The sequence below is a fragment of the Dromaius novaehollandiae genome, chromosome 16 (assembly GCF_036370855.1).
Source record: "Dromaius novaehollandiae isolate bDroNov1 chromosome 16, bDroNov1.hap1, whole genome shotgun sequence".
NCBI lineage: Eukaryota > Metazoa > Chordata > Aves > Casuariiformes > Dromaiidae > Dromaius > Dromaius novaehollandiae.
Window position 1 is genome coordinate 11,965,534 of NC_088113.1, and position 248,456 is coordinate 12,213,989.

The 248,456-nt window shown below is 48.6% G+C and overlaps 2 protein-coding genes across 2 annotated transcripts; both read right to left on the reverse strand.

Moving 5' to 3' along the window:
- Positions 1 to 426: 426 nt before the first annotated feature.
- On the reverse strand, positions 427 to 140,633 carry KCNB1 (potassium voltage-gated channel subfamily B member 1). The gene is made up of 3 exons (XM_026106549.2): positions 140,181 to 140,633; positions 138,260 to 138,925; positions 427 to 7,130 (listed from the first exon to the last, which is right to left on the reverse strand). The coding sequence occupies exons 2-3, from the start codon at positions 138,824 to 138,826 to the stop codon at positions 5,097 to 5,099; spliced, it is 2,601 nt and encodes an 866-aa protein (XP_025962334.1). The 5' UTR covers positions 138,827 to 138,925; positions 140,181 to 140,633; the 3' UTR covers positions 427 to 5,096.
- A 47,342-nt stretch (positions 140,634 to 187,975) lies between these two features.
- On the reverse strand, positions 187,976 to 228,068 carry B4GALT5 (beta-1,4-galactosyltransferase 5). Its single transcript, XM_064521488.1, has 9 exons — positions 227,794 to 228,068; positions 202,299 to 202,433; positions 198,012 to 198,125; positions 196,987 to 197,111; positions 196,244 to 196,360; positions 195,280 to 195,467; positions 194,878 to 195,000; positions 194,044 to 194,145; positions 187,976 to 191,179 (listed from the first exon to the last, which is right to left on the reverse strand). The coding sequence occupies exons 1-9, from the start codon at positions 227,918 to 227,920 to the stop codon at positions 191,032 to 191,034; spliced, it is 1,179 nt and encodes a 392-aa protein (XP_064377558.1). The 5' UTR covers positions 227,921 to 228,068; the 3' UTR covers positions 187,976 to 191,031.
- Between the last annotated feature and the right edge of the window lie 20,388 nt (positions 228,069 to 248,456).

Here is a 248,456-nt window from a genome sequence, read left to right on the forward strand (position 1 = left end):
AGAACATCTAAGTTTCCATATCCAGTCCCTGGATATTTTTAAGTACCACAAACAGGAAAATACAAAAACATGACAACATCAGACAAACTCAGCGACCTTTCGCAGACGCACTTCCAGGAGGGATGTTGCAGGTGTTTTCAGAATGGAAAAATAATAACAAAAAGGTTGGGGGATCGGCTATGTAAATGAAGAACAGGAAAGCATCTAATATATTATTCTGTAATACAAAAAGAAGAAATCTGACTTGATTGCCCTATTATAAATTTGCTAAAAATACAGATATATATTTATATTTTTATATATATATAATTTTTTTTAAATCTGAACAGAAAAATAGACTACTCTGGAATGCATGAAAGTCACATGACTTTTCCATACATCAGATACTTATAAAGCCAACACAATGGCAAACAGAAGGTACAGAGGTAACTAGAACATCTGTACTTTATTCAAGAACTATTTAAAGCCATATTCTCCCCAAGTGGGTGCTTCTAAAGCAATCTAAGGTAACACTTGTTCATTTGGAGTACCGTAAGCAGAATGACTGAGAAAACATGAGTGCTTCGTGGAAGAAGTTGGAGCTAATTTGGAGTCGCCTGGGAAGTCCACCTCCCTGCGTTGCTCCTGGCTGAGCTGCACCAAGTCCGTGCCATACAGTCGCCGTCGCTGTGCTACTTTATTCAGCAGTTCTACTATTTGCTTTAAAATGGAGTGTTAAAAACTACTGGAGATCGTGTTGTGTGGAGCTTACCAACAGAGAGAGAACCTGGCTTTAGAGACCTTGTCTTTGTAATGAGTTTTAAATACCCTTGTTATTTACTATAAACTGTACCAGTCATAATTCTGTCAAGACATAAATATACAATAGGTACAAATATTAACAATACATTACAATTTTACAGAAGAGAATACTGTTTTCCTTAGAAACGTGTATCTTATTAGCTGCAAGGGAAGAAAAGGCTACAGTTTATCACAGCCATAGTTGCCAAAGAAACCAACCGCCTTGGATTTGTTTCTGAGTGACTTGCACAGACAAATATTCCCCGGCATTTGACACACGGTATATGTTCAGAAAGGGAATGTGCGTTCCGTTGGTTTTTTCCTCTTTTTTTCTTCTTCTACCTTTATAGACTCTCGAACCTTTCAGCAAATGTGGATTTCACAGGAGACTCTTTCGTTTTTCCTTAAGTGTGCTTAGGTGAAGTTTCTAAGAAAAGGCACTGAGAAATCTACTGCAATAAGTGACTGCTGTTTTCCTTTGCTCAAGGCTAAAACTCAAAGGATCTTTGCCTCCCGGTTAAGAAAACTGCACCCATTCCTTCCACATATATATATATTATATATATATATATTTATATATGTATTAAAAATGACATTAATGGTGTAAAATACAAGCAAGAACAGACATCACGCATACATAGTCCTTTCAGATATGATGTCTTCTGCAGCATTAGGTGAATCTCTGTCAGCTTGCTTGGTACATGATACACAGTAAATTCACAGACCTGAATGCCAAATATCAGTGATTGAACTGCACATTTTAGCTTGATGCAAGAGATATTGCATATTTTTCCCCTACTTCCGTGAGCTTTGGGAAACATGTATCAAACTATAAAATGAAATTGTCTTTCTAGTATCTATAGGATTTGGTGAGCATTATGTTTTCAAAGCACTGCCTTTCCTTTTGTAATGAGTACAGATTTAGTCTACCATAACTTTATTTTAGAGTAGATTTCCCAGTGCTTACATTATATATATGTGTATTATGCACACACACACATATATAGATACATACTTCATATTCAGACTTTATTTCATTAAAATAAATTAAACATACTTCCTTTTTAACTGGGCACAAAATGAGAGCTACATCTTCATACACAAATAAGAAAGAAATGCTCTTCAAGCATATTATATGCTTAATTTTAAATTATTTGCTTTCTATAAGAAATCTATAGGACTTTGGCTATTCAGACTTAAAAGGTAGATTTTTAATGATACTTTTGAATTTGGCTTTCAAAAGTGACTCAATAAAATGCTACTTTAAAGGTAGGACTAAATAGATGATATAAGGTGTGTGTCATAAGTGATCACACAAGGCAGAGAGAGGGCCTTTGGTTACAAGGAGAGTTGCACCAGTTGATTATCAGTTAAAAAATGATAGAATTGTTGATCTATACATTTTTGTCAGTGCCATCTATAAACCAATTGGATGAAAGTGTGGTAGATACTACACTATATGGCTATATTTAAATGTATTCACTTCTGTGACATGTAAAATATGACTTTTTCTCCACATGAAAGCATCAGCTCTAAAAATATTTAACTTGGAAATCACTATTATTTACTTTATCAAAAAAATGTTCCCTGATTTTTTTTTCTTTTTACATTTGTGCTGATGGCAGACATGAATGATCACTGAAACATAGAGATTACATTAAGACTGTTCTCTTTAAATTTCTCATTGCCACTCTATGGCCTTGGAAACCATAGAATAAATCAGTAATTAAAGCTTATCTGCTGGAAAGTCACTTTACTTTCTCATAATGACTCAATCTTAACTAGTATCTCAGCAATACGTCGGTTCCTCTAAGTACACTTGTATTTACTATGGCCAAATCCTAAAGTCCTTCACCAGGCAAAGAGCCCATTCAGACGAATGGTGGTTTTGGCTGAGTGAAGACCGAGTAAAAGCTGAGGAACCTCAGGAATTGGCCCTGCGTAAATACTCTGGAGAGTATAGTTTGCAAGCATCGATACCTTTAACTTATTTCGAGTACCTCCCGTGTAACTCTTTGCATGACATGAGGTCTCTTTTGCTGTCAGCGGGCGAATTCGTGAGGTCGTAGCTCAGTTCTTACTCGTGCCTTACCCAGGGTTTTGCCTTACTAGGAAGCAAGTACGACTTGCAAGGAAGTACCTCCGTGGGCTATGTCCCACCACGAGGGGATCGGCTGAACAACCGCTGCGTAGACTGAGAGCAGAGTTAATCCCAATGCGTATACAGTATTGTGCCGAGGAGAGACCTAACAAAGCTATAGTCATAACCCAGAATAGTTCCTACAACATATATGTGCTTATTGCTTTTGTCCGTACGTGCTGCGTTCACTATTACTGACTACAGACAGAAGTACTGTACAGCTTGGACGGACAGACATTTACATTCAGGACTAACCAACAGCTTTTTTTTACAATAGAAAGGAACAAAATGTAGCGGACTCGAGTGGCTTATGATCTTCCTCCGTGTGTGCATCCTCTAGAGTCCCGTTTATTAGCACGTTCCAAGACCTGTTGCATGCAAATAGTCACACGCCTCGGCAGGTACTCAGAAATAGGTTAGGAAACGCTTATTGACAGTTATTTACAATCGAGTTTTACAGTAGAAACAGATACAACATAAAATATTACCATCACAGTTATCACAGGACAGGTTGTGACTTGCTACGAGTGTGTAACAAATCACAGTCACGACAGGAGGCACAAATTAAAATAGTGCTTGTTTAAAGTGCTTGATTGTTACACTCTGCTATCCTACTCCAGCATTGCAACAACAACAACAAAAAGTCAACGTAAAGTGCTTTTCCCCCCCCAGTATTAAAAACCAAAGACAAATTATTTCCTACACAATTTGACATAACTTTATTGAAACAATAATATTTTAAAAACCTAGGCTGGTGGCTGCTAGTTCTGTTCATTTAAAATGGTCAAATCTTTATTTTTTTTTTGTTTTGTTTAAAAATGACTGGATGTTATTAAAACATCAGGCCTGATTCTCCTGTCTCTCGCGGCCGCTTTGCACGGGCACTGCGTGACTCCGTGGGCCGTGCAGGAGTCGCTCCTGCCTGACGCACCTGCAAGAGAGAGCACAGCCAGGCCTGGGGCGGGTGACTAACGAATCCCTCGTTTTGCATATTTATGTAACACTTGCATATCTTTCACTGCACCGCGCGCGGTGCAAAAAGCTTCAGACCGACTGGTTCCTCTCCTGCGCCGAGGGCGAGATGTTGGCTGACGCCTAAAGTCGGAGCGTGGGCAGGGAGGGGAGACCCCCCGGAGCCGTCCCGGCCCCCGGCGCCGCGCCGTAGGGGCCAGCCACAGCACAAGCGCTGCGCTCGGGACGCCCTGGCCGGGCAGGGCAGCGAGCCTCTCCCCTCGGCACGGGAGGGCTGCGGCGGAGCGGAGGAGCGGGGCGAGGGCACGGGTTACGCCCGGGAGAGGAGCTGAGCTCTCCTTCCAGGCCTGCTCCTCCCGGCCCCGGGAAGCAGCTCTGGCTGCGATGCCTCCGCAGATTCCTGCTTCTGCATGGCTCATTCCCACCTTCCCAGCGTGGGCTGCGCGTCCCCTTAGGGTCACGCTCTGGCCCTAGGGTAGCTATCGATTTTAGCAGAAGGTAAGTGCAAGTTTCACTACGTCCTAGGGGATGTTTGGAATTAGATACAAGTGGTGCAACTCACCCTGCTGATATTTCAAAAGAAAACGTCAGGTCCTACAGGATATTGTATTGTTAAATACACACAGAGCATTTTAATAATTGGTTTCTCTAGACCACTATTTGTTTTAAATGGTTTTCACCTGGATTTCCCATTAATGCAAATGTTCCCTGTTACCTTTAGACATAATATCCATCAGAGAAAGCTGTAGATGGGGAACAGCTGCCCTGAAGCAGTGAGCATTGTGTTTTTGATAGCTTTATACCAACCCCAGCAATTTATTCCAGAGTTCAAATCTGGCTGCCTTGGCATCCTTTATGGAACTAATGCAAAATGGATGTTAATATTTCCAAAAGGAGCTCTAGCGTTCAAGGGGAATGGATGGATATTTGGTCACATTGGCTTCACTGGACAACATGAAAGGAGATCAATGTGTGATCATGATTTGCAATCCTTTTTTCTGACTGGTTTGTAGCGCTTGAACTGTGCAACGTCTTTAGAGTTGTTTCAGAGAAGGACATTTTCACAAACCCACACTGGACCTCCCCTCAGACTTTTAGAAACAGGTGGCTTGTTTCAGCCAAGTTCATGCCATGCAGAAGCTCTTTTTGTGTTGACTGTAAAGACATTCCTTTAAACTCTCAGTAAGTTCTTTTGGAGCATGTCTCAGATGCTTTGATCATGTGTGTTAGCATGTCCTCCGCCACCTGGTAATACATGGACTTCTGGGGAAATGTGATTTTCTAGTCTGACAGTCTCCTGATTGCCCTGGGTTCTTCCAGTGATACCTTCCATAGAGTAAATGCAGTTTTGCCCTATGAGCTTAGGAGAGGTGGGTAAAGCAGCAGCTTCTAGATGGTTCTTCTCTGTTCTATAAACATTGTCCTTTTGCTTTAGATAACCACTGTTTGTAACATTGTACTTGGGACTCACATTTCCTGGGGGACATCCAGGAGGACTTGAATCATAAAGCAGCTGACCTTCATCATCTGTGTCAGCATCTATATATTTATGTATACTGGCATCATGGAAGTTGAAAGCTATGGCTGCCTGCTTCTCTGGTGACTTTGGGGGTGTTCTAGCACTCGCAGTTGTGTAGATGGAGGTTTCTGGACTCATCAGAGATCTGTCAGAGAGTAAGGAAGTATCTGTGGCAGCAGCAGCAGCTCCCCTGCTCTTGAGAGGGTCTGGATATATTCTCAGTACATTTGATGCTGGTACTAATGTGCTGGTGTCCTCTTCCATGAAGTTGACTTTCAGAGATCTTAGTTTTAAAGGATTACTGGCCTTTATGGAGCTTTTGGGACTTTCTATGAAAAAAGCAGAACAGTGGCTGCCTTCAGAGCTTGGGTTTATTTCCACAAATCTGGCACCACTCCCCTCCGGCCTGCTCTGCTCCTGAATCACATTAATGCCACCTTTGCAGGGAATGGTAGCAAGTGGGCTGTGGGAAAACCTCCCAGAGTCAGGGAACTCTGCAGCACAGCTTATGAAGCTGTCGATACTTGACATGCTCCTCATGTCAATGATCCCATCAGCACGAGTGGTCAGCAAGGGCACCATAGGGCCAGGAAGGGTCTCCATTTCTAGCTCTTCCTTTTGCTTCCCAGGCTGACTTGACTCTTTAGTATTAAGATTTGGCTGTGACTGAGTCTTTGCCATTTTGTTATACATGTCCTCTAGCTGTTGGACATTCAGGTGCTGGGGACTTGAAGAAGACCTGGCTTTTTCTGGAGATCCTTGTTCTTTAGTTTCAAAAGATTTACTAGAGCTAGTTTCAGAGAGTGTTCTCTTGGTCCATTTCCATTTGTTGGGAGATAAATGATTGTCCTGAACTTTATCCTTTTTGGCTATGCTTTCTCCATTCTTTTCAACCACAATGTCCATGAGTTCTATACTACGGGCAAAAGCATCCTTCATGTTCATGGAGACGATACTGCCATTCCTTTTCGCTCTTTCAAGAGCTTCCCTGCGCTTAATGGCTTTCTCCTGCCTCTTCTGCTCTTTGTAGAACTCAGAGAAATTATTGACAATAATTGGGATAGGAAGAGCAATCACCAGCACTCCAGCAATGCAGCACAGTCCTCCTACTATTTTACCTAAAAGTGTTTTGGGGTAGATGTCTCCATAGCCTACTGTTGTCATAGTGATCGTTGCCCACCAGAAAGAAGCTGGGATGCTCTTGAATTTTGTATCATCCTCATCCTTTTCTGCAAAAAACACTAAACTGGAAAAGATCATAATGCCCATGGCCAAAAACAAGATGAGTAATCCAAGCTCATTATAACTCCTCCTCAGTGTAAACCCCAAGGATTGTAAACCCGTTGAGTGCCGGGCGAGCTTTAGAATCCGGAGTATCCTCATAATCCGAAAGATCTGGACCACTCGTCGTACATTTTGGAACTGAAGTACACTTTTGTTGGATTCTGTGAGGAAGATAGTGACATAATACGGTAATATAGCTAGCAAATCAATAGCGTTCAACGGGCCTTTGAAAAACTTCCATTTCTTAGGCGAGGATAGGAACCGCAAGAGGTATTCCATTGTAAACCATGCAATGCACACTGCTTCCACATGGGCGAGCTGGGGGTTGTCTGTGGTCTGTCCGAATTCATCCACGCCTTGTAGTTCAGGAAGTGTGTTAAGGGACAAGGCAATTGTAGATAGTACAATAAACATGATGGAAATGATTGCCAAAATCTGGAAAGGAAAGAGAAAACAGTGAGTTCATCTCATAATATATTACACTATCATTGTCATTAACACATGGCTGTACTTCCAGTTAAACATTTGAAGACTAATTCTGCTCTTAGTTACATACAAGTCAGATAACCAATGCATCCTGAAAGGATTTAATTTTGGAAGCTGTTTTTAAGTAAATCAGATATATAAAGGAGGTAAAGCATCTGCTTCAACTCCTGAGTGTTCATCTCTGTGTATTCAAGGAACCTGTGCCAAGCAGCTGGGATTCCAGGAGGGCTGTGAAACAGTACACTGCAGGAGCTTTTCATTAACTACTAATTAGGTGCCCAAAGTCTGTCTGGACAACAGGCCCTGAAATCTAAGCAAGCAGGAATGCAGTTGTGAATGCAAAATTCATGCACGATATTGCCCTCTACTTAATGCATGGTTACATCTGTAATTATGGGTGTCTCTGGCTAATTACAGAGATGTGCATACGATTATACCATGTATAAATGCACAAATAATACACACTTTTAATGACCAATCTCTAATTTGAAACCTGATTGTCGTCGTGAAGGACACTAAAACTTTTCCAAGCTTCCTAAAGCATTTTGAATTCTGAGCTACTCTATGTGTGACTGAGTAGCCATCCTAGCCCCTCACCACAACCACTGGAAAGAGCAAACTTGTCCAGGCAAATCAAACTGTACAACTCTGAAACAGTCAAACAGGTCAGGTCCAACCACTGGAAAGCTCAACCACTGTCAGAAATCTACTCTCAGCATAAAGACCGCAATGAGAAGAGAAGGGTCTGCAGTCAGCAGCCTCTCTAAAAAAGAAATAAATCTGATCAGTTCCTGGATCACTAACTAAACGCAGCGCCAGAAAGAATACAATGCCAGCGTATTAGCCTATTTGCAGCTACTAGATGGCGTAGGCAGGCTGTCCTTCCATACCTGTTGCATATAGACTCTAATTTTAAATAGATTCACTTTCCTGCTTCCTTAAATACACTCTTTTTAAAAGTTCTTTTTGGGGAGGTTCTAGAGCTGACAGACAACTTAAGGAGCATTTTTTTTCTGCTGGTGGATTCTTTCTCTAACTCGTTAATAGGGTAGAAATATACCTAGTTTCTTAGGTTACTGCCAAAGTAGAGAAACGACTTCAAAACGCTTGTATATGTGACTAATGCTTTTATGTATTTATTGCAGTGTAAGCCGGCTCCTTATACTGGCTTTTTTTCTGCTTGAAAGAAAAGCAACATAAAGTCAATAGAAACCCATGGGTGTGATGGCTAAATGCACCATTAAACAATCAATTATGGAACCCGTGACAGGGCTTTTGCATCATGAATTGCAGATCTGACTAGCTCTCAGTCCACTTCCTTCCTTGTCTGTATTACTAGATTTTAGGTTTCCTCACAATGACATCTCTTAGCCAACCTAACCATGCCAGAATAAAATTATGAACATCTGGGGCACTGCAGAAATACACTCTTGCATGACTTCTCTTCAGCCAAGTCCAGCAGAGATATCCTAACTATCAGGAAATGTCAGACTTCTGAATATTTCTCCCTAAATGGACAGTCACTAGAATGGAATAAGCTATGGAGGCCTTGCTGCTGTAGGAGAAATATTCAGACCCAATACAATTTGGAAGCACCACAACCTTCTCTGGTAGACCCTTGCCTCTTCTCCAGAGACTGAAAGGTAGAAGTGTTCAGCAAAGCCTGGAAGCTTTCCTTGAATTGCATTAATATACCAAGCCTAAACTATGGCTTTAAAAGCAAACTCAGCACATGTGCTTTCAAAAAAAATCAAAATTTCAATTTCAACATTTTGATTTCAAAAAGTGTATTAAAATCCACTTGCTGTTATAGAAAAAAACCCTTCCAAATCAATGTATTAAAAGCATTTTCCTTTCAACTCACTAAAAATGTACTACATAACTCTGATTCATTCATGACACTGCAGACCTAGTAATTTAATCTGAAGAATGAAACTCGACTAGAAACAAAAATTAGCTTCATTAAACAGTCTGGTTTCAATGTCTAAGTGGGATTACATGGAACAAGTGAACAGAGTAAACAGCCTTCTATGCAATGCTCCAATACGGGGATTTTTAGAATGTCTTTACTTTCAGTTACTAGATTGTTACTAGGAAAAGAGCTGTGAAGATTCTTTTTCTTTTTTAAACATATTGCTTAAAAATAAATCTCTTGTTAGGAACAGAAACATGTACTCACTGAAGACAATTGATGGATAGGAAACAGGTAACCTCAAAATAAATATTAACAAGTGAGTGAACTGCGTGTTAGAAAGAGGTCATCAGAAGTACAGTCCAACTCAAGAACAATCAAAAGAAACAACCATTTAAGCCTATTCGTGGCTTATGTATTTATGTGGCTGAGCAAAGAGGTGAAAACTGAAGCAAAACTCACAGATACATTTTGATCCAGGACCAAAACCACTTTGCTTGGCACAGGACCAGAAAACGGACCCCTAGTGATAAAGGCGCAAGGGTCGAGGGAAGCGCGTGTGAACGGCGAGGGGAGGAAGGGAGGGCTGTGGAGCCAAGCAACCAGCAACACGCATGGCACTGCACAGGGCTAATGAACCTTCTGCTGTCTCCTCACTGCCTGCCTTCTCCGTAAATCTGCTGCTCAGACACTAACAACCCCACTGTGAACTTGTTGAAGTCTTAGCAAGTCTTGAAGTCGCACTTCTCAGCTGAATGAGCCAGAGAAGCTGTAGGAAAGCCTGGGGTGCAAAAAAATTTGGAAGAGCCCTAGTATGGGACAGAAAAGGGAGCAGGGAAGAGCGCATGAACTCCAGTTTCAAGCTCATGACAATAAAATGGAAGACAATAAAATGGAAGACAAATGCCTCATGCTGAAGCTGAGGGAAATTTAGATGTTAACTAGTTAAGCATGGATGCTTGTTTTTAAAGTAATTCTCTTGAAGACCAAACAAATACTGCTGAGAAGCAGGGAACCTGATTAACTTTCTAAGAAGGCTCTTTTAGTGTTTTGCTGCGATTTCTTTGTTTACTACTCAAGATTTCTGAAGGTGTTTGGGATGTTTTCAGTGGTAATTTCCAATTTCTTGCTGGGTTTTATCTCTGCCCACTATACACTGAAGGGCTTATTTGTAGACTTAGATGTACCTAGTATGTTTTATCTCCCTCACTTTCAATGTAAATATTAACACTCCATCTTTATTCAGTGGATGGCATCCAGCAGCAGTAATTGGTGTCAAACCTTCTGTTTCCTTTGATATACTTTCCTGCTTTGAAGATCAAGGCAATGCCAGATGTACATAAATTTGAGAACTAGGAGATCTGAGGGTAAAATTTGTTTTAGGTTTAGCAGATCTGGCCATGGAGCTAAGCAATAAAAAATAAGAGACATTTATCATTTCTCCTGCAAGTAGCAGCAAGATGTCACCTGTATTCCTCAGATACAGGTTTCCCCCTTGTTGATCTACTGCAATCATTTATCTTTAGGAAGCCCATCAAGCTATGAAAAACTTCTAAATATGAGTTGATGGTCCTCAGGTATTTGAAACACTTTTGAGTCGGAAAGTACAAAAACCAGGGAGGTGAAGCATCTCCAGAGAGGATATAAAGGACTCCTCTCCTTCTCTAAAGCACACCTTGCTCTGGTAGCATCCATCACCCCCCGCCCCCCCCCCCCCCCCAAAAAAAAAAAAAAAAACAACAACACCCAAGAAGCAAATTCAATCCATCTGCTGTTGCTAGCCTCCATTAGTGGAGCATTCAGTGGCACAGGGCTCTATCCCAACATGTTCATAATCTGATGGATATCAGGTTATAGAAATCACTGTCTGTCTAATAGGGTTTCCCATCACAGCCACACTGAATCTCTACCTTGGCAGCATTTGTGTTTTCAGAGCACAGTTTAAAACCTGCTTAAGTGCTGAGATGATGATGGGTGTGTGCTGGTGATCAGCCATGATGGACTTGGCTCCCCAGAAGGCAACAGAGAAGGTAGCGCGAGTTTGGAAACTGCTGTCAATGATGCGATATAGAAAGCTGAAGGAAAGACATTTATACCATCAAGAATGCCTCTAGAGATGGTCTGTGCTGCAGGTAGTCTTTTCATTCAATTCCCAGCTTTCTCTGATTTCTTTCCAAGCTTCACTTCTTTTTAATAGGAAAAGCCAATGCGACAAATTCTGGCTTGAGCAGGAATGATCCTTCTGCAGTGAATGAGGTTCCAGCTGCTCAGGCAGGCGATCACTTGAGAAGAGTGTCTATCATCCCTGATCCAGAACACTAACCTAAAACCTTGCTGCTGGTCAGCTGCTTAAGATGGAAGCAAGCATGGGGAAACAGTCTCCTGATATTGCATTAGTTTTCATGATTCTTTAAAAAACATGCAACACAGCCTTGTGCTGATGAAAGGCTTTGGACTGGCAATCAAGGAGCTGAGCACAGGCTCAAGCACAGAAAGGCGCCTAGAGCACAAGCTTGGTCTATTTTGCAAAAGGACCAGGGACAGCAAAGTTAAATGTCAGGGGCCTGTCAGATTTTTGTGAGTGCTGCTGAAATGTGCTTACTCCTGCTTAGCATGGAGCTAAGGCTCATCAGCCTCACTGCTGGCTTGTCTGGCATATGTCGACCGGCTATGGAGGGGCTGGGCCAGATGGCTTGGTGCATGGGAAGGCACCTTCAGTATCATTGCAGCACATCTAGAGCTCGAGTCAGATGCCCCAAGTCTGCAGTAGGTCCTATAAAATGTATAGCTAGAAACAGTAGAAAAAGCTTGCAATCTAAATTTTGGAGGCGTATGAAAAAGATTCGGAGGCACAAGAGGGTGAAATGACTGGCCCGAGGACCCGGGCCACATCAGTGGCAGAGGCAGGAAAAGAATCCACGTTCTTCTGACGCCACATGCCTGAGAGCTAATCTATGCTGTCCTTGCACAGGAGTCCATCACAGCTCATTAAAGGAGCCCTGACAGGCCAGGTCTTACTGAACAGGTGTCACCACACTACAGACACCCTGAACTGCTCATAAAGCTGATAAGACTCAAGACTAATCTTTCCCTGCATGATTTTCAGACCATTTCCTCCAAAAGATTGCATGAATGAAGCTGTGTAGCTCCCTGTTCATTGTTTCCATGTGTGCTCTTACATTTCACCTGTGACAACACACCATAAATTGTTTAATTGCTCATCAGGTACTTCTCTAACCATCTTGCAGAAGGTATTGAAGGGGCTCCTAATGATAGCACTGGCTTGTAGTGCAAGTCTCAATATATATATAGGCAGGATTCCAGAAAAAATTTCTCCTCCACTAAACTGACTGTTTTGCAAAGGTTTTTATTGAGTGAATCTCTGGATTTCTGCTATGGTTCCTTTGTGAAAGCTAAATAACCCAAGGGCAGGAAGGGCAAGGTTTTGAATGAATTTAAAGCAGTTGCCTGAAAGTGATTAGCATGATTGCACATATGGGCTGGTTATTACACATGCAAATGAGACAAGCAAGCTGATTATGTGAGTAAGCATACTCAGTTTCTGTGCAACTGCTGTTCCCCTAAGCAGAATGGATGTACCAGGTTTGCAAGCCACCAACCTTCCTCTCCTTGAAAACTAGGCGGGTAACATCTATCATACATCTTAAAGCAAATAAACTGCTGCACAGAGCCTGATCCTGCCAGCTGGGTGAGAGCAGCTCTAGGGATTCAGCGCATGGTCCTTAGGGGGGAGAGGGCTCCCACAAAGGAGACAGTCTGCTCAGGAATTTCCTGTCTTGCTCAAGCTTGTGGTAGCAGAAGTTTGTGGGCAGCAAAATTGGGCATGCCACCTTCTAGACAGAACAGATCTGGGTAAATTTTAGGCAGCAGGGATTAGCCCAGCATTTGGGTTTGGTTGTATTTATTGCTTGATGATGTGTTCTTTGTATTGCTAGAGACTAACTAGAGTCAAAGCATAAGACTGAAAATTTTCAAAGCTATTAAAATTAATGAGAATTTGCTGTCCAAATCCCATAGATGGCTCTAAAATCTCAGGGTAAGCATCTGAGATTTTTCTGCTCATGGCAATATGCCCTATACTTTTTCTGTATTCATAGTCAGTAATGAAACTGAGATAGCAAGGAGAAGGGGTGGTGTGTGGGAGACAGGAGGATGGTGTTTGAATATAGATCCAATATTCTTGGAAATACAATGAGGAAATTGTTATGTAATCAAGAAGTTCAATAATGGTTTTGTCTAATGCACTTTTTTAGCTCCATCAAGGCCTGCAGAATAAACTTGGCATCAGAGCCAGGTTTCATTCATATGCTCCATTTACTAAAGGATTTTTCCTGCAATCTTCCTGTTTCCCCAAGCAAGCAATATACTTTGAGTCAGATTGCCCAGTTCCACCCTGCTGCATCTATGCCAAACTCTGTCTCTCCAGGCTCTGGGAAATACAAAGCACAATGTATGTTGAGTGATATCCCACGTGCTCTGCAGTGCAGAAACAGGAGGAGAGTTCCTCAGTCTCCTCCATGCTTCAGTTCTGCACAGGGATAATGTCTCCTGCTTGTGACAGTTATGCATGTCTGTAGCGGTGATTGACGAGGACTTGTTTTAGGAAATGTCTTTTCAGTAGAAAATGCCTATATATCCATAAAATGAAACAGTTCCCAGAAAATGGTCAGTTCTGATGAATGTCATGTTTCTGACCATTAGGCTTGTAGAATGTTTTCTTAAAAAACACTGAGGCCATAAGGAAAGGTAGCACTTGCTTCTTGGATGACGACAAGATAAAGCTAAACTTGGGGATGCGGTGGCAAGGGAAAGAGAGAACTTGGCTTTGCTTTTTAGTGTGGAAGGATATTAAGACACAATAGCCAACTGTGAATCTCCAAAATCCTTCATCAAATCTTTAAGTCCTACTGATTTCTGTGGAATAAAAGACCATGATTGAGAACTTTCCTGATTGGGTGCTTTGCATGCTGTTTTAATGCAGTCTCAACAGGCCCCTTGGGACCTGCCTGCACCACAGGACCTGCCTTCTGGAGGGTCAGGGTCCTTCTCATAGCCAGCCCACTCACATCCCTACAGCACAAGTGACTGTGTCCACAGCCTGAGTGAGCTTAAACCCTTATATTCTTTAGTAAGCACTACTGCAGAGTATAAAACCAAAGCCAAGAGAAAACCATTTATATTCTCCTCTGGATATGTCCAAGTTCTTAATTTTGCCATTGCCTGGCAGAGCCCAGGTTGAATATTGGTTATAGCTGTAATGATTTTATCTGTTGAGAGAATAAGTCACTATTTGGTTTAAAGAAGAGTACAAGGCTGTTGCTGACTATACATCAATGGTTCCTTTACCTTGAGGCATCCAGAGAGCTGCTGCTACAGCTGCTGCTGACTCAAAGCTAAAGTAGCCAGAAAAGTAGCCTTCAAGCACATTTGCCTGCAAATTCCTTAATGCTGTTAAAAACATCTTTAGATGTTAGAGAGCTATCAAGTCCCATAAATTATAAATAGTGTCAGTCTTTCCTGTGAGCAAAGCTCAGATGCAAATGGTATGCAGAGGAAGAAAATGATAGGAGAATGAAAATACTGAAAAGACAGACTTCAAAGGCACATGCTGTCAATAGACATCAATACAGCAGTAGTGCTCAAGAAAAGATGAGAGGGGAGCATCTGTCCTGTTTCTGCTACTTTAGCATGGGGAAAATTAGAAAAGAAAACAAACACATGGTACATGGAAGCTGATTTTTCCCTTTTTTCCCCCGCCTCAATTTGCCTTCTGTCCAGAAAGACACTGTTTGGTAAAACATCTTTTATGCCAGAAGTAATCAGCATATATAATTATGGTGGATAAACTAAAGTTAGAGCAGGTTGCTCAATGCCCTGTCCAGACGAGTTTTGAAAATCTCCAAGGAGGGAGGTTCCCCAAGCGGGATAAGGGAGGATTCCATGACCTGTTCTTTACCTGAAAGACAGCTACAAAGAGACCACCATGGGGAAAACCCCAAGGACAACACAGAATATTTCATCTGCTCTTAAACCCTCTGCAGTTACCGCAGGAAATCAAACCCCAGGACTTTCCACAGGCACATTTAATTGTGAAAATAGTTCTTTTCTCACCCCTTGTTTCATTCCGTCTTCTCTTATGTACTTTACTTCCTACTTTCCTCTTTCTGCCTTAATTTTCCTCATTCCTCACCTGTCCAGGTTACCTTTTTTCCCCACTTTTGCCCTCTGTGGTCCTGCCAGGATCTAACATATCAGAGTGCTAGACCCAAAAATCTGATTCTAGCTAAAGAACATGGCAAGTCAACAAAAAACAGCGGATTGTAGCCTTCAAAGCAAGTAGGGGCAGGTGGCTGAATGAGGTGACCTACCGAGGTCCCTTCCAGCCTAAATTATTCTGTGGCTACAGGAGCAGAAGTGCTCTAGGATATCCGCTGTGGTAAGCAGAGTACCAAAGACAGCCTTTCCTGCCGAAATACTTGAGTCAGTTGAGACAAGAGGAAACTGGTGGAGGATTGACCGGAGTTATCTGCTGGTGACAGGACAGAGTGGCTGGGAGCTGTCTCAGCATTATAACAGCCCCTTATTACCATGTTTTTTGCTGGCACTACAGCAAACCATTAGCTGTGATCAAGGTCCAATTTCAGGCCACCTCCCCAGACAAAATCAGTGCAGATTGGTGCTGACCTCTCAAGTAGAGCTGCCTTTCCTGCTATCTATACAGCAGGCAGGAGCCCACAGGTTTGAATTCAGGCCTCCTGATAAAAAGCTAACTCATTAACCTTTGGCACCAGTCAACTCGTGGGAAGACTGCCCTTCTCCTGGTGCTTTTCTGATATGACACTGCACCAGAGAAGACAGAGGAAGACTCATGGAAGACTCATGGAAGACTCCTCCTGTCCCAAGCAGCCTGCTCAGCCTCAGACACTATTTACACGGGATGCAGAGTTTAAAGTCTTGGTGTTGACTGGAGTAGTTGTGGGAGGCTTTTTCTATGGTTAAATTCAATCAGCAATGTGCCAAGATAGCATGAAATCAACTAAATGTAATTAAGTAAAAATTATTAGCTTGATTGCTAAACCAGTCTTCCTCTCATGAATATGCATGAGAATAATTGATATTAATTCTTTTTAAATCTGAGGCATATTGGTCCTGCATACTGTAATGTGGAAGTTTTGGAAGAGTAAACCAGATCCACTGCCACTTTCTCACCAAAGGTGCTATCAGCTTTTCTGCAGGGAGACAGACCTAGCCATTGATACCACACTGAGATGCCACATGGCAAGGAAACAGTACTCAGGTGATGTTTTGTCTGCAAAAATGGTGACCTGTTTAACATTTCTTTTTCCAGAAGTGTGTTAACAGAAATGGCAAATCTGGTTACCAACATCAACCACACTAATGACATACTAAATACATAAGGAATCCTGGCAGGAATAGAAAAACCTCATAGGTTCAAAACCAATGGCAATTCGCTACACTTCATTAAATAAGCTGGCCACTAGCCCTGGTTAGCTGCCTGTTATCTTGGTGTCTGAGCACTTCAGAAGGGTTAGTCCTAAGGGCTGACTTTAGCTTACACAGGCTGCTGTACCTAGGCTCCTTCTGTAGCTCACGAGAGGCTTTTCCATCAGGTATCAGAGGTTTTTCTTTCATTCCCGGCAGGGAGGGGCCACAGAGTTTGGGCTGAGGCATTTTTGCTGCCTTACAAATCAGGGGAGAAGTATTCCTCCTTTGGTGAGACAAATCCTCTTGTCACATGGCTGCAGCCTGTGCAAAGAGCCCCCAGATTTGCATGTAGTTGTGTGCACACTCGCGGCCTGAGGTAAGAGGAGCTTTAGTGGCTTCTTGTATCAATGAGAAAACCTTGTGCTCACACGAGAGAATGCAGCTGCTTGTTGTTATTCCTTGCAAGTAGCCTGCAAAAAGCTGGATATTAGTGGCCCTCTTTTTACACAAGAGGTATGCAAGGCCCCTGGGTAACAGGAAACATCGAGGAGAACCCTCCAAACTCTCAGCAGCTTCCTACTTCTTAGCCCTAGTTTCCACTCATGAAATCTCTTGTTCACCTGAGCAGCATCTCTGCGCTCTGTAATGCCCGTACTTATCTTTGGGCTTGGCAGGCAGAGCTTGTACCAGACAGAAAGACTTTGATGTTTAGTCCTGGATGCATTTCCATACATGTGGATCTGTTCCTCCCAAGCTGGGCTCCCAGTGCTTTCTTCTAACTATGGTAGATCATAAGCGCTTTGTTAGGGCATTGGTACAAAGCAAGAGAAAAAGGGTTTTAATCTCAAGCAGATGGTTCTTCCCTTTGTAAGCACTAAACACTGGATTAGATATCACATATTTAGTAAATAGCAATAACTGCATACGAACCAAAGCAGTTAAAAAATAATCCTTGGCAATTAATTATTCATCTTAGCATGGGGCCTTAGCAAGTAGTAAATAGAGACAGGAGATACAGAATCTGTTTGAAAGCAATATAAAAAATAAAACAACTCTACATCAGCATTTCAATGAGAGAGTTTGATCTCAGCTCAGTAAAACAATTTTGATGCATTTGAGCTACAAATACATGAGATGAAACTGAAGTCTATGAGATGCATACTTACTGTTTTATTGAGCTCAGAAAAGCCTCAAATTCTTTCAAGTATCAGCTGGCAACCTGGGAACACTCATTATTCCTGCACCCACTGACTTCTGGGAGTGGCACGAACATAACAACCAGCCTTTCCAAACCGCAGGAAATAAGCACCTTCCACTCTGCATAACCCTTGGCTTTCTGATTGTTTCAAAATCTTTTACGATAGCCTTTCCTATGTCACTGCATCCCAGCCTGTTCCTAGCAGATGAAGTAGAGGCACATTTATGCAGAGGACTTACTTTTTCTTTACTGCCTTTTGCAACACTCAGGAAACCAGAGGAAAAAGGGGGCTGAGCAAAAGGGACAAGATGCAACACAGCTGGTTTTTATACTTTTCCTTGTTCTTTACAGCTGTTTTACTGAATTTGTGCCCTTCACCCTGATAAAAGTCACCTGCACTGTTTGAAGCATGCAGGTGCCCTGACTTTTAGGGAATACACACTAGAGAGAGGCAAGAGAGACGGAGGCAAGCTTTGCCATAAATGGCAGATGAACAGTGCCTAGGGGTGCATCACATTGTAATGCGTGTGCAGAATAGCAGAGACCAACATCTAAGATTAAGGGAAATGATACACTTTACTAGGCTTTAGAGTATTTATTTTGCCTTCTTTGTTTGGGTTTTCCATGCTAATATGGGATGATACCACACTGTATACTGGCTGGCAGGAATTACTCATGTCACGAATGTACTTGAAAAGCTGAGCCTTCTTGAGCTCTTAAATTTGAGCTGATTTGACTGTTTCATTATCATAGCAGCAGATTTTGGAATAGCCAAGCTGAACCTTACTTGAACTTGCTGGCTACATTAGCTCTGTTTTTCTGTCTCCTCCCCACCTCCATCCATGAATAATAAAAAACAGTATCACTTTTTTTATACTGTTGAGGCCGCCTAGTAACTGTTTGCTACACAAACACAGGCTAACACGGCGTGTTGGGGGAGAAGCGTACTAAAGAGCCCGATTTTTCTTTGCCAAAGACAGAACTTGTCATTCCAGGGACACGCGCAGTTTTGATGTCCTGGGAAACTTGGGATTTTCTGTTCAGCATGTGGTCCCTTTATCTCAGCGTCAACCAGACTGTGAGCGTGACAGCTCTGGGGTTTGCAAAACACATTCCAAGTGTCGACTGGGGCCAGGCCACTTTTTTTTTTTTTCTTGTTCTCCTGAAATTTCGTTACGGTTCAGCTGAACAGTCCTCATCTTGGCCCACTGCTCTCTCGAATGTTTTCATTTTGGAGCAAGGCTCTGGCTGATTGACTCGCACTCAGCTCCCCAGCCACTCCAGCGAAGCAGCTCTAACGCTGTTTGTATACTTTGATTTTGAGCGAAAGCTCTGCTTGGCCAGCAAAAAATAACCTTTCCCTCTAACTGCACGCAGGCCATGACGTGTTTAACTGCTGGCTGCGAGTGTCCCCGCAGCACAGGCGTCAGCCCCTTCCTCTCCGTGGTAGCCTCCCCCAGGGACAGAGTGGGAGGGCGAGAGCGGGTCTGTGAGAGACCGTGCGATGCAGCACAAGGTCGGACACGAGCTGCCCCCTGCGCTCGTTCAGCCACCGGATAATGCTCTGTCTCCAGTCAGGTTGCATTATCCCTAACGAGCTCTGGCAGATGCTCCAGCACCCTGCTCTTCCGGCAAGGCAAGCTGGTAAGATCCCACCTTCCTGAGGGCAGGGCTTAACTCTTTCCGTGTTCACTTGCTTGCCTTGCACCCAGAGCCCCTGTTCAGCCACGAACGCCACACAGATATGCAAACGTCCCTCAGCAACGGCCAGATATCAACAGGGTCCTGAACGAGGCACCCAAATCGCTCATGCTAATGCAAGACACCGGGGCAACACAGCTGGTTGCAGAACTGGAGAACTCAGCCCCGTACAGGTCCCACCCACAGTCTGCACAGGCTCATACAGCAGATACTGAAGGCATGAGGCAGAACCCCCCCCAAATATTTACAGCTCAAAAAAGTAGGTAGTTTTGCTGCTAGAAGACAGTGTGGACTGTCTTGCACGCTTCTCCAGATGCTGTCTCCAGATCAAAGGTGGGAGGAGGAAAGTATCTCGCAGTCGAGGTGAACCTGGGTGAGGTTCTCAGCCGATTTTTGCCTGGTCTAATGTCCTCAGCAGGTAACTTGGAGGCAGGCTGTCTTTGGCTACCTTAAAAATATAAGTGCTAATAGCTTGCAGTTTTATGTCTTGCAACAGTAAGCAACTTTCCTAAAGCTCCAGCTGAAGCAATGTGAACATGGGAGATTTTCACTTTTCTAGCCCCTAGTCTCTTGTGGTTGTGAAGAAAAGGTAGAAGATAGTGAAACTCAACAGTGCTAGAAGAAAATGAAGAAACTACTCCACTCAATATTTTAATGTATCTTGATTTCTAAGGTTACAACAAAGCTTTTTGGGGACTGTGCCTTGGCGTATGGACACCTAAGATCAGCAACACTTAGATAACTCAGGCCTCATGATTTCTTGTTACCTGCCTCTGAATGGCATCTCAGTGGCAAATATTAACTTCCACAGAGACAAAAAATATCTTTTCTGCTATTTGGGATGCCTAAATTTGGATAATTAAATAAAAATGGCCAGATCATAGAGAAGTTGAGTCATCACTCTTGGAACAGGAGTTCCTGGGATCTCCTGGTGCTCAGCACATCTGCAGAAATGGACATTTATTTCTGTTTTACCATTTGGCCATATTATGAGTATAGCACAAATTGCTGAGAATCCATAACAGGGCAAGATCTGAAGAAGATCCCAGCTCCTATCTGGGTATCAAAATGAAGTGATTGTCTTTTTAAAACATATAAGTTCTAGCATCTTTCATTGACAGCACTTTTGAAAATCATCTGCTGCTTGAGTGTGAGCTACTGGGACCTGCTCTGATAAGAAGTTGCTTCTACGAGGATTCAGCATGTTTGGAAATGATAGACAGAAGCAGCACAGCACAGGGAGAAAATCACTGCAAACTGGAAAAAAAAACCCCAGTCTACATTAGGAGTTGTTTAAAGGGGACAAAATACTAAGGAAAAAAAGGCCTCACTATTTCAGAGAAATAAGTTTATAGGAATAATGAAGAGATCTTGGAATAACCTTTACTTGGCTGAAATCTGGCACAGAACAATGCGAATGAAAGTCCCCAGCACCTGAGGGCTCTCCGTGCATTACATGAGCTGGCAATTCCCAGGCAGTCCTACGTGGACAATCTCATCAGAAAAACTAATACTGGCTTACTGATTTCCTTTATTTCTTAGAGAGCAAAAAGCATCCTAAGAGTAGATGTACTGGAGCTGAATACCCAGCGAACCTGCTGCAGGTAGGGTCTATGTGCCTTCTCCTGCCTCCTCTTCAGAGGGTGCAAAGCATGTCTGCCCCCATGCCACCACCCCGGGAAAGAGAGAGGAAGGAAGAAGGGGGCTGCTTTATTTAGGAAATAATTCTGCTTTATGGAACTGCCCTTCCTGTAGCCTGGCTGAATGGTCTTTCTTTTTTTTCCCCCCTCTCTCTCTTCCTTCTCTGTCAATTGATTGCTCACTGCCAGAGGGTATTATTGGCTTCAAAAGCCTCATTTTCTGGTTCCTGAACTGCTCACCTTCTCCAGGCTCCTTGCGGCTACTGGAGGTCACTTCTGAGTCCCAGAGTGATTCAGCCATTTCGGGCTGGACCTCGAGAGCTTCCTACGCTCACCACAGCACACAAAGAGCCCCTTTGAAACACACGGATCATTTCAGACACACGCTTTTTAAAAACCCAATAACAGGAGATGATTTGATTATTTCAGCATTAGGTAGAAATAAAGTGGAACAAAACATTCCTGGGTAGGTTTCAAAAATCCCAATTTTGGGAGGGGCATTCCTGTCTAAGCGCTCAGTTCAGCTTGCCATAGAGCGGGGGGGGGGGGGGCTGTGACAGCACTCTGGCATCCCAGGACACCCTGCAGATTTAAGTCATCTCTGCAAACCAGCAGCAGTTATGCTCTGCTCCCAGCTTTTGCTACAGGTTAATTTGTGGGTTGCAAGTTGCAGCGTGTAATCTGCGCGAAAACTGCAGCCTATTCATGATACGGGCATTGCGGAAGGGTTTCCACCTGGATTAGAAATTCCCAGACTGTAACTTGCCAGATCAGCGAGCAGCCACGGATAGCGCGAGGGAAAAAATGAAGTGGTGCGTTCTGAGCCTCGGCACTGGGCTGTTCACCTTCACACTGCTCCGCAGGGTGTCCTAGCTGGCTAACCATGGAGAACAGGCACAGTGGTAAAAATGCCATACAGAAAACAATTTTTTTTTTTAATGTAACACCTTACTTATTGCTTCTTGCAATATTCCAGAAAGTCAGCTTGTTCTCTGCAGAATTTTGCTGGCAAGGTCTTGTGGGATTCAAAACTTTAAGGTTAAGTTTTCTACTATCTTCTGGGCAGAATCGGCTTCCTTTGATTCTTGCATGGTCCACGGGCTGGTTTAGGAAATGGTTACGTAGACCACCAGATCAGGAGGGCAAGGAGCGGGCACTTTCCCAGGCAGTGGGGCCAGGGCCCCAGGCTGCCGCAGAGCCGGTCCATGGGAGCCCTGCAGGGGTGCTCGGCCGCTGCCCCGCAGAGCACCAACCTGCGGGTGTTCCTATTAGCTTGCAAAAAGTCACAGGCTCAGCTTTATCTGGAGATATTTATCACTTTTCTCTTTGCTTCAGCTTTCAGTTCTGCAAAAAAGGGGCTGTGAAGGGGGACCTGGGCACTGGCAGGATGCATCCCACAGGTTGTCTGTCTGATCCCAGCCTCCCTGGCTGCCCGGAGCTATGCTGAAGTCAGGGAGAGGACAAAAGGATGAGAAATGCTGGGACAGCGTCTCCACAATAACAAGGAGGAGAGGCACCAGCGCGTGGCAGCAGGTGACCGGGGAGGCAAAGCAGGGACAGGTCTGCTGGGGCAGGGACGAGGCCCCTGGAGGAGGAGGGCTCCGCTCCAACCTTCATTTCTGGGGGAAACAAGCTGGATGCGCCAGAGTTGCCACCACTGCAGCTAAGCGTGATTAAAGCTGTGCGGCTCAGGTTTTTTGGAGGGTTAACTCATTTCCTCTAACGCTTTGTACGCTCGCAGAAGGAATACATAATGTTTTGTCCCAAATGACTTCTTTCTGTGTCATTGCAAATGTGCCAGCACAGGCTTCCGACAGGAAACTATTAAAAGGAGCCTCAACTCAGTCAGGCTTGCGCTGATCGTATCTTCGGCCTCATGGAAAATCTAGGCAAGATATACGGTCTGGAAACAGCTGGACTTAAAAACTGGCCTCCACAGTGTAGGAGCAGAGATCACAGGCGTCAAATCAAGACGCGGAGTAGGAACTAAAGCAATGACACTGTTTGCCTGGGAGACATGATAAGGGACAGTCAGCGTGAGATGATATGCTGAAGAAGTGTTGATTCTTCCAGACTTATTCTCACCTAGGAACATTTTTTGTGAAGCTTTTGAAATTCTTCCCGTATTGGTCATTCAATTTAAGGCTACACACACACACACAAAATTGGGGTTAAAAGATCAATAAGAAAAGCCCTGATAAAAGTAATTAAAATTTAAAATGAAAAATACGATGGAACCATGGAAATACGGAAAAATAGGTTTGTTTCACACCCCTCTATAACAGAAGCAGCTTCTGTGTATTTTGCAATGTTTGTGTGTCGGGTCCTCGCTCATCTGCTATTTATCTCTGTGCGCGGCGATGTGCCTGGAGGAGAGCTGCAGCCACAGGGGCTCCCAGCCCTCCGGAGCCCGCGGCAGAAATCCCTCGCTTCGGCAGGGCCGTTTCCCCACGGCGCTTTGCTGCCACCCTATTTTCCTGCCACCCTATTTACAATATACAATATACTTTTGATAAAACCGGGAAGAGAAGGCACAGCTCCTATTGTCTAATCCAGTCCCTCCTACACCTCTGGATTTTGCTCCAAAATCCAGTTAAACCACTAAGCTACCAAAGACTCCAGTGACCAGCGGAAGAGAGGAGACAACGAAGAGACAAAGGGAGAGAATCAGCCAGCGAGCTCCCACTCCTGCGTTATTTCACGGTGCTGCGGGGAGGTCTGAAATGCAGACAGTTTACCTTTCCAGTCCCTAAAACAAAACAGCTCTTGAAAATTGCTAAAATATTATTAACACAAACAGCAACAAAGCAGCAGGGTCGCTTTGTCAAAGTGACAGTGAAGGCTGCGTTTCCCGAGCTGCCGGCAGCGTGGTCGAAGGGCCGCGGCCGCGCTGGGAGGGTTTTGCTCCCGCGTGCAGCCAGGGCAGGATCCCTCCTCTAGCACCAAACGTGCTACTATTGCCGCCCGAGCAGAGCCTGATTAAACACACTATTTTTGTGTATTATTATGTGCAATGGACCCCTTACTCCATCTTTCCCAAATCATCCTCCTCTCTCCACACCAAGAAATAAATCCCAAAGAAATGAGCTTAAAACCAGCATGGGAATCGCCAGGTGCACTGCTGCACGGCTCTGGCTGGTCCCGAGGAAAGGCAGGCGGGCAGGGGGTCGGGGTGCCTTTCGTAAGGCTCCCCCAGCTCTCTCAAGACGTCTCCCCTGCCGGCATTTGGATGCTCTGAAGAGCTCAGGCTGGACTTTGTACCCCCCAGCATCACGTTCACAGAAAACATCCTTGACAGCCGATTTCTCTCTGTGAGAAGATAGGGAAAAAGTGGGAGAAACAGGAAATTCCAAGGGAACTGCACAATTACTCAGAGAGAAATGTATTGTTGTTAAAAAAAACTCCATCAACCAAAAAAGTAACATTTGCCAGCTCTCTGCGTTTGCAGCACGGTGTCTGCTGGTTGCTGCTAGTGCTGGCCACTAGCCGATGTTATTTGGAGGGATTAAAGCCAGACCCTCGCTGTCACCATCTCAGTGTTCTTGGCTTTGCTGCCATTTCCCTGTTTTATTATTCGGAAGAAAAGAAGTCTATTAGTGTGTTCTTTTTTTGGCAAACGAATAGCCGCGCAGGCACCCGGCGGACGGAGTCCGGGTGGCACAGTGGCTCCGACGCGCGAGCCGGCTCCTCCTCCTGCTCCGGGCAGGTGCCGTACCGCGGGAGCTCCCCTCCCCGCCGAGCAGGGCTTTGTGGGCGCTCAGGGTTTAGCCCTCCGTCGACCACCTGGGCTGGGCCCCTGTTCTGCAGCCAAACGGCTCGCGCAGCTTGAATGTGGTCCTAGCACACATGAGCTTCTCCTCCAACAGAAATATATCCGTCCTCACCTTGCCAAGGTTAAAACCCTGCCAGTGCCTCTATCCCCCCATCAGCCAAACCAGAACAAAACCCAATGAATATATGGGCACACACGTGAACACACCATCTCCCGCCGTCCCCCCAAAGGCCGAGGCACAGACGCCGCCAGGCTTCCCCGGCCGGGGGCTTACCCCAGGCCTGTCTCCAGGCGGGAGCACGGCCCACTCGTGCCACACTGTGCATCAGCCTCCCAGGCGACTCCGAAGATGGCCGCCGCCCAGGCGCGCAGCGTTACCGAGCCTCCGCGGGCCCAGCGCACCGCCGCTGCGCGCAGAGGCGGAAACGGCACGGGTGTGTTTGGCGTAAAGGCATCCGAGCAGCGGATGTGACTCGCCAGCAAATGGGCTGCAAACCCACCCGGCTTGAGCAGGCAGCTCGTAGCATCACCTGGCAATAGCCTGCCAGGGAGCCAGGCGGACCCCTCCCTCCCAGTCGCTTTCTTTTAGGAGTTTATTAGCTGCCTGCTGCTATATTGAAGACTGCTGGTATTACAGGCTCCTGCCCCAGAGCGCTCCTTAATTGCCCCCCCGAGATCCCCACACCCAACAGGTGCCCAGATAATTTACAAGCCGAGTTTTGATGCCTGTATTTAAAGGGTGACCCCAGGATGAGAAAGCTTTTTTTTTTTTTTGGACCGATCTGTAATTTGAAAAGGTTTAAACATATTTTTAAGTAACTCTGTAAAATAATGTGCTGCCAAGCAAGAGCTTTGGGTTAAATTATACCCCCACAAAAATCACAGCGCGTAAAGACGGCTGTTGAAAGTTGACAGGGCCTTAATTACGGCAGCCCCCGTGGGCGACGCGGCAGCAGTGCAATCAGGCCTGGGGAAGCCTGCGCTTTAAGGTCGCCGGTTAATCCTGCGCGTCTCACACACCTTCTTCTCTTGAGCTGTGCTGCTGAAGCAGGTCGCAAGCTCTGCACCTAGCTCCTAAGGGAAACAGCTTCGGAGTCACAAAACGCACTGCCGCGGCGGGTTTCTGGGGTCTTTCTTTTCCGAGTTCAGGCTGCTCCGAAAAATAAACACAGCAACTGCTCTGCACAGTTTCTTGACACGATGCCGCTGCTCTGCTCTGCTCTGTGACAGCGGCGTTACGAGATACACGCGGTTCGTGCTCCTCTGTTCTGACATCCCCAGCCCGCAGCTTAAAAACCCACGTATTCCCCCTCCTCAGCCCTCTCCCACGTACTCTTGTGCAGAGCCAGAAGCATAAAGCCACGAAGCCTCGCTGCTAACGGCCTAAGCGTATGATTTAATCACGGTGATGTAAAAGGAGTGAGGAGCTTGCTGGACGGAAAAAATGCTGGATAGACAGTAAGACTAATGAGGTAACGTGTAAACCCAAGCACTTGCTAACAGACGGGACGTGGCAGAGCTGACATGTATATTGAAAGGGACATAAAAACATACGCAAAACAACGGCCTTGGTTGGCCATAGTCTGATTTACGCAGTGGAAACATTTTTTCCTCAGAAGGCGAAAGCGAGAAGGGCAGAAAGCTCCATTATTGGTGCTGGAGCCACGGCATCGTGGCTGGAGGTGCAAACCGCCTGTGGAAAGGACATTTCAGGGACAGCACTGTGTGTGCCCGGTTTCTCTAGGGTTTGGGTAAGCCAAAAGTCTGTATTTTCACCTGCCTTACTTGAGAAACTGTGCGGACCTTCCTGGCGGTGCATACAAAAAAATCAAGAAGCAAAAAATTGAGTCATCGCTCTCAAACTCTCCTACCAGCTTCCCCGGTCACTCCACGTGACCCATCCAATACTCATGCCTTTTCTTCATTTTGGGGGAGCGGTGAAAAATAAATGCAATAATGCAAGTGAAGTCGTTAGGCCATATGCTCAAACTGCAGTTGTTTGGCGAAACTCTCCCATGGCTGTACTGCGACTTGGGCTATACATAATCCAAGCAGCAAGAGCCGACACGCAACCAAACAACAGCAGTCAGTCTGCCTGTGCTGCTGCCGTGCCCTGGACAGATTTACCGCGGTTCAGTGCTCTGCTGTAGCTTAGCCGGGGCTGAAAAAATAATAAATTAGTTATTAATGTCATTTTGCATTGAGATAGCATGCAGAATCCATGTATCATGCTAAATCTGCAGGTTCCAAACTGTATACACAAGGTATATTAAAGGGATTTGCAAAGATTAAGAGTTGTTCCTTGCAAAGATTAAGAGTTGTTCCTAAGCGCCTGTGTGTGTGTAGAAGCACTGATTGTTTTGTCTGTGAATTACCTGCTGCTGTGCAGAAAAAGCAAAGATAAGGAAACCAGCCTGAATCTGCCTTGCTGGAAACGGCATTAGCGGGATTATTTGCTGGCGGCTGAGCTCTGCCTCTTCATGCCGGGCTCGCCGTGAGAGCGTCCCAGGGCAGCGCTGCCGGAGCCGCGCGTGGCTCCCGAGGGCTTGGAAGCACGTAAAGCCCCAGCCCCAGCTAATCTCAGACCAAAAGCCACTTTGCCGTAAAAGAATGATAATAATAATAAAGCCTTTTGCTCCCCTTGCTGCTTTCTGCAGGGGGCTGTGGGAGGGGAGCTGCCGCCCCTCCGCCCCCGGCAGCTCCGGAGCCCCCTCCTCGCGGTCACCCAGAGCCGCTGGGAAACACCTGGTAACCCAGTGGGTTTCGAGCGCTTTTTTCAGTGCCCTGAAGCCGGGCAGGTACCCGGCAGGTACCTGGCAGGATGAGGCCGTTGGTCCCGCGCCCAGCTGCCTCCCTGCAGCAGCGCTTATTGCACCAGCCCGGTGCTCCCCCGAACGCCGGTGTCCCCAGCATCGCTGCCCACCGGTGCAAGCCTCCCCCTCTAAAAGCTCATTGAAAGCCTAAATTAAAAAAATACGAAGGAGTAGCGTTAAGGCAGTGGTGACAGGGGCAGTGGGAAGGGCCCTGGCGTTCCTGGGGATGCCGGTGGGAAGTCTCCCAGGCTCGGTGCTGCCTCCCGGCCGGCTGCGGCTCTCCAGCGCGGGGGGAAAGCGCTTTTCGGGTGCACGCAGGCCTCCCGGCCGCACCGGCAGGTCCGGCTCGCTCCTTCCCGCGTGCGTCACGGGTGGCTGCCGGGGTCCGCAGCCTTTCCGACTCGTGACAGAGTCAGGCTCCGCTCCCAGCGCCCCGGCAGGGCCCCGGCTCTCGCGGGCAGCAGCCCGGGAGCCCCTTCTCCGTGCAGAGTGTGACATGGTGACAACTGAGCCACTCACACAGTCGTGCGGCCCCGCTCCCGCCGGGCAACGCGGTGAACCTCCTACCTCCCCGCGGGAGCACGAGCCCGCCGCCGGCAGCCGCCCTTAGCTGCGGAGCCGCGTGAGCCAGGAGGGACGACGTTCGCGGGGGCTGACCTTGGCAAAGGGAGCTGGATTTCAGGTCTGGGATTAGCATCGCGGGAAACGCTTAGAAAGCAACACTGTTCACTGTAGCAAAAATATAGCAATAAATCTCCGTGCATTTGGTATTGTGAAATATGTGTTATTTTGAAGTGTTTACCTGGGCTGGTAGTGGCAAATGTATGTAAAACGAGAGTACCTTTCCCCGAAACACTCATAGCGTGCGTAACTGCAGCGCTAAGAAAAGGCATCCTCTGAAAAGATTTTCCTACCAGGTAAAGGCCCATTATGAAGACTTCCTGGCTTACCCGGCTGGATATAGCAACCACAATCCTATTATGCTTATCCTAAACTGTCCTCCACCGAACAGTGAAATGAACTTTACAGAACACTAGAAGCTTAATTAAGCCTTCAAGCCTGCTGCGAAAAGCACAATTCTGCCTCTTTGTAACTGCATGACCATGTTATCTTGCAAAACACAAACTGCATACCTGTACCGTACACACGCTGAATGCGGCTTCCCTGGCTTCATTCAGCTCAGTTTTAGTCTATTCAAGGCAAGTTCTTTGTAGGAAGGATTGTCCCATTATTTCTTTATCACTGAGAACCCAAATCCACAAACAAGAACGTATGGGAATAGCTGTACTGAGATTAAAGAGCAGTTACTCATGCACTTCTATATTTTCAGTGCATCACTGCACAGCTTTGCTTCTCAGCTACCGAGGATAAATAAAAATGTTACTGATCAGCCGGTGGGTTCCCTGAGCCTGGCCTTTGTGGGGGGAGGTCACTGCAAAGCTTGAAAGAAGCAGTATTATAGCAAACGCTAGTAAAAAATAGCTGGGCTGCAGCAGCCCCAGTGCCCCTACGGACTGCTTTTGGTGAACGTCAGCACGGACCTTTCAAGTGCTCGCACAGACCAGAGAGCTGAGCAGCTGTGTCAGGCTGTGCTGTGGATGTCAAGGCAGATTTGAATGCCCTAGCCATTTTGTTTCAACCATATACAGCTAGATGACAAAATTCATGTTTCTCTCATCACTTTTTCACCCTATTCGCACTTGACAGTCTTTGAGCTGCTCCAGAGAGAGCTAAGCACCAGCAAAGCTCCTGGGCAGAAACCAAGGGGGTGTACAAGAGTGCACAAGTTGCAGCCAGGGAGGGCTACAGGGTGATTATCCCAAAACTATAGAAGAGTCTTAATATTGCTTTAAAAAGCACAACACAACTCACAGCACTCGATCTTGTAAGCAGCACATCTCTGACTCCCCCCAGGCCTGGCCTTGCAAAGCAGGCCCAGCGCCAGATGGGACGCAGCAAGACCCGACACTGTTATTGCAGCACACCAAGAGGTGACGGTGCTACCCAGGGCAGGGGCAGCAGGGCCCGGCCACTAACAACAACTACGTGTGCGTTCCTGTTACCTTTTCTCAAGGACTGAAATAAAATGGAGACCTGAGAAAGGTAGAAGAGAAAGAGCCCATGGCTGCGGGCTGCGGTTAAGAGCCCTCCAAGGGTGAGCGGCTCAAAGCTGGGCCGTGTGAACAAGCCTGACTTCCCTCCAGCACAAAGCGGCAGCTTATTCCACCATATTTTCCTCCTCAGTCCCTGCGCCTTTTCCTAATAGAAGACAGCTCTGCTGTGGAGCCCTAGCAATTAATATCTTCAGACGCTTGCTCATTGCTGTGATGGACTAAGGCAGACTAAATATTTTGTGTTCTTGTCTTGCCCTGCTGGTAACCCAGATACTATTAGTGAAGCACAACTGGGTCATGTGAATTAATATTAGCATCTGCGTTAGCTGCTTTATTTACATCACTGTAGCTGTCAAAAGTTGTAGGTAGCTTAAAAGGAATATGGTTTATTCGTGCTGACACTAGCAGCAGAATAGCTGGATTAACCAAGGCTGGCTGCTCGGTACCAAGGGGCCAGACAGGCCCTGCAGAAAACACAGGTCCAAGCGGGGCGGGGGTGGGGGGGGCAATCCCGAATGGACGGCTCGGTCAGCGTGGTGTGAGGAGGGGGCAGCATGAGCCAGTTCTCATGTGCCGGCAAAAGACTCAGCCAGCAATAAAACCCACATTGCCCAAACTCGGCTATTTTGGAAATAAGTACCAATGGATGAAGTTTGATTTTCCACAGATGCCCACTCCAGACTGGTGGCCCATGGACACCATTCTGGTTGCTGTTGGATGCAAAAATATGAAATGCACATACCCTTAAACCTCAGCAAAAAGGATCTTGGCTGAATCTGACTATTAAGAAGGAAACTCTCACAGTTTCATGAAATGCTCATTTCATGAATTCTGGGTGGTGTCAGGTCAGATCTGTGATGCTTCAAGACATGGAGCTGGCAGGTCTGCACCAAGGCTCAAGCTGAAACCTCCTGACAGCTGGCCTACGGCTCTGTGTCCTGCAGGACCCCCAGCGTGGTGCTGCCGTGGGGGTACAGACCTCGGCCCCGTTGCTCACAGCTCCTGCTGTGGCACATGCCTGTGGGCTGGGAAGGAGAAAACGGCCTCACAGTCCCTGCAGCCACATCACAACTGTTCGTGTCCTGCCCATGAGCTCAGGTCCTCCCCTTGCATCTCATTTTGCTTCAGTAGAGTTGCACCAGGGCTGGGGCTGCATTTGAGGTGTTATGTAGAAGAGGTTAATTTTTTAAAACTCTGATCACTCTTCCAATATAATTAAGGAATTAATTAACTTTCCGGCTCAGTAATTACAGAAGCTTCAGCCATATGAAGTAGTGCCTCTTTCCATAGGTCCCTGCGGCTCTCAAAATGGCCAGCGTATCTGAGAATATCCGTCCTGTCCTGTTTGGAGTGAAGGAGTGAGGCAGGCTGCGGCGACAGTGTTCGGACAGAGGTTGGGGTGTGTGTGTAGTCGGAATGGAACAAACCGGGTACAAAGTATTTGGGTTGAATAACATCTTTGCAACCAAGAGGCAGAGAGACTGCTGAAGAAACTGGTGGGAAACCTTCTCCCGGTACCCAGCTAACTTTGCCATTGCTGTGCTGGCATGTGTAGCAAGGGTCAGTGGAGCTGGTGAGCTGCATATACATATCTTTGCATATATTTGCCTGGGCGGTCGGGTAAACAGAGCAGGTTAGGTGTGAGCTGAGGAGGCGGCTGGACTCACTGCCTATCTGCGAGTCTGCTCCTGGAGATGAGTACATTTTTCTAACTATTTTCTTTTGACAGTTATGACAAGCAGAAACATTCCTGTGCTTTCCTGTCTTACAGCTATCCCCAAGAAGTGGGATTAGGTACAAATTTGCCTTTGTCCCAATCCAATGGAGATGGCTTCAGGACAAATCAACCCCCTCAGTCCTGCAGCGAACCTTGACGCTGACTCGATTCTCACTGCTGTCGACGCTCCGGAGATGGCGCTGAGATCTGCCCGCAGCCGCTCCCGACCTCTCTGACTGCTGCCAGTTTGTCTACAGGTGTTTGCAGCTGACAGCCCCTCTGACAACAGAGCAGTAACCGTCAGTGAATTCAGCCACATCAGTTTTACTCCCCAGGCTGAGCCATGACTGCAGAACAGGTCTAGGCCAAGTCTAGCTGAGAAAGAAATGCATAAAGGGATGTAAAGAGGGAAATGACTGTTCCTAAGGAATTTTCCCCTGCCCGCATTTATCTACAATGTAAGGGTTCAGGAAGGGGCTGCAGTGGGGGCATCAAAAAAGGTAGTCAACACAGGAGGTGGTATTTCTTCAGGAGTCTCAGAAATTATTGGAGGGGGGAAGGATACTCCAGGAGGGGACACAGAGCATCTCAGACATGGTCCCATCCTGACAGTCTTCTGGGGAGGACTGATGATGAAGAAAGACAAGAGCCTTCATTCAGTCCCCTAACGGGTGTTGGGTACTCAGAATGCAGCACCATTTTATTAATAACAGGAAAAGATCCCTAACGCAGAACCCCCAGAAGCTACCCCCATGCAGCTACTGAATAATAAACACCCTGGCATAAACACAGCAGTCGTGGCCCATGGGTCTTAGTGTTTAATTAACGCAGGCAAAGGAGGAGGTACCCAGCTTTTGGGTTCACATGTTGCCCTTGCCCTGCTGTGGGCCTTGCCCTGCCCCAGAGGCCCCCTCCTGCCAGGACCTGCCACGCCATGCTGCTGGGACAGCTCAGGAGACTTCAGAAGCACAAGAAAATCCAGATAAAGCAAGTAGGGGCCACAATTACTCTTGAAAAAAGGGAAGAGACTAGACCTAACCACACTGTTTGCTCAAGAGAACAAAGCATCAGCCCTGGGGAGCGCTGGGAATCTTTCTGTGTGAGCCAGGTCCAGAACTGATTATGAAGTTACTGAGCTTAACCTCTTGTCTCTCCTCATTTTCTGTCTGGCAGGTTGTGCTAATTTGAAAACCGGGCATCAAATGCTGTTCTTCCCACTACTTGCCAGAGACCCAGGAGAGCGTGAATGTGATGCTGCAGCAGCTTCAACGGGCTGCGCTCTGCAAACGCGCGAGGCAACCAAAGAGGAGGAGATACCGGGAGACCTGACAAGGGTCTCGGCTCACAGATTATGCTGGAATTGCAAAGGGAAGCGTGTCGGGAGGGTTTTTTCACACCCATCTGAGACAGTGTCAGGATACAGCTAGAGGCAACAAGCTCTCTGGAGATCGTTTGAGGAGAGTGGCCAGGTTTTAAAGTAAGGGCACTGGTTCAGCGGCTGAGGTGGCAGGTGCTGAGATGCTGAGCCCTTCCACCAGCAGCGTTATGTTGCTGGCTGCTGCACTAGCTACCCATAATACCAGCTTTCAGGATATTTGGGAGTTTTCCTGATGTTCTAGGCCTCCATGAAGAGCTCAGCTTTCAGCTGAAACCTCCCAAACCCTAACAACAAAGGAAGTTGCTCGGCCTGGTGAAAGCACTCGAAAACAGAAGCTGAAAGGCTAAAGATCTAAAGAGTGAATGAATCCTGTGCATATTTGCAATGGAAAAAAGAAAACGTTAAGATTTGAGGGGGATGTTTGGCCATGCTGCAGTCAGGAATAGAACGTCAAACAATATATAAATATAGTCCCTTCAAATAAAAATCAGCTCTCAAATTCATCTCCTGGATGCTTGCGTGTCTGCATCTGAAATGAGCAACTGAAGCTATAATTGCTGTAAGATATTTAGTCAAGTCAGCGCACTTTAAAATATTCATGTTTTCCAACCCATTTACCTGCTTTTTTTTTTTTTCCTTTTGTGCATCATTTTTTTTCTTAAATAGCTCATGTATTGTTCTGTTTATAGGGTGGAGTAAACATATTAATCTGATAGGGCTGCTCCATGTGAGATGGCCTTCTGTGGGCTCGACTCAGGCTAAAGGGGAGCCTAATGCCTGGCTTATTTGATTAAACACCTTATTTGATTAAAGGGTTGTTTTTTTAACCTTCTTTCTTGCTGTTTGGCGCCGTACCTCATGAGTCATCTCCGCTGACTATAGCGAGAATGCTTTCAGTTCCCCTGTCCTCATAGCTCACACATGTGCTAAGCTGGTTGTGTCTCTGTAAGAACCGTGTCCTCACCCTGTGGATGCACCTGGCAAATTACTCCAGTGCAATGGGAGAAAGTTAAAGCCTACGGGAGCAGTGTAATGTTTCTTTTCTTGTATCATGCTCCCAGTGTTTTGGTTCTTCCTACCTGATCATCTGACCTGTTCATGCATATGGCCTCCACATCTCTGGAGTCATAATACATTAATTACCCTGTTTAAATGCAACACTAGAGATGGGGCAGCTAACACTGTGAAAAACAATTCAAATGATATTTTGAGATGAGGGACACAAACCCAAAGATTTTCTTAACCAGAAATTGATTAATTTAAAATCTTAATTTTTCTTTAAAAACACGTATGATTTCAAGAAAAATCCTGATTTCATCTAGGCAGCTTTTTCCAGTTAACTCCCTTCCCTATCTTGCTGAAAATGTCTCGGCAGCTGTAAGACTAAACGTGCTGAAGAGTCCAGTTATCAGTGAACTATCCAAAGCAGAAATCACATCCTCCCGCGTGGACCAGAGAAAACATTACTATATTCCTCTCATATTCCTCTCTCAGTTGCCATCATAAGGATGCATTCTTAAGCCACCCTCTCACAACAAAGGCAATATGTATTTTTAAAAGCGAGCTAACAAAAGTAGATCTGCAAGAATCAGGTGGTCCAGGAGCCGGAGGTATTGTTCCTTTCTGGATTTTGGTACTAGCAGCTGCCGAGTTTCTCTTTGCCTTCAGGAAACACTAGTTGCCATCTGGAAGCTTCACCAACACACAAAAACTGCAGCTATAATTGTATTTATTAAAGAAAAGTCTAAATCTATCCCAGAGAAAACAAGGCTCTCCCTGGGACTGAGCATATGGCTGCTACCCTGGACCCCCGGCAAGTCCGACCCCTGGGAATCAGCGGTGTGCTGACGGGATGAGAAATTGCAGCAGAAGCACTAATGTTAGACTGAAAGGAAAAAGCCCTGCTGTGCTCAGCTTTGCTGGGTGCCGTCTGGCCCCCATACTGACCTTATTCCTGCAGCAGCCAATACTTGGACTTCCCTGTCTAGGAGACACAAGCAGCATGGCCTCTCTTGCCTTAGGGGAGCTCAGTGAGCCTCTGCTTTACCTGAAGTCGGTGTCGTGCAGTGAAAGACGGCGAGTGCGGGGATGCCTCGGCGGCACCCTTCTTGGGAGACCACCCCAGCTCCCACCTGCTGGGGCCTGCACCCCTCTCTCACCCTTCCTGGAAGAAGCCCCCAAACTCATATGCTTTTGAATATTTGATGCTCTGCATGGACTTAAAGAACTCTTGAAGGATGGATTAATTTTGACATACATAATTTTGCATATGAAATGCATGCAGTCACACCTCTGCACGTGCCTACCAAGGTCCACAAAGGCCCGACGCACATATCCAGTGGCAGGTATTTGTCCTAGTGGGTCTGTGCGTGGGACCCACGGGCTAGGGGAATAGCTATTTGCATACAAACAAGTATGATTGACCTTGAAAACACATCACGCCCTGAAACCTATGTATTTTTCACCCTAAGTTATAGAATAACACATTTTCAATTCAGCCTTTAACTCTAGTCTGATTTTTTAAAAACTCTTTTTCTTACTGTATGTTCCAACTATACAAAACTGTTCTTTTTGCATGATCAATTCATGTGATTACTCTGAACTTGACCAGGTCAGAAACATTACAGTGACATGTTCTTTGTCACAATATGTTTGTTTGTCAAAACATAAGCAAGTTTCTCATGGTCTGTTTAAAAAATGTACTTTTTTGTATATTTGTATCATGTATATTTTTTGAACACTCAGAATGTTTCCTTTTGACAATTTTTAAACAAGAAGTTCTCTTTCTAGTTCAAAATTCCTTCATTTCCTAGTTTAATTAATTAATCTTAAATAAACTAAGGATGTTTTTGAAATACCATGTTTTGCAATTACTGAAATAAAATGTCTTGGGTGCCTAGACCCAAAACATATGGGTTCTTTTGGAAAAATTGTTGCCCAATTTGGGAATGGAAAATTTTCAATGCCTTAAAAACTATTTCAGACAAGAAAACCTCATCCTGCTCCTCTGTTGTTAACACATTTGCCTGAGGCAGATCGGTTCCATTTTCAGCATGAGGTATTGAGATCCTTCCCAAAGACACAAGGCATAACCATGAATGTATCTAGAGATGTTGTCCCAGGGATGACATGCAGTCCATATCAGCTTTTCTTACTATGTTTCCTGATGAAAAGTTACGTTTTTATGGGAAGTTTTCAGGGAGATGTAGGAATTTCACTGAAATTTGCAATGTTCACCAAAATTAGCAGTTCTCCCATCAGACTCTTCAGCCCTGACACCCAGCTCTGTACGGTGACAGGCGTACTGGGATCGTGCCCCAGCACTGCAGTTACACACATGGTAGCGTTCCCGTGACAGTCTGCTGCCACGGCCAGCCTGTGTCTTCTTTTTACCTCACTAATAGGAAAGAGCTGAGCTTTTTTCCTTAATCAATGCGTGGCTCCTTGTGTTCCCCCATCAGTCATTTCAAGCAGTAATGGCAATGTTACCCTCTTGCCTCACACTAAATCTAGACAATTCCCCACCAGCTCTCTGTCAGCTTTGCTCTTTGATCTCCAAGGGAAGCCTGAAATAATTACGAAATTGTGCTTTCTTTGTTGGCAGGTTTAACTATCCTCTGACTGGCTCTTTGGACTCTGTCCCGCCAGCTGTCAGTCATAGATTGTAGAGGCAGATCCGCAAATATGACCTCACCTTGTTTAAAAGCCCCACAGAGGACTTTTTAACAGGTGATTTGTGAACACTGGCTGCACAGCCCTTTCCAGCAAAACTCCTCAGAGCTGACTTTTTAAAAGATGCCTGTAGAGACAGTTTTTGCGTTACTGACTTCATCTCTTACAGTGGTACCTACCCCTGCACAAGCATCCTCCTCTGCTGAGCGCAAGAGTGCTGAGGTCTTACAGCCATTGCACCAGGAAAGGAATCATTTTGGAGTTAGTATAACATGTTTTGTTTATATAAGTACATCAGAGTTAGACACCTTATATACAATCTGCTCCTTGCCATCTTTCTGAATATCTCACTCCGGGCCCCACGATCAGAAAACTGAACTCACTTGAATGAGAAAGGCTTTCAAAGACTGAAACTTCCTGCTGCTTCACTGCCGTGCCTCTCAAAGGCACTTGCAAATCCCAGTGAACAATTACAAAAACATTTCTCCCAGGACTAAAAACTCCCATGAGTACAAAGCAAATGAGTTTGGAAGACTTGGGAATACCTGCAAATATTGCTCCTGATGTGGGGAATGATTTGGATCTGTTTTGTTGCCCTTGCATTGCTGTTGTGGGCCCAGGAGGTTGGTCTTAGTGTTGCTTTCCTCATGTCAAGGTCTATGGGAAGGAAAGTGCAGGACGAACAGAAACTGCACAAAGGACTGGAGGTGAGAAGTGTCTACTTTGGCTTGTTATTTTTGACCAAGAGCTCTGAGCATCTACTGGCTTTAGTTTTGCTAACCGTAGTTTTTAATTTTGGCAAGGAAGCCTGGAGCCCAGGGGAATAATGCCCTGTATATATAATTATAAATCAAAATATAATATAATAAGTAAAATGAGCTCTGAAAAATACCACTCACTAACTGCGTATGCCATCTACCTAATAGCTCCAGGCCATGAGTCACCACTCGAATTAAAGAGGTGCAGCACAGTGGCCGAGGGCCAGCTCTGCAAAGGTAGCTGGGCTCTAACGCCTGCTCCAGCACCTACTCCCTGTTGAAGCCAGCAACACTGAGATCTGACCTAACCCCCGAGTGAATCTGAACCCAGCGCTGTTGTACCTGGCCACTCTCTTACGAGCCTGAGCACCGAGCTGTGCACTCAGATTTCCTGCACAGTGCAGGCAGAGTTAAATGCCTAAGCAGTGGGTTCACAGACCTGACCAGGGATCAGCCTAAACCCAGCAAAGAAATCCTGGCCTGGGGCAGAGCTAAAGAGCACCGTCAGAGGCGGCTGGGAACTTTCAGGAGATGGACACCTACATTGGGACAGTCTTTTCCCGGAGAAGAAAATGGAGAAAGAGGAGGTGTTGCCAAATCCTGAGGACTGGAGCACAAATTTGACATTAGAGAAGCCAGCCCAGGCTCTAACCCCTGCTCCTCTGGGCTGGAGCAGGCCTTCCAGTGAGGGAAGTAATTTAGCATTGCAGCCGACGTTTAGTCCTAGCAATACGGGAGTGCATGAGCACTTCCGAGGCTATTCAGAAGTGTGTGTGACTAGGTGTTTTTAAAGCACGCACTTAATGCACAAGAGAAGGGAAATGCTAGTGTGAAAGGTGCAAGGAGGGGTGAGGATATGAGAGGTTTCTACTGCAAACCATAATGTTCTGAAGGCAAGATTAAAATTTGCATGAAGATAACAAGCAGGACAGTGGGCATCAGGGTCTTTCGCATGTACATTTTCAAACGTTCTCTCTGCTGCAATAAAATCCTCCCCTAACACATGCACACATGCACACACACTTGCACACTGAGCTGCAGTGCCCAAAGTCACCAGCCAAGGGCTAGACCTGCCCCCCAGACCCGCACGTCCCAGGCGCTTGTGCAACACGTGCTTGTGAAATTACAAAAACAGCCGTGCCAAATAATTTACTTCCTGCTTATCTGCGAGACATCAGGATCCCATAATAATAACTCACGGTGATTTCATAGCGACTTTAAGCCAGACAGTTTCTGAGCTGCCTTCAAGGCCATATGTCCTTGGCTTTAACTGCTTTCCTGCACTGGACTCCAGCCACTTCCGCACTGGGACACACCAGATTTTTATTCTCAAAAAGGATAGCACCAATCCTGACCTCGGATGAGGACCTTCCCTGGGAACTAGTGACTTGCTGCAGGGTCCTTCAGTTTTATTTCCAGACAGTTAAATATTCCCTGGAAGTTGCTCATCCTCGAGAAACGTGCTGGGCTTTGGTCATTATTATTTAAATGGGGTGGATGACAGAAGGTAGGCGCCTCAATAAAGACCCAGGTCTAAAAGGTGTGAATATTTCATTCTTCTCCTAGAGCAGCTGAGGTGTATGACAGATCCACTGATGGTATATTCTTTTGCAGGTCTGATTTCATTAGCCAGTATCAGAAAACTAGCAGTTCTGTGATACATTTTTCTTTACAGTATTCCAGAAAAGCTCTGGGTCTTTCTGAAACATTAGCAAAAACCTGAGAGGGCTTAGAGTATTTCTTTCATAGCAGTTTTAGTTCCTAAAGTGCTTTATACTTCCTCTGTTTGGTAACTGCAATAATAACCATTAAATCCCATAAATCTAAGAGTGAGTCTCCTAGCCACCTTGTGTGTGGTTTAAATGAAGCAGATTTGTTTACGGTATATTAAGGGCACTGGGAGGTTGCAAAATTTTTACCAGCTGTTCCTTGTGATTTTTTTGGCAGCTCTCAGGATGTCATTGTCATTCTCAACATATCTCGAGATGGCTGTCGAAAGCGCGGGGAGAAGGCAGCCAGGCAGGTCTGCACGCTCCCGTTAGGTTTGGTGTGCCTTGCACACTCCATCTTCTTCCCTAGAGGGAAATCCCCCCCATTTTGACCACTCACTGCAGGACTGATGTTTGCACCAGCTCCCAGCTGCTACTTAATACCACTTGCCAGTGCGTGCCTAACATCAGCTCAGTAATACTGATCTCCCCTCTCTCTCACGTATCGGTTTTGATCAGCCCGTGTTAGCACCTGCCTCTCTAGGCTGGCCAGGGATTTTACAAGCCATGGGGACCGAGTTTCCTTTTCATTTGTGGTGGGTCCTACCGCCTGCTGGCACCTTTGGCCAACGCCAGACCCTGCGAAGGAAAAGGCTGGCTCAAGGTACCACGCTCCTCTTGCTGAACTGGAGTAAAATCTATGGGCCTGCCCAGGGCGGTTCTCTAGAGCACCGTTGGGTCCTGCTGGTTGCCCTCTACAGCTACTCTTCTTCATAAAATTGCAGCCTGCCCCTTTTTATCTACATTTGTTTTCCTTTGCAGGGAGTTAACTTCTAAGCTCGTTGGTTCCTCCTTTATCCAATGGGGAATGGACCTTCATGGTTCTCATAAGATCTCTGTGACATCCAGGGTGTAATTGAGTGCTTCCACATTAAATTCACTTCTGATTTGCTACAGAGAAAAGAATACTAGAGGGCTTTTGTGGTCTGTTAATGTATGTTCTTTCTTGATTGATGGCGCTTTTTGGGAATCTGATACATTTACCCACAAGCTCTGGCAATATATCATATAATTTCTCCTGTGATGAGACTCATCCAGTTCATGCACCAAGCAGTTACAATTAACTAAGATACTGAAGGTGATCATGTTGATGCTGATCTCTCAGCACTTCCAGACTTGATTAGAGGCACAGTCTTTGCAAGGCCATCAGAATAATCAGAGTTAGCCCCACATTGACTGGGAGACTGGAAGTGCTCAAGACTGAAAGATTTTCGTGTGTCCGTACACTGAACTTCTCTCAGGCACAATTTAGGTTGATGAAACAATCAGTTCCACTACTTTACAGAACAAGCTTGTAAAGCCTTGTCATTATTAAAGGTTAAAAAAAGCTGTAGTCTCACAGGTAGCTATTCTACCAAAGCAAAACAGAGCACAAATTAATATAAATCAGCACCTCAGCACAACCGTGTAATTTGCGTTTAGACTACTAAAGAGTCAAATGCAAATGTTACTTTGCCAGACATGATGCTACATTAAGACAGACTGGTTCTGTGTGTACCATAGTGCTGCTGAGTCAGAAGTTAAGAAGTAGGATAGGTACAATATGAGCAAGGGGTCGGGGAGGGAGTACCCAAGGGAGAATAAGTCACAGTGAGGAGGAAAAATCGCATTTGCTGTTAGAACGCAGGAAGGGGAGTTAGGCAGTCTGAGTCCTTTTCCTGGCTCCGGCATTTTGAATTTGTTCTGTGACCTTGGGTAAATAATTTATTCTCTTTGTGCACAGCTTCCCCCATCTGTAAGGTACGGTTAATAGCTACTGCACAAAAAGGTTGGCTTTTCTTGGCTTCAGTGGAGGTATGAGTCAGGGCAGACTTTGGCACACAGCAAGCCTGTGACGTGCTAAGAGACACTATAGAAGTCAGAAGCGCATATAATTACTACTTCATTTACCTGAGATAGGCACAGTCCACAGCTGTATCAGCAGGTACAAAGCTGACCAGAAGAGCTGTGCGAAACAGAGGGAGTTGCTAGGAGCCTCCAAACTGTGCGATGGATGTGTTTGGTACCAGCCTCAGTCTCCTCCGGTGAGTGTTTTGCATTTGTGCTCACCAGAGAAGCAATATGAAGTGGAGCAATGTGAGCTCTGACAGCTTTAGAAGCACACAGAGAGGAATAGCTATTTTTTTTTCTATTGTGGATAGCAAGCCACAACTTCCTCTATGACTGCCTTCATTTCCATCTTTCATCTTGAAATACACACTGCTATTTTGGAAGCCAAATAGGAAGAATAATGCAATATTGTATTTCTTTTAGTTTTTTTCTTTTTCCGACCCAGCTATAGTGCACAGTAGGTGTACTCACCTTGGAAACATGATAACAGGCTGAGGGCTATGCCAAAACACATCAAATACAGCAGACTGGGTCTGTTCACATTTTCAGTCCCTTTTCCACTGAAGCTACCATTCCCAATGTAAAACACTTCATCCCAAGCAGCATGGGTACAATTACAAGGCCTTGCTTTCAGTTTTTTAGACCCTTGGAAAATTATTAGCTAAAGCTGATGTACAGGGTCAATGAGCAAACATTTGTATTGCACTCCAATCCCGAGTAGCTGTTGATCTCAATTACATGAGAATCATAGAGTGAATGAGTATTCATATGAGACTTGATCAACTCAATAGTTGATACTATGGTGTTAAACAAGTCACTGAATTTATATTGCACCAATATCCTTGAGAAGAGAACTTATCTCCAAATAATAAGAAACTCCTTTATGACAAGCTATAAAGGCCGACATTCTGCATAACCTTATATTGGCTTCTTTTTCCCCAAGACACTGTTAACGTACAGAGACTCTTCTACAGCAGGTTCCAGAAGAACATCTAACTAGAAGTTAGATACTCTACTTACCCTACTGTTTCTAGCTGGTTTTAAAATGCAATGACCAACTCATTCATATATTAGTGCTGGAGTGAATCCCTGTGAAATACCTGATTTTAATTCCAGGACACAATCAAAAGAAAGGTGGAGAACTCCAAGGTGGTCATGACGCAGAGCTGTCAACCTCTGGTGTACTCTGCTTCACCAAATTGATACGTAAGAATCACACACAGGGCAGCTGAGCTGCCTGGGGTAGGAAAGCAGTAAGTGACCTGTCTCAGGTGATATGATGGGTATTTCTCTGTGCTCTCTTTGCTGAGGATGAGAAGGTGACAACGGCTCTGTTCTGCTGCAGGGTCTAGTTTTATGCACTGCTATGGTGAATAATAAACCAGCCTGGACAGCAGATCAGTTCTTCTGGCCATATAACAATGAACGACATCTATATATTTTGAGGGAATTGCTTGGATTTCTATAACTTTTATAAAAGAAGAGTTATATGCACTTTTAAGGCAGCTCACATTTTAGGCGTTTCCTACTATACATGTCATTCCCAATGGTTAATAACTCATCCAAGTGTGACTTGAGTAGCCCACATCATCAATATTAAATGTGACATTTACAGTCAAGAGCAAAGTTTTGGGGCTGCTGCCAGCCCCACTCACTGAGTTGTAAATATTTTGATCATTGAACAGGAAGAAGAAGGAGCTGATCAGCCTGTGCTCGCACCCGACACCAGCGGGGAGTAAATGGGTTTTCACAGAGCCCCAAGTGGCTCAGCAATTGCAGCCTTGGCAGCAGTATCTCAGGACTGGTGAAGCCAAGGTGGGGTGAGTAATGCTCCTGTGACCCTCTGCCCAGGCTTTTTACCCTGAATGATGGAGACACGACTTCTGCTGAATGTGCAGAAGGGGTGGAACGGGGACAGGGGGGAGAGATGAAGAAATTCCTCCTGGGTTTTAATGCATTGCAGCTTGAAACAGTTTGGAGCAACACTTTGGTCAGCGCCACAAATGTCTGCATAAAACTGGACACTGCACACGCTGGGGGAGTGAGGCTCCCTGGGCGCCCCTCAGCAGACCCCCTCGCCCACCTTCACTGGGATCACATTGCCCAGTTTCCCTGGGGTCCCTGGCGTGGCATCAGCAGTACGTCACCTTCCCCTCTGGAGACCAGCCAAAATCTGGCAAGTGACTCACACAGTAATTTGTCGTCTCCTGACCTTTCACATATATAGTTTGCTTATTGCTATGTCCAGCTTGGGCGGCGGTTGCCTGGGACATCTAAAGATCAGCTAAATTACGTGCATTCATTTACTTCCACAAACATTTTGATGCCTACCTCTGTTTACTATGTAATGTTGTTGCTATAGTTACTTTGTGATTGGAGCTACGTGTTGCAGTGTGCTTCGCTGCTAAATGATACACAAAGGTACAATCCCCAGAGCTGCAGCTGTTTGGAATATGTGCTACCGCTCTGCAATTACACTTGTCGTGCGGCAATGGTATCACAGCGCTTATGAGAAGAAAGGCCCTTTCGAGGGATGTCCCCATCACGGTTTCTTCTTTGTATTTCCTTCCTTGTCAGTACAAGGCTTAGGAAGAGGCATCAGCTTGGAAAGCCGGGAAATAAAACCGCAGGATTCACCCGTGTCAAACAGCATCAGCGAAGAGTCACGGACATAGGGACGACAGCCCCTTCTTTGCTGCAGCAGTGATGTGGTTCGGAGATACAAGTCACTGTCTGGGGCAAATACACTTCTGAAAATAAGCTTTTACTGAGCAGCAGAGTGGATAGGTGCGGAAAGCTTTCCTGCTGCGAGGAGACATAAATCACAGGCGCACACGTAGCCCCAACACACCGCTGCCTTCCGTCCCCTGCTCCTCCAGCATTCCGTAATTTCTTTTCTTAAGCAGCTGCTTCTACTTTTTTAGGTCAGAGCAGGGCTACGTGTTTTGTGTGCTGGCTGTGTTGTCAAGCTCCAGCAACTGTAGGTACCCACAGAGCGGCCTTGGCTCCGGCAGGGGAGGTGGGAAGCGGCGAGCGGAGCTGCTGAATAATGGGTCGTTCAGCTCAGAGACTGAGCTCAAAAACGGAAAAACAAAATTTTGACTTGACCCAAGATATTTTGCTCTGCTCAGAAAAAAAAATGGTTGTTTTGTCCTGGGTTACTCAAAATATCTCTCTTTTTAATGTTTTTTTTTTAAACCAGAGACGTTAGCTCAGCACTATTTCAAAAAAGAGAGGGGAACCATTTCATTTAGAAAATATTAGAACAAACCACTTCCTTTCACAACTGCCCAGACAAAATGTTTAGACATTCCTGAATCACACTTCTTGTTGCTGCAGACTGAACTGCAAGCTGTGCAATGCCCCCCTCCCCTTCTGAGACGGAATATTTTGGCAAAGATACTGTTTGCAAAAAAATATGTCACTCAGCTACAACAGTAAGGAAATCACAAAGAAATATCCTTGATTAGTTACTTTGACTTTTTTTTTGAGAGTCCATTTTTGGAAGAGGAAGAATTTCTGGAAAAGTACCAAGCATGTTTTTGTGAATATGACCTTATAATTAGACATGACAAATAAGTGTTGAAGGTCTCATTACTATGGAATCACACTGTATAATAAAGACTTCAAAAATGAGACAAATAGCTTCATTACTCCCATTATCATCTTTTATCATTGTTTAATTGTGTGTATCAATTTTTATTAAAGAAACTTCATGTGCCTATGCATTTAGATCATGCTAACAGAGGCTTTTATTGATTGCAGAAACACATCCAGGCTAGCTGGAGCATCTGGATACCAAACCACCATGGAGTGGGAGAAAGCATCTTAGTATTCTGGTCTGCATGACAAGCAGAAACACTTGTTAAACTTTATTCAGTGTCACTTCATGTTATTAGCCCTCCTGGACCACAGTGATTCCACTCTTCCTCCAAATAATGACAAATGCTGCAGCTGGACAGAGCCGAGCTATTCACTCCAGTGATAATTGCTGCACAATGATATTAAGAAGCATTCACAGAAAACTTCCCCAGTTAATGGTGTTTAATTCATTATTAAATGCAGCTCATTATTGTTGGAAAGAAGGCCATTTAGCAGCCATCAGCGTTGCTAATATTGCTGAGCGTCTTGCAGTGGCCAGACAGCAGAGGGGACAGCATGTTTTAAAAATGTATTTTCACTTTAGAATAAAAAAGGAAAAATTTTTCGGCAGCATTTTGAAAATAAAAAATCTCAAATACCATCTGAATCTCCCATTTCTCTGTAAAATTAGAGCAATTAGTTGCTTGCTCCAGGAACTAACATCTCCTTTAGGTGAGATTTTTAAGATATAAAGTCACTGCAAGGAAGGTTCATTATTCAGTACTCGCCCTAGCCCCCACTCACTCCCCCCGGCTTTGCTGCGACGCAGGTTCATGCCTTTAACCACAGCCTGTCCGCAAGCACTTCCCTCGCCCAGGGCCTATGTTTGCTATGAGAACTACGAGATTTCTCCCAAGTTTTGATGCTCCTGCTCTTTCGGTTGCCTTTACCAAAGCAGAAAACACCAAGGACAACAAAGTATTCAGCAGCAGAGGAGGGGCTGATACAAGAGAGGAGATTTAAGCCTATTACACAGCGAAGTCCCTGGGTATACCTTGACCACGCAGGTGCAGGACGTTCATATAACCGACGTGCTGAAGGGGAGGCCAGATGGTGCTCCACTTTCGAAGCTCATTAGAGGAAGGTGCTTGGTGACTCATGTCTAATACCACATTAACGTTCCTCCAAGCCCTCAGGTGAAACTCCCAACCTCTCTCCCTACCTGGAGTTCCCACTCAGACCCTGCTTTCAGTTTCCATAATCCACGTTGCTCCCAGAGTGGATTTATTTCGGGTGATGAAATGGTGCTAAAATAAAGAGAGGGCACAGGAGGGTGTGTGCAAGAGAGCAAGGGAACAGCCCGGGGGTGGGAGAGGAGGCGTTTTCCCTCTGATGCTCTCAGATACTCTGGTACATCGCAGCCCTGGACTGCCCAGAGCTGGTAGGTCATCCAGATCGCTCTAAAACAAGATCCGAAACTGGGACATGAAAGCAACCAACATGAGGGCAGCAAAGCTATGAACTCTCTGAACAGTGTATTCTCACAACTCAGTTTTCTCAGGGACTGGGTAGTTCCCTCGGCCATTCGGTTACCTCAAAGTGTCACTGCTCATGACGTGGAAAATGAATGTGGGAATGTGGGAAAATGAGACGGCAAGAGAGACAAACTTCTTTCCTGGGGTGGCCCTGATGGGCGCTTTGGGGCTGAGTAAATCCCATGTACCTTTGATTTGTCTGAAAAATGGATGTGGTAGAGGTACTATCTCCTTTCTTTCATAACATTTCTTCAGACATGCAGAGGCAAGCATGACATAAGATTAATTATTGCTATACAAGGGAAAAAGCAACCCCCCTACTGAAGTTGCTCATAGCTGCATGCTTCCTATTTATAACAGGGCATTTCTAGTTATTTTACAAATACTGCTTAATTAAACAGCAGATAATTCTCCTGAAATAACTGAATAACACTATTATCATCAGCATCTACACATGCAGAACTAAGAGGTAATGACTAGCCCATATTTACACAGAATTGCAGGTGGCTATATAAATACGGGTGCCCATCGCTGAGGATGGTGGGGATGGTATCTGACTCCCAACACTCCCTCCTGGATGCATGTACCTCTACAGAGGGTTCATTTTACTTTTGCCCTTCTGAAATTTGAAACATTATCCAAGGACTCACATCATGACAAGGTGAGATGCCTGTGTAAGGGGTTCAAATGCTCTTATTCCTAGTAGTATAGAAGAACGGGAGGCCCATGGCCTTCAACTAGCATAAAAAATTGTTTGCTTAAACTCTTTTCTCCCCTTTTTTCCCTTGTGAGTGTCCCTGAAATTAGACTCTAGAAAGGAGTAGTCCAAACAAACATCAAGTTCCTGTATGGAAAAGCTAAACCACCTTTATCCAGAAAATATCATTATCAGGTTAACAGCAAATTTGTGCTGAAAACATGAGACTATGTGGACCCAGAACATGCCAGTCCTATTCCCTTTAATAGCATCCAGATGCCATATCACTTAAAACAGCATTTTGCTCAGAGGGGAGCCAGGGCGGGGAGGGTTAATCAGTTTGCTGGACATTGCTGGGAAACGGAGAGGGCCCCAGCCCTGCGGCGAGACCAACACGCTCCCCACCCCGCAGCCCCATGCCCGTGAGCCCGCAGTGGGCGCAGACTCTGCCCCTGAGCTCCAAGACCTGGTGCGTTGTCTAAAACCCCTGCTCTTGCAGCGCTGGAGCTGCAGCCTGCGCCTCCTCCAGCCGCTCGCCACGGAGAGGTGCCAGCTTTTGCACCCAGCTCACTCCTGGACATTACGGCTGACTTGGCAGATTGCAGTTGGGAGACAGAAATGAAGTTAGGGCTAACAAAACAATTGTTGACCAGGGTAGCAAGCAGCAAGTGGATTAGGAGGTAGATGCAGTGGTTTGCACTGCAGTGATACAATTGCCCAAAGGAGCCATAAGGAGTACCCGAGACAGTGGGAAGGAACTGGGCTCCCATGGAGAAGGCTGGCTTTGCTGGACGTGGTGGGGCACACCAGAGTGCTTCGCTCAGTTTTTAGCTTGGCCCTCCTCAGTCAACGATGTTACTGAAAGAAGAGGGAACAGAGGTGCAGATTCCTTCCAAGCAAGATAGCTCAGTGCTAGTTCACATCTTTTGAGCTAAAAAATTGTATAGGGTAATGTCAGGTTATAAAATAGGCCCTTGATTTTGTCCTGGTTTAATTAAGATAATGGGAAGTGTGGGATGATGAGCTATGGTTCCAGACAGCAGGAAAAAAAAAAGAAAAAAAGGATGAAGAGCAATTACATTTGGAACAGAGAAGAGTCTACAGAATTAGGGGGCTGGGGAATAGGATGTGACAAAGGTGATATCTCCATGAGATTTATTGGGACCAAAAATAGAGCAGAGCAGGCCTGGGTGACAGGAGAAGCCTGCTAAGGCAGGCAGAGCCCTTTGCATCCAGAAGGCAGGTGCCAATCCAGTCCACCGGTCCTGTCTGATAGTGTTTGATGGCTGGAGAAAAAATGAGCTGGCAGATCTAAGCACAGTTCCTCATAGGCACGATCACAACACCTACTGTCCTGGCAGTCAGGGAGGTCTCTGCAGAAAGGCAGAGGGACTGAGTGTCCCTGGTGCACCATGCCGCTGCTGAGGGATGTTCCTCAGGTCTTCTCAAGCCTGTGCTGAGCTGCGCTGCCTGAGGTCACAGGTCGACTGCAGTGGGGATATCGTCAAAGGTGCTGGTGCTGGGACTGTCCTTCGCAGTGGGTACGCTGCAAATGTTATGGGTGCTTCCAAGTCTCTATATGTTTAACATGTAATCTTGCAGGAATCCACTCTAATGATCAACTCTCGGGTTTCAGTGTGAGAAACTGAGGAATCAGGAGACTTGGAAAGAAACTTGGTCCCGTCTGCATAAATAGGATTTTTATCATTTACTTGAGTGGAGCCAGGATCTCATTGCACGTTCCTTTTCCTGAATCACCTGCAACTTCAATATGTAGTTTCCAGTGGCAAGGTTGCCAGCTCAAAGAAATCCTGGAGCACATGCTGCATGCTAAGCAGTCCCATCAGTCTTCGAGAAATAGCTCAAGCACGTGTGCAAGTCACACAGATTTCAGTGGGACGTAGGTGTGGACCCAAACCAAAGCATCTGTCCAAGTGCTTTGCTGGGCAGGGTTTAGCCACTTTCATTACCCAGTTGTGAAAGAAAATATATCTTCCTTAATACAAAATGCTAGGAAATCATGGCCAAAAGTGAGTCTTACTGTGAGGCCTCATTAACTTTGCTAGCTCTGGATCAAACCCAGAAGAGATTCAGTATTTTCTAGTTTAAATATAGTCAGCCCTTTCAGAGTTTCCCAGTGTGTCCTGCTTTTGTATAGCCTAGAAGCTCACCATGATGCAGTTTTGGTGAATGCGGCTGTTAGAGCCCTGTGCACATTATTGATGCTTCCTTAATAACAATAGTAATGATAATGACACCACCACGACCACCACCACCTCGCAACTGGCACGGTATGCGCAGTATGCTGGAACGCACTGTTTTGTAGCAAACACTGTTTGCTTTTCCTTTATCTTCTTTTCAACACTGCTTTGGAGAAACAGACCCATAAGCTGCAAACTTTTCCTTTCCCTGCAACATTTTTGTGGCAGCTGAAAAATGTATTTGAGGAAATTCAAACGACGTGCTAGAATATAAAAGAAGGGAAACTCCAAATGGGTCTTTATGTGTATGCTACATAATTCACCAGCAGCATAATTAATTCAGATCACTTAGTTTTACAAGAAGTCCTTCAACAGTGTAATTAAGCTTATTGGCGATCAAATCTGGTCCAGCTTCAGCACTAGATGAGTAGCCAGAGAATATCAGTAACCACATGGCAGAGTTTAGACTACAGACAGGTGGTCAATATTTGGGTGACATGCGACTCATAATATATCTACCTAATAAATATGCATTTAATTTCTGTTCCACTGTGTCTAATTCACTTGTTTGCTATTGTATTATACTGCATTTTTATGCAGTTTTTATAGGTTGAGTCTCAAGAGCCATAATTTATTGACATTACTTCATAAATCTTTAAAAGGGCAAGAGAGACTGACTTAATCAGAACGAATCATTTCCTCTTTGTTTGGACTTGTTTAAAATCAGTTGCTTTCTACTTGATACAATTTAAATGACTAATTATGACTTGATTTTCTCCCCTCCCTATCCTTTTGATTCATAATCAGTGCTTTCAGCTAATGAATTTCCCATTCTCAAAGTACCATTAAGGACTTGGTCTTCTCCATGAATAGTCTTATTTATGCAAGTATCCCATTGACTTCAGGGAGCAGCAGAGTGATTAATTCACAAATAATTTATGTGACACATGTTGCTTCCCCTCTACCCCCTCCCCGCCTTTGCAAACTGCCGGTGGGCGAATTAGAAATTTCTCAGTTATTCATTGTTCAGAATTATTTGTGAATTTTTGTCAGTAAATAATTTTTGGCCTAAAAATTAAGAAGCTGCAGTGTATGCGAACACGTTTTGTGCTCTGCTGGTCAGCTTCATAAATCACATGGCCTCATCTCTGTTCACAGACTGGGTGATTTTGATACCTAACTGGAACGGAAAGAATTGAGCATTTTCGTTTCTGACATACAAAATGACAGCTAATTCTGTATTATCTTTAATTATTTATCCGCAAGCCCACTTTGAAGTATTTTAGGCAAGAGTTACATAAGAGCAAAGTATTGTTATTCCTCCATGTGCCCTCCTTTTCCCTGGGACAGTGCTCCCAGCTCCTGGGTGCTCAGAAACCGCAGTCGTAGGCAGTGATTTTAACTTCTCGTCTGCGGAAGGAGCTCCAGGAGGGGATGTGCCCTGCAGGAATGGCCTCGCTGGCGAGCGCACGCTCGGCTGACAGCTGGCCACAGCGTGTGGTGCTCAGCCAGGTCCAGCGTCTCTGGACACCCGGGCTCTGAGCGACCAGGAACAGTGCAGGGAGCAGGAACATGCATCTGGGGCACCTATGCTGGGGCGTTCCTGAGGTTCGCCCAGGGTTCAGATGCTGACCCTGGAAGGAGGACTGATGTGATTGCAGAGCGCTGTTTTTCCCCTAGGAAGCCCTCCAGTAAGCTGAGCTGGTACGCTCCACCTTGGCCCACCTCTCAGGGCAGCGCAAGGCCAGAGAGGGGCTCTGGGCTCCCCCTGCTCTGCCCCGGGGCGTCTGCACTCTTTGTGCCTCACCCTGGACAGTGCTGAGACACTCTGAACGCTGGTTTTAAGCCATCCCTAACTGAACCCGTGGAGCTTTGTGACCCTCCACTGTGAGCAGCGACTTGGGTGGCCTCACCCCTCTGAGCGCCGGCCCCCCAGCGATGAAGCTGCATGAAGTCGCAGTGCTCAGCTGCGCACCGAGGACCCGGTGCTGTGCCCAGGCGGCGAATGGCACCTCGGGCTGGGCTAGCAACGGCACTGGCACCCGGCGGGGCCAGCCGAACTGCCCGACGCGCACCGCAGGGGCTGCCAGCCAACGCAGAGCGCGCTGCGCACACCGGGCTAACGGGCTGGTGCTGTGACTCCGTGTGCCATTCTTATCATGACAAGATCTGGGATATCTGAGCTGCAAAGCAAAGATTTTATTCAAGGTGCCGTAGGCATTCGCGAGGCCAAGTTAAGCGGCGTGCGTGAGCTGTGAAGAGAAGCTTTCTATTTGCTGGGAGATCGGTTCATTATCTGACAATGAATTCTGCACAGCCACTTACTCGCATCCTTCTGTGGAGGGTTTCTCCATTCTTTGGACTCAATACTACATGTAAATGGAATTGATTTAGCTGCTGAGAAAGCAGCTCCTCCCGCGAAAGGGAACAACCAAGCTCTGTAGAGGGAGGTTTGCCAGAACACGCGCTCCGTCTGTCCTCCAGGAAGGGACCCTTTTCACAGAAAACCCTTTACATTCAGAGTGCTCTGATGGCTAATAGAGCTTGATTTAATTTAAAGGAAATAATTCTTTCCCTCTCTCTGACCTCTAGTCCTTGCTGGTTGCCATGGAAAACGGACAGATGAAACCCAGGAACAATTTAAAGGGGAACTTAAGTAAATTGAAATGTTAGCTGCAGAACCTTGCTCATCAGCCTGGATTTGATGAGGAGGATGTTTCTTTGCTAGCCCAGCTGTTAAGTAATTGAACCATAGTATTGATCAAGCATACATCACAAATGGACTTAAATAAAGGGTCGAATGAGTGAAGGGACGTTGGCAAATGCCAGTGTGATTAGCGGCAGGGTTTGCTCTGCATGGAGATCAGCGCGTTTCAGCGTGCGCTGAAAAGGATGTCGGCATCTTTTAGCAATATTTCCTCCCTCCTTCTGCTGTCGGTTGTCCCTGCACTGGGCAGTTAAGGGGTCTGAAGACCCCCGTCGCAGGGGCCGAGGGAGCACCTGCACGCGTGCTGCGTGGCTGCGTTTCTCCTGCGGGACTCCCCAGAGGTTGTCTGGAGCAAAACGCATTTAACTCAGCTCCATTCAAACCGGCTGAGCGTGAATTAGCTGAGCACATGTGGACAAGCGTGTTCCTTGTTCCAGACACAGCCGCGTGCACGCACACGCTCTCGTGGGGAGGCAAGATTGAAAATTTATTACTACCTCTGCCGCTGCCCCGAGAGCAGACCTTGTCCTTTGGCAAACCATTTGTTTGCTCTGGGCTTCAGTTTCCACGCTTGCAAGCGGTTTTGGGAATATTCCCTGGCTATGGGAAAGAGGTCTGTAAGGCTTGTTAAGGTGTGTATGGGGCCGGGAGTTCCCCACTCCCTTTTTTTGGCCCTCTGACCCTACCTCCACTTATCAACATTGACAAAAAGAAAAGCAGATATCTATTTTGCATAAATAACCTTGTTGCCATGACAGCAGCAGTATCTGCAAGCACTAAGAGTGTTGTGAACTTTTAGGTAAATGAGAAGTGACACCTTGCTTACAAAATGAATCTCTTGGGTTAACCAGGTGAAGAAGAGCTCAAGTTATCTGCCAAAGGGCAAGGGACTGGATAGATGTGTTTTCTTTTTTTTTTCTTTTTCTTTTTTTCTACTTCTGAGCACAATAGACATTCATCACCATGCCATTGGAAAGAAACCAACATCTGAGGCGTGGGCTTCGTTGGAGAGCATGCAAGACGGCACATACCAGGGACAGAACAGATGCAGCACCATATAATTTATGACAGCTCTTTGCCTGCATGCAGCTCGCTGTAGTGTATATCATATGTCTGTCCTGTCCCCACATCTGCTATAAAACTGGTCAGTAGTCTAGGAGCTAATTTTCCTAAAAGATCTGGCATGTTTCCCAAGTGCCATTTTTGACTTTCATGAATGAACAGCGAGCAATGACACATCCATTGCAGAGAGCGCCAAACCGTAAGCACGGACATGAGCAAGCGTTCCTCCTTCTCAGCAGGTCAGGCCGTCAGGTCTGGCACGTGCCAGCAGAGGTAGGTTACACCATGGATCATCCCAGTGGTCTAATTTATCATCTCTTAGATGAATCAAGAAAAGATGGGAACGCATGAGGCCTCTACATTTCTCCCTTTTATTTGTAGTTAGCCACCACCTGCTTTTGAAGATCCTGTGGAAGGACAGAAGGGGAGTGCTGCAAGAAGCAAGGGCGTTGCTCACACTTTGTGACGGGAAAACTGGCCTTTAGCAGAGTATTCATCTTTACGGGATAATGGAGACGCAAGATGGATGTTGGTGAGGTTTTGTGTGCACGTGCTGCTGCGTTATCAAACTGTGCACCCTCAGAAAGCAATTCAGAGCATGAAAGCACAGAAATATCGCTCTGCCTTGTGCCAATATTGCTAAATCCTGAGGTGAAGATGCCATCTGTGCCTTGGTAATCCCATATTTTTAAGCTCTAATGAGGAACAATTTTGCATTAGGCCTTTCCAGCAACTGGAGGTCCCCCACCAGCTCAGGTGACAATTCAACACCCAAACACTGATACTTCTGGGGTCAGGTTTCTCTTGCCTTCCTTACACAGCCACTGTCTCCAGACACGTGCTTAATAAGCTTAATGTCCCTGATGATTACTTCAGGAGAGCTGATCTGCAATTCAGCTTTGGCAGCAGTAGGCCTGGTATCAACCAAAACCAGGGAGAAAGCTCTCTCATACACAACATGCAATCAAACAAGGATGAAAACACATCAAAAGCCTTGTTTCAGGGACTTTTTCTTAAAAACATATTCTGAATAACAGCTGAAAGTATTTAGAACAACTTAGATTAGGAGCCTTGGGTTTATCTGAAATACCTACTGCTCAAGCTCGGTTTTGTACTTCTGGTATAAAGACTCCTGTGTTACTGGGATCTTTGTGACATTCCTTTCCTCGTCCTTGCTCTCTATTCACGTTGACTGTTTCCGTGACCATCACATCCAGTGCTGGCAAACTTGGCCAGTGACTGCTTCCAAATTTATTTTTAAAAACCATTTTGTACTTCACTGTCACTGGTGCCAACACAAATCTCTGTCAGTGCCAGATGGGAGAGAGAGGCCAAGAGGTCATTGCTGCCCTGTTTCTGTGATGAAAAAAGCCCCAAACCCTTCTTGCTCTCACTTAATTGACATTGCAGTGTCTCAAAAACTCCTGTGCTGAAGGCAAGCGTACACTAAGAAAGTGAAAATAAACTTGAAAATAAACCTTCTTATCGTGAACCAATGTCTCCATTTTTTCCATGCAGAGTACTGTAAGAGAGTATTTCCCTTGCTGACCATTTCTTCTGCTCTCTGAGGAGCAGCTCCCAAATTGTTGCACAAAGCAGAGATCCTCTGTAGACCCAGCTTTGAGAATTACTAGTTTAACTAAGAGCTGTTTTCCCCAGGGGAAAACAGAGGCTTTTTCACTAAACCAATTTTTTTCTTTGCAGAAAAACGCTTGGCTATTTAAATCTCAACACAAGGTGCAAATCTTTCTTTTATACCATTAACTGTTACATGACTCTTACTTTTTCGACTGTCTTTTAAAAATCCCGGACACTGAGAGAAGGTTACCTCTGGCTAAAACACCAAAATCTGAGTTCAGAAATGCTGCCACAGCATGCCCAGAGAGCTGTGGCTTGGACGTGCCTCCCACCCTGCCTCCCACCCTGGCCCAGGCTCCCCGCTCAGCCTTGGCACCACAGGCAAGAGGCAGCCGCTGGAAGAAGGTCGTAGGGAGAAGAGCAGCAGGCCAAGGCCTCTGATGGCCTTTTTGGTCACTTCTGGAAAGCAAGGGGGATATGGATGTGATTTCAACCTGTGATTCCTAGACTGTGTGTTTGTGTTTAATTTTATTGAAAATCAACATTCTGCCATTAATCCAACGCTCCACGCACACCTCTGTGTTTAACAACATGATCTTTTAATACTGCAGAGGACAATTAGTTCTACATGACTTGTTTATCAAAGACAGAGTGACCAGTATCAGCCTGACTGTACAAAGCACTCAGGCTCACACGTCCAGTGGGGACGGCCTACTTGTTCCTTTTCCTTTCCAGAAGGTGGTTACTCACTCATGAACCAGCTACAGAGACTTTCTACATTCACCTATTTAAGGGAGGAATAACTACATTGACTTAAATGTGAAATCTCCAGGATGCTTTTTACAACATTAATATCTCCTTGTATAGTAACCTTATTATAGCCAGAGATAAGTGACCCCATCACAGTGCTGGCCTTGTTTAGGTTTCTCGGTAAGTATAAGAAGATTACCATATACATCTTATTTCTGTTGCAATAAGCAGCTTAGACAGTATGACTGAGGGTCACTCCATACAATAACTCTGTGTGATTATATATAATTTTCTGGTGTGCAATGAAGTGAGCTGAAGGTTTCCTGTATGCACTTAGGGTCTTTGCCATCAATCAGTCAGCTCCAAGCTAGGACTAGAGCTTGTCGAGATGCATATTTTTTTGCTTCCCATAGGAAATTCAGGTATTTTGACATTTCTTTCAGGACAACATTTTTGAAAATATAATGTTTCAGGTAAATAAAAACATCCTGAGAATACTGAAAAATTTTGTTCCAACCATAACCTTAAGAAAAGCTGTGTTACCATGTGTGATAGAAAACAAAAGTTGTCCTGGACTGAAATATCATTCCAAAACTAGACCAAAGACTAACAACCTTAACCTCATCAAACACAGTATGTCTCCATGTATTCAGACCCGGCAAAGACTTGATTCCTGCTTATTTGTAAGCTACCTCAGCCCAAACTAATTCCCAAATGGATAACCACAGACTTCAGGAAAGCCATGCAATCTACTTGCTTTTAACACGAACTCTACAGGGCCCAGTGCTGGATGACGTTAGCTGTCCATGGGAGCCCAAGCCGGTACAGGCAGAGAGAATTTCCTCTTCTCTGTTTTCCAGAGGTATATAATTCCTGTACCCAAAATAGGGGTGGAGCCAACAAATACTGCATTTCACCTCCACTTCTGAAGCATGCTATTTACTGCAGGTTTCAGAGTGCTTCAGAGCTATGCTTGTATCCCTCAGTAACTTTTCTAGTCTGCAGTAAAATACTTCAGGAACAGGTCAAAATACCATTTACTGAATTTGCCAAAGGAAAGACAGGACCACATTAAAGAATCCAATAGCTAATGCATCTCAGGCTCAAGTGAAAGCTAACTGACCCATGGCCTGATTTTGTAAACACTTAGAAATGTGATGTTAAGGGTTGCAAAAAGAGAATCTGGGGTACTATAACTCTATCAGCAATTGTCCTAATTGAGGGATTCCCTCAGGTCCCTTAAATGAGGCAGAAGAACCACAGAACGGTTTTGTTTATATACAAATATAAGTACTGCACTCTTTATTGCACATCTATTCTGACCCCTGAAATCTGCTGCTCACCCACATCCAGCCAAATGCAGACAGAAAGAGCAATACAGGTCCTCAATGAGCAATCTAATTTACAGGCCAGGTGATACTATTTAATATGTAACCACTAAAAAATTGCATCTCTGGATCATGCAGGGACAGATGTCTGCGTTCAAAGCTGGACCTTCAGAAGTGGAGAAGGCTATTCCTCTCCGCTGCTCACCACATGCACAGAGGTTGCCTGGGGAGCTTTGGGCACACCAGGCCCAGCAGGCTTTGGTTCTGAAGCGTCTGGCTTGTGGGGCACCCGGTAGGAGCCCTCCGGAGGTGTCTCCAAATGAGAGCTTCCCTGTGCTGCCTTCACCTCGGCTGGTGAGCCCAGAACGATGCCTCGCTGGCCTGCGGCGTTTCCAGTTCAGGACCCAACGACCTGCCTGAAAATCTCTCCTTTGTGAGTGAAGCAGGACGTAGCATTTCATGGTCCTGTGTTTGTGTTTCTTACTTGCCATGCCCTAAGGTTAACGATCCACCTGACATGCAGTACTAGGTTTCACGGAGGGGCTAGACAAAGCAAATCCAGAGGAGGAAATGTGAAAACCTGTTAACAGTAATGAATTGATTTAAGAGGCAGCCACTTGCACGCTATTACTTCAAGAAAATTCCTCTCCTGCCCATATTAAACTGCTGTCTTTGACAAAGACCTTGGCTTGCACCCTGGGTCTGGGGAAAAAATCATACAATCCCATGGAGCCATTGGCTCTAGAAATCCCTCCCTCCCATGGGTTGGCTGAGCTTCACAGTATAGGGAAAGCCCCACCCCTTCACTCAGTGCGGGTTGGTGGGATACTGAGGTTTTTTGTCTGTTTATTATTAGAGGAGCAGTGTCGATCAGCAGAGCCCTGATGAAGTCAGTGGATTTCTCTCCATTTGACACTAAGCCTTTTCACCACTCTGTAGATGTGCTTTGATAGTCATGAGCATTGTGTTCAATCACAACTAAAAATGACAAAAGGAATCAAGACCAGAAAAGATGCCAGTCAAACAACATCTCTACAGACAATAAGGATCGAATGGAGGATTGCCTCAGTGGCGGTTTCTTCAGACGTGTTTGGCCAGCACTTTCGGACGCAGTGGCTGGACATGATGCTACACTGACGCTCCCATGGATGGCTCTCCCTCTACTCCCAGGATCACGGCTTGGGACAGTGCTGCCCTTCCACAGGGGTAACACTTTCCTGTTTAAGTCTCATGCACTTTACTGCATAGGAGAAGAGACAAGTGCCCCTTGAGACATGAGCTGCAGATGACTAAAGCTTTAATATGATTCTAAGAGAGGACTCCATGTCGAGTCCAGGGCTTATTTGGTCACTAAGATATTCATTTCCTATTGATTTTGCCCGCTGAAGTCCCTATCTAGAAAAGCCCTCAAATAGCTCCACCAGCACATTCTGCCTCTGGGACGTGGGATTAGGTTGGGATTCCGCAAAGTGATGAAGGCCTACAGAAATTTTCACCTCCAAGAAAATGCCCTGGGGTTTATTGATGCTCCATGTGAAATGAAGGGGTGATCTCCATCTGATTTCTTTGCGGCCCATTTCAGATAAACACCTATTATAGCTTGTTCTGATCAGTTCCCATTAATCTGCAGTTTTTACAGGGAGGATGGGGAGCGAGGAGATGATGTTGAATGGTAAGAGCTGAGTGGATTAGACAGTTTGAACTCCCTGCTCACCCCCCTGAGTAACTCCTGCCTGGCAGGATCTGGGAAGAGCTAGCTGGAGAAGGGGTCAGGGCAGCTTCCTTGGCCCCTGCCATGGTGCACTGTGTGCAAAACAGCAAATACAACCTTTAAAAAGCAAATAACACCTTCAGTGTCTTTCCTGTTGAATAGCTCTGTAGCTCAGTCAATCCTCAGTATAATTACAAACATCATGTATCATTCCAAGCAGCTTCTTTTTGAAATCGAGAGCTTAATTGTGACCTACTTTTTTGTTACCAGCTTATGGAAGTTTTTGAAAGGCCATTGAAATCCATTATGCCAAATAGCTCAGTACAAGCAAAGGAAATCCAGTTTTTCCATTCTTGTTTCCCCCTTCCCCCTCCCTCAAGGATGATTTTTATTCTAAGCACTGTGTATATCAATGTTCCTTCTATACATCAATTATTAATATGGGGATGATTAGGTCTAACAGATCCCAGCACTTCACAGTCTCACTGAGTTGAGATGGAAATTAGACAGAAGTAGGAGCATTAATAATATGGATCTATGTCAAGTGGAGACCCACCTAAATTCATGTGGCTTCGATTCTTAATCACAAAGGATCGAGGGAGGTGAAGGGGCCACAAATCTCATTTACTGGGAGTCTCCACTCTGCAGATTTGTCCCTTGCAACATTTAATCATTTACCTCCAATTCTTCTTGCCTGTTTCTATCGATCACCTTGGCAGGAGGTCTATAGGGGTGTCTTGTTGAGAAAAAAGGGCCCGGTTCACCGCTGCAGGGAGTAGTGCTGAGTGTGGCCGTGGCACTTTCAGCCTGCATCTCGCAGAGGCGAGCAGCCCCCTCCAGCTCTCCTCCCTTGCCCCTTTCTGTCCCTGCTCATTTGCTCTGCCTGCTCAGCCTCCTGCAGCGACTGCCAAGCCCGGGCCTCTGTGGGGTCTGGGCTTTACGTGGCCTCAAAGGAACCACGCATTTACAGTGCAGCTTCCCTATCCCCACTCCATGCTGCCCTCTGGAGAGTCCCCATGTGTCGGGGCCCCACGAGGTACCCACAGAGCCTGCTTTCCCCTGCAGACGCTGAGGTTGCAGCCCCGGGGCAGACGGAGCTCCGCTGGCGGAGCCGGAGCTCTGTGCCATGGCTGGAGGGCAGAGAGGATTATGCAGGAAAGGGGAAGGGCAGCAGCTGCGGTCAGCACAGCCTCTGCGTTTGGGGAGGGACAGCCAAGTGCAGCGAGTGGATTTGGATTTAGAGCCAGGCCGTTCTTGCTGGGAAGGGGACTGTGTCATTGAGCGGGAGCAAGAAAGGGGAAAGGAGATCATGTTTTCTCAATGCTCTTATCTGAAGCAAACCCTTAATAAGGATTGGGATCAGCCCGGCTAGAAGAGAGGGCTACCTGTGATACAATAAAAAGCTGGTGGTAGGCGGGTGGACTGTTGGGGAGGGAGGGGTGAGCCGCGTGAAGTGCAGGACTAACCTAGCCCGGGGGAGTGCTGACATGCAATTAATCACCCTCTTGTTTGGAGAAGCATTCACACATGCATGCTGTTATTCCACGCCTGTCAACTGTCAAGCAAATGTACCTGCCTAGACAGAAAACACTAACTGCTGTCGCTTAACCTTGTACAAAAGATTGGATAATTTACCTGGCTAATAAGGACAGATATTGCCAGAAATCACTCCTCCCCTGTCCAAGGGGTGTTTTAAGTTAACCCAAACTCCAAAGATAAGGACTTGGAGAAGTAGCATCAGTCACCTTTCATCTCTCTTCCCCAGGACTCTGGATTTTCAACCTTGCTAGTCTTTTTGTCATTGAGTTCTTGTGGCTTTGAGGCTTTGGGGAAAAGGCAGCAAGTCTGGCAAAAATTCAGTCCCTTTCAATAAGATCAAGACCTCTCTCCAGAGTCTCTGTCTCTTCTCCAAAGGACACAAAGCCAAAGGACACTTTGGTGTACTCTACCCTGCAGGAGGGCTCATGAAATACAGGAGGCCTGGAGGAAACCTCCATGGGCAAAGTGTTTCTCTTACACACCCTGTGTGTGCAGGGACATGGGAGATTTGCAGGCTACCCTGGATGGCACCAGGCACGATGGACCAACCAGGTCCCTAAGCCCTGATGCATTGTGCCAGTGGGATGTTGGATGACACTGGGATGAGGTTTGTGCCTAGCATGAAGAAGTAAGTTTTCTGCCTACCATGACTGTAATGACAGTTATCATCATTAACCTCAGTAACAGCAGAACTAGCCCTTTTAAAGTCTCCCAGGAAGAGCCAGCCGGTGTCTGCCCCAAGGAACACAGGTCTAGCAGCAGTGTTAGTGCAGCATAAATGGAAACTCTGCTATCCTTGTCCCTCACCCACTAATGGCTGCTCTCAAAGAAGCAGAGAAACGGGGATTAAAGGATTGAAAACTCACTGGGTATTAGAGCTACAAAAATACTCGTCTTGCGTGCTTGTTTGCTGGAGGCTAGGTGAGTATCACCTGCACAGGGCAACGGCAGCACCGCGCCGAGTCCAGCCATCACGGCAACTCCACCGCTTCATGTACAGAGGGTCTGCCAGAAATATTGATCTCCCCTGACGTTTCCAGCCCTTTGGGGGAGGCTGCTAAACTGAATGGAGGCCCAATACACTGGGAATGGTCAGTCATAGCAGAAATCCTCTGTGAGGGCTTGGAGAACTCTAAAGTGCCATTATTTTCTTCACTTAAAATGACTGGTAATCAAAAGTCTTGTTGGAAAGCTCCATTTCCATTTTCCACAACCCTAGACTCTGATGTATGCTAAAATCTCACTTTAATTATGCATGATATGTACGTCTTTGGCTTTTAGGGACAGAGGAAACAGGTTTGTCTTGGGAATAACTGAGAATTATTTTGGCCTGGAGTCAAGAACACACAGCCCTTTTTTTGTTCATTTCAGTTGGTTTTGGGTTACTTTCTAAGTGCAAGCAGTTGTTTGATGAGAGCCCATTTCATACATGAAAGAAAGTTAGTCTCTTCCTGACCAATTCTCTCAAAACATCATTTCAAAACCAGAGCAGTCAGTATAATGCTTCTTGCTATGACAGAGTTTTTTCCCCCGCTCCAGGAGTGACACAGGGAAAATAATGTCTCCCAGATCTAAGGTGACTCCAGCAGACATATAACCTCTTTTCTGAGCTGTGTTCCACCCCTTTTTCTATCCTACACCTGAAACCGAACTATGACACCACCAACTCTTCTAGGTACCTAATTAGCTATAAAACTCTGGGGTAAGGAGCCTGAAAAAGGGATGTAGGCTTCAAAATCATGCAAGAACCTTGGACAATGTTTCTTCTCCTTTTTAGCTAGCGAGTGTGCCCTCTGCACCACTGCAAGCCCTGAATTGCCAGTCTGAAAAAGCACTTGCATATATTTGCAGACTTGTCATTTGATCTTGGATGAGCAGAGTGTCTGGGTTCCTAGGCATTTTCCTGTGATCACAGCTAAAATTCAAATGACGCTGGCTTCCTGACCTCTCACTGAGCCCTGTGCTCACATCCAGCCAGCAGAGGCCAAACGTGCCTCTGAACACATACCCAGGTATACAGCAAGAGGAAGAGACGCTGGTAGTTATTTCTCTGTCCTCAGATATCAAGAAGTTACCAGGAAAAATGCTGAATATGTGCCGGCAGACCCCATCTTCTCCTGGGCAACCTCTGGGCATCTTGAGCCATTTTCCCAGCTTCCAGCTGCTCCGACTCTCCCCTTGATAATCTGCACAAATTCCAGCTCAGACAGCCTAGCTGCACCGCTCCTTTCAGAGGGAGGTGTCTGCTTTCCACCTCACCTTCTCATTCATCCTCCCTCTTCTCTTTCTTTTTCTCTTTTTCCTTTGTGGCTTTCACCTCCCCCATCTACTGCTAACCACTGGTTTCATTCCCATCGCTGCACTCGTCCCTGTGCTCATACTGGCTGTGTGCGGAAGCAACCTGACTTTGGCCAGCCCGTGGAAGGCCAGCGTCTGACTTGCCACTTCAGGTTCATCGGGAGACTGAGGGGACACGTACACCCTCAAAGAGAGCTTGTATCATCCCCCGACTTGCAGGGATTATGCACAGACAAGGATTCAGAGCTCCTTTCTCTGCCATAGATCACTTAGGTCAGTTCAGTCTGTGTGTTGCACATTTGTGTTCCCTTCTTCATTATTCATAATGTGGTAAAAGGGGGATTTTGGTGACCTCTAGGTTCACATTACATTTTTTTGAGGAAGAAAAGGTTTGCCTGTTCTAAACTTTTCTGCCCACACAGCCAGCCATCTGACCAGAGAGCTGTTCCAAGGCCAAAGCACAGCCTGGTGCCTCAAAAACACACCTGGCTAAATCCTGATTTTCTTAATTTTTTGAATGGAACTGAAACCACAAAGGAGTAGATGTGGTCCCTTCCACGCCCTCCAGGTGCTGGTAGGAGGGTCGGGGAAGGGGGCGAGAGCTAACCTCCGCTGGGGCGGGCTGCTAGCCCCTGGAGCACAGGAACAGGCGTGCTGGGATGGGGTGAGGATTGTAAAGCAGAGGGGCTCTGTTAATGAGAGGGAAGGCAGGAGGACAGGGTGGAAACTCTCTGAGGTATCTACAGCCATGGACTCATTCTGGCTTTGTTTCTGATGGACTGCACTCTGTTTTCCTAGCTGACGCCAGCTGCCAGTTGGTGAGGCAGATTGAACGTAACATAGGACAACGGGGGGAGACGCTATCCTCTCTCAGAGACACCTTATTCTGGTGATGACTTTGGTTTTCCCCTAACTGTGCAGAATATTAGCTCAGACAGTGTGTGAATGCAAAAAGGCCTGTGCCCCAGTTGTCACTTTAGAGACCAGCACCCCAAAGCCCAGGCTATCTCCTGCTGTGGGCTGTGCACTGTATCCTACTCTCAACTGGATGCAAAAGGTACTAGCATAAATTGCCACACGAAGGGAAGAGAATTATATTCATCAGAGGCAACTACAAAGTTTGCTTCACTGAAAGAGAGGGAGAACAAATCTAAGTGTCGCTGCTCACTACTGCGGGTGTCTCACTCATGATCTTGCTCTTGACTTCAGGACCATCCCAAGAGCTGCCTAATTTCCAGATTATGCTTCCCAGGAAGAGCTAACAATGCAGATCTGCCATGATATATTTAACGATGAATCACTCTCTTAAAAATTATCAGCTGTGAAAGGCTTTCACCACTCTGGGAATAATGCAATGATGTATTTCATGTGAATCAGTGCAGAGAGTATCCATGGCAACCCAAACCTAGCAGTTTGCCAACAGTTGGGGTAGCCGGCCTGAAAGAGTTGCAGAAAATAAACCTGCATATTATGGGTTTTTAAAGAAAAATTCAGGCCTGTTTTGAATTACAAGTGGCTTGTCTGCATGATCTGCTTAGGCTTGTTTGGTTGCTGCATTGAAGGAACTAGAGCAGGTGTCATTATCCAGGGAGCATTCGTGTCTCCATGCAGCATCCCTTCCCCTCAAGGAGGGAGCAGGCACGGGGGCTCCTTCCTTCACAGTGCTCAGCTCATCACGAAAGCGGCCGAGTGATTGCGACTGTGGCTTCAGATTGCACCCTGGAAGAACTGCAGCAGCCCTCAGTTACGGAGGCATGAGTATACATGCACAAGCAGATAATCTGGGTACGATGCTCACAAGTGACTACTTGATTTAGAAGTCTGCCTCCTACTCTCAAAATCGGTGTAGGCACCGAGGGCTAGATCTTCACAAGGCTATTGGCAGCCGAACAGGCAAACAGATTCTAAGTCCACCCCGAGGGCACCCCTGGTAAAGCTGCAGCGCAGATACCAGCATGAGCGCTGCATTTCTACTTGTCAGTAATTTCAAAGCAGCTGAAGTGCTAATAATATACTCAGAGCCCTATTTCCAGCTGGTGCTCAAAAGCCTCCAGTATTTTGAAAGAGCATGGAAACACCAGACTTGCCAAAAGGGCTTGTTCCCAGGACACGTTTTTAGGCAGACGTGGAGCATGCCCTATGGCGTTCCTCAGACCAGTGTGAGCTCTGTGAGAGTGCCTGGTGTAAAACTGGTGTGTCTGCTGCCCAGAAAAGTCAGTGCAATACACACAGAAGCTGTGAGAATGAGAAGTTGTACCAAACATCTTCTATTTTTCAAGAATGGGATTTTGAAGACCATAAAGCTTCGGTGAAACTCTCAAAGCAAAGATATGTTCCAGTCTGCTCTCCCAGTCTGCTTCCAGCAGAGGCTTTAGGCTCTCCCTGGTTCAGTGATGCAAATATTATTGAAAGGAAAAAGTGGAATTGTTTTCTACGATAGGATTTTCATGGAGTTGCCTAAAAATAGCATGCTGCAAAACAGTGACACAGTGATTTTAGCACTGATCAGGTCAGCCTGGGTTCTGTGTCTCCCTCAAGGAAAGAAAAAGTAGAGAAGGCCAGCCTAGGCAGGGGCCCTCTCTGGCTCTAACCCACCCCACCTACCCCAGGACCACTGCACCACAGAGCCCCAGCCCACCACGAGTGCTAAGGAGTACTGTGGCCATGGGAGCTCTGCTAAGCTTTGCTCCATGCAGATACCTAACTCGTTTTATGCCTGGTGTTTGGAGCTTGAAAGCCCAGCCTGAGGCAGCATAAAATGCAATTTTCCCTTCAGGATAATGTGGTGAGTGAATCCAGCCCATCTTTATTTTCTCTAAAGCACTACGAAAGACTAAACACTCTAAGAAAATGGCATCCATTCACAGCACGCCAAGGGCCACCGGCAGTGCTAATAAAAATTCTAATTGCAAGAGGATAACTATCAATCTCTCTGACTCATGCTATGGAAGATGCTGAAATGGCACTCTTGTTTTTCATCTCTCCAGTGCTCTGTCGCAACAATAGTGTCTTTATGATAACATCTATAAAGCGCATGCAGTTCTTCATGCATTTGCTAATTTCAGTGAACATCTCCCTTATGTTTCCCCATAAAAAGAGGGAGAAAACAAAGGGAGAAGGATGAAAAGATGAAAAATGGCAGAGAGAAGAAAAAAGAGGGAGAAAATTGGGTGAAGGAGGGGTAGGAAGAGAAACAGTTCAGTTTCTATCAACAATATTTTTCAGTCTTCTAAAAGACTAGAACCAAATATTAATGCATTTCTTTGTGTTTTGCTTCTCCAAAATTTTGCCATCCTGCATGATGCTAGGTCAGCCAGGCTGCTGTGCCCAGCCTCCATCCCTGGAAGCAACCTACTCTCCCACCTAGCTGACATAGGCCATTTGGCTACAAGCAGTGCTCAGGAGAACCAACCTTTTGTCACCTGGAGAATTTCCAGGATGCTGGGATATATCCAAAAACCTTCCCAAACCCACTTCTGGGAAGCAAATTTAAGGATGTATCCATTATCATATTAATCCTCCTACCACCTTGTAGCCAAAAGAGTTGTCTTGGAACAGTCTCAGATCTCATGAGCCAGTCCTGGTCATTAACAGCACTACCTTGGTCTTGGCCAAGACCACATAGTACAGACTTGGGGAACAAATCTGAAGTAAATCTAATTTTCTGCTGGATCAACTTCGATTCTAAATCAATAGCTGAGTTTTCAATGTTTTGCAAGGTGCTTTGGTGTTGGCTAGGATTCAAGTTATGTACAAATCTTGGTGCCAAGCCTGGCAAAGGTGATAGAGCCTTTCGGTCAGGAAAGCTGAATAGGCTGCAAGTAGTCAAAGTTATGAAACTCTTTCTATGGGCAGTCAATGACACTCCTTCTGCATCCTGCTTACAGAGGTGATTATACTGCTGTATGTTACTGCTGTAATCTGAAATACATGCAACGACAGAAACTGGGTACTCTGAAATGTACTGGGAGGTGCAGACTCATCTATCCCCACGACTGTCTGCCTGTCCTTATCTATCCCAGCTCTCCAGCTGAATGGCTCCGGGCTACTTTTCAGCAAAGTCCAAACTCCAATGTTTCTAAAGAAAGAAAATTCAGTCTCGCAGGCTATAACGGAGCTGTGGTGTGCTCTGTCCTTCTTCACAGTTTGGACAACAGCAGAGCTAGGATTTCTGGCTTTTCTGTAGCATACCCCTGTTATGTCTGACAGTCTAGGTGTAAGTGACATGGTAATGCCAGTATTAGACCCCAGATGCTCTGATTCTTCACATGCTGCCTTAAGACAAGACCATTCTGGTTCCACATGAACCCCACACTCCTATATGAAAGAAGACGACATAACCTGGAAAACCATGTTGTGACTGCTCAGCCTGTACTTTAATGCAGACCTCATGTTTGACCCATTGATATCTCAATACGGGACCAGGCTGGCACGTATGGATCCTCCTGTAGCGGGTGTTGGCTGGGGAACCTGCAGCCTCCAGAGGGGCTGCAGAGAGGCTGCACGTGGCCTCCTTCCCGCGCTCCCGCCGGGCAGGGCTGTGCGCTCACCTCCCTGCAGGTACTGCACTCTGCTACGTCCCATGTCTTTCCCACTTCAGTAATACTCAAGTATCAATGCCTCTCTGCTGTTGTTTTTTTAGAGATAAAAACTTGGTGAATTCCTTCAGCAGATAACTCAGGAAGTTTGGTGTATAAAGTGTTTCACCCTTCTCTGTTCCATTTCTACCTGTTCTTCTCTATGCAAGTCCATCGCAGCCTTAGCTGGACTACGCCACTCAGCTGTGCTTAGTTATGCTAATAGCCAACAGATACAGTGGAGTCACTCTAATTAACAACAGGCTCTGCAAAGCACTCCCTATAATTAGCACCCTGCAAACCTGCAATAGCAGTCATGTCCAAAAGGACATGACAAAAAGGACACTTTTTTCACTGTCTGCATCTGCCAAAAAACATTTCACAGCCTTCTTTGAAGAAAAATTAAATTTTGCTGGATAAAGCAGGCCTGGCAATATAAACACATACTGGGCAATGGAACTTCACTGCCCACTCCCCAGACTGGCAGTCCTTTTCTGTGGAGCCGGGGTCAGCACATTGTTAGCAATTCATATCTGCATAATAAGAATATGATCAACGAAGCTCTACCACATACGGCAGAATAAACAGAGACTTCTTGTAGAGGGAAAGCCAAACGTTTACTTTCTGAGGCTTCATTCTGCCTCAAGGTTGGCTAATATCAGCTAATATCAGCAATAATGCAAGATCTTACTGACTTTATAGAAACTAGGCAAAGTATGTCGTGATGCAGGATTGGGATCGGCAATGCTATTTTCAGTGCTGTGTTTTTTTTCATTTTCATGTCATTGGTGAATCCGCAGTGTGCAAGCAGGCCAGCCATAGAGTGTAGGTTAAAAATATGTTTTCTGAAAACTTGGCCCTAAATAGTCAAGACTGCATTTCGCCTTAGTCAGATGAGCAAACTGAATATGCCATTCTGATAACACTGTTTTCAAGAGGTGGGTTTTCCTCTGTGAGCTGTTACCCTATTAATACCCTATGATCATGTTTTACCTTTCATCTCTTGCATTTTGCGTCACCAAATTGCACCTGTGGCAAAGACAAATTGGCGATTGCCTCAGTTCTATTGATGGCACTATGTCTTACAGAGGTTAAATGACTTTACCAATGTCCTATTAATAGAGAAGCCATTACTCCTGAGTGCCTGCTTCCTTCTGAGTACCCTGAAATCTGTGTTTCCACCGTGGCAAAGAGCAGAGTCTTCATGTTCTCAAATCTCAGCAGCCTGGTCAAGCCATGACAACCTCCTGACCTACCATTAGAACAGGTATAATGTAATTTAATAGCAAAGATAAAGGATCGCCTTTCACTGTGTTGCCTCAGGGTTCTTCATTGATAGCTGTAAAAGAAATCAAGGCTAAATCCCAAATATTCACTTGATGTTTTTCACTCACCCTGATTTTTTTTGTCGCCTGGACGGCGTATGTAGCATGCACTGGTGTGCTTTTGAAGATCTGATTTTTTTGAAGATGCTGTGCAATCATTCTGTGCAACCTATTTCTCCTCCAGTCCCTTTGGGAATGACTGAGCGGAGCCCAAGGGTGCTCTGGAGGAATATGATCGGGGGTGGGGGGGTCCTCCCACCAGGCCTCGCTGTTGCCAAAAGCCAAAGCTCTCACAAATTTTCTAAACCTCCAACCATTCGAGGCCTGAAAGAAAGAGAATTGTCCATTTCCTTGAATACCAACTGATGAAATGAGTCATTTTGGTAGGTATCAGGATAATATTGTCCTATTTTGTAGGAATTTGTGTTCTGAAGTGATATAAGTTGAGTTACAAACAAAGTAAGTAAAAAAATAAAAAGATGTTTGAGTGCAAATTTACATGGTTGGTATGACAACAGGGATGTTTTGTTTAGATAAGACCGAAAGGCCTTGAGGGGAGAATGAAAGAATAAGTACACTCTAAAAAAACGCAAATCTGGAATGTCTTCCCCAAGATACGTGAGGATTTATTAATAATTTCCTCCAGACAGAAGGTAACGTTGGCACTTTGGAGAAATTACCTGAGAATCATTAGTTAGCCATGAGCTGAAACCTAGTGGTAAACATATAATGATTACATTGCAGTTGCAACTGGGAGGGATATTTAATTATTAATTGTTAATCTCATGAACAAGTAAATTTACTCTGCCTTCATTAACACTGTGCTGTGTGCTTGACAGAAGATGCACAGCCCCTCAGCACCTTTTGCTCTGCAGGATTAAAAGATCCTCCTACTTCCCTCTTGTCCTGTGACTCTCTGTACTGGGAGAGTTTTCACAGGAAAAGCCCTGGAGAAGTCCTGTCTCCCACAGAAGGGCAAAATCTGGGGAAAATTCACTGCAATCAGAGTTCCGCCCAGGTAGCGTAAGACAAAAACTGGCCACTGTTTCTGTTACCTATGGTTATTTTCATTGGAAAGCCCCCCCAGTAGGAACCTCCATTTGTGGCAAAGAGCAGTGGAGGTCGGCAGGAATTCCTGCAGTTTTCAAGTACAGCATTTGCACGATGCAGAAAACCCGGTTCCCTACCTAAGGTACATGTGACCCTCTCTAACCCTCCAAACACTGCCATGTGGCAGAGGAAGCAATGAGAGCAAATTCAGACTGGTATGGCAGGTGTAATGCCATCCTGACCCACAATAAAACAAAACAGGTGGAATCTAATATTCCTTCCTAAATTTCAGTGCTTTCTGGTTTGTTTCTTTCAGAGCCAAGTTGGTTATAAAGTCACCTCAGTGTCAGCCTTTTAATGCATTATATGAATTGCTCTGAAGCAGTGATTTATTTGTTATCCCTATTTGCATTGCAGATGCAAAATCAGATCCAGCATTCATTACTGAAACGGGCCCTTCGTCCTGCAAGTCAGGTTCTCCTTGTACAATGCAACCAGGAATTGTGAAACTAAGCAATGACCACAGAGCTATAAAGGAGAAGATATCAGTTAGAGAAAGTTATTAGGAAAGATCTGTGGATCATACAAAGTGGAAATGATAGAACATATCAGTTCAACTTGAACCAAGAGCCAGCCAGTGGCAGAATTTAAAATACATTTCCAAGATCATTCACTTCTTCTGTGAACAGTAAGGGAGGAAAAAACAGGCTTACTGGTAAGCCTCATCAGTACTCCAAAGGGGTGCATCTACACTTCCTATACGGGACAGAGGGACAAACAGAAAAAACAGCCAGAACAGTCCCACCCTTGTCCCCGACTGCTGCTTCCAAATTCCTAACTCTTTACACAGCAGAGAGCTTGCAGTCCTCCAGATTTGGCAGGTGTGATGCCGTATTTGTCTGGCCTTTACAAAAGCCAGTCAGAAAATCCTGTTTTGTGGAAAACTGTGATAATCTGGGGAGCTATTACCATGTTTTCTTTAATAGAAAAAAGAACGTGAAATGAGCAAGCACACTTTAGTAATGTGCAGTTGTTTCAGTCTGATAAGTTACAGTTTTGTGCTAAAATTGCAAAGTCATAATCTACTATAAAATACTAAACAGCATAGGTATCTTATCCTCTCATACATTCAAAAGTTAAAGTGTGTATTTTAATCTAACTCAAAAGCCTATATGACACAAATTGGAATGATAAATTGAAGGGAAATATTTTTACTTCAGCAAAATGAAACACCTTTGATGTTATTGAAACTAAATAAGAAAGTCAAAATGATTTGACATTTCCTGTCAAACATTCAGTCGGAACTGATACGCTTCCGTGCAGCGTTTCTAAGCCGAGGAGGCTCGGGGAGGCCCTGGGGCCTGAGCCTCCCCTGGCTGTGCCAGTGGTCCTGCCATCCTCCGGGCTCCTGAGACGCCTGGTGCCAGGGTCCCCATCAGCTCCATGCTGGCGCGTTGGGTGAGCGTTACGTCGATGCAAAGTGACTCAGGTTTCCCTACAGGAGGGATCTGGGAAGCCATGAAGGGGTCTCCGACATTTCTGCAGTGTTGCCTTCATTCTCAACGTCTTCCCTAGTGCCAATGTGCCCTGAAGAATCACAGAATGACTGAAGTTGGAAGGGACCTCTGTAGATCGTCTAGTCCAACCCCCCTGCTCAAGCAGGACCATCTACAGCACGTTGCCCAGAATAGTGTCCAGACAGCTTTGGAATATCTCCAAGGATGGAGAAACCACAGCCTCTACGGGCAACCTGTTCCAGTGCCCGTCCTGAAGAGGAGGAAGGCACCTGTCCGAGCTCTGCGGGGAGCCCCGGAGCTGCCTGGAGTCCCAGGCAGGAGGTGGGTTGGGTGGGCTGGTGACGGCAAACCTCAGCCTTACATGCAGCTTGGAGGAACAGGCTGTCTATATGCTCTTCCACACCCATTCTGCCAGCACGAACAGTCATTGCAGAGGCACTTAGACTCTCAGCACTTTTGAGCTTCATGCAGCTCGGTTCCTTTGATGCTCTGTCCCACCTCTCCCTCTACAAAAGTCTCTTGGAAATTCACAGGGACAAAGCAGGTAGAAATCAGCTCTATTTCTACAGGCGCTACCTTAAGAACTTTCAGACATTAATAAAAAAAGTTATAGAGAATTTTATGCAAAAATTTATAGGATTCAATTGAGAACTATACTTCATCTATATCATCTTATACTCTGGTTTAAGAAAGAACATTATCCTTGTAAAATCCTACAAAAACTTTTATAAGTGACTTAGGAAAGGAAAGGAAGAACTGCATATTCCATGTGATTCTTTCAGTACCTGAGATGTTATCTTAATAATGAAAATTACAAAACAGGATAATATAGAGCAAAGTGGAATACGCTAAAAGCCTCTTAGTATGTGGTCCTCCCACTATAGGTGGAATAACAGAAGGAATTAATTGTAAAGGTCACTTAAGATGTGATTTTATTCCAAACTGCTTGATATTTCTAGGTCTGCCCTTTAATATTCTAGGGAGGAGAAATCTTGAATCCTGATTTTTTGTGTTTTGTCTTCAGGGAACTTGTGTTTACCACCTGTTTATAGAGCAGCATCGAGCCAGCCAATTATTTAAATATCAAAACACAGACATCATCTGTGACACGATTAAGCTGTTTCTCTACCTTTGCTATGTGAGACAATCTCCCTCTTGCTCTGGGGCTCTTTCTCTCACTGTCAAGGCTGCTAAAAAAACCCAGCCTCACCAAAAGTAATTTGCTATGTCCCTTCCAGCCAATTCACCCACAGGAGAGGAGAGGAAAACTCATTTAAATGCGATCCTTTCATGCAGCCAAAGGCATATGCTTGGAGCCGTCCCGTGGTCCACCTCTCGCTGTGCTTGGACATTTGAGGAAGAGGCTAGTGAATATTTGGACAGACCAAGCAGACCACAATGATGCCCAGGCAGCCTGGGAGAAACCAGCAGTGCCCAAGTTGCTCTGTGCCTGCACTTGACTTGGACCAAGCATGCCCAAAGTTTGTTCTTCCCTTACCAGGGGGGGGAGATGCTCCTGGATGTTCCTCGTTTTCTCCTCCCTCCTTTGGCCCCAAACCATGGACCCCCCTTTCTGCTCCCGCCAGCTGCTGCTGTGTAGAGAGGCCAAGGGCTGGCAGCCGCACGTCTGTGCAAAGACGACAGGAGCTCCCTGTTTCCTGCCTCTCTCTGGACAGGACACAGCATTAAAAATTTATCTCCTGTCATACACAGAAGCAGACAGACCCAGAAACGTCATCTGGCGAGCACGCAGCCTTTGCATACTCGGCTGGCGGCTTCCAGGTTTATTGGCGCTTTCATTCTACCTGACCTTAAAGCAATTAAACAGACTAAAACCGCAGTATGTTAATCATTAGACAGATCACATCTAGAAAGCTTGATTACTTAGCAAAGGGTCAGAAACAAAGGACAGCAGCTCTGGCAGCACAGGAAGCAAAGCAGTGTGAGAAGGGGCAGAAGGTGAAAATTTGGGTGCTTTTTAAATGAAGCTGGTTAAGTCTAGGCAGAGCAGTTGGGCAAGTGCTGTGTGCTTCACTCACAGATGGCAGGTGAATCTGAAACTGTATTGCGTGTTTGTGCTAAAGTGGGTTTTTACACCCAGACAAGCATGAACTTCAGAGAGTCCTGTAAGAAAATCAAATTCTGGTGTGAACAGGCAAATACTCCAGTATCGGATCCTGACCTCTGCTCATGTATTGTGGTGTACATGGGGCAGATGTAGGCAAGATGCAGGGAGAAAGGTCCAGAGTTTTACTCCTCTTCCCAGCAGTTTCAAAGAGGTCTACTGAAACCTTGGGCAATTCAGAAGCAGCCATGATATATTAGGTAAGTATCTGTCCCATTGTTCACCAAAAAACCTGACAGTTTTCAGAGTACTGCATTTACATGGTAATGATGCATCAATATTACAGCACTTTGAAGTGTTGTAATATTGAGAATGAGAATATGATCCCTGGAGATCATATTCTCACAGGAGAATGTGATCTCTGGAGCTAACAGTAGCTGGTGATAGATGCTAACCTGAAGCTATGAAAACATATGCCAAAACAATACCTTAAAATAAAGCAGAAGACCTTTATGAAAAGAAGCTAAGTTTTAAAAGGTAAGATGGTGGTTTCCTACCAGAGCACCGTTAGTGCATGGAAAGCCTCAGCTGCTGGGAGAAATACAGGTCAAAACATCCACACTGAGTTTCTAAGTACAAGCAAAACTTCTGCACTCCATTGGGCTCTCCCGCATGCCATCAACCCGTTTGTCATCCCCATGTTAAACTGGACACTCCAAAAGTAAAGTTCAAGCAATAGAAGGAGACAGACAGATCTTTCTCTGCAGGAAAGTGTCGTACAACAGCGAAGTTCACAAAAAAGGTAGAACGAGAAACCAAAATTCATCAACAATCCCTGTGTAACTCCACCTTCCAGAGTGTGGTAAGGAGACCTGACCAAAGAGGAATAGACATTTATGTCATGTATTTATTCAGCATTTGGACTTAAACAGCCTCCAGCTTAGTACCGCCCTTGCATTCATTTTATCATGTTTGTTGAGGTTGTTTCCTCACGGCCAGCTTCTTGCCAGAGGGCTCCAAATCTCACTACTTAGTGAGTTATTTACTCCCCTTTACTCCCACTAAAACCTAACCCTTTACATTCGCTGCCCCCTCCTTTGTAATGAGAAATTCATCTCAGCCTGTGAGATCTTCAGGCCTGACTTGGTTTGCAAGCAACCCAAAGGGTTGCAAGGCTATTTCATCTAGATTTATAGTTTTGAAGAAAGCAGGGCATTTCATGCCTGGCAGATTCATGTGAGTTTTTACTTCAGACATTTTGCAGACTAAGGATGAAAACTCAGAGAAAAGGGTTCACACAACTGGAAACATACACACAGAAAAAGGTCCTATAAACATAAAATGCACTGGAGCTAATCTCTTCCTCAGGCCATTATTTGGGTTCTAAGACAGCCCTTGGTAAGACTGAAGAGGGTCTCATCCTTGGCTCTGCCCTCTTCTGGGTCCCACTTGCTCCAGTTACACCTGAAGGTTGCTGCCGCCCTTCTGCACATGCAGCTCTCCCATCAATTCTCTCTTCTTGGCTAACCAGTCCAAGGCAACTCATCACATTTGTGACTTGACTTAGCAGAAGCAGATGAAATGCTGCTCAGGTTCGTTTGGTTTTGGCATGCTCGGGGCCTTCGCAGGATGTTGATTCTCACATCAGACTTGCTCTCCTGCCTAGGAAGTTGCCTGAATTGTGATTTTTCTGACTTCTCCTTTCTCAGACAGCATGACTTGCATCTTGAATATATTCATGGATCCATAGTAACTTATCATACACATATTTTTCAAGTCTTTATTTTTTCATATCTATACAACATTTCAATAGCAGTACTGTTTGAGAAGTTGATGGGATTCTCTAGAGGCCATACATACTGGATTAATAACACTGATTGATTTAGCACTTTGGGTTCCTCAGTCCTCTCCCCCTAAACATATTTATCTGAATTGGAAGTACAAGCTGTTGCAGTGCTTGTAGTTAAACAACAGCTAGTGACTTATTTAGCACTTTTCATTTCTGGTCCCAAAACACTGCAGGAAGGAAGGGAACTAGCAACATCCCAGTTTGACAGAATGGGAATTTTATCCTCCTGCAGCATAGAATTACACTGCAGTCAGAGATGTAGTCAGGAAAAAAACAGTTTTAACAGCTTGTATCCTAGGGCGTTGTGCACTGCCCCATGATAACTGCCTAGAGAACAGAGGAACCAATTTGACCACGTATTATTCCCTTCTAACTAAATCAAAACCTTGCTGATGTTCAGGCAAATTTGGGGGTGAGGGCCTTTTTTTTTTCCTCTCTCTAATCTTTTTGTCCTGTAGAACTGGCTGATCTGAGCTGATTCACCATAGTTAATACATGTTGTTCTCAAAGCTTTTCTGAACTGTGTTTGAAAAACAGGAACACTGGAAACCTTGTGGGAAAAATCTTATTCCCAGTTTGAAGATATTGTTTTGGACAAGTTTCCAAGAAATATGTGGTGATCTATTGGACAGCTCCCAAAAAGGAACGTTTGGATGCTGGAACTAAAGGCTTGATTCAAAGCTATTCCAGGTAGTTGAGAGATCTCAACCGCACTGACTGGAATAAGGCCCCGAGTGATAATTTTATCGTTTCCATGAAGCCAAGTGGAACTGACGGTACCACAGGCAACAGAAAAAGGGTAGTGCAAAATGGGTGTAAGAGTGAGGTCAGGGTCAGGTCTTAAATCATCATTAGACAACAAGCCATGCTAGCTTATTTCATTTAATGGCAAAGAGCTATGAAGGTGTAGGAGTAAAATGAATATCTGAAAAAGGCAAGATTCAGATGAAAACATTTTACATAGATAATTTTTTTTTCTTTCTTTGAGAAAGCTGTATAAAGGAGAGGGAAATATCCAGAATAATTAGCCCAAGTAATGCCATTAGTCCTAGGAAGGAAAAGACGCTTATCCTGATTAGATCTCTAGAGCAGGATGAGAACATTTTTTCCTATGCAGTATAGTGATTTTCCTTGTTTACTTGTTGCGCATTGTATGCTCCTCTCCTAACAAGCAGCAGTTATTACTAGTGTTTCAGCAGAGCCTAGCTATTGCCTAAGTATTCATATTATATTCATCACTGTTTCAGAGCCAAAATGCTGTAAATAATCTACCACTCGAACTTATTATTATCTTGACTGCCAAAGCCAGCTGCTCTTGCTGCTTAGCATCCCTTTTCAAAGGAAACCCATTGTTTCTTCCAGCTTTGGTTCTTCTCTCGCACATTGGCGAAAGCAGGAATAGTTGTTCTGAAGCCAGTGGAGTTGTAGAGATGTAAGCTGGAGGCATGTGAGAAGGGATTTATTGCTGTCATGTTGCCCCTGTTTTCCTAACTCCCCTAGCCCCTCAATCCAATATGCGCTCCAGTTGTGCTGGGAGCTGTACAACATGTAACCCTTGCAGCATTCTGACTCAAAACAAGCCTGTTTTATTCTCTCGCCTGTTTTTTTTGTTTTGTTTTGTTTTGTTTTTTTCTGCTTATATGGGAGCTCTTGTGAAGCCAGGGGCATGAATGTGTTGCATGATGCTACCCAGACCTTGAGGAATGAGCTGATCTTAGAAAAGATGAAGAGCTCGGCTGCCTGAAATAGGATGCTTTTGATTATCTTGCTAGCTGCTGGCATGATCCATTCACCCTCAAGACAGAAGGTGAGACTCCAAGACTCTACCTCTTTAGAATAAGATCCTGGGTCTTATTGAAAGATCTTCAGTGCAATATGTGTTGTATACAAAAGCTAAATATTTTGCACACCTTGCAAAAGAACTATGTAGATAATAAGATATGAAGAGTAGAGAACACAACTGCTGTAATACAAACTGCTCCCTACAGTGTTTTCTTCATCTGCTGAGCTTTGCCTGCTCTTCATGCATGACCATTATTTGCAAAACAACAGGGTCCCACATAACAGGACTAGAAATTTGAATCTGTGATTTGAGCTCAGCTTCAGCATTGCTGCATGAAAACAGCTTCCAAGCTCAGAACAAGACAGACTGGAGTAGGAGGAAGAGCCAAGTCTTGGAGAAGTGCAAAGGAAGTTCTGGAGCTGGCTTAAAGTGCCTCTATCCTGAGGAGACATGAGAGGGGGGCTCTGCTTCTACTCAGCTTTAGAGGGCTATTGCAAGGCCCTGTATCTATCTATGTTCTTTTTTACTGAGGAACCTCATTGAACATGCTGCTGGGTGACAGGACAGCATCAGCTTGGTTGTCACCTATAGCAATGCTGTGCTGCCCATCTCTTTGGGAAGTGACCATAGTACTTGTTCATGCCATACAGACAACATGATCAGTGAGGGCAATCAGCTGTGTGTGTTGTGAAGGGTGGACCTGCACCGAAGTGATGGACATGGGAAATGACTGTGGCACCTGAACAAACCCAACCTCGACCCAGATTCAAGCTAGTCAGGCTGGGAAAGCTAGTCATGCTTTTTTTTTTTTTTTTTTTTTTTTCCCTGTTCCTGAAGTATCCGTCTCAGTTAAAAAATGTCTGTAGGCAGTCCCCAAGACACATGCCCAACACCATTCACGGGTTTCGTTGGACATTCAAAAGATCACAGGACTGGAAGATCTGTCAGACTAGGAAAGGAAATTTATTCTGTAGCACCAGGAGTGAAACAAGGAGACTACTGTTTGACTATCCCAGCTCACCTTTGATCAAACTAGAAAAGACTCTGCAGGAGTTGTGTAAGATCATAGAGTCAAGACTCTAAGGATGAATTGCTATACCCTGAGTTGTTCCTGGAAGTGAAGTGGAAGCTAATGTATAGACAATAGCCAACTGGAGAGGTAAAGCCTACATTTTTCATTCTGTATACCAAAACACATCCAGAATACACAGATATAGAACCATAACCAAGAGCATTTGTGGCAATGCTTGCAACTGTGCCCTACAAAGCCCATCCCTTCTCATCTCCATTGAGAGATACTTCTGTTCATTTGATGGCCTTTCAACCTTACCAGAGCTCTTCAACTCAGAACAGAATTTCAGGCATTAAGTAGGATATAGGATAGTAGCAGAGCTTTTAAGGGGGACTTCTTGAAGGCCTTCCTGTTTCCTTAATCTTTTATTATGGGTTGGCCAACCATTTCAGCCCTGAAACAGCTAGGCTAATGCATGTCCTTGGAAGGATCTGGAGTGCTAAGACAGAGCCTTGAGCCTCTTGAGTTCAAGAGAGATGTGAAAGCAGTCACAGGTCAGCATCAACAACTGAAAATCTTCACTCCCCACTGATCTTACGCCATTTTTGCCTATACATTGTGTCCTTCTAGTCAAATGATCATCCTTCCGTCATGTACCCATTTGTTACTGTGTTGGCCCTGCTGTTGCTTTGGAAATACAGCCTCAGAGCATGCTGCCAGAGATCTCCCTTGAGCTTCAGACTTATCCTTCACATAAGCAGCAGCAGCAGCAGCAGGGAGGAAAACAGCCCCAGTCTCGGTGCAGCCCAGGCACCCACCCACAGAGGCACAGGTTTGAAGTCATTGAAAGTCTGTTCTGCAGTGTCTTCATTGCTTTTATTATCCACACTAACTACATCAAAGATAAGCCTAAGCCATGCTGCGGTCCCCATGGAAACAGGTCCAAGGAGCTTTGGTTGATTATTAATCAAGGTATCCAAATGCCCTTTCTCCTGCAAAGGTCCTGAGGAAAGCACTCCTGTTAGGTGCCCCCATCTGCTGCTGCCTTTCCAGGAGCAGAGGAACCTGCAATGGAGGATGAACACAGGAGGGCTTAGCCTGGGGCTGGCACGGGCTTTTACAGGGACTCTTTTTCCTACAAGGGATGGAAACAGGGAGACCTGTGTAAGTCTTCAGCAAGTCTCTACCCTGCCATCCCACAATCTGTCGCAAAGAGATCACTTAGAAACATGAAGTCATGCCTCATCTCTGTGGGTCTTGGTGCTCGGAGGCCAGAGGTGGCATTTCTAGGGCTGGCATTTGGGATGAGAAAGTGTTTGCAAGCAAGGGTGAATCATTTCCCCGAGGACACCCTCAGACTTGATGCAATGTTTTCAGGAGGAGAAAATGTTCTGTCTTAGGTCTTGACAGTCTTTTGGTGTCTCTGAAATCTGCCCATCAGATGCACAGACAAATACATGCAAGGGTGGTCGTATCTGCTCCTTGACTGTAGCCACTGCTGCTGCTCCGAATACAAAACAAACACAAATCCTGGCACCAAACCCTCTATGTGTATAAGGTTACGGGGTGGGTGAGAGAGACTACGAGAAGCATAGTGAGTTAGGGGCTTTGGAAGACTCAGCCCCTCCTCTCTATGTAGCAGATGAAAGGCAATGAAGAAGAAACACTAATAAAGTTGAGCAGAGCCTTTAAAGAGAATGCGGCTAGGAAACTAAAACAGTGTCAGAAGAAAAGAACAGGAGAGAAAGACATACCTATGAGAGGGCAAGTGAGCAGGGACAGATTTTGGAGAGGGAGGGGGTGCAGGGGAGGCTGAGGAGGTCTGTGGCACAAGCCGAGCTGTCTGGAGAACTACGTTTCAAGCTGGTGAAAACAGAGAAGAGCCACTGGAGCAAATGCCGGTGCAGACTCCAGGGAGCGCGAAGGTGCCCTGCCTCTGGCCGTCTGCCTGGACATTGGGGTAGTTGCTCCCTGCCTGCTGTGGGGGGAGGTCGCCCAGGACCCCCGGAGTGCTGCTGGTGGGAAGTGGCTGTCTCCCTCCCACAGCTTCTGAAGTTATACTGGAGAGTGATGGAGAATTTATGTCTGAATTGCAACATAAAATAAAAATAATTCTAAAAATCCTGTAATCAGGGTAATTTAAATGATTTATGTCTGGAATTTCAAAACCACTTTTGTAATTTTAAGATGTGTTCATTTTTTAAGAATAATATTTAGTGTAATTTAGCTAAATTTTCACTATGAAAAACTATTTTAAACCAAACTTAACAGAAAATCCCATTTTGAAACTTCTTTTAAACTCCTGTTTCAAACTGGTTTTAAACAGCAGGGCCATGAAAACTGACACTTTGCCATAAGCAGCTTCAGCTTTGACAGTCATTTTCTAAGAAAAATATTTGGTCAGAAAGTTCCCAAAGAGCATTTCTACAGCATCAGATTGTTTCCAGATCTGAAAATAGGAGATTCAGGGTTTTTAATCCCAAAGCCTTTCTTGACTGAAAACTTAAAAAAACCTAACAACAACAAAACAAAACATAAAAACAACAGTCTGGGGTTTTCATGAGAGCCATGTAGCCCCATCAGTACCGTGTGTGCGTCCCTCCCGTGATACCCGACTCCAAGCCTACGGTAGGCAGTGGGATTCCCTATCCTTTTCCAGGGTTTTGGCGCAGGGTTCAGTATTTCATGCAAAAGGGGAAGGAGCAGCATGCGGTGGGCTGCCCTCCAAGATCCACCAGCCGGGACGGCGTGAGATCCTGCAGCCCGGTGGCCGTGGCCATCTCCAGGACGGCCAGACGCACTGTCACTGCACAGCCATGCTGCTCCCTGCATCAGCCCATGGCCACAGCCCAGCGGCCCGCCGTGCTCTCCCGGCACATGTGAGTGGAAGTCACTGCTAGACTCCCTGAGCAAATGCCGGCCCTCCGGGAAATGGGCCCAGCAGGCAGGTGCGCAGCAGTCTCAGTGCTGGTGAGAAACCTGCTGTTTCCATGCTGGCCCCTTTTGCCTCTTCGCGTCTGCTGAAAGGGAGATTCTCCAAGATGGGAACTGAAAAAGGCTGGGACTGAAACCGGTAGAGTTGGAACGTGAAGTTCTTTGCAGTTTCCGCCTATTTTAAAATTAGACATGCACATCTCTGCAGAGTAGAAGATCCTCCCTGGGCACTGGAGCATCTGCAGCTGAAACCTGTGATCCCCTGAGGTGAGCGTCCGTCATTTGCTCCATGTTCGTGAGTCAGGGAATTGTATGATCTTTCTAACCTGCTCCTCTAAAAATGAAAGCAGTGGATTTTCCTTCTCCATGGCCCCACATTTTTTCTCCCAGTGCAAAGGGTGCCGTGAGGAGTGATAAGGTAATTTCCTCCTTCCCTCTGCCACTGTCACGACTAGTTACAGTCAGTTTTGCTCGTGAGTTGCTGCAAACCACATATACAAGCTGCCACAGAAATATGCAACTAGAGTAGATCTGTGCCATACATGGGGAAGAAGCCTGGGAGCTTTAGGACAGGATAGCTTTTGCGCTCAGACCCAGGACATTGGCAGAGAGGCACAGGGCAGCCGGGCAGCGTGCTGAAGCACTGCTCTGTGGTTCCCAGAGTTCAGGCTACGCACTCGCTGCCGTGGCAGCAGAAGGGGCATTGAATTCCTTGGAAACGCAGTGGGAGCGCATTGTTAGCTTGCAGCTCATTGTGTGACTCTTGGGACAGCCAAAATATTACAAGATGGCAAAGTCAGTGATCACATTCCTCTCCTGGGAGTTTAACAAGCTTTAAATGTCCAAAGCAAAGAATACAAAGAGAGCTGCAATTAGGTACTAGAAGTTTCCTTTTATGACTTACATTAACAAAGCCTTTTTTCCTTCTGTTCTGGAAGAGTCAGGATCTCTGGACTGCACTAGAAAGCACCACATCCCTCCACCCATGGCCGCATCATGATAATTAAGTTATTTAATCAGTTCTGGGAAGGGCAGTCTCTAGTTTAGCTACTGGAAGGTTGCACTGAGAACAGCAGCATTGGGATTTGATCTCTAAAACTTCTCTTCAATGTCTTGCCACAACAGAGCTACAAGAACGTTTTAATCATAAGATTATGATAGGAGACTCAAAGGAAAAATATTAATTCCAAGGAATTGCAGGTTCCCTCCCTGGAGCTCAGAAACATCTCCTCAGATCACACCCAAAGTTCCTGAACCTATACTCCAGCTCCAGCCAACCTCAAATAGAAACTTCCTGACCTCCAAAGAATAACTATGTTTTGCAGAGTTTCTAGATAAACTCTGGAGTCAGAGCCATTTTTACAAAGAAAAGAAAAGTTCCATCATCTCTTTCTGGGCTAGAAATGGAAACCTTAGTGTTTTTGTGTGTAAGCTAAGATCAGGGTCAGAACAGGTCTATCTGAGTTTTCTATTTCTAGTCAAAGAGCTTTAGAAAATAACTTTGTGCCAGTAGCTCCCATAACCTTCTTTGCATGGAAAGGGCAATGGGCTCACCCTCTTGACCTGGTAAAGAATGAAAACATCTAGGCTCCTTCTGACCCCCTTTTTTGCTTGCAGAAGAAAAAAGACTGAGGAGAAGGAAAGGAGATGGAAATCAGACATAGAGGGGCTTTCAGGATTCACTGTTTTAGCAGTGTTACTCTCTTCACAAATGACTCTTGACTTCAGCCAGGCTCCAGCTTTTTACAGCAGTTTCAATACAGTCAAAGTGAAATACAGGGGTTAATCCTCAGAGACAGAAGCCGAAATAACTGGCGGTCAGACAGTAAGATCCTGCCTGTTGCGTTTTAGTCTTTCTGAGGATTATGAAGTTTTCCATAGAAAGAAAATGTTACATATGAGTTCCTGCCTCTGCTCTGAATTAAGGTGCCCTAGTCCCTCTTCACCATCCTCCATTCTAGCCTGTGGGGAACCATAATAAATTATGTAGGCCAAGAAACAACAAAATACTTAGACTCTTAATTCCCTGTTGGCCTAATAAATATGGGATGTTAGGAGTTTGCATAGGAATTAGGAGCCTCAGAGTTTTTCGAAACTGGACTTAAAAAAATTTTATTTTATCCTTAGTGAACCAGAAAGCTCATGGCATCATCATGACAAGAAGTCACATGGAGAGTGGCTATTTTCCACACCACTAGCTTACCCCTCAGGCATTAACAAGTTTGAAAATTCATGGGAAAACACATACACAAGACCACTCTCAGTAAAAATCTGGTTTAAAGAAAATACATCAGTGAATGATCTCGACATGGAATTAACAACATAATAATATTTCTGACTTTTCTTGCCATGATGATGAATCTGTATAAGACCTAATAAAGGTAGTGGATAAATGGTTAATGTTGGCCTGCAAATGTTAACAATTTATTCCTATATTATTATTATAATGATTCAGAGACCGGCAGAAAGATGATTAGCAGCCCAAAATCTCTTGAAGGTGAATCTCACTGCTCTGGTCCTCCAGAATCATCTCTCCTTTAGTGTCCTCCACCATAACTGCCGGCCAAGGCAAGGACCCCTCCAAAGTCATGTGTGTCATTTGCATGTGTTGCCTCAAGGAAACGCAGATAGAAACTTCTGTGGGCAGTTTCCCTTCTGAGCAGACATAGGCTCACAGCCTCCTGCCAGGGGATTTTCACAAGGTGTGGTGGTGTTTTTCAATCCTATGTAACTGGGAGGAAGATACTATTGACACCTACCAGGATGTGACATGGGAAGAACTAACGTGTTTCTTATCAGCAAAGCTTCTTGAACTTGACTTCTAGCTCAGCAGCTCTCCTGAGCACTGCTCAGCTGTCCTTCCCAAAATACAGTGTGCCCCAAGCAGCTTCACTGCTCTATTTTTTCTTTTTACAAAGACAGATATTCTAAGGCGGATTTTTTTTTTATTATTTTTTTTTGTAATAAAAACATTGCTCTGGTTTGGAAGGAATGAAAGGAAAGCAGAGAGGATCAGGCCAGTTCTCATCTTCAGCTATCCTTTTGCTGTGCATAATCTATGGATGCGATCCAACCTCCATTCAACTGAATGGGAATCTTTCAAATTAGGCAATAATATAGTGCCATTATCTGAGTTTTACAGATGAGAGAATTGATGTACAGGGCAATGAGGCTTTCAGGCAAAATTACATAACAGATTTATGGAATCCAGCCTGAATCTGTGATCTCTTAGACCAACATCTTGGCTGACATCCCTTTTCCCTGACTTTTCCTATTCCTTGCTCCATATCTTCACCTAGATTTTCTTACTCAGCTTAAAGCAAGGCAAAAGATCATAATTCAACCAAATTCAGGAAGCCTCCTATGTATTCAGGTATGTGATCCAACAACCAGGGCATACAGGAGTTATTTGCATTGCTGCCAACAGCCACAACAGCACAAGGGAAGCAAGAGATCCAGGCACAGCTGAAAGCCGCGGTATTCCTGGGGGAGGCACAGGCGCCCTCCATCCCCACAGCAGCCAGTGCTGGCTGTGACAGCCCTTACCATCACACACGAGCCGACAACCATGAAGCACACCAAAGCGGAGGCTCATCTGACACAGCAGCCTTAATTTGTCCTGCTCCATTACCCTCCCGCTAAGCCCAAATGGTGTCTGATACTTTCGCTAGAGGTGGGCAGCCTGTGTCTCCAAACAACTGGCCAGCCTGCGTCATGCGAGCGTGCAGATGGACCGTTAGTTTGTACCGGTGCACGACCTCTTCAGTGACAGTGGCTATATGTACTATATTGTCCCTAGAACTCCATTTGTTAGTCTTTAACATTGAGAATAAATAAGAAACAGCATTCAAAACAATAAATAAAACAAAGCTGATTTCAGTGCCCCAGGGGTTTTAACTCGGTGGGGTTGCCTACAACAACGGACCATAAAATGCTGCATTAAAACCAGATGATACTACAACAGTGCATGTTACAGGATAAGAGCAAGAGATAAAAAGCCAGCTGTAGTCTTAGCAATCTTGTCCATAACATTAAAGTAGGCAGCAAGGCTTCTCAGACTCTGGGTGAGCATGATGCGTATCTTACAGCCACATTTCTAGTGACTGTAATTTATACCCTCAAGTGTTATTGCCTGTGTATGAAAAGAACAATTCTGCTTTCCAGTGAGCAAACAGCTATCCAGAAGGCATCCAAGTTCTTCAGAGAAAGGCACACGCAACAAAATGTTTAATGCAGATTAAAGAATTTACTGCTGGACCAACAAAGATTATAACCTCTTTTGCCAGTGATCTTTGCTAAACAATGTAAATGAGACATAAATACTTAATTAGTGCCTGATAATCTGCAGCTTGAATGTACAGCTGTCTGAAGGGACAGAAAACTTGCTTTCCATATAAAATGGGATATATTCTTTGCAAAATACCAGTTCTCGGCTGCCATGTAGGATGTCAGACTCAGGAACAGTCGCCCTTGCTGTTTTTGCCCAGCTAAAAGCCCCCTCACACATGAGGGGGGCTGTTCCCCTCTGGGGTCCCTCATCCCACTCCAGGACATCCTTCTGCCCCATAGAGCAGTCAGGCTCCACACTGCTTCCCATAAGGGTCTTGTGGGGCAAGGAGAAAACAAATCTCTAAGCATACTGCAATGGCCACAAATATACAGCCATAAACAAGTTCATAAATTATGATGCTGATCTGCAGTATTGAAAGATAACAGAATTTTGCAGAATGAAAACCAACCACTTTTCTTTCCCCTAAGGCCTACAGTAAAAATGGATTTGTATCCCATTAATTGTCCAGCTCTAATTAGCTACCTAAGCTATTACTAATAAAGAGCTGAAAAACTTCCATTTCAAACACTCTTCCTTCACAAAAATGGACATAATTTATGTGTATTTAATTACTGCATTCACAGAACAAAATCATCTTTGCCTGTGCAGTCATGGTAATTGCATACGACATTAGCATAGTCTATGCATTAAAAAGCATCTTAATATTTAGTACTAAAAATAGCATCAGATCTGGTGATGTTGCAAATGAATGGCCATAGTGCTATCACAGTTTACTTCCAGTAAGGATTGCTCTGTAATTTTTAGCCAATCAGCATCTTTTCAGTTGACAAATGTAAGCTGATATGTATCATGTTGCCTCCTGAGGCTGAAAATAGATTTTGCAAATATGTTTCTGGAGTGCGGAGGAGGTTCATACAAGTGAAGCAAAAGATGAGGAGAGAAAAGATGGACACATCTTGGTTCTTGGGGATAGATTTGAGTCTCTCTCATCTGCATATGTTCATTAATCAGACCAGAAAGGAAACTCTGATCCTATTCACAGAGCACATGACATGTATTCAAAAGAGAGAAGGGAGCCTGGGAATGACAGGGCTTCAAATCCGTGCAAAAGGATACAGAAAAAACACCACCTACTGTGTCCTGTCATGTCACACAGTTGGATAAAAGAGCAGGCACTTGGCACTCAGATTTTTATAGGCATGTTTTGAATGGAGCCTATGGGAGCTTCCAGAATGCATTTTACCAGCGTTTTAAACCTAGGGGCTATGAAGGGAAATAGCTAGAAGAAAACAGTCCCTTTTATTTTGCACTTACATTATATACTGGTAAGAACAATGCTGAGGTTTCCCCAACACTCAAAAACTACACATCTGGTTTCTTGCTGTTTAACTTTATCCTTTTTCTTTACCCTGGCTCTGTGCAACGGGTTCTGGAGACTGTGAGCCAGGAGTTGCGTGATAACGCACATGCATGTGGAGGGGGAGCAGGCTTTACCTCCTGCATCCTCGGAGCAGTGTCTGCTCTCTGAACCAGCAGCACCACGGTGGAGACTGTCAGTGAGGGACTGATGCCATCGGGGTGGTGGGGTTGGGGACGGCAAGGACAGAGACCCCAAAATGCTGGGGGCACAGTCCCTGGCCTCCCACAGGGAGAGGGGCTGGAGGGGCACGTGTCCGGCTAACTGCACTGCCAGGCGGGTCTCTCTCAGCCCCCATGGGGTCTGAAAACCCCAGTTTATGTGGAGACACCTGGAAGGAAATGAACTTAGTCCAGCTTCTGAGCTTGGAAGCATGTTATGCAGGCTAATGGTGAATTCAGTGGCTTATTTCCCAGCCAAATCTGGGCATGAAGCAAAAACATGGTGCTTCTGCAGCCTGAGGGACCCCTGCCTCTGGTAGAAGAGAGCGGTGTGGGGCTTTTCAGAGATGATGGGAAGCAAGTTAATATTGCAGCCGCAAGCAGCTCCCCCCATAATGCACAGAGAGCTGGAGCGAGCCAGAGTCAGGGCCGGCTGGGGCGCCCGGGAGCTTCATAGCTGCACACCTGCAAACCGGGGCGAGGGAGGATGGGAGCCTGCCGCGACGCCTCCATTTGAAATACCAGATCTGCCAGTGACCTTTGGGGTGGGCATTTAACGAGTAGCAGACCTGGTCTCCATAGGCTCTTCCCCAGTCCTCCGTGCACCTCCAAGGGAAAGAGGCTCTGATGTCCACCCGGAGAGCCTGCTTTCTTGCTGAACGCAGATGGAGCTTAGACGAGCCTCTCTAGGCTCGCTAGCCCTTTAAATATTCCCTCTTCCTCTTGATTTACTCTCCGCAAGGGACTTATGCCAAATTTGCAGACCAAGTAGGCCCACAACCTCCCATGCCAAATACCTACTGACTGCTAAGAACGTGCAGTCAAATGAGACTAACTGCAATGGCCATAACCAACACACAGATTCAGTGTCCAGCCGTACCACTAAGCACTCAGAAAATCTGGCAGATAAGACGAAGGTATCTCAGACTGCAGATCTTAAAACAAAAGATTTAGCGCTGTCCTAGCAATCACCTAACTCAAAGAGTAGACAGAGGGTTGATTGGTTTTTAGGTAGAAGAGTATTTAAGATGTAAATCTTCACCAGTGCTTAATATTTTACTCTTACTCAGTCTTTTCAGCTCTTTTAAAGAAAAAGAGCAGCTCCATTGACTATCTTGCTAAGTCTTTGCAAGAAGAACAAGATATGAGATCTCTGAAAAATGTTCAAGAGAAACTTTTCTGTAACAGTAACAGCTGGAGTGGAACCATTATTTGTCCAAAACTGGAATTTGCTACAACTGTAAGAATTTTGTCTGGCAAAATATAGTAAAATCATTGCATAATAAATTACTTACAACTGACCTATTTTTATTTAGAGCAAGCAAAGGAAAAGTCTCGACAGATGAGCCACAGGGGGAGGAGGGGCTCAGAGGATGTTTATAGAGACACAAGGAGTGGGGCCATTTGAAGAAGAGCTGCAAGGAAAACGATGGCCAGGCTCTGTCTCACTGATGGAGACATCCTTCATTTTTAGAAGAAAGAGGATGGGCACCTGAGAATCTAATTTCACAAACATAGGTTTGAAAAGCACCTAAGAGAGTAAAATTTGCATGGAAGAAAATACTTGAATTGGGCCCATGAAGGAAAGGGGGGGCCTGAGGGGTTTGCAAGTCCTGTGTTCTACGCATGTAAAACAAGCAAAAGGCCCTGCCTCCTTGGTTGAAAACCTCATGAGAACCACTGGCTGGAAAAGGCAGGAAACTGCTGATAAAGCTAATGCACAACTTTATGCCTATGGCCAGCGCATAGCCCCCAAGACACCAAAGGGCTCATGGGCATGCGTCCAGCAGCAGAGAGCGTGCCTGGGGTGGCAACTCGGGCTGCCCTTGCTCAGCTCTAGTGCCTCAGTTTCTCCTGGCTGGGGAAGAGCAGTGCCAGCATCCTCCGTAAACACGGTGGGGGACAGCGGATGAGATGCACCGTGTGTGAGCTAGGTGTTATTACAGACAGTTGCACACATGCCAAGAACTAGATGAATCAGAGCCGGAGGGAGATATTGCTAACATTAAACATTCAAATCATGAGACTGGCATGAATGCAGTTGCTTCAGGCTTTTTATTTGCCTTTAAAGAAAAAAAACTTTAGGTTTCATATCTTTAGGCTTTTTTTCTGCATTCACAAGGACCTGAGACTTTCTTTTCTATTTTTTAAAGAAAGCTGAGACTCCCATGCAATCCCAGGACTTCAGCAGTGGTGACTTCAATCAACAGCCGAGCCAACAGAAGACTTGCACTGAAGTCCAGTAGTAGATAGTCATTATAGTGCAATGTGTTTGTTTTGCTGTAGTTTCATATGTTATCCCTTAACTGTAGAGTACCCACCCACCTGTGACCAATATTATACAGAGAGAAGAGAGTTGAGATATGTTCTGGAGCTATTGGCCAGGGACATCCATCCATGTTTCTAAGTTTTATGATCTTAAACAACCACATACTATTCTGTCCCTAAAGGACATCTACACAATGAATCACAGTATATGTTCTCAAAGAAAGCAGCAATTTCCTTCCTTTCTCCTGTTACTCAGACTAATACAGAATCTAAATGCACATTTGTCAAATATCTTAAAATTGGCGTGTTATTCACCAGCATCCACTGCTGCCTTTTAGCTTGACTTTCCTCAAGATCAAAGATGTAGTCTTAATCCCATTAAAGTTGAGGCAAAATTCTCATTTCAAAGAATGACATTACATTGTTTGTACTTTAACTCTGCTAATGGGATAGGAACTGATATAATAGCAGAGGAGGGGAAAAATTTTAAGCCAAAAAATATCCTTATGGGAAACACCCTTTTTTAAACACTGAAATTTTCCAAGAACAAGTTAAAATTTTATCCCAACATTTGTCCATTGAAGAAATTAGTCACAGTTCCTTGCTGTCTCATTGGGAGGCTTTTGTTCATTTTGCGGTGGCAACCGGTTTCCCCCTTGTGTCCCCAGTTCTATTTGCATTTTTTCCATACTGGTGGAACATACATGATAAACATACCTGATTTTTCTAGAAAACCCTTTTCCTGCTAAAGCATTGCAGTTCTGAATTTTTATCTGACTCAGGACGGAAACGCTTGAAGGGGGAAGGAGGGAGGGTAGGGGAAACATTTCCATTCCCGACATAGCCATGTGTTCCCATGCACTTGGGCTGCTGTATGGAGTCATGCCACATTATGCTAAGCAATATACTCGCACAATGAGATGCAGTAACAGAACGCAAGCTGTTGTATCTGACAGAAGATGACACAGGTTGTCACAAGAGCGCTATATCAAAAAGCTGGGGAAGAGGAAATAACAAGAGACACTTTACAGATGTCTGGACTTGGGTTTGGAGGCATAGCCATTTATGCATTGCAGGGGCAAAAACTCTTCATCAGGTCTTGTACAGAGCACGTATCCTTCTATTAGTGCTGATAATGCACTGGAATTAGATTCTTTCTACTCCCGTGTATTTATAGCCTCTTTCAATCCAGATAACATGGCTGACAAAGCAGGATTGATTTGATTAGCATGTAAATAAAGCCTCATTACTGCTGCTGGCTTGTCTGTCATGGTTATGTTTTGATGGGATTCTTGTCTGCCTTTCCTATTTACGTCTCCTTGTTTGCTGAGTTTTAGGGTAGAGCCAGGTGAACAGTGCACGCATGCTCGTCTCTGGGACCTGCAAGAAAATCCACATTCCCCTGGTTTTGCAGTCTTTTCAGGTGTTTTCCACAAGGCTTGTCTGCTCAAACACAACTGCAGTCTCTGAAGCTAATCTCCTGGAGAACGTGAGTGAAATTAGTAGCACTTCACCCTCTGGCACAGAGAGACTGCAGCTATGCACCATGACCCTACTGAGCCCGGTCTGGGCAACCGGGGATGTCACAGAGTCCCAGTGTCCCGGAGGGATCAGCTGGGACCACAGCAAGCCCTGCTGTTCAGTGAGAGCCACCTCCATCGGCACGACCCAGCAAGGAGTGTCCTGTGAGTGGGCATCCAGAACCAGTATCTCAGCTGAGCCGTGAGCAATGTCACGAATCCCATGATGGTGCTCAGTGTTCCCCTATATCGGCCTTTGGTTGAATCCCATGATGGTGCTCAGCACTTCTCTTTAACAGCCGTTGCTGGTTCAGTGGGGAGTGAGGACTGGCCAAACTGCGTGCAAAAGGAAGCACTCCAGGAGATGGCCAAGTTTGGGAATCACCTAAAAGGATGCTAAACACCTTGGCTTGTTTAACCCGGGCACCTAGAGGCACCAGAACACTGTCACAGAGGCGGAAGACGCCTACTCAGAAGTATCCAACCAGGCCTGATCTCAGACAGTGAGGAGTGATTGAGGAAATGTCTTACTGATACCAAGATATGCCTTGGCCTCCAGATCATAAGATCACAAAAAATTGAATTATTTCCTGCCTGCTAGCCACAATGCTGATTTGATACTATGTGTGCACCAGCTGATGTGGAAACAGCCTGAAAAATAGCTGTCTCTTGGTTCCGCTGTCCCTGTCTCCCTGGTGTCCCAGCAAAAGGCTGGTGAACAGTGTGCTCCAGTCAGTCATGCCCAGCTCCCGGCTGGGGAGAGAGGACATGCAATGAATCCTGGCTGTGCTTTCTCTTGCACTGCAATGCAGGATCCAGCTGTTTTTCCTGGGGCTGCTCAGCCTTGACTCTGAGCTGAAGTCTCTATCAAAGAAAGAAAGGCCCTGACCTAGCATGTGGCACTTGCTCCAGACCATCACATTGTGACCTTCTGCATCTTTCTCCTCATGACAGAAGAGCAGCAAATTTAGCATATTTGAATCTCATTTTCCAAGGAAAACAGTTCTGAACAGCTTGAGGGAGAAGGAAAGAATTCAAGCACGTTCAGCTCCACGTTGTCCGTGTAACTGCATTCATCTCCAGGGAACAGAACAAAAGGAGTCACAGATGGAGAGCTTCCAGACTGAATGGTTCAAGTAATGGTTAAATATGTGGTCTCCAGAACTAAACAAACAAATCCCTTTTCCAGATAAATTCTACCACTCCCCTGTCGCTTAAAGGGATGGGGCTGTTTTCAGTCACTCTCACAAGAAAGAATAAATCTACAGGATTTTTTTCTAAAGATAACAGTTAGAGGACTGAATTCTGACAGTGAAAGATGCATAGCAATAACATTTTAACAGGAGACATAATCCCAATAAATGAAAGCGGCAGAAACCCACAGTACAAAGTGACAGACTGCAAGCTAAAATTGATCATCAGATAAGTTACTATCATCAAAATAGGGCTCAAAAATAAATATAGAAACCCCTAGCAAAACTAACCAAAGAGTTGCTAAGTGATGGATCGGGTGTTTATGTGTGGGCATGGATATATCCATTCCCATGTGCACAAAAGCACGCGTGTACGTACACTCACATGTGCACAAACACACCTGCAGCTACATATATTCACATATTGGAGAACTTATGATTTCCTTGGAGGCACTGTTACACTTGCACCCTCCTGGTAGCAAAGGGCCTCTGGAGGAGCACCAGGCTCCCAGGCTGAGCCGAAGAGATGTCTCGGCCATTTGCTGGGATGAGGGTCTGTGGTGCCCTGGGCTGAGCCAAGGAGACGTCTCTTCCCTTTGCCGCAATGAGGGACCACGGTGCCCTCTGCTAGGAAGAGCCCTGCTTCCCCCAGCGTGGACACAGACATCAAATGGGGGTTTCTTTCCTTTACTCTGCTCAAGGACCAGCTTTTTGTCATGCTGTGAGGCTCCTCACTGGATGTTCCCTCTGCCTCTCAAGATGAAAATCTGCCTATTCCTCATACAAAAAGCACAGGCACTGCAGACAGCTCATTTGGGACCAAAATCCCATTTCACATCTTGAATGTGGAAGGGTCAGGCCTAACAGAGTGACTTTGCCTCTCTGATCTCCCCAGGCTGCCTTCAGATGGGAATAGTTTTGCTGATAATTCAGATTCTGATCCCATAACAGTTCTGAGGCACTGCAAGCACATTCGGTCATTCATGGCAGCCAAGGAGAATAAGCAAGGCTGTGCACCAGTGCCTCAGACAGGACTCTGACTCCCAGGCCCAGATGCCACGCTGATGGGCCCACTAAAAGTAGATGCACAGAGAGCCATTAGAGGAACAAAGCTGATCAGGGAAGATAAAGCTTATGTTCAAAATTAAAATGAGAAAAGTACATTTTTGAAAAGTACCACAGAACAGAAATAAAGAAAGGTTCGATTAGAGTGGTGCCAAATCAGTTTGCTTCACTGTAGTGAAACCATCAAGGGAATAAGCACGATATACCATAATACTGTTAGCATTTGAAAACAAAGTATTTTACCTTACATAAATGTTTCATCAGTATGTGAATAAGAAAGGAAAGCACAAAAAATTAATTTAATTGATGTCTCACTAAAACTAGTTCAATAAAGCTGTGTTTTTAGACAGAAACACCTCTCCTCTGCAAGTGCCCATTGAGACAGCCGTGGTTTTTGCGGGGTGTTCGCAACCGCAGCCTCACCAGACCCTGCCAGCAGCCGCTCGGCTGCCTGTGTTCACGCTTGCTCTGCTTCTGGAGCGCAAGGTGAAGACAGGCATTTCCCGGCTGCCGGGGCGAGCGGTGGGCTGGGCCCCGCAGCCGCCGCAGCCACCAGCTCCCTGCCCTCCGTGCAGAGCACCTCCCCGGCTCGCCCTGCTCTCCAGGCCCTTCGGGGGATTGCTGTAATCGACCTGGCGCAGCCCTAGGACGGCACGTCAGAAGCACTCCGTTTCGCCCATGGCCTGTGGCTGTTGAAATTAGTAGGATTTTTTCTCTTTGAGTGGAAGCAGAGCAAGGCTGGCAACCCGGACGGCCCGGGACTGCCCCCCGGGCAGGCGCAGACGGTGCCTCGTGCTGCCCTCCTGCCCGGGGGGCAACGCTCCCCGCCGCCCCGCCTGAGACGGGCCCCGGGGCAGTTCACGCCGCGGCGCGTTGCAGCACGATCCGGTTGAAACTCCGGACGTTGACAAAGTTTATTATGAGATACATGCCAGTATATCAGACGAATCTATCCATTCGCGGCGGTGGGGTTAGGCTGCAGGCTGACAGACTGCGCGGATGGATCGTATTATCCGCAGGAAGCACCAGCCAAAGACTAATGTCATTTTCCCTCATTAGGTGGTTATTAGCAATCGCACTAGTAAGGCTGTGCTGCACGCTGTATACCGACACTCAGCAATATTTCAGGGGACAGTATTTTCTACTCTAATTTACAGCAAAAAGGAAAGGGCGAAACTCCCATTCCCAGTACACTACCGAGGTGGGTAGAAACAGCCCCGGTAAAGCGAGAGGAGCACATCTGTAGCTGGGTAACGATCAAGTCATATGGGCAGAAACCAGAATTTCCATCCGCAGGGAATCCTGCTTATTAGAGGTTTATGTAACAAAATCATTCTGCGTTGGAAGAAAAAAGCCATGAATGTTGAAATTTCCTACAGAATAAAGTTCAAGGCAAAGCTGACTTGTTGAAACGCTATGTTTTAACATGATTGATGCACAAGATAATATGAATATTAATTATAATAAAGAAATTACGTGTAAGTGTAACACCTGTATTTAACATAACAAAATTAAACAAAACAAGATCATCCCTCCATTTGGGCTGTTCCAGCAGGGAATTCAGACAAAATTAACACGTCCCACAGAAATTTTAATTTGATCATGACTGAAATGTTGTGGTTCAGCTGAAATGTTTCTGAGCAGTTCAGTTTTTAGCTTTGTTGAGTGGCTTGGATAAATCATGTTTCCCGAGGCATAGTCCTGCACATACAGAACTCTGGACAAGATCTGATCATCCCCACAGCGCAGGACCGCTACACATCTGTCCGGTGGGAGTGCGAGCCCTGCGCCCACTGGTACTGCCCTTGCAGCCTCCTCCAGCTTCCTTGTTGAGCTTGAAAACATGTAGCAAACCACCATTTCTAAGCAAAATACAGCAACTTTTCCACTCCCTTCTCAAGGGACACTAATCACTTTGGTGTTTTGAAACCCTCCTTTTAAAAGCTGACTCTGCCTCCCCTCAGCAGACATCAGACAGAGTTACTGCAATCAAACATCGCAGGATACAAACCAGGACACTGATTCTTCGGGCAGGCACTGCTCCGTCTCTCTTGTAACATATCAGCTATTTTTATCCATTACAGAGATCTAAAAAAAGTGATTTTTTTTTAAGAAGCACTTCAGGGAAAAAGAGAAACTGGATTGAAACCTTCGGTAATTTTTGGGCAGCTTGTCTCCCATGAGCACGGTCCCCTCTCGGCCCTGGCCCCCCTTGCTTGCCCTCTGTCCCTTTGCAGTACGAGAGCAGATACTGAAGCTATCTAGTGGGTTGTTTGTTTGCCTGTCACCAGCCAGGGCTGTTCCTCCATCAATGGTACTATCAGTGTGCCCCAGTGCTGCTTGCCATTTTTGGCAGTCGAGCCCAGAAATATGCATGAGACATAAATAATTCCTTTTTAGAATTTGGTCAGAAGGACACAGCTCTGACTCGTGCCAGAAGAACACTGAAACCCGGGCTGCAAAGTGCCTGCTCTGGGAACAGAGGGGGAAACCGTAGGAGCCGACACGCTTCCTCGGGCCGCGAGGAAATGCTTATCACCCCGTTGCCCTCGAACACAGTCGCACACTCGTGTGTGTGTGGGGGGGGTCAGAAGCAGCAGGAGCCTTGCACCCTTCAACGTTCACATTTGGACAAACATGGAGGGTTTCCCCTAAGCTGTCAACTTTTCACCCTTTTGGGGATGAAGGAAAAGTGAGGAAAAAGGGATCTGGTGGCATTCCCTGAGGACAGAAGGCAGGACACATTTTTATTACTAATTATTACAACCTGCACTGCAGGAGCACAGCAAACCATGTTAATCCAGGCACTCTGCAGGCACCAAAATGCAAATGGTCCCTCCCTAAAAAGGGCACAAGCCATGTTTTTCAGGTAACCCCCTCCCACAGCCTCCCTGACCTTTGGAGGAGCGAAGAGGCAGGAACTAGCTGTAGGTCACACACAGGACCGTCAGACCCCAGAAAATCCTGTTGTCCTCTCTGGGACAGCAGTTAAATACAAGGCTCACCGCCCTACAGAGCTTCTCCAAGCATCAGTGGCACCACACTCCTAGCGCCTGAGCAGCGGAGGGCACAGCTTCCACTCGTGCTTTTCCTGGAAGTCGATAGTCTGTGTAAAACACAAGATCTGATCAGTCAAGTACTGATAGAAGACACAAGTGAAGAGGACATGGAGGGAGTGATCCAGAGTGGAGCAGCATCTGCCGATGCCAGCAGGAACCCCTGTCTGGCTGCTTTTCTCTTACTCCCTGCCCAGACTGCAAAGATGCTACATTGTGCCACAGCCTCCAAAGGGCTGGGAAAATGCTCTTAGAGAGAGAATACCTGTTTATGTACAAAATGTATTCCCTGAGAGGGCAGTAGCTTCTCTCTGTGAGCCCTGGCTGCTTGCCCTGTAGATCCACTCCTCAGTGCATGTTGTGTGTCTGGACACTGCCTCCACTTGGTCCTCGGCCTCTCTGCTGCTGCTGCCAGCAAGGAGCTGAAGATCACAGGCGGAGACCCTCCTCAGGCAAACAGCTATTTCTCACACTCTTTATGAGAGAGCTGAGTCTCAAAGTGAAATTAAAAGTGCTGTCAACCTCTGAACTTACAGAAGACATGATCTCAGTTTCCAAGGATGTTGACGCCATCCCCCAAACAGCTCCAGATCTTTGAGTTTGGCCCTTGTGGTCTCTTACACTTCCCCATGCCCATCAGAAAGGGATGCCAACACATGGTGAAAACCCCATTTCCAGGGGAACTCAGACCAGAGTGTCCTGACCCGGCACCACAGTGCAAACACAACATGGTAACTGGGCGCTGGCACTGCGTTTCATAATTCATGAATGTGTTAGGCTTATAGCTTATTGTGGTACATCCGACTCTGCCTTCCTTTAGCATATTTCAGTCAGGGTGGCTTTGCTCTTATGAAAGACCTCTGGAATAACACCACCTCATCCAACAGTGCAGACCCCCGGCCAACAGTCCATGCTCTGAAAAATTCCCATCATGAGTCTGGTATCAAAATCCATGGTAACATCTCTGGTCTTGCCAGTTAGCCTGGCTTCGTACGAGAGCAGCTTTTCACAGAGATGGAAGGCAACAGCGTCTGACATAGCACTGATTCCTAACCCAGGATCCTGACAAATCCAAGAGGCAAAACCAGAGGAGTCACAAGAACAGGAAAAAAGAAAGCAGATGTGCTTGCAGATCAAGATGCCTGTTCTCATCAACAGTGGACACAGCCCCTCTTGGTGCATCAGGACATCGTCATGAAGAGTGAGGTGATGTGAAGAGCCACCGCCAGATAAGAAAATGGACTAGTGCTGGGTTCCTCATTGAGCTGAGGGCCATGTGTAAAATTCATTCAGAACCCCCCCCCCGCCCCCCCGCCCCGCCTTGTTCACTTCTCCAGGCTCTTGCAGTCAGAGTCATCTCTCCAGGTCCAAGGTCCCTGTGCACTTTCTCCCCCCCCAGTTTCAAATCCGCCAGGAACTGCTCCACACCCACACTGTGACCAGCTCATCCATCCCAAAGGAGCACCTCTGGTATTACAGGAGAAGCCCGGAAGAACTCAAAGCCCATCGCGGTTTTCTCCGCAATGAAACAGATCCCTGTGCTGAGTCAGGATAGCTTCGTTCCCTAATCTGCCTCTCTTCCTCTGCAGGGCAAAAACATGCACAGAGCAATCCATTAAAAGCCAGGAAAATTGCAGGTTGGGCAAATATTGCTGATTTATAGGCAGGGTTCAGGGAAGTGTTTACAACATACGAGACGCACTGCCTCACCAGTCGAAAAGAAAGCACGATCTGACAGACTTGGCAGAGGGACTCTTTTGGCAGGAGGCTCTCTCCACAGTGCTGGGGTTTTAACCCCCAGTAGGTTTGTACTCACCATTAAAGAGAGCCTACAGAAACACGCAGCGACATTATACCTTGTCCTGTATTAGAAAGGTCTCAACCTAAACATCTGAACAGGCCCTTTAAAACTGGCCTGCAAAGACATCTCATACTGTGAAGTAACCTGCCCCCTTGCAATGCCTCAGGATTTCATTAGCTGACAAAAACCCAGTCCAGCAGAGTCCTTAGCCCTGAGACAGTTTCCTTACGCCAGTATTTACTTCAGCTCTCCTATTGCAAAAAAAAAAAAAAAAAAAAAAAAAAAAAAAAAAAAGAAAGACAGAAAGAAAAAAGAAAAGCTGAAATATTCTCCGGATGCCCTGAAAACAAAACACTCAGAGTTTTGGCACCATGGGCTGATCCTTCGTAGGTGGAGATTTGCACTGACTCCAGCTGAGCTTTGCTCTTTGACATCAGCACAAGAACTCGCCTGTGTCTGCAAATATCATGCTTATGCAATGCTACTAAATACATTCCCTTGCTGCTACTCACACACGCGCTTGTAAATACAGCCCACTACAACTGCCGCTGCTCCCCTCGGGGCTTGCACGCGCACAGCAGCTCCGCGGCGCTGCTGCAGCTCGCTACGAGGGAACGCGGACGCGCTGGAAATAAGAGGAATCGTTTCATTTGGTCAAATGGCACTGTGGGTATTGACGGTTGCAAGCTGCCTGCGAGCCTGCTCCAGTAATAAAAATGTGGCCCGTTCTCTATAAAAGGCCTCAAGAGGGCTTTTTCTGCCTCCTGTCTGGCAGCATGGGGTGATGGCAGACCCCCTCTGCCTGCCGAGGCTCTGCGATGCCCGTTAACCAGCAATCAAGGAGGAGAAATCTGGAGTTTAGTCACTGTCGGAGGAAAAAGTATTTGCTAGAGGGCCCAGTTTAATAAATGAGGGGATAAAAAGGCCCCAGCAACCACAGTAAATCTGCTTCGTGCTCGGTGCTTCCTTTTCTCGCTGTGAGCTCTGCTCACGTTAGATGCCGCTGGCGCTGACAAGCCGCCGTGCCTTCCCGCGCGGACCACGTGCGAGGCGGGGGCTGCCTTGCCTTCCCGCGCGGACCACGTGCGAGGCGCGGGCTGCCCGTGCAGCGGCGGGGGATAAGGTGGAGATGCTGACGGCTGCGTGGAGCAGAGGGTCTCTCACCCAGCAGCCAGGCAGGATTTCCCCGCGGCCACGTGTGCAGGGAGCAAGGGCAGAGCTCGGCAGCCCCCGCGCCTCTCCCAAAGCAGAGGCTGGCAGAGAGCCACGAGCAGAACGGGGTCCCCTACCTCCCCTGCAGCTTTGGTAGGCTACGGTTGAGAGGGGTGCCTGGATTTTCCTTCTCGGGCTTTTGAAGTGTCCCCAGTCACAGCTTGCAGCTCCAGTAGTGGGAATCAGCTGCCATGGAAACCTTGCAAATGCCCTTTTCTACCAGCGCCTGCCTAAGACACAGCTGAAGAGCGTTCCCTCCCCAAGACACGCAGCGCCGAAATTACCCCTGCCAGCCCTCGTGGGATTCTCTGCGCGCCTGCAATATGAAGATAAATGGCTCAGAAATCTGTTGTGGAGCAAATTCTCTGCAAATGAAGCTGAGCACAAAAGGATCAGCATCTAGAAAGTCAAAAAAAAGTGCCTGTTTTATGCCACTATATTTCAGTCTTGTGCCCGGCTAACGAGATTCTTTCAATGACATTCACTGCCACAAAGGGTGTTTCCTGCCGCTATGAGACTTGAAAGGAAAGAGAAATATTTCTGTCTATCGCAGGTAGACTGCGACTCAAATAGTCTCCCCCCCACGTCACTCTTTCATTAGGGCATCACGAGGCACCGTCAATGAGCCACAAGGTGCTCAGCTGAGCGAGGCTGATGGGCAAACGGAGGCACGAGCTTGCTTTCAAGACACGATGAGCTGCACTAAGGCAGTGGGAGGTGGGAGCCCTCAAAGGCCGAAAGCTTCTTTGGTGCTGGTGCTAGCGTGGGCTTGAAAGACTTTGGTGAGCATCCTGAGACAGTGAGTGCAGCAGAAACCCCACACTCTACCCAGATTTGCAGATGAATTTAGATGTTAATGATGCAGTTTGATATCTAACAGCTCTGAGATGTTATTTAAAAAAAAGATCAGCAGATATTTAAGCCACTTGAGGCCTTAAGCAAAGTCTCCTGGACAAATGTGCATCTTTTGGTGCCTGAAAGCCTTTGAAAATCTTACCCACGGTCAGGTGCTCAGATTTATAGGTGGTTGCCGCTGACAGCGGTGCTATCCAGGCTGCCCGTCTGCTGCTCTAGTCACACAAAAAATGTTCTCTCAAGGTGAGGGATTGGGAACATTGGAATGAACACCCAAACCTTTTCCATCAGTCCTGGAACAGTCTTCTCACCGAGTCCCTGCTGTCAGAGCCATGCTCTAACACAGACCACGCGAACTTTTAAGCTGAATTTCCCATCCTGATATTTGTTGTTTTAATAAAGTTTCACAGGAGTATGAAGCAAGAACAGCAGATAAGATCTGTGCAAGTTAACTGAAACAGTCATCAAGGGAAATTTTGACAAACTGATAAGCAGCTAAATGCAATTCTTGTGACCAGAGTTTATCAGGCAGCTTAGAGATTGAGTAGCAGTACAAACCTGGGGAAAGAGGCCCTCCAGGGCAGCAGGACTCTCACAGAGTGTGCCATGTCTGAGACATGCCCAGACAGTGAAAACACGGATAGAGATGGGGACAGAGTAGTAGATACAAAGATAATGTAAGAGTCATTCACCACAAGGCTTAGCTTTAGGTTTCTTCCATTTGGTATTCAGGTCATTTGGCCAGCCCGTTTCTTTGAGGGGAGGAGGGAGCATTTTGTAAGCCAGCTAGAAATCATTTTGACTAAACAACACTTAAATGTTGCCAGAGTATAGTGCAGGCAAAGCTAAAACGGCAGAGAGGGAGAGAATTTAATTCATCCAAGGACAGATCATGAATCTTGATTTTAGCATTTACCTATGGGGCCACACAGCCCCTCAGCCTGCTCCATTTACCTTCATCCCATAAACCCAGGAGGCTCAAGCCTAGGTGTTAAAACTCCAGGTCACCCCTGATCATCACAAGAAATGGTCCTGTAGCAGTTCATCAGTTCTGGGTACATCCTTGCCATCCAGTGCTTTGTTCACTTGTTGTGCTTGGCTAATCTGTCTTTAATCACTTCAAATTATCTAGCATTCAAGTGAGATGCCATTTATAGGCTTTAATTGCCAAGCTCCTACCAGTTTCTGTTGCTGCAAAGCCCTTATGCTGTCAATCAGAGATGGTCCCTTGTTGTAAGATAACAACACTTAATTTGACTATACAGAAAGAGAGACCTTGCATGAGATTAGCATCTAATTACTGGCAAAATACAAAAAATTACTAATATCTTTATCAAAATACAGTACAGTATGTCTGACATACAAAATAACCAAGACTCAGTGCCCAGGTTTGTCACTGTGCTTTCTGGCATTTCACCTAATTATCACATCGTTGTCCAGCAAGGAGAGGAGTGAAACAAGTTTGCATGCCCTGGGAATCTGCTCAGCTCAAGGACATGTTTCCCATCCTTTACCTGGGAAAAGCAGTTAAGAGCATCTTCCCTTCCACCTCCAACAGCCAGCACCCAACCCAAAAGCTCTCAACAGTTTCTCAGACCACTGAGAAATGTTTGTGCATTTTCTTAGCTTTCTACTCATTTTCACGCAGTCTTTTCCACATAGAACTAAAGCAAAGAGCAGGCAGCAGTATCCTGTGTCCAAGCTGCTGAAGTCTGGCTCAGTGGTCAGTGCCCTTTGCTGTCACCAGGGGGAGGTTCCCACTCTTGAGTCCATTTGGCATCTTGTCTTGAAGTCCAAACCCAGCAAACCTCCTCTAAGCTCATCTAGTGCCAAGCCATTTTGAAAGTCCCTGTGGGCACCTGGAAATATCAGGAATTCAGGTCCACTGCAATTCACATGGACTTTCTTTTCTCTCTTATTTCTAACCTTCGAACCTGTATGTTAAAGTGCCCAGATATCAATATTTCACTCGCATCAACTCTGTGGCGCCAGCAGAGCTGCAGCACCATGACTAGCTGCTGGAAATGTGTTCAAGATCCTGCCACCGGTGTGATCAGTGATCTTGAACTGAGCAAATAAGTCCTCTCAGGAACTTTTCAGGACTCCCTGAGCTAAGATAGTTTGACCTCTCCCTCAGGGCCTCTGTGGATTGGTAGTAGAGAAAATGGCAACAAGCTCCTGACCCGGAGTTAGATCTCCGCCAGGCTCAGTTTCAGCCAGGAAACTGATTTCTATTTGGCCATTTAATTCCTTTTTTGTAGGTGCTTTTTCAACTCCTTAACTTCTTGCTGTAGCTCATATTGGTTAGCAATTTCTACACCGGCCAAAGGTCTCTTGGACTCCCCTCTTTCACAGAAAACCTTCTAGTCCCCAGCGGGAGGGCCAGGACAATTACCTCTGTGCTTGGTGGCCTGCTGGGAAGCTCTGCATCCCCTCTCTGGTACAAACTCCACCTCTGCTTGCAAGTCATCTTTCAGCCTGTCTGGGAAACTTCCAGATGCTCCTTTAACTCTTTTTTTGTGAAGCCTATGGCTCCTTATTAGAATTTGCTCAAATCTTATTTTAATTCCTTTTGCAAGGTCTCTAGCTGCCTTAGATCTACTTTAATACCTTTTGCAAGATCTCCACCTCTTGTTTTAAGTCTTCATTTAAAGTCTTTTGGCCTTAGGTCCTGGGTTCTGTGCACGGCTCATTTATTTGTTCCATTGGATTCAACAGTGATACCAGCTCACAGCTTGTTCCTTTGAAACTGAATCCTCCTTCTGATATCCCTCTTTGATCTGGATCAAAGTCTGAGGCCCTACAAGATGACCCAATTAATAGGAAAAATTGACGAAGGACTTAGGCATTTGTCTGATGAAATCCTGCTTATTTATGCAGAATGAACAGCCCTAGTTCCCTGAAAAGAAACAGGAGTGAAGTTTCCTTTCTTACAGCTCCAAGCATGTATCAGGGTTGGGGTTAGGCACATAGTGTCAGCCAACACTTAACCTCCAACTGCTCCTATTAAACTCCCCTGGGATCTTGCTCCCAGGGCTTGCACAGGGAGAATCTCCTTCCTGTTTTCCCTGCCTTCTTGACTCTCTTTCTCCAGACTTTATTCTTCTCATGCACAGGCAGGTGAAAATTCAGGAAACAACTGCTTGGAGGTCCTTGCCCCAAACTATAGCAGGCACAGGGAGCAGATGTGCCCGGGAGAAGGAGAACATGTTTTAGAAGCGGAGAGCAAAGGGGTCAGCTCCCACCGACCCTGCAGTCTGGGGTGGGTCGCTTTTCTCCAAGTATTACATTCTCCCATCTCTCAAATGAGGGCAAGACAAAGCCTTCGACAAAATTTTGCCCCAGCTTGAATGCGTAATCACAGACTTTGTAAGAAATGACCCATTCAGCATGTGTAGCCAATTTTGCTCACACAGCCCAAAAGCAGGTACAGTCAAGGTAGGCAGTGTGCATAACTGCATTCCTACCTCTTCTGAGGATCTTAGTATCTCTCTCTAAAAACAGTGTTTCCAAATAATTATAAGCATCTGACTCTGGCTACTTTTGAAAAGCTTTTCAAAGCAAGCTCTCCAGGTTGCCTTTCCCTCCTTTGTCTCTTGAGCTGGAAGAGAGAGCAGAGTAAACTCAGCCACCCTGCAACTGCTCAAACTTCAAAAGAGGAGAAAGGGAGTCTGTTTTTCTGCTTGTAAGCTTTTGGAAATAAAAATAGTTGCAATAAGAATTGCATTGGCAGAGATAAAGAGAAGTTTTCACCATTGGTAAGACCTTAAAAGACAATTGTTTGTTAAACTAATTTGAGGTCACAGAGGTAACCAGCTTGAGAGAACAGTATTTTCATTTTTTTTTTTTCCAAAACCCTGCATCTGAGTTTGCTCAAAAGATGAAGTGGGACAGTATGTGCATGTGACTCCTGCTGACAGTAGGAGGGCAAAGGAGGACTAGGAAGATGCTGGAGTCTGAAGAAAAGCAGAAGCTTTCTGTGAAGAAATACAAAGTTGGGCAGCTTGGAAAGGTTAGCCCTCCCCCCAGCAAGACCAGACCTTGGAGACAGCCAGAGGATTTCATGGTCTCTTTTCTAGTTTGTAAAAAAAATAAAATCAACTTCTGTCTTTTGAGTAGTGAGGATTTAAATGTTGGGTTCTCCTAAATACCAGGGTATGTCTTCCAGGTTCCTTCCACTGCCAGCTGTGTTGAACCCTGCCCTAACTGCTAGATGGAGGGTGCGGTGTGGCCTGGGCGAGCCCGGAACGTGGTGTGTCACTCAGAGGTATTTCCACACAGCCAAGTGTCACTGGACAGCCAGGGACACACTGGTCTGTGACCCCACGTTACGCCTGAGCCTAAGGAAGGTGCCGGTGTCCGTATGCTGTGCTTTCCTCCAGGGACCACGCTTGGCCACGGGGTCGCTGAGCAGCCATGCTGGCGGCAGGTTGGCTGGTTGGATCGTAAGCACATTAATGGCATCTGAGTGCCAGATAAAAGGAAAAGAGCCCCTTCCCCCCCAAAATCCCCAAAATCAATAAGACCAGAATGATGCCTGGCTGCATGTTCATTTTGGACAAAACTGAGCAGGTAGTTTCTTTGCACTGCTGGCTCTATCTGTAGAAAATTGCTCCACTAATGTTTTGCAATTTGACGCAATTTTGGAACATGCAGACTTTGCTTCTCCAGCGTGTGCTGGGTCCTTCCAGGCAGCCTCACTCCTGCTTACCCTGGTTCGCTCACGGGCTTGGAGTGCTGCTCTGTCAAATAATTTATGCTGACAGCTCCAAACTGGGTCTCAGATCTGGCTGGATGCAAGAGGCTTTTGAAGGTCTGTGAAAGCGCCACATCTACAAAGCTAGCATCCTCCTGGCAGGAGGGAGAAAAGTTCGAGAAATCACGTGGCAGAAAAAAAGTTTGAGCCTTTTTATGTGAAGAGTCTGTACTTGAAGTGTTAGAATAAGAAAGTGCCAAGAGAGAACTTTGAAATTCAAATCTTGGTTGTAAGCACAACTAAAGTGAATTCTTATATTTTAATTGAAAAAAGAAAACTGCCAAAGCTCTTTTCAGATTTATGGCTACTGTAAACCACCTCCCAACTATTTTCTAAACTGCTTCTTTCCTAAGTCAAAAGAAAGCTCTCTCTCTGCAGAGATTTTGCTGAAGAAGGAAGGCAAGGTACATGGAACTAAATTTTGCCTTTGTTTTCTTAGGGAGTGTGTGATATTTTTCACGTGGTCCAGTACAACTGGAATTGATTAAAATCAGTACTACAACAAATGGAAAAGTCAGGATTGTAAGGCTTAACTTACATTTTTCTTAAGCCCTTTCCTTCGTGGATTTACATACTTGCGATAATGTGCTCAGCTGACCCGTTATTTAGTCACTTCTTAGTCTCCTCTATGGATAAAATATGTTTTAGATTCTGCCCCTGTATTTCCATGATGCAGAAGGGATAAGACTTGAAAACTGGCATACAAGGAGCCTAATTTAATGAAGGGATGAGATCCCAGCTCCCACTGGGCACCCATACCAATATTCAGAGTGCTCTGCCGGCGGTGCCTCCCCTTCTCCCCAGGGGCTGCCGAGCTCCGGGAAGCTATTGTGAAAATACGGCCTTTACTTGGCACCTTTTTTTCTCTGCTTTCTCGAGGGTATGGTTCCCAATCAATTTTTCATTAGGATTGATTTTCATTAGGAAGGACATGAGCACAGGGCTGTTTCTCCAAGCTCCCCAGTCAAAGGCAGAAAAGACCTATCCGGAGGGAGGTTCGCAGCCATTAGGCGGTGAATGAGAGCGATAATTAAAAGATACGGAGCATTGCAGTCTCTCAGAGGTGCTGCATAGGTTTCCAGGAGGAAGCAAAATTATTCCAAATTGGAAATAGCGTTGTACTCTCTTGCCAAAAAACATTCGAGATTTTGGACTGAGCTTTTATCTACGTTTGGTCAAATATTCATATACATGTAAATCTGCACTTGCAGCTCCAAATATCTATATGCATGCACTGTAGGAACAGTCTATAATTATCAGGTAGAGCTAATGGGTGAAGATAGCCCGTAAACTAAGGGCTGGTCAGCAGGTGTTTGATGACTATGAATATAGGAATTATATATTCATGCACTACATATACATACACCATATATATGTACACACACACACACTATTAAGAACCAGCTCAAAACTAGCCCCTTTCTAAGATACGTAGAAGATGACCAAAACATTTCCCTTTCAAATGGATTGAAATTTAAGGATGGTTGAATTGCATGAAAGGGGATGAACAAAGTTTTCTTCTGCAGTTATACTTTGCATGGAGTGAGCGCAGAGCAAGTCCCAGGTCAGTAGGACCTAGCGCGGACAGATCTTTTGTTGTTGTGGATGTGAGCAAAAAGGGTTAAACGTTAAGGGAGGAGTGCAGCTCATCCATGTATAAGCTTTCCTGGGAGGAGGCTGGGAATGCAGCTGTGCCCACTGCCCACGTCTGGACAGCTTGGGACCAGGGTGCCTCTGCTGCTGCCAGCAGAGCTCAATGATGTGAAAAGCGAGCCTCAGCTAGAATTACCCATTTTGGTGCATGAATGGGAATTTAGAAATCTTCCTGAGGGGTGTGGTTTGCATCCCAGCTCTGTCCTATCCAGTGCTGTGTGGGGACATTAAAAAGTTGCCTGTGGCATGTCCTAGCATGGAAACGACAACTGCTTCATTTTCCAGCTCTAACACTCTTGACCTCTCCCAGCCTTTCACGCACTCCCGAGGGTCATGCTTTTATCAAGATCACAGTGGGCTTGTGTTTTTTTTTATCCTCATGTGATTAATAAATTATTCTCTGCAGATATTTAAGCAGCTCGTGTTTATTTTTGCATCAATAAAAAGAGAACGTTTATTTGATCTGGGAGTCCTATTTTTCATTGTCTGAGTTTAAAAATCCAAACAAAAAGTTTAGTTTTAAGGCGATTTATGTGGCTCGGGATTGGCTCTGTTAAAAATAGTCCAGCCCATTCTCCTCGGTGAACCTTCCGTTTTGCCCTTCAACAGCAGCCCAGCAAAGCAGGAGATGAAAGAGCGCCCAGGAATCAGAGTCAATGGCTAGCGCGCTGCATAACCCACGTGTACTGGCAAATACTGAGACACCTTGACACTGTTCAGACTCTGCTCTGACAAGCCACTGTGAATGTTGTAGGACCTCCCGTGCCTCAGGCAAGGCTCTGTCATAGACTCCCTCAAGAAACATGAACAATTTTTTGTTCAGTTTATAGTAACTTACAGTTTTAGCTCCAGGACTGCTATTCTCTCAGGCTACTGCATCTCACCCCAGCTGTTGCTGAGTTTATTCTGAATACCTCTTGCCTTAATCTTCATGTCTGGATCACAGTTTCTGAACTAACTTCACTTACTCCATGTTTTCCTCTCTTAGTAAATCTACTCTGTCCTGGGAACCCCGACCATGGGGACAAACGGGGATGTGAGGCACTAGACTACAACTCCCATGAACCTCTGCAAGAGCATTTCCAAATCAGTTCAGTTTTTCAGCAAGAAAATCCAAACGGTTTATGGAAGAAAAACACTCAGAGCAAAAATTTTCATTTTGCTGAAATCCAGTCTGCAGTTAGAAAACAGCTTTGATGGGAATCTTTTCAACAGCCCTAGCTGCACTACAGCAGCGAAGCCTATGCGAGGCCCTGGGAAAGGAGGCGACGGGAATAGCTCACGAGCTGGTTCCCTGCCAGCATGAAATGAACCACGAGCAGCGCGCACAAAAGAACAGTTCGCTCTCCTCGGCTCCGTCCCTGGCCGCCTCGGCAAACTCCTGCACGCGGGGACCTTCTCTCCTTCAGGTTAAAGGGAGAAGGAAGAAACATTACAAATACTGCAGTTTATACTGCCTTTTACCCTCATGCCTGGCTCTTCTTTCAGCAGAGCCCTGAGCAGCCCCTGCCTCAGCCTCCATTAACATGCAACGGTTTTGCTCTCTCCCATTTTGAGAGCCGGAGCACTGACACCTTCATCCCTTCTTTCTCTCCCAAGGTTGCTGGGAACATGTGCGAGGCAACCCCTCTGCCTCCCGGGGTGCCTCGGGAGCATGTTTCCCACCTATATATAAAGCCTCCGTTTCCTGTTATGCCGAGTGTGTGGGCGTCAGCGAAATGGATGTTTTCTGTCACGGATGACAGTACCGGGGTGAGTGTCTGCTTCCTTGGTAGCATCGCGAGCTGGGAAACCAGACACGAGCTGCCGAGGATGTGTCCTCCGGCTGTGCGGCCGTTCATGCACACGTGTGCCCCGAGACGGGATTTGCTTTTCACTGTTCTGCTGCTCCTCTAATCTCTTCCTTCGTCCAGAAACACAGAAACCACGTTCGCAGCTCAATTCAAAGAAAAAATTTGCCCCACGTCCTGCCAGGCTTTTTCACAGCGACGGAGTAACACCGTGCAAACAGCCCTGGAGCGTCTGGAGGCTCCGCGCTCCCGCGGTGCCGAAGCCGATGGGCGCCGTGCACGTGGTGAGGCCCCCTGCAACTCGGAGCGCACGCAGCTCCCCAGGACCCGGCCGGCCCTTCTGCTTTCCCTACACTGTTTCTCTCGATAAACAGCAAAACACAACCAGTATTTACAGGGCAAGGAAGTCCTCCAGGGTTATGGCTTGGGTGATAAATCACGAGAAGCGAATAAGCTAGGGTTTCTTGGCAGAGTGGGCAAGGGGTCAAAAGGAGGGACCATAAACCTTTGCCATACTGTTAAACAGGCTCAAAACCCACAGGAGGGTCCTCAGAGGAAAAACCGGTCTGCTCAGAGCCCTGAGCGGAGGGGAGACGCAGGCTGGAGCTGCCAAGCACGTCCACCCTTGAGCAGCCGGTTTGGGGTGGACGAACAAAGCAAAAAGATTTTCTTAATTGCTAATTTCTCGAGTACCTCACAAAAGTATAATTAAAAAGCCCTTCCTTTCTTTCTGGTGGAAGTCTGCTAGTGTCAAGAGAGAGACAGGATTATTTAGCAGACTTCTTTTTCCATCTTGCTAATTTTAGCCCCTTATATAACATTTCTTTTCAATACAACCCAGTTTCTTTAGCCCACTGAAGTAACGGTGCTTCACATTTGTCTTACACTTGTGCCTGCGGGTTTATTGTGCAATATAAACAGATAATATGAGGCAATCTCTGCCCAGAAAAGCATTCAGTTTAGATAGACCAACACAAAACGGGACGCAGAAGCAAAATGAGTGATGTCCTAACGTGACGGCAGCAGAAGAAGGGATAAAACCCAGTTCCAAAGTGTGACTGCGGGACCACAATTTCAGCTCCCCCCATGCAAATGCCAGCAGAAATGGTGTTGCTGGTTGACCCAACAGCTGCCTAGCCCCTGGAAACCATTTCTTCAGCCTCCAGACATGGACAGCTGAACCTCCTCATGGCTCCTGGAGGCAGCTGCTCCACCTGCAGACACTTTTCAGCTTTTAGCCTTTCCTGCAAATTCTTTCAACTCATTCACTGCTCTGCCTCTAGCTGTCATGTTTGACAGGGAATGTTTCTTACTTTCCTAAGTAAACCTCAAAGTTTTATTGTGAAGCTCCAGAGCACATCAAAAATACATCAAAATAACTCAGACTCCCTTTGACGGACCACATTAAGTTTGCAATTAGCATTTCAAAGCCATCATCCTGCAATGCAAGAAAAAAAGCAAACAAGAAGGCAGCAGACACCCAAACCTGCCAGTTATCCACCTGAGCTTTTGGCAAAAGGGCTGTGAGAGCCACAGAAATAAATGTCGTTGGCCAAGTTCATCCCTGCTATGATACTGCTGAGGTCAGTGGCTTCACATGTGATGTGTTTTGACTTTTCCACATGCTCTTTCTTTGCTTTTTCATGCAAAGAGGTTGGTTATCCAGCTTCCCTCCACTTGGCAGCATTGCCATGTGTTAAGATAACACAACTGGCAGGTTCACAGTGATCTGGCCAGTTAATCAGTTAGAAAACAAGCATTTTCCACTACAAAGGGAAAAAGAGTTGCCTGCAAGTGCAGAGAACTATACGTAGATGAAACTGAGATAACATGCATAAAAAATAAGTCTCAGCAGTTGGAGCACAGAAAACTACAAGTGGTTCCCTGTGAGAGGACGGCAAAGGGGCCCTTCCCACCCTGCATGGTCCTGGTCTGTCCTACACCTGACCCACTCCTTGCAGGGCAAGTTGTTCAGTCCCCTTCCCCTCAAGCTCTTTGCTGATGTAGAGACAAGTGCGGTTATTTACGTGCCATTTGGATGACTTTGTTGCTTCCTCTGCATCAAGGCAGGCCTCTGAGCTCATTATATGCCTAGGATTCCTAGTGAAGCTTTGAATAAATAATGAGCACCTTATTTCACTTTACAGTAATTAATCTGGGGGATACTGCACTAATTTGCCAATGATGTGAGCATTTATCTTTTCCACAAAAAGAATTTTTGTTATTAAAGTTTCACCCTAAGTCAACAAAAACAAAAACCTGGGCCCATCCCATGCTAATAGCCTCTTTTAGCACCAGCCTGGAGAGGTAAAACATATATTCCCCGCAGCACAGTGATGCGTCCATCCATGCATTTCTGGGCTTATTTGCTTGCATGTGTGTGTTCCTATATGTATAATATAACCTACAGGTGGCAGTGGATCAGAAAGTCGTGACTCATTTTAGTTGGAAGTCAGCTGCATTTAATAGCTAAGCCACAGCATTTAGCCTTGGCAAGAACGAGACAGCTGGTGTTCCCCAATCTTTGGCCACAGGACAGCCTTTCAAAGTGACCCTTTCCCTACACACCTGCCTTGGCCTGTCTTCCTCCTCCTCCCACCTCTCCCACTTCCCTCCTTCCACTTCTCCCTTAAAAGAGATGGTAAAGTCTTTAGGCCAAGGTGACCACACAGCACCCAGTACAATGGGCTCCTGGCTCAGGACTAGGCCTTCCAAGCACTACGGTAATATAAATAAATATGATTCATAAATTCCAACTTTGAGTTTGACAACCGATTCTCTGAACGACGCTGGCAAGTAAAGCCCTGAAGAGATGCAACCAGCCAGCGTCTTCCTAACTGTATTAGTCAGCATGAAGGAAATAATTTCAGTTGCTCCAATGTGTGAATTCAGTACGGCTGATCTAAGTGTTGGCAGAAAATTATTTTTATTGTAATCTTGAACTATTTGACCTTCTCATTGAATATGATACCGAAAAACACTTTTTTCAGCTACCAAAGTATTGGCATGCAGTGCCAGATCCTGAGCTGGCATCAAGCAGCACAAGTGCACTGAACGCAACAGGGCTGGAGCTACTTACATCAGCCGAGAGTCCACACGGCATGTAAATAATGAAGAAAAAGCAGAATTAAATGTTAACAACTCAAACACCTCACGGGCCAGAATTAGAATTAGTGATAAAGTAGTCTTTTTCTTTTATAGTAGCCTATATTTTTTGATTAAAATGATGAATACTGCGTTATATAGCACTGTTAATAGCTATAATATGCTAGTATATGAAGACAGTGATCTCCAGACCCTTGGCTACTGGTGCAGCCCACCTGCTTCCCAAGGAGTTGGGACAGTTCGTAGCAACTCGGCTTGCTCTGTGCAGGCACCGCGGCTCTCTCCAGGAGAGGCTCGAATGGGGTCGTAACACGGGCTCAGGGATAGGCTGTGTGTTGGGTGTACAGGGAGCAAATGGGGCAAAGTAAGCACTGGGGGGGCTGAGGGTCTTCCCCAGCGGGTGCACCCGGGCAGGGCCTCGGGGCAGCCGCAGCAGAAGGGGGAGAGGAGCCAGACCCTGCAAACGGGCCTCTGCTCCTGCTCGTGGCTGCAGGAACGTGGTTATTTGGGTACAGAGTGTAACGGCGGAGCAGCCTGGCCTCGCTGCTTGTACAGCTGCATGCCTAATGAGCCATCGCAGCGCTGTCTGCAATCTCGCTCTCTAAGGCTGTCCCTTAGGCAATAGAAATATTAATTATAACTGTATCATGCCAATGTTTGCGAATTTGTCAGCAAGGCCCATTAGTGGGGCTGCTGAAAATCATAAAATATTTGCATGGCAAAAATCTACAGAAGGGGAAAACTGAACCTAGAGAGAGCTGCTTTGTTTATATGTGGTCATCCTTCCCGTCTTCAGGACGGGGCCGCTTTCATGGGCTGGCAGGGCTGTTAGGATGAGGACTCGCTGCCGGGCCGCGCTGGCCGCACAGACTGAAGTCCCGCGGTACGAGGTCCAGGCACCCTTGCTCCTACCTGCACCTGCTTTCATTTCCTCCATCTCACTCTGCCCTGCCCGGACTTTCGAGCACAAGGGACCTGCCCCCACGCCAGTCACCCCGGCCTGACTCTCCCTTCCTAAACTCTTGCCCGAACCTGAAACCTGCGCCCTGCTCACCGCTGCAACAGCCTGCGTGCTTCCCGGCGTGGGGCTGAGCGCTGCGCGTGGGGGCACCACCCCAGGCGGGTGCCCCCAGGGTGCTCAAGAGCCTCCTGGCACCCCGGCAGCGCTCACCCGCCCGGCCGCACCGCACCGCGGCTCTGCCCCACTGCAAGAGGCTCGTGCTGCACGCTGGTATTAAAGCCCAACTCGAATCAAGGGGCTGGGGAAAGGTTTGCCCAGGCGCTCTCCTCATGCTGTCTGTCTGCACCTCGTAACATCGTCCCCCGCGCGGGTGTCTGTGCCACGGGCCGGCCGGGGAGCCCTGCCCTGCACACCGCTACGGTTTCAACCCTTCCTTGCGTTAAAGCCCGGTCCCTGCCACCGTGCCCTCGGCAGCTACGCGCACTCCATTAAAGATGGAAAAACTCAGTCTCAGAAAATATGCTGAGAGGCAGCATCTGCTGGGCATCGCTTGGGAAGCATAAATCTGAGCAGTAACGATCTTACCCTCTTCACAACCCTGCTATCCCTCCCTCCGGCCCCTGGCTGAGGCAGCGAGGATTCGGGAAACTGCAAGCATCTGCTGAGCAGCTTTCCTTGAGACATCTGCTCCCAGGCAACATCAGAAATATATATTTCTTAAAATATATGTCCTATGGTTTAAAATGAAAAGCACTAAAATCTTACTGGGTTCTTTGCCCTTGCAAAATCAAAGGAAGATATATCACTAATTACAGCCTGTCACAGAGGAACAATCGCCCTTGTACGAGAGCCACACTCGCGTTGGGTTATTCCCTCGGCTCCTGGGCAGCCCTGCCGCGGAGGGAGAGCAGCCCAGGGCTCCCCTCTAACCTGTCTGGGTGGCCAGCACGAGGGGTGTTAGCACTGCTGGGGATGCTGGGGCCTCTGAGAGAGGAATAAAAATAGGGAGAAATTAAAATAAAAAAATAGGGAGAGAGCTCGGCTGACAGCAAGGAAGAAAAAAAAAATCTCTTGTCTTGCAACATGCGCAGTGCAAAGTATTTTCGTCAGGCATTTCTCACTTTACGCTCATCACCCTCAACTTTGAACACAATTCAGCTATATTTATGTGCTAAAAAGGGCTGTGGGAATATCCTGAAAAAGCTGACCAGGCCAGCAAAAGGCAGTGGGGAAAGTCTCTTCTTACAGCTGGAAGAGGGGAGAGAACATGCACTTTAATTTGCATTACCTGTATTTTAGATAGCAAGAGGTGGGAAAGGAAGAGAGGGATTCCAGGAAGATGTAGCAGGGGGAAAAACACAGCACAATTTTAGCAATGCTATTTTGAACAGCCCTGCGAGGGTGGTATTGAAAGGAAGTGGGACCAGATAGGCAGTCAGTGTAGTCAAGTGAGAGGAGCCGATGTGTGAACAGGGGAGTCAGCGGTGCTGACGGGGAGAAAACCCCCCATTGTGGGGATGTGGAAGTGGCCTGGGCTTGGCAAGATCAAAATAAAGGCGATGCAGGTGTGGGAGGATAGAGAGGGATAGAGTCAAGGGAAAATAAACGTGTGAGAGAGCACGGATAGAGGAATTGTCAATGGAAATAAAAGGGAAACACCATAACCGTCATCACATAATCACATCATGTAAATTAATGCCTTAAAACCCCTGGGTTTTGGGTAACTGGCACTTAAATACTCATGTCAGGCCAAAGAACCTGGTGCTGTGCAGGCAGCATCTCTTCTCTAAGGGCAATAAGCCCTGAGCGGTACCAATGGCAGCTACAGGGTCAGTGAGGTGGCAGAGCAGAGGCAAAACATCTTTAGGCTGAGTGATTTCCCTAATCATTGCAGATTTTGAACCCAAATGGGTTCAAACAGCAATGCAAAGTGGATGGCGTTCACTTTGAGGAGTCCCGGCGGGGCCATGGCTTGCATGGGCCTGTACCCAACACGCACAGCAGCAGCTCTGGCCCTTGCTACACTGCCTATTTCAGCTATCATTGCAAAGACTTTTGCGAGGAAACCCCAGCGATGGCTGTGCCTGCAAGAGGAAGGATGAAGCACACGAAGGGAAGCTGCTGTGGTTTGTTTCTCTGCTGAAGTTCTTATTGTGACAAGTGAATCATCAGGCATGAATCTAACAAAGATAGCACCGTAAACTTAACAGAAAAATTATATCCCTCTGGATATGTGTTATATTTTGAGAATAAACTGAAGAACAAGGCATTCCTCAATTTAATCCATCTCCAGTGTTTGTTTGGGGGAAAAAAAACCCAAAAAAGCCCTGCAAGCCTGTTTTTCTCATTTCCGTGTAGCTTGCCTTTATGAAAGTTGAGAATGAGAGAGCCCATATTAACCTTGCTTTCTTTCAAAGTACAGACGATTGGTGCAGTTTTTATTCTCTGTCTCTTCAAGGGGATGAAAAATCCAGAGTGGTGCAAGCAACCCGCGACTCCCAACTCATCTGAGGTTCAGCTATGCATCCAGGGACCAAGGCACTTGGTTTTCTTTCCTGCAAGTCCTGAGTTTCTTAATGAGGGTAAGACAAGGCCGATCCTAACTCTAATGCTGTTGTAGAAGGACAGAGAGTTAAGGTCCTCCTTCTGCCTTTGAAGCGGCTGTGTTATAGCCCAGAGCGCAAAGCAGATGAGCAGGGACTCATGGACAGAGTCAACACCAGCAAATGGCTCTTGTGCAGGCACTTCTCGTTGCCCTGAAGGGACTCTGGTGCTCAGCAAGGCTCTGGATCTGCTGATTTCTTTCTGATGTTGCATATACCTGTGCCAACAAAAGGCACCATCTATGCCTTAAAGGAAAAGTCTGATGAAACCCAACATCCAGATGAGGAAGCCGCAGGTACTGTGAAAAATCTATATACAGTCCTCCAGAAACAAAATTTCACACTTGCAAGGACACTGCTCAGTGCCAGTGTCCTTCTGCCGATAATCATATTTGTTTCTACCTAAAACTTCAAAAAATGGTGCAGACTGAAGTGAATCCTTTTGCCAAAACATTTGCTTCAGCTTTTTTCTAACACAAATCTGCCCTGGCTCTGTACTGGCTGGTGAATACCAAGAACCAAGTGTGCTCTTCATTCAGGGACCAGGTTTAAACTCAGCCTGAACCGGTAGGAAAACAAAAACATTCTCCCTTTCTCACAGAAAAGAAACTGTGAAATCCAAAGCTTTGTAAGACAGGATCCTCCAAGTTTCCAGTGGGAAAACAGTCCCTTTACTCACAAGGTTGAAAATGGGATTGCAGGGGAACAGAAAATAAAAAGGCCAATTTCACGGCGCATGTTACTGATTTCACGGGTGCAGCCACGCTGTTTGCTAAGCTGGCTCGTGGGCACCCATGTGCGTGCACGCGGCACATCACATACCCCTTACGCTTCTCTGTGTTTGTGGGAGAGAAACATGGTCAGAGACGCGGTGACTCAGTGCTCCCAGAGCCTTACCGGGAGCTGACTCTGAGCCTCCCAGCTCCTTTTGTATCTTAGTTAACCTTTCTATAGCTCTGCATTTGTAGACGGTGCTTTGCAAGAGAAGGAACCTCGTGCCAGGGGAAGGCACTATCGCCTGCCTGGCTTCCCCGGGCCGTGGGGCAGCCCTGCTACAGGCGAGCAACCGAGGGCCGGGCGCGAGAGTGAGCCCTGGGCACACAGCGGAGACTCCACCTGCACTGGCACAAGCAGAGGGCAGCCAGGATACACCACCAGTCACGGCGGCTGAACTGCCAAAACAGGGTTAAACACTACCACAGTCTTAATGCTGAAATACTTGGAAATCAAGCCAAGAAACCGGACTTCAGGGAAAGAGCAAAGGATAAATAAGTCTCACTGACTTCTTTCCTTTCCTTTCTTTTTCTTTTGAAACTCTGACCAGATTTGCAAGAGTAGAAATGTTGTGTTTTAAATACAAGAGAACATCCTGCCCCTCCAGACGACTCTCCCCTGCTCTGCCTGGAGCAGTATTAGCTATGTCTAAAAGAAGTAGCCATGGCATGACTCATACTTTCCAGTCCCCATAATCCCTCTCAGTAGGTTTCAGACTTAAGGTTTTCCTCTGTCTGACTTCAGTTTTGCTGTAATTTATGCACCTGCTTTCAAAGAGCCTTTGAAAGTCTGACGGTGGAAAAAAAAGAGCCTGTTTTATCTCTCTGATGGACGGGCTAAAGAAACAAAAACCAGCTGAATTCTGCATTACCAGGAAAATAACTTCTGCGTGTATAACTTTCTACCAGCCTGGTAGTAATCAAAAATAAACTACTAGAAATCCTGTGTCTGAACAAGAGCAGAGCTTAAGTGAAAGAATAAGCAGTTCAACAGAGTCAGAAGTGTGCAGCTGACATAAGACAGAGCAAATGCCTTTTTAAATACACACTAATGAATTATGTACAAACTCATGCTCAAAGGCCCAGTTTACATGCTCAGCTCTCACTGACACCAGCAGCAGCCAGACTGCACCCCATACGCTTCCTAGCTTCTTGAGGGCCAAGCGTGTGGTGGCAGGTACTTCTGTAAAAGGATTTATTATGGAGTTTTGTATATGCACATATAAATAAAGTCAGAGTTTTGATGTGCCTATTATTTCAAGAAATGTGATTTTTTTTTCCATTTTGCATGGGTCTGAACCAGTGAATAACTTTTTTTGGAGCCATTTTAGAGTTGCAGTTTTATATGTAACGACAGACTGGGTCACCTCTGCATCTCAGATCTGCAGGTGAGATCCCATCCCCGAGACAGTCCATGAGAACGTTCCCATTTAGTCCAGATGTCTCCCCAAGTCCGTATTCGATGCCTTTATGTTTCACAGCCTCTCTGCAGTCTGCCCTGAACACAATCAATTCCACCTTATTCCCCCCCCCCCCAGCCAATCACACTGCTTTTAGCCTGGTGCTTCACCGGCCTTCCTTGTTCACATCGAGTACCAATGTTTTCAACAGTTAAAAATCAGTTCCTGGGCTTAAATGCGTCTCTCTTGCTCTATTACCTGCTCTCTTTTCTGCACTGCATATTATTGCAGAAGGGAAAATACAAACTGAATACCCTTGCTGGTATCCGTGAAATCTGAGCTCGTGTCAGAGGACAGATTTCCGTGCTCCCACCCCGCAGTGAGGAGCCACGTGGGCAGAGCAGTGCAGCTTCGAATGCCCCAGCGGATGAGATCTCCTGCATGGTCGTTCTTGAGGGATCTCTGGACCCGCTCATGCAGAAGAAGCAGCTGCCAGCCATATGCAGCCCTTGCGGTCCCTATAGCTGCATGGGGCTATACGGCTGTACCTGTCTGAAGCAGCAGAAGCTCAGGGAGCTCAGCACTGCACACAATAGACATCCCCTGATCACACGCTTGAAGGAAATCCCATATCTGGGGAGTTGGTTTCCTTCTTCAGGGCCTGAGGCCACGCTTGGGGAAGTCCACGGACCTCCGTGGCTGTCAGCAAGCCGCTGGATCCACGTGTTACACAGATACATTCTGAGTGTTGAGCTGAAGATTAGTATGAGAAGTTAAATAGCAGAAAGAAAGGGTCAAGCTTCCAACAGGAACTAACTTAGTGTGTTTCTACCTGGCTTGCAAGCTGGTGTCCTGTCTGCTGAGAGACACGTTCAGACCTCTGCGTGACACCAACCAACAGATGCCCTCAAGATCCTTCCCTATAACCTTTTCTGCCTGACATACAACATATAGCTGTTAAGTAGGAAGATATCCTTTGGTTACTGATATTTAGTTAGTGTCATTTAGCGTCATTTTACAGCTCTGTTGGTCTAAGTCAGTTGTTTATTTTTAACATCTCGAACATCACTCCTTCCATCTAGAGAGATGGCAGTGAGTGCATGTGGAAAAACAAACAGTTTTACTGTTGGCTTTCTGGAAGATCTGGTAAATAGCTGCACCTGTTTCTAAGTTTACTTTGTTCTAAAGTGGTGATAATGTCTACCTGCCTCATGTGGTCCTCCTGAGGCTGCTAATTAAGAATCTTTCGAGTTCTATTGAGTTTGCATTTGGGACTGTGTTTTGGACATATGAGATGCATGGTGCCACTGGGGAAAATCATTATTTCTCCTGGAATGCAGAGCTAAGAACTATATGAATAATAGAGACAAACTCTTTTAAAACAGCTCAGTTTATCCATTCCATTTCTAGAAAGTCATACTGCCCAACTGAGAGCGTATAAATGATGCAAAATTGCCAGGGTGTTGAGCTATTTCAGGATATTCCAAACCAAAGTGATAATATCTTAGTGCTCCTATCTACTGGTAATCCTTCTGCATACTCTCTTATTCTGCAGTCAATGACTAGCTCTCCTCAGAAAAGCTCAGGAGCCTTTACCATCCGTCATCTTGATGGCTGCAAATATCTCTTTAATAGTGTGAGCCCCAGGAATGATTTGCACCTATAGGAGAGCATGAAATTTTACAGATGCTCCTTTCCCTGGAGCTTCCCTGAATGTGAATAATGTAAAAGGGACACTGGGGCTGTGGAAAGAGATTTAGAAAATTGCTGGTCTACATTAAAGATTGATCCCGTGTGTAACAACTCCATGTTGCCTGTGACCTTCACCATTCTTAGTGTTGCTAATATAAATGCCTTACACCATACAAATCTCATATCATTAAACAAATTTAAAAAGCAAATTTGGTACGTCTGCATTTTTATACCCTTCTTCCAGCAGTGGGGGGAAGCATTCACTTGGAAATCTTAATTATAGCACAGCTGTCCGCTCTATAACTAGACCAGTTAGGTCATTTTGAATGTAGTGTGTGTTATTTACCTCAAAAAAACAAATAACCTGCTGTTCCACCTACACTGTGCGCCTTTCCAAAGGCTTGGAAACACACATACAGTCCGGTTGCCTTCATGGCATCATAAGGGAAAGCTCTTCCACCTTTGAAAATCCTGGTGGGGAGACCTAGCTGTAGGCTCAGGTCAGACAAAAGTGACTCTTATCCTCTCCTGGTGGTAAAAGGAGAGAGCTTGCTCTCATTGCTTTTCTTACAACAGAGAGTTCAATTTGAAGACTTTGAGTACATGCTGCCAAAAATCCTGGCAGTACTGGGAAGGGGCTGAAGACATGAAGACAGGGATGAAGACATGAAGGCAGGCTTCAGTGCAGAGTTTCCATGGGCTTTTGCCAGCACATAAAATGCTATTCATTTGCACATCAGTCTGAAGCATCCTGGTGCACACTTGCCTCTCATCATCTTACGTTAAATCTTGCAAAGCACCAGAGATCTCTGTAAATCACAGGGGAAATTTAAACAAGATCAAACCACGTGCCTTAGCCTTAATGTTGGTATACTATCAACTTCTGTGCCTGAATAGCTCTTTATTTGATCTGTCAGGCAATCCCCTGGCAACCAGCCTTTCAGCCTGATAGTCACTTGATCAATACAGCTTAAGGCATTAATCAGAAAACCAGGGCCTTTTACCTAATCTATTGCTTTAAAAGGTGATCTTACTAATTTTAGATCATGCATGTGCTGTAAAACTGCCATGCGGCCAAGTTATTTCAGGATATTGTGCAGTAGGGTCACAGAGTTCCTGAGATGGAATCACTTGCTACAAAATCTTTTTATTCAATCATCAATGACTAAATCTCATTGCAAACACAAGGTAGCCTTTGCCGTCCACGGTCTCCATGGCTTCAAATACGCAGTTAAGGAGTAAAGTATCTTACGCATAGTGCATACAAAACCATTACCACGGGGAGTTATTGCAAAGCTGCTGTATGGTGAATTCAGGCCCTGGTTTCCAACACACCAACTTTCCCATCTAGGCATGCCATAGTGAGCTCCCGGCTAAGCCATTCTCTGTGCCTGAGCTAATACAGCCACTTGCTGTTGGGAAAATGACATAATTGCACACAAAGCACTAAGCCTAATGAAACCATATTGATTTTGTTGTTAAGGTCTATGTTTCTAGGATTGCTGGGCTACCAAAATGTGTTTTCTGAAGTGTACAGCAACAGAAAAGTACAGAGAAAGCTCATTAATGATACAAGAAGTAATCCAGGAAAAAAATCCAGTGCTTATTCTACATTCAAATCCTAAAGGTAATAGATTTAAATGTGCTCAATATCTTGCCTCTTGCTTGATGACGGATAGTTTTGAATGGTTCTCGGTCATTGGTTGTTACTTAGATATGTCTTTCATACTGTAACCTTTACCTACAGAGGAGGGGGTTCCCACTGCCAAAACTCCTCTGTACACAAACGCTATGTCTGAATGTCTGTAAGGAAATGGGAAGGATGGTCTGAAAAGCAAGTAGCTGTTGTGTCAGAGGAAGGGAGAGCAGGTTCTGGCTACAAAGCCAGGATTTCCTAGGTGAGGGCTGCCCAAGTCAACATCCTGTGCCCAGCTGAAATACTGTGACTGTGGTCCCTTAAGACAACCTGAGATAACAACCTGCCCTTTCCTTCCATTTCTTTGTTATTTTTCAAATTTTCTAAAGTGAAGAGATGCAAAGAAAAGCTTGAAAGAGGACCTGACCATGAGTGATGAAGAAAGGGCAAGCCTGAGTGTGCAGGCAGCTGCTCAAAGGGGTATTAGTCCTATGGTGCCCTGAGTGTGAACATCTGGAGGAGGAGGAGGATGAAGGACACTGAGGCTGTTCCAAGAAAGGAGAAAAATGAAGAGAAGGGGAGAAAATAAAATGGTGGCTATACACAGCACTTACGGACAGGAGGTAAATACTGAGGAAACATGATATATCCTCATCTGGCTTTCTTGCCTCCTTGGAGGCTGAATGGGACCGTGCTACCCTGTTGCTAGGGGGTTTTGCTGGTGAATAATCGCTCCTTTCTGTGTCACGATAGTGCTCCAGATTGCCTTAATAGATGCCATGGCACTGGTCTGCTTTGGGAGAGCGTGAGCACATCCTTAAGTCAGCTTTGGTGGGACATAAGCAAGTTATGAAAGCACGTGCTGAAAATGAAGCCTACCTTTAAATGGTTTGCTGAATTAGGCTGGATGAAATTAATGGCAGAGAAACTGCATTCAAAGATTTGGTCTAGATATTCGTACCTAGATGCTACAGTTGTTTCCCATCAAAATATCTCACAGACAGGGCAGTGAGCTGGAAATCATGCTCCAGTGTCAACAGACAACACATGCTTTCTCCAGCTACCTCTTGATCTAAGTGTGAGCAGAAACAATGGCAAACACAGACTTCCTTTATGATAAGCACTGCACAAAGATTCACCCCCAGCAACCTGGAGGTTTTACGCGTGCTAGGAAAGTGTGTTCTCCCAAATTTGGCCATTCACTATCTTTCACGTCCACACAATCTGCAGGGCAATAGCTTTCCACTACAGCCTCCCTGGGAAAGTCTCTTTCTCTGAAGACAGCAGAATTTCATGCTTACAGTCTAAAACATAAGCATGCAAGAGTACACTGTCCAGAAGGAAAACAGAGTCCAGGATGCATATTAATTGCTAGTGGCATAAAGCCCAGGCAAGGTTGCTGCTCCATAGTGAGGTTATAAATCTGTCCAAATAGGATTCTGAACACGTCTGCCTTGTTTATATGACAGAATTTTATGACCATGTGATTCTTCACCTGGAGAGGAATAGTATCACTGTGCAGCCAGTTAATGACTGAGATTTATTATCTGGTGAAAAAGACCTCAATGTTCTCTGCAGGCCTCTGTCGCTCCAGCCCCGGAGGAGTTTGCATGTACTCTCTGCTGGCTGGCTGCATGCGAAGGGGATCTTACAGCTCTCCCCAGCACTAGGGGGTTTGAATGGGGAGAACTGCTTCATTACCTGCTTCTACAGTGCAAGAGCTGTTAAAGAGCTGGTGGAAAACCTCCCAGGAAAAATTCAGCCCTTTGTTTTCCCCAACAGAAAGCTTCAAAGTAACAGAAAGATTTAACCAGTCCTTCCCTCTACCAGCCTGTCCTTGTTGATCTGACTGACCTGCTGTGAGGACATTGTACTCTTATAACCTGGTGAGGAATTTGGCCCATCAGAGAGCTGTTACATGGATCCCTGCTTTGAGAGGTTTTTTGCTGTGCAGTTTAGAAGAATGTTTCCAAATGAGGTCAAAAAGGATTCCCTCCACTTTGTCCTACTCTCTCACAGCTAAACTAGTTCTGAAATGTTGACAGGAGAATCCAAATGTTGCTTTTACCAGAGAAATGAAAGGAGTTGATCTGAATATGCAATGGGAGACAGATGGCTGAGTTTAAGGAAATACAGATTCCCTTTCCCAATTTTAGCCATACCTCAAAGCTCCTGGGCCCAGCACTGCCCTTGGTGAATTAGCAGATGCTATGTCATTATTTTCAAGGAGAATAAGGTAAAAGAGAAACTTTTCACCTAAAAGATACAGCCTTGTGAGAATGTCATGATGGGGTAAGGTGATTAAAAAATCCTTAGGAGGAGTTTCAGGGGATGGTACCAGCACTGGCATCTACTCTGCTCCTGAAGAGCTGATAAGCTGCACTCATATAACTAACTTGACTCTTCCCTCTGGCTTCAGAGGTTTGACTGTCACTGTGAATATCACAATTAGATCCTGAAAAGGCAGATGGGGCCTTAGTGGTCACATGCGATCCTAGAGCTCAGCCATGACAAGTTCTTCACTGGCTCACCGAAAGAGCGAGGTTGGGGACCGCTGGTGTGCGTGCCCTGCACCCACAGCAAAGCAGGGGAACCACACTGCGCTGGCACACACCAACTCATCTGCGTGGCTTTGGGTACTGTCTGCACAGCCAACTTGGTGTGAGAAACAGGGTTGCCTGTGGTTTGAACACTGAAGTGGGAGTCAGGAAGGCTGCTGGTATCTCAGTGTACCTCAGTTTCTTTGTCCATAAAGTGGCATAGGGATACCAACGTCTTTTGCAAAGGGCTCTGAGATCACCTCAGGAGGAGGAGGACTGGGTAGATGCTGACTGATCAGGGCAGCAGAACAGACTTTCATGTTGTTCTGACAGACCTCCAGTTTCAGCATGAAAGTGTCCAAATTGACAAGACAAAAACAAACAAACAAAAACAAAAAAACAGATTGCTGAACATCTATTCTGTAGCAACAATCTCTCCAGGCCTTTTGGATGCTGCAGATCACACATTAACTTTAAGAACTGAAGAATTTTAATTTAAGGAGGACAATGTCCTTATTTTCATACTAACTTAGCTAGAAGGTTCTCTTGGCCTTCTCGGTGAAATGAGTTCATTAATTGCATAAAAACTCCCTCCCTCTTTGGTACATGCTTAATTTTAAGCAGATGCTTAAGACCTGTTGACTTCGATGAGACTACTCACATGCTGAAAGTTATGTACATGCTGAAGTTCTCCACTCTTCTGAATGAAGATACTGGTGAGGTGTTCATTTTGCCTCTAGCCAGATCCAGGGAGAGGGGCAGACGGGATCTGAGCATTATGTATGCTCTAGGCAGAGAGGCTGGATCAGCTGCCTGCTTTGATATTCACTCTTTCAAGAGAGGGAAACCTTAAAAAGGGCAGGGGAAGACATCCTCCATTCCTTGTTATTGTATGAATGTATATCTCCAAAATTCTCCATTCCCTACTTGGTCCCAAAGGAAAATATTTGAAATAATCCATATTCATTAGAGTTTTTAATCCCTCACATACCAGAATTCAGCAGGCTGCTAATGAAGATGACAATTATACAGCACTTCAGAAAAAAGAAAAGCAAATCAGAACAGGTGCAAAGGCTGGAGCTTTGCCACATTTGCTTTCTGTTGTTTGGCACAATGCATCACTATTTTACCTAAAATGTATTGAAACAACCCAACAGTTTAAGGAGTCAGTCTGAAAGGAAAAGAGGTGACATTAAAGATTAATCACTAGCTGTTGACCACCTAAAACACTAAATCAAAAGGAGGACAGCTGGCCAAACTAAGCTTTATCTGTATTCCTTCTGATGAAGGCAAGTGCAAATGATGCTGTACCAACAGAGCAGTAAAAAGGCAGATTGTGTTTGTTTTGCCCCTTGAATTAGGGCTCCAATGTACAAGTACAGAGCAAAGAAGTGGTGCCCAAAGTGCTTATGTACTGCCTTGATAAATATGGGAAAAATGAAGAAAGATTTTCCATCTTTTGCACATCTATGAGAGAAAATGACCTTTTTGAGTGTGGGCAGAAAACTCATGGCAAAGCCACAAACCCTGTTCTGCCAATATCAGGCTGCATCACTGCCCAACAGACCACCTTTACTCTCATTTGGGGGTTTCCTGCTTATGCTGCCTACATGGGGGGGAGGACACATGGACACACACCAGAGCAGGGCGATGCCAAGGGCTTTGAACTCAAGAGCATCCAGTGACATTCTGACCTGCCAGACTCACCAGAAACACTTTGACTGGGAAAGACTGAAGCAAGGTGGTCAATGATGAAGGGCTTTTACTGAAAGAAACAGGCTTTTAAAGAGGGGCTTGCAAAGGTCTTTTGATGCAAAAGGAGATCATTCTGTGTGAGGGAAGAGGGAGACCATTACCAGGGTCAGGGCTCAGTTCAAAAAAAAAAAAAAAAAAAAAAAAAAAAAAAAAAAGTAAAGGCAAAGAAATATTCCAGCAGGTAGGCGATAACATAGGGAAAAGGGATGAAATGACAGCAGAGATTTAAGCAGGTGCAGAGCTGTTTAAGGACATGATGGGAAAGGAAAAAAAGTAGAAGAAAATTAGGAAGAAAAGGGACTCAGTACTTATTTGGTTCCTCTTAGGTTGTAATGCCATTAATTGCTAATAGAAAAGACCTGATTTGCTGACCATTTAGACACACAATGCACCGTGCACAACGATGCATCTAATTTGCACACATGATTATCCTGTTTTTCCACATGCAGATTGGGTAATTGCTTATATAAACGGCAAGATACATTTGCATATTCCAATTACCTGATTTGTATGCTAAATCATAGTAACTGTGTGTACAAATTAGGTGTTCACTTTTCCTTTGCACACAAATGTTTGCCTAAGTCTGCTCAAATGAAGACCATAGATTACGTCTGTAGTATCAGAATCAGTAATAAGAAAGTACCAGTAACAAATTTATATACTAAAATTGGCACAGACCTCTTGGGTGAATACTTCTGAATTGCTTTAGGATTAGTTTATAACAGTAAAACCTATGATGCTACCAGTTTTGGTAAACTAAGCATGGACAACAAAAGCAGTAACTTTCTTTCCATATTTGCTCTGCTCACTCTTTTGAAGGTCACCACCTCCATGAGAGAGGAGGACAACCAGACAGGACATACGATCCCTCTCTGCTTTGCACAGTCTGGTCCTACTGTAAACTGGGATCACAGTTTAAGTGAACGAGCGTAGCGAGGTGAGGACTGCGGCTGAGGAGCAGACATGCCACCCTTCTGCCACTCCTGCAACGCGCATGAGGATGTCCATCAGCCCACCTGGAGGTGGTAACCTCATAGGTCACATCTGCCTGAGTGGTGAGAGCTCATCTAGAGGCACTCCAAGCACTCAGAGCAAAGTCAGCATGGCACAGTGTGCCAACATAGATAGCTGCACTTGCTCAACTCTGTTTTTTTACCACACAACCTGACTTGTTTGTACACCAAGCCTTACGGATCTTCACGCAGTTCAAATCCTTTTGCCTCAAACCAATAAAAATACATCATTGAAAGAAGAGCTACACATGTCCTGTTTCTCACTCTTTTCCTAAGCGTCATCCGTCATTGCCTACTGCCAGATACAGGAAACCAGACTTAGAGGGACATTTGTTCTTACTAATTTGCATTGGTATGTCAAAATACAACTTGGTTATGTGATTAATAATAATATTAATAATAATTAATGCCATAATTAATATTAATAATGGAAATTAAGAGAACTCTTTCCACAGCAGCTTTTTTTTCTTCTCTTTAAAACATATTTATGACTTGTTTTGAGGTAGCACATCGGAGCTGTGAGTCAGGACACTATTGCCCTTAGTGCTAATAAACGCAGAACTAAAAGACACAACTTGCTATGAAGTTTACAAATTAAATAAACTACATTGATAACTCTTGGAAGTGTCATTTGCCATGCCCTGGACCATTAAGCAAGTTTCCCAGAAGGCAGTGCAAACTAACAAGTATTTCACAGCCACTGTACAAGAAGATCTTAAGAGCATCTTTAAAAAGAACCACTGAGTAAAACAAAAGGGTTTTGTTTATGGCCTCTCATTCACAGCCAGAGACTTTAGTAAATTTGTTCCTTAGCTTAATGGACATGCAGAAATAATGGAATTATACCTGTCCCAGTGTTCAGAAGAGACGAGGAGAAGCCAGATATCACTCTGGTAAGACACAATGCATTTGCTTAGCATGAAAGTCTCATATTTCAGTAGATGGATTTCACATACTAGGGCTGGCTTTGGCCAGTGCTACAGGTGTCATTCTCTGCAATTGCTAGAAGTCTAACGTTACTCCTATAAAATAACATTGTGTATAAACATAGACAAAGAGAATGTGTACATGTCAATTAGCAAAATCAACTCTGATAGCTAAACCGATCGAGAATGCAGCATAGCTTTCATTTGGTGGAAATGTCATCTCACCAGGAGAGCAGAAAAGTGCTCTGTTCAGTCATCCTGAACCACACATGGGAACCTGGATTCATGAAGGGGTCAAAATACGTATGGCGAGTGTTAGATCTGCTGGTACCTTGGACAGTATGAAGGGAGTGTGAAGGTTTCATTCCTGAAAAGCTCCTATTTTAAGAACCGCTTCAATCAAAGCAGGGCTAAATCAAAGCTAGGTCCCAAGTGGGAATTAATCATGCTTTACACTCTGTAACTCATCTGCTTCAAATTTAACTTGAAAAATCAAGAAAGCAATGAATAGGACCCAGTATACCTTGAGTCAGCTACCAAGCCTGCAAGCTTGTCAAAACAAACCAATTGCCAGCCACGACATTTGGCATTTCCTCCAAAAGGCAAAACTAGGGTTTGATGTCTGTATCAGTGAGCCCTCATGCTACCAGAGGGTCTTCAGCATTCCTGGGAAACTGGACACCAGCTTCTTGCCATTTCTTACAACACTGACATAATCTATCTTAATACATTGCAAAAACAGACAGATACTTAGCACTGAGAAACAAAACTGCTACTGTGTCAGCCTTCCTTTCTCAGAATCTCAGGTAACTTTTAAAAGATGTGGCTCTTCTCAGTTAATTGCCGCAAAATCTGCTGAGATCAATCAGACTTTAACCTGAGGAAAACTAGAGGTTAAGAATAATCATACGTTGACTAACCTAAGTTTAATCCGTCTCACTGGTAATGAGTGTGAGGTATAACTGTAAAGAGGAAGGACATTTGCTGCCAGAGCATTGGTATTTATTTGTTTTCAATCTCTTTATCCTAACAAAAGCTATTCTTTCCAAGAATAAACCCATTCCTAAGCCATGCCAGTCAAGATAATAACATACAGATAGGCATGCAACTCTTAGTCCCGAAGTTGAGAGAAAAGAACTGAGGTTAGCTTAGCTATCCACTCTTCCCAGGACTTTCTAAAGCTTTGCTCCTGGAGGGACATTTAGTGGGCGAGAGTGATGCTAGGTGGGAACATCACAGAAGTCCTTTCTACAGGAGCAGAGACTCTGCCTGGAGGAGGCTCTGCAGTGGCTCCCTGTGGAAGAGGAAAGATCAGGGCACAGACAGAGTTGAAACGTTAAAGTGTGAAGGTCCCCACACTCCAAACGGTGGACATCGTGGTGGGACCGGCCGTGCTTGCCTGACAGCTTGGGTCCTTTACACACACCTGGTGCAGGCACCAGTGAAAGGACAGACCCCATCTCTGGCACAGCTTTGGCAGGCAGACAGGCCTACTCACGGTTAAAAATACCCTTCATGAACTACATACACTTCCTTGCCTGCACCTTGGGTACCCATCCTATAAAGGATAATAAATCCAGGCTCTCTTGGAGCGAGGATCAGTAAATTTCATCACTGAGGTTCCTCCAGAGAAAGCCCTCTGCTGCCAGCTCCATTACTTTCAACCGGGGACATGAGTTCTGCTGCCAATTGCAATTTTTCACTTGCCAGCAGAGATAATATTCTGTCGGTCTAGAAGAAAATTTGCCTAACTGCCATCTTCAGCCTATGCCCAACATCAGTCAACTTCAAATGTAATGGCATCTACATATTGACAGGCAAACTGGTAGATTCACTTAAACAAAATACAACTACAATATTGTAATAGCTGCTCCGGCTTTCAGTACCTTTTTAGACCAGGTTTGATCTTGCTTGCATCTTGGAGAGGATTTTCTTATTTACTATTTCCTCTGCATTGTCATATTTAAGTGTAGATTGATAATAATAGTTACTGCACCAGGCAGTCGTGAGGACTACTTAATTAATGTTTGTGAAGCACTTTAAGATCCTCAGATGAAAGGAGCTAAGAAGCACATAGTATAATTATTATGTATTATTAATAAACTTCTGGCACATTGATGGGAGAGGAGACAACACTTTCTCTTTAGCAAAGAAAAAAAAAAAAAAAGAAAAAAAAACCCCTTTCATTCTATGAAGGGCAGATTTAGCCAAAAATTCACAGCTAAGTAAATAAAGACTGAATGCACCCTATTCTGTCACAGAGACTGGGATTTTCTGATAGCAGATGGCAAATGTTGCAACTTACACTCCTTTTCTAACCAGACACTTGGTGAAACCATAGTTTTGAGAATGGCTAGGTATGGAGAAGTACAAGGGTAGTACAGAAATTTCTGTTAGTAGAAGTTGTCAGATATCATGAGAAGTAAAGAGAATTTGTTCAATGTGTGATCACTGCAGTTAATAAAGGCATGCGATACAAAAAAAAAATTAAGTGTTCAGAACAATAGATGGACATTTTGAAAAAAACAGAAGCTGTGTGAACAACTTTTTTTTAGAGCTGAGAATGTGCCAGTTACAAATGAGATTCCCAGACACCTGAAAAATCTTACTCTGAGATGGATTCCTAGGCAGTTAAGTAGAAACATTAAACTCTCTTGTGTATTATAGCTACCTCCTGAATGCTTATGGCTGGGATTTGGATGAACCAGAGAAAAAAAGCAGTCCAGGGATTACGGCTGGATTACAACACCATTCCTTGCTCCATGATAGACCCTGACGAGACAGTTTGTTCCTCTGTACCCTCACTGTGTAGAACAGGGATAATCACACTGCTCTACTTTACAGGAGAGCTGTGAGATTAAATACGCTGCAGCACACTCAGATGCCAGGGTAGTGAAAGCTAGAGACCAACTGTATATGAACTGCTGTAGGTAAGGGTAAGAAAAGACTGGATGATGCCATGTCTGGGGAATATGACACTGCCATCAGAGAAAGCTTGGGAACACGGCTAGAATCAAGGTTGCTAGATACCACCATGGTCAGGGCAACCAGGGTAGGAAATGCTCAAAAGAGAAAAACATCCAATCCTGAGGAAACCAGCCAAGCAAAGCATACGTGGCATGAGGAGGAGGTTTCATGTGTCATGGAAAGTGTGCTTACTATAGTTAATGCCCATTACTTAAAATCTTTTGTAGAGAGACTGTGACATGGATCTCTTTTCAGATCTTCAACTCATTCTTTTAAAGAGAAACCACAAGGAGTCTTAAGTCTAAAATAGAATTTTGTGACTATAATTATGTTTTGAAATATTTTCATTCATCAGTACCAGTCAGAGGGTATTTCTGGCATTTATGGTGTTTCTGTAAAGCAAACGAGATTTACTGCTCCATTTTGTTCAAAAATGAGCAAGAGCAAATGTCCTTAAATAAAATAAAACTGATCTGGACTTTTGGCTAGAGACTCTGTGTGGATCCTAGCCCAAACAGCTTTAAATAAGTTCAACGCATAATAATTGAAACTGCTTATGTACTACAGAAAAAAAAAATTAAAATAAATTGTGCACACATTTTATTTTGACTGTTCACCCCATTTCTGTTATTGACACAAATTTCTGAACAGATTAAATGGATTCTTGGTGGATGTTGTTTTTCACATGAGATTTGTCAACATGGGATTCAGGCATGAATAAGTGCTTCGGTTTTTAGTCTTTGCTGTTGATTTCTCTGGTCTCAACTGAAGTATCAGACACCTAGTTAAGAAGCAGGGCTGTGAATTATTAAGGCAGCCTTCTCCTCCTCACTCCATTGCAGTGCCAATACCTCGGGGGAAGACTCAGAAACAATTCACAGCAGGGACATCATTGGACCAGAGTAGCTGCTGAACATTGGCAGATAACAAAAACCCTCGCAGAAACTCTGACAAGTCTGGGAGAGACTTGTGAATGGGTAAAGGGCTAACATTCATAAAAACTCTAATACACCTTCAAGGGCAGGCAGAGCCTAAATGCAAAAGGAAGGACCAGCTGTGATCATCTCTCTTGGAGGCGGCACATGGTAGGTTACATGGCCAAGAGGGGCAATGACACGACCTGGTACTCATGGAGAGAGGTGAACCACAGGGTCGCTCCTCTTTGAAAACCCACACGAAGTCAGCATCGAGGGGCTGGAGAGGTGCTTGTCAAAGAGGAGCTGGTTGCTAGGGTTATATGTTCTTAACCAAAAATAAACACTTTCCTTATACAGGTTAATTTTGGTAAGAAGGAATTTCTATATGGAAAGGCAATTTATGTAAGTGTTTTAAATATATATGTGGGCATACATATTATGATTTATTATATCATTTCACAATACATACATATATATATACACACACACACACTTTCTCACTTTTCTATACAATTGAAAAAAAAAAAATCCGCTCCCTACAGTCAGAGTTACACCAGACAATGCTAAAAGCACCCCAGTATGTAAGCCTGCTTTTAGAATAATTACTGGAGAACACCTTTCTGTGTTTCTGTAACCACTCATTCACTCAAGCCTGACGAAGTTTTCCAGGACCTTCCCATGCAGGCTAGACTCATTTAAATAGGAATGCCTGTGCTGAAACAAAGAAAGATTTGCATTCTCACTCCATCTCCTTTGACACTGAGAGAGCTGCCAGCACCTTTAGCTCTGTAATATCCCGCTGTGAACAGCAGGCAAGATCCACTGCCTGGGGAGCTCACCTTTAACATGAAAACATACTGGGGACATTGGGAATCCAGGGTTCCCTTCTCAGCTATGCCCTGGCCTTGTTCAATGACCTTGGACAAATACCACCTCTTCGCTTTAAGATGCGGATAATACATATATCACAGGTTTGTCCTGGCCTTAAGTAATCCATCTTTTCAAAGCACTTTGAGAGCTTTGCTTGATGAGTACAGACATTATAATACTCATCTGTTCCTGTTACATTCAGTGAGAGTTTTATTCTCCACAGATGCAGAACTGGGTCTGCTATTGTTATTGTGGGACCTGGAAAAATAATGTGCATGGAATATTTTAAAGTTAGTACTTTTGTAGGGGTTATAGCAACACAAAGGCACACGGTGCTTGTGTAGGAATACTTGGCACTCTTATGGAGTTATGCTAGCATAAGGAGTGAAATTCTTCCATTAAAAATCAGAATGAGACCTCACTGACTTCTATCAGTGAATATGCTCAGCTAGTGCCAGACTGTACAGGAGACAGGGGAGGCCAAGAAAAGGGAGGAGAGAAACCAGAGACCAGTTGAACTCATGGGGGAAGCTTACTACAAGGTTTGCTTTTGTCATACCGAGTAGCTGAGAAAGCCAGAAGGTGAGAGTGCAGATACTGCACCAGGGACTAAGCCTGGGGCAAAGTCACCCTAAGGGTAAAAAGTGCCAAAACTAAAGAAACACTTGTATAACTGCACTAAGCAATAGCATGTGGGGCAGAGATCCCTGAGCTATTGCCAGCTCATAGGTCCACAGCACAGAACAACGTGGTGCTACTTAACCTGCTCAGCCCTGGAAGCAGCATCGACCCATAAAGGATAGCAACTTCCACGCCTGAGCTTGGCTATCACCGCACTGCATTCCCAGTGCTTCCAGTTCTAGCACGACACGCAAGAAGCCAACCTGACCCACAGTGGAGCTGTACCTCTAGAACGAGGAAGTGTAAAGCGGGCCACTAGTGATAACAGTAAGGGTCTGACCCTAGCCTCACTTAATGCAGTAAAAGCAGTGACAACATATAGCTTCTGCAGAGAAAGTTAATATCAGTGCCTACCCACACTCACTGACTACATTGTGCCTCTTCTGTTGCTGCCAGATATCTCCATAGAGTAAATCATATTGACTGTGTTTATTACAAGAACTAAGTGATCAGCTATGAACTTTCTTTGACATAAATATTTTGCCATTAGTAATGACAAACAGCAACACTCGTATTGCAAAAGTAGCATTGGATTATTGCTCTACATGGGGGCTATTCAGTTTGAGAGAAATCAGATGGGAATTGTGAGCTTCAGGATCAAAAGGAACAGACAAAAGGTGGAACTAAGAGCTAGGCATCACATTCACTTCCAGAAGCTGATGGCAAGGATATATATATCACTGTATAAAGAGTTAAACAAAGGAACTATTTTAAAAAGTGAAAAGAATTGATTTTCACAAAGCTCTAGGGTGTCTCTGCATAGCTAACTTTTAATGCAGCCGCAGTGAGCACATGCCAGGCAGGAAACGGCGTGCTTGACTCAGTAGTGCATGCAGCTGTTTTGTTTGCACATGTAACAGCTTAAACTGCACATGCACTTTGTGAGCATTACACCATGCCGACATTTCCTAGGTGGATCAGGCCCAGAGCTTTTCCCCTGAATCACATTATTACTAAGCCTCTGCAGTTACAGCTGAACAAAACAGGGATTTTCCATTCTTGCAAGATTTCCTACATTTTTGACTGGTGATGTTGGCACTTCAAACCATGTCTGTTCACAGGCTGAGCAAATGAGAGGATGGGAGAATACTGAGCAGCGTGGGGAATGAATCTCTCAGAGAGATTTTTCAAAGGTACAAATGAGAGCTGGTGCTTTAAAAATAGACTCGACTGTACTTCTATAGCACATGTCCTCTGAGGAATTCAGCCTGAGCACGTAAGCTCCTCGCTTCCCTCCTGAGGCAGACAGGCTCATAGAGATGTGGGTACCCCGGCTCAGGGAGGGCAACAGACTTGCTCCAGGCTCTCCTAGCAGAAACCTACAGATACTTCTAGCGCTGCCAAGTTAAAAATCAAGGGGTATGCTTACATATCTGTGTTTACAAACACGCACACACATACCCCCCATACTTCACAGAGTGCAGGATACATACATCAGGAGGACTGCTAGGCATAACAATTTTAACTTTCCCATATGAAAGTTCTTTAGAGACTGCAAGCCTACAGGCTTGTATAATGAACTGCTGAACCCCAAACATTTTTAACTAAGAAATGCCAGGCAACTGTCTGCCTGGATCCAAGAGGTGCTAAATATTGTGCTAATAGGTCTGGAGAAAGGATCCTCTCTGAAAGGTGAGTATCCTACCTGGAGAGCTTAGTATAAGCTTGTTGTTGGCAGATGCTTGCCAGGAAATAATATGATATGTTGTTATAGGGATGTGGGAGACATCCCTAATGCCAAGCCAACGTGATGGCCAGGATATCTCAGAAGCTACAGAGACTCTTGGCAAGCCTCTGCAGAGCTGACAAAGAATCGCCGGACACAATTGCCAGGCTAGCTCTGCATCACAGGCTGGAGCGTGGCAGGGATGATGTGCCTGCGGCGTAGATAAACTGTATGTAACTGGATGTGCTGGTCCTCTGAGGACCGGCCTGGATCAGTATATTTCTATTACTGGGGTTTGCCTCAAACTGGGGGTTTAGGGAGGCTGTAATCCAGAGGAGTTCAGGAACCAGCAGCACAGCAATACACTCAGAAGGTCGCTGGCTAGACAGAAGCAGAGGGACCATTACAAGGAATTGAACATATGAAATTAGGGCTCCCTGGGCAAAAGATTTAAGAAGTTCTTTGGAAGGAGAAGCACCCAGGAAAGGATTTGAGACCTGGCAGGGAAAACCAGCAAGGAGGTGTGGAGCAGGATGACAAGAGACTGATACGGAGCTGCAATTGTTTTTCTGTCCCCAAAGGAAAGTGCTGTGCTAGAAACCCAGTGACAAACTATAGACCAAAGTGATAAATTCCTGAACCCAAGGGAAAGGATTTGGAATGAGGCACTGCTTTCGAGGACCTCCAGAGGCAGGAGTTTAGTTTGGTTGGCTGAAGGGAAAAACTCTCCTATATATAGCAGAGAAGCCGAGGCAGAAGCTACATCAGAAAAATGGAAGCTGCAACACAAGCTGCAAACAAAATATGGGCAATCTTGCTTTAACAGACAAGCCAGCACCTGCCCTGCAGTGGGAGTCTCAGAGACAGAGGTCACAGCTCAGACTGACCCCTACAACTAGGGAGAGGGCTTTCCTCTGCTGAATGCTAAATTCAGACGAGTTCTTGGAGATGAATGAAAACTGCATGCCATAAGGAAGGGCCAGGAATAGAAAACCCATGTGGGGGAAGAACACTCTAGATGTAGCAAATGCATCTCCAGGAGGTTTTATCATTCTTTTTTTGTCACTACTATCAACAATAATAAGGAAAGAGCTTACAGAGCAACCTCTCCAATCCCTAAGCAATGCATCCAGAGATTAGCAACAGAGAGCAGTGGGCAGCTCGAGAAAAGCTGTTCAACAAATGTAGAGGCATGCATAATAAGATTACTGAATTGGAGTTGCATGTTTTCAAGGATAAATGTGATATTATTGCACTGGCAAAGACACAGTAGGAACAGGGGAAAGAATGAGAAATAGCCTGCCAGAACCGAGGCACTGCTGCAGCTGAGCTCCCAACAGGACAGTGGGAAGTGGAGAGATCGAAGAGGAGTAGCCCTCTACAAGCAGGGAGAAAGTGAATATCATACTTGACACGCAGATATGCAGAGAAGCTTTTTGCAAAGTCGGTGATGTCATTGTGTATTTCTCAGCCTTCAGGACAGAAAAAGAAAAATAGATGAAGCCAGCACCTGCAGAGGAGTTTGTAAGATGAGTAGGGTGTTTTTTCCTCTGTGCAACACTTTAATTGCTCAAATATTGATCATGGAAATAATTTGTAAAGACTAAATGAAAAAAAAAGATTTCTTTTCCTCCTAAGAGGCAAAAAGGACAATGTTCTTGCAGAGTCACAGGAGAGGTCAGGTAATCAGAGGATTTTCAAGACCTAGTATGCCAATTAAGGTGCTGAGGTGGTCTGATTTGTTATTTGTTTATACTGGAAAGCATGGAACAATGGCAGTCTGGTTTGCAGGATGCCCTGATGTCTAGATGGATTTACACCAAGGCTGACTGTGGCCTCCCTAGAAATACCCTTGTGTTACAAGTAGACCCACAAGTACTAGCTAGCTTGGTTATTAAAAACATCATCTCCAGGAGGGACTTCTGCTATGGAAACCTAAGCTAACTAGGTTGTGTGTGACAGAAACCAGCTGTCCAGGCATAGTTTTAGAGAGGAAAAGGAGCAACTAAGATTAATACCCCAGCAGTTCTGTTTGGCTTCTGGAAAGCTGTTTTTCTTTCCTGGGGAAACTACAAAGGAAAACTATCATACAGCAAAATGTGAAATCTATTTCAGAAAATATCTGCACCTTATCAGCATCCTGGGTAAACCAGACAGACTTGAACCCCAGAGAGTCCTCAAAGGTTAAATATGGATGTTGTGAGCACACCAAAGCACAGGAAGAATGCTATTTTAAAAAACAGCAACCTATTAAAGGAGGCTGGGGGAATGATAAAAATAAGCAGGAACAAGCAAACACTGATCACAGGAAGAAAAAGAAGCAGACACAAAAATTTCAGCAAGTGTTTCACAGGGATATAAAGGCAAATAAATTCAGAGGAGACAGGAGAAACTGATCCTTTAAATTATCTTGTAAGTCATAAGGAAAGAAATGAAAAGTTTTATTAAATAACTGTCTGTTACATATTTTTTTTCATTAGATACTCAGACAGTGAGTCCCTTGGAGTGCGCAGCATTGTGCATATGAGTTTTCCCACCGTATAAAGTGAGCACAGTAGAGTACAGTACAGCGAGTGCCTCAGAGCTAATTGGACACATAGCTCATGTGTCTGCTGCACTGGCTGACACTGGTGGGGAAGGGTGCTCTGCACGCAGGGACGAGTGGCAGACGTATTGCCATGCAGCTCTGTAGCGCTTCTCACAGGGACGGGATGGCTTTGGTTACAACTGTGAGGGACTGGAGCATCAGAGAAAAGAAGCAAACATTTCTGTGTACTATCCCTAGATAGGTAACAACGTGGTAAGCTTGGGTCTTCAAAAGCCACCTGATTCCTCACCCTAGTAGTCTGGAGGCTCTCAGAGGGGGGATACTACAAAAATCTAAGTGTTATTTCTTTTCTTTTTTTAATTTCTTTCTTTAACCACAAGTGTTGTACATGTCTAGCATCAGACAAAAATGAGATGTTTCTTGCCATGAAGTGGTTAGTTTAGAAGCCAGACAGATTAGTCAAAAGATAAGGGTAAAGCCCCAGTGGGTAAAGGAGTGAAAAAAAGTTAAGGTCTGCAGTATTCTTTTTCTTTATTTTCATGCCTTTTTCCACCTTGACATACATCACATATAATTCCTTTTTTAAAAAACAAAGGAACAAAAACCAACTCATTCTGTCAGGGTTTAACTGGTCCCAGTATGGCCATAAGATGTTCTGCAGTAAGCTGTTATGGAGGAGTTAGGTTAGGTGTTGTGCAAAAAAAAAATTATTAAAATGTAAACAATGCTCACAGAGCCAGCAAGAGAGCCCACCTTGCTGGAGCAGGAGTTGGAAGATAGGGCATAGCTTACAAAGGCATTGAGTTGGGCTTAGGGGACAACATGCATTTGTAGCTACTTTCTAAACTGCTTAAACACAACATGAAGGGTCCTCTTTTTTGTGCCATTTAAATGGAAAGACATTTTCATACAGCAGCAAAAGTCTGAAGACAGAGAATAAGTGAAACCACTGAGCATTTTCCCGACACAGATCTTAGATCCTTCAGTGATGGTCATTAAACCTCAATATAGTTTACTTTATTCCCTTTCTATAGGAGCAGTTTGAGCTCTCCAGACCTGGCAAAGATGACTGAGCCTGCTTTCTGGTGACAGAAGTTTCCGGAGGGCAGTAGCCTCAGCAAAAGTGCTCTGGTGAACAGAGTGCCTGAGGAAAGCTGTCCAGCAGCTACCACGCATTTTTTTAGATTTAGAAAATTCAGTCTGAAATTGAGCCTGAGCACAGCTGGCCAGGTCAGATGAAGGGTCAGGCTGCCAAGTCCACCTCCCAGCATCCTTCCTTCAGGAGTTCAGGACTGAGTCCAACGTATTCAATATGTGGAGCAAAGTATCATGAAAGTGATCAAAGCAAAGTGTATTTTCTGGCATGAGAGGAAAGCTGTCCACCAGCAAGGAGAAAAACAAATAACGAATAGACTTACCAGCTTTGCTTTCTCTCCTAGGTAAACTAATTGTTCATCATACCCATTTTCCTTGCTACTCTTACAGTGACTAGAAATCTGTGCTTGGGAACTGCTAAAATATTTGAGGTCTGAGAACATACAGCACCATTTTCATTACAGTAACGAAGCCCCAGAGTGGAAGCTTTAAATGGGAAAGATAATGCATTACAATTCACTCTCAATTAATCCAGAGCCTGCAATGCCGAATGCACTTACTCCGAGAATTTTCTCAGAAAATGAAGCTAGAGTGTATTTCGTTTATAAATCACAGAAGACACTTATTTGGCAAGAATGACCCCTGCTCATATACCATAAATCATGAACATCAACAGTCTCTAATGGATTTTGAGTCAGTGCCACAGACAGCTAAGCCTGGGGCCTGTGTTTCAGGATTCCAGGACTGTGCCAAAGGAGACTTATAAATAATTAATGCATTCAGCACAGTGTCATCTGTGCCATTGGAGAGAAAAAGACATTTTGGGGCTCCATTTGTCATTAAAAAAGTGATTATCAGTTCAGCAGCAGATCATGCCTCCTCTTTTCCCCTGCCAGAATGAGCCATTTAGCCCCACACTTTCTAGAATCCCTTCCCAAAACTTCCCACATGCTCTTGATTCATTAAGTGCAACATTTTATTTTCTTGTCTTTTTCATCATTAAAAAGTCCATTCACATAAGTATCCCTCCAAAACCAGACTTTCTGAGGTAGGAAGCTACGGTTTACATTTGCAAATGTATATACAACAGGGGGGTGACACTACAGAAGTAGCTGGGGCCTCTTTCTCCTTCTTTGCCATATTGTGAAAATGCCAGTACATAGAAAATTCAAGTTCTCAGTCCCTAATGCTCAGTCTCTCATGCTCTCCAGTTCTTCATCCTACAGTTTTCAACCTCTTCCCCTTTTATTTTTGTCCCCATGGTTACTGAATCACTATGTTTGCAGAGATTTTCCTCACTAAAGAATATGCGACTAACATGAGACAGCTAAATTATCAGCCAGCTCTGACATTGGTTTCTCCTACCAAGGATCTTGTCTTTCAAAGGTGTTCAAGTAGATCTGCTGCACTGGCACCCACTTCAGAGTAAGCAGGAAGACTTAGAATAGGCTGGAATCATGCAAAGGATGATATTCAAATGCTAACTTTAGCAGACAGGTAGCCTAGGAATGTGTGATACAAACACCTAGGAGTTGTATTGCACCAGAAAATTTTAAAGTAAGTGCTAGAAGGGAACACACTACTGCCTGACTGGAACCAAGTCTAACACATCTAAGTTCCAGTAGATTTCCTCTTTTTAAACACAATCTTGGCTAAGCAATAGGAAACACTCATGTTTGGGACCCTAAGGAATCTGCTACACAACGCATCAAGACAGACCACTGGATAAAAAATCTACTAACCTTCAACCACTAGACGTACAGGGAACAGCATATGCTGACCCAGGGGTCAGTAGCACTGCTCCCATACTGAGCAGCCTACACTGGTCCCAAGGATGCTCAAAACTAGTCCCTTTCAGTCTACCCTAAAAAGATAAACTAAACCTTGTTTGCATCTAAGAAGTCCTTCTCCGCTTTGCTCATAGCATCCATTCAGCGACAAGTGCCCCGACACAAGCATGGGTACCAGAGTACCACATCACGTAAGCATCATCACAGAAGCCTCCTTGGAGCCAATACAGACAAGCCCGAGCGGACACACAGACACCTTACCTTGGCCGCTACGGAGGAGTTGGGCTTCTCCAGGAGGTCCCAGAGCTTTTTCCTTTTGTCAGCACAGCAAGTGTTATCAAATTCCTCCCCTTCCCTTTCCCTCAGTGTCTCAGCTTCTCTCTTCAGCTCCTCATTCATCTGCTCCTTCTTCTGATGGTAACGGGCCTGGCAGCAGGACTCCAGGTAGATCTCATCCACCCCCCAGTAGTCCAGCTCCTGGCTGAAGGACAAGGCGCACATCTCCTCCATCATGTGCAGCTTGCCAGTACGATAGAAGTTCAAAATTGAGGTGAATGCCCCGGGGTGCCTGTCAAAGAAGTACTCATTCTCCTCCAGGTTGTAGTCATCACAGATCTCCATGAGGGAGTCATGTGTGTTGCAGTCTCTGAGCTTACCCAGCCTGGTCCGTGGCAATCTGTCCAAGGTCCTCCAGAGTACCTCGTGGGCCAGCCCCCCCACGTTGAGCTTGACCCTGCGGGAGCAGGCCTTGCTCCTGACGATCTCCGTGGGGTCCGGAGGCAAAGAGGTAGTAGAGCGAGATCCATGCTTATTCATCCCCAGAGGCATCGCGGGTCCCCCTCAGGCTGGACGCTCCAAGGTGCGGCGTGAGGCAGGGCGCACGGGGGCCGGCTCTCCTCACCTTTCCTTCCCCTCCATGCCCCAGAGCTGCAAGAGAGAAGCCAACCATGGGTGTCCGCCCGCTGAGCGCCCGGGGAAGCGCGGCCGCCTTCGCGCCTGCCCTATCCACGCGGCGGGGGAGCGCCCGGCCCGCTAATCTGCTCAGGGGGCGGCGGCGCTGTCCGCCCTCCCGGTGCTGAACGGCGCGCGGCGCCCGGGCGGCGCGGCCGCGGGCAGGCGCTGTCCGCGGTGCTGACGGCCGCCCGTTCCCACATGTCGGCCCGGCGCTGCCTCCGAGCTCCCCCGGGTGGCGGCAGCGGAGCGGGGGGGCCTCCGCGGGAGGGTGCCCTGAGCACCCCGCCGGGGGGCTACGGAGGCTGGGAGGGGGGTCTTGGAGCCTCTTTCAACAAAGGGATGGGAAATTATGACTTGAGGGAAAGGGCCGGGGCGGGGGGGCAGAGCTGCCCTGAGCACCGCTCGGAAGTGCACCCCAAAAGGCGCCGGGGCGCTAGCCACGAGCGCGCTGACACGTTGTCCAGTCTCCCGCACGGGCTGGCCGGGAGCAGGCTAGCCCTGCCGCCGCCACCCCCGTTCCCTTCACCTCTCGGAGCGCCCGGCCCCGCCACAGCCGCTCTCCGGAGCGCGCGACCCGGCCCCGCCATCGCCGCCCCCCAGCCCCACCGCCCCGAGGAGCGCCCGGCCCTGCCGGACCGCGGGCGCCGGACCCCGGGTGCCGCTACGACCCACTCGGTGCACCCCCCTCCTCGGAGCCGGCGGTGCCCCCCGCCCTGCCCGGCCGTGCTGGCAGTAGGGAAATGCGGATGCTTTTTAGAAGTCCAGCCTAGCAAATTTCCCCGAGGAAAGGGCTGGGAAAGGGAAAAGGCGGTTATTTCCAGCCACTCTAACGACGCACTCCACCTCGCTGGGCTGCCTAGGGACGGTTCCTCCCCCCTCCCACAGCGCCCTTTGCATAACTGGGAAATCAGCGAAAATCAGAATAACAAAAGCCCCTGAGCCTTCCTGACAAAGCCAGGCGGCTTGTGACAGCCCCGAGCACTGTTGCTTACACAAGATGGCACGAAGAGAAACCCCGGCGCAGACGGGAACGGCTCCTCCATGCCCAGCCAGCACAGCTGCCGGGGGTCCGGCTCTGCCCCTCACCGCCGATCTGCCCCCCTCCACTCCCCTGTTCCGAAAGGGAAACACCGGCGCTGCCTTTAGACCGCGGCCGGGGCTGCTCCTCGACCGCGGCCGCACACCGGGGAAGGCTCCCTCCCTCGGCCCGAGCCCGGCCCGCACCTACCTCCTGCTGCGGGCTCCGAGCGCGGCGGCGCGGGGCTGTGCGGGGCCGAGGGCGGCTACATCCTGCGGCGGGCGGCGGAGCGGTCAGCAGGGGCGGCCCCGCTCGCATCCCCCGCGGCAGCCCCGAGGCGGAGGGATGGCGGCCGCGCTCCCGTCTGTCCACGGAGCCCGGGGGGAGGGGAAGCGAGACGAGGTAAATCGGATCCCTCGGCAGGAAGCTTTCTAAGGCCTTCCCTTGGCTGCAGCTCCTCACTTCTGCCTACAGTCAATGCTGAAGCCGCATCTGCCCCATCCCCCCGCTTTCCTTTCCTTTTCTTTTTTTTTTCCTTTTCTTTTTTTTTTTTTGAAGACACAAAGGAAAGCTCCGGTACTTCCTTCTGCTGCCTTGTAACGGAGATCAACAAGTCTAGTCTGAACCTCCAGCTTTTCGCTGCAATTCTGTCCCGGAGTTGTTTGGAGTGAATTGGAAGTTGGGGGTGGAAGAGAGGAAGGCAGCTCCACCGTGAGCTGGGATGCAGCATTGCAGGGAAGGTTAACGCTTTCCTGGCCTGGCCGCACCGCCGCGGGGCTGATTTACAGAGGGGGGTGCCTGGAAGAGACCTAGCAGCGAGGGGGAGAGTCGCAGCACCCCTCCTTGGGAAGACGGGGTTATTCCCACCATCCTTCAGCTCCCGGTGGTATCACCCATGAAAATAGGAGCAGGGATTGGTGCCAGGAGAAAAACGATGAGCAGAGAGTGCTGATAAAGCTAGCAGGGCCCCTACTGCTTTCCAGGCCCTGCTTGCTGAGCTAAGAGCAGCTGAGCTCAGTGAGGCCGTGAATCACACTGCGTGTGAGACAGGAGCAAACGGGGCTCCCCCCCTCACCCGGAGCCTCTTGTCAAAGGCAAGAGCCTGTTCTCAGAATTGTTGCACATATTAGCCTTTACTCACAGATGGGAAGAATAATAGTGGATCTCTGGTGCTGATTAAGGATACAAATGTAACAGAATAAGGAGCATTTACTAACCAGAAACAGAGAAAATGGTAACTTTCCAGGCAACTTTGCAGTACTCGAAGTATCCTTCCATCACTCTGTCTGCCTTGCCTACCTTTCACTTCCTCCTTCACTCCTGACAGGGGAAAATGGACCTCACCAGGAGGCTGTAGAGCCATTAGCACCACTTAATGCAGCTCACCTGCTTAGGCCGGTGTACCAGCAGTACACAGCAAAGCTCGTTAACCCTTTCTCCTTTTTGCATTTGTTGGCTTTGGCTCCTGGACTCTGCAGTGACAATCCACACTGCAAGGTTTCTAAAGTAGGAGCCCTGTGTTTGATTTTGAGTGATGAACTAGAAAGAAGGACTCTCAGAGGTATTTTTCCCACTTTCCACACTTCTTTCCCAAACTCCCACCTGGCTCCCATTGCCCAGTGTACACAATGCTGATGCAATGCTACTGTCTTCAGCATTTGAATGTGCATGTCTTCTTCAGAGATGACCCTTTGAAATCCCAGACAACGTGTGTGACCAGGCCTTTTTCTCTTAGACCTCCCACAACAGTACATTTTATCTGTATCTTTCAGAAATTCTTACAAAGGAGCAGGTGGAAAAACTAAGGTGTAGAAAGGCAAGGTGCTTGCTCAAGACCACCCAGCAGGAAGGTGGAAGGAAGAATCTGGAATAAAACCCATTGACCAGCTTAATCTCACCCCAAGGTACCTGTACTGAAGTAGCTCCCCCCATGCCATGCAAATGTAAAAACAGTATCCAGAGAACTTCAGTTCTTGTCCTGCTTTCCTGTCATTTCACCTCCAGACCTACTGACCAGGACTGCAAAGCTAAATCTGTTAATGATTATAAAGTGTTTTGAAACTTTCAGCTGGCAGGTGTTGTATGAGCACAAGTTATTTGTTTCTTAGCACTGGTGTCCAGGCCATATTACCTCCTGTTGTGACAAATGCAGGCCACTCTTCTTCTGTGGGGGGATAAAGGTGCAAAGGAAAATGACTAGTAACTTAATACAGGGAAATGCATCAAATTCAATACAGTGAAATCACTGGAAGAGAAGCAACTCAGTTTTATTAGCAGGATGTTTGTATCTTTTTAAACGTCTGCTGCCCTGCCAATGTCATTCACATGTCCCACCAAGAGGCTGGGAAACTAACCACAGAGGGGGACATGAAAGGCCAGGTTGTACATATGGACCGCTCCATTGCTCTGTCTTCACCCTTCTACGCACACCTTCTTGCCACTGTTTAAAAGTCATGTCTGAGTAGAAGCTGAAGGAGGGAGCCCTGCTGAGGGCTGTGCCTGTGGAGGCCAAGGAATCTGCTGGCTGGGAGGAGAGTGTGTTTCTACCCCCAGGACATCAGTGCTCTGCAACACTTCTTCCATACCTGGAGAGTTTGTCAGCAAGGGGCAGCGCAGGCCTGGGGATGCAAAAATGTACAGCCGGTTCCCTCTCCTCCAAGGTTATCCAACTCACTTTTGCTTTGGATATTCCTTTCATTTGATATTTTTGTACCCTGAGCTTCTGCAAACTTAATTTATAGCTTATTTCCACAGCCTAAGGAGCAAGTCAAATGCTTGAATGCAGTCCATGGCAAATCTTGTTCCTTTCCATGTATTTCAAGAGTTATTGACAAGGAAATACCATAAACCTCAAGAACTTTGGAGGAAATGCACAGGAGCAGGGTACAAATGTGTTCTTCTGGGCTCACAGTCTTTGGAATATACATATCTGGATTTCACCTGATGGGCAGAAAAGGTGTGTAAAACAGCCTCTTTGGCATTTATTTGGCTACAGCATAGTAGTGAAACAGGCTGAGCCTAAATGTGGAAAAATCACTCTACTGATCTGCAGTGACTCCTCTGCCTGCATAAGGAAAAGTATCACGTCTTTATAAACACCCACGTCTATACAACAGTCTGGCATCTTCTTGTCCATTCTCTGCAGTATGAGGGGAGGCTGATTTACATCATTTTACTGGACACAGCAAAACAAATGGCTGTGAGAAAAGAAAGAATCCTTACACAGAAACATGCTCTTGGTTCTGTCACAGCAATGGTATTTAGAACAATGGATTTCCAGCAGGGAACTGCAGAGCTGCTTTGGTGGCCCTCAGAGCTGGTTCCTAATGCTGAGCGGATGCTGGTTTTCATATTCTAAAATGAACTGTAAGATGTAACAATAACCCATATTGTTCTTGGAGCCTAAGGATTTTGTACATGTACTTGGGAGTGGGAAAGAAAGTCACATACAATAAGCTGTCTCAGTTGAAGTATGTTTCCCATTATGTCCCTTTAAGGATTCCTTTGGTTTCCAAGGATTTTTTTTCAGGCCTAGAAACACTCAAGGTATAATGAAGATTTTATTTTATAGTCTGAAATCCTTTTCCTTAAATGGGATAAATTATAAGCTTTCCAGGCAGAGGTCTGTAAGAAGTGTTGAAAAGTGCAAGAACTGAGATACATTGTGCATTAGAGAGTGTCTGGTGCTACTGAGAGCCCAGGAGCATGAAGATACTGGAACACCAGGAGAAAATGCTGGAGACAGACAGCAAAACACAGCCAGAAATGAACCTTGAAGAGTCAAGGCCCTCCTCAAGAAAACCTGAGCAGAGCTTGAATGGCAGTATCAGCACAGCTGTCCTCCATCACTGCATTCACCTGTGCTGAAAGGCCCTGTCAGAGGGTTGCAGCTGCAGCGCTGTGCTGCCTCGGAGGCTGCAGAGCAGCCCTTCTGCAGAAGCAGCTGTGGAGGGGAGGTCTGGTCTGCTTGGCCTTCACAGCCTCTTGGAGGCTGGCAGGAGCAGGGGAAGCCTGCCTGGGACAGAGGGGAACCATGCGGTGACCTTGAACATTCCTCTGACTGCAGAAAGGATCTGAATATGCTTTGTAGGAACTTGCTCCAGAAACTTCCCTGAGAACCAAATCAGACTGGAGAGTTTCCTGCTCCATTGCAGAGTGGTTTAAGGAGAACAGTCTTTGCTTGCCTGAGACAAGCCTTGGTGGTGGTGCTTCACCAGGGCTGGGCTCTTTCTGCCTATGGGAGCAGGGCAGGAAACACTCCAGTATGATCTGATTCTCAGAGAAGTTTCTGATTCAGGTTCCCACAAAGCACATTCAGAGCTTTGGCTCCAGCTTTCTACCTTTCCCAGGATATGCATTTCCTCCATCACACCTATTTACTGGCCTCTCTGTGCTCCCTGACCACAAGCACAGACACTGCTGCTTCTCTTCCCAAGAACAGTTTGATCTGACCCATTGCTTTCTCTCCTCTTAACGAAGATGAGTCTGGGGAACTAACTGCACCTTGTGGAAACACCAGCCTAAGGTGGCTGGGTGTGTAAATCACTGTCTCCTTGCTGCATCTATCTTGGTCACATCACACACAAATAAGTAAGAAGTCCCTAACGGGGCAGTTTTTCCCTGCCACCCATCTGCTAGCAGATTTGTAAAAGGACCTGAGAAATGAATTTTCTCCTACCTGTCTGTACCATAAGCCAAATCCTTGGTGTTCCCTACTCCCTGTCCTGCTCAGGATGAAATCACAGAGGCATTTGGGTTCCCTAGGGCAGGCAGCAGAGGGACTTGCCAGCACCCTCCCCTTGGAGAGGCCTGGGGAGGACAATTTATTCTCCCCACCTGTGCTGTTCGGGTAAGCTTGGCACAAAGGGAAAAACAGCCACCTATAGTGTGTTATCTAACATTTAGCTTTAAGCACTGAAGTCTCTAAAGTAATTTGGGTTGATATATTATTCAGGGACTCTAGCTTTATTAGGCACTGAAGGGCAAGAGACTCTTCTTAGCCACCTCAGCATAAATCGGGAAGGAGGCTAATGGAGCCAGAGAATTTGGACAGTTTGTGCAATCGCATGAAATGCCACCTCTGACAGGGGCAACCCAAGTGCTAGTCCAGCCAGGTCACTTCACACCCTGCCAGTAAGGACTGCAAATAGCACTACAGCCACTGTACAGACACCCTTCAGGGTCTGCGGCACACAAAGCCCTGTGCTGACTGCAGACAGACTGGTCAGTCTTTTGGGAGAGCAAAGGTTCAAGGCCTAGAAGCAGGACTTTCCCTGCAATATCATTCCCAGGGATTCAGGGGCAGGAGGTCTGCCTGTCCTCCCTTTTCTCTGCACCCACCCAGCCTTCTCCCATTGCCGGGCTGGGATCTCCTGTGGAAGCAGCAAGAGGCAGCCTGGCAACGTCCTCTGCTCGGGCTACGAGCTGCCTGGTAGGGAAACCCCGCCACAGAGCACGTTGCAGACATGGCAGGGCAGCTGCTGACTGCAGGCAGCAACGCGAAGTTCCAGCTCTGAACGAAAGATATAAATAGAGGTGTAATTAGAAATAGAAAATGTTGTTGACCCTGCTGCGTTTGTCACGAGCCCTGTGTGCTACACACAGGTCTGCCTGATTCAGAGGCTGTGGGTGATGTTTCTCTGTCTGGGTTGGAGAAAGCCTGACTGCTTTAACCTGCATTTCGAAAACCAGCCTGCTTATAAGTGTGTAATGACAGGTGGTGGGGAGACCTCTCCTGCTACGGAGGGGCAGGAGTGCCGAGAAAGAAAGAGCGGCAGGGGGAACGAGTAGTCCAGCTTCATCTAAAAGAAACACAGCACACTGCCTTGACTGCTTCGGGAAAGGCTTTTGGCAACAAGACACCAAGCAGTGTAACCAGCAGTTGGGTCCGCTGAAGAGCTCCCCCTGTTCGACTTCCTGGCAACGTATTCCCTGTCTGGCTGAAACAAATGCAAATAACGTTGCGAGGGATCCACGGCTCTGAAGGCTGCTCCAGGATGTTGCTGTTCCCAGCGCAGCACAGCAGCCTCAGAGCAGGGAAGGACGTGCCGAGCACCCTCCCCAAGCACCCTCCACCTGCGCTTGGGCAAACAGTCCCCGAGGGTGGCAGCCGGGGGAGGTGAGGACAGGAACCTCCGAGGCCATCCAGCAGGGCTGGCAGGTGGGCGCATGCCCTCTGAGGAAGGCACTTGCTGGGGGAGCTGAATAACCTAGCCGGGTCCTGTCTCTGCACTGTGCAGGCTTGGCTGCAGAGCGCTCAGACGGGACGCAGATTGCCTGCTCCCAGGGATGTAACACGGCTCCCTCGTACACCCGAGCTGCCTGCAAGACCCGCTCCCAAACTCGCCAGCTCCCTGCATGCTGCTGAGATGTCAGACAGGCAAGACAGAGAGGAGTTACTTCAATATTTTCCAGCTTTCTCCTCTAGGAGCAGTTTGGGGAATATGAAGCCAAAGCCATCATGGCCCTGAATGATCTGTTCCCACTAGCATTCATCAGCACCCCTTCCCCACATCCCCTTTCTTGGCTAGGTCCTTTTTAACTAACACAGGCTGAGGGTTCAGCCTTACAGACAAAACACACACATAACTCATCCCACAGATAAAAAAAATCTACTTTGGGACATAATGCTGGAAAAACACCAACACTTGAATGTCCTGAAGCCTGGTAAGTTTTCTCAGCATATTTATAAGAATTGCTCTATGTACAGGGATTCTGAAAGGACACTGCAGTTAGAGTAATTTCAGGAGGTTTGAGGAGGAAAGTACCATAATATCCCCTTTCATACAGAGGAAAATTGAGACAGAGAAGGATAAAGTGACCTGCTGAAAGCTGCACAGAGCAGGGGATGAATGAGCAGCTAAATGTATTTTAAATCTTAAGAGGTATGTATCCCTTAGTGATTCCTAGCATGATTCTTTGCCTTGTCACCATCATTTGGAGCTAACAAAAGGGTACATTTTTCAGAGGTTCCTGCCATCGTTGGCAACAACTTTTATAAGACTCACACACTTCAGCAAGAATAAGGCTTGGCAATGGTTTCCTACATTTTAAGCTTTTTGTTGCTCATCTTTTCTGAGGAACTGGCAAGAATTAGGCAAGATTTGGGAGACCTGTGTGAAACCAGCCCTTCTTGGCCATCCCACACTCCTGTTCACCCTCAGGTTTGAATAAACTGCCCCTTCCTTCTTCTTTGCCTTTGTGCAACTCGACAGTAGTAAAAGCTGGGGCTGCTTTGTGAGTCTGCAATCATTGGCATGAGGCTTTCTAAGTAACATGGGGTGGCAGGTGGATCTCAAATGTAATTTCAAGCAAATATCTGATAATAAGGCCAGCACCAAGGGGACTGCTGCCCTATGGTTGTCCAGGTCCTACAGGACTGACCAAGTGCAGGGAAGACCTTCCCCATGTCTGTCCAAGGCTTCCACGCAGGAGCACTGAGCTGGCTCTGCAGGAACTGCCACTGGAGACGGATTCGTCCGGGAACCTGCGGCAGGGGCAGAAAGGGCTGTAGCCAGGCTGCAACTCAGCAGTGGTTTGAATCAGGAGGCATCAATGTGGATGCCTAGGGCTGGGTTTGAAGCCACAATCATGTTTCGGATGTTGTCCATGTTGACTGGGACTGCCTGCCTTGGTCAGGGAAAAAGCGAGCATCTTGTGCCACTACCACATCGGGCTCCTTGGAGTGGGGAGAGCTTTGATTTCAGTAACATCCATTTACAACTGCAGGAACACCCACAAGTCATCTCTGGGAAGGGTCACTTCCAACCTTTCTTGGACTATTTTGCATCTCTAGCAGGTATTTAATAAAACACATTTTAATTCACAGGATTATGAAGATCATTTTAAAGCAGCTTATCTAACACTGTTCTCCTTCCCTATTTTTCCCTAAAGTGTTTGTAGCTGTGATGCAAAAAGCTACCATAAACTATCCTTGAAGGCTGTTTCAGATTAAACTTCTTCACATGGGACAGCACCATTCTCCATGAATTTTAATGAGCTCTTCTAAACATGCCCTTTTTGCTGTATGCATGAGCGCTGCAGGGGAATAATACCCAGCATTAACTAACCAAAAAGAACAAATTGGATGTAATCTTACAAAATGAAAACACTGCGGTAACCTACCTGAAATGCAGATCTGCTTCCTGGGGCTCAGCTGGGACTAAGGATGCTCAGAACAGGGCAAGAACCACCACAGTGCCCAATTCATAGGGACCTGCAAGTCCTGATTTTGACACCAAGCAGTAGAACAGGAGTGGAAATGCCAGCAACTGAGCAAGGAGCTATCTGGAGCTGACCCAGAGGAAATATTAAGCCATCTTAAAATCATGGTTTTTTGAGGCTTAGGCTGCTCCTCACTGAGGGTGTGGGTGAAGTTCCTCCCTCCTCTTGGGATTTGCGGTCTGAGGCCCTCTCCTAAAGGCAGGTCCCTATGCTGCTTCTTATAGAGAGTTGACCATTTTTCATTCTGATTTTTAAAGTAACAACTGGAAGAGGTAGGAGTAAAGCAGATTTTTTTTTTTTTAAATACTCAGTGATGAGCACTTGTCCAGAGGGAAGAGACCCATACTCAAGTCCTTTTTTGGCATAAAGCGGCTCAAATCCACTGCCCTCCAAATCTGAAACTACTTCAGATTTAGGCACCAGAATTCCCCAAAGGCCTGCAGCAAAACCTTTAATACAACAATCTGACCCAATCATCTCCACTTTATTGGGACTGTCTTTTTCCAGTATGACTAAACACTTAAAAAGGGCAACTGCTTAGAAATATAAATTTACTATCATCTCTCAAATTCTAACATTAGGACCACTCTAAAAAGCATTTTACTGTCTGAACTTCTCATGATAACACAGAATTAAGAGTTCCAATAAATGTTTTATTTTCCACAAAAGCAGTTGCAATGCTTTTTCTGTAAGAAGCTTTTCTGAAAAAACACACTAGGTTTCTTCTGCAAAAAGGGCAAAGGACCTTTCTCAAAGGCCTCAAAATCACTGCCTAAATCCCACCAGGATCTGGAATGATATTCAGCAGAGTTCAGATACGCTGTGGATGACAGGAACATTGTTACCCATTTTTAAGAAGATGAAAAGACATAGTCTGTCTAAACTCATGTTGCTTACCACTTGGTTAATGCCAGTTGGGCATTCTCACAGGCCTGCTCTTAGAAATCATTGCTTGCTGGGAAGATCAAGGGTCCAAAGTGAAGGGGAGAAAAGGCCCCAGATTAAAAGGCAGCAGCATGAGCCCCAGCCTCAGGAAGCCATTGTGCTTCATGCACCAGCACGGAGGTAACCAGTCCCCCTGCAACACGTGGTCGTACCTGTACATTCACTTGATACTAGCACAATGGGCTTTCCCTCCCTGCCTGCAGCTTTTATTTTGTGCCATTGCAGTAACTGAAGCAATAACAATGGCAAAGACTTCTCAGGACTATCATAATAAAAATTTTTATTTTTTTTTAAGGGAGTTGTCAGCTGCCTGCCTTTTTATTTCTCTGTACATTAAATATTAACAACCCAGCCAATGTAGTGCAAAGTTTCAAAGGCCCTCAATTCAAGCTGTTAGTCCCCAGTGAATCAATAAACCCCAGAAAACTCCAGAACTTCTCACCTACCATTATCTCTGAAGAGCAAGCAGCCAGTTCAATATTTTACAGTTGTTCTCTCAAGTCCTTTAATAGCTCTTCAAGTTCAAACCTTCACCTGTTTTCAAAACCTCCATTCTGATGGGATGCAGAACCAGACAAGACCACCCAGCCATCACCTATAGCAGACAGCTAGCCCTCAAGGGCTGCAAGTTTTGTAAGGTGCTGCCCACGCAGACCTGCACACCAAGGGTCACCGCAGCTGAAAGCACTCGCATACACTGCCCCAGCTGATGATGCTAGATGATGTCCACCCTTCCTCTTCCCTTTGATCCTATCCAAGACCTAGTCTTTCCTCACATGCTGTCCCTGCTTGGAGGCCTGCTTAGCTTGCTGGAAGGAGAAGGTTTGTTTCTCCACCCCTCGCTCAGCTTCTGTATCACCCTGTTAGCTAGGGGAGGGCAGGGCTTGTGGTAATGATCTCTCCAGTTATCATCACCTCTCCCTCCCACTGTGTCAATTTGCTGGCATGTTCACAAAGATCAACCACAGTCTTGCCCTGGAAAACCAGAGGTGAGTAAACCGAGCCCATTTCAGCACTCACTTGGCTGCCTTACAAATGGCTGCTCTTCAGATACTCTTTCTCTTCCACACAAAAATTGAAGGTGGTTCTCTATTAAAATCAATAGAGGAGATAAATTAAATACCTCTGCTCAGCAACACATCACAGCCTCTTCCTCAAGCCCAGTGCTTGTACGGGTGATCTTTGTTCACTTTGCTCAGACCAGTCTCTTTGATACGGGGCATGGCTGGCTCAGTGCAACGGTTCTCGGGAGGCGCAGGGAAGCCTCGCAGCAATTCAGCTCTTATGATTACTGAGCGCAACGCAAGTATCATTGCAATAGATCTAAGGTCCACAGTACAGCTATGATTTACTTCTAACCCCAATACTATTTTTCCTGCGAGGGTGTCTTTCTTCTTTCTGCAGAAAAATTCCTGGTAAAACGCAAATTGATTTTGGGGTGTCACGTGTGGCTGCGTGACCCTTTCCTGCTCCGTTCCTTGCTGTCCTGCCCCCAACGTGACAACTATGACGCAGCTGCTGTCTTTTCCTGGCATAAGGAAATGCTGCAGAGATGGAGAGGTTTGTGCCACAGAGCAGTTTTCCAGCACCACCAGGTAGTACCTGCTAACTGCTACAATCCCTCTGAGAAGCAGTTGTGGGAGAAGTATTTTCCTGGCACTCTTGGTTTTTAGCCATAATCATTTAATTCTTTGGTTTGGTGCTGCTCTGTGCCCTGTACCAGAGGAAAGCCTTTTAATGGGGACTGGCCTAAATCTGTCATATACTGAAGGAAAAATAGGATCATGGCCAGAAGCAGATTCTTGGAAGTCTGTAAGACTCAGAGCAAGTATAGTGTGACTCTCCCCATTACTGTCAAGCAGAGATTTAGGGACTCCTGCACTACAGGTTACCGCTGTCTGGCACCTGTCTAATAGCCACTGTCACTCCCTGTCCTCTGTGAATTTGTCCAGGCCCTTTTCATACCCATTTATGCATTTGGGAATATCCCCAGTTCAACTGGATATAGCATGAAAAACTCCTGTCTGTTTTGAAGTTGTTCCTGATTGTTTCATTGAATGTCTTCTGCTTTTGGTGTGATGAGACACAGCGACAAGTCAGTCGCAACTGTCACTGCTGAATGCCTTGCAGGAAGCTGTCAGCACCTTTCTCAACTCTGAGCTGTAATATTCAAGGTTTTAAAGGGCTTTTTTTTTTTTTTTTTTTTTTTTTTTCTCCTGAGAAATGTCTTGTTTTCTTTACAAGTCTGGGATTCACCTGCTCTTCACAATCTGGGAAAATCTATTTCCCCTGAAGAAGTCTTGGTCAAAACAGTGAAACTACATCCCCCTCTCCTCTGCTGCAGCACTGGGATCAGTGATGTCTGCCTCTGAGTTGATGTAGAAATTAACTCTATTATTTACTTTTAGAGGGATTTCCATAGGATGCAGTGTTCTGTAACTAACACCCTGGTAGGAACACCTCTGGTGTGGAGATCATATATACAGTTCACAGATGATGATGTGGCTTTCCCATCTTTGATGTTTCCCTTTCTAGGCAACCCAGGAAAGAGCCTGATCAAAGCCAAACCTGTCATTCCCAAGCTTTGGGGAAAGTGGGTGAAAGCCCTTCTGCTGAAGACAACAGAGCCTTGAGGGGGCTGCATTCAGCTCCTGAGGCCACGAGAGACTTGCAGTAGTGAGCAAAGTACTCCTGCCCCAGCTCCTCACTTGTAGAATGACAACTGTGACTTCTCTGCTCCTCACAAGGGGTTGGGAGCCAATTCTCTCAGCCATAACGAGATTGGAAATTAGAGGCATAAGATCAAACGAGGGTCCAGCAAAAGCTGCAGGGTCAGATGTGTGAGAGCTGACCCTGGCTCGATGCTTGTCTTCTTGTTCAGGTACAGGGCAGGAGGAAGATGCTTCCTGTAGGTTCCTGTCCTCTTTGAAACCATTAGGAGGAGGCAGATGCCCTCTGGGCCAGATGCTGGCAGGACAAGAGCACTCCTTTGCAGGGAATGGACAGAGAGGGAGAGAAAGCATCTCACTGTGTGGTAGGAGGCAGCCTGGGAGCCTGGCCCCACACAGCCAAACTGCTCTTGGCGCTTGCTCAGTCCTTTCCAGTGCACCAGTAAGAACATGCAACCACCAGAAGCCACCTGCCATCCCACTGCTGGTGCATCTGCTCCCTCTGCACATCCAGAGGCAGCTCCATCTCTTCTTGCTGCACTGGGAGAGGAAAGCTGGGGATGCTATTCTGGGGTGTGTTTCCTCTCCCTGTACCTGCAGGGTCACAGGTGAGCAACCAGCTTAGGAAATCACAGCAGGGTGGTACAGGGCCACTGCCATGGTCCCAGGCAGGTCGGTGGAGCAATGTGTGCTCCCCTTCGCTGCTTCCCACATGCCCATGGCTACTTGAGGCACCTGCTTGAAGACTCAGGCTGATGACTCGCACAAACATCTCATGTACTGAGGCATCTAAGTGTGCTAATGACTTAATAGCAAGATTAACCTGTCCACGGACAAGCCTCTCTGCTGTAATCTAACGGTCATTTCCACAACAGCCAGATGTCAGGCTGTCTTTCCCAAACCCTGCTTTCAAAGTAGCAGCGAAAGGGAGGCAAAGGGCAGCAGCTAAGAGCACTGTTGTAGCCGAGTGAATGCCAGGAGTCAGGAGCACTGGGAACACCTGCATCCAGGAGAAGGGGCCCATGCTGCCCTCAGCCGCCTTTCCAGCCGAAGCAGTTCATGCCCCCCAGACATGCTGCAGAAGAGTGATTCAAATAAAGATGCACTGTAAAAGCAAGATTTTTAAGCCTACATATTTCGTTCTGGGTAATTAATATTTTATTTTTTACATTCTATTAATGCAAGCATATTTTGTAATAAAAACTAACTTTGCTTAAGGCTTCTATAACAATATCTTGAGTGTGGCTCAGCTCTGCTTCCCCAGCACTGGATGTTTGCAGCTTTTCTCTGCCTGTGATTGCCCTATAGGTGCTGAGGTGACATTGGCCACTGGAGGCTCCCTATATAACCGTGTGATTGTGCCATTCGGGAGTGCTTCCTCCCGCAGCTGTGCAAGGAGTTGAAGAAAGGTTGCACAGGTAAGATCCCCCCAGGCAGCCCCAAACTGCTGGGTGCGTGGTGTTAAGAACAGTGTTCCTGGCTGTCACTTTCTTGCCTACTGAAAGGGCTACCTTCGTCTTGTACCCCGTATGTGCGCAGCAGAGTACGCCACATTTTTTTGGTGTGCACAAGTCTGCCAGGCTGTGAAGTCAGAATCCACAATGTGAATAGCAGTACTCAAACTGTTCATTCTTAAAGCATCAAATTCCATGCATTTTAATTTAGTAAACCAAGACAGACCAGTTAAATTTCACAAGAAATTGATTATAATGAACATTCCTTGTGGGGAAAAGAATAATTAGGATAGGAACAAGCACAAACAAGCAGCAATGTCTGGGGAACCATCCCAGAAACTTCAGTGTTGTGCGTTAAAAATCTTTGCAGTGCAATCTGAGACTGAGTCTCCCAGTCATCTGCTTGATCAAGAGAAATGTGATGCTCCAGCCCTAATATGGATTAAAGCACTTTTCTTTCTATAAAGCTGGGGTGTTTGGCATTGGCAAGTAGGCTGTGTAGACACAGGCAGATCCGTTGGTCTGTTTTGTGCCTTATTCCTCAGGGTTTCTAGGCTTAAATGCGGTCTTTCCAGACTGAAGGAGCACCCCCAGAAGGGAGAGGGGAGGATTGCTTGGCACAGAGCAGCAGCAGGGAAGCTCAGCCTGGGAGGCAGATATGCTTTCTGCTCAATGCCCCACAGGAAGGCACATCTAAGCATCAGGTAAGCAGAGGAAAAGCAAGTCCTAATCATTCAGCATCTTCACTCTAGACTCCATCGGACAAACGGGCTATCAAAGTTACTGGGAAGTCCTACGTGGCTCTCAAAGAAAAAGCTCTCCCCAGCCCTGGAAAAAAGAGCCATTAAAAAAAAAAGCTCCCACCTCGTCCTTCTCTTCCCTATGTTAAACATAAGTGGTCTGGCAGTGGAAAATCCGCACAGAGCAATAACGCCTTGTGTCATAAGGATGCACCACAGCTGCTCTGAACCCCTGTACAGCAGCTCTGGCCCTTGGGGAGGCCAAAGTAACCACAGCAGAAACTCTTAAACACCCACCAGAGTTCCTCCTGTTCAGGCACGTTGTGTGCAGGTCTTCTGGGCCTCCAGTAGGACTTTTTTTCTGGTGGCTGAAGTGATCAGGTAGTTCCAGTGCAGCACTTCGTACGTCATGATGCTGCATCCCTCAAGAGTATCTTCCGCCACTTCTCTCGTTATGTTGCCGTCAAGGAACATCAACCCTCTGCCTGGACCCTCAGGCCCACTCTGTAGAAATAAAAGCCCAGCTTTGTGTGTACTTGAACTCACGAATCCATTAGCTATATTTAGTTCCCATGTACCCAAGGATTTGCAAGAAAATGGATGAATGTGCAAACTTAATTGCAAGTTACACACTATAGATTCTGACAGCTACATTTTCCCTTGAAATATGCCTCTGCGATGCAGAGTTCACTATGAGTGTATGCAGTATTTAGTTACTAAAAATGACTGTACAGCATGCTGAAGCTCCCCAAGTACTCACAGTCACTCAGCATTAAAGCTGCAGTCTAACAGCTGCAAAGCCAACGTACAGGGATTTGAGTGTGATTTTTTTTCTGCTACCGCTTATTTATCCCAATGGACCAATCAATACAATAGCTGAGTTTAAAACTAGCACAGTAAATTCTCAATAAATGTAGAGAAATGTGGAAGAAGGTGACCAGCTGATGGAAGGCAAGTCTGCTGTTTTACTGACCTTGCAATTTATATTGAACCATGACATCCTCTTTTTGGCTGTAACATCCCAAAGCTAGACCTTTCCTCGTTGAATCTTGGGATTTGTGACCTGAGGTCTTTCAATTGCAAGTCAAAAGAGGTTAACAGGAGGAAAACAAACCTAAAATTATAAAACAGGTGCTTCAGAAGAGCAGCCTTCTGTTACTGCATTTAGAAGATACACACTTGACCTACTAATTATTCTCTATTCGGTATTCAATTATTTAACTTTGCCAAAATTAAAACTGCTCAGGTTGGAAATTTCCACGCCGTTTGTTGATCTCTAGTAAGAATCAAAGACAATTTCAGGAAAATTAGTTATTTTCAACAAAGCATGGAAAGCACATAACACTAACTGAGATGGGATTGCTATTGGTTGAAAAAATAGGGATTGCTCTGGCTTTTACAGGTTGCATCTCTCTGCAGATGAGCAAGGGAGAGGAATTAAAATTATAGGGGAAACCTTTATCTTAGGATTTCATATCAATCAGCCACTTGTCTCTGCCAACCAAATATCCTTCTAATGTAATAAACAAACAGATTGAAATTACAGAAACAAACACTGCAGTGGAGTCAGGAACATGGGAGCTTTTCCACTCTATTGCACCAATAAATAATTTGCATAGTTCGCGAATTTCTCATCTATGGTGTAAAAAACAATATTTAATTAAAAATAGAAGTATGAATTTCTGAAAGCATCCTATGCTTCATTGAGGAATAAACATGAATTTAACAAATGGTTTTGATGTATAATCTCACAGAGGAGATACTAAAGGCATTAGGTGAATTTTTTGTGCAATGATTTTTTTCCCCCATCGTAGCAGGGCTGTACTCTTGTGTAGCTGTATTTGTTAGTGTTGCTATCACTGAAAGTACAGCTGGGGAGGACAGCGGCGCTCTGCAGACTCACTGCACCCTCACTGCTTGATGGCATTGACTGTATGCAACTTCTCAATACACACAGCCACTCCTGCTCCCCACCGCACATTGTAATGCTTGAGCCTTTCTTGCCTCTTCCCCTCTCGCAGCAATCTTTTTCCGTGATGTGTGCATTGAGGAAACTGCCATATCTGAATTTCTGAAAGATAATAATGCCATGTCCCAGTTATCTGATATATCCCTACTGCACATAGATGTTGCTTGACACACTGCATGTGTTCAGCAGTCCTTTGCACTCTCCTGATGCTGGTGCAAACGTGACAGCAGCAAGATGTCACAGGAAGGGAGACCCCGGAGGGGACAGCCCTTCAGACAGCATTTGAAAAAAAGTGACCTGTCCTAGCAAAGACAACAGACAGACCTCACCTGAGGTGACATGCACTGGCCGCTGTGGTTACCAGCTGCCCCCCACCAGGCCCCCTGCTCCACAGCCAGCAGGAGAACAGCAGGTTCCTTCTTTCACTTTTTCCCCCTTCAATAACCTGAACTTTATTGGTAAAGTGAGAACGTTCCTGTTTATAATTAAGTGATTAATTAGCCTATTAAAATAAGCATTTTAATTCTAGTCTGATTTTTTCTAGCTTCAGCTTCCAATAACTACCTCTTTGCTACTAAATAAGTGTCGCCTCCTCTCAAAAGCTCTTTCTGTATGTACTTACAGCCAGCAAAAGGCTGTGAAACCTTTAAAACGCTTCTCAGCAATGCAACATCATCCAGAGAGAAACAGCTCCATGTTAGGAGAGCGAGGGAGCTATGGCTTCACAGCTGCAGAAAAACACCACTGACAGATTTCTTTTCATGCTAGTGGAAAGCGGTGGCCGGCAGCCCTGGCACGCTGGGTCTCTGCGCCCGACGAGAGCCGTCTGCAAGACACCAGGGCGAGTGTCCCACACGTGTAGCTCTGCCCAGTAAGCCTGGCTGGGCAGAGGCATGGCACGGGGGACCCTGGATTCATCTGTACCATGAAAAATGGGCCTCTTTGCCACAGAAACCAGCTCCTTCAGGGAATCTTTCCTTTGAAAAATGACGGCAGGCCCCTGGGCCAAGCAGGTTTAACATAACACTCGAGTGGCCTCTCCCCAGCGCTGCCCCTCGTTTGGCCGCAGAGACACAGGATCTCCCGTCCTCCCGCCCGGCGGGCTGAAAGCTGCAGCCACAAAGGACTTTCAGCAGGAACAAAATTTTTTCCCACTCCCGATAGCAGATCTTTTTCTTTTAGTCTAACCTGTTGGAGGGTTTTCACTGAGCTAAACTAGTATTTGGAGCCCACCTCCTTAATCTCTGAATGAAGCACAGCCATTAAACCGGCTATTAGTGGGTCTCTCGACCTCACACACTGTACTTATGTGGATTTACATTGCTGTAAAGCTGGCATTACCTCTGACATTTCGGATTATAACAGGTTGCACACAGAAGGAAGCAAAGCCAGCTTGTTTCTTTGTTATAAAAGAAAGGATGGAGGGGGGATATGGGGTAAAAACTGTTTCTATATTTAAGGACTGCATCAGGTTGTTATGGCAACTGGAATTCCAGCCATCATAACATGTTTTGTTCCTCACGTACCACCGTTTCCACCATCTCATTCGCAAAGCCCATGCAAAGTTTGTATAACTTACCAACCTCTCACCTAGCTCTTGGCCTGAACAACTTACTTATTCACCAAAAGCCGTTTCCCCCAGGAGCAAAAAGCAAACGAAAAGAACACAGCAGAAATAAATATGCCCCAAAATATGAGCACCAGCCTATTAAAGCCAAGCCCAGCAGCAGAAAGCCTCCGTGCCTGTCAGCACACGGACCTCTGGGAGCCAGCCATGGCGGGGAGCTGCCGCGCGGTGCAAACACCCGCCTGGCGCAGCCCCAGGGCGAGGGACCCCTCCGAGCCCGGCGGCTCGGCTCCTGACGCAGGCAGGGCCGTCTCACGGGCTGCATCCTGGCAGCAGCAGATGTGCTGTGGCAGGCGGGGAGCGGGCTCCCTTTCCCCCTCCTGCTGCTGTTGCTGGTCCACACAAGGGCCAGCCCGAAGCGTGCGTACAAGGTAGCAGGAGAAGGCTGCTCTCTGCTGCCTTTGCTTGCCCAAGCTTTATTTCTTTTGCTTGACTGGTGAAAGTCCAAGTTCCATCTACGCATCTATCCATGTACTTATATGGTCCTCATTTCTGCATTGTCAAAATCTCAAAGGCGACCAGGATACTATGTTTGCTTTTTTTTTTTTTGCAGCTATCATGCTGGAATGTATAAACAGAAGTATTGCATGTGAGACACATGAAAAAAACCTTCCCCTCCCCATGAGCAAGGCCTCAGTTGGAGTCCTGCGTCCAGTTTTGGGCACGGTTCATCAAGAAGGACAGGGCCCAACTGGCGAGAGCCCAGAGGACAGCAACAGGAGTGACTGGAGATCTAGAAAATGCATCCTCCAAGGAGAGATGGAAGGAAGGAGGAGAAATAACTCAGGAGAAGTGAAAGCAGAGTGGAGATGTGGTAACAGTTTTCAATTCTTAAAAAGTTTCCGTAGCAGAGAGTAATGACTTGTTTTTCATAACCACTGGCGATCAGACAAAAATAATAAGATGGGAGAATAAGAATGGATGTTAGGAAAAACTTTCAAAGCACAAGCACGGTAAAGCACTAGAACAGATTGCCCAAGGAGGCTGTAGGATGGACACATCGTTAAGTCCTTCCAGAACAAGGTGCATTAACATCTGTCAGGGATGGTCTAGACATATTGATCTTGGCTCGATGTAAGAAGATAGATTAGGGTACCTTTCCATGTCCCTTCCTGTCCTACATAGTTGTGATTTTCCTACGAAAACCTCACACATGCATTAAGAATATATACTGATCTTTTTAAAAGTACACCTCAAGCCTCAGATCTACTATAAGAGGGAGGGCAACACTTTCAGCAACAAGAAAGCAGACTCTGCATCCCCAGGGCAGCCCAGCCCGTGCTGCGAAGGAGCTGGCACTGCTCACACTCAGAGCTGCCTCTGCTGGGAGAGCCGTCCCTGACCACTCACAGGCTGTGGCCACTCTCTGACCTAGGGATTTGACAAAATGTCCATTTTCCCAAGTGCAAGGTCTTTAGTCATTGTTTTGAATTCCTAAATCCTGGTTTTGGATCTTACTGTGCCCAAGGGAGGGGCTCACTCTTATTCCTCTTCTGCCCAGATGTACCTGTGGATGCCTGGAGATATTTAGGGTCTTGACTAGGAACCTCAGACTGGCACATAGCTTTCTTCCCCTACAGTGTCCTAATTTCTCCCGGTGAGACAGACTCTCCAGCCCTCTGAACAATTTAGCAGCTGTTTACAGCAATCAGCTCTCTTGACTGTGGTTAACGAGAATTACATCCAGGATTTCAGAAGGCAGCTAGTGTTTTCACTGTTGTATGAAATCAGGTAATTCCAGGGGCAGAGACATGTCTTTTTCATGACCAAACCACCTCAAAAGTTCAGTGTCCCCATAACCAACTGAAGTGTTCACAGTTCTCTCTTTGCTCTATTTTTTGCCAGCGGATGTCCTTTCAGCTTAAATTAGCAGAAATTATTATTAATCTGTCAAACATGACCCAGCACTTAGAAGCGGGTGGGATGTAATAATACCTTTACTGCAGCCCATCAATTCGTGTCTAAGCTGCTTTTACAAAAAAACCTGACTAATCCAGACCTAGCAGTAGCACGGCACACCTTACCAAGGGTCTCAACTTGCTTGTTTGCTAAGAGGCCACAAACAAGAAGTCAGAACATTGCATCTAGCATCACTTTACGCCAGAGCAATGTGCAGTTATTAAGAATGCATAGTGCTGTACTGATACTGGCACAGAGATCCCAGCTCTGTTGTTCTCCTGCTCAGCATAAGGCAACTGGGTGACAAGGAAGTGCAACTGGAGCAGCGGCCAGCCTCTCCCTCCCACCGTGGCTGTTAAAGAGGTGGAGAAATTGCCACCTCGCTGGAAAGCGCTAACAGGGATTTGTGCAGCAGGGCACTGCAGCACCAGCAGCTTCCCAGGGAGCTGAGGGAGAAGGCACAACCCCAGATGCCTCTGCTCACGTGCTGGCTGGGCTGCCTAAAGGGCCTCCCTGCATCCTGTGGGAATATGAGGGATAACAAAGTGGAGAGCAGGATGCAGAGGGGGGTTCCAGGACAGTCAGGAAGTTTGGATGCCCCTTTCCTCTGCGGCACATTCAGGAACGAGCTGCGGGCACCGAAGAGCAGCAAGGCTGCAGGAGCACGGAGCTGAGGGGGAGAGGGTGACAAACCCGTCCGGGGCGGCTCTGCAGTCTCACGCTGCTGACCACAGCCCTGGTCCCGTGCCAGGACTGGATGGGGAGCTGCTTCGGCTCAGGCTGGAAATGCAGGGGCTGTTTAAGCATCCGGTATTTAGGGTGATGATCCCATAGCTCAGTTGTGGAATAGGTGTGACTAAGTGGCCAAGCTGGGCCCTACAGCCTATTGCTCCATCCCCGCAACCCAAATTACCCCTGCTTTTACAGGGCTTGGTGCAGCTGGCAGAAGCAAACACAGTCATGCTTGCTAACCTGCTCCAAACTAACAAGACAGGCTCTGCATGCAAATTAACCCCTACAGTAGGGATTACGTGCTCTGCAAAACTAGCTGTTATTTGTAGCATCAAATTATTAACTTGAAGGGGTGTCTGTCTGAACTGGCATTTAAGAGATGCCAAATTCCAGGTTCAAAGAGAGCACGTGCTGCCCCACAATTCAACTATGGGTTTTTTGTTTGTTTTTTGAGTGGGAGGGGTGTAAAGCCTGCCCATTAAGAGGGGATGAGCACAGAATATCATTGCAAGAATTAAGATTCAAAACAGCAGCATTACCTCTGGGCCCCCACAGATCCGAGTCCATCTGAGGGCTTAAATCCAGAATAAGGAAGAGCCCATCTCCCCTTCACAGCGTAGGCCCCTGCAACCCACACAAGGGGATCCCCCAGCATTGCAGGCTAGCTGCTGGCAGCTACGCCAGTGGGGACTTTCGGCGTGTCCCACCTCTCCTGCAAAAGCAGTTAAAAGCAAGGGACAGGCAGCATTAGCCAGCTCACATCTGCAATGGCCTGGCTTACAGTACAGGTGAACCACTGCAACCCTTATCTTGCATCTCCATTTATACACATGCTAAGGGACATACATTCACACAGGTTAGGAAAAAGCACAGTTTTTTAATTCAAAAATAATTTGAATTACAAATATGAAAAAAATTGATAGTTGAAACAGTTAAAAAGAAAATAAAAGAAATGGCCCAAGTTAAAATGGAATACTCTAAAGTTATCACAACAAAGCAGCAACTGAGATATTTGCTTTTGTGGAATTCGTTTAACTTTTTGCAGCTTTTCCTTTTATCTCCAAATGGGAAGGGGAAAAAAAAGTGCCAAATTTTGCTTCCACCCAGCTCTATCAAAAATTTTCTGTTTTGTATCAAAACCAGACTCAAACTGCTCTTGAAATGCAGCCAGCATTTCTAGTTCTGTAACCTAACTGGGAAAGCAGTAAGGATTGGCATATATGGAATGGGGCAATTCATGGATTAAGTAGAAAAGAGGAAGGCCACAGTTACGCTGAGCTTGTGTGTAGGGCAATGACTACAAGTGAACGGCACAGGACAGCACGTCCATTTGAGGCACCAAGTCCCCTTGAAGGTGGTATAAGTTGCCCAGAAGTTTTCATATCCATTACATTCAGCTATAGGAAAATCAGGCTTAGTGAGACGAGTCACTGGTAACTGAAGAGTGCAGAAGTAGTGCACCACCTCAGAACAGGCACGGTATCTAGCATCACCTGGGTAAATCCACGTATCTGCTTTGCAGCTTGTCCACTGCTTCTAGCTGCTTCTTCTAATTCACCTTGAACAGCTGCCATGGCTACAGAATGCTTTAAGAGAAATAGAAGAAGCCAAAAAACCGCAGGACCTACATTACCCTAAAAATAAACACCCTAAAGGAGTCAGAGTTATTAAAACTGTAAGTGGATGAACTGGAACCAACAGAACTTCCCTAGCAGCACAAATGGCAAAACATGAGCCAATGTCAACCCTAGTGTCATCTCAAATGCCATCATCCCGTTAATAAGCAAAAGGGTTGTGCTGGCAGCGCTATGAACCAGCATAAAACAGTTCAAGGGCTGACTTTAAAGGAGGATGCACAACTTTGAAGCTCCTGTGCATTATTAATGGCTGTGTTCCCAGGGCTAAGCAGCCATCTCAGAAAATGAAAAGATCTGACAGTGCTGAGGTTACCAATGGGACGGCAGAGGCCCTGGCCCTGCATCGGTGCCTGCAAACAGCTCAGGGCTCAGAGACGCACAAAACACGGCCCCCGGCAGCAGCCCAAGCTGCTGTCAGTAAGCTTTGCTGGAGGCACGGGCAGATGTTAGCAACAACAGCAATAAGCAGAGGCTTAGTAATTACTTACCTTATACAGGTAACACCATGCACAACTTTCGTTGCTATGTGAGTTTAGCATATGGAGGATGCGCAGTGCACCATGACACGCCATGTTCACAAGAGATGTGCTATACTTAGAGTTTTTAATGTGCCTCCTCACTGGAGTCTGTCTCTCCCTAAGCCCATCTGATTTGCAAGGGAAGTGAAGCTCACTCAAGAACTCATAGGACAGCAGAGGAAGAGTGAAAACCAATAAAGGTTCAACATACATGGGCAAATACAGAGAAGTTTACTTCTGAAACATCCTGTCTTTCAAACCAGTCTTTCAATATAGAAGGCAAGATTTTTGGAATAGTGGAGACTGGCTGTATCAATATTTTACACCTCAGCGTGGAAGCAGTGCCTGATTTTTTAATGAGTTTGAACAGCATTTACCAGTACCTTCGCCTACAGCCAGCACCTTCGATGTGGTTGCTGTACCAAATACTACAGTGGGGCTATAAAACAGCCTCTTTACAGCAAAAACATGGGAGGAAATTGCCCAACCAGCAGTGCAGCAGAGGCAAGTAGCTGATTGGCCAGCATGGGGTATTTTTGTTCTTGTTAATAAATAAATAAACAACATTGTGATGATTAAGTGGAAAGTGAAATAGCATTGTTATCAATACAGAGTGCCTATGCAGTACATTAAACCTAAGTAATTTGGAGAGCAGAGCCTATCGTATAAATAATTCATTCTTTTTTGGTAAGCACAATGCTACTTCAGCTGCTGCCTAAATTTTCAAGAAGGGGGTTACTTTTTAATTAAAATGTAGGCATTTATAAATGCACGTGGGCCTTTAATTATTGACATTTCAAGCAAACGGACTTGGTCATGCATTAGAAAGAATAGAAAGAATCTTTCGCCTTTTGGTAGATTATACTGCAGCAGACTGCCAAAGCTGTGAATGAGCTGAGCAAGTTTGTCTTGTGATCAGAGAGAGTTTCAGTCCCCCGTGCAGCACAATGTCATCTGGGAAGATGCATTTGCTGAGGTCAAACCAGAAAAAGAACAAAGTGCTCGAGAGTCGAGTCAATGCAGAATCAATCTGTTTCAGTGCCCATCTTAAAGCAGGTTCTCCTCAGCAATTAGGGGTATTACTGAGGAGGGTAACAGGAGTGCAGACAATTTCAAAGGGGTTAATTGCTTTCTCCCTAATGACACTTGCAGGCAACAGCCCTCTCCCTCCTTCCCCTGATCTCTTGATCAGGGGGAATGTCTCAGCTGGCTTCAATGAGGTCTGGAGCTGGCCTAAGCAAGCACAACCCAGCAGCGACCTCAGTCCAGATATGTCCAGGGGTCCATCTGCCCAGTGGGGACCTTGCTGGGGTGGGGCCCAAAGCTGCGCTAATGTCTTCCATGGCTTTATCATGAACTTCGGTGGGTTTCTCTAGACAGCAGCTCCTGGATTTGTCTTATTGTGTGGGTATTAACTTCCACAAAACAGATTCCAGCCCAAGGTAAAGCTCTGCTGCTAGCCATCCTCAGGAAGGAAATTGGAATCACTCAAAACAGATTATTTTGAAATCTGTGGAGTTCTATCCCGAGCTGCTGATTTTTCAGAGCCTGACTGAGCACTATGAGACCTGCACAGTTGGGTGCAGGTGTAGGTGCACACACAGATCCTTGCTACTGCAACCTAACCCAGCTCCAACAGCTGAGGATCATTTCCATAGAATTTGTATGCACCAAGTGAGCTAAGCCTGCCTCAAAGCACCTAAATTAATCTTTACAGGAAAATCTGAAAAGGAAAACTAAGGTTAAAGTGTCCTGGTGACCAGAATTTGCTCTGCTGGGCTGGGATTTTGCAGTCTGCAGTGAAATCAAAGGGAAGGATAGGTTTGGAGCAGAGAGGCTGTGCTGACCACCAGTGGCTGGGTCTGGGAGACAGTGCTGGTGAGCCCAAAGGGCTGCAACTGGGGCTGGTGGCAGGGACAGCATTAGGGGAGAACCAGACCTGCGCTGCAAGCACGGGAGATCGCACCGCACTGGGCAACCTCAGCAAGAGCTGTCACAGCAGCCCACACCACAGTCTAAATTGATCCACAACAACCAGCCACCCCCACTGCCCTGCTTGCAGGCCTCAGCAGAGCAGATACCAGGCCTGTTCTCAATGCAACAGGGTCCCTGAAGCAGGGACTTGAAGCAGAGACAGGCCCAAGAGGAGAGGAGGGGAAGTCAGGCACCCAGTGGGGATGAGCAGGTCCTGGGGGCAGAGGGAGACAAGGGCTGCATCTCTGGCCATGGACATCTGGCTGTTCAAACATCTGTTTCAGCCAGAGTTCAGTACTTCATACTCTTAACTCAATGGAGAAAGGAACGTGTTCTTTCCTTTGGCTTTTTACCCTAGTATAATTTCCTCGATGTTTTCCAGCTGTATTTCCAGCAATGTTTCCTTCAGACTGCCTCAGGCTGTGCTAGTCTGGCACAGGCACCGCAATGGCCTTGGGGAATTCCAGCTCTTGCTCACATTCCCGTGTGCCTCAGCAAGCAGATTTACCTGAATGGACCACAGCAGCGTGGCTCTACCAGCCTCTTCCCTTGCTCCCAGCTCTGCTAGGTGCTTCTGCAGTTGCAGGCTCTCATTCGCTTTGCTGCTCAGGCTCTTCACTGAACAAAGTTTCCAGAGGTGCTCTTTGATGCCAGCAGCCTCCTCCTCTGGTGCATGCAAACAGAAGAAGAAATTCAGGCACAAATGTGAAGTCTTGCTGCAGCAGAAATGCAGCTACAAATGTAAAATCCTGCTGCAGTGGGCTTGCACCAGCTGCCCCTAAGCCGCGTAACTCTGCAAGCTCCCAGCAGCCTCCCCACCAGTGCTCACCGTCCAGCTCAGACAGAAACCAGAGCAATAGGGCAGCGCTGCCCAAGCCACAGAGGTAGCTGGCCCGGCTGCCTGCTGCGGGTGCCGGCCCCTGCCCTGGTTAGCTGGGCTGAGAGGTGCCCTTTGGCCACGGCAGATCAGATGCAGGCTTAAACCTGTCCCAGCAGTGCCATCTATTGCCCACGCACTGCTCCTCTCGCCCGGAGCCGTCCCCAGCAAGGGCCTCCCCGAGCTGGGCAGCTCCAGGCTAGGGCAAAGGCAAACCCCTGCCAGCCGGAGCAAGGAGGACGTCTGCCTTCACCCACACACTCTTCCCCGTGTCGCTTTGCCTTGGCAAAGCCAGGAATGTTGGAAATACCGGCATGGCGTTAGACCCCTCTAAGCCCACACGCGTATGTGGATAGCGACGCCCAAGAGCTGCATTACCTCCTCAGGCCCCAGGGTCAGACGTGCCTGCCGCCGAGCAGCAGCTCTGACCTCCCCGGGGGGAAGGGGTCGAGGGCACTCGGGGAGTTACTACCTGGAGCCTGCTGCCTGCACCCAGGAACCTCCCCCTCACCAAAGCGGGGAGGGCAGCTCTGCAGGTCCCCAGCCCCAGCACGGACCTGTGTTCAGCAGGGATGGGCACTTGCATCAGAAACTGCCCTGGTTTCTCAAGCCTCTCATAGGCACTGGAGGAACAGACCTGATCTTTGGGCAGAGAAGATGAATCATGGTACTTTTCTCCATCGTTGCCAAACAGTTAGGTATCCAGCTCTATTTGAGATAAAAGGGGAAAAATGTATTAAGGCTTGTGTTGTTTTAAAGGCACTGTGTGAAGTCACGTCTCTAGGGAAGTATCCGTCCAGTACTTCACCATTTTGGTACTTAGTTGCTCTCTTGACTCTGACTTCCAAGTTTTTGGACTCCAGATAGGGCAGTTCTAATTTGGTTAAAAAAGACATCCCCAAAAGTCTCCCCTTCCCTGAAATACCAAGCAACCATATCAGGGGTATAACCATTGTGGGGGAGGCACAGGAGGGGCTGCGAAGAGCTGCTTGCCAGAGCACAGCACTGCTGTGGAGCTGGAACAGGCACTTGGCCTTCCACATGGCCCCACTCTTTGGGTTGGGGAGCAGGACAACCCATGGGCTGAGCTGTGTCACCGCCATCAGTGATGGGAAGTTCTCTGCAGAGTCCTGTGAGAACAGACCTGACTTTGTTAAAAGCCTGTGGTATAATTCATCCCTTTCTCTGATCAGTGCCTGCTCATGTTGCGCTTGCTGCAGCATGGTGGTGGCCATGGGGCACAGAGGAGGGACAAGGGGGAGGACCTGTGATGCCCAGCACAGTCCCCTTGGCTCTGCTAAGAGACAGCCAGGCCTGGCCAGATCCCAGCTCCTGAATAAGACAAATCCCCCCTCCTCCCCCCCAGACCTTTTTCTGTCCCAGTAGTTTGATGACAACACCCATTACAGAGAAGGGGAGGCCACTGCAAAGCTGCAAATCCCAGACTCCCAGCATTGGGACTTCGGTTTGGGTGCCTGCACTGGAAGAGCGGCCACCAAGGGAGTAGCTGATGAGCGTCTGTGCTCTCTACAAACCTGCTTTGGACAACAGCTATGAGAGGGCTGAAATGGGCCAACAGACTGCATGTCATACTGCCCCATGGTCCACATGGCACCCCGGCACAAGGTCACTGCTGCAAGAGGAACATGGGCCATGCCAGCACTCGCAACATTTCCTCCCCCCCCCCCCCCCCCCAAAGAGTTCCACATTTCAGTTTCAGCAAGTGATCACTTCTGGGCTGAACTTGATGAAGATCAGGTTAGTAGGGGCCACAGAGCAGCTGAAAGCTTTGATTGCCATAGCACAGAGACCAGCAATTTCTGAGGAAGCTGCAAAGACACCAAGCACTGCATGGTGCTGCTCCAGCACACTGGGGCCATAAAGGAGCAGTCACACCAGGATTTCAGTAACCCACCTTGATCCACTGCTCTTTTCATGCCACCTCAGTCATTTCCAAGATTCAGCCTGCCAAGGAGGACGTGTAATCAGCCTGGGACTTCCCTCAGCTTACCACAGGCTTACCCTGGAGACTTGCAGAGCACTACAGCACTAATGCCTTTGGATGAAACTGTGCTGATTTAGCCCAATTAATTCACTGCAATACTTTGTCCATACTGAGCGCTGCAAACACACGAATGAGCGAGTGGTTCCTGCTGCTCAGTGCGGCTGCCCGCATGCTCTCCCCACAGCACGCGAGCCCCAGTTCCATTGCTCCTGTGCTGAGCTGCCCACCTTGTCTGCTCTGCCACATGGCAACCCTGTCCTGCACCCAACCCTGTGGGCCACTGCCCCCCAGTCGCGTGGCTGTGCATTAAGTGAGGGACTTGCCAAAAAGTAGAGGAAAGCTGGGCACAGCATTCAGAAAGAAGCCTGCTAGGGCACCAAGCAGGGGAGCGTGGGCTCTCCTCTCGGAGGTCAGGGCTGTCGGCAGCTCCTGCCGAGGAGGAAACACCAGGGTGGAAGGACATTAGGAAGTCCATCACGGTGCTGGGATGAGGCTCAAACCTGGTGGCTGCCTGAGGGAGACAGTGGCTGCAAGCTGCCACTACCTGGTGCCTGCTGCTGAAGGAGGCTCAGCAATGAGCTCCTCTGGGCCACTGAGCCGTACGCCTGACCATCACTCCTCAGGCTGTGATCCTCCCTCACTGGCTTCCCTCTGCTGTCTCTGGCAGGAATCAGTGCCCAAGGAGGAGAAAAAAAGAAGTCCAGCCTCTAACTCCAGCCTTTCAATTTTTGTGGACTTGCTCTCAGCTGAGTTATTCCTGTTACACCCTTGAGGACAATCCTTCCATCAGTCACTGTCAGCCCTGTATAGTCCTCCTGCTCGTCTCCAGCACCCTTCAGCTTAACTACACCACTGAGATATCAATGTGTCCAGATCTACACAGCAACCACTACTTCAATGCTGGGCAAAGCCCATCTCTGCCTGCCTTCCCGAGATACCTTTGCCTCCATTGCTCTCACATCATGTTCAGTGTAAAAAGCACTAGTACTATGGCTGGGCCTTTCTTTTAAAGGCTAACTAACAGGCTAAGATCTAGCCATTTTCCTGCTCCAGTCACCATTATAAAATTTGTATTAATTCATTGTCCCTTCAACTGAAATAATCCTCCAAAGAAGTACAGATGTTACAAAAATATTTTCCCCTTGCTTTTCCCTTTGTACTTTTGTCACCTCCATCTCGCACCCCCACAAGCTGCTTCTGTCCAGTTTAGTCCAAAAACTCTCAACTCTGTTTGCTGCAAAGACAGGAGGCACAACACAGCGAGGGCCAAAACCCAGGCTTGCTCATATAGAGCTTGTTTCCCCAAATAACTTCCCAAATTATTTTTGGCTGAAGAGTACCACTCCCAGGCTATGGCACAACCAACCAAGGGTGAATGTATTGCCTTGTGACTGAAAATCAGCAACATTTTTTCCAACTTCTCTGGCATGCCCAAGCCAAGGAACAAAGTCCTTGGCAAGCAGAGGGTCACCTCTTCGCCTGGGGAAATCAAAACCTGCATTAAACCTTGGGACACGTGATGGATTAACAGGTCTCCAAAGGGGCATTTGCACGGAGCAGTGCTGTTTGCTGCACACGTCTTGTGCCATGGACATTACAGACAAAACTGAACAGCTGGATTACACTTACCCCAGCACGAGCTGTTCAAAGCCAGGAACCGAGGTCCTGCATGGGCCACGTAGGGTTTCAAAGGAAAAGCTGGCAATTTGTTGGTATTCCCTTATCTAATTCAGTGGAGCTGCTCACTGGTTAAATTAACCAGCTGCCACATACACTAAATGTTAATGAAAAAAATCTATTGATTTGGGGTTTTCTTTTCCTCTGCTACTGATGTAAGCTAGTTAAGTAACTGCAGGTACCACAGTGCATTCAAATAATGTTGAGTCTTGAAAACTGACAGAAGACCAGGATGTCAGGATTTCAAACTGGTGTTCTTTTAACATTCAGACAACTGGGCAAAGCCATAGTATAATCAACTATATGTGATGAAAGTTTAAAAAGTTATATACACACACATTTATGGGGGCAAATTATGGAGGATAAGCATTACAGCCCTTCTCCTCAATTTCTTGTTTCCCAGTGTGGTCTACCCAGCACCAGATATCAGCACTAGTCATGTTTACTGCTAGCACAGCGGTAAGAGTGACAATTGTGTAGTAACTCCTGTGCAATACATGCCCAGGCAACACACTGCAGAAAGAGCTAGAGAAATACAGGCACAGGTATGCAGGACACGTGAACAAGCACTGGCAGATCTGCTGGCCGCAGGGGCACTCACAGGCTCCACCTTACTGGTTACACCCAGCACCTTCTTGCAAATGTGGATATTTCCAAAAACCTCACTGGTCGCACCTGACACCATACAAAGCAGCAGCAAGTTTCCTATGCTATTAGGCTGTACTAAAGCCCCCTGTGCCACATTTAACCTCTAGTGAAAGCCACAGAGAAAACTTAAAGAAAAGCTATCCAAAGCTTAGAACAAAGACAGGATGCCAGTTTGTCCTACATCCAGGAGGCTAAGCTTTAACAAAAGCCCCCATTCCTGTTCTGCTAACAGCTAAGAGAAAACAGAATCAAAGCAAAACTAAGAGGAGTTTCCATAGCTGATACTAAGCCTACGACACATCCAAACAGTGGAACAAAGTGGTCATACAACACCACTGTTTCTCCTAGTTATTTGTTTTGCATTTATGTTTTGGTGAAGTAACATGCTTATGCTAAAACGCCCCCACACTGGAACAAGCTGCTCCCATTTCCAATGGCTGCTGTCATCAGCCCGAAGAGGCACAAGCTAGCAGGAGCTCCTCCAAGGGCAAAGGCTTCCCATACGCCCTGCCCACCGTGCACGCACCAGGTTGGACAGGCAAGAGGGCAAGATGGTCAGCAGCTTTGGTAGCACATCAGGATGTTGCTGACCCTCAGCTCCACAATTGCTTTTGACTGCATTAAACCAGTCAGTGCCAGGCGCTCTGAATTTTGGCTCAGGATCAGAGCCAGCCAGTTAATGACACCTTCACAGGAGAGGGGACACCAGTCCGGAGGAGGACACCCTGGCAGAGGTGGAGCTCTCACTCCACAGTGCATCTTCAGAGTGCTCTGAAATCAGTGCATCACACTTACTTCTGTGAGATTTGGCTCAGGGCCTTAAAGGGAGACTTCAGGCAGAAACCAGGTTCACAACATCAGCGAGTGAACTTCAGTCACCCAAGCGTCACTCTGTTTTATCCAATCCATGTTCAGTCTGGTATGCAGAGATTCAGCATACAAATAACCAGAAGGGAACAGAAGCTGCCAACGGTTTGATGACAGTCATCTTCAAATATACTACAAAAATCCCTTTAAAAGCAATGGAGGCAGCCACACTGTGAATAGGGACATATCACAAAGATTGGATTTCATGCCTAAAATGGTTGGCCTGAATAAGATTCTGAGTTTGAGTAAACAGACATTTAGCCAGGGTGAGATTTTTGAGGAGAACGCAGACTTGACCACAACGACACTGACAGCTCCCCTAAACAAACAATTAAAAATTAAGAGGGGGGAAAGTCAAGCTCTTCACTGTCACTCTTCTGCATACATGATTTAGAAGGGCTTCTTGGATAAGAAATTGGTTAGATTATTTTGAATGGAAAAACTGACACTGGAAACGCTGAGCTGCCACTTGAAGCTTGTGCAGCCTCCTGCAAACACTTTGTTTCTGAGAAATTTGCTCCATGCTTGTAGAAGAGTCACTGCAGAGAAGCAAAAGTTATTGTCTCTGTTATTTATTGATGTTTGTTTCATATGTGCACATCGTATAGATAATAATCACAAAATCTGAGAGCTAGCAAGTGAGTGGAAAAAACCCACAACCTTGCGCCATAGGGTACAGGATTTAACTACTTGAATTCAAACCACAGAGTGCATGAATCTGCCCTCAAGTTTTATCAATCCCCTCAAAGCAACAGTAAACAGTGAACCCTAGTTTGGCTCCGATGGTCACAGAGCACAAGCACTGTGAGTTTCCAAAGCCACCACTGCAGCCCGTCCCTCCACGGGCCCGCACGCCCCTCGGCCACCACCCCTGCGGGCTCCTGACCGCAGGGAGCGACCCAGGTACGGTGCTCACTCTTCTTTACCTCTCCGAGTTCCCCCTTTGTGTTTCAGTCCTGTCTCCTTTGATCCGTGGTGCCAGACTCTGCTCTCACAACCGCTGTCTGCTCCCATACAGACATAGGGAATGGGGCCAGGCTGGTCCTGCCCCCACCGCTCAGAGCACTTCGTCTGGTGGAGACCTGCCAGCAGGGAAGAGTACAGACGTCAGCTAACACCCAGCCAAGGGGCTCCCTGGGGGAAGCCTCCTGTCAGATATTCCTGCTATTTTCACCCTGAGAAGTATTAGGCGACTTGTTTGTAGGCTTTGCTCTGGCCAATGGCCTGTCCGAAGCTCACCTTCCTTCCCGCTGCAAATATTAAATGTCTTGACATGCCAGTATGATCATTATGGTTTTAGCTGTAGGCTGCTTTAGCAATCAAAAGGTACAACTGCAAACATCACTATCTTGTTAAATCCTACCCAAAGAAATAAATCTCTTACTGCTCCATACGTGCACAGACCTGACTGCCTTAGGCAGAAAACTGAACAGACAGGCAGCTATGCTGTCTTCCTCTCCTCTTTCTTAGAGTAAACAGAGGAAAACAGTATATGCCATCAGCTAATTAGCTTATTGTAGCTCTTGTGGGGTAACTACTCAAGCAAGAATAAGAAGAGCAAGGAGGGTCATGAAAACCCTTTGTTGTGCATTTCCCCTGCATTCCCATCCCAGCCAGTGTTGTTTGGAAATGAAAATATAGTGAAATACAATACCTGTGTGTGCATAGATCTTCATTACTAGGAGACATTTTAATAGAGCACGAGGTGCCTTGGCTACCGAGCCCTGCAAGCCAAGCAGTGACATGTACATCCCAGGCAAGGACACCGACAGAAGCTCCAGAGCAGAGGCCTGGATGCTGCTTTTTCCCCATCAGCAGTTGTGTGTCCAAGGCTTAAGACCACAAAAAACCTCAGTAAATTTAGCCACCAGCCATCAGGGGAAAGGGAAGGTTAGGTGACATTCAGTTACCCATCCCTCACAAGGTCAAGCTATTCATGTATGGACTCAGTGGTCCGAAGATGCTCCCACTTGGGTTCTACAAGCGTCACAGCCCTTCTGAGTGGCCGAAGTCAGTGTGACCTTCAGTAAAATGTGGAAAGTCGCTAAACAGAACACCATGCTTGGAGTGCTGAGGTTTTAGGGCCTTCAAGAGAGATATTCACTCACTCTGCACTGAAGATCTCCTGTGAAAACAGACAGATGGAGTTTTAGAGAAGGGGCCTGATCCAACACTCATTGCCAAAGAAGGAAGGTCCATTGACCTAGATGGCATCAAAAGAAACTAACAGTGACATTTAGCTCCTTTTGGCTGTTTGAAGATACCAGTTTTCATACTTCTCCTAAAAACAACAGGAAGTTAGTAAAGAAGGTTCTTCATAAGCAGTCGTCCTGTGCTGCTGAAGTAGAACTTTTGGAACTCACTGAACAAAATTCCAGTTTTTAAACTTGACTTTAATCTTCTGAAAGAAACCTTTCAGCAGATTGCCTTTTCTCCAATACACCTAGCAATATTTTGTCATCATAAATTGACTTTGATTTATTTTAAGGTTTTACCTCTCTCATTCAATATCTACTTTGAAAAACGTTGGCATCAAGGACTCATTGAAAATGGATTTATGCCTGCAGACTGTGCTAGATCACCAGTGTGAATTTCCCAAAACATTAACTTAACTTTACCAAATAAGAACACAAAAAAACCTGAAGAACTCATGCATATCTAACTTATACAAGATAGATACACAAAGGCCACAGGAACACGCCAACATAAACCACTGTCGGACTTTGCAATATTCATATATACTGAAGAAAAACACAAGCTGCAACTTCTCAAGCAGACAGCACTTGAAAGACTTCCAGCACTGAGTTTAAAAATTCACCACATCCTAAACTGCACCTGGTCTGATAAAACGTTCCTTGGAACCAAAGCAGAAGATGCTTCCAAGGGGAGCGACCTCTTCTGTGGGGCTTCACGGGGTCTGGAAACGCCACAGGAATGCATGAGCTAAGCCTTTGAGAGAGCATGGTTTTTAAAGAAATGCTTTCTTCCTTGTGAACTGCTCACAAGGGAAAAAACACAGGTGTTTAAAGAGACAGATGGACACTCACATGATTTACAAGACACCTACTTCCCTTTTTAAGTGTCCAAATGCCTTCCCAAATTCTCCCAGGTTACACACCAACTTGCCTCTGTGCAGACAGACAGCTGGACCGCTCACAAGTCTCTGTAAAGACCATACTGCTGTGGAGGACACAGCTCCCCTCTCTTCGCTCTGTAAGCCAAATTGTTTAGCCAAGCAAAGGGTCAGAGCACAGGGAACTGAGCTTGTTTCTAAGCTTATAGACTTGGACAGATCTCTCCGTTGTTCTTTCTTGGCCCAAAGCACAGATACCGCCGCTGAGCAGTAGCCTCCTTCTCAGCCTGGACATCCCAGCACCTCCCAGAGAATCCAACACAGACCCGATGGTCCTGTTCCAGACACACCTATAGCAACTCCGCACTAGCTTCTGCACTCAGCAGCATGGCAAGACGTTGCTGCCTCTTCCTTGGGCCAGATCCAACAGATCCCCTCTCATCTGGGAGTCCAAACTGTAGCTCCTGCCGTCAGCCCTCTCAGCTGGAGCAGCTGCTAAACAGGACAGCAGGCCAGACCTTGCAGCCCTTTTCTGTCTCTTTGATGCCCGCAACCTGGTCTGGAGCAAGGGGAAGCCATGCCTCTCTCCTTGTGACTACTGTCACGCTATGCTGTTCATTTAAAAACAAAAACACAAGCAACCCATTTTAACTTTTTGAAATGTGCTTCTGTGCTAAGCAAGAAGGGAGCAAATGCAGAAAGTAGAGTAGCAGAGCAGCCCAGGCACAACTCTAACAAGCAAGAGAGAAAGCTGGTAGCACAGGGGTCCACCCTGCAAAGTAGGGTAGGGAAAAACACTGACAAGTTCTCTTTTGGATCAGAAGTAAAAACACAGTAACATAGCATGTGCCTTTATCAGCAAGGTCCTGTTACTACTCTAACCACCCCATGCTCCCACCTCAAAACTTAGAGGTCTCGCAGCTCTTCACTGCTTTCTCCTACCAGACCCCAAAACCACATTCCTGTTTCCAGCACACATATGTCACAGCAGCACCAAAGAAACGCAGCAGCTTCCTTCTGTCTCAAAAGGCCTGGTAGCTTTGGTTCCATAAAAGCACTTCTGGCACCATTAAAACAACAAAACCCACATTTCTAGGGATTGTGAGCTGCAGAAAAACACAATGACCCCAAACTTCCCCAAATGCCCCCCCAATCTGAAAAATAGACCAAAAAAAAAAAAAATCATTGTAAGACTAGCATAGCAAAGCTGTGTAAAAAGAGACTCTAGAAGGAGTGACAACTAGTAGAGCCCTCTTAGCTCTACCTGGTAGAGGGCACAAATGCTCTCAAAGCTGCTTTTAGGGAGAGAACAGCTAAGTCATGGGAACTGGCCACAGCTGTGAGCTGGGAATGAGAAACTCAGCACAGGTGAGATGAGAGGATGTCTCTCTCCATAGCCACTGCCAATCTCCCATGGGCCAGAGCCTCAAGCCCCCCCATCCCTCTCCCCGAAATTCATGTGATTGCAAACTAACCCGCAGACAGACCACGGCTCCTAACGGAGCGGCTCGAAGGAGCAGGAGTCCCTCCTTCTGCAAACCCAGCAGCTGGCCGGGCTCAGCCCTCTCCTTAGCAGGGGCTGTCATGGGATGTGCCCGGAGCACAGGGGCCAGAGGCACCCACGGAGCCCCAGCCCCAGCCCCTGGAGACCCCAGCTGACTCCCTTGCTGCCTCTGAACAAGCACTGGCAGTTTCTGGTCACAGCTAGATGAGGCGGCAAGAAGACAACTTCTCCATCATTTGTCCCTTGTTCATTGAAAAAAAAGAATTCTACTATAAATCTTCATGGTTCACCCTGAGCTACCCTGGAAGCAGTTTCAGCTGCCAGTCTTCTGTAAGAACAACCTGACAGCAGAAGTGTGCTTTGTTCTTTATGTTCCTAAATTTGTGGAATAAATGTGAAAATACTGACTAAACACCACGTGTGTTCCAGCTAAACTTTCTGCAGGAAAAGTAAAAGGGCATCTCCCAGCAGAGATCACCTTTCCAGGATTGTTTGGGTTGTCTTTTCTAGTGATGAAAATTTGGGATTTTTTTTCCCTTTTCCTTTCCCCCCATTGCAGTTAAGTAGCCAAGCACTTGCACAAATGTTTAAAAATTCTGCAGGATTTGGCATGAGCACACCGGAGCAGGGAAGGGTTAAGGTCTGAAGCTTCATTTTAACCCGGAGAGACCAGAGGACACCACAAACAACAGGGTTAGTGAAGCGCTTTTCTTGCTGCAGCTGAGCGTGGGCTCTCAGGTATCTATGCAGGCACGAGCATCCGTGGAAGCAGCTTCGCAGCGGGAACATTCGCGCCATCCCCTGCCAGGCTGCAGCACGGGACCCTGCAGAGGTCAAATACCTGCAGATACCTGGGGACTTGTGTAAGCAGGACCAGGAGACTGCAGGAAACTGAATACGCGGAAAGATGTTCCTGCACAGACACTTGCACAACCCGCTCTTACTGGTTTTATTTATTTTTTATTATATTGAGTGATCACCTTGGTAGCGCTTCTGCTGAAAGCTTTTCTTGTTGCAGCTGCTGTTTTCTTAAGGTTTCGCAACTCTGGAGTTTTCAAATTTATTTCTATTGCAGATAGGTTTTAATTTTCTCTGGTAAACAGTAGTGTCACATAAAAATTCCTCCTGATCAAAGCAAAAGAGGATTGGGTCTGGCAGTTATCCAAAGTAATTAGTTTGATTTAAAAAGCATAAGGTTATTATTTTTTGTTGTGTATCTTGGAGGGTTTGCCTGCCTTCTGCTTCCTGAATCTTTGGATTTGAACTGAGTGATGTTTTCAAGCTCTTTTTTCCTACAATCATGAAAAACAGATCTTTGGTTTTTAAAATAAAGTACCTATTTTCTGCTAACCACGTGATTCTGGGAGCAGAAGCTTTGAGGGGAGAAAGCCGTATGCCCTCAGGCTTGCGAATATTGTGAGTGCTGGCTGCTTTCTACTCCAGCCCAACTCACCTACTCAAAACCATCCCGGGCCCACAGGAATCAGGGATGGAAGGGCTGAGCTGGACGTTGACGTGCCGCCTTGGGACCGCCACTAACAGCATTATCTGGTCTCCGGGTCGTTGTTTCAGCTGGCGATGGGAGATGTTGCCTTTTCAAAGCCATAGCAATCCTAATGTGAAAGTCAAAGTAAGAAGGACAAAATCTAAATGGTTTTGTCAGGCTATACTACAGCCAAAATATCTGAATCAAATTTGTTACTTCAGAGATGTTTCAACCTTATAGCCCAGCCTGGGACCCTGATAAGTTTTGAAATGCTGAGCTTTCTCCTGGGACAGGAACAGAAGAAATAAGAAGCTAAAAATAAAGCTATGAAAACATTCTTATTTCCAGTGTATCCAAGCGGGATTGTGCTGGAAATGCCTTTGGGGAGTTACACAAACCAGGAACATGACGTTTGCTGCAGGAGAAGCAGCAGCCAAAACAAACTGCCGAACGAGCAAGCTCTGCAGCCTGGGGGGAGCCCGGGGACACCCTTCCCTCCGCGCAGCGCTGAACTGCACGCACAGGAGCTCCCCGGGACGCCAGCCCCGACCTCGGCGAGGGCCGCGCGGCGCAGTTCCCTTGCTTCCCGCAAGCTCCTGCACGTTGGAGCAGCCAGCGCAGCCCGGGAGCTGCCCCGTCCCGCGGCCCCTCGCAGCCGGCTTGGGCAGCACCTTGCAGCTTTGGTCCATGGCTGCGGTCCCTTTCTGTGCATTTATTTTAGGTGCTTTTCTGCTTTCACCTAAGCTCTCAGTGCTGGCTGCCTTTGCCTGGGGCACGCACGTCTGCTTCAAAAGGCTAAAACTGGCCCTGCTGAGCCCTGCTGCCTCTTCGCACTGGCGTTATTCTCCAGGCCTGGGCACGGTCCTGTGCCCTGGCTGTGGCAGAAAATAGAGAAACCTCAGTTAGCAGCAGGAAATAGGAGGAAATACATGGAAAAAATGCCATCAGTTACCAAAATAGAACAATGGGAGCAAGCGGAGAAGTTCGACTGTGTCTCTCCCCTCAGAAATGACCCATCCTGATTCAGGGCAGCCAGCTGAGTAATACAGGGGAAAAAACCTTCTTTCATGTTTCTCCTGGTGTCACATGAAAAAAGTGCCTGATACATGGAGACATGCACTTAGGGCTTGGTTGTGCTCCCAGCAGGACAGGCTTTAGGCTACATCTAGTCAGCAAGTTTCAAGAAGAGCACCTTTGCCCTGCAGCCCCCTTCATCTCCCGCAGGGACATGCTCAAGGAAAAGCCCAAACTCCGATTTTGGTTTGAATTGCTGGGACAGTTCCAGTGTGGATTGGTTCTGCCAGAGCCAAGCGGAGCCATCGGTCACGCCGATATCGTGTTTATGGGGATTATCACCCTGCTGGGCTCGGCCCTATCGGAGGGCCCTTGTGCTGCTGCCTGGCTTAACCTGCCACCTGGGACCAGATCTGAAGAATGTTATTCAGTGGAGCCTCACACAAGCAAAACCGGTGGCCAGCACTAGTTGAGGTGTCACGGGCACCCTGACGTGTGGCCCAGAGCTGCTTCTGTGGCGGCCGAGACGGCGAGAATGATCTCGTGGCTGTCTCTCCGCAGCCTGCCACCATCCCCTTGTCCCTGTGCCGTCACCACTTAACCCATCACGGGGAAAAGAGCCAGTCACCTTAGGCAGATCACTTAGAGGTTAATCCATATTATTTTATTGGAAAGAAGCTGGAGACTGGTCCCGAGAGCCGGCGCCGGCGGGTGGGGAGGAGCGGTGGGAAGCGGATACTCAGGCGCAGCGATGCCCTGTGCACCTCCGCCACAGGGAGCTACGGAGGGAGCGGCATTCCTGCTCCCCGGCCTCCTGCACGCCAGGGCTCTGGTGTTCACTTGTTGCAGAATAAGAGTCTGTTTCTGCACACCGCACTGCAAGCGTCCGTGCAAGCATTCAGCCCCGAATTCCTCACTCACGTGTGCAATTAGTTACGTGCTTCAGGCTGCAAGCTTCAGCGAGCCGAATGAGCCTCTCCCTTAATTGCACATGAACATCTCGGAGAAGTCAAGTCCTGCAGAGGCTGCACAACAGGCTTTCTTCTAATAGCTGAGCATGGCATGGGACGTGTGCAGGCATCGTGCAGGCAGGTGCGGAGCTCCCCGCCGCGCTGGCGGGTACTGCTGGGCATCAACGGGCGCCTCAGCGTGTCGGCTCCCGGCGTGGCTCTGCCCATCAACCTGGGTTTGCAGGAAGGTTTGCAGAAGAGCCCCTGGGCTTGCATTTGTGCCAGCCCCCTTCCCGCAGCGCCTCGCACTGCCCCGCACCAGCCCCATCGCCCGGGGAGGAGGGGGGGCTCCCGTGCTCCATCATCCCAGGAGTGGCCAGGGACAGGGCTTGCTCCCACCCCGGTGTCGGGCCTCCCTCCTCTTGCTGAGCCTCCTTCGTCACGGCTCTCCCTCTGCCCATTGCCACAAGATGGGGCTTTCGGACCAGTTTCTGCCACGCGATGGCAGCAAGCCTTGGCTTTGGAGCCTCTCCAGTTGCTTTTCCATCCGTGAAACATGAGATTTGGGGCCTGCTCGGAGGGGCCAGCTTGGGTGCTCACAGGCAGCGCTGCGGGGCTGAGCCGTGTGCCCCTGCGGCAACCAGCCCAGCGCACGGGGCCGGGGCCTCGCTGCCCCCTCCCTGCAGTTCAGCCGGGGTCCCCTGGCAGCGAGCCCCCGTCTGACCAGCATCTGAAGCAAGTCGGTCAGCTCGGCTATTTTTAAAGCATCTGGTCAGTCCTATTTGTTGGGCAACACGTTACTGCTCTGCCCCTCCTTCGTGCCAAGCTCCTTTCCGCTTGCATCTGCATGCCTGCCGGGGCGTCTGGGCAGGGAGACAGCCCGAAGAGCAGCCCAGGGCTGGTCCTGCCAGAGGGCAACCTTGAAATAACCCTCAGAAGCTAAAACGAAGGAAACACTGGCTTAAGGACATCCCCGTCCCCTTTCTCCACACTGGTGTGGAGCAGATGCCTAAGCAGAACAGTAAAACACCAGCACGTGTGCTCTGCTCACACATGTGCAGCCCCAAGCACCTGGCTCCCACTAGCCCCAGCTCGGGTCAGCTCTTTGCTCCCTGCGTCCCACCACAGGCTGAGCCCCACTGAGCACCAGCATTGTCACTGCCTCCGCCCCGGCCCCGGCCCCGGCCCAGGGGTGCCAGCATCTCCAGCACTTGGTCAAAGCATCAAAATTGGCAGCAAGAACCTACCTCTCCCTCAGCCCCGCCTTTCCTCTTTCTCCTCCCCACCACTAGCTCTCACCTGCCCCCCATCACAGGCAATCACCACCCCCACTCCTGTGATTCACTCAGGTGTAGCACTAATGAATTCATCAGTCCTTAACAAGCACCCACCACCCTATTGTCTTGGCAGCAGCACATGGCAGGGCTGCAGCAGGGCCTGGGCAACGCTGTCATGCTGCCAGTGCTGGCCACCTGCACCGGTGCCAGCTTCGGGGCGTCTCACAGACATCCATGGCTGGGTACAGCAGTGCTGGACGGGCACCCTGGCCTGCAGAGGATCCCACACCAGCACCAGCACATCAGCTCCCTGCTGTGTCGCACAGCATAGCTGCACCCAGGAGATCCAGCTTTTTGTCTGTCCTCAAGGCCAGGAGTGGTACAGCCCAATAACTAGACATGTCCCAGCTTGCTTTCTTGCCCAGGGTGTAGGGCATACTGGTTTTTTAAGTATATGGCATCTTACAGGGTTTTATTTTGGTCGCATCTGTAATGCAAGCTTCTGCCTATGAGAGTGTGTTGCTTGCAGACCGGAGAGAGCAGGCCAGCTTGTTCCCCTGGGATTTCATTTTCCTCTGTAAACACACTTATCTGCCCATCACATTCATGAGTAGCTCTAACATGAATTCCCCCTCTAGGGATCAAAGCGGTTTGTTGATTTATTAATTTAATAATTAGTAATACTGTATAATTAACTATCAATCAGTAAACGATGTAGTTGTGTTCAATATCACCAACAGATACATCCCAATACTAGGCACTTAGAAATTGTAACCCACCATCTCCAATGGATCCCAAATATCTGCAATCCCCTCTGGGTTTAGGCCCCCCCAGGAGCACGGGGTCCCCCCTGCGGGCACCACGGCAGCTCTGGCTGTGCCTCTGCCACTCCAAAGGCAGTGCCAGCAGCTGGGGACAGGGGATTTTTCCAGCTCCCCTGTGTAGCGGGCTCTGCCCACAGCCCACGTTTCAGGCGTTACAGAAGCAGGAGCTGGAGGGCAGCCCGGGAACATGCCTCCTTGCATGCAGCTCCGGCCTGGCAGTCTCCTTTTAGCCCCTTTTCCAGAAATGAAGCTTATGCTGTTATTGCATCTCCAGCCCCCAGTTATGATAAAACTTGATAGAGGAGCGTGGACTGCAGCTGTGTTGCGTTCCCACCACTTTGGGAAAACAGGGAGGCAGAGGGGAGAGATGGGTGAATAAAATCCTAGTTAGGCAGCAGGGAAATAAAATAAATCCTGGTTAGACAGCATAAAAACTTGACCTTCATGCATAAATCCATTAGCAGCTGGCTTCCCTGGCTGCGCTGCATGGAGAGGGAGGTGGTCCTTTGGGAGCAGCACTAGGGAAATCCTTCCCAACCCCAGATCTCTGCCTAGATTCACCTCTAGACCCTAGATAGCATCTCAGTGAAGTTAACCTCCCAGCTGTAACCTGCGTTTGCACTTTCTCCATGGCTACAACACAGGCCGGATGCCAGGGCTGTGCCACGTCCGTGCTTTGCCGCACAGGGCTCCCGGCTGTTGGTCCCCTGAGGGCACCGGAGACACGCACCGGGCTCATGTGCCCCATACATGATGGCACGTCCTACATCCGCCCTCACAGTCCTGCCCCCAGGGAAGAGCCATTGCCCCCAGGCCACCAGCACATTGCTGCGACCGACCCAACCATGCCACCGTGACTTTTAGGCTGGAGCACTCGAAGCTCAAGTCCTAAAGGAATTTTCCAGCAAAGAATTGTCTTTTCCCACGATCTTTGCTGCCAGGAGTCACTGCCACGCATAGCTCTGCTGCAGGGCTGGTCTTTGGCTGTGATCTTGGAGGACAGTTTAATGGTCACAGACCCTGAGTGGGGCTGTGCTGGAAGTGGCATGAGCTAAACCCAGACAGAGGAACTAAAGATTAAGCATCCACGTGCAGCATAGTCCCCTGCAGTGCTGCTTTTAAAGAGAAACGCTTGCTGGTGCTCAAACCAGACAACTCCAGCCTGGCCTGCTGGGCAGCTGGGGCAAGTAGCAGGGTGGGTTTGGAGACCCCGAATGAAACGGCCCCAGGTGTGCCGCTTTGCACAGACCCATTGCACAGCGAGAACCCACTACCAGGATGTGGTTTCGACCTGGCTGCCTTAATTATTTGGCACAACCAAACTTCTGGGAGGGCTAAGGACTCAGAGCCCCTTTTCCGCTGCTCTATACCTACCGGGGTCAAAAGAAAGGACCTCTGTAAAAGCTAGAGGAGCTGTTACCTGCAGCCAAGCTGCCACCACCTGAGGATCTGCCTGTCCTGCAGAGGCTGGGAGAAGAGACTGTAAGACCACAGCAATGACTGCTGGGAACGTCAGCCTGGACAGCCAGCCTTGCTACAGGCCTGGAATTCATCCTCGCGGGGAAAGGATGCTCGGGAGCCTTCAAACTTTTTTTGAGCAGGGAGGGAAGGGAGAAGATTTGCTTGGGGAAGCCTTCTCGTAGCAAGCACTTTGTGGGACCTGCTGCCTGTCTTTTCTCTCTGCTTTCCACATGCATCATGACAGGGCGCCAAGCACTTGCAGGGAAGCTCCGTGCAAATCGTGGCCGCATCCACCATCTCAGCCCCCTCCACCGGCACCAAGGAGGAGTGGGGGGGCAGCCGAAGGGGAGCCGGCAGCCCCGAGCGCGAGGGGCAGCAGCTTGGCCGCCGGGTTTGTCTCAGCCCCACCAGGCCTGCCTTTCCTTCCACTGAAGCTCTTGCCGTATTTGCAATCTGTAACTAAAGCTGCTGGTCGGTAAGGGCTAGGAGAGGCTGCAGCTGGGCAAGGAGGGTGTTTGGGTGCTGCCGTCCTCCCGGTCCCAGGAGGCTTATTCGGTGCCGAGCTGCATCTCTGCAGCTTTTCCTGCCACCACGGCAGCAGAGCTCAAATACCCACCGATCTCTGGGAGAAGGGTCTGAGGAGGGCTTGAGGCGTGCCTGAGGACGGGCACCCTGGAGATGCTCAGGCTGCCTCAGCCCCAGCCCCCCGGGACCCCCGGCAGCAGCTCTTTGGGGCTCGGCTCTCCCCGAAGATGCGTTGCAGTGGCACTGCACAGAGGGAAGTTGTGGCTCGCAGCCCACTCCCTTCCAGTGCTTCACCCAAAAGCACTGCCCCAGGGGCTGCGTGAGGCTGCCCCGGCTCCTCGCCTCCACGCTCCTGGACACCCACTGGCGTCTTTTTCTGGGGTCCCAAATTCCTCCCTGCTTGAGGACTTTCTGTCGTGTCTGGAGTTACTGGACTCCCGGTAGCACAGTGGGGACCTGGTCCGGCCACGCCAGGCTGGAGAGCCGGGGTGACACGTGCAGCAGCCCTGCGAGTGGCTGGGCTGCAGTCCCGCTGCCAGCAGAGCCTGCGGTCACACTCGGGGGGAATAAACACCTCCGGCACCAAAGCAGAGAAAGCAGCTTAACGAGGCAAAAAAAGCTGATTTGCATTCAGGTAATTCCCTTTTCGTTCTGAAACTGTGAGCTCTGGGGTCCACCCACGGCTCACACAGGAAAGAGTTACTGATTGCTTTTCAGTGCTTCTCTGCAGGGCTGCTACAAACTGACACTCTGCTTAATTTGACTCTCCCCTAAGTTTGCTCTAAACCACAACAGACTTGATTTGTATTAAAAATAGCCTATGCCATCCCTCATTTTTTCCTGATGCTGGCTGCTGGGGGCATCTTCAGGTAGCTTCAATTGTCTATGAAAAGTTTCCAAGAAGAAGTTCTAAATTACAAATGAATTTGCTTTGTCAAAGGAAGATCTCGGCTCAGGCGAGGGGATTAGGTCTCAGCCCAGGGCTGGAGATGCTCTTATTTGCAATAAAGCCTGGTGTGCACACATACCCTGTGGTGGATCCCATAGCCATCACCCAGATAACCAGATTAGCTGCTTTAATTCAATCAAAGGGAGAGGCACATGGGGTCGGTGTAGAGAGCAGGCAGGAGCCCAGGGCACCTGGGAGCTACTCCTGGACAGCACGAAGCAAGTGGCTCTAAAACAGCCCCGCGTCCATCACCTGGCTGTGCAGCTGGTGGGATAAATTGCAGCAGAGCAGCCAGCTGAAGGGCCGGAGTGGTGGCCACAGGGACTGTGTTGAGGCCACTTATTTTACTAGTGAACCATGACCTGGCTGTTGGTCGGAGCGTTCAGCTCAGCGTTGCTGAGCGCGGTCCCCGCGACGCGCCTTGGGGGCGAGTGCACAAGGGACTCTGCACAGCAGCATGTCTGCGCCCTCGAGACCAGTGCAGCACTTGCCTAGCAGCTTGAGAAGGGCCTTAAAGAGCTGATTTCTCCACTGGATGCCCAGGCAGCCCTTAGCGACCCTGGGTGACCAGCTCTGTCCGTCTGCCACAGCGGAGCTTTGGGAACCAGCTGCCTGGCTCTCGCGGTGCTGGAGGGTGGCGGAAGCGGCGCTCACAATGTCGGCAGGGGTAAGCGAACAGCCCAGGTCGCCGGCGCTCACGGGGAAGTGTTTGTTCTCACTGCACTCAGGTGATACTGGATGAGCTATTGGTTTTTCGCTTTTAGTGTTTTTCTTATCCAAAAGCAATTAAGCGGGAATGCGAAGGCATTAGCAGCGCTGAGAAGCTTGGGAGCAGTGACGTGACCAGCTACTGCGGCCCTGCTTACTGCTCTCCAAACAGCACAGCCTGAAATCCCAGCTAAATGTCATCAATCCCCAGCCTGATTCCTTTAAGCAGTTAAGCCGCCTTGGAGGAGGGCAGGGCCTGGAGCAGGGACGGCGTTTCCCATCGCCCTGCCCCAGAGGAGGTGGCTGTGGGGTGCCCGGTGGGGCCGCCCCGCCGTGCCCAGCCCAAGGCTGCGCTGCCAGTGCCCCTTTGCTGCCCTGGGTGTCCCCTGGGGTGTCCCCTGCTCAGAAGGAGCCTTTTTTGCCTTTGGGCAGCTTTTCGTGTGCTTTACACCGCTTCGCAAGGGCTGTTTCCGTGCGCAAGGCTGGGGCAGCACGCTGCCCGCGAGGCTGAGCCGGGCCCTCGCGAGCCGGCGGTCCCGCGGTGCCGGGGCCAGCGGGACGCGGCTCGGCCGTGAACCCCGCAACGGGCCGTGCAGGGCAAGCGCGGCCGGCCGGACCCGGCCACAGGGCCCCGCCGGGCTGCGGGCAGGGGGCTGGCGGGCAAAGGCCCCCGCTCGCTGCACGCGGGCCCCACGCAGAGGCTGCCCGGCTCCCTGCGGGCCGCGTGCCAGCGGCAGGCAATAGCTCGGCAGCAAACGCCGGCGGGCTGAGCCGCATTTACGGGTCGTGGGAGAGCAGCGAGGCCTGCCGGCAGCCCTTGGCTCAGAGCGGAGAATTTCTTTAAGAGGAAGGTTTTGGTCTTTTTTTTTTTTTTTTTTTTTTTTTTTTAAGGAGCTTCTCCACAACAGGATTTACTAAGGGATATTACATAAGAGCTGTAATAACCCTCCGTAACCTCACCGCTGCTTTTTTCTCTCCTCCCATCACCCGCGGAGTAACAAGAGCCTTTCCTCAACAGCAGGCAGTGCTGGCATGGCGCTAGCCCAAGGGGAGCACAGGTCCTGGGACAAGCTGCCGTCACACCGCGAGCGAGCCGGGGCCGGGCTGCGCGGGCGGCCGGCGGGGGGAGGACGTCTGCCGCGGGCCGGGCCACCGCAGCGGTGAAACACCGGCGAGACCAGGGCTGCGGCGCGTTGGTGGGAAACTCTAGTAGGAGACGGTGACTCACAGCACTGCCTGGAAAGCCACCAGCACCCGAGAGGAAGTTAGTAACGTTACGGAGAAAGAAAATCACTGTAACTAGAAACTTTCAACCTAAAAAAAAAAAAAAAAAAAAAGAAAAGAGCTACTTTTGGAGGAGTCTCTGAAGAAATACGGAGACTTAACCGTGGGTGTTCACCTCCTGGGGCAGCCTCTGTCGCGCTGGGGCAAAGGGCAGCCAGCTAAAACCGTGGGACACGTTGATCCCCCGAAAGCAAGCCGGTGCGTAGGGCTGTGTCGCAGCTCGCTGGCCAGAAACCCCGTCCCGACCCGCTGGAGCCGACGCTTGGAGCACTCACTGACCCCATGAACGCACATCAGGGAGCAACTCAGCTCCATTTACCTGACAGGAGGGACCAAGTCGTTCGCCTCTGCCCGTCCTCAGCTGCTCTGACAGTGATCGGCTGGCTCGCATGCCCACGAAGAGCCATTGCGCGAAGTGACTCTGCTGCAGAAGTCTTTGGGGGGAAAAGTCATTACTGTTTTAGTGGTATTTATTAGCTGTCTGGAAAGAGCCTAATTTCTAGAGCGGATGCTCCAAAGGGCGATGAGTAGGTGCAAAATGTTGACGCTCAGCAAGCACTTGTGCTTCATGGTCATTGCAGCACAGGGACGAGCTCTCCCGCCCTGGCCCGGGCGCTGGCGGTGCCCTGGCAAGCCTCTGCGAGGGCTGCTGCCAGCCTGTGCCGGCTACAGCGAAAAAGTGCCGTGAAAATACACCGGGGTAGACCAGAAGAGCAGTGCCTGAAGCTTCTGCCCGTTTTTCCCCCCACCGTATTTCGTTAGCAATATCCCCCTAGGTAACGAGCCGCGGAGCTGCTCCGCGCGGGTGGGGACGTGGCTCGGAAATGTGCTCGCGGCAGAGCGCGGCTCGGGCCTGCGGGACGAGGCCGTGCCGGGCCGCCGCAGCGGGCTGCCGGAGGCGAGGGGCGAGCGGTGGGAGCAACCACGCGGGTCGGCTGGGCTCTGCAGCGGAGCGGGAGGCCCCGCTGACGGCCCCGCTGACGGCCCAGCACCTATTTTCTGGTCGGCTGAGAGAGAAGGTCCCCCCTCTGCCCCCCTCCCCAAAATCCTGCTGGGTGCCCGGGGGCGAGCGGCAGCCCCAGAGGGCTCCAGCATCACATCTTCTCCGCTGCAGCCGGAGCTGCCGGGCGGTGACTCGCGCTCCAGGCATTTCGGAGCGGCTCCCCCCAGGCCCCCGCGGCGACCGCGAGCCGGCCGTGGCCCGAGCGGGCCAGGCTGGGCGCGAGCGGGCTGCCGTCGCCGTGCCCTGCTCGCCTCCGAGGCCGGCGCTGCCCGCCGGGCCCTGCAGCCCCGAGGAGCCCGCCAGCTTGCAGGCTGGGAGCGAGGGCTGCGAGTGGGAGGAAGCTTCCCAGAAGAGGGAGAGCTAAATAAAGACGAAGCCTGGACCCAACCGAGGCTGCCAGCTATTTATCCGAGCACGCTTGCCCGTTGCAGAGCAGGAGGGAGATATTTTAGAGCTCCTGTAAGGAAGCTTGCTGGCCTGCGTGGCTTTTTGATCAAAATCAAACAACCCCCCGCCCCCCCCCACACCACCAGCTTCTCCAAGCCCTGCACAACCAAAAGGCGGGTGATCCAGTAGGTACCAACCTATTTCTGCTTGTCCAAACTGCTCACAGCCCTTGAATACAGCTGCCCAACCGGACCCTGCACAGCTCCTCGCAGCGTCCTCGTCCAAAGCAGCGGCAGGCTGCAGCCCGGCGGCTCCCAGCCCCGAGGCTGTACCCCGAGCACCATCGCGAGGCCTGAGCTGGAGAGCAGGGGGGAAAAAAGCTGGTCGGGGATGTCCTGCTGCGGTACACCTGCCTCCGGGCTGCCCAGCCCCGCGCAGGCACCCTGCAGCCAAGTGGCTTCCTAAACCCGTCACCCCAGGCAGGCAGGAGGCCACCAGCCCCTCCGCCAGCTGCTCACGGCCAAGCGATGCTTGTGAGATGCTTGGAAAAGAGGATCTCCCAAATGCAGCTGAGTTAGACCACAAGGAGCATCTCCACCTTGCGCTGAGCCTGCTTCTGAGCAGCATCGGGGTGCACCCAGGGGTGCCAACACGCAAGTACTGCAGCCCAGGGCAGCTCTTGGATGCAGCCCGAACCCCGCACTGCCCAAGGAACTGCTCGCCTGCAGGTTTCACTTCCCCCAGGGAGCAGCAGCCCTCTGGCAGCACCCGCTCCTGGTAAAAGCAGGGCTTGGCTCTGCCTGCGCCTGGGGACATACCAAGGGGTGAAGAAAGGGGATTGGACACGTCTGCCACCACACGCACCCCTCCGTCTGTCAGTTATGTTATTAGTTTTCTGGAGATCGCATTGCTCCAGTGACATGTGCCTCTAAGTCGGGCTTGAGCCTCCCCTTGCACACCGGGGCTCTTCTCTGCTCCCCGGCTGCTACAAGCACATTCCCAGGGCCTACGAGTCTCGCCGCCTCCAGCGCCAACATCAAACGCTCCCCCCTGCCCCCAAGCACGCACCAGCTCCTGTAAAGAGGCAACCAGTACAATCTTTGTTCTTGAATATGTATTTTTACTGAAAAAATCATTCATAAATTAACAAATACAAAAATGTACAAACACATGGGTAAATAAATGTAATGACACAAAGGATTGCTTTGCTGAAAAGTGTGTGTGTCCGTGTTTTAAAACACTAGTCTTCAGTGCAAAAATGTCCCCCTGGCACCTCTTAAAAACATAACAGTAAGCTCAAAAGCCATGATGATGGAAAGATGCTTTATAGTTTAAAGCCACTTCTGATGGAGAGTGACTAGCAGTGTGTGGCTGTTGCTCAGACGGTACCTCCCTTAGAGAAGCAGACCTGTACAAATAATGAGCTGTAAATAAATAGTTTTGCAAATAAAACCCACATGGCTCATTTTAAAAAAAAAAAAAAAAAGAAAAAAAAATCAGCATTGAACATGACCTGCCCTCCTGCAGGGCTGCAGACAGTGGTGACATGGAAGGGGTGAACGAGTGGCCTTGTTGAATCTCAGCTGCCAGAATATGTACAAGTTCTTTAATACGAGAATTTTTACACCATAACAGCACATGCGCTTGACAGTATGCTTTTAAACAGTTACATTTACTATACAGTATTTGACATAGCTGATAAGATTAACAGTGCACATTTTTAAGATATTCCACATTTTAAAAAGGGAAAAAATTCAACGTGATTAGAACAAAGGAACTATGAACAGTGATGTCATTTCGGGGCAAAATGGACCCTTTTATGCCAACCTTAAACGAGTGCATTTCTGAGCAGAGGTAACGTCTTTCTTTGTTCAACACAAGGTGCAACGGATGTCGGGTACACAAAGGCCGAGGATTCAAACTAAGGTAGCTTAACACCTACTCACACACATGCATGATTCCTGTGGGAGCGAACTTGGACTAGTTGCAATACATTCCTTGTTTGAAGCACCATTAAACAAAGACGGGTTTCTAGCAACGTCTCAGGATTAAGGAAGTGAGGGGCAGGGCAACGAGGGTTTAGCATCTGAAAAGGGTCCATGTGAATTCGAGATCGAGATTCAGAAGCAAAAGTCTTTATTGCTGTATGCGCCATAAAAAGCAACTCCTCACCTCTGCCTATAAATAACCATGTTGAATTCCCCCAGGAAGCAATTTTAAAGCACATGTAAATTCAAAGACTTTAAACCTAAATTACAAGCTTATCAGCGCTTTTCAAGGGCAGGCTCACTGTCCTCTCATACTGCCTGATAAGAGCGACACAACAAGAACTCCATGTTTTCTAAACTAACATTTTCTTGATACACTTTAGGAATGCCCTGGGCAGTCACACCCACAACAGATGTGTATGGGGATCATACGTCCACGGAACCAAGAAAACCAATGTAAACCATGAAAAGTTAAGGAAACTGAAGGCAAACAATGCAATAAAAGAAAGTTAAAGTACTTCTGAGGTCAAACACTCACAACTGTTATGTATAAATACATAATTAAAACGCAACCCCCAAAGTATTATTTTTAAATTAGAGAGGTCCAGTAAAAATGACTGTGTACATGCTGCATAACTAATGGACTGACTTTCACAGGGGGGAGGGGCGTGAACCTTTATACAGGTACAACCCCAAAATCCCAAATCAGTTGTAAAGAAGGAAGGGGGGGGGGGAATAGGACAAGGGAGTGAGGATTTCAAATTTAGATGATTGGATGGGGTGTTGGACCTAGATCTTGAGTTCCTGGTACTCATGTTTTCATGAGCTTCATCTATGTGTCCTTCATTTTTCTCACTATTACTAATCTGTGGACAATCTACCCCACTAGCTGCACTTGTGCAAGTGCTTTCAGGTGGTTAAGACTGATAACCAAGTGTCCTACCTAGTTCTAATTTACGTTAGTTCAGTGTACTGTTAAATTTACACAATAAATACAAAATACTATTCCATAAAACAAACCCCCAAACCATAATGTAACCATGGAGGAATCACTGCAGAACACTTGATTTGGGGCAGATCCCGCGAAGTGCAGCCAGCTGCCCCATCCCGAGGGCAACGCGTGGGCAGGAGAGGCAGCCCCGAGGGTTTGCGAGTGGGGGCCGAGGCCTCCCGGCCCGGAGGAGCGGTGGGTGCTCGGGGGGGCGCGTGTGAACTCGCCAAGTCTGCCGAGCTTGCACTTGCCCTCTGAGTGGCATACAGAGCAATGGGCAATGGATCTCATTCTGTATGGCTTTCAGGCTAATTTACACATTATGCTTCAAAAATGACAGAAACGGGATTCCCCCGCCATAAATATTCCCATTTCCTCACTCTCCCTGGGAAAAGCCGCCCACGTGATTTCTGTAATGAGAGATGACATGGCTGTATTTATCAACCGCTACATTTTAAAGTTTCGGGCCCTGTTCCACAAACATTTATGCATATGCATAGCTTAAATCATGCAAGCAGTCTCACTGGCTGAAAAGGGAACAACTTGCACAAGTACAGTGATGCACACACGTTTACAGAATCCAGGACTAAAATGAGTGACCTTATGTAAACCTCTAGCTTGGATCTGAACCATGGAAGAAAATAAAAAGGGGCAATTTACACAGCATATTTACACTTACACTTCTTTAAGAAGCGATTCTGTTGTATATACTTCAAGCAGGTCATTTAAAAAACCGCACAAACGTAGAACGGTATCAGAAGTCTTGTTGATCTCCCAAGTGGGGCAGTTGCTGACTGAATTGCTTCCGACCATCCCGGTTGAGAAGCCAGAGTCACTCAGCCAAGCCGGCTCGTGGGGAGGAAAGCGGGGCTGCGGCGAGTCCCGGTGCTGGAGATGCTGGAGGTGGAATGTGAGATGACAGCAGCAGTTCGAACCATTGTCCTGAAACCCAGAAAGCGAGTGGCGGAAAAGGAAAAGGACTGCTGGGCTCGCTGCACGAGTATCGGGTTGGATTGGTACAGCAAGGACAATTTGTGCGTGCACTTTCAGCCTTATTCTCCAAAATACTGTGATCCTTCATTAGCCAAAGTATTTCTTGTCCTCGATAACCCTTAAAAAGGAAAGTCTAGCGTGGTGCTTTCTTGGTGCAGGGCAGACCAAAGTTATTTTCTCCTCTTAATATTCGTTCACCAGAGCCAGCTCTGGTGTCAGGTTAACAGTGATGTTCTTATACAAGGCGTCATACGTGACGTTTGGAAAGTAGTTCAAGTTATTGAGGCCGTCCAGGGCTTGCCTTTCTTTCGACTTCCTCAGCAAGGCATACCTGTTCGGAGAGAGCAAGAGACCAACGGAGTCACTTCCCCGCTTCGCGTGGAGCTGTACAAAGCGGCTGACAGCTACAAAAACACCCTTAAAACAGTTGCCCCTATCCGAAGCCACAGAGGAAAATGTCTGAGCCCTTAATAAAGATGACTGTCATCTTTTACCTATTCCTCGCATGTAAACATCCCAAATACTTTAAAAAATTGTAATCCATCATGTGATACAGAGCAAAATCGTTCAACTTCTGCCTCACCAAAGCAAGGAGGGCTCCTTGGCCAGCGAGCCCCTCCGCCAGAAACCCAGGAGACAAACAGAAACCGAAAGGTGACGTGGTCATTTCTGTTCTTTGGAAAACTGGATCACCCACCCAAACGCAGAACTAATGGTGTTAGTCTGCGAGTGATGGGGGATAAGGAAGTAAAACTAGAACAGTCATATTTTGGGGAAGGAAACTGCAGCTGGTGCACAAAAAGGGCCTCGATCAAGTTTAGGGGCAGCACAACAAGACCTGAGGCAAGAGGGGGAAAAAATAGTCAGAAGCACCTCGGCAGGCCAGGGCCAGGGTTTCCTATACTGCAGTACAGCAGTGCTGAGGTGCCTCAGAGCACCGGGGAGGGGAGACTGGGACCCCGAGAGGCTGGGAGATGGCACAAGCACCAGGGAACACCCATGCCACGAGGAGGAGGAGGAGGAAGACTTTGGGTCACACAGAAGAAGGAAGGGCCAACACTGGCTTCAGGGAGGTCACGGTACGAGGACATTGGCAGGAAACAGTTTTTCCAGCGAAGATGGAAAGTGTTTGGCAAAACATGGGGTGCCAGGTTCCCCCCGGGTTGTCCGCGGCGGGCTGGGAAGAGCTGCGGTGCCGCTGGGCGGAAGGGAGAGCTGGAAGCAAAGCCGCTGGAAGCAGTGAAACAGTCACGCTCCTCTTTGGAGGTCTGACCCCCAAACCAGCAGCTAGGCTGAGAGGCGCCCTACGGTAAGGTGCCCACTGCGGACGTGGCAGAGGGGACAGGAGTACTCGGCAACGAGGGCATTTAGCTCATCTTCGAGCCATGCGAGCGGCTGCTTTGCCCCTCTCCGCCGCAGATCGCTCCCTCCCGCAGCGCGCCGGCGAGCGGCTGCCGATGCGGAGCCAAGGCTCGCGCTGAACAAGGCTCGGGGCGGGAGCCAGAAGGAAGCTGGGGAAGCGTTAGTTCGAAAGGCTTTCAGGGCATTTGAAGAGACGTAATCCTTCCTCACCGTGAGCAGGAGGAGCAGGTCTGCTACGCCAGGCGCGGGCTGCAACGCCTGCTCCCGGCACACGGGCCCCGGGGAAGAGGCTGGAACAGCCTTGGCTCCCGCCGCCCCGCTGCACACCCCGCCCCTGCGCTCGGCCCGCAGCATCCCAAAACGAGGGCTCCTTCCCACCGCACCCCCACCCTTTCATGCGTCAGGGATTTGACCGAATGTGGCTTTTTTAAAACGAAACCCGACTTCCTTGATCTTTGCAAGGGTGAAACAAGAACCATCTCTTGCTGGCTATACTGCCCAACACAGAAATGAGAACTAGAGCTAAAGCTTACATATAACCTTAAGCGGAAAGCCCCCAAAGGAGGAATCCGCTGTAGAAGACTGAAGACCAGCACATCAGTTCATTTCTCCTCTGAATTTGCAGCTACTTCAAATAGCCTTTGCAAAACAAGCCCTCCTTGCTGTCCCTTCTCCTGCCAGCAGCAGACAGGAGCCCCTGCTCAGAGCGAAGTTTGCACTGTGCAACAGCTCATGACCTGCAAGTGTTAATTCCTGCAGTTGTTTGCAAAAAAGATATTTCTCTGGTTTTCTGTTGCATAGTTTTCAGAAGACTCAAATTCCACCAAGGTCCCCTGGCAATAGCAGCCATTCATTGAACCGTTGCACTCCCCGAAACAGCTCTGGCTCATGGATGAGGGCGTTAGAGCCCTCCTAGAAAGCTCCACAGAGAATTTAGCTTTTTGAGAAAAAAGACAAAGTGTTCATGCAGTGTTTGCGCTCCTATGTACAGGGGGCAGTTATTCCTCCTCACGGATGTCCTAAGTCTCACAAGAGGGCAAGTCCTGAACTTGCAGGCTCGGGGTATTGACCCCAGCTTGGAGTAAAGAGGCAGCAACAGCAGAATTAGCACGTATGGCGGAGTCACGACTGGAGCTGCTCCGTCTCAGCGCTCTGGAGGAAGGAGCGTGCCAGGAGCTGCACACCACCTCTCTGTCCGCACATTACGGGACCAAAGCAGTGCAAGTGGCACCCTCCAACTCAAAACACGGAATATTTTCCACTACTGAAGAACAACGTAACAGTGAGATGTTGCTTCTGCAACAGCAGCAGAATTCGTAATGCAGACTCAGTGTTTCTATTAGACTCCATTTGTACTTCTAGAGACACCTGATGCTTTAGCAAGGCTACACCAGGACAGTGCTCTGCTCTCTGCCTTCTGCAAGCTAAGCAATGTTTTCTGAAACATTTAAATCAGAATCTTTTAGAAAAAACAGAAGCTGCTTTGATATTCAGTATTAACTACTACTTTAGAAACAACCCCCTCCAGACACAGGAGATGTCCCATGCCTGCTAAGGCAGGCTGCAGGGCTGGCAACCAGGCTCTTGGATGACATTCAAGAAGCTACAAGCGCAAAGTAAGGACCCCTTGTCTTAGGGCCGCAGGGCACTAAACATGCCAGAGGAATCCAGGCAGCGTTCTGCCTCCCTTATCTTCCTACAGTCAGAGTTTCCTTCACGAGTTAAGGCTGTAATTGCCCTTAGACAGCTGCAGGGAACCTTGTACATGGTACAGACTTTTCTTTTTTTTTTTTTTTTGGAAAGGATCCCAAAGCCCTTCAAAGTTTCACTTGCCTTCCTAGAAACTGCACTTCTCCCCGATGATGGTGAGGAATTGATTTGTATTTCCCCGTGTCTCCTTCTGGTCGAGTCACCGAATAGCCTGCGTACTGCACTCTGTATTAGAAAGGGGAGAGACAAAAGAAAAAGAAAAAGAAAAAGAGAGAAAGAAAAAAAACCTGTTGCATTTGCTCCGCCTTCAGTGCTTGCCAAGACTGCACAATTAGTGCTCTTGCGGCTCCTACAGTAACTTTGTTTTTCCGTCAGGCAGATAAACTATGCAAATCTTCCCACTTCAATCTAAGTTCCAGGCGAGTTACGCTGTGCTCAGCACCTCGAGGTTTCAAGAGTTCAGCCGGGGATCAGTTTATCATCATCATCATGGGATATCGCATACGAGGCCAGTAATTTCACAACCAGTGTTTCTCTGTCTGCGTCCAACCTATTGCTCGAGCAGACTGGAATGCCACCCACTCAAATGCATTTTGCACCAAATCACCTAGAAACAGGCTGGCCGTTCCCTGGGCCAGGCAAGCAGGGTACAGCCCAGCCCACCGCCGCCTGAAAGAGGCAAAAATGCTTCTCTTCACAGCATGTGCAACCTTGCCCAATGTAATCACGATGTAAAGTCAGTCTAAGGGACATCATCATCATGTAGGCTTGGAGGCTGCTTCCAGCACCGACAAAATTGGTGCACTGCATTCAAAACCAGGTCCCTGAATTCCTGAAGTGTGTGACAGGCCCTGCCCCACCGGCACCTGCACACCAAGCGGCTCGCAGCACCCGGCACCGCCGCGGGAGCCCTGCCCATCACCCCGCCTCGGGACGCGGCTCGAGCCGCAGCGGTACCTGTTCCAAAGGTCGTCGTCCTCTCCGCCCCAGCCCCAGAACGCGTTGGGGAAACCATTGATTTTCTGAAACTGCTCTACGGTCAGGCCACTCACTCCGCCAAAGAACTCATTGTACGGGAGCCTAAACAGGAGAGAAGGGATTAGTCGAGGGTGCGGACAAACGGCCGTCACCGCTGTTCAGGGCTGATCCAACTGCCTGCTCAAAGCTCGTCAGAGCTGCAGTTCTCCCAGTTGCAATGAATAAAGCCCATGAGCTATGAGGATGTTTTCTTCTATTTCTCTTCTACGTTTACTTTGCACAAAGCTTGGGAAACGAACTGAAATTGATTTTCTGTCCTTTTAAAAATCTAACACTGGCTTCTTATCTATTACTATAGTGCAGAAGACAACTGGTGCTTACAAATACATGTACTTATCCAGCTTGGCTGCAAAGTGTCTTGGCATCTGTCCACAACCGTAATAGTTTCGGTCATTTTCTGGTATGTGGTCCACATCATGAAAGATGAGACAATCCCAGTCCAAGTCCTTCATTGCTTCCCGAAAGCCAACATTGAAGAGCATGGCACGGTTAAAGGGTTGGTTACCAGCCTAGGAGAGACAGAGTTTCTTCTCAAGGAAAGCCCAATACGAGTTCGGTCGCTTTGCATGTGCGGTTTCCTAAATAAGACTGAGGATCCAAAGTGCAATTGGCTCCCAATTCAGTTGCTCAGCAGAAAAGGATGTATCGGCTTTGGTCAGTATCACTAGTTTATCCATTTCAAGACTTTAGCACTCAATTTAGTGTACAATTGCAAAAGAAGGATGTTAAAGTATTATTAGTTAGATATATTCCCCCCTCCCCCCCCCCCCAAAAAATAACCAACTTTGATCAATCTCTTTACCTGACACTGTCCAAAAGCCCAAGGAGAGCTAAGTTTGGTGGCACGTTAACAGGGTACGTGAGGACGGATAGCTGAGGTGACAAGAATGCAGCACTATTTATGCTGCAAATATCTGGTTCAAAGATTTCCCTCCCCTCCAGTGTCTTCCCCAATAAAAAGTTAAAAAAAATCTGGATCTCTACTTTACTCTTTAGATGAAAACCAGTCTCTAATTTCTAGGGACACATCTCAGTTGTGCCACTTTGAGACAGAGCGGGACAATTTCAGCTTTGCAACATTAACTCAGAAGCAACCACACAGAAACCTTCTAACGTTTAAGTTACGTGACCTGGCAGGAAAACTCCTCGGACGCAGAGCAGCGCTATGCTTGCGGCTTTGGCTCTGGCACACGTTTCTACCGCAGCACGCTTCACCTGCTCGCGGCTGCCTCCACCAGCAAACCAGCTGGGCCGCACCCGCCGCGCGCACGCGGGACCGACCTACCTGCTCAACAACGTAAAACGCGAACTGTAAACGTTGACGCTGCAGCATTGGAATCAGGTGTCTGAACAGGACCGGGAGATGCTCGTAACGATTGCGGAATGGAATCAGGATTGCCACCTGGACGGGGAGAGGACGTCCGTTACCATACCAGGAAAGAGGGCTCTTGGCAGCCCACAGACCCCTCTCACCCCGCATCACTGCGGCTTGGAAACTTTGGCGTTCACCTTTTGGGAAATTGTTGCTTCGGGGAGAGGAAACGCAGTCCTGGCCTTAAGCGAGACTAACAGCCCCCATACTCGCTGCCTCCACCCACCAAGCAGGGAGAGCAAGAGCAAGGCCAGGTCCCGGTACTGCACTGCCCAGAGGCCACCACCCGAGACAGGAGCTCCCAGCAATGCCACCTCCATCTCCGGGTGAAGTGTCCCCAAACCAGACGGCTGGGTGAGCTGGAGGCTCGTCAGCTGGGAGCCAGACAGGCAAGTTCCCTGCCTGCCTCCTCAGCAGTCCCTGCAGCAAGCCAGGGCTGACTCATGCGCCACAACCGCAGCCCCCGATTTCAGCGCTTCGCTTCTCGGGCACTGCAGTCCTACGCTGCAGGCAGCCTCACGCTCATTCGTCTGGAGCTGCAGCACGTCAAAGGTGCAAATGCTGGAGCTCCCCACTAACACCTCCCGGCCGGGAGCCCTCCTTCCCCCTGCACCCAGCGGCGGTCCAGGCACGGCGCTCCCGAATTCCCAGTTTACCTTCCAGCGAGGCACGCAGTCACTCGGCTTCCAGTGGCCCCCTAACTTGATAGCAGGGTCTTTCGAGAAGAACTGGTGGATATCTTCCATCGTGATTTCGCTCATATTTACATCGATGGGGCCCTCTGCGGACGCAGCGGAAAGAAGCGGAGGAAGAGGTGAGGGCTCCCATCCAAGCCGAGGTGCCGCCGCTCGGCTCCTACCCTACTCTCTGCCATTTCACTGCCGTGTTCAGCCCTAGTGCTGAATGCAACCGGTTTGTCATTTCCCCAAACACCAAAAGTGACCGGGAAATACCGCTGGCGTGACTCGCCCTCTCCGCAGCCCGGCTCCGCTCAAGCCTTCGCGCCCTTGCTGGATGAGGCCTGCTGCACTGCCAGCCCAGCACCCCTCTGACCTGCCACGGCCCAGCTTGGCTCGGCACGGCTCGGCAGTTCGCTCGTGTCGGCGGCGCCGGGGCTGGGACCGGCCCGTGCCGGCAAACGGCAGCGAGCGCCGGAGGGGCGAAGGGGCGACCGCTCTGCCGCCCGCCAGCCCCGGCGCTGGAGAAGGGCCGGCCAAGCCTTTCCACCGCCTCGCAGGGCACAACTGCTCTTTTGTTCGCGCCTGCCAAGCAATGGGCTCTTGCTCCGGAAAGGAGAAGCGCCTCAGACGTAGCGGGGATTAATTTGGGCGATCCAGCAAACAATGACTTCCCAGGGGAAAACTGCGGCTGCAGAACAGCCCTTCCATTCATTCCCGCTCCCGCCCCCCGGACAGGTGCTGAACAGAAAAAGGTGAAATACCAACAAGCCAGGAGGGGAAAAATGCCAGAATACACAGTCCAAAACATGCAGGAGCAGGTAAAGGGGGCCTGGCCTCCGCCGGCTGAAGCAGAAACGCAGGCCCCCCCGGGGGGGGGGGGGAGACTCAGGCTCGGGTGCCAGCCTCCCAAAACCCGGCACGCACGAGCTGGGCCGGCGCAGGAGGGGCCCCCGGCCGGGACGGGGTCTGCGACGCCGGAGAGGGGGCACGGTGCTACTCACTCATAGAAGGGAGCCTCTCGGGACAGGTATGGTTTGGAAAGTAGGTGAAATCTTCGGGAAGAAAAGTTGTGGCTTGCAGAAAGGTTTCATTGTGATTCAAATCAAGAGGATAATCTAGGGTGGGGAAAAAACGAAGAAAGAAAGATCTGCTTGAACTACAGGTCTTGTTTCTCCAGCCACCTCCCCACGCCGCTGCCAGCGCACCCCCTCAGCGGACCACCTTGTCCCCAAACCTCCCAGGGCCGAGCACAACCACGGCCCGGCCGGGCTGGGCTGGGCTGGGCCGGGCTTTCCTCCCTGTGCCGTCAGAGGGCGGCCGCGGGGTGCCAGGAGAAGCCCTGTGGGCATCCGGCCCGGCCACCGCCGGGAACCCCCTCGGACCAGGAAAGGGGCCGATTCTGCGCTTGGCCCTCAGGCAGCACGCACGGATCGGACAGAAGGAGCACGGGGCCCTCGAAAGGAAGAGCTGTTCAGCACTTGGTCCCCGCAGGGCTGCGGCGGAGGCAGGAGGAAGCGCTCCTGAGCGGCAGCTCTCCCGGGAGCACCGTCCCCAGGCGCGGCCTAGCGACCAGCCGCCGCTGTCGGGAGCGGCCTGCTCGGCACAGTCCCGCTCCTCGTGATTCTCTTGACAGGATCAATAAAAACCGCCGTGTTGGGCCTAGCCCGTCCCTCGGTCAGCGTCCGGTAAAGGCCGGGGTGCACCCGCGTCCCGGCAGGCGCCAGCGCAGCGGCAGGGCACGCACCTCACGGCCCTCGCCCTTCGGCTCCTTCCACCTTCCAGGTTAAAAGCCCTCCGACGCGCTACGCCTTCGGATGCTTTAAGGAAGTTTTTGGGTAACTACAAAACTTCTGCTTTCTACGGTTACACAATCGAAATGCACCAGCTCTGCGGAAGGCTACTTCAGCCAGCCATGACCTTTATTTTAGGTGCTGGAAAAAGAAGTTTGCCTGCCGTAGTAACGTATCAGCTACTGCGGGAGGATGCTGCCTCTCCGCTTCCCGAGCGGAGCGGAAGCTTCACGGACGTTTGCCTTCTGACCCCGCGGCACCAGGGCAGGAGCCTCCACCTCAACACGCCTCACTCCCGCAGGGGTCCCGAAAAGCGGCCGTTTCGGGCTAAGAGCGCTTAGTCCCATCGCACGCCTGAAGCCTGACGCAGACCCGCTCCCTCGCGCTCCCGACCTGCGCGGTCAAACGGGCCTGATCCTTCCCGCTTCCCTTGCCCTTAAAGGGCATTTACACCGAGCTGACTGCACAAGCGCGTGTGAGCGGGCTGACGTTCACTCGCCTAACGCAAAGCAACGGCAGTCCCAGTTCCTCGGGACCGCGTCACAAGCCGTCCGTCACGCAGGCGCTTCCCCCTCGCCGGGAGCTGCCCGGGCAGCGCAGCCGCGGCTGCAGGTCGTCTCCTCGCGCACAGCACGCGGGCGGCATTCTCAGTTATTTTACTAAACATGGTGTAAAATGCACTTTTTTTAAACCAGCGGTTATAATCTTTCAAACAACTAAAGCATGTATTTAGGTTCAAAAGATAGATAGATACAAAAAAGTCTTACACGTTTTATACTGAGAGCCATTTACAGTCTAGTGGAAAGAGTGTGTCAGCTAACATTAAGAATCTACATCAGATTTATTTTAAGATATGCATGTTTAAGTAATTGCATAAAAACACTGTATTCTCCATAGCATAAAGGCTGTATTAAAAAGAAAAGAAAACAGACTTTAAAGATATCTCAAGGGGGGAAAGAAAAAAAAAAAAAGAACTACTTAATTTTTTCAGGCAAAGCAGGGAAGGTTGTCTTTACTTGCAAGGTCAAACTCTTTCATTTAGATCAACTCACTACCCAACTCACTGCCCAACCTGATATTTCAGCTTGCTTTCTTTTGCTAGTACATGGTATCATTAATTAGCACTGTTTATCCGTTAGACTAAGTGGCACCCAAACTATCGCAGCCAGACTCAAAACAGACCTGCGAACAGAATTGCAGGGCTTTTCAAGCACAATAGATGTTATTTTGGATGCCTGCTACTGCTATAACGAAATTCTAATATCCAGATTCCCATTAAACTCGTAACACCAGAATATAGCTCTCGATACTTAATTCGGCTTTCCAACCATGTGCTGACAACGCAGAGAGAAGCTCAGTTCCACCTTTCTGCATGAAGTAAGTGCCACCTTTTTTGCTTACTAAAACACAGAAAACACCTCTTAGCTCAGTGAATAGGAAATTGGTGATTGCATCTATTATCAAATGCTTAAAAAGTTATTAAAATGAGGAAGGAATTTATACAAAAAGAAAAAGCTAAGGGCAAAAAATAAAACATAGGAAGACAGGGAGAAAAACGCCACGCTTGCAGCAGACCAGCCTGCCCCTTGCCACTCAGGACCGACACCACGAAGCATCCTGCCCGGGCATCGAAGCCCCAGGCCCAGGGGGCCGTGCACACAGGACAGCACCGCGTGACGAGCCACCCCTTTTGGCCACGCCTGGAGGACGGACGTGACGTTTAGGAGGGGCTGCTGCTCGGGAAGCGTTAGCAGCATCCTGCTTCCCAGGTGCTGCCACCAGGCTAGAGCAGGGGCCCAGCTGATGACCAGAGAGGAGTGACTGGGTCTTACAAGGCAAGAAGCGGTGTGGGAGCTGCGTACTGCCTCATCTGTCACCTCCGGGAGGCAGCGGGGAGATGGGGAGATCACGTTTTGAGCGAAGGAGTCAGGGTGGGAAGACGCTGACTGCAGCAGTAAGGCAGTGCTTGTGGCCGCAGCTCCACGCACCTTCCCGATGTCACGGCCAGCGTCACGCGTGCTCCTTGGCCCTCTGACGGGGAAGGTTGCACAAGGATGTTACATAGCACTTGCGCACATTAAAACCATCCTTACTGCTCCAAGCTGTCTGAAGAGAAGGGGGTGTAAATCCAAGTCTGCAGAGCTGAAACGGATCTGGGGCACGAGCAAAGCCATCCATTTCAGTAGCAGTAATAACGGTATCAGAGCTGCTAATGTGGTAACTATTACCCTGCCCAGTGCATGCAGAAGAGATGGACAGCAGCTCTGCAGCGGGCTCGCAGGCTGGAGGGCGGCGGGGAGCACCCCGGCGAGGCTCCGCCGGGCGCCGGAGGCTTTGCTCACTGCAAGCAGCAGCGGTAAAGCACCTGACCTTCCTCTTCTTCAGTTCTCACTGCTAGCTACTTCCTCACTGCACGTCTTTTTTGGTTGATGTTTCCAGCCTTAAAACAGACAGAGCTGGCAGCCCTGGCCAGCTTCAAAAGTAGAGAAGATTTTGCAGGGTGCAGCTCACTTGCAGAGTTTGGAAACTCCCCCTTTCTTCGCCCTTCCTACTCACACTACAACTGAACTGGGGTAACGGCCATACCACCTACTCAGTACTCCAGAAGCAGGTGCTTTCTCAGCGGGCTGCGTAGCAAGGATATTGCATTTTTTTAATATGGAAAAAATTTTGCCTTTTAAATCTGTCAGCCCTTGCTGACGAAACCTATCCTAGGTTCCTCCTTAAGCGCAGACCTCAGTCAAGCTTCACTGGCATCACCAAAGCTTAATGCAGAACATGCCTGGGAACCATCAGGGCTCCTGACTCACTAGTTACATGTAAACACAAGAAGTACTTTCAATGTGACACCTGCTTGCCCTGTCCTCAGTTGCAAGGAAATGCCTCACACCGTGTTATATGCAAACACACACATTTATGCTTTGGCGTACCCTGTTTACACCGAAACTTATGATAAAAGTAAACCAGTAAACCTTTTCGTAGCATTATATTATGGGTGGAAAATAGACAGGAGTCAGAGCCTGTTACTCCGATCCCTTCATTCCACCCAGAGTTCAATATATTACTTGTGGCAGAGCTCCAGCCAAGTAATTTCAGTCCATCCTTGCAAGGGAAGAGTGAAGCTTATGAACACGGGCTCTTCTGTGTATGCGAGGTGACAGCTGTGTGCATGTGAAGGCAGTTTTAAATACAAAGCCAGACCCTTGCACAACTCTTTTTCAAAGTCTTTATCCTCAGACTGGTTGAAGCTAACAAGCTGAATTCCTCAAAAGCAAAGAGGTTTTTGGCTCAATATCCAGTCATCTGAGACCTTTCAAGATTTCTACCCTTTATACAAGCTAAAAGGATTTGAATAAATAATAACTGAGAAAACCAATTAAAGTCCCCACCCTGCATTTACAACATAAATTAATTCCTTTAATGGAGAGTGGTGCAGGTCAGCTTGATGTCCAGTGAAAATGGACACTTTGATCAAAGCGACATTTCTTAAAGATATACCTGAGTCGTTCACGCTGCTGTTCCTCTTGGCATAGGCACTGCGGACCACCTGCTCGTAGACCTGAGCTCCTATTGTTCTCATGTTTTCACGAATCATGATGCCTTGGGCTTGCATCATGAAGAGGTAGGTGTTCACTGCAAGGAGAAAAAAAACAAAAAAAGAAATATTTCCATGAGTTTTCGCTTTTATAGGAGAGAAATATGAAAGAGAAATACGAGTCTCCTGGAACCCTTCCCAGCACTCGGCTTCCTTTTGGCTTCCTCCCGCCGTGAGGACCCCTGGGTCACACATTCCAAGGTTACCTGATGAAGGCAGTAAAGGAGCACGAGTTTTAAAGCATAGGCGTGAGGCACGTTTTGAAACCTGCCCAATTAATAAGAGAAACGTATATGGCCATTGCTAACACTGCAGGCTGTAATTCAGCACGAGAGGTTAAACAACAATACCTCTTGCTGTGCAAGCGCAGAGGTCTAATTAGAAGGTATCCTAACAGGAGGAAACTCATCTGCACGACCGGATAAGAAAATCCCTTCCCAGACCGCAGGGTCACAGGCCTGCTCCTGCCCGACTGGCTACATCAGACGAGATAAGAATAATTTCTTTTTCACAATCTTTGAGCTCACTTTAAATCAACACGTGTCACTATTTCGCTAGCATGCCATTTAAAGTAAGGGCCTTCCAGCTTTACCCGAGCTATTGCCTTTCTAGCTACCCTGGACATTGAAACGTCTTAACCCCAAGGACATTCAGACGTCTTAACCCCAAGGTTTCCGGCACTTCCTTTGGTTAGATTCTCTTGTGGTGGTGTCACACCACATTTTCACAACGCTGGCCCTAAAGTGCTCTACGCTTACCCAGACCTTCTGCTTTGCCTGTTCGTATTCTTGTGCACTGGCGAGACTGGCAAAGCCCTTTATTTCATGCCAGCCAACGCTGATCAGTAACACCGCAGCGACAGTCCACGTGCCGTCACCCACGCAGCCACCTTGGCGTTCAAGAGCTGTCAGGTACGTCTAAGCAGGAGGGGAAGAGGGCAAAGGCAGCCTTTAAGCGAGACCCTCCTGCTTGCGCTTCCAGCCAAACCCCTTCCCCTTCCAGCCGGGCTGCAGGTACCACTTTGCACAAGTCGCCTCCCAAGGGACAACCTCTCCAGCCAGTGGCCTCAGCCGTTTTCCTCACTATCCTACATTTTCCACTGACCATATCATGTTACTGCCCCGACTCAGCCTGCCTCAGTTTCGGCTAAGCTGACGCACGGCGCTCGCAAGGACAAGCCCCAAAGCAAACAGCGACAGACACAACCCTCGCAACGTCAGCAGCTCCCTCCCAGCCTGCAAGGCTTTCACCTGCGGTCTGTGCACACAGGAGCCTCCAACCCCTTTTGCTAGGCTGCACCGTAACTCTAGCCGTGTTTTCACTGGATTAAAACATCAGACTTAATGATTTTAGACTTAACGATTTTAGACTTAACAATGAAGATCTGAAATTGGGAAAGAAGGGAAATCCAGAAGGCTAATCCTATACTGATAAATGATCAAAATAGACTAAAAGGAAGACTCCAGAAGGGCTGAAAAGGCTAACAAGCCAAGGGATCAACAGAGACCCTCTGCATGGGGAGGGCAGTAACCGAGGAAATGCCCCCAGCTCAGGGAATCAGTAATAGGCTGGTAGCTCTCTATACCGGCCATATCACAAGTTTGCAATAGCCTGACATCAGTGGTTGCTGCTGCCAGGAAGCTAAAGCTCATTGCTGAAGTCATCGGGAACCCAGATTAGATAGGGCATCCTGGACACTGTACCAGTATCGGAGAGCAAGGTCGTTGCATAAACACTACCTACTTGACAAACAGACTCAAGTTTTATTTCCTCTCATACGGCAGAGTTCTAGTCAATCTCTAGAAAGGTTGCAGAGTTGCATTTCCCAATCACAGCTTTTTTTTTTTTCCACCTTACGTAAATATTTGAAAGGGCATTAGCTGTTGAGTCATAAGTCACGCCCACGCAGAGCAGGTCTTTGAGCTGTGTTCAGGAATCACCAGATTTGCAATCCACCACGCAAGAATGTTTTCCACGTGCCTGTTCTGCTCTTTGAGCACCAATGTCCAGATGAACAAGCCACCAGTATCAAGCAATTCAGAACTGCTACCTTCAAGGCCCAGATAACTTGGAGGATTAATAGCTACATCCAGCGCTTCACCTACAGCTTGTCATTCCAGATCCAGTAAGCAGGCCCCCATGCAGGCTGGCCGAAGAGGCACATTGCCTCAGTGACAGACAGCTTGAGCAGCTCAAGGTGTTGAAAGCATAGGGAAACAAGGTGCAATAAGCGTTTGGCAACTAAGTTGTTTCAAATGCCAGTTTAAATGCACATTTCCAGTCCATCCCCTCCCATACGGACACAATTCTGCGGTGGTGACGGCGGTAGCAGTCATAACAGCGTGTAATGCAAATGCAGTCATGCACAAGGGTTAATATGCCCCAAATTTTTCAGCTGAAGCAGTTTTCCCAACCCAGTTAGCCGTTATCTAAGTGATTTATTACGCCAGCACAGCAATAAGCAGGAGCTGCTTGAGTCAAAGCTCCACCTAAATTCACTTCATTAACCTGTCCTGTTCTGGGACTACTTATATAACAAAGAATAATTCTTGCATGGTTTAATGACCACTACAAAGCGAGCACGTGCTCCAGCGCGGTTTCTTGGCAAGAGGTCCCTGCGGCGCTCGCTGCCACGCACGGCAAGGCCTGCTCTGGGGCAGAAAGAGGGGGAATTCACCCCAGCAGAGCCCCGAGGGATAACCCCCCGGAGAGCCTCGCATTTCAATGCAACGCCACCAGCCAAGGTAAACGTCATTAAAAATCGTGCATGCAGAACCTCACGCGCGGCCCGAGACCTCGCCGCGCTCGCAGGAGGTGCTCGCCGGGAGAGCTCGGGGCGCGGACAGGGCCCGTGCCAGCCCCCGCCGCAACGCGAGATGTAGGGAAATGAAAGTCCCTTAAAAAAGTGTGAGCAGAAATGAGTTATTTAGGGTTTCCTGGCGAGTGAGCCAGCAGGCTGGCACGTACTCGTGGGTCTGAAACGGGACGTGCAGGGCAGCCAAGGAAGAGCTTTTAAAGGCTGGGCTCGCTGCTGCCGCAAGGCCGGCGGGAGGCAGGTCTCTGGGTGCCCACGGACCCGCCAGAGCTGGGCAGCTCCTGCTTTAGCTCCTCCGCCCGCGTGGCAGCTCCGGCTCCACGCTCTCCCCTTCCCAGAACCCCGGAGGGTAACGCCAGGAGGGGGCACGGCCCCCCGGCTCGTCCGCGCAGGGCAGCGGAGCGTCGGGAAAGCCTCCGGGACGGAGACGTTTACCAGGACCAGGCTCCCGGCAGAGCAGGGAGGGGGCGGCGGGCTCGCGCCTCTGCGGCCGGCGGGGAGTCCGAGACAGCAGCGAGGCGTGACGTGCTGACGCCGAACAAAGCGCTCAGCTTCCTGCTTCGTCGTGCCTCCGCCTGGCTGGATAGAGCAGAACCGGCTCTGGTGAAGCGTGAAAGCACGAGAGGCAAGCCAGCATCCGCTCCCCGCTCCGCGGAGGGAACGGGGAGGTCGGCGCGGCGCGCTGAATACGCCGCTTGTTCTCCCCGCTCGCTGAGGGGGTAGCTGGAGCGCGGCCGCCCCAGAGCCGCGTGACCGACGCGCTCGGTTCGGCTTTCCGGCAGCGGGAGCCCCGGCCAGGCTGCCACAGCGGCCGCCCTCCCCGGCGCTCCGGCGGCAGCACAAGCGGGCTTTGTCCGACGCCGCGGCGGCTTGGCACGCGTTAACCCCTCCGCTAAAGCGATTCGGGGGATACCTGTCCCCAGAGCCGTACCGCCAGCGTGCCAGGAGCGAGCCCCGGCCTGACGCAGCGGCAGCGCGGCCGGGCGCAAAGGGGCACGCGCACCGTGGCAGAGCCGAGCCGGGCCGCAGCCGGAAGGCTTCTCCGCATTGAGAGATATGGTTAATCTAACGGCATAGGATGAGCTAGGAAACCACGCTGGCCTTCTCCCCACGCTCCACATCTACGGGAGACGCTTCAGAGGACACGCGCGGTGCCAGGTCAGCAGCACACCGACTCGCGGAACGAGGCGGAGGAAAGGCGTTGGGGCAGCGAGCAGGCGGTGATGCCCCTTTCCCCCAGGAACATTCCCGTAGACCCTCCCGGATCCCGCAGAAGGCTCGGAGCCAAAGTTGAGACCGCGTTTGCCCGGTGACCGCTGCGGGCGCATCTCCCTCAGCTCGGCAAAGCGCAGGTCAACCCTGCCGGCACTGCAACACGCGGACACCACCGCGCCCGAGCTCGGCCCCCCCAGCCCGGGGCTCCCGCAGCCGGGGCCCGTGGTCCACCGCCGCTGTGCACCACGCCAGGGCCCCGCGCGGCCGCCGAGCGCTCCGGGGGCAGGCGGCGACTGCAGCTGGGCAGGTGAAGTCCAGTCACACAAACGGGTGCTGAAGGCTTCCTGTAATCATTTCTCAGCTGGTATTTTAGGAGCACTTCTAATTAGGAAACAGCTGACTCTCTCACAGAAAATTAATTTCACTTTGATGATACGCGCTAGAAGAGGCAGCTGAGTAATTTCCAGCTCAGGGGGTTATTCGGAGAGGGATGATTCATGCCAGCTACCGACACGGGAAGGGAGAAGTCCTGCGACATATCGCTTGCGACCCCAGCACCGGCCTGCCGGCAGCGGAAAGGAGGGCTTCCTGCGGCACCCCCGGCGCGGAGGCAGCTGGACCGCGCCGGGAGCCCAGGCGCTCCGCGGCAGATGGCCCCGAGATAGCGGAGCAAGCGCTGCCCCGCGGGCAGGGGCAGGAAGGGAGGCCAGGTGATGCCGGCTGCTGGAGCGAGGCGCTCAGACGCTATCAGCTCCCGACACAGCCTCCAGGCCTTCCTGAGGAAGACCTGGGTCTTCCTTTGCATGGAGATTTAGGGGTTTCCTGCCATAATTAGCATTTTCCCCAACTCATTAGTCCCTCAACCCGGCAGAAGTGCACAGGGGCTGCTGGTGAATTCAGCACGGCTTCGCTGGAATCCACATCCTTTTCCGCCCCGAGCACGAGTGCCTAACGTGCCAAAAGCTGCTTTCTGCCGCGTACCTCGCGGCCAGCCCAAGCCCTGGGGTCGAACGCACGCAAACGCCCCATCGAGGGCCGATACCCGAGACGGAGGCAGAAGGTGCTGCCTCCCCTCTGCTCTCCCAGTGGGGACGTGGCCGATGCCATGAGTCCTTGCCCTAAGAGCACACACCTTAATGAAGGCAGCCATAAACCAATCTGCAGTGGGGAAACCAGTGCTGAACAAACCGCCTGGACATTTGGAAAGCACACGAACTGCCGAGCCGCATTTGTACTCCGACCGCGTGAGACGCAAAGGAAGAGTCAGAGAGGCGACCACGTCGCAGGCAGCACCGGTGGAAGCAGGGCAGGAGCTCCAGGCGCAGCCGGGGCCCACGGCACCGTGCCGGCAGATCCCAGCCACTGCAAGGGCCTTTCAGAGGGCCCAGAGCCACAGAACAGCCAGCAGCAGAGTCGTGTCTACATTAAGCCTTTTGTTAAGCTCCTCCAGCAGATCCCTAGCAGCAATTCAGCTCCATTAGCATGAGCAACACAAAGGATTTTAATCATGCTCACCATAGACGAAGCCTCCAAGGAAGAGGCAGACAGCTAAGATAGCTTGTTTTCTCGTTAAGACTCTCTGTCACGTGGCTGTTAACTAACTAGGAAATTTAGCAGCATCCCATAGCTAATATGCTAGGAGGCCCGTCTGCATCAGTCTTCCAACTTCAGTGGCACAGTATTCCTGAATGTACAGGCTGCCAAAATAATAAATAAGAGGCTCCTATTAGTTCTGGAAAATCTAATGTTAATGTCATTACTGTAACTTAGTCCTTTGTCTATGAATAGCACAGGAAGCAATAATTTGATATGTGAAGTAGTCCAAGAATTAACAGTGCAGCAGCACGGCGCTGGTAATTGCAGCTTGCCCGTTTTGGGGAAGGGCGGTTCGTCAGCCTGCACACGCAGGAAGCAAGTGGGGAAAGATCAGAGACTGCAGCGATGGCTGACCAAGTCCCGACTGGTGGGATTTTGCACACAGATACTGGATGCATGTGTCTGAACTGTCTCGGAAAAATTCATCTGTGGAGGCTTCATCAAGAAAAAAAAAAAAGAGTAAGAATTTAAGGACTATTAGAATAACCTGCACAGCGAGAGGGCAAGTCTCACTAGCAATGCCAACAGCGATGCCACAGCCCTCAGCCAAGCTAAGGGTTCTGTGCAACACGCTGTCTCCTATACACATGGAAAAATTCAGGTTTCCAGAGGAACAGAGCATTTTCTCCACTCAAGCACTCATCTGAAGGATGCCGACAGGCAAGACGAAGGCAACGAAGGATAACAGACGGTGGTGGGGAACCAAAGGAAGCATTGGGTCAGCTTATAAAGTCGAGGGCGAGCGCTGAATATTTTAAGTCACGTAGCCCGAGACGGGCAGGCTCGGCTAAACCGGCAGCGATGAGCGAGGGGCCGAGTGCCAGCTGCACGCGATACCCGGCCCCACGCCAGCAGCGTGATAGGCACAGAGACCGGGGCAGGGTTTACCTGCACTCCGGGCAGGCCCCGCGGGTAGCACCGGTGAGATCACGCAGGGCGCCGCGAAGGCAGCGGGGCTGCCGGTATCCTCGGACAACCCCCGGCAGAGCAGCGCTCGCGGGCTCCTGCCGCGACGGCCCGTGGCGGGGAAGAGCGTAGCGACGCGTGCAGGCCGGAGCCCGGAGCATAACAAGCGCCTGCCCAAGTTAAACATTACCCTTCCCAGGGAGATGCTGACTCTCCTACTTTAATTGCAGTTCATGGGATGCAGCTCCACGTGACCGCGTGCCTTGCTCGCTCTCCATCCCGCCCCCTCCGCCGCGCTCTCCCGTCTACCGCGCCGGCGCCTCGCTCTCCTGCTCCGGGGCGGAGAAGTGCATCGCCGCAGGGGCTCGCAGAGGCGGACTGGAGCCGCTCTTCTTTTTTCCTGTCTTCCTGGACCACAGGAATCAGCGTTGTTGAACGACGGGAAGAAAAAAAAAAAAAAGCAAAGAAATCTCCTCCCGCAGGCAATCCCCCATGCCACCACTGCATACGTCAAACAAGGAGCCATGAGACACGCAGGAGAAGCGGCTAAATTTGAGGTTATCCTTTCCTGGAAGTGCATGAAGCTGGGAGCTTTAATCCTAGCTTGCTTAAACTGGTGAAGGACAGCATGAATATAGCTAGACCGCAGTAGATAATAGAAGACAGGCTGGGTTTTAATTTAAAATTACTATATACATCACACGCCATTTAAACAGATTTTTGAATCGCCAATTTGTTAATCTTCCAAATTAGAAGGAGATTAACTACGCCCCATTGGAGATAATATATTATTTTTAGCTTGACAGTTTTAACAGTGTCATGGACTTACTGGCACGGCTAAGTTCGATTCTTGCCATGCAGTACAACCTCCCTTTTCTGAAGTGTTAACACTCTGGCTTCCCCAGATGAAAAAAAGAACGTGACAGTTGCTTAGGATATTCCAAAAAAACAGAAAAAGGCCCAATTTTCCAAGCATGTTTTACAAGTTCAGCACAGCTGAACAAAAAGGGTTATCACATGTACAGCCTCATGCCTGCTGCAGCTGAGCTGTTCCTAACGGGGGTCCAAGATTTTGTTTCTGGTCAGTGGTTTGCCTCTCAAACCAGCCTTGACTGTTCGAGTTAACATGCATGAAACAAAACACCCTCCCAATCGTCATGCTTAAGTGCAAGCGCAGGATTTGTGGTTACAGCATCGAGGACTGCACTCGTTCCTCATTCAGCGAGACCCACGGCAGCTTATAACGCCATTTATGGCTAAAGCACGGTCCAATTCCTGTTCACACGCTGTGTTTCGCTCCCGAGCTGGTCTGCCCACGATGCACACGCAGCGGGTCCCAGAGGACCCGTTTCTTACCATCACAACGGCAAAACCGAGCGCCGGGAGGTTTTGATGCCGGCGACGGGCTGTCTGTGCCCTGAGTTTGCAGGGTGGCAGGTGCCAGCCCCGCACGTGGGGACGCTCGGCACGTGCGGAGGGCTCCGCGGGAAGCGCAGCGCAGGTCGTGCGAGGCAGCCCCAGCCTCCCCAGCTCTGCCCTCGCTCCTCTGGAGAGGCTCGTACGGAGGCGATTACCCTGTTAACACCCAAGCACCCTATCCCACGTGCTTCAATGACTGCTCCAGTTCAGCAGGAGCATGTCCTCGACCACAAAACCCCCACGTGAGCTGACTTTGGATTTGGCTAAGCCACTCAGGTCCAGCAGGAACTGAAACTGCAATACTCTCGGCAGTGTCTGTTCATGAAAGAGTAGCGTACAACTCCTTCAAGCTTTGAAAGCATAAGGCTGGTTTGCAGTAGGCATGATTTTCACTTGTACCTAGTGCAAGATTTACTTGCAGCAATATCCCCAGACTATCCACCTCTCCCACATATTGCTACAAGGTACAGGGAAAATCGCAGTTTCAGCATACAGAGAAGGAAAATTTATGTCGTCAGATCTCTAAGCTCAAGGTTGGTCTAACTCGTCTGCTGGAATGACACTCCTTTCAACTCCTAAAAAACCTCTAAAATGAACTTCTTGAATCACATGGGATTATTGTTGTCCGAGGTTTAAGAAGGCAACAGTTTGGAGCTCCTTACCGAGAAGAGTATTTTTCATAATACAGTGCCATTAAGATACGCAGCAGCTTGGACTTTGCAATGTGATTTCAGAGTTGTTCTCATCTGCAATAATTAAAAGCTGCACTACCAACAAAGCGAGTACAGCTGCTGCATTTCCTTAGGACAAAAAAGCCAACAGAAAGAGGATGCACCTTGGAAGCTCCGGCATAAAGACCATCACCCAGGCGAGGGGGCCGGGGCGTGCCAGGCTCAGTGTCTTTCCTGCGGGGTCACCGCTCTCCCATCATTGATGTGCCCTTTCCTGCCGGAGCCATCAAACATTTACCAACAGCACTGCTGCCCAGGCACGCCAGCAACAGCCGTCGGAAAACCCTAAACCTTATCGTACTAAGGGCAGGGATAAAACTTGCTGGCACCAGAAACCAAATTTGTACTGCCCTTTACCACAAGCACCACACTTACAGAATTGTGTCTAAAGCACCGTAAGTTACATATTAATCTTAGATAAGCATTAACAAGGGCATCAAGAGAGCAAGCTTAGCAAGGGATAAGAGCATCTGGAGGCCTAAACGGTACCTGGTGTTCAGTATCCAACGAGAGGGCAAGGAAAGTATCACCTTTGCCTGCAAAACCCTCCTCTGTGAAGGCTGGGAAACTCGCATCATGCAGTTCAGGTTTTGCTGTTTTTATGCAAACAGGAAAAACGCAGAGCAGGTTCAGTGGTGCGGCATTTCAGCCTACGGTACAATTCAGACGTGTGAGCAGGCTCTGTGAGCGAGTACCGGGACGCCTAATCCAGCTGTCCTGCAATGCCCCAGGAGCATACACCAAAGGCATGTTGCACCTTGTACGTCCTGCTGAGCTTCCAGGCAAGGAGGAAGTCATTTCGGGTCCCACGCAATTTTACAGCATTCTAGTAAGTCAATCCGATACTACAGTCCACGCCAGGAGTGGCTACGCTTCCTTGCCGAGGCGAGTGGCCCAGGGTCACCATCCCCCACCTGTGTTACGGCTCTTTAACTACTTGGTGACTCTTAAGTCAAAGTTCTTCCATAGGACCCTTCTTCACACGACTGAGTCCTGGAGAAATACAAGCTCCAGATCTGTAGGGTACGCTTTACAGAACAACACGAAATCCCCCCCCTTCAACTTCCCCATAAAAAGTTACCATAAGATGCTCACATACACTCCTTGCAGAATGGATGAGCTGAAGCTTCTCTTACAGGACTTGCGTGTTTACCAAGGGATCTAAACTCACTTCCATTGGGATGAGAAACAGGGTGGGGAATCTGTTCCAGATCCAGAAGCCAAGCTTCCCAAACAAGTTCAGAGCCAGACATTTGAGCCACCTTGGAACAGTCGAACACACTACAGAGAAGCCGGAGTGGCCACACATCTCCTGAGAAGCCACTGCAGATCGTATGAGCAATGACAATCAATGACATCTGGGGGGACAAGAGCAGGATGGGACCAAAGCCCAGCCCACAGAGCTGGGGAACAGGAGAGGAAGAGAGCCAGTGCTCTGCCACCAAGGCACAGGCAAAGGTCACCGTTTGGAAAGGGGGGAAGCTGGGCGCACACGGGCACCCTCCTGCAAAATGCAGCACCCCAAGAGCAGCCGCCAGGCAGGATGAGATGCTGCCACCCACCACATCTCGGGGGTAAAGGCGTGGGCCGTGTGAACGGGTGGGTTAGAAATACAATAGCTAGAAGCAAAGACTGGCCACCTCGCGCACCACGGATGCTCTGAGCCCCTGGGCAAACAGGCAGCAGGTCGGCTGTCCCCCGCAGCGAGACACGGGGCAGCTGCTCTGCAGCGGCGTTCGTAGCGCATCAAGCGTCCTGCCCCTAGGACCCCACAGCGACGCGTTTCCTTGGCGCCTAAGGAGGTGCACCAGAAGGCCATGCACCTCCAAGCACATCTCCAGACCTCAGAGCAACCAGAGCAAGCCCAGGGAGGCTTCCAGCGGCAGCAGGGGGACACGTGTGTCCCAGCTCGCACCCGTGGACACTGTTTCCCAGGGCTCGGAGTCGCCTTACCAGGCACCCGTGTAACTGCGCACAGCACCAGCGAGCGCTGAGCCAACTGCTTCGGGCATTTAAAAAACTGCCCTTAACTCTGCAAACATCCCCGTTCTTTCAAAGCAGAGGGTTAACTGTCCCACAGGAAGAAAGGTTTGGGAGGGCTCGGGGAGGGAAGGCGAGGGGGCGGCGCTGGGCAGGCGGGGGGCCGCGAGCCGAGCAGCTCTGCAGCGAGCACGACGGCACGCGGCGACCCTGGTGCACGGCTCTGCGCGTCGCTCCCCTTTCCCAGGTACGCGTGTCCCCATCCAGGGAACTGGGCAGCTGCTGCTGCAGCCCCCTGCCCGCCTCCTCCTCAGCTCCGCTTCCCGCGCACGAGGCACGAGCGCTTCCCTCCGCACCGGATAATGAGATTTTAGATTACACTGATTTATCCACTCAAGTTATCCGACTTACCCGGGTCATGGCTGCTTCTCCGAGGCATCCCAGCTAAATACAGCCACCCTCCTCCTGCCCCTTCCTCCACGCAGACAAACCCTTGTCAGGGCTCTGCAGACCCGGACCCGTCAACACCACGCGTCTTCCTCATCCTCCTGCAGTTTGTCGTCTCTGCCCTGCTCGAGCGCCAGGTGAGAAGTCGCTGCCCTGTACGCAAAGGTGGGTAAGCAAAGCAGCGTAGCAAAGCTCGCTGCCCTGCAGCACAGCCTCCCCCGGCCCCGACCAGCGGCTGGGCCGCGGAGGGCTGCAGGGAAGCCCTCACCCACAAGCGACTCTCAGCCATTCTGTAGCCCACAGGTTCTCTCGGAGGCAAAGTTCACAGGGAAGCTCACCGAGCCCTGAGTTAGGAGCGCGCTACTTCACCAACACAGAGGATTACGAGCGTCAGGTAGGAGCTGCAGCTACTTGAACACAGAAAAAGATTTTGCCATCAACGCGGCAGCATTGGCTGACGGGTAGGAGCAGCCTGCACCGGAGGAGGTGGCTCTCAAGGGCACCACACAAACTGCCTCGGCTGCGGGCAACCACCGCCCCGAGCACAGCAGCCAGCAGGCAGGCAGCTCTCCTTCCCGGTCATTTTTGGTGCTCGCTGAATGCAGGCGAACACGAGGAGCCCCGAGCACGGACGGACCGAGACCCTGCTGCGCCCTTGGCACCGCCCCAGTGATGAGTACTGTCATCGCCACCGCTTGCAGTGCGCGTCCGGGGCAAGAGATAACAGCGGGGGAGGGGAAGGAAGCAGAATATAACAAAAAGGTTTGGTGTCAGCATGCCAGCTTTAAGCATTTTAGCTGTGCTTTGCTTTCAGCTTTTTTTTTTTTTTTTGCTTTTGCTTTTCAGCAAAGCAGACAACAGGGCGCAACAGGGCGCCCTCCCGGCAGAGGGGCCTTGCTCCGCTGTCACCCTGCAGCCGCCCCAACCCAACGCGCAGCACGAGCCTTCCTGCAGCCGCCCGCCAGGCGCGGGCACGGGCAGCCACCCCGCTGCTGCGGCTCTAAACCTGCGGGACAATCCCATGCAACCTAAAAAAGCAGCAAGCAGGCACTGCTGGAAGGCTTCGTGAGCTAGCGGGCCTGCCGAGGCCTTCCCACCCCACAAGGATGCTTGACCAATTCTTGACTTCAATTGCAAGCGAGGGCAGGACGACGTACCATGGGCGCGGGCTGGAGAGGAATTGAGGCTGAGCCTCATTTGCAGTTTTGATGACCAATAAATTGAAGCAGAGAATGCTTTGCACGAGCCGGTCACACAAGCATCTCAGCCCGCTTTGCACAAGGACTCACACGTCCTGCGGGGCAGCAGAGAGGGACGCGAGGGCAGCGACCGGCTCTGCAGCAGCCAAACTTGGGGGCACCAACCGCAACCAACACAACAACTCTCTGCATCCTGCATTTACCCTGGTGTCACCTCCCCTGCGGCACAGGGTACAGCTAAAATATGGAAGGCCTGAGAACGGGAGGGGTCGAAGCGCACGAGGCCCAAGCATCGCTCTGAACGGAGAGGGGGCGAGAGGGAAGAGCAGGCGCAGCGAGGGGCACACGCACCTGCTGAAGAAGAGCCCAGCATGTCGCTTCACCTCAAAAAAGCAGAAGGTTCACCTCAAAAGCAGAAGCCAAAGCATCTGTCTTACAACACAGCCTCCCCCAGACAAGCCATTTGCTTATCTACACTTTGCATATTTTCTATTCTGTAGACAGCACTGCTAAGTCACGTTCGCAGAACCGGAGAACCACAAGTCTGCAGCTGCCCCCTTTCCATCAGATAGCAGCGAGGATGAAGTTGGTAACTGGAATAATTTTTTCTTTTTAAAAAGAAGGAGAGGTGACTTGAATAGTCGGTTTTTAAATGGCTTGCATGCCTGAGCTGGCACAGCTTCCTCTACGCAGGTGAAGCCATGAGGTGGGGCGAGCTCGCAGCACGCTCGCTGCACGCACGGCGCGAGACACCCCAGGAACACTAACACACCCCTTGCAAGACACCACGCAGTTGTACACCTCCGATTCCTCTTTCCATGCCACTTCACACCGATACTGGGAAGTGCGGTAGTTCACAAGTGGAAATGAAAGATTTTCTTTTTTTAAACTAGTCCTCAATATCTGCCTGTAGCAATACTTCCTTCCTCCTCGGCGCGTGCTCAGAAATAGCACGGCACGAAGGCTCGACACCGGCGCGGCTTCTAGCCTCCCACCTCCGGGCGAAGCGCCACCGTGACATCACACCCGCCAGGCGGGACTATCGCAAAACCGCATCACGTCCCCAGATTTGGGGGCCCCGGTGCAAACCCAGGCGCGTCACTCGGCTCGCGCTGCAACCCAACACCCCGCCGCGAGCCGCCTCGCTGCCGGGCGGGAGGAAGAGCAGCAGCTGCTCCGGGCGAAGGCTGCGACGGCCCACAGCAACTGTGGGTTAGCGGCGCAGCCAGCAAGCCAGTACCCTGAAAAACGGGGAGAGCTGCTCTTTCTGCAAGATAAACGACTTATAACATATATAACAACCTGCCACAGGGCTCCCGCTCGGCAACACACCTCCAGCATGGGGCCGTGCCTAGCGAAGCCCTAGGTGGGAAGAGTAGCAAAGAAAACCTAATTCTTTTACAACCCTCCTGCTACCAGCGCTGCTTTTGCCTGTCCAAGACCAGAGAGAAAAAAGTCTAGCGACAAACACAGACGTGCCGTGAGCGCCAAAGCCCCCGAGGGCAGGGCGGGCCGTCGGCAGCCCCGGCGGTCGGGTGGTGCTGCGGGGCCTCCCCCGCACGGAGCGGAGCATCTCATCTGCCACGGGCCCCGAGAAAGCGCAGCCAAGGGCTGCTTTTACGGAAGGCAAACAACCGCCGGGAGCCAGCTGGTCTCCCTTATCTGCGAGCACAGTGTCTCACGCATCTGGAAACACGGTCTCAGGTTGCATTTGGGAAAGGGAGAAATGGAGATGTTTTCCTGGACATCCTGCAGGATGTCGCGTGACTAACACCATTTACAAGCTCCCACTTCCCCCTTCCCACTTCCAGCTTTTCCTGCCTGGTTTGGCACTCGCTTCGCGCTGCCGCCCAAAGCAGGCCAGCCGAGCTCCTGCTCCCCGCGGAGCGGCCCCGGCACGCGGGAGCAGCTGAATAACACTCCGCTCCACAGCACGTCTCCAGGCTGGCGTTTTCGAGGGCTTTGATCCATTTCAAAGAAGGCAATGAGCTTAGCCCTTGATTAAATACATAGCATAATCCACCTAAATCTTGTTAGCCGAGAAGCAAGTCCCTCGTCTCACTGGTTGCAGGTGGTGTTTTACTCCCCAGCCGGGGAAGCGCCGCGGCGGGCTCCGGTGCAGAGATGCCCCTCGCGGGCCGGCACCACCGCCGAGCACCGAAAGCGCCGAGGCAGCAGGCAGCTCCGCGCCGAGGAGCCGGCGGCCGCTGCAGAAAGGCACAGCGCTTGGCAAGGTTTCGCCGACTCGAGGCACAGAAGGTCGTGCACGGCTTCCCCTGCAGCAGGAAAGAGCCGCCTGCAAAAAGCGGAGGCACCTGCACCAGCCGTGCCGGCACGCATGGGCACTGCACAGCCAGGCTCAGCGGGACCCGGCCGGCAGCGCGCCGGAAAATCCCGCCGGCTCCGCGGCGAGAGCAACGAGGGAGGCGGGTTGCGGGGTGGCAGGAGGGCGCCCGGCACCTCGGGGGGAACTCTGCGCTCCGTTGGTCATGCTGCTCCTACCTTGGCAAGGATGAGTCAGGAGCAGGGGGAAAAATCGAGCGTGTTGAAAGCATTAGCAGGGAGGCCTGGTTTAAAACGTGGACATGCACCACTGCGAGCAGGGCTGCTGGCTAGCAGGGCAGCTGGAGCCGCGCTCCGAAGGGGCGGCCGCTGCTGGTGCCAGGCTTGCAAAGAGCTCGCCGGGCCCTCCGCACCCAGCCCGGCCCTGCTCAGCAACGACCTCAACGATTTTCAGACCGTGCAGAAGAAGAATATCTAGCAGGGGAAAACAAAAATCTATTTCTGAGCCCAGAAGCAGAAGGCAGCATAAGTTTTGTTTCCCCTAGCAGGTTTCTGCTGGCGCCTCCCGAGAGCTGCCGCCACCAGCTCTGCAGCGAGCGACGCTCGCCGGCTCAGCCATTGCCACAGCAACCGGCTCTCACCGCGTACGCCGCAGCGCTGCAGCCATGCCGACTCCAAAAAAGAATAAAAACAGCCCACTAGGACGTGGGACAGAGGAGATCTGCTCCCAAGATCGCAGTGTATTTTTAATCGAGTAATTACAATGCAAATGCCACGGACAGCGCTGGTGCTCCCCGCTTCTCCCAGGGTTTCCCACGCAAGGCGGTGGATACGGCGCACGTGGACGGGCCCCGCGGCGCGGCGACCGCAGCGAGAGGCTGCCCCGGCTGCCAGCCGGGAGGTGCAGCCCCGCACGTCCCCGCGCTCGCGGCGCGAGGCTCCCGCGGCAGCCAGGCACCTCGCGGGCACCGCGGAAAGGCTGCGAGTTAATTTAGCTGCCTTAGGACGTTCTGTGGGTTCTGCAGTCTCAATTACCTTAAAAAGCCCAGGCACAGATCTCGGAGGGACTGCACGGAGCAGGGAAAAACACGTTTAAGAATTTGGGGACGCGCACACAAAAAAAAAGCCACACGCTTGGGCACGATCCCAAAGCACATTCTCAGGCAGCTTAGAAAAAAATCTTCACAGGACTTCATAAAAGAAAAGCAGCAGCAGATAGGAGTGAAATTTCCTTTAATCAAGCACTACACAGCAAGGCTGAGCAGCGACAACGTGCTGCCGAGCGTGCAGGGCTCGCTCGGCACCAGCTGGCGCGGCAGAAATCACTCCCGTGGCATTCGTATCCTCCACCAGCGTCAGGAGAGGGAAAGGGCTGCCTGCAGAGCGGCCGCGTTTGATAAATGACAGCAGTTGAGCATTGCAGGGGCATTTCACTGCTTCAGAGGTTGCTGCTATAACAATCTTCTCTGACTCAGCAGCAGAAAGGGACGCCGGGAAGGAAGCACCATTTAAAAGGGGAAAAAAAAAAAGCCATGCATTATTAATACGGACTCTGGCAGCAAGACCTGAGTTGGAAAAACACTGAGGGGAAAAAATATGACTGCAGCCCAAGAGACAGAGCTGCATGTGTCTGAGCATTTCACGCTTCTCCCCGGGAAGCTGGACGTGTCCGGCCGCGGGAGGAGGCAGGGAGGGCCGGGCCAGGCGCCCTCGGCTTCCCGGCCACGGCCTCGCGCGCTAACGGGAACCGCGCGCTTGCTGCAAGAAACCCAGCCGGGAACTATTTTCTGTCTTGAAGCAATTTGCTGCAGCCCTAAAAGGAGCACCGAGAACACAGCAAGTGCCAGGCATGGCCCACACTGTATTTTGAGAACCATGACGCTTCTGTCTGGGGTTTTCCTGTGCTGGAATACGTCCATTTTAGCCAGTTTATTTACCTGCAGCCTCCACACCTGTTCTCGACTCCTGACGCTTCATTTATTTGCTTTCTGATCTGCTACCTAGTTGCCCTCCAGTGCTCCCATCCCTGGCGGGGGCTACTCCTGGGGCCACTGGAGGAGTTTGGTCCCCACCACCACCACCACCACCACCGCTGCGGTGGGGCAGAGCCTGCAGAAGGACCCACGCGTCCGCTTTTAAGGTGACAAAGCGGCACAGGACAGGTCAGCAACCGGCCAGGAGCCACCGCGCGGACGGGACAGCCTGGCACGTCCGAGCGCCGCACGGCTTCCCGGCGCCGAAGCAGCGAGTCGGCCCGCCCGGCGCGACGTCAGCCGGGACCGAGAAGGCCGGCCAGTCTGGTGACTCTGTTTAACCATCAACCTCACCTTGGCTTCGTGTTTCCTCCAGCTCACAGGAATTAATGGCCATGCACCCGTGCTAACTGGTACTTCATGGAGCGCACGCGCTGCACAACGCATGCGCTGGACAGTCACGCGCCGCAGCACGTTAGCATCCTGCCAACGCCTTCCAGCGAAGGAACGGGCATGAAACCCAGCGCAGCTATTGCCCCCTCCCTATAAGCTGGGCAAGCAAAAGTCAGGCAGCACCTGACTCCTTAGCACATTGCAGTATTTGTTTTTCTGTTTTATTTTATATGCTTTATAGATTTTTAAGAGGCCAGAGACACCTTATAAACATTAGCTGTCCTCATCACTTAACATCCAGACCTCTTGTTTCAGTCATGTCCTCTCCACACCTGCTGGTGAAAGGTATTGCAGAAGAGAGACGCTAGGAATTAAGTTTATGTGCTCTCCCATCACCGACACCGCAGCAGAGTGCTCCGCAGGCTCGTCGGCCTTGTTTGCAGCGTAACCCACCGAGCCCTCACCAGAAGGATTTTGGCAGCGTATCGGCGTGTTTAAAGTTTTGGTGGAGTTTGGTCCTCGGCCTCTCTACACCAAAGAGGACAGCTAAGGCAACGCCAGGACCCCGGGAGTCCTTCTGATCGTTTGGAGGGTAAACGATAGCATTCAAGCACAACTGATCAATTATTCTGCCGTAACACTCCCTAGATGTGTAAACGCCACTGTCTGAGGAATATCGCATATACCATAGCCTGACGCGGGAGTCGGGCAAAGCTGTTTTTCCAGAGGGTATTTGTTTTCTTCCTTTCAAGTGTGCAATGACATCCTCACGCAAGCTTTTCATGATCTTCAGCGTTCAGATTAGGCGAAAGGAGAGGGCTCGGCGTGGGTTTCTGGGCACGGCCCCCCAGACGGCAGCCCCCCGAGCGGCCGCACCAGGGGCACACGGCCCGCACAGGCCGCCCCGGCAGCGGAGCCGGCTCAGCGCGACGCAGGACGCCCGGGCAGGACTCTTGCACAACAGACTAATATTTACATGCCTCGGAAAAACAAAGCGCCAGATCAGGTGCGTTATGACTTTGACTGGGTACGAACTGCCCGCAGTTACTACAAAACAGAATTAAACCCTCTAGCCTGTCTCCCACGCAGGGATCACAGCTCGTTGAGTCACCAAGTTCAAGCACAACCAGAAAGGCCTCGAAGCTTGTTTGTGGTGGCAACGGGACACCAGTCCGCTCCCCGGTGCTCTGTGTCCGCGGGGACACGGCCCCCGGCACGACGGTTACTGTGCTGCCCTTCCGCTGCTCCTGGGACGGCTCCAGGTAACAGGCTGGGATACGCCTGCCGGGTGGCTACACCACGCTTCAGGGTTTTTGGCCTACCTTTCCCACCAAAGTAGTAGCTCCAAAATAACGCTAAGAGCTTTCGCATTGTTACAGGTGCTAGACTTAACAATCGCAGCTTAATGCCACTCCCTAACCCACAAACAGGACATCCACAAACATGTCTCAAAGACTTCAAGATTTTCTCCCTCACTTCATCACGTCTCCTCGATCAAGTCACTTAACACTTTTGCACTTCGGCAGCACAGTTTGCAACACACTTTCTACCCCACCTCTCAAAACAGGACTGTAATATCAACAGTATTCAAAACGTACGCTAGAGAACCTTAAAACACATATTACCACACCAACGCCCTGACGTTCAAAACGCAGCCGAAGATGCAGTCAGAGGAATAGCGCAAATGCAAACAAGACGAGGAAATGCCAGTATGAAAATAATCCTAACTACCAAATTAACCCAGCAAGATTGTGTCAAAGCGAATACATGTTCTACTGTAAGTCACAACAATGCTTTAAAAATAGAGCTGCTAGGGAAGACTTTCCCACTCTACATAGCTGCACACTGGTGTCTCCTCCAGAAGCTCGCTCTGGGGGCTGCTGCCAACACGCGCCAGCACGGCTCCGCAGAGCCTTCTCCAGGCGGCCGCATCAGTCGCCCCGGGGAAGCGAGGCACGTTATTCGGCACCCCCCCGCGAGGCCACCCCCAAGTTTCAATGCAATCAAGCGTTTAAAGACTCCGTGCTCTGCTTGGGTGTTAAAAGCCACCAACGCTAACAGCACGGACAAGGAACAAGTGCAACGCACACAGCTCCCCGCATTGCTCATCTCCATTCTTTGCAGAGTCGTCTCCAGGGTATCCATCGTGCCCTCGCGGAGCAGATGCTGTCTGAGTTAATACAATTAATGAGTCCACCTGGAAAAGAGGCAGACGCAGCTCAGGAAACAAAGCGGCAGCCTCGGTTCCTTTATCTCCAGCAGAGCCGGCAGCCACCAGAAGCGGCTGAGCGCCTGTGGGAAGGGCGGCCTTCCACCCACGCCCCCCGGCTGCCCCCCTCCTCGGCTGCGCTTCTGCTCCGGACCTGGAGGGGACTGAAAGGGTCCAGTAACCATTCTGAAACCACAGAACCTATACAGGCTATTTATTAGCCTTCCCAAATGCAGGAAGACCAGGTTTCCTGGAAATCTAGCCAGACAGCACTCGCACATAAGGTTTGGTCCATGGCATATCATTAAAGTTTTGATGCACTTCATTTGCAAGCACGAACCATTACATGGAAGCTTTTGCAGCTTATTCATCAGCTTTCATGAGTTCTGCCTTAAAGAGAGTGCGCCGACAAAAAGCGAACCACTCACATGCTACCTGCGGTCGCCACACCAAGCAAACCACCAGCCCAATGACCCAAACCAAAAGCGCCTGACAGACAGCACAGACCACCGTCAAGGGTACTTCGCAGGCAAAGAAAACACAGTGGTTCACCAGCTTTCTCCCCCTCAAAGGGGCCCTGCAATTTCTGAGCCTCGACCCAAAGCAAGAAGCCTCCGAGGGACGCGCCGCGTCGCCAGGGTCCTGGGCCCACCAGCACCCTGACAGCTGTGCAAACAGGGTGGCAAGTCTCTCCCGGCTGCACACGCTTCTTGAGAAACTTCAAGTCCTAGAAGTAACCAGTCCCAAAGAAGGGACGATTTATACCAGCCACTGACAGTGGCCATGAACGCCAGCTCCAGTTTTAAGAAGCACTTGTGGATCTCTCTTACTGCCACAGTCGCTCACTGCAGTATTTGATGACTACAAAACCTTAGCGGCACATACTGAGAAACCGGGTTGTCCCTTCTTTAGGCTCCAAAATCCTGCTTGATGGATCCTTTAGGGAAAGGGAGCAGAGGGTAAAAGAGGTCAGCTTTGCCAGTGCTTTCACAGTAAACTACTACACTTCTTTACGTTGTACAAAGATGATCTTCAGAGTTAAAGCTGAAACTACTACAGCACAAATCTGCTTTCGTTTTTACTGAGCTGCACCTCACCACCACTTTCTGTCCTTGCAGGACCAGTGCTCACTCACAAGGCGACAGAGAAAACCCAGCAAGCCACCATGCAAGCCATAAAACCAGCAGCTGCCCCCAGTTCCTTGCACGCGAAGCGACGGCGCGCGGGCACATCAGGGCGCTCGGCACCGGCCACCGGCGCTGGGTCCCCCCGCACAGCAGCACCCTGCACCCCACGCTCAGGTCAAGATGGGAAAAAATAAACAAATACTTTATTTTTTTCACAACCAGAACTACTCTGTATTAAAGATTTGCCAGGATGGCACATTAAATAACCAAACTGGATCAACCACATTTGGCAGTATAACATTCTTACGTGGCATCAAAGCACCAAATGAGACGCACAAAAAGATGCTGGGGCTGTTAGTCACCACAGTATTTTATTGCTGTCTGTTGAAACGCAGCATCAAAGGAATAGTGTTTCAAAGCATTTCTACCTGTCAAAATCAAGTTCTTCTGTTTTAACTTTCCTTCAGGCCTAGAGGGGGTAACTCACGCCCTCCTTGACAGGCCTGGAGCAATTCACATCAAGGTTTGTGGAAGTGAAACCGGAGGGAATTACAGCTCTCTCTCAAAAAAGGTAATAATCTTGCAGGCAATAATCTAAATTCTCTGCATTATTTTCCTACATCAGATTCAAGCAAGTAAGACTCCAGCACAAGCCCAAGTTTAAAAAAACAAAACAAAACCCCCACAACCCAGGCTCTCAGAAGAGCCACCATCGGGAGAGACCTCGGGGAAAATGAAAAGCTACCGGCCGAACCCCAGGGGAGGCCTCTGACCTTCATCCTCCCAGGTTACGTAGCAACGACCCTCCAAGAGGCTCAAGCACAAGGTCTGAGGGATTCCTGCTGCCCAAGTGAAAGGCACTGAGTGGAGCTTCCTTCCATTTCCTAGCCATGACTAAAAGAACACAATTACTGGCAGGAAAGGACGTTTTAGGAAAGCCGTATTAACCACCCTGCCACGGGAACACGAGGCGGCCAAGGATTCCCACCACAGCTCCGTGAGAGGTCGACGCCGTACAAACGCAGACCGGGACCGGGCAGAAGCGCTGACTCAGCGCTGCGCCACGGGGCCTGTTTGCCCGCACGTGCGGCCACCTCGCTCCAGCCCCGTGCGCCGCGCTCACGGACAGCACGGTTTTTAGGCGAGTTCAGCTGCGCACGTACCTTTCTGAGACGCTAGAAGTGCCCGGTACTGCCGTCACTGAAAACGAAAGCTGCGGTCAGAGGGGAGACTGGAAGGCCTTTCCTCGGTTTGGGCTTGCAAAAGCAGCGCACAGCGGCACGCTGGAGCGGGACGCGATGACGGGCCTGCCGACCCCCGCGCCAACTTCTGCTGCTTAGTCTAGAGATTCAGCCAGTGCAATTGTTTGCAATTAAAGCCAGGCCTGCTCTGCAGCCCCTTCAAGTGGTGCTGCAGTCCACAACAAGGCCTTGGAGTGAGATATGCTGCAAGGCAGCAGCTCAGAGAAACGCACCTTAGCATCCTTCACAGCCCTGCTGCCTCGAAGAGCTTCCCCAGCTTCCGCTGAGACGCGGGGCCGAACGGGGAAGGGTGGCATTCGGGCACCAGAGCAGGTCCCGGGGCCGCACCGCTGTGTCTTTAATGGCCAGCGGCGCTTTGGCCCCGGAGCCGCCCCGGCAGCTGCCGCACATAATGCACAATGGCCCCGGCGGGACAGGGCGCAGCAGCAGCAGCGCCGGCCGCAGCCGCCCCGGGGGAAGGGGGACCCTCCCGAACCAGCGCCGTCGGCTCGGTGCCCAGCGGCCGTTGACTCTCTCAAGGGGCATTTGGAAGCTCGGGCCCGAGCAAGCAAACAAATACACGATTTTGAGGCGGATGCACGCAAGCATTTTATTTGCACGCTGCGAAGGAGATGTTGGCTGTTTACATTGGATCGCTCCGCACAAACTCAAGGCCGTGAGATGATTTGCTGGTTTCATAGGCAAAAATCTTGTTTAAGGATGTAAACGAGGAGCTAGGCCAGGTGGGGACAAGGCAAACGTAAGCCCCGACCACTTCGGCCTCCCTGCAGGTACCAGCTGCGGCAGCGCGGGGAGCACCCAGACGGCTTGTGCTGGGCAGCCCCCAGCCTCGGGGCGTCCCCTCTCCCCATCCCTGAAGTCATCACCTTTCCTAGCTTTTTTCCTCCCCTTTTCTCTTTTCTAGCTGTCAAGGGAGCTGTCGAGCCAAAAGCTCAATGCCAAAGAGCTGAGGCAGCACCCAGAAGCACGGCCATCCCAGCTGTCTCCTGGGACTGGGACCCAACGGCTTAAACCCAAGCAGCCTCAGCTCCTCCACAGACGTCTCCCCAGTCTCGCCCCAGGGCTCGCGACGCACGCGGTTAAAGGTCCTCGGAGCCGGCTCCACTGCCACGGTACAGTGCCCTGAGGCCGCGCTGCCGACCCGACGCCCCGAGCGGCGCCCGGGGGCCGCGGCTGCCACCCCCCAGCGCACAACTGGGAAAGGCGCAGCTGCCCCGGGACGGGACGGGGCGACGCCTCCCGCGCTAGGGCAGGATGAGCAAGACCCCGCCAGGGCGATGCCGCTCTGCAAGGCCCACTCCCCCAAAAGCTGCGGGTTGCTTTCGGAGCAGGTATGCATCAGCATTACACGTTAAACAAACAAACTAAAGCCGTTTAAGGCCTCATCTTCGGCTGGATCAAACTTGCAGTCGGCTTCCCCAGCTTCAGGTCCTACTTGGATTTTTTACTTCAGGGGTGGTAAAGGAACATGATTAATCCCTCCTCCTCCTCCTCCTCCCATGTTTGAGCTCACGCTTCTTCAGCCTCTTCGCTGCATTACGACAGAGGCTTCTCCAAGCTCTCCGGAGTACGAAGGAAAAACAGCCCAGCCCAGCTCCGCCGCAAGGGGAAGGTGTCAGCCAGCCCAAACAGTGCCGGGGCTGCAGCGCACGCAGTCGCAACGCTTCTGCTTCACACCCCACGTGGTAGATTTATTAACATCTAGAGCACAGTTCATTTCCTATCAGTAAAACATACTTTGCTTCCAAGTTTCTCCTCATCACTTCAGCCAAAAAAAAAGCCACCCACACACAAACAAACAAGCCTCTCTCCAAGAGCTCGGAGGATGAGCACTGCCGCGCTGGGAACGCCGCGCGGGGTTTTCACGGTGCAACAGCTGTGTGCGAGGTGGGCGGGAGGGAACCAGACCTTTCGCCACCTGATGGGACGATGATTCAGAACGTCACCAGCATCCACGAGCTGATAAGGCGAGGAATTGCCTCGCTCCCTCCTCTTCCCGCCTGGCAAGATGGCCAGAGCATGGGGTGGAATGAAAATATATATATATAACATACACGTGCACACACACAGAGAAACCCCAAAACTTCATACCTCCCAGGACCTTCAACAGCTCCAGGACCCATGACAGGAGCCTTCAGGAGCAGCACCAAGGGAGTTAGTTTGCAGCAAAGGAGCAGGCACATGGTCACAAGAGAGGCTCCCTGGCCGGCATTGCGCTGCTCCTCCCCGCAGGCCTGGGAGCAGCGTGCGCCAGAGCCGCGCAGCGGGCTCCGAGCTCCACGGCCTGCCTCGCCTCCTCCCGCCCAGCCACGGAGCTGATAAGCAGCAAGGAAACTCCTTCCCCAATCCAAACAGATGCCATCCGCGAATACCTGCTGGAGAGCAAAACAACTTTCCACATCGCCGCTTGCAACGCGGAGGTCAGCAGCTCCGTTTCCCGAGCGGGGAAAACAGCCGCGTGTTTCCAGAGCTGCTTGCCGCCACTCTGCCATTTTTGCAGAAGACATCCTCCCTCCCGCTATACAAAGGGCGACAGGATGCATCTGATCAAACAACCGTCAGCGCCATCGCAGCGCGGCCTCCGCGGCAAGCTCGCGGGAAGAGTCACGCTGCACTCAGCAAGCGGCCACGCGGTGCTCCCACTGCCCATTCGCCCTGGTACGAAACTATCCTCCAGCAGATGCAGAAGGGCTGCTGAGCTGCGCGCTCGGGGCAGCCCGCAGGGGCGCCGCCGGGAGCTCGGGGACCACCAGGGCCGGGACACGGGCCCAGGGGCTCCGGTGGGAGGCTCAGATCTGCCCAGAGCCCGCGTCACCCCCCGGCCCACCCCCAGTTTAACCCTGCAGAAGGTTTCCCACGCTCGGGGGCAGCCACAGGATGTAATCCGTGCATAAAGCCATGCAGAAGTCACCTTGGGGAACACGCACCAGTCCCGGAGCATCCCCCAGCTAGGTACGGCGAGCAAACGCCAATGACATTTCAAGGAGAAACTCCCATTAGCAAGGTTTCTCCCAAAGAGATGTTTTAAACAAATTGCTACAAAGTTGCATCGAAGGCCAGCAGACCATGAGCCCCGGCTTCTTACGGGAGGCAGATAAGCTGCATCAAGTCAAGGGCTGTTTTGTGAGGCACAGAAGCTCCCCCGTATCTCACGCCGGAGGGGCGGGCAGTCACACAGGTCCCGCCGCCAGCCCTTTGGGGACACAGCTCCTCCTGGCACCTCGGACACGCAGTACATTTGGGGAGGGGGGAAGGACGGAAGGGAACACTCGCCGCTTTGAAAACACACACTTCTCATCTTCCCACTTCGCCAGAGGAGCAGGATTTCCTCCAGCGCGGGTGCAGACCGCAAGCACTCGGACAATGCTCCGCCGCTTCCAGACAGGCTCCGCCGCGGCCGCAGGCGCGGGGCTGCCGCCTGCAGCGCTCGCCGGGGGGGGCCAAGCGCCGCCCGGGGGGGCCGAGCCCGGCGCGGCCCCCAGCACCTCCGCACGCGGCCGCGGGCAGCGCGCCGCGAGCATAAATAATCATAATAGTAATAACAATAAATAATAATAAATGATAATAATGATAAGGGAGGGCGCGCGCCCCCCGGGGGGCAGAGCGCGGCCCCCCCGCAGGCCCGGCCCGGGCGCAGGGCGAGCACCGCGCAGGGCCGGGCCCGGTCGCTGCGCGGGGGCGGAGCGGGGCCCGGCCGCCCCCCCCCGCCGGGCCGCCCCGCGGGATGCTGCGGCCCCCCCGGTCCCCCCCGGCGCGGCGCGGGCCCGGCGGCGCCGCGTTACTCAGCGTTCGCGCGGCGAGAGCGCGGCCCCCGCCGCCGCGGCCCGGCCCGCCGCCGCTTACCGATGCCCGGCGCCACATAGACGAAGTAGAGGAAGGAGGAGGAGAGCGAGAAGAGGAAGAGCGCGGCCAGCAGCGAGCGCCGGGGCAGCAGCCGCCAGGCGCCGCGGGGGCCGCGGGGCCACCGCATGGCCGATGCGCCGCCGCCGCCCTGCCGCACCGCCGCCGCCGCCGCTCACATGCGCCGAGGCCCGGCGGGACGCGCCGCGCCGGGGCCGCTCCGAGCCGCCGCCCGCGCCCAGCGCCGCCGCATGAATGAGCCGGGGCGGGGCGGGGCGCGGGGCGGGCGGGGGCGGGCCGCGCCCGGGCACCGGCTGCAAAGTCCCGCCGCCGCCGCCGCCGCCGCCGCCAGGGATCCTCGGCAAAGGCCCGCCGCCGCCGCCGGCCTCGGGGCGCCCGCCGGGGCCCGCGCACCGGGGTCCTGTGCTGGGCACGGCTGCGCCGCGGGGCGCCCGGCGGCGGCCCGGGACTCCCGGCGGTGGCGCTGGGAATGGCCCTGGGACACCCAGAGGTAGCCCTGGGCACCTGGAGATGGTCCTAGGACAGCAGCGAGGGCCCCCGGGACGCCTAGCAGTGGCCTTAGGACACCAGGGATGGCCCTGGGCACCTGGAGATGGTCCTAGGACAGCAGCGAGGGCCCCCGGGACGCCTAGCAGTGGCCTTAGGACACCAGGGATGGCTCTGGGACACTCAGCAATGGCCCTGGGAGGACCAGCACTGGCCCTGGATCTCCCGGCAATGATGCTGGGACACTCGGTGAGGTCCCTGGGATGCCTGGCATTGGCCCTGGGACACCCAGTGATGGCCCTGGATCTCCCAGTGATGACTTTTGGACATGCAGCAATGGCCCAGGGAAGCCTCACAATTGCCCTGGGACACTCAGTGATGGCCCTGGATCTCCCAACAGTGGCCCTGGAATGCCCAGTGAAGGCACAGCACATCTGGCAATAGCCCTGAGACACTGGTGATGGCCATGAGACACCTGGCAATGGCCTTGGGGCACCCGTGATGGCCCTGGAACACCCAAAGATGGCCTTGGGACACACAGCAATGGTTCTGGGACACCTACTGTTGTCCCTTGGGCACCAGTGACGGCACTGGAAGACCAGACAAATGGTCTGGGATGCCCAGCAATGGTATGGCGCAGCCAGCAACGGCCTTGGGACACCCTGCAATGAACCTGGGACACCAGTAAGGGTGCCAGACACCCAGCAATGGCCCTGGGACACCCAGCGGCAGGCGAGCGTGGGGTGAATCTCCTGACCTATAGCCCACCATGCAGCAGGGTGTTGTGTCCGCTCTGTGCAGACAAGTGCTAGGCACTGTGCAAGGAGTGCCAAGGGATAACCCCTGGGATAACCCCTGGGATAATCCATGGGATAACCCCTGGGATAATCCATGCCTCCAAACGTCTGCAGCCTGAGTGGAGATAACAGACGCAGAAGGGTGGCAGGGAAGAGGGGGTGAAGTCATCTCGGCCAACCTGGTAATCAGCGTGAGCAGCAATCAGCAGCCCAGTCAGTTTAAGAGCAAAAAAGTTGTTTTACACATATTTGTGGGCAGCTCTTCCATTGCACATAGGAGGAGTGGAAAGGAGACATGGAGATGACTGAAAATGAAAACAGGAGAGAATAGCCTCCGGTCGGGGTCGGCGGGGAGCAAGGAGGGGGCTGTGCTTTCCTGCCTCCTCCGGGCCACCCGCAGTGCTGGGCAGGGAGAGCGACGGGCCAGGTGGGAGACGGGACCGGGCGCTGCCTCTGCGCCCGGCTTGCTGGCCTCCCCGGGCAGCAAACGAGGTATTACTTAGTGCAGACTTCCCACTCCGCAGCAACCTGCCAACTGTCTGGCTACCGGCCAACGGACCGGCTGCCGGGGGCAGGCGTCCGGGGCAGTTTGGGGCCAGACGCTGCAATGAAGGATCCGCTAGGTAAATCTGCGTATCACGGTAATCCTATAAAGAATTAACCTCCCTCCGAGTCCAGCTGCAGTAAAGGCAGATGAAGAAAACAGTTCCCACGTGTTAGAGAAATGTGAGAGAAATGGATTCAGGTTAGATAAATAGGTACGTGGAGGAGGGAGGAGATAAAAATGACGATAACGTACAAATGAGCAGGGATTAGCAGAAAAGTGGAAATCTCTCTTTAAAAGGTAAGGCATGAATTTTGCTGATGTAAACAAGGCCCAGCAGGATGGTGAGGAGGGACAATCTTCAGCAGACAGGAGGTGAGCAGGGATTTCCCTGCGGAGGCTGCATGGACTGAATAAATTCGTTCTGAGGAAACTTGTACTCATTCTTGTTTTCCAGGATTGCCACTCCACCACAATCTTCATTTAAGTAAATTAATTCCTGAGTCCTATTAATTTCTGGAAGCCCACAGTACTCCAGCAGAACTGCACTGGCCAAGCGATGGCTAGATGTAGTGTTTGCAAAAGCACTTCTATCCAACTCCTAAAAGGATGCCTTGGGCTAGGGAACCGAAGAAGCTCTCCTGGTTGGTTTTTGATTCGTTTGGTGCAGGACATCGTCACGACAAATGATCTAACCTTTCAAACGTATTTAATCAGCAATGACCTTGCTGCAGGAGCCACCCAGAAACTCGGCTGCTGGGCCAGGGCCAGGCTGTTGCAATAGGGACTGGCACAGCGCGGCGTCAGCAAAGCCCTGCCGCTACCTTGGGGCATGGTGCCCTGCTGCCCTGGCCTCCGACTCACCGCCCCGCTCTCTCATTTCCAGGATTCAGCTCAGCCCCAGCCAACCCTCTTCACTTTTTGCTTCCCCCCTTCCCCTCTTCTCTTTGCCCTTGCTTGTCCGACCAAGCAAGCCCCCTCTGCTAGATCCCAAATAAATGGTCAGAAATGGCGGCCGCAGCTGTAGCTGGTTCTGTGCTCTGTGCTGCGGTTCCCTTTGGGACACGTCTAGGGCTTTCTTCCTCCCTTCCCTCCCCCTTCCAACACAATAAATAAAGTGAAATAGGAAGAGGGCTTTTAAAATTTTGGCTCCCGCCGGGGGTCAGCCTGGAACGAAGCCGCGGGCTGGGGAATCAGCGGGACGACGGGCTGGGAGGGAAGGCGAGGCGTGCACGTGAGCAGGGAGAGGTGGCGGGGTGGGAACAATTTCAAGCAGCTGCCGCAGGATGTGGCCTGTGCCCGGGGAGTCCAGGCTCTGCCCCCCGCCTTCCTCCGGCCGCGCGAGGCTGCTTGCGCCACCACGCACTGTTTCCATCCGCCCATGCCGAGCAGAGCGGCACAGACTTACTCTTGGCATAGTTTAGCCTCCCCCATTTCATGGTGCCCGCGACATTTCAGGAGTGCCTGCACGAGCAGCTTTGACAGCAGATTGAAGGGAAAGGTAACGCTTGTGGCTGCGGGGTGATGAGCAGGAACGGAGGGACGAGTCCTGCCGGTGCATCCACTTGCAAGAAGACATATCTGCACCCTTAGAGCAGGTCTACACTTAAAAGGTGTCCCGCATCACTGCAGGGAGAGCTCTGTTTTGGTCATTACACCCTACTAGAGACATGGTCACACTGCAGTACAGCTATTATGGACCAGCAGAGCTTCTGCTTTGTGTCTAGACCCACACCAGCACAGGGACGCCAGTCGGGAGTGAAGACGTGTGAGCCCTGAGTAGCGGCCGCGGGCTGGTAGAAGCCCGCCTGGACACAGTGATGAAATCGCTCTTTTGGGCACGGCTAGTTTGCTTCCCGGAGCTGGCCTGGCCTCCCTGGGACAGCGCGTATTCACCCGGGCAGCGCTACGCTAGCGCGGCCAGGGCAGGGGCGAGGGGGGACGTGAAGAGGCGGCGCGACAAGGCTTGCACGGCTGTGTGCCGCGGGCAGCGCCGGGGCTCTCCGGGCGGCTGCGGTCCCCGGGGTCCGCAGCACCGCAAGCAGCAGACTGTTATCACCACAACTTCGTAACACCTGCGGGGGCATCCCAGCCGAGCGCAGACTCCACGGGTCTCAAGCTGAGCTGCAAAAAGACAGCCATAACCTTTCCCGTTCCTTCGACGCCCTCGGGAGGAGGCAGTGCAGAAACCAGAGGGCTCCCGGTCCCCGGAGCGCCGCTCGCCCGGGAGCTGTGTGTGCCCAGGGCTCCTTCGCAGCGTGCGGCCTGCCCGGGCCTGCTCCGCGCGGCACAGAAACGCGAGGACGGGCGCCGCGAGTGGGGCCTCGCCGCCCCCGGGCGTGCAAAGTCACCGGGCCACCTTGCCGGCACCGTGTCCGCCACGTGCTTTCGGCCGACGGGTCCTCCCGCGTCCCTTCGCCCTCCGCTCGCAGCAGCAGCGGTCCCAGCCCGCAGCCCGCGAGCGCGTTCGCCGTCTGCTCGCGTGCGTGCTCCGTACGGGGGGACGCCCGGGGGCCCCAGCCAGCCGCTCACCCCAGCGCACCCCCCATCCTGTGGGGCTCGGCGGGAGACACCGGCCGGGGGAGAGCGAGGCTGGCGAGGGCGACGCTGCCGGGAACGAGGAAGCAGCTTCCCGCGGCGCCCGCGCAGCGGCCGGCCGAGCCCCGCGGCTGCTCCCTGCAGGTGTGGGGGCCGGCGCCTGGCGAGGAGGGAGCCTCTGCCTGCCCGGTTCAGAGGTCGAAGGCTCGGTTCAGAGGTGCCCTCTGCCCACAGACCTGCCGCGAGCGGCAGCCCGGAGAGGAGGCCGGAGAACCCCCCGGCTGGCGCTCTCACGGGCGGGAGCCAGGAGCCAGGAGCCAGGAGCCAGGAGCGAGAAACAGAGCCGCATTGCACCGAGCGGTGGGGACAGCGCAGTCGGGATAAAGGGCAGGCGCCTCCTTGTCCCCATGGCGCCAACACGGGCGCCCGGTGCTGCGTGCGGGACGCCGGCCGGCACCTCGCGCTCCCCATGGGCCCGGGGGCAGCAAGCCCCTTCGCAGAGGCAGCGCCGCGAGGTTTCGGCGGGGGAGCGGGCAGCGTGCGCCGGCCCTCCCAGCTCCCCGCGCAGCAGGGCCGGGCCGAGCAGACGGGTGGAGCTCGGCCGCGGCCGGCAGTGGCGAGCGGGAGCGGGAGCGGGAGCAGGAGCGCTCTCCCGCCCTTCGGGGCTGGCAACGCGCGGCGGGGCGGCTGCTCTCTGGAGCTGTAACCCTGTTATCACCAGCCCTCCTCAGCCCAGAGCCAGGCCCCACCTGGGATAACTCATCTGCCCGATAATGTTTGCTCTGCCGGCTCCTGCAGGGAAGCACTGCAGCGAGCAGCTCTCGCTAGTGCTTACAAGCTTTGTCGCTCTGTCATTTCTGGCCCCATCAGCTCAGGTGACAGAGACTCGCGAGAAGAAAGGCTCAAGCCATGACTAGCAAAGCGCCTCCGTTTACACTGGCGAGGAGCAGCAGCAGCCCACGTGCCAGGCTTGCTCTGCAGGGCCGGGGCTCGGCAGGGCTGGCTTTGCTTCGGGTTTCCCGTGGGGTTTCCGCCGTCAGACAGCTTGCGAGGTGAAGTGGGAATGGAGCTGTGTCCATCAGAAAGTGATTGAGACCTGGATGCAGATCAGTTTTTAATTCTGCAAGCCCTGTGCAAAGAGAAATGTGCTCCCTTCATTTTTGCTAAAAGTCTCTTTGCAGCACGGGGCCTGCTTCGGCTCCAGGAAAGCCAGTGCGGCATCACCGCTGGGTTTGAGAACGAGCAGGACAGAGAGGACACATGCACAGCAGGAATGTAAGTGTTTCCTACGTGTGCACCCACAGACACAGTATTCACTCAACATATCATTTGCTGCGTGCTAGACTATTGACATAATTATTGATGCAACAGGTTTTCAGAAAGACACAGCGGGGTGTGTAATAAGAGCACACCTAAGTGGCCCCGGGATTTCAGGCTGGGTATTAGACCACTGCCACCCACGTGTGTTGCTATTTTATCTAACACTGATGTGTCAGCAGTAACAGAAAGAAAACCAAAGGCAGAGAGTTGTTGATGAAGATGGAGGAACTCCACCACAGGCTGCCAGGTGCTCCTTGCTGTAGACCTGCTTGCAAATTATGCCGCCCACCAAACCTGCTAACAAGGCTATCAGGGCTCTGACCTATGTATCGGGATGTCTCACTCTACCACAGTCAACAGATGTGTCATCCCTCCCGGGAGGAGACAGTAGCCATAGAAATGCTTTTGCAGAGGTACATTTTCACTCGGAAGGTGCTTGTCATCAGAATAACAGGCTAAAATATTAAGCTTGTCGTTGCACTTTTCAAAGGTTAAATTGATTTCTCTGCCTCTGTTTGAGTCAGCCCATCTCTGAATGCTGATGATCTATCCCCATCAAAGTGGACTTACCCGAAGACACATAAAATGCTTTGGAGATTTAAATATTTTGGCTGGAGAACACATCAGATTGTACTTTCCAAAATTTCCCAAGGAAGGAAACTTCAGCAGGCAACAGATAAAAGTACTGTGTAATTTAGTGTAAGTGTAATTTATCCAGATTTTAAAACGTCATTTGACAAAATCCCCCTCAAAAACCTATGATGACAGCCAGGCTAAAGCACTGCCAAAAAGCCAAAACTGTTTGAGAATCAGAAAATAGAGAGGGCATTTGCAGCACACCACGACGTTAAGCCTGGGATCCCAGGAGACTCCATGGTGGAGCCAGGCTTGTCTGATTCGGAGCAGAGGAGTGGCATGTCCCCGCTCTGGGAGGGATTACGGGGAAGCCTGGCAGCACCGGACGAAAGGGCAGTGCTGGCAGGGGAACCCGTGCTCAGCTCCAGGGAGGTGACATGAGTGGAAAAGAAACGTTTGGACTGTTCCCACACAAGGAGGAAAAAACGTGGGATGAGATTCTGCCTCTGTTGAAGCCAGCTGTAGATGTTCTCTTGACTTCAGGATTTGACACTGTGTGGAGATGTGACTGCCCTCCAGAAATCTGAGGACAAGGACAACGAGGAACAAAAGAACATTTCAGAGGAAATTGCTTTCTATTAACTCATTTAATTACATAATGCAGAATTAACTCATGAAGGACAACAGCTTCACTGGCTTCCCAAACGGGCAAGTCATTTGGGTGGTAAATAAGAAACTTCCACAGCTACATTAAATAAAGAGTTTCAAATACAGAATATAAATTCTTCCGCTGTGTGGCACAAATGAAACATTACCTTCCATAGCTACAACCGAGGGGATTTTACCTGTTTCCTCTAAGCACTGACTACCGACAAATTAAACGAAACGGGTGGCCGTACAGAAGCGCCTGGACTCTAGGAGCCTCCTTTCACCTCCATCCAAACAGATGAATCCTAATTAATTCCCTTAACATACAGAGGTATTTTGCTGGGGTGCTCTTGGGAACAAGCAGGAGCAAGGCCGGGGCTGCCAGGGGCTGCTCCGGGAACTCACTGCGAGCGGGGACGGGGATGGGGACGGGAATGGGGACGGAGTGAGCAGCACCAAGAGCTCAGGGAAGAGCAAAGGGCCGGCGGAAGCACGTAGCCCACGTCCTCGCTGCGCCCGGCAGAGGGTTATCCAGAAGACGTCGCCGAGACAAGGGCTCCGAGACGATGGGGTGGTGGGCTGGGGCCCGAGCCTTCGAGTGCACTCTGCCGTCACTGCCGGCCTCTCTCGGCCCTCGCCGGGCCTGCCAGGGAAGGGGGCAATGGGGACATTTGAAGCAGCAGCAGGTGTCCCCAAGCCGGGCTGAGCACAGCTCAGGTCTCGAGCGTGGTGGGGCAATGTGGCCGCCCGAGCCACGGCAGAGCTGGCCAGCAAGGCAGAGCGCCTGGCCCCGGCCCCGCAGGAGCTGCCAGCTGCAGTGTGGCCACGGCCATGACAGGGGCGGGACCACACTCTTGATTTTCTGTGCACGTGTTGAGCACTGATGTGGTGCTTACATGAGCCGGGGGACGCTGACATGCTGCCTTTGGGCTGCACGTGGCCCGGCACAGCGGCTGGAGACAGCGTCGGGGGCAAGGAAAGCCAGCCGCTCACGCTCCCTTAGCACGGCGGCGCTCCCTCTTCTCTGTCGCGAGCCTGCCGTTCAGCAGAGCACTTAAACATGAGCCAAACCCATTGACTCCATCCAGCAGGGCTTCAGCATGTGCTGAATCAAGGTTTCGGAAGCTGTTCGCCCGGAGAGAGCGCTCTGCTAGAGTCATCAGCACCAGCCTTCTGCGTTCTCACCCTTCCAGGTTTAATTACTACCTGCTTTTGGCACCAACACCATTTGTGTCATGTGCTTTTATTTTTCCCAAAAGAAGCATTTGCACCGTTACTATATTTATTTTATTCTGAGGAAATCCTAATGATTTCCTTTCATGCTTGATTTTGTTCCTGTTTGCAGTGGGATCCCTGCTGTCATTCTATAAATACCAGTCCTGGAGCCTCTGCAGGAGCAAGCCTGACTGGGAGCAGAGAAGGTGAAGTCAAGCTGAAGAGGCCTTTACCAGCTCTAAAAACAGCTGCTGCTGTTGCTGCTGCAAATGATTTATACCTCATCTGGAGAACAACAGCTCAGAGCCCAGAGCTGCTGCCTCTGATGATTTATTCGGCTGTGCTTGAGTCTGGCAACGTGCTGTATAATGCTTTTTTGCATGGAAGTGTCACTCTGAGGGAGGTTTAATTGCTTTCAACGTGGATAGTGATGAGAACGCCTCAGAAAAGCTATTTGCATACATTTTCTAGAACACCAAATGTGTAACTTCCTCCGAGCTCCAGCAGTCTGCGACAGCTTCACTGCATTAGTCAGCTTTGCTGGATGCCTCTGAAAAATTAACAACCAGAAATTCCCCAGCATGGAGCAGAAAGTAAAACTCAGGGCCAGTTGGTTTGAATGTAGGATTATTTGTAAGAGATAAAACAGCAGGACTCTGAATATGTGGTTGCAACACACGACCGCCCCAGGCCCTGCAGCATTTGAGGCTCCATGGCTGACACTGCTTGCAGCTGTGCTGAAGTTCGTGGCAAAGAACGGGAAAGGACCCAGGACGGCCTGTTCCCAAGGCATTGGCTTGACTGCGGCGTGAAAGAAAGTAAATTAGCTATTTCAACATTATAGGGCCAGTGTCGAGCAGCTGATCCACCACTGAGGCAGGCCCACACCTGCTCCTGGCAGCACCCATGCCGCTGCTCAGGCACTCTCTCATCAGGGCTAATTCTGGAATTGGCTCGCCGGAGCGATTACTGGTGGTTCTCCTGCCAGCCTGGAGGTGCAGCGCCTGGTTCACACGCACAAAACCCTTTTCCTGCTTTCTCCACAGGATTCAAGGGCAGAGTGTCTCTCGAGCGGCCTTGGAGATTTACATAGCACCAGTCACAACAATCTGGTCGAAATATTTCTCTACTCCACCACATGTATCCCTCTGCAGTGCAGTTCATTTTTGCAATTACTGAAGGTTTGGAAGCATCAGACATTGACACAAGCAGAAGCCTGCCTAAAAGGAGTGAAATGGGCATTGCTTTAGTGTCTTTGAGGGCGAGGGATCCTAAGGCACCCTGGAAATGACTTATTTCCAAACTGCAGCCATCTCTCTAGGAGAGTTTACTGTATGTCTGCATTTCCCCAGACACATGCTCTTTTTCTGCCTAGTTTTGCCTGGGGAGAACAGGAGAGTTATTTACAGCGGCCTGGGATTTCAGGCACCCGACAGCCTGGTTGGTGGCACTGCACAGCAGTCCCTGCCGGGCTGCCACACAGAATGAAAACGATGAAGAAAAAGCACGGCATTTTTTTTGTCCATCACACAGTGAAGGCACTGCAAGCCCAACACCTTCTGGAAGTGCCAGTTTTGTTGTGCAGCTGCGCAGTGCAGTTGTGCAGTGAGTGTGATCAGCACCTTCCAAGCACGATGGCTTTGCTGTGCATGTACAAACCATCTGCCAAGGAAACCCCCAAAGAAAGGTGCCAGTCCTGGTCCTCTGCAAAGAAAGGCAACAGCCCTGTTTAGCCACAGCCAGAGACAGCAGTCCTAGTCCAGCCGAACCTCGAAAGGGGCAGAGCATTTTCTGCCAGAGAGCAAGTTTCTGAGTGAACAGGGGCTGTGTGTGCCAACCCACTGGTCCATCTGCCTCTCGGGACACTGCGACGTCGCGCTGCGTGTGCCGCCAGCAAAGCCGAGAGGTTGAGAGCGAGCTCAGGAGCACGTTTCAGGACAGCAAAGCCTTTGTGGCCCTGCCACTGCCTGCTAGCCCGGCTGCAGCTTGGGCTCAAGCTGTGCCTGACAAGTGCAGCTGCAGGTGAATGCTGGTAAATTTGGGTTCAGTGCACGTGGTTCAGATCCATCTGAACAACATGAACAGGGGTTGTAGTCCGTGGTCAGACTAAGTCTGCTCAGCTGTTTCCCCTAGAGCACTCAAACCTAGGTCCATGCCAGCAGCCAGGCCACAGCCAGCCGCGCAGAAATAACCCAGGACTGCACAGCACAGCAAGAAAGGCAAAGTACCACCAGCTAATAAAGAACCATTAAAAACTGTAGCAAAGCACAATGTGATCATCTGAACTGGAATTTAGCCAAGATGCCAGGGCCAATATTTTCACGTTATGAGCCTGAGTGACTACAAGATGTAACCACAGTCAGTGCCTGGAAACCACAGCCAGAAATATTCCAGTTGGAAACCAGGCAGAATTTTGTGATAGTGAAAGTGGAAGAGGTAATCAAAGAAAGTGATAGTTTCCCTATTTCTTGATGTCACCCAGTTAGAGCAGTTTATTCTCTGGAAGTTATGTTTTAGCCACACGTTTTACCTTTCTCAAGCACAAATGATGGAATTTAATACAAGGTTTCAGAGATGATACAATCACCACCTAATGATTCAGAGGGAAGAGAGGCATCCCCTGCGTTACAAGCATGACTGCCTGTTTCACACAGGTTCACAGGGTTTCTGTTCTTATGCAACCTCCATTTTTACTTTGCAACAGCTGAATGTGGCTAAGAAGTGAGTTTGCTAAGAACAGCGCCTAGTTACAGCAACAAACTTGGCTTTGCTTTGCCATGGGCATATTCTTCTCAGATAAATGAAGAATAGCATTTTTTAGAATGCAGTCCATTGTATACAACCTGGATTTAAGCTGTTTGGTTTATAAGGATATTTTAAACTAAACAAACAGCTTTCTGTAATATTTTACACTGTCACGGCAGATTTCCAGGTCTAGAACAGCTCTGATCACTTTGAGCCAGCACCGCTTCCCTGGGACAGAGGGAAGGAATATTACGCATAGCAGTCCAGACCCAGAGACCATGCAAGCATTTTTCTGGCAATGTCCCTGAAATTAATTAGAGCCAGGAAGAGGCAAAGGCCTGACCCTCAGGCTTTCCAATTTTTGCACCATGGCACTGCTCAGCACACTGGCTGTGACAGAAAAAAGGAGCAGCTGGATCTGCTGGAAGAGCCATTGCAGAGGTGTAAATGAGGCAACCAGAGCTGAAATCTTCTTGGAAGAAGAAGGATCCAAGGACAACAGCCTTGTCAAAGAAAAAAATAATTCCCTTTCCCTTTGCTTTCTCTTTCTTCACCAAATGCTCCTCCTCAGGCACGGTCAGCTGTGGAGTGCTTTTCTATATAGGTTTTCTTCCATTCATCCTATGTGTTTCTCTTGTTATATATCTCCTCTCTCCTATGAGATAGTTACTGTTCTGGCTGGTATTAAATCTTCGTTACTGTTGCTTTTTTACTTTACCTCTCTTAACTCTGTACTTCTCCCCTTATCTCTGTCCAGGCTGCAGAAGCAATATTCCTCTATCTAGGTCAAGAAATATGACTATGGGATGTGATGTCCCTCTGTATCAAATGGGGTCTGTGTGTTATACATCAAAAGTGATTTGTGAAGTAGGTGTGAACAGGAGCCGTGTTTTATCAGCACAGCAACCACTGTCCTGATGGTGGATTACAGAGAGAAGGGAAGAAGCAGGGTAGAAAACTACCACCAACTTCCTCTAGTGCAAAGGAGGCAGGAAAGAAAGCATGTAAAGTGGTCAGAGCCGGCAGTCAGCAAATTTGGTATATTATTTTTGTCTCTGCTATACACTTTGCTGGATACCTACATCATTTCAACTGTGAAAACTTTCTTCCCCAGCAGCGGCCCATGGCACGATGGACAGAGTACCGGAGTGCACCAAAACTCCAGCTCCTACTGCTTGGTTTCCCACAGATCTGCTAAACGGCATCGAACAAAGTTCTCCCCCTTCCTTGTGGCATCTGTGTAACTGAGCAGAAGCAGGCTGGAGGCCAGCCCTGAGTCTATGGCTACCCTCCAGAGAGCCCTCAAGGCCCGTTCTGGGAAGAACCAGCTGGTGGGAAACCTGGGAGCACATTGCCATAAACCACACTCAGGAGTGCCTACCCCAGCTGCCTCCGCGTGTCCCAGCTACCTTTGCCATGCCATCACATTACCAACGGACAGACAAGACGGGGATCCTTCTTGGAAGGGCCCTGGTACAGAAAAGGGCTGACAGGCTTTGGAGGCAGCTCGAGAGAAGGCTGCACATGAGGTGACAAGTCCTGGGAGTGCCCAGCAGTTCCAGGCTACACCTGCGAGCAGGAAATGCAGTTGTTTGTACAGTTGTGCTCTTTTCTCATCACTGTTTGTTCGTAGACATGTCACAGCAGATGCTTTTAACCAGTACAACAGATACTTGGACTCATTTGCGGCTGGTACCGGTAACTGTAACGCAGCTAACAAAATACTGTTTATCTTAGAGTTGTCACAGGGATTTGTTAATTCCCATTGACAAAAGGGCTTTGGATTTCTTTTTTTGTTTGTTTGTTATAAGGAAGGAGGAAGAACTTTTAAGTTATATGTTAGGAAGAATGTAACCCAGAGAATAGCTAGACACTGTCCTCAACAGAACAACATTTAGCAGTAAAAGTAATACTAACCAACAGGGCATGCAGTAAAGGACTACTGAAGAAGGGAAGAACTAGGGCATGGGCAAGGCAGAACTTCCTTCAGCTGGTACTTGGGTTTCACCTCCCGGATGATGAATGACTTCTGTATGGGGAACAGCTGCCATGTGGCTACTGAGGGCGAATGCGGACAGATCACTCAGCCTCTCCCACCACGTGTCGAGGTGAAGAATGAAGCTGGTGGCAGCGAGGTCCAGAACAGAGAAAGGAGGTAGCTCTTCTCGCTGCCTATAGCAAAACATGGAACTCGCTGCCAGAGGAAGCTGAAGATACAAAAGTTTCCATGGCTTCAATCCGCTGAACAGTGCTTGGAGAGGCTACTCAGGAGCCGTACTGTACATCTGCCTGCTCCTACTCCCTCTAGGTGTCTGCCTATAGCCTCAACTAGCTTTTTTGGGGGGGCGCTAATGTTTTTGAAATTCTAGTCTGACCATAGCTGATTTTTCCATTCTTGGGTTTGGGGTTTTTTTCTAATTTACAAATGATGGTTTCTACTGCTGATTATTTTCCTTCCCAGTCATCCGTGTTTTCCCCCTCCACACACACACACAAAGCACCATCAAATTCTAGGAGGGCTACACATGCACAAAATATATAGATACGCTCCAGAAATACCTGTGACAGGGCATAGGAGGCTTAAACTCGCAATGTTTGAAATTAAACAGTGAACAACCCTTTAAAGAAGATATTAGATTGAGTTGCGGAAGACATGCAGGAAGAAATGGAAAAGAAAGGTACTTCATCACTCTTCTGTCCCGTCAATTTCTGAGCATGCAAAAGCCTTTGGGTCTCACTGTTGGAAGCAGGACATGCAGCCTGCTGGAAGTGCTGGTCAGACATGGCTTGGCTGTCCTTGGGTCTGCCAGAAAACACAGCTGCGGAGCTGCATCATGCTGGTCTGCAGTCTGTTGTACAGACAGTCCGTGCAGTTGGTTGTCTGCAGTGGCCCAAAAGGTCAGATAAGGAAGTGATGTTAGTGGGAGCTGCCTGCGCTGATAAACAGAAATCTATCTAATGGGAGATTAGGGTGAAAAAGTTGAAGCAGATTTCCCCAGTCTTTGGCAGGAGCTGCGTGTCTCAAGATACAGTGCTGTTCAGAGGGTAGCTGATAGGAGACCCTGCGACATTGGATTCCCACCTCACCCATTGACTTGCTGTGTGCTTCAGGGCAACTTCTCCAGCTGCTCTGTGCCTCAGTTTAGCCTTCTGTAAAACAGCAACAGCCTCCTGCCAAAGCCTGTCACTAAGCATAACCCATTCACATTGTGAGAGAGCCACGTCTTGAGACAGAAGGCCCATCAAATACTGCTGCTAAAATGGACTCAAATGAGTCATAGCACACACAGCACAGCACCAGCTCTGGAATGTATGAAACGCCTGAATTCTCAGGACAAAAAAATCTGTTTAAAAGCAAAATTGAGTGAGGACAATTCCACTATGTCCTGTCTCTGGAGCAGCATCTCCCAATACTACTTGACATTGTTTGAACCATTCACCCAGCACAGTCTGTCTCTCGGGTGAGCTCTGTGCCCTTGGTGTCGGTCTACCTGGCACAACGGTCCTTGATGGATTGCAGGGTACAAGCCGGCACGAACAAGTAGCTGGTGCTTGCAGCAGGAGGGGGTCAGGAGGGCTGCATTGCCCTGGAGGGCGAACAAAGCTGGAGAGGTCATCAGACGCTTCCCAACAAGCCATTCCCCAGCCTGTCTCCACATCCAAGGGGAGGGAGGAGTTCAGTCTCCATGGCCTTAGCACTCAGCCACCGGACTGACATTGCCAGCAGGCAGTATGACAGTGTCCTTGAGAATATTCCCTCCCGGTGCCCTTTGGGTCTCTCTTTCCAAGGCGGGGGGGTCCCATTTGTTCACATTTCAGGCTGATCACAACCTCTGGTGACTGGCAGCACACCTTGCTGGGCACTGACTACAGTCCAGGACACACAAGGTACTTCTCTCCATTACTGCTTCCCCCTGGATAAACTCCAGATTTATCATTTCAAAAACAGACAAAACAAGATATGAAAAGCAAACAATCCATTGGGCTCAAGCACAAAATAATTTCAAGTAACAAATACCACAGCAACAGGAGAGACATTATCTGCTGAGAACTAGTGCCTGGAATTTACCTACATATATATTTACCTATATTTATATAGGTATGTACATATATATACATATATATACACATATATGCACAGACCCATACGCCTGCTACAGATATCTAGAGACCGAGAGAATAAGACACTGTATACATGGATTAAGACACATTAAGAAGATAAAAACCAAGTCTATATAGTGAAGGGTTTAAAACAATTTTCAGCATTTCATCAGTCAGCCTAAGAGAATCCTTCCCATCTGCCCAAAAGCAATAAAGCAAGTAAATTACACGGCTGTCTCTTTCCCTACCTTCTTAGCGGCATGCTTAGCCTTTGCCTGTATAAATAAATGTCCTCAGCTTGATAACAAAGATTGTTCATTGCTCCTCTTAAACTACAATCAGCTTTCTCCTTCTCAGACTGGAGTGCAGGAATAAAGAGAGGAGAGTGGAAGGAGAGGATATTTTTGCACAGAGGTTGTTTTCAGGACAGTGCAGCTTGCCAGCGTTCACATCTGCTGGCACCAGCCTGCCAGCACCCTCGGGAGCTGTGGTGGGGCTGATCCCGGGCGGTGAGGAAGCCCCCTGAAAGGCAGGCCTTTTGTAACCAACAAATGCCCTGCTGCTGCTTTGCTGCCATAGCCACAGGCATTTCCTCACATGCGGGTTAGAGATACTGACTTTTTAAGGCCACTCCTGATTTTGGTGTTGTTGATATTGTTGATTTTACCCAATGTCTTTGAAACCCCAAACTCCTCTTGCTGTTCGGCGTGTACCATATTCCCCGCCAGAATGGGAACCTGGCTTCGAGGCAGCTTGGAGCTGAATGCCCTCCACACCTTGCAAAATATTTTATTTTTACTATAGAGCAATGAAGGCGGGTAGCATATCTGAACATCTGTAGAACAGTGTTACACTAACTCTAGGCAAAGCACTGCTACCTACAACAGCTGACAGCCTCCCTGTCACTGTGTGTCTGCACTACACCACAGGAAGAAGTTCACTGACATCTCTGCTTCAGGAATAGGAATTAAAGCAAGCGTGACTATTTGACCTCCTAAAATCAGAGTTTGTGGATAATCTAAGAGGCAAACTCAGATCTCTCCAAGGCCAAAGACTGCCTTAACTACCAAACCAACTTTCCTAGAGCAAAGCTGGCATACCTCTGCTCTTTAGCATCGACAGACTCCACGCATACAACTGGGCAACAGAGAACCAACTCCTGTGCCTGCAAATTAGAGCCTTCCCCTAGAATTTTCCAGGTTACAGATGGCCACTTACTCATCTGTGTCCGCCATGTGTTCCACATAGTGATCTATTTAGGGTACTCTGTCTCATTTAAGAATTAAAACTAAACACTTTATTACCTACAGCCACATCATTTAGATGAGCTTAAACAACTGCAAAGTTCCTGAGATCTATTAAAAGAAACATTGAGCACACGCATTAATCAACAGATGCTCACTAGCTGCGCATCAGAAAACCACAAACGAGAAGTAGGCTGAAAGGCCTCCTGCGAAAATGATTACTTTCTGTGGTGACCAAGCTCTCAGTCCATGAAAAATTATCTGTACAACGATGCCAGACTGGTGTTTGGTTCAGTAGTTGTCTCAGTGTCTGTAAATCTGATTTACCTCTTTCCGTTGGCAACACCAGGTCAAGCAACCAGTGGTATTTCCTGCTGATGAGTCAGAGAGGAGACATGAAAATCACCCTCTTCTAATACAGAACATTTTATACTTTATAATTTGATGGGGTTGATTTGATAACTTGGAAGAGACACTACTGAAATCACCTGTGGTTATTTCACTCACAGTGTGCAGCTTTGAAGGATGACACTTGATTTCAACAGACATGTGACACTTCACTCCATTTGAGCGCCTGCATCTCCCTGTGCCTAGGGCTGCCTGTTCCCAGTCACTTGACAGTGGCCCTAGTTCACGCTAGCTGCTTGGACGCTTCCCCTTTCTGTGGTGGTTCCTGGGACCCTTGTCCTCGTTCCAGCTTTTTCCTTCATTTGTTTCCTTCAGATCCTGGCTTTTTTGAGGCTCAGTCCCAGGCTGGTGTTTCTCTAGGCTCCCATTGCTCTAACTCAGTCCTCCTCCCTTCCACTTCCCGTCTTGGATCCTTCACATAGCCACCAGCCCTCATCTGTGTTCCCTCTTCAACCTAGGCCTGCAAGCAAAGTGAGGGGAAGGTCAGTTTATGTCCCAAAGAGTTATATTTGCAGTCATCCCCTTTCTACATTAATCTCTGATTATTAAAAGCACATGACAGCTACAAGGCCAATAAAACAAAACAAGTGTGGAGCTCCCAGATCATGCCAATTGAAAGATTTAAGGGACAGCAAAAAACCAAAAAACCCAAGGCCAAAACCAAAAAATCCCACACCAAAACGAAAGCAAAGAGAAAGCAAAACAGAGCTAAAATTTTTGGCCTTTATTGTTAGGCCAGATGATCTACTCTTCAGGCCAAAGAAAACTCAAGTGGATGACTAGGAAAGATAGTTTTAAGATTTTCTTTATTCTCCACCACCCTTATACAGAGTTGAACACTGCTTTGTTTTGTGACAACTGCTGTCAGTTTACATGAGACTCTAGCCCTGCCCTTTTCCCTGATCTGTGATGACTCTTCCACCACTTGTTGATTTTGCTTTGAAGAAACTTTGCCCTTGGGCATTGATGCAGCTACTCATTTTAACTCAGAGTAGCCCAGGCAGAGCTATAAGAAGATACATAAGAAGGGGGCTACAGAGAAGAGGAGGCAGACTCCTAGCTGCACAATGAAAGGACAAGAGGCAACAGTTATGAAGTGCAACAAGGGAACTTTCACTGTGCAACAAGGGAGAAATACCCTCAAAGTGGTGCAGCACATGAACAGATCTCCCCGAGTCATTGTAAATTCTTCATCCTTGGAGATTTCCCCCCCCCCCCCCAAAAAAAAAAAAAGCCTGGATAAGGCTCTAAGTGATCCACTCTAACTTTGAAGTTGGCCCTGCTTTGAGCAGGATGTTGGACTGGGTTCTCCAGAGGTCTCTTCCAACCAAAATTTTTCTCTGTTTTCTCGTTGGACAGTATAAGGACTGAGAGGGGACGACTGGGCTGCATAGCAGTGGAGCTACTTCCTACCGTGTGACCCAGAGCATGAGCCATACTTTGTGGAGGAGAGATGCACGTGGTTCCTTCTCTGCTACATTCCCATCCGTTATCCCTCAATACCTTATAATTTACCTTCTCATATTTTCACTGGACCTCCCAGAAAAGCAAAAGAAAAACCCTCAAATTTATCATGAGCTGGAAAACATAAGAATCTGCAGAAGACCAATTTCTTTATAGAGATGTTGTTAAAGGAAATACTAAGAATTTGCCTTTCTGCAAACAGCTTGTTTCAGCCACCTACACAGAGTGACTTGCATTAGTCTCTGCTAGTACTGATGCAACACTCTGTATCTCTCTGGTGTTTTGACACAATACATCAGGAGCACTTCACAAATACTGAAATTGGCCAGGGACTGGAAATTTTTGAATTTTATTTTTTACACAAAAAAGGAAGAAATTGCCTGTGTTTTATCAGCTTAACTGTAATACATTCTGGATCAAGCTTCATTATTTATGGATGAAGTGGTGTCCACCCCAGAGCATCATGAAAACTCAGATCATAGAGTCTCTGAGCTTCTGATGTGCCAGAGGCACAACCCCCAATTTACAACAGAAGTAAGATGTGGACATCACTTCTGGAAATCAGCTTGCACCACCTTGCAAAGTGGCATCCTCATTCTTCACTGAAATCAGTGAATTTTAAGTGCTCCATATCACATGTGCCTAAACTGAAGTCATGCACTCTAAACTGACTCAAACACAACTGTGACAGGATGAGTTAAAACAGATGTGGATTAGCAAACTGAAGGTTGTAGGAAATTAGCCTGTGTAAACAAATGCTTCGTTAAAACTGTAGTAAGAACATCTAGGTCATGACAAAAACACATCAGAAGATGAGAGCAAAGACAGAGGTGTGGGTTTAGTCTGACTACAGGAAACCAGACACATTACAGCTATGCCCTGCCTATGACACAAGGCAGCTGCATCCAAAATCTAACAGTTTTTTAAGCTCAAACATATTCATACCTATTTGAATGGCACTCACTTTCATGTAAACAGATCACATGAGTATCAGTGTGTCTGTAAAATGAATCCCCGATCACATTTTGATTAAAGTGGGGCTGATATTCTAAAGGGCCTTCAAAATGCACCCTAACTTCACTAACCAATACGTCTTTATGTACAGACCTTACTGTCTTCCTGAGGAGGTCAAAATAAAAATGAACAGAGGCACATGTAATGTTGCTGTACTATTTAAAAAGTTCATATAGTGCCTGTCCTCCCAGCATCTCAGAAATGATGCACAGGAAAGCTTAAAGACCCCAGATCACAGCAGTGGTCTGTGCCAGAGAAGAGAATTTGAAGCTTACAGTGTAAGATTGACAGCCGAATGCTATTTTACTTCAAGTGCATTTTTCGACAGATTTTGAGGCAATGGCTTTCTGATTCAGCTTGATGGTAACCTGATAAATGATAATTTGACACTACTTCTTTTTGCTGTAAAGTCATGATTCTCAGTTTCTGGTTGAGTAGTGAAAGTAGACTGTGAATAAGCTGTGCACCTACTACCATGCATTTACCCTGGGTCTGCAGCTAGGGTGGAAAACATTTAGGGGAGCTACAAATTGAAAAAGGCTGAAAATGTCTTATTTCAAAATTCAGGATCCATCTACTGCTTTCGGGCACCACGAAAGATTTTGACATGATGTGTCAACATACATTTGTAGTCACTACACCCAGATTTTCAACTTTCCTTCTGAAGCGATAACCCCAGGCCACCATAAGCCGAGTCTCAGTGTAAGAACAAGGGGTTACACACGAGCCTTGGCGACGGCAGGTGAGGGACAAGAAGTCACTGAGTGATGGTGACTGAGGGATAAGGAGCTGCTGGGCAATGGTGGCTGAGGGGAAAGAAGCCAGCAGGCAATGGTGGCTGAGGGACAAGAAGCCACCAGATGATGGTGGCTGGGGCGAAAGAAGCCACTGGGCTATGGTGGCTGAGGGAAAGGAGCTGCTCTGCAACGGCAGCAGAGGGACAAGCAGCCGTGGGATGATGGTGACTGAGGTAAAGGAGTTGCGAGGCGATGGCACTGGAGGGACAAGGAGCCGCAGGGCAATGGCGGCTGAGGGAAAGGAGCTGCGAGGCGATGGCGGCTGAGGGAAAGGAGCTGCGAGGCGATGGCGGCTGAGGGAAAGGAGCTGCGAGATGATGGCGGCTGAGGGAAAGGAGCTGCGAGGCGATGGTGACTGAGGGAAAGGAGCTGCGAGATGATGGTGGCTGAGGGGAAGGAGCTGCGAGGCAATGGTGGCTGAGGGGAAGGAGCTGCAGGGCAATGGTGGCTGAGGGGAAGGGGCCGCAGGGCAATGGTGGCTGAGGGAATGGAGCTGCAAGGCGATGGTGGCTGAGGGAAAGGAGCTGCAAGGCGATGGTGACTGAGGGAAAGGAGCTGCGAGATGATGGTGGCTGAGGGGAAGGAGCTGCGAGGCGATGGTGGCTGAGGGGAAGGAGCTGCGAGATGATGGTGACTGAGGGGAAGGAGCTGCAGGGCGATGGCAGCTGAGGGAAAGGGGCTGCGGGGTGGCGGTGGCTGAGGGGAAGGGGCCGGGGCGATGGCTGCCGAGGCGCAGGCCGCACGCGTG

Bases quoted from the DNA above. Each gene is read 5' to 3' on its own strand.
- KCNB1 (XM_026106549.2), bottom strand. From the start codon at position 138,826: ATGCCTCTGGGGATGAATAAGCATGGATCTCGCTCTACTACCTCTTTG. The intron at 7,131-138,259 runs GTAAGGTGTCTG...TTTCCTTTCCAG, and splicing joins ACTCCTCCGTAGCGGCCAAG to ATTTTGGCAATCATTTCCAT.
- B4GALT5 (XM_064521488.1), bottom strand. From the start codon at position 227,920: ATGCGGTGGCCCCGCGGCCCCCGCGGCGCCTGGCGGCTGCTGCCCCGG. The intron at 196,361-196,986 runs GTAAACTGGGAA...CTCCCCGTCCAG, and splicing joins ACTGCGTGCCTCGCTGGAAG to GTGGCAATCCTGATTCCATT. The intron at 195,001-195,279 runs GTAAGCACCAGT...TCTCCTGTTTAG, and splicing joins CTGGATAAGTACATGTATTT to GCTCCCGTACAATGAGTTCT.